At 41.9% G+C, this 279,085-nt stretch overlaps 1 protein-coding gene and 1 pseudogene across 2 annotated transcripts; both read left to right on the plus strand.

Annotated features, from left to right (window-relative positions):
• Positions 1-82,329: 82,329 nt before the first annotated feature.
• Positions 82,330-242,907, plus strand: SPTLC3 (serine palmitoyltransferase long chain base subunit 3). Of its 2 annotated transcripts, none has more exons than XM_065920874.1 (12): positions 82,330-83,028; positions 118,466-118,648; positions 139,053-139,207; positions 139,828-139,976; positions 164,603-164,727; positions 167,516-167,609; positions 182,761-182,866; positions 192,746-192,965; positions 201,950-202,076; positions 223,275-223,410; positions 229,976-230,105; positions 242,407-242,907. In XM_065920874.1, exons 1-12 carry the CDS (start codon positions 82,918-82,920, stop codon positions 242,410-242,412), a joined length of 1,542 nt encoding a protein of 513 aa, XP_065776946.1. In that variant the 5' UTR covers positions 82,330-82,917; the 3' UTR covers positions 242,413-242,907. The 2 variants fall into 2 exon arrangements, with proteins under 2 accessions (XP_065776946.1, XP_065776945.1); XM_065920873.1 differs by lacking the exon at positions 242,407-242,907 and adding an exon at positions 235,818-236,940 and having other exon boundaries at positions 82,334-83,028.
• Positions 242,908-261,306: 18,399 nt separating this feature from the next.
• Positions 261,307-261,401, plus strand: LOC136162152 (U6 spliceosomal RNA; annotated as a pseudogene).
• Positions 261,402-279,085: the final 17,684 nt, after the last annotated feature.

The following is a 279,085-nucleotide window of genomic DNA, read 5'->3' on the forward strand; positions in this document are numbered from 1 at the left end:
GGTGCCATCCGAAGCTTGGCTTTGAAACTAACACGACATTGTAAAGCCGTCATACTCCAGTACAATTTAATTTAAAAATAATAAATAAACAAGAAGCCAAGCTTCATCAATTTATTTGTTTTTACTGATTACAATGCTGTGTTAGTTTCCAGCAAAGTGCCTGAGTTACACACATACATGTACACAAATCTATGCCTTCTCAGATGACTCCCATTACAGAGTATTACAATATACTGAGCAAAGTAATCCGTATTACACAGTAGGACCTTACTGGTTATCTGTTGTATACATAATAGTGTGTGTCTATTGAGCAAAGTAATCCGTATTACACAGTAGGACCTTACTGGTTATCTGTTGTATATATAACAGTGTGTGTCTACTGAGCAAAGTAATCTGTATTACACAGTAGGACCTTACTGGTTATCTGTTGTATATATAACAGTGTGTGTCTATTGAGCAAAGTAATCTGTATTATACAGTAGGACCTTATTGGTTATCTGTTTTATATATAATAGTGTGTGCCTATTGAGCAAAGTAATCTGTATTATACAGTAGGACCTTATTGGTTATCTGTTGTATATATAACAGTGTGTGTCTATTGAGCAAAGTAATCTGTATTACACAGTAGGACCTTACTGGTTATCTGTTGTATATATAACAGTGTGTGTCTACTGAGCAAAGTAATCTGTATTACACAGTAGGACCTTATTGGTTATCTGTTGTATATATAATAGTGTGTGTCTATTGAGCAAAGTAATCTGTATTACACAGTAGGACCTTACTGGTTATCTGTTGTATATATAACAGTGTGTGTCTACTGAGCAAAGTAATCTGTATTACACAGTAGGACCTTATTGGTTATCTGTTGTATATATAACAGTGTGTGTCTATTGAGCAAAGTAATCCGTATTACACAGTAGGACCTTATTGGATATCTGTTGTATATATAACAGTGTGTGTCTACTGAGCAAAGGAATCTGTATTACACAGTAGGACCTTATTGGTTATCTGTTGTATATATAATAGTGTGTGTCTATTGAGCAAAGTAATCTGTATTACACAGTAGGACCTTATTGGTTATCTGTTGTATATATAACAGTGTGTGTCTACTGAGCAAAGTAATCTGTATTACACAGTAGGACCTTATTGGTTATCTGTTGTATATATAATAGTGTGTGTCTATTGAGCAAAGTAATCTGTATTACACAGTAGGACCTTACTGGTTATCTGTTGTATATATAACAGTGTGTGTCTATTGAGCAAAGTAATCTGTTTTACACAGTAGGACCTTACTGGTTATCTGTTGTATATATAATAGTGTGTGTCTATTGAGCAAAGTAATCCGTATTACACAGTAGGACCTTACTGGTTATCTGTTGTATATATAATAGTGTGTGTCTATTGAGCAAAGTAATCCGTATTACACAGTAGGACCTTATTGGTTATCTGTTGTATATATAATAGTGTGTGTCTATTGAGCAAAGTAATCTGTATTACACAGTAGGACCTTACTGGTTATCTGTTGTATATATAACAGTGTGTGTCTATTGAGCAAAGTAATCCGTATTACACAGTAGGACCTTACTGGTTATCTGTTGTATATATAATAGTGTGTGTCTATTGAGCAAAGTAATCTGTAGTATACAGTAGGACCTTATTGGTTATCTGTTGTATATATAATAGTGTGTGCGGTTATCTGTTGTATATATAATAGTGTGTGTCTATTGAGCAAAGTAATCTGTATTACACAGTAGGACCTTACTGGTTATCTGTTGTATATATAATAGTGTGTGTCTATTGAGCAAAGTAATCCGTATTACACAGTAGGACCTTATTGGTTATCTGTTGTATATATAACAGTGTGTGTCTATTGAGCAAAGTAATCCGTATTACACAGTAGGACCTTACTGGTTATCTGTTGTATATATAACAGTGTGTGTCTATTGAGCAAAGTAATCCGTATTACACAGTAGGACCTTATTGGTTATCTGTTGTATATATAATAGTGTGTGCGGTTATCTGTTGTATATATAATAGTGTGTGTCTATTGAGCAAAGTAACCTGTATCACACAGTAGGACCTTACTGGTTATCTGTTGTATATATAATAGTGTGTGTCTATTGAGCAAAGTAATCTGTATTATACAGTAGGACCTTATTGGTTATCTGTTGTATATATAATAGTGTGTGCGGTTATCTGTTGTATATATAATAGTGTGTGTCTATTGAGCAAAGTAATCCGTATTACACAGTAGGACCGTATTGGTTATCTGTTGTATATATAACAGTGTGTGTCTATTGAGCAAAGTAATCCGTATTACACAGTAGGACCTTACTGGTTATCTGTTGTATATATAACAGTGTGTGTCTATTGAGCAAAGTAATCCGTATTACACAGTAGGACCTTACTGGTTATCTGTTGTATATATAATAGTGTGTGTCTATTGAGCAAAGTAATCCGTATTACACAGTAGGACCTTACTGGTTATCTGTTGTATATATAACAGTGTGTGTCTATTGAGCAAAGTAATCTGTATTACACAGTAGGACCTTATTGGTTATCTGTTGTATATATAATAGTGTGTGTCTATTGAGCAAAGTAATCCGTATTACACAGTAGGACCTTATTGGTTATCTGTTGTATATATATAGTGTGTGCGGTTATCTGTTGTATATATAACAATGTGTGTCTGTTGAGCACAGTAATCCGTATTACACAGCAGGACCTCACTGGTCATCTGTTGTATATATAACAGTGTGTGTCTGTTGAGCAAAGTAATCCGTATTACACAGCAGGACCTTACTGGTTATCTGTTGTATATATAACAGTGTGTGTCTGTTGAGCAAAGTAATCCGTATTACACAGCAGGACCTTACTGGTCATCTGTTGTATATATAACAGTGTGTGTCTGTTGAGCACAGTAATCCGTATTACAGAGTAGGACCTTACTGGTCATCTGTTGTATATATAACAGTGTGTGTCTGTTGAGCAAAGTAATCCGTATTACACAGCAGGACCTTACTGGTTATCTGTTGTATATATAACAGTGCGTGTCTGTTGAGCAAAGTAATCCGTATTACACAGTAGGACCTTACTGGTCATCTGTTGTATATATAATAGTGTGTGTCTATTGAGCAAAGTAATCCGTATTACACAGTAGGACCTTACTGGTTATCTGTTGTATATATAACAGTGTGTGTCTGTTGAGCAAAGTAATCCGTATTACACAGTAGGACCTTACTGGTTATCTGTTGTATATATAATAGTGTGTGTCTATTGAGCACAGTAATCCGTATTACACAGTAGGACCTTACTGGTCATCTGTTGTATATATAACAGTGTGTGTCTGTTGAGCAAAGTAATCCGTATTACACAGTAGGACCTTACTGGTATCTGTTGTATATATAACAGTGTGTGTCTGTTGAGCAAAGTAATCCGTATTACACAGCAGGACCTTACTGGTCATCTGTTGTATATATAACAGTGTGTGTCTGTTGAGCACAGTAATCCGTATTACACAGTAGGACCTTACTGGTATCTGTTGTATATATAACAGTGTGTGTCTGTTGAGCAAAGTAATCCGTATTACACAGCAGGACCTTACTGATCATCTGTTGTATATATAACAGTGTGTGTCTATTGAGCACAGTAATCCGTATTACAGAGTAGGACCTTACTGGTATCTGTTGTATATATAACAGTGTGTGTCTGTTGAGCACAGTTATCCGTATTACACAGTAGGACCTTACTGGTATCTGTTGTATATATAACAGTGTGTGTCTATTGAGCAAAGTAATCCATATTACACAGCAGGACCTTACTGGTCATCTGTTGTATATATAACAGTGTGTGTCTATTGAGCACAGTAATCCGTATTACACAGTAGGACCTTACTGGTCATCTGTTGTATATATCACAGTGTGTGTCTATTGAGCACAGTAATCCGTATTACACAGCAGGACCTTACTGGTCATCTGTTGTATATATAATAGTGTGTGTCTATTGATCACAGTAATCCGTATTACACAGCAGGACCTTACTGGTCATCTGTTGTATATATCACAGTGTGTGTCTATTGAGCACAGTAATCCGTATTACACAGCAGGACCTTACTGGTTATCTGTTGTATATATAACAGTGTGTGTCTGTTGAGCACAGTAATCCGTATTACACAGTAGGACCTTACTGGTCATCTGTTGTATATATAACAGTGTGTGTCTATTGAGCACAGTAATCCGTATTACACAGCAGGACCTTACTGGTCATCTGTTGTATATATAACAGTGTGTGTCTGTTGAGCACAGTAATCCGTATTACAGAGTAGGACCTTACTGGTCATCTGTTGTATATATAACAGTGTGTGTCTGTTGAGCAAAGTAATCCGTATTACACAGCAGGACCTTACTGGTTATCTGTTGTATATATAACAGTGTGTGTCTGTTGAGCACAGTAATCCGTATTACACAGCAGGACCTTACTGGTCATCTGTTGTATATATCACAGTGTGTGTCTATTGAGCACAGTAATCCGTATTACACAGCAGGACCTTACTGGTTATCTGTTGTATATATAACAGTGTGTGTCTGTTGAGCACAGTAATCCGTATTACACAGTAGGACCTTACTGGTCATCTGTTGTATATATAACAGTGTGTGTCTATTGAGCACAGTAATCCGTATTACACAGCAGGACCTTACTGGTCATCTGTTGTATATATAACAGTGTGTGTCTATTGAGCACAGTAATCCGTATTACAGAGTAGGACCTTACTGGTCATCTGTTGTATATATAACAGTGTGTGTCTGTTGAGCACAGTAATCCGTATTACACAGTAGGACCTTACTGGTCATCTGTTGTATATATAACAGTGTGTGTCTGTTGAGCAAAGTAATCCGTATTACACAGCAGGACCTTACTGGTATCTGTTGCATATATAACAGTGTGTGTCTGTTGAGCACAGTAATCCGTATTACACAGCAGGACCTTACTGGTCATCTGTTGTATATATAACAGTGTGTGTCTGTTGAGCAAAGTAATCCGTATTACACAGCAGGACCTTACTGGTATCTGTTGCATATATAACAGTGTGTGTCTGTTGAGCACAGTAATCCGTATTACACAGCAGGACCTTACTGGTTATCTGTTGTATATATAACAGTGTGTGTCTGTTGAGCACAGTAATCCGTATTACACAGTAGGACCTTACTGGTATCTGTTGCATATATAACAGTGTGTGTCTGTTGAGCACAGTAATCCGTATTACACAGTAGGACCTTACTGGTCATCTGTTGTATATATAACAGTGTGTGTCTGTTGAGCACAGTAATCCATATTACACAGTAGGACCTTACTGGTCATCTGTTGTATATATAACAGTGTGTGTCTGTTGAGCAAAGTAATCCGTATTACACAGCAGGACCTTACTGGTATCTGTTGCATATATAACAGTGTGTGTCTGTTGAGCACAGTAATCCGTATTACACAGTAGGACCTTACTGGTCATCTGTTGTATATATAACAGTGTGTGTCTGTTGAGCACAGTAATCCGTATTACACAGCAGGACCTTACTGGTCATCTGTTGTATATATAACAGTGTGTGTCTGTTGAGCAAAGTAATCCGTATTACACAGTAGGACCTTACTGGTCATCTGTTGTATATATAACAGTGTGTGTCTGTTGAGCAAAGTAATCCGTATTACACAGCAGGACCTTACTGGTCATCTGTTGTATATATAACAGTGTGTGTCTGTTGAGCACAGTAATCCGTATTACACAGCAGGACCTTACTGGTCATCTGTTGTATATATAACAGTGTGTGTCTGTTGAGCAAAGTAATCCGTATTACACAGCAGGACCTTACTGGTATCTGTTGCATATATAACAGTGTGTGTCTGTTGAGCACAGTAATCCGTATTACACAGTAGGACCTTACTGGTCATCTGTTGTATATATAACAGTGTGTGTCTGTTGAGCAAAGTAATCCGTATTACACAGCAGGACCTTACTGGTATCTGTTGCATATATAACAGTGTGTGTCTGTTGAGCACAGTAATCCGTATTACACAGTAGGACCTTACTGGTCATCTGTTGTATATATAACAGTGTGTGTCTGTTGAGCACAGTAATCCGTATTACACAGTAGGACCTTACTGGTCATCTGTTGTATATATAACAGTGTGTGTCTGTTGAGCAAAGTAATCCGTATTACACAGTAGGACCTTACTGGTCATCTGTTGTATATATAACAGTGTGTGTCTGTTGAGCAAAGTAATCCGTATTACACAGCAGGACCTTACTGGTATCTGTTGCATATATAACAGTGTGTGTCTGTTGAGCACAGTAATCCGTATTACACAGTAGGACCTTACTGGTCATCTGTTGCATATATAACAGTGTGTGTCTGTTGAGCACAGTAATCCGTATTACACAGTAGGACCTTACTGGTCATCTGTTGTATATATAACAGTGTGTGTCTGTTGAGCACAGTAATCCGTATTACACAGCAGGACCTTACTGGTCATCTGTTGTATATATAACAGTGTGTGTCTGTTGAGCACAGTAATCCGTATTACACAGTAGGACCTTACTGGTCATCTGTTGCATATATAACAGTGTGTGTCTGTTGAGCACAGTAATCCGTATTACACAGTAGGACCTTACTGGTCATCTGTTGTATATATAACAGTGTGTGTCTGTTGAGCACAGTAATCCGTATTACACAGCAGGACCTTACTGGTCATCTGTTGTATATATAACAGTGTGTGTCTGTTGAGCACAGTAATCCGTATTACACAGTAGGACCTTACTGGTCATCTGTTGTATATATAACAGTGTGTGTCTGTTGAGCAAAGTAATCCGTATTACACAGTAGGACCTTACTGGTCATCTGCTGTATATATAACAGTGTGTGTCTGTTGAGCAAAGTAATCCGTATTACACAGCAGGACCTTACTGGTATCTGTTGCATATATAACAGTGTGTGTCTGTGATCCCAAATTCCTATTTTATTCCTCCCCCAACCTTTCCCCTCTGGTAACCATAATTTTGTTTTTCTGTGAGCCTGTTTTGTAAATAAATTCATTTGTATCCGTTTTTTAGACACACACAAATGGTAGGTATGATATTTGTCTTTCTCTGACTTAACTCATAAGCATTCTAACGTGTCTATGGGAGGCGGGAGAGGTCCAGAAAAGACCACATACAGGGAAGGAATGGAAAGCGACGGAAGGAAGGGAGAGGGACAGGAGGAGAAGGAACGATGGAGAGCAGAACAAATACTGGTTCTGCTTTTATTTTCTGTAACATCACAGTTCCCCTGATAAATGAACTCAGTAATAAATCTGACAGTTGTCTTTAAGGAAACATACAGATCTTTTTTTCTTTAACCTATTTTACATTTGTTTCTTTGGAGCTACACTAAACTCCAGAATATCAGCATAGATATATCGTTGTTTAAAATATCAGTAAGGAAAAATGAAATCACTACATCTGCTGAATTTTAGCCTAAGTTGGAGAAGACTCAGTTTAAAATCAGTGAAGATTCTAGTTAAAGTTGTCTTTAAGACATCTAAAAATATTTATAAAGTATGTGATATTTCCAAAGATATAGAAAACTAAAAATACACAGTGTAAACAAAATTTGTTTCAACAAATAAAGGCATCTACATGCAACAGTATCTAAATTGGTTCTTAAACTGTAATAGCCTGGAATTTAAACTAGAGAACTTTGGCTGATATTGCTTTAAAATTAAATATCCAGGCAGATTGATTTTTTTCTTCCTTATTTTTTCCTTCCTTATTATAAGTATCCCACCCCCTGATACTTCCTTATAGTATCATAGTACTCTCCACTTGGCACAGTGGTAAAGAATCCCCCTGCCAATGCAGCAGACACAGGAGATAAGGGTTCAGTCCCTGGCTCAGGACGATCCCCGGCAGAAGGAACGGACAGCCCACTCCAGTATTCTTGCCTGGGAAATTCTACAGGCAGAGGAATCGGGGGCTAATGGGGGGCTACAGTCCATGGGGTCACAGAGTCAGACGACACAGCAAGGGAGAGTGAGCATGATGATATCACAGTCATTGTCTTTGGGGAGTTTCCAAGTTCATTGATTTGTATTCCTCTCTCTTTAAAAAAAGCATGCTTTTGCTCACACTAATCTTAAATGTATGGGAAAAAATAACTCATTTTAAAATTTCTTTATAATGGACTTTGTATTTCTCACAACCTGCTTGTGTGTGTTTGTGTGTCTGTGCTGCAAGGAGAAAGCCAATTCTGACTCATTTTGGAAATGTTTCTTTGACTTGCTTTTCATTGCTTTTGTTATTACAGTCATACAGAATGGCCTGCCTCAGAGAATCCTGCCCCTCTGCTTGACCATTAAACTACTTTGTTCAGAACCCTGTCCACCTGTAGATGGCAGGAAGGGAGAAATTAACATATCACCTGCCTGAGGTTTGCCATTCTAGGAGATGTTTGCAAGATTAATGGTCTTTTTACTTTGCTTCCTCACCTCCCCATTACTCTGATCTGTAAAAGAACCTGGCATCCAGACCCAGATAAGACGGTTATTTTGAGACTCTATCCTGCCATCTTCTCAGTTTCCAGCTCCCCAATTAAAGTCTCTTCCTTACCTCAGCACCTCGTCTGTCAGATTCATTGGCCTGTCATGCAGTGAGCAGAACAAGCTTGGACCCAGTAACATGTGTGTGCACATATGAGTGTATGATTTAATTTTGCGGGATAGAGTGCAGATGATGTGTATAGATTTTTAATATCGTTTTCTTCTGAAGTGTAATTTACAACAGAAATGCATACAAATCATAACTGCATAGCTGGGTAACCTGTCTCAAAATTCCCTGTAACCTGAGCTCAGATCCAGAAATAGAAGAAACCCAGCAGCTCAGAGTCTCGGCTGGTAAGCTGCAGGGACTCTCACGGAATTCTGGGTCACGTGCTCACTTTGCAGCCCTCACCGACACAGCCTCTGTGCCCCACCACATCCTCTGGCAGGACCCTTTGCCATTCTGCCAAATATTTCTCTTTCCCCTCTTTGGGGAGGAGGGTAAGGGAGATGGGAAAACTCAGGTCCCATCCATGTGTCAACTTAGAGTTATGTTTTATTCAGTGGGAATTTTTAGGGCAGCAGCAGTCAGGTTATATAGAAGTTTGCAACAAACAGCAGGTAGTCTGAACATTAAAAGCATTTTGAGGAATTAAAGAAAACCAGATATATCAAGTTAAGGAATTTAGTGCTTTGGGGAAGATCTAAGAGCCTGGGCTCACTGAAATCATTCCTTTCATATGCATCGCAGCTACCGGAGCCAGTATCCTGCCTTTTTTTTTTTTTTTTTTTTTTTGCACCCTGAGTTCCTCAGAAATTCACATTTGGAGAGCCAAAATTGTTGATGATTGGCATATACTTATTTACTGATGTGATAGGAAATACTCCATCTCTCACATGCCATTACCAACTCAAAGTCTTCCTACCTAAAAAGACGGCACCAGGAAAATGCCATCAGTGGGACTGCACCAGGCTAGAGCAAGGGCATTCTGAGAGGCAGCTGCTGGTCTTGGAAGGAAGGTCAGAGGCCCATGCCTGCCCCTCCCCTCTTTCTGCCCCTGAGGCCAGCACCATGGCCCACTGTCAAGTGTTCAGTGACCATATGCAGAAATAAGGGCTTGCAAGCTCCACGCAGTGCCGCCTTGGAGGCCGCCTAGCCCCAGTGCTCCTGGACTGCTGCACACCCAGCTGAATGACGTTAAGCAAAGCTGGCCCCTCCAGTAGATCCAACTTAAGCTCAGGAAGTGATCTCCAGCACCTAACCTAGTACTCCTGTCAACTACAAACTGGCACTTACCAAGAGCATTTGCCAGAGACCACACAGCAAGAAGTGTGCTTGCCTCTGCCTCTGCAGAGACTGAACTCTGTGCTGCTGCAGTTGCGGCCCTTCAACAGCCCCTGAGGGAAATTCAGGGGGGACAGTGAGGCACTTTATTCTCCAGGGAAACTGGTGGAACAGATCTTGAGATAGTTAGATGCTCTTAGGAACTGATTTCATGATCCCAATCCTTGCATCTCCTCATATCTAAGTGAAGTGAAGTGAAAATCATTCAGTCGTGTCCAACTCTTTGAGATCCCATGGACTATACCATCCACGGAATTCTCCAGGCAGAATACTGGAGTGGGTAGCCTTTCCCTTCTCCAGAGGGTCTTCCCAATCTAGGGATGGAGCCCAGGTCTCCTGCATTGCAGGCAGATTCTTTACCAGCTGAGCCTCATAACTAGCAAAGCACTAAATCTTTTCATGGTGACATCGGCTCCTGGTGACTAACAGAAAGCGTCCTGTAAAGTAAGCACTTGATTGTACTGAACTCCCTGTTCACCAAAATGTTTTATATTGACCTTCTGGCATGGTCTCTTTAGAGCGGTCTCTCAGAGCTATCTGAGGTGCTGTCTCCCAGGTTGCTGTCCTCCCTTTGCCCCAAATAAAACTTAATTCGCTAGTCTCACTTTGTGCATCTTTTTAGTTGACACTTTACTTCCATCATGGGAAATAGATGGGGAGACAGTGGAAACAGTGTCAGACTTTCCTTTTCTGGGCTCCAAAATCACTGCAGATGGTGACTGCAGCCATGAAATTAAAAGACACTTACTTCTTGGAAGGAAACTGATGACCAACTTAGATAGCATATTAAAAAACAGAAACATTACTTTGCCAACAAAAGTCCATCTGGTCAAGGCTATGGTTTTTCCAGTAGTCATGTATGGATGTGAGAGTTGGACTATAAAGAAAGCTGAGCACCTAAGAATTTATGCTTTTGAACTGTGGTGTTGGAGAAGACTCTTGAGAGTCCCTTGGACTGCAAGGAGATCCAACCAGTCCATCCTAAAGGAGATCAGTCCTGGGTGTTCATTGGAAGGACTGGTGCTGAAGCTGAAACTCCAGTACTTTGGCCACCTCATGCGAAGAGCTGACTCATTGGAAAAGACCCTGATGCTGGGAGGGATTGGGGGCAGGAGGAGAAGGGGACGACAGAGGATGAGATGGTTGGATGGCATCACCAACTTGATGGACCTGGGTTTGAGTAAACTCTGGGAGTTGGTGATAGACAGGGAGGCCTGGCGTGTTGCGATTCATGGGGTCGCAAAGAGTCGGACATGACTGAGCGACTGAACTGAACTGAACTGAACTGAACTTCCATCTCTCTTTAAATTTTCCTTGCTTCCACACCATACCCTTCTCCTCCAGAACATTAACTCTTCCAGCTGAGCTTTCCCTTCCTTCACTGTGAATTCTCTACATCCTATCCCAGTGGTCATTAAAAAATAGAAGGTCACTGCTCTATGGTAGAAGAAAATTAGAGTCCTTTAAAGATAGAAAATACTTTCTGACCCTCAAAATCCTGATTTTCAAGATACTTGGCCCAACTTGCAGCCCAGGAGACTGGGCTGTAGCCCTCATTTTGCCCCATATAAAACTTAACTCGCAACTCTCAAGTTGTACATCTGTTTTAAGTCCACAGTTATGGCGACCATGAAGGGGCCCAGAGTGGACTTCCTTCCTTCAACTGGACTCCATGAGGAGCCGGAGCTTTGCTACCAGCAGTGGCCCGTTACATTCCTCCTCAGGGAATGCAGACAAATTTGGGTAAGTCTCTCCTGGTTCTCGCATCTCCCATATTGGTTGAGATTCTGCTTTATTTGATGGTGGAGCAGGTTACCTGCCCCCTCCCAGCAGGAAAGACACTGGGGCCAGGGGTCCCAGGTAAAACATCCCGGGTATACTCACTCATGATCTAGACACTGAGTGGGGTTCAGTTGAAAGATACCAAGAAACTCCCACCCAGTCAAAAGATACCGGGGAGGGGGGCGGGGGGCGCTGGCTGAAAGATGCCCGGGGAATTACCCACCCAGTGGAAAGGTACTAGGGGTGGGGGGGGCTCAATTGGGAAAAACTCGAGAAATACCCAGGGCTCAGCTGAAAGATGCCGAGTTTGCTCCATTGCAGGGAACTGAACGGTCTTGGCTGAGTGGTTAAGGAAGAGGCTGATCTGACACTTTTCCTCAATTTGACTGCCATTACAGAACTCGTCAGAGTAAAAATGAGGAGAATATATAAGAGTTTTGCTTTGAAGAAAAGGGACAAGACTCCTCCAGGCTGGTTTCACTTTTCCCAGGTGACTGAGAAATTTATGGGAGAGCTAGAGGCCTAGTCCTCATAGCACGCAGTGGTCCCACAGGGAAACCCACTCATTAATTAATACACTTGTTCATCCGGGGGTCGCGCATAAGAACTGGCCCTTCAGCCACCGGAGCAGCCACAATGGTCTTAGACCCCTGGAGGCAGAATCCGAGACTCGTAGAGGAGCTGAAACGACTCAGGCGTGACTCCTGGAGTGAAGCTCACAAGCATCACATGGGCCCACTACACACGTTCACTAGTGATTTTTATCCCTGACAAATCCAGCTTCAAATGGGAAACAGAATCTCTCAAAAACAGAAACAAAGGAGGTGTCAGAAAGCCAGCCTCTGACCAACACTCCAGTCAAGTTCATGTACATACATATGGAGCTCACACTTGCAAGTACTTAGTTAACTGGAGAAATTATACTAAAAGAGATCTCAACTGAACATGCCCAAATTGGGTTTCTTTTCATATTACAAAATTGATATTTTTGTGTGCACAGTTAGAAAAGGCCGGCCGTGCTTACTTTGACTGGTATCTAGAAGCTTCTAAAACAGCAAACGACAGAATAACTTCTTTGCAGAAAACCAACAAGAAGTTGCTTGAAACTATCAAAACTAAAACAGACTGCTAGCGCGGACTGTGCCGGGTCGCAGGTCTAGTGGAACTGGGCAGTCACATTTGGCATTTATGCCACTTGGCTTTTGATTTCTGGGCATCTCTTTGACTTTCGTTTCATGTGCAGTGTGACTCCTGGCTGGTGAAGTTCTGGTTAGGTTTGGTATTGTGGGTTTGGTTTGAGCACACAGACATCTGGTACAAACTGCTCAAGCTAATAGGGAATTGCTCACTTTGAGGTTCCACACTCCATCTGGGAAGCCCTTGAGAAAAAAAAAAAATGTGGTGGGGAGCAGGGCTGGTCAGTCTATAGCTATGATCCAGTGACAAGAAAAATGACCTAAAAATATTAGATCTTTATTGACATAAGATAGGGAAATGGACAGAAGTTCCCTTATGTCAAGGATTTCCTCCTCTAATCAACAGCCTGGGGCTGATCAGACTAAGACCCCTACTTCCCCAGAGGGACAATCCCTGTTGGGACAAATCTGCCCTTGCTTTCAGGGCCAAGTTGAGCACTATTTGGTCTAAATTTTGGTTATAAAACTATGATCACAGAGAAATATGATTTTTCACAATGTGGCCACAATATTCTTTAGCCTCCAGAGAAAGATTAAAGAAGAAAATTATCTCTTTAAAAATTCTTGCCCTAAGGAAATAATTCCTTTTATACCTTTAGACCAGAGCTCTCTGGATCACTTATCTAGACCATCTCTAATTCCTGAAACCAAAAGAAAGAAAAAGGAGGATAAAGTCATTTAAAATCTTACTCCAACCCTTGTTTACAACTAGTGAGATTTGTTTTGTGATATCTGATTCATAAGTTTGGAAAACAAAGCTATAGGATTTCATGTGTCTATTTGGGTATATGTATGTCTCAGTGTGTGTGTTTGTTTTTTGGATAAAATTGTTGATTACTGACCAGTTTGTAAATGAGTTCTAATCTAATTGGCGTTAAAAAAAATGAAGCACTTGCAAATCAAATAATTCTAAATATAAGAGAAATTAACCTAAATGAATTTCAAGTTCACATGAACTGGGAAAGATTCAGTATTAAATACCTGATATTAATGTTTGTTTGTTGATCTAACTAGTGTGGACATGTCTAAGAGTAGTTAACATTAAGCAGAATATTTTCATTGTACCTAAGTTTAATATAAGTTAAATATAATTATATCTGTTACAAGTTTGTCAGCAAGGGAATCACCTCGAGTGAAGAAACTTTAAAAATGTGTGATATGAGCCTTTAGATAAACTCTATTAAGAATAATTTTGCTTTAGGAATGTCTATCTAAAATACTCTCTCCAGATTGTGATAATTTTAACTTCTAAGGGTTGTGCTAAACTAAGTGTTGGAAGTCTATTGAATAGCTAAGTCATTTCCAAATAAAATAAGATTTTGAAACCTTTACTACTAAACACTAATTACTCTTACAGAGAAATGAAAGAGATTTGGGATTAAAAATAAGTGATGTTTGGTGCCATCCTAAAATGTTCTGAGAAAGCAAAGTTTTTAGAAATTATCACTGATATTTTTGCTCACCAATCTATAAAATGCTAATATAAAAGTCATTTCTTGGTTGCTTAAGGAAAGTAGGAAGCGTATTCTCAGTAAAGAAGGAATGAAAAATGGAATTGCATTTTGTGAAGGGAAAAGGAAGTAAGTCTGAATTACAGGTGGCTTTTCAGGATGGAAGAACACAGTAATAGGTACAGAAAGTGATAAGGTTTGTGGAAAGTGAACCATGAGAAGTTTTGTACATGGTTTAAAATAAGCTTAAAATAAATTTAATTAAGCTTACCTTTGAAATAAAGTGAAAGTGTCCAACTCTTTGCAACCCCATGGACTGTACACTACCAGGCTCCTCCATCCATGGGATTTTCCAGGCTAGCGTACTGGAGTGGGATGCCATTTCCTTCTCCAGAGGATCTTCCCGACCCAGGGATTGAACCCAGGCATCCTGCATTGTAGACAGATGCTTTACCGTCTGACCCACCAGGGAAGTCCTTAAATAAAGTAAGCTGGTGCAAAAACTTGAATTTAGCTTTTCTCTCTTAAGGTGACACCTTTTCTTCAGATATTGAACTGCCGTTGATAATAGATTTAAGTTTCTTTATCTCTTAAATGATCTGTTCTGAAATCCTTTTGTTACTTTAGTTAAGTGAATAGCTAGTGCTTCACAGTGACCTATAACCATATCTGACTGAGTGTTCTAAACCTTTTTGACATTTGTTGACAAAACTTCCTAAATCGTTCCAATGAACTTCTTCATTGGAATTAAATATAAAATTTAATTGAATTGTTAAAGGTCACTCTAAGGTTGTTTCTGAAGCTTATCTCAGTAATCTGTCTTTGGATGAAGATCAGATGCCTCATCCATGACCTGCAAGATGTACAGTCCTTCTTCCAGGACTGGAAGAAGACATAATTTAAGGAACTGTCTCCAACCTGGATTGAGGTACTATCAGGTACTCTTAACTAGCTCATACCCAGTGAAATTGAAGGGAAATTGACTCTTGGGTTAACCCCCACTTTAAAGGCCCCTAAGCTGTACTGATCTATAGAGAGGCCTACTGACCTCAAACTCACCTTAAAGCAATGCTCAAACAGAGGAAACCTCACTACACTACGATGAGAAGATGATGCCGTGAGAAGTAGACGGCTTGCTCAAGATGCTGGTCTGACTTGTAAGATCATCTATGATGTTTACTTGATTCCTTGGGCCTATGTACCGGGAGCCAACACACGAGACTCTACCACTAAAAAGGCCATAAGGGAGAAAACCTGACGGGCAAGGCAGATCAGGTTTTCAGGGATTTTGAAAAGCTGCCCCCGGCGCTCACCTTAAAGATGATATCTGTCTTTCTGATGCCTGCCTCAATGGACTATTCCCTAATTTCTCTGACACAGGCAGGAAGGCCTTCCCCGATCTCTTCCCAAATAAGAATCAATTTAGAACTTTAATCAATAAGTTTCCCAGGTGGTGGTATTTTATGAGATTATTCAGGGTGAAAGGAGTGTTTTAATTTAAACTCCTTTGCTGGTAGTTTGTTAGCCAAATACATTTATGCCCTCGGTACTAATATGCATGATTGCTTATAATATCCTAATCATAAAATAGCATAAAGAACGTGATTATATAAAAGCCCTAATAGATATAGAGCCTTTTTAAGGGGTAAAGGAGTCCTATTAGAAAAATAAGAAAAGTTATTCTATAGGTGGCTATTGGGTTGTGATTTGCTTGCTGTGTTTATGCTTGCTGTATTTTTGCCTTTAATGTGCTAAGGCTGTGTTATAAAAACCATTGTTAATATAGTTAAAGATCTAGAGAAATAAGAACTTAGCCCTAGTGTGGTAACAATGAGATGGTTGTTTGTTAATTGTCAGTCAGGAGTGCTAGGCAGAAGCTGCCTCACTAAAGTCGCAGAGTCAGTATGGGGTAAACATCTTAGATAAATGCAACTGACACTTTTGCAGAAAGATTAATTTTTGTTTTAACAAGAATATAATTCTACTCTGTACTATTTCCCTATGAGACTGCTACCATTCAGTTAATGTCACCATAAAAACGGAAAACAGGTTTACATTCACCTGACCTGCATAAAATGTTAATGGCCCCAAGGCCAGATCATGTGCTAAGAATTACTATAGAATTAGAAAGCAAAAAAATCCTGCTTTTCCTAAAAATCAAAATGATGTAATGCTAATACTACATAATCATGAGTAAGCATCTTGTACGTTGAAAACGTTCTGTGAAAGGGTGTAAAACCGGTTGTCAAAAAGTAAAACACAGACTTGGCCCTATCAAGGCTAGTCTCACGTGTCTTCTGTCTCTCTTGCCAACACCGTTCATCCTGAGGGTACCCCCTGGATCCTGCCGAGGCTGGACCCCGGCACCTATGCCTGTCAATCATGATTCTATGCTAGTTTGAAACTCAATCTAATTGTTGAGTTGTGGCCAATTACCTGTGTCTAGTACTTCTGGGTTACCTGGTGGATTTCTGTCTCTAGGGCTCTGGTTGGTTACCCCCTAGGAAATTTATTTTAGGTGAGTGTTCAGTCCTGTTCTATCTATTAATGATATTACTAGATGGGGTCTCCTCACCTGACCAGGATCATTCAAACTAAATCAGAGTGATGAGCTAAGTCTCAATAACAAAAATTAACCTCTCATCTATTAAAAGGAAAACTTCCACAATCATGGGGAGGGTCTACATGGTTAACACCAGACTATGGTCATTCAAGTTTAAAGGCTCCTCTATGTTGGGAAGGGTTAAATCATACTAAAAATGATCAACCTGATAATTATGAGACAAGGCTGGTTATTTTATGAACTACGCCTATTATTACCCTTCAGTTCAGTTCACTTCAGTTGCTCAGTCATGTCTGACTCTCTGTGACCCCATGAACTGCAGCATTCCAGGCCTCCCTGTCCATCATCAACTCCCAGAGTTCACCCAAACCCATGTCCATCAAATCGGTGATGCCATCCAACCATTTCATCACCTGTCGTCCCCTTCTCCTCCTGCCCTCTATCTTTCCCAGCATCAGGGTCTTTTCAAATGAGTCAGCTCTTCGCATGAGGTGGCCAAAGTATTGGAGTTATAGCTTCAACATCAGTCCTTCCAATGAACATTCAGGACTGATCTCCTTTAGGATGGACTGGTTGGATCTCCCTGCAGTCCAAGGGACTCTCAAGAGTCTTCTCCAACACCACATTTCAAAAGCATCAATTCTTCAGCTTTCTTCATAGTCTAACTCTCACATCCATACATGACCACTGGAAAAACCATAGCCTTGACTAGACAGACCTTTGTTGGCAAACTAATGTCTCTGCTTTTTAATATGCTGTCTAGGTTGGTCATAACTTTCCTTCCAAGGAGTAAGTGTCTTTTAATTTTATGGCTGCAATCATTATCTGCAGTGATTTTGGAGCCCAGAAAAATAAAGTCAGCCACTGTTTCCTCTGTTTCCCCATCTATTTGCCATGAAGTGATGGGACAAGATGCCATGATCTTAGCTTTCTGAATGTTGAGCTTTAAGCCAACTTTTTCACTCTCCTCTTCCACTTTCATTAAGAGGCTCTTTAGTTTTTCTTCACTATTATTCATTATTACCCATAGGGAGAGTGATTGGTATGGAACTCAGGGGATTTGTGGCACTAATTTATGGCCTTGACATCTACAGGCATGGATACAAAGGTGTAGCCTGGGAGTCCCATGAATTTAAGGTCATACATGTTAACAAATTAGAGGTAACCCTAACCAATCTACCATTGGTCTGATTCCAATGGGTCAAAGATCTGTATTCTACTGGCATGGCCATTTGGCAACGCGTGTGTGGGTGTGTGTTTGGGTGTGTGCACCTTCATTGGGGTTAGAGGATGTAATTGGCCATATTGAAGCTTTAACAACTTTCATAAGCTTTAAATGATAGTAACCAGCCTATTAGCCTATTGAATTCTGAGATCTCTATGATGAGAAAGGCAGTGCTACAAAACTGCAAGGCCCTTGACACCTTACAGCATTTCAGAGAGATACCTGTGCTATAATTCAAAGTGAATGCTATATTTTCATTCCTGATAAATTCTTTAATGTAGCACATTTGATGAACCACATGAAAAATCAGATTTCTGCTTTAAGTGACCCATTCCCTAGTCTTGGTGATCTTTAAAAAAGAAATTACTGGTTTGGTGTGGGAGGTTCATGGCTATAGTATTTACTTTTAATTCCACTAATGTCATTAACAATGCCATTTGTATTTTCTTGTTTCACAAGATTATTATTTCTTGTATTACCAAGTGTATGACTGAGCCTCCAAGGGAAAAAAATGATGACTAGACTTGAAGCAGATGATCAAGTGTATAGCTTGATATATGATCAATGATTGTAATAGTGTAACTCTGGATATGGGAAGATACAAAGAAAGGGGAATATTTTCCTCCTGGACCATAACTAGAAGACAGACGCCCAGGGATCTTTGACTAATAAGACCTAGTCCAGGAACAGCGTGCTGAGTGGCCTATCAATAAAAACCTTCTTCAGAGCTGGGAACTAGCCTTCCCAGCAATGTGGGACAAAATGGTGATGAAATGTCCCCCAAAGTATGGTTGGATTTGTGACCACAAGGGGGCCATGTCAGCTACAAATTGGCACTTACCAAGAGCACTGCCAACGTCTGAACAACAAAGGCATCTGCCACCTGCCTCTAGGAGATTGAGCCCCATGCTGCTACAGCTGGTGACCTTCAACAACCCCGAGGGAGTTCAGGGTAGAGTGAGACACTCTGTGCTCCAGGGAAACTGGTGGGACAGGTCTTTAGATAGTTGGATGGTCTCAGGAACAGATTTGATGATCTCAATCCTTGTGTCTCCTCATATCTAGAGAAGCAATAAATCCCTTCCTGGTGACATCAGATCCTCACGACTAACAAAAACCTTTTGTAAAATGAGTGCTTCATGGTATTGAACTCCCCCTTCACCAAAACCTTATACATTGACTTTCTCCACTGCCGCTTTGGAGCAGTCTCTCAGAGCTATCTGAGGTGCTGCCTCCTGGGCTGCATTTTACCCCAAATAAGACTTAACTCACAGCTCTCAAGTTGTACATCTTTTTTTAGTTGACACTTGCTGCATTAGAAGGGTGGGGGGACACTGTATTTCATGTCAAGAATTGAATTTTTTCCCCTTAAAATATTTGCTATTATAATCCTAATCCTAATCTGTTTTCCTACCCCCTCCCCCCACCCCAGCAATTTATCCATTTCCCTGCTTTGAAGCCAAAAAAAAAAAAAAAAAAAAAAGACAGAAAGAAAAAGTACTTCAAGAAGAGGAAGAAGTCACAAACACAGAAACATAGACTCAAAAAGCATGTTCTTATGTTTCAAAATATTACTCTCAAGAGATACAAAAATGCATTAGCATAAAACACACCAAAAGTAATTTTGGCACATTTCCCAGTTTGCCAGCATGTAACAGAAACTACACTTGGTGATTAATGAATCATAATTAATCAACTTCAGAAGACCTGAGTCAAGTAATTCTGAAAATAAAAGAGGGACATTAGTAGTTTGCATATACATAGTGTTGCATTGTTTGCAAGACGCTTTTGAATACTTGCCTTAATGTAACCCTATAACACCTTTGTGGGTTCTGTTTGGCTATCTTCACTTAGAGGCCTAGAGCAGTTCATCTATTTGCCACCAACCAACGTGGTGGTGGTGGTTTAATGGCTAAGTCGTGTCTGACTCTTGCAACCAACCAATGTGGAGCTAGAATTTGAGAACAAAAACAAAACACATTTTAAGACTGTCTTTCTTGTGGATTTAGAGGTAGAAATGAAATGTGTACTGGGGGCAAACTCTTTTTGCTTTCATAGGAGACACTTTAGGAAAGTCATTCAGATGGTAACCAAACATTCTAGTGCCCTGGAGAAATACTCAGCAGATGAAGAAACTGAATGAGATGTGCTATTGAGAAAGAAGTGTATTGTTCAAAAACAAGAAGCCACTATCTCCCCAGAACAGAGCTCTCCTTAGCGGCTACTATGATGTGAATTGATATTTCGTTTCCTGGGCAGGCATCAGAGACAGGGGTTGGGGTTTTGTACTCTGGAGGATCTTAAAAACTTGGACTCTTGAAATGGAAGACAGAGAGAGTCCCAGAGCAGAGAAATTCTAGGAAAAGTGTACCTAGTATTGTAAGTTTACCCTTTTCTGCATTGTGATTTCCTTCCGGCATCTTTAAGCATCAGTAAGTTCTGTTGAACTCAAAAGGAACGTGCAAATGGTTCTTTGAGGAATATATCAGCCCAGATAGATGTCAACCCAAAATAGTAACAATGATAATAATGCAGGAAGCTGCAAACAAAAGACTTACTTGGTGCTTTAAGAATTTCAGCTCGAGAGACATAGATTCAGGTAAAACCAAGAGTGTTCCAAGGAAGTGAAATAGTCCAGGTTTAAAAAAAAAAAAGTCCCCAAAATTTGCCTGATAAAAATCATGATTGACTCTGACCCCAGTCAGAAGATACTTGTCCTTAAGTAATCATGAGTTACTTATAGAGAAAAGGTGTGATAAGTAGATAGGCTGTCAGATGTTCTGGATGATGTCATCAGGTCAAAGCCATCCAGACTCCTTCATGGTCTTGGGGCCTAATTTCAGAGCAATACTGACTCCATCTTAATTTCCCTTTCATAGAGAATACTGCATACAAAGGGGGGGGGGGGGGGCGGCAGAGACTTGAAGAGGCAGAGAGGGAGGGGAGTGGGGAGAGATGAGCCTCCGTACGGTACACGAGCTGCTGAAGGCACAAGTGAACCAGTGAAACACTCCCATGCTGCCCAGCAGTCTCAGAATACCTGCTCACGTCCAAAGGGAGCTCCAACTTAGGACCACCAGATAATAAAAGAAAGAGGGCATCCCACAGTGCAGGACAGCTGGGTACAACTCTTACCCCAACACTGAGGTTTGCAGTGGAAAGAGTGTTTATTCACAAGGCAGCCAGCGAGGAGATGGGAGATCTCAAATCTGCCTCCCTGAAGGTGAGGGGCTCAGGGTACTTATGGGATAAAGAATAAAGAAGCAGTGTGGTCTGAAGTGTGGCAGGCACAGGAAAAGTTCATTGGGAAAAGGCACAGTCATCATTGTGCCTAAGGATGAGTAACGGCTGAGAGGGGACCAATCATGAGGAGAGGGTTGGAACTTTCCACCCCACCCTCTGATTTCCAGGAAGGAGAGAAGGGCTGGAGATTGAGTTTCATCACCAATGGCCAATGATTTATTCAGTGGTGCCTTTGTAATGAGATAGCCATAAAAATCCAGAAGGATAGGGTTCAGAGAGCTGCTGGGTTGGTGAACAAATAAAAATTGAGAGAAATGTCAGTCACAGGAGCTACATGACTTTTTCCCCATATTGTGCCCTGATGCATCTCTTTCTTTGGCTGTTGATTTATATCATCATTTATTTTGTATTAAACCAGTCGTCCAGTGAGCACATTGCTTTCCTGAGTTCCATGAACTGCTCTAGGAAGTTAATGGAGCCCAAGGAAAAGAGGGGATTGTGGGGACTGTGGGAATCTATTGACCAGAAGCACTAAATGTACAATTGGCATCTGAAGTAGGGGGCAGTCTTGTGGGACTGAGCCCTTCCCCTGGGAAATCTGATGCCATCTCTGGGTAGGCATGTCAGAATTGAGTTGTAAGACACCCAGAGAGCGTCAGAAACCTGCTTGGTACAGGAGGAAATCCACCACATTGGAATTGGGTGCATAATCTTACTGGCCCTTAGTAAGCACCATGAGTGTCCATCTAGGCTGATGACAAATATCGTATGTACACCAACTAATGGTCCAGTGGTTTTCAAATTTATTCTAGGAAAAATGAAAACTGCAAGTTATTTAGAATTAAAATGCTCTAGCCCCTTGCATTTTGGCATTTTAAAAACATTATTTTTCAAAACAATAGGGAAAAACCCTTCTGTGTTCTTTGGGGTTGGCTTCCAGCTCCTCACAGGTGGTGTTTGCATTGGTCTGACAGTAAATCAGTCCAAGATGCTGAATAAATAATAGTTTGCCTCCAGTTGGATTTTCAATTATACCAGACATGTCATCTGATGTCTGGAAGCCTGAGGCTGCTGAAGACAAGACTGTCTTTGCAAGGTTATTTAAAGGAGATCTTTGTTTACAGGCCCCAAGATGTCCTCACCTCATATATCTCTTCCAGTCTGACATGCTCTTTTTAAATCCCAAAGTCTTTCTGTGTTCAGAAGCTCCTTATCTATTATAATATGAATGCCCCTGGGGAAAAAAATTATTCTTTATCAACTCATATTTCAAGGAGGACCAAAGCATCAAAGGCTAACAATTTCTTGCAACCCAGGGCGATGGGAGAGATGTATGGACTAGGGAGGAAGGCGTGGGGGCAGGACAACTGAGGATGAGTTATCTCTAAGAGTGGAGGCAGGCGAGAAGGATGGGCTCTGGGAACAGGACAAGGTTTGGATACCCACGCAACCAGCGTCCATGTCTCTCAGCTTCTACTTCCTCATTTAAAAAAGAGCAGAATAGTGTGTCCCTTCAGGGTGGTCTCAAGCAAGTGAGGTAAGTGGACCCTGCTTTCACCCTGCCCATTAGAAGAAAGTGACAGTACAAACTCCACTCTGGGCTCTGGGGTCCTGGGGGTCAGGGGTCAAGGCCTCCTCCACCACGTGTGTGACCTTGGGCATCCCTTGACCTCCATGGATATAAAGTACAGACACAGCCTACCCATAAAGAAGGTTATATACGAGGCATATATATTTTTTTAACTTCTAGTTAGAAAACCATACGAATCATTCAAGTCTATTGCATTATGTTAACCGTTTAAAGGAAGTCATCAATTGATATTAGGTTGATGGCTTATTTATTATTCATCTGAACCAGAACTAACCATACTAGCTATTCATTAGTCAGAAATGTTTGTTTGTAGTCATTATAGTTGAAATACTATCTTTCTGAAGTGTTAGTAGGTAAGTCTTGTCCTACTCTCTGCGAATCCATGGACTGTAGCCCACCAGGCTCCTCTGTCCATGGGATTCTCCAGGCAAGAGTACCGGGAGCCATTCCCTTCTCCACGGGATCTGCCCCACCCAGGATCTTCCTCATTGCGGGCAGATGCTTTACTGTCTGAGCCAAAAGGGAAGACCATCTGTCTCATAGCTCTGCCGAAAAATACCATTGAGGAACTATGACACCTAATAAAAAGGAAAGTGGAGAAAAAGTGAGGATGAAATTTAAAAGGTTCAAGTTTCTTGCTTTCAGACCCCACTCCCTACCCACACCCCGGTGCCCCAACTACCCCGTTCATTTCTCAGTGAAACGCTTTTTTCCGTCTCAGCCACAGGGTGTCAGTCTAAGCTTAGCCATTGTCTTTTTTCCGGCGCCTGAGCAGATCTCTTTCGTCCCTTCCCTTCCGCTTCACTCCCAGCGGATGGAGCGTCTCTGGCTCTCCCGCACCGCCATCCTCTGCTTGAGCTCCGAGCACTTCACAGGCCTCCGCTCCGCTCGGCTCGGCGTGCAGCCTCGGGAGGAGCCGCCCTTCCCTCCTGCCGCCTGGGGAGCGCGGGGTTCCCGGCGAGCGCGCGCATCCGCCGCGCTTCCTGCGCGGGGACCGAACCCCGGCCTGACTCGCGGGGAAGGCGCGGTGTACCTGCCTCCCACCGGGCCGGGGAGACAGCACAGGCCTGGCTCAGCATCTCCGCGGTGCGCTCCCGGATGAAAATGGCTTTCCCTCGTGTAACTTGTCCTCCTCAGAGTTGTCATCAGAACCTTCCCTGGGGGTGAGAAAAAAATTCGGGAGCTTCTAGAATCACGTTCTCTCCACGCATCACAGAAAAAAACAAGCAAAGAAAAATGCAGCTTTTCCTTGCCTTGGGTATGAGGAGCCTCTAGCTTCCTTGAAAACAATGTTCAGTGTCAGAGATCAATGATTCAGGCTGAATTCTAGAGCCTGGAGTGATGAATTTGAACTTAGGACACTTGCCTGTCTGCTAGGGGCTGGGTGAAAAAAAAAAAAGGTCCAGCTGTGACTCAGGGAGGACCGAAGAGCTTCTGTGAGATGGAGCAAGGAAAGTATCAATTTAGCTGCTGCCTTTTGCTGGAGGAAGAGATCTATAGACACTTCTCTAAAGAAGACATCCTGATGACCAACAAGCACATGGAAAGTTGCTCAACATCACTGATTACTAGAGAAATGTAAATCAAAATTACAGTAAGGTACCAACTCATACTACTTAGAATGACCATCTTCAGAAAGTCTACAGTAATAAATGCTGGAGAGGAAGTGGAGAAAAAGGAACCCTCCTACACTGTTGGTGGGAAGGTAAATTGGTGCAGCCACTATGGAGAATAGTACTGGAGTTCCTCGAAATACTAACAATAGGCTTACTGTGTGATCCAGCAATTCCATCCCAGAGCATGTATCCTCGAAAGATGAAAACTCTAATTTGAAAAAATACATGCAACACTGCTCACAAGAGCCTAGACATGGAAGCAACCAAAGTGTCCATTAAGAGAAGAATTGATAAAGAAAATGTGGTGTATATACAATGGAATATTACTCAGCCATAAAAAAAGAATGAAATAATACCATTTGCAGCAACCTGAATGGACCTAGAGATGATCATACTAAGAGAAGTGAGTAATAAAGAGAAAGACAAACGTCACATGATAATATTACACATGAACTTATATACAAAACAGAAATAGACTCACAGACATAGAAAACAAGCTTACAGTTACCAAAGGGGAAACTAGGAGAGGGATAAATCAGGAGTTTTGGATGAAACTATACGCACTTCTATATATAAAATAGATAAACAATAAGGACATATTGTACAGTACAGGAAACTAAGGGACATGAATTTGAGCAGACTCCAGGAGATAGTGAAGGACAGGGAAGCCTTGGCATGCTATATAGTCCATGGGGTCACAAAGAGTCAGACACAGCTTAACAACTGAACAACAACTGTGTGTATATACATATATTATCACTTTGTGTTTACTTAAAACTAGCACAACACTGTAACTCAGCTATAGTTCAGCTTAAAAGCACTTACATAACGCTGCTGGCACCTGCCTAGGCCCCAGCATCAGGGCAGGTGCAGGGAGCCCTGGGGCATGTGTAGGAGCCAGGAACTCTGAGACTCGCTCTGCTGAGACTGTAAGAAAGTGAGAATGTGCCTCTGCAGTCTGGGCCTAGTTTCTTCCTGAAAGACAGTCTGTTGCTTCTAGCAGTGCACAAAACCAGTCTGGGCCATGGTCCCTCTGCCAGGATAAACAGCCCAGCCTCCTGCTCGTCTCTTGTTCTGCCCTTGGGCCACCAGAATGAAGGCCACCAGTAATTTCCATCCAAGTGAACTGCTATGCTTGTGGAAACTTCAGAGATCATGATCCAATGGAAACATTCTCAGCCCTTTCCTGCAGCTGATCTGTGGGGATCAAGTATCCAGACACAAAAGTAGGGCATCCTCTTTCTGACTGACTTCACTCTGTATGACATTCTCCAGGTCCACCCACATCTCTGCAAGTGGCACAATTTCATTCCTTTTTATGGCCAAGTAATATTCCATTGTATATATGTACCACTACTTCTTCATCTACCTCTCCATCGATGGACATTTAAGTTGCTGCTATGAACACTGGAGTACAAATTATGGTTTTCTCTAAATATATGCCCAGTAGTGGGATTGCCTGGTCATATGGTAGTGCTATTTTTGCTATTGAAAACAATACAACACTGTAAAGCAACTATACTCCAATAAAAAAAATTTTTTTTAAGTAGGACATTCTAAGTAAGTGGGCATGGAAAGGTGCTTGATGTGCATGCCTGTAAAATGGGACACGTGTTGGTATATTGTTCACTGGACACGGTTGTGTAAAGAAGCATTCAAATGTCACACCCTAGGGTGCACACCTTCAAGATCATGGTCAACTCCGAGGAAAGGGAAAAGGAGACAGCAACGAGGATTGGATTTTGGTTATATGTGCTATATTTTTCTCTGTAAAACACCTTTTTTTGTTTTTTAACAGAGAAAAACATGTTTTGCCTGTCAGGATGCAGATGGCGCTTGAATAGTCTCTGCAGCCTGGGTGCATCTTCCACTGGGGACTCAGAGCCTCAGGAGACACTAAAACCCACAGGAGCAGGCTGCTGCTGCTCCAGGAGTCAACGCCAGGTAACTTCCATGGACAGCGAAGGGAAGGGAGTGCATGAGGCTTGTTCAGCTTCCCCAGGGAGCAGAAGGCTCAGAGGGTGAGAAACTCAGCTGTGGTCAGAGCAGCTCCAGGCTCCACCCAGAACGAGTCAGGCCTGTGGGCTGCCTTTCGCTTCTCCTCTCAGAACTGTGTGCAAAAGAGAACTTGACATCCAGGAGGAATGTCACATTTTGAAGGAGGCTTTGTCGAGGTTGGACAGACAATCTGCCAGGCCAGTCTCTGCCTTCTTGTCCCAAGAGAAAAATGCCATAGGGGAAGTGGCTGTGAAGCAGGCTGAGAGTTCTGCAGAGGGAGAAGGAAGGGCCAGCTTCTTGCTGGGGTGCAGAGTGTGGTGTGTAAGTCAGTGGACCCTGTGCACAAGCCCCCGCTCCCAGCTCAGCCCCTGCTGCAAGTTCCTTGCATATGTCTGTAACTCAGTAATAGAACCCACCTCTGGTTGTTAGGAGGTTAAAACCCCAAGATTCTAAACAGTGCCCACTTACAGTGCTCCGTAGGTGTTAGTTCTGGTCATCTTTACTGTGATTTACTAACCACCCTGATTATAAACAGATGATTTCTCTGAGCCTTAAAGGTCCCACTTAACTCCAAGCCCCAGAGAGATAATAGGTGAAGTTTCTATAAGGACTGCCTACTGCAAAGTTGTAATGAAATCCAGACTCTCCTCAACTGGGTCCCATTGACATGGACAAGGAACCCCCAACCTGAGCTCTGCATCAGAATCACATGAGCCTTGATAAATAAAAATATTTTTAAAGGGTGCATGCTAAGTCGTCTCAGTCATGTCTGACTCTTTGCAACCCTCTGGACTAAACTGCCAGGCTCCTCTGTCTTTGGGATTCTCCAGGAAAGAATACTGGAGTGTGTTCCCATGCCCTCCTCCAGGAGATCCTCCTGAGCCAAGGATCAAACCCGAGTCTCTTATGTGTCTTGCATTGGCAGCAGGTTCTTTAACACTAGCACCACCTGGGAAGCCCCCAAAAATGTTAATGTTAACTATTGACATAAGCAAATGTAGTCACCTCTTGGTATCCTTGGGGGACTGGTCCTGGGACCCCACGGATGCTCAAGTCCCTTTCATAATATAGTAGAGTACTTGCATATAACCTACACACACCCTCTTACATACTTTGTTATCTCTAAATTATTTATAATACCTAGTGCTGTGTAAATGCTTGTACAGTTGACCTCTGAAAATGCAGAGGTTAAGGACACTAGTCTCCCCCCCCGCCACACTAATCTCACCACAGTCAAATATCTGAGTATAATTTACAGTCAGCTCTCCATGTCTGTGAATGCCTCTGGTACTATGGTCAATATTGTGTCAATATTGGCCAATCCAATATTGGGTTGGCCAAAAATTTCATTCAAGTCTTTCTGTAAGCTATTACAAACTTTTGGTCAACCCAATATTTAACAAGTCTATGTTGCTGAAGGGTATTTAAATACAACGTGTAAAGGCTATAAAATAGTTGTCAGCATGCTGCAAATTCAAACTTTGCCTTTTAAAGTTTCCTGGAACTTATTTCCAATATTTTCAACCCATGTCTAGTTGAATCCATGGATGTGAAACCCACAACTGCAGAGGGCTGACTCAGTAAAATAAGCAGTTCCATCAGTGGATGATCACAACTTGACTTGTGACTCGAAATTATCTTCTTTGATGGTAATTCCAGTTTCTGTTTAGACCACAGTACTTAAACGTCTGTCTCTAACCCAGGTTTCCAGGGACATACCCCTAAAGAGTTCTTCATTCTACATTGTCAGTGCTTTCCAGCCAGTGGCCACAAGGAACAGATGTGTGGTTGAATAAGGTGGCTTATAGCTTATTAAAACAAGGGAAACACTGTGGAGAGCTTTGGGGTCTCTCATTAAGAGCAAGATAAAGCTTGCAAGTCTCTAGACTATAGGATCTGGGCTTGAGTTAGGTGGTCTAGAGGAAAGTTCAAGGCACTGAAGCTTTGCTCTGCACTGGATGCTGCCAGGATGTGGAGTTGATTATATGATGGGGTGACTTTAAAAACCTTACCTAAATTTTGGGAGGCTTTTCTTCTCCAGGCTCCCCTGTTGAGTTGGAGCCGGGCAGGGAGGAGCCTTACTGAGACCTGTGAGCAGAGGCCAAACCCGGCCATGGAACAGACTGTCCCGGAGCCACTGAGGAGCCAACTCCATGGTCCTCACGGTGCTCAGCGTGGGTGGCACCTAGGGGCTGCATCTCCACGACCGCAACGCAAGATTTCTGGACTGCCCGGGGCACCTGCCAGTAAGGCCCTGCATCCCGTTAGAGAAGGAGCCACAACCGTTGACAGATTTTGGAAGTCTCCTAAGAAATTGTCAGCACTGCCAACTGTTGGAGAAATCTTTTCTGCTCCTTTGATGGAGAGAAATGAGCAAATCCAATCCAACAGTAGGCTCCCGAGGACAGTCATCAGAGTCTACGAGGAAACACTCAATGAAATGTGTGATTTCCTGCTTATCATCTTGAACGATGGTCACTCAATGCCAGGAAGGCACTGAATCGTGTACAGTGAGGGAATAGAATGAATAGTGTGCGGCTCAGAACAGACACTGAAGGAGCAGCCGAGATGGTGGAGGAGGAAGGCCCTGAGCTCACTTCCTCCTGTGAGCGCACCCAAAATGCAACTGCTCACAGTGAGAGCACTCTAAAGATGAGACAAAAATATCTCTTACAACTAAAGATGTAAAGAGAGAACCACAATGAGATGGGGAAGAGGGACCAAGCTTAGTCGCAGACTGTTTTACTCCCCTGGAGTAAGTAGCTGCAGCAGAAAATTTTGGCTACAGTGGAAACTCCCCCTTGGCTGGTTAAGAGGAAGTTCACATGTTGTGATTATTCATGTCAACTCTGGCCAATAAATTTAAACTGGTTTGCTGGGTTTCCAAAGAAGAAATGGTGTCATCCACAACATATGCTAGGGTCAGAAATAAGTCTTGAACTCAATGCAGTTTTTCCAGTTGCATTATCCTCCCGTGGGGGTCACTATTTCCAGTGTATGTGTGAAGGGGTCTGTTATCCCTCTTGGAATTCTCGCTAGTGTTTGCCTCTTTCTGGAGGTTTCTGGATATTTATTCCTCAAGGAAACATGGTCTCCTAGAGAGATGGTAGTTTTAAATATCCAGAAGTCTAATAATTGTCCTGAATATGCAGGATTCGTACGAGGCAGACAATACACATCAAGCTATTCTTGTATTCGGGATTATCTTGAGAGCCATGTAATCAGCAGAGCCTAGTGGAGTGTGAACTCTACTGAGATTATTAGACATTAGTTTGCAACAGTACTGACCCAATATTTTATCCCTCAAGGGATTAAACAGTTCCTGTAAAGCAGCCTGGAGTATATCTGACTGTTGGACCAGTCTGATATTAGTCTCCACTGGGGCAGGCTTTTTTGAGAGGGCTGTAACGGCTTTTAGCAGAAGCATTGTGTTGACATAAGTCAAGGTTCAGTTCTGATAGTCTACATTTGGATCAGTTATGTGAGATAAACTTATGTACCAGAAATATCTGCAGGAGGAAATTTACCTTAAATTTTTGCAAACACAGTTATTAAAATTTTATCCAGAAACTATTGACTGAGAAAAATACACCAGAGTGATTTAATTTTTCCCAAGCAGCAGGAAATCGGGCATGGGGTGGAGAGGTCAGAAGTGACAGGTTGAAGATAATGTTAAGATGTTGTCATAGGATCAGGAATGATTTTTTTTTTTAGTATAGTTTTTTTTAATGTATTTGTTTTCTAATTGAAGGATAATTTTTTACAGACTTTTGTTGTTTTTTGTCAAACATCAACATGAATCAGCCATGATTTCACTCCAAGGAGAGGAGAGAAAGGGGAAGGGTGCTGAAGAACAGAATGCATCTTGTCCTGACAACTTGGGTGAAAGCTGTCTCGTGGGCTCTCTTTCTTTTATTAAAGAAAGGAAGGCAGCAGGACCATGGCTACCAGATGGGTGTTAGTCCACTGTTTTTTATTTATTACCAAGTCCTTTGTGAGGCATCTATGGGACACGTGTTACTAGGCTGTGTTTACCCAGCCTCCGAAAATAGAAGAGACTCAAAGCAGACAGAGGTTATCAATGTGTTTTATTGTCTTCAATGTCTGAGAGAGAAAAAGAGGCATGTGCCTCTACTGCTGGGTAGAGAATGTTGAAGAATGAATGATGCAGGAGAAAAGACAAGCTCTCAAAGAGCTGGGTTTCTGGGTCCAGGTGAGCACCCTCACACAACGGTCGTTATGTACAGTTAGGGGTAAGTGGTAACCAGCACCCGGCCCTGACCTCGGGGGCGGCCTCGGAGGGTAGATCACTAAGACTGCTCCCTGCTGCCAAGAGCTTCGGTGCCGACACAGGAGCCACCGTCAGCAGAGCCCGTGTGCCCGCGCCACCGAAGGCTGGGGCATGTGCGTGATGCTGAGGCTGGTGCAGTCAGGGTGATGCCACCGGTGCTTCTCTGGGGACCGTGCTTCCTGCTGGCTCTCTGCTGTGCTGATTAGATTTCACAGCTCTCTTGTCTCAGATGCTGTCCCTTGAAAACTGCTGTGCCTATTCAATAAAGACGGACAGCGATAAGAACTGGCTGATGGGAATTCAGACCGTCTGTATGGGATTATATTGTTTCTTCTGGAAATCCTCAAGTTGCTCTTCCCATCAACTGAGCATTGATGCATTCTAATAAAAAGCATACATTTTAAAATTATTCCGTGGACAAATTGTAACCAATTTTGAACATAGAAGTAAATTTAAACATATGTTTGGAGGACTCAGTTTTATTTTTGTTGTGTCATCGTATTTTAGATGTCTTCTGATATTTGGGTTATTTCATTTTTCTTCTCACCTCCCCTGAAACTGTATTTTTGAAGCACCATGTGGGATTCTAATTAAAACATTATAATCTGGTCATGTTAAAAATTGCTTGAATTTCTAGTCAGATGTTACTTATATTGCCTTTAATACCAAATCCTTTGTGAAGGTTTTTTGAGAAACTGTTTTTGAGAAATTTCTTATCTTCTCTTTATAAAGAACTGATAAAACAGGAGTAACTATGTGCTGCTAAGTCTTCTTCTGTGAGACATATCTATTCATTTTCCAGGGGTTGACATTTTCCTCTTACAAGCAACCTTTTTATACTATAAGACTAATGCTGATTTGGGGAAGATTTTACTTAAAGTTCATTTAGAACCACTGAAAAGCATGTAATAGTTCCAAATAGATCAAAATTATAATAAAATATAAGAAATAAGCTGCAACTACTAACACATAATATAGTACAAGCATATCTCATTTTATTGGGCTTCACAGATACAGTAGGTTTTTGTTTTGTTTGTTTATTTGTGCAAATCAAAGGTATGTAGCAACTCTGCATTGAGTAATCTCTCTGCACCATTTTCCCAACATCATTTGCTCACTTCATGTCTCTGGGTCACATTTTGATAATTCTTAAAATATTTCAAACTCTTTTCATTATTATTATTGCAATTGTTTTGGCGATCTGTTATAAGTGATCTTTGATGTAACTTTTGCAACAAGATAAAGACTTGCTCAAGGTCAATGCTAAATGATGATTAGCATTTTTTAGGAAAAAGTATTGTTGGTATGTACATTGCTTTTTAGATTAATGCTATTTTACACTCAATAGACTATAATTCATTTTTATATATATAGATAAACAAAAAAACTGGTGTGACTCACTTTATGTCAGTGGTCTGGAATCAAACCCTTGTTATCTCCAAGGTATGTTTGCATGTAGACATAACAATGACTAACTTCTTCAATTCCTGTCACCTGAAATTGGCCCTATTTAACTGGCTACTTTAGAGAGTATTAAATATAGAACCAGCCTGAGTTTTTTCTTATGACACCCCTGCCACTATTTGAGGAGACTTCCAGGTTCATGGATTTTGACCCATTTCCATTAGTAAAAGCACATAAAATAAATGCACACATTTACCCACACTGCATTCAGGTGTGTGGGAAAAGATGGCATCTTTATTTCTCTAAGACTGACTTATTTTATCTCACAGGTGCCACCTACTGGGTTGTCTGTGTGCCTGTGATTGTGTATGGGAGTTCAGAAGCGCCAGAATTTTCAAGCAAACATTTTTGTTGAAGGAAAATGTACATAACAAAATGTTCAAGTATCTAAGTGTTCAGCTGTGAGATTTTCCAAAAACGCACCCATGGAGTGAGCACCCAGATCAAGAAAGGGAACATTACCAGCACCCCCAACACTCCCTCAGGCCACTCCCTGCTACTAAACCTAGAGTGGGGGGTGGGCAGGAATTGATATAATTCAATCTGGTGACCCTGATCTGTTTCAATATTTTAAACTGTGTATAAAATTGTCCTGTATGTAACATGCTCAATCCGTCACATTATACATACCCTTCCCCCCTTTTCTGTGCTCAGCACAGCATCTGATTATGGAGGCTGTGGGGCAGAAGTGTTGTCATGATCTGAAAGCAGGAGGGTCTCAGATCTGCATTCAGAATCCACACTGGTTCTGGGAAAAGAGTCAGTGCTCACTCTGCTGTCCTCAGCTTCTGGTATCTGTCACTCAGGTACTGCATAGTTGAGCAGTACCTGGTTACTGCTTCTGCTAACGGGGCCCCCATCAGCGCATCAGTTCTGGAGGACGCTGTGAATGCCTTTTGGTATAAGGCCATGATCTTGGCCCAAACGGTTCCACAATGATGCTTCTTTCTCTACCACAATGATCTTCAGGCAAGACCCTTGACCTTGCTCCCAGGTTTCTCTATTTCTCCTCTGAAGGGAAATATAGGAGGTTCCAGGTCCCACCCATACCACATAGGAACTGAGGACAGCTTGGGGAGACCCGATTTCAAGTCCTGTTTTAGTGCCTAAGTACACTATGCAGGAGACATGGGTTTGATCCCTGCGTCAGAAAGATCGCCTGGAGAAGGGAATGGCAACCCACTCCAGTATTCTTGCCTGGAAAATCCCATGGACGGAGGAACCTAGGAGGCTGCAGTCCATGGGGTCGTGAAGAGTCTGACACGACTGAGCAACTAACATGCAAGCACATTTCACTACCTTCAACACAGTGAAGCTATCTTCTCCAGGGTCATAAAGGGGAACTTGGTCTCGAAAGGGCTACTAGACACACGTCTGATCACCTGCCCACCCACTGGGCCGGGTCTTTGGTGCCTGCAGGAGCGTCATTGCCCGTTTCCAGGTTAGAAGTGGGCATATACTGCCCTCTCTTAAAGTCTGCAGATCCTCCCCCGTGTGTCAGGGAAGCCAGCCACCTCCCCAGCAGTCTTGGCCTGTCCTAGACCGATCCGTAGGTCTGAACTTTAAAAGCCCAGACACATTACTAGAAGTTAGAGCTTCAGCATCCATTATGTTCCCTGCTCCTCCTTGCCCTCCATCCCCTTTCCTCCCTCTCTTTAAAGCAAACTTTGAGTATTTAAAGCAATCCTCAGGCTTTTCTTTCTTTGAAATTATATCCCACCCAGGGCAGTAACCTTTCTACTGTTTGTCCATTCACTCTTCTCCTAGTGGCCATAGATGGAAGAGGTAAAGAAAAATCTAGGTCCACATTTTTCATCTGTTCAGTGGGACCACAGGAGTTTTAGAAGATTCTTTCTCACCTAACAAAGTCCGACTCTCAAGACTCTGATTTAAAGACAACAGCAACAATTATTTTATATAACAGGTTATCTTCTTTACTCGTTCCATTTCTGCTAGAACAATTCTCATCTCTCCCCATCCTCCCAAACCCTCACTTTACCCATCTGCCCAAGGAGACAAAGTACTTCAGGTAACTAGAAAGAAGGCCATATATACAAAAACCTAAAATAGAAGAGCATATTCATTTATTTCAAAATGCCAATCCTAATATACAGAAATGAATTAATGTAACACAGATGAAGAATAATTTTAGCATTTCCTGCCAGTAGTGCTGCACTAACACAGAATCATACATTGTAAACTCTTATTTACCAGTTTCAAAAGTATTAAGACTTGAAAATTTAAAAATGTATATTTATTTCCTAGAATATTATTTATACAATGCTTTCACATAAATTATCTCATCTTATTCTTACTCAGTGAGGTACGCATTACTGCCCTTATTTGGAGGTCTGGGGAAGTAAAACTCTTTGTCATTAACATATAGTGAGATAAGGAGATGAAACCATGCTTCTATATTAAAACCCATCTTTCAGTTCAGCTCAGTTCACTCACTCAGTTGTGTCCAACTCTTTGTGACCCCATGGACTGCAGAATGCCAGGTTTCCCTATCCATCACCAACTCCTAGAGCTTGCTCAAACCCACAACCACTGAGTCAGTAATGCCATTCAACCATCTTCTCCTCTGTTGTCCCCTTCTCCTCTTGCCTTCAATCTTTCCCAGCATCAGGGTCTTATCCAATGAGTTGACTCTTCACATCAGGTGGTCAAAGTATTGGAGCTTCTGCTTCAGCATCAGTCCTTCCAATGAATATTCAGGACTGATTTCCTTTAGGATTGATTGATTTGATCTCCTTTCAGTCCAAGGGACTCTCAAGAGTCTTCTCCAATGTCACAGTTCAAAAGCATCAATTTTTCGGCGCTCAGTTTTCTTTATAGTCCAACTCTCACATCCATACTTGACTACTGGAAAAAACATGGCTTTGACTAGACAGACATTTGTTGGCAAAGTAATGTCTCTGCTTTTTAATATGCTGTCTAGGTTAGTCATGGCTTTTCTTCCAAGGAGCAAGCATCTTTTAATTTCATGGCTGCAGTCACCATCTGCAGTGATTTTTGGAGCCCAAGAAAATAAAGTCTGTCACTGTTTCCATTGTTTCCCCATCTATTTGCCATGAAGTGATGGGACCAGATGCCATAATCTTAGTTTCTGAATGTTGAATTTTAAACCAACTTTTTCACTCTCCTCTTTCACTTTCATCAAAAGGCTCTTTAGTTCTTCGCTTTCTGCCATAAGGGTGGTGTCATCTGTGTATCTGAGGAAACAATGCTTCTCTATTAAAACCCGTCTTTCATGTAGCCCTGAAGGTAAAAGTTAAAAGTAGCAATCAGGATAGACTCACTTGTTTTTTAGAAGAACTATCTCTCTGAGCCAGTTTTGTCATGAAATGTGTAATGAGCAAGGACCCATTATTTTGGGAGAAATTGAACATTGGCAAGCTAATCTGAGTGCTTGCAAATGAGGAGACAGTGGTCCTACTTAAATATGTGCTGGGCTGTGGGGGTACACAACCGCAGAGCTGAGTGTGATGTGATGTGGTTTCATGTTTTGCTTCATCAGAAAAGGACTACTGTCAGTTCTCTGGTTCTTTCATTCTGAAAGACACTAAAAATCTGTGCTTTTCTTGGGACAAAGCACATAGCCCAGTATATGGCATCAGGCCAGGAGCTTTGTAGGGCCAGCAGAGAAATCAAAGGGAAAAGGCAACTCATGAATTCTCAGAAAACAGAATTTTAAATTTTCCCTGTGGGCATTGTGGTTCTAGATGTTATCCAAGGGTCAGGAGAGTAGAATTCACACCCCTTCTGTAAGTTATGACTGAAGGGTCATCTTTGTCCATGTTCTTTGTCAGAACAGACTTGAGATAAGAACCCCGGAATGGGAAAGGGGTCAAAGACCTGCACGAGGAGGCTGAGCCTGCAGTTTGAGGTGGGAGGGCCCAGGTGGGCTTGAGAAACTCGCTAGCTCCTCTGGGTTCTCAGATGTAACTGCCAGGCCCCGCGGGGCTGCTGGGGAGGGAGTGAAGGGTTAGACTGGGGCTCAGAGCAAGGACAAGTGAACAATAAAGGAGGGCCTCCTCCCATGTACTGGAAATTAATTGGGTGCAGAACTAGTCATTTTTGTGTTTAGTTAAGTTACTAAGTCATGTCTGACACACTGTGATCCCATGGCCTGTAGCCCGCCAGGCTCCTCTGTCCATGGGATTTCCCAGGCAAGAACACTGGAATGGGTTACCTTTTCCTTCTTCAGCGGATCTTCCTTATCCAAGGATCGAACCTGATGTTCCTCCATCTGCAGGCAGATTCTTTGCCACTGAGCCGCCAGGGAAGCCCAGAATTAGTCATGTTTGGACGTGTCATATTTGGAGGTAATTTTAACCTGTGTGGGCTTCCTAGGTGGCTCAGTTGTAAAAAACTAAAATAAAATAAAATATATATGCCTGCCAATGCAGGACTCAGAGGAGACTCGGGTTTGTGCCTGAATCGGGAAGATCTCCTGGAAGAGAAAATGGCAGCCCACTTCAGTATTCTTGCCTGGAAAGTTTCATGGACAGAAGAGCTTGGTGAGCCCTTCTTGGGATGCAAAAGGTCACACACAACTAAGCACGCTTGCACTTAACCTGTGCCATTTGGATTGGCCAAAAACACAAGAATTGTCTTTCTCATATATACCCTTCAAATTCAATTAAGGAATATCGCCACACTATCCGGAAAAAAAAAAAAAAAAAAAAAAATTAGCTGGTTTTGATTTCTTTCTATTCCCAGGCCGCCTCCGCTCGCACCCACTCGCCAGTCGACAGGAGTCATTTGTGTGTCGCGGCTATTTCATGGTCAACCACGAGGTGTCAGCGCAAGCTCAGTCCTCGCAGCATCTCCCAGGCCCGCGGAATCCAGCTTGTTTTCTTTCTGTCCGGGAGGAGATTTCCAGACCCTCGGGGTCAGGTACGGCGACCACAGAGCCCGCTGGGCGGTCTTCGTGGGTGAGACCCTGGGCCCGCGCGATCCCGAGCAGACGGCGGGATCGGGCTCTCCCGCGGCGAGCCCACCGCCGCGCTTCCCTTGAACTCCGAGCACTGCTCGGGGCCAGCGCCTCCCAGGTGCGCAGCCTCGGGGGAGCCGCCGTTCCCCGCACCGCCCGCGGAGCGCGAAGTGCCCGGGCCGGGCGAGCGCCTCGGCCCAGTAGGACGCGCTGTACCTGCCTCCCCGCAGGCGCTCGGAGACAAGCCCGGGGCGCGTCCAGGGGCTCCGAGACCGGTGAAAACGGCTTTTCCCCGGCTAGCCTGCCCGTCAGCAGAGCCTGCCCTGCGGTGCGGTTGCCTGTGGGCGCTCCTCGGATCACGTTTTGCCACATGTCAGCGAGGGCAGATTTTGTAAGGTGGGAACGGCCGCTTGCAGACACGCGCCGTCGTCCGCAGGCGCTCGGTCTCCCGGGCCAGCCTGGCGCTGGCGGTCCGGCGCGGAGGCGGCGCGGTGTGGGGCAGCACGTGCCTACGGAGCCGTGGGGCCACCCGGGCACCACACCGCCCCAGACCCCCAGCGCCCCTTATCAAGGCTGTCCGGGAGGCCGGGGTGGCAGAGTCTGCTTCACCGGATGAAAATCTGAACCAAAACAAACCAGGAAGCGGGGCTACCAAAAAGTCACATGAGAACACACCCTCTTGTCAGGAAATCATTTAGAAGTGCATACACTGTGTGGGTAACATAGCTCCCATTAAAAAGTTCTGTGTAGTTACAGTGACTACTTGAAGGGTGATTGGTGAAATTTTAATCATTTGGAATGCATTTTTGTCCAATCATTAAATCTCAGCATAATGGGGTAAAACGAAGAAAAGGCTTTCCTCTACTTCCCACGGCATTGTTTTCCTTGGAGCTCTGCTGGATTTCCTTGTCTAGTCCCTTAGGTGCATATTCAGCAGAGTCCATGATATATAGTCACTTTCAATTCCAAGATGATATTCATTTAAAAATTTAAATGTCTATGTATATGCTATAAGCTCAAACACTCAGTTGTGTCCAACTTTTTGCAACCCTATGGACTCCTTTGTCTCACTAGTCTCACTAGTCTCCTTTGTCTGTGGGATTTTTCAAGCGAGAATACTGGAGAGGGTTGTCATTACCTGCCAATTCAGGAGACGTGGGTTCCATCCCTAAGTTGGAGGAGAAAATGGCAACGCACTCCAGTATTCTTGCCTGAGAAATCCCATGGACAGAGGAGCCTGGTGGGTTACAGTCCACAGGGTTCTCAAAAGAGTCAGACACGACTTAGTGACTAAACAACCCCCTCTCTCTCTATATATATATCTCTCCTCTCTCCTCTTCTCCAAGCAAAGGCCCCCGTTTCAGAGTAGATGAGACTGTGATCCTCTCTTCTACTCCAGCAACTTGGAGCTGGTAATCGGAAGACACCGTTGACCTCTGAGCTCGCTCTTGATCCCCTCTGGCCTTGGGGTCTTCTGGTGTTGGTTGAGGAAGAAAGGTTCAGGGAAAACAGTAAAAGCCTTCTTCCTGGGTGCGTTTGTCATTTTTTTTCTCTGGTGGCTGCTGCTTCTGAGCTCCCACGGACTGGCCACTAAACCCTCCAAGTGAAAGACACTTTCAAACACTGGCCCTCCCCGGATTTCATGCACAAAATCTTTCGAAGGTCTTACTGGGGTCTCCCTGCTGCACAATTTGCTGATTTGTAGCTCCATCCCCCCTCCAGTTTCCTTTGCATTCCCTTCCTGGTGGAGACTCCCGCACACTAGTTCTTGGTAAGCAGGCTTTGCTTTTAAGCAGACATCTCCAGTGAAGAATTGATGTATCTGCGTGCCTTAGTCATACCCAACTCTTTGCAACCCCTGACTGTAACCCACCAGGCTCCTCTATCTGTGGAATTTTCTAGGCAAGAATACTGGAGTAGGTTGCCATTTCCTCCTCCAGGGGATCTTCCCAACCCAGTGATTGAACCCGAGTCTCCTGCATCTCCTGCGCTGCCGGGAGAATTCTTTACCACTGTGCCACTTGGGAAGATAAAATGATGCAAAACTGGCTCTTTTCTGTGATGTCACTGTAGCCAACTCTGCATTCCAACTGTGGGTGTGCAAAATCTAAACAACTGGTCCTTGCTGTCTACCCTGCTCCCTTGTCTTTTCTCTCCATCTTCAGTTAGGCTGGGGCAGATGGGTGAACCTACAGGCCTGGGGAGATGTCCATCTGGGGAAGAGGTCCAGCTTTTCCCCTTTGCGGGCACCTCCATCTTTATGAGTGATTTTGTTAGAAATGTCATCATTTGGTTTTGGAGACGAAAGTGCATCAATATTATGAGCACCCACTTCCCCAGGCTGATACCCACACTTCTTCTGAATTCCCCTACCTCTCCAGGCGCTTCTGTATTTGGCTGACCTTGATGAATAGTAGAGATGATGCATCTCATTGTGGGAAGCCTGGAGCTGGGCCTGGTCCCATTGGTTTTAAGAAGATGGGTGTGTAACTCACTTTGTCCTTAGGTCCGCTGTGTTAAAGAAGAGAACGCTAATATATTTTGAGTACTTACTTTGTTTCAACTAATTATCACAAGAAGACAGTAAAGTAATATGATTCTCAATTGTTAAATGAGGAAAATTTAAGCTCTAAATATTCAGAGGTCTTACAAATAGTTGAGAGAAGAAGACAAGTGAAAGGAAAAGGAGAAAAGATATACCCATCTGAATGCAAAGTTACAAAGAATAGCAAGGAGAAATAAGAAAGACTTTTTAATTGGGCAATGCAAAGAAATAGAGGAAAACAATAGAATGGAAAAGACTAGGGATCGCTTCTAGAAAATTAGAGATATCAAGGGACTATTTCGGGCACAAAAAAGGACAGTAAAGGACAGGAGTGGTATGGACCTAACAGGAGCAAAAGATATTAAGAACAGGTGGCAAGAATACACAGAAGAGTTATACAAAACAGATCTTAATGACCCAGATAACCAGGATGGTGTGATCACTCACCTAGAGCCAGACACCCTGGAGTGTGAAGTCAAGTTGGCCTGAGGAAGCATCACAACAAACAAAGCTAGTGGAGGTGAATGAGCTAGTGGAATTCCAGTGAGCTATTTCAAATTCTAAAAGATGATGCTGTTAAAGTGCTGCACTCAATATGCCAGCAAACTTGGAAAACTCACAGGACTGGAAAAAGTCAGTTTTCATTCCAATCCCAAAGAAGCGCCATACCAAAAAATGTTCAAGCTACTGCACAATTGAACTCATTTCACATGCCAGCAAAGTAATGCTCAAAACTCTTCAAGCTAGGCTTTAGCAGTATGTGAACTGAGAACTTTCAGATGTGTAAGTTAGTCTTAAAAAAGACAGAGGAACCAGTTTGTTGTGACCTACACAGACAAAGGCTTTGGCGTAGTCAATAAAGCAGAAGTAGATGTTTTTCTGGAACTCTCTTGCTTTTTTGATGATTCAGCGATTGTTGGCAATTTGATCTCTGGTTCCTAAATCTAATTTGTACAAGCCTTTGACTGTATGGATCACCACAAACTGTGGAAAATTCTTAAAGAATGGGAATACCAGACCACCTGACTTGCCTCCTGAGAAATCTGTATGCAGGTCTAAAAGCAACAGTTAGAACTGGACATGGAACGACAGACTGGTTCCAAATTGGGAAAGGAGTACATCAAGGCTGTATATTATCACCCTTTTTATTTAACTTATATGCAGAGTACATCATATGAAATGCCAGGCTGGATGAAGCTCAAGCTGAAATCAAGGTTGCCGGGAGAAATATCAATAACTTCTGATATGCAGATGACACCACCCTTATGACAGAAAGCAAAGAAGAAATAAAGAGCCTCTTGATGAAAGTGAAAGAGGAGACTGAAAAAGTTGGCTTAAAGCTCAACATTCAGAAAACAAAGATAATGGCATCCGGTCCCATCACTTCATGGTAAATAGATGAGAAAACAGTGGAAACAGTGGCAGGCTATTTTGGGGAGCTTCAAAATCACTGCAGATGGTGACTACAGCCATGAAATTAAAAGATGCTTGCTCCTCAGAAGAAAAGCTATAACCAACTTCCATAGCATATTAAAAAGCAGAGACATTAATTTGCCAACAAAGGTCCATCTAGTCAAAGCTGTGGTTTTTCCAGTAATTATATATGGATGTGAGAGTTGGACTATAAAGAAAGCTGAGCATCGAAGAATCGATGCTTTTGAACTGTGACATTGGAGAAGACTCTTGAGAGTTCTTTGGACTGCAAAGAGATCAAACCATTCAATCCTAGGAAGGAAATCAGCCCTGAATATTCATTGGAAGGATTGATGCTGAAGCTGAAACTCCAGCACTTTGGCCACCTGATGTGAAGAGCCAATTCATTGGAAAAGACCCTGATGCTAGGAAAGATTGAAGGCAGGAGGAGAAGTGTACAGCAGAGAATAAGATGGTTGGATGGCATCACTGGCTTGATGGACATGAGTTTGAGTTGGCTGTGAGAGTTGGTGATGGACAGGGAAGCCTGGCATGCTACAGTCCATGGGGTCACAGAGAGTTGGACATGACTGAGCAACTGAACTGAACTGAGGAACCAGAGATCAAAGTGTCAACATCCGTTGGATCATACAAAAGGCAAGGTAATTCCAGAAAAACATCTACTTCTGCTTCATTGACTACACTAAAGCCTTTGACTGTGTGGACCACAACAAACTGTGGAAAATTCTTAAAGAGATGGGAATACCAGACCACCTTATCTGCCTCCTGAGAACCTGTATGCAGGTCAAGAAGCAATGGTTAGAACCAGACATGGAACAATGGACTGATTCAAAATTGGGAAAGGAGTGTGTCAAGGATGTATATTGAAGTACTTCTCAGCCATAAAAAACGAACTTTTACTATCCGTAGCAACATGGATGGACTTGGAGGGTATTATCCTAAGCAAGGTAAGTCAGATATAAAAAGGCAAATACTGAATGACATCGCTTATATATGGAAGCTAAAGAATACAACAAGTTAGTGAATATAAGAAAGAAAGAAGCACATTCACAGACATTAGAGAACAAACTAGTGGTTACCGCAGCAAGAGAGAAGAGGAAGGGTTAACATGGTAGGAGAAGGAAGTACAAGCTACTAGATATAAAATAAACTGCAGGGATATATTGTACGACACAGGGAATATAGCCAATATTTCATAGTAGCTATAAATAGAGTGTAACTTTTAAATTGTGAATCACTATATTGTATACCTATAGCATATAATATTGTACATCAGCTACATTTCAATTTAAATGTCAAAACGATTTTAAAAAGAGTTGTTGAGGGCTTACTGTGAACAGAGAAGAAATGGAATGTGATTTGTTCTCATCTTTAAACTAATTTGTAACTGGGAAAGGGTCGAAAGGCGTAGAGAAAATGAACTATAATCAAAAGTGAAAGTGAAACATCCTATAACAAAGGTAAATGTCAAATTCTAAAGGGATTCTGAAGTTCAGGTACAGGTTTGGGGGAATGGATGTCTTAGAAAGTTACAGTCTGAGCTGAATCCTGGGGGATGGACAGTCCACGGAGATAAGAGATGTCAGGGACAACTTGAGGGTGGAGAACAAACAGCAGGAAGAAAAACAGAGAGGCAAGAACTCTTTTAGCACATTTGGGAAAGCTAGTTTGGCTGGAATGTCAAGTGTAGAATTTATGTAGTTGAGATTGGGAGATAAAGTCAGAAACTTCAGTAAGGGTTGGATCACAGAGAATCTTCACTGTCAGGCTGAGGTTGTGACTGGGATATCATTCAAAGAATTTAAGCTGAAAATTATTTCACTGGGGCTGAACCTGAGGGCAGTGATCCATTAGAGTGGGAGAAACTGAAAAAGTGAAAATAAAAGGTGGAAGAATCAAGCAACCATTACAATTATCACAGGATGTATTATAAGAAGAAATATTGGCAAGGAAGTGTAGCAACTGGAATCCTGCTACATTGATAGTTGGAGTATAAAGTGGAACAACCATTATTCAGAGTTGTTGGGTAAATTTCTTATAACGTTTAACCCTATCTTAAGGCCCAGCAATTTCACTCTTAGGTACTTACCCAAGAGAATGAAAATATATGTCCACAAAACACTAGTTAGGGAGTTTGGGATGGACATGCACACACTGCTATATTTAAAATAGATAACTAACAAGGACCTCCTGCATAGCCCAGGGAGTTCTGCTCAGCGCCATGCGGCAGCCTGGCTGGGAGGGGAGTTTGGGGGAGGATGGATACCTGAACACGTACGGCTGGGTCCCTTTGCTGTCCACTGAATCTATCACAACATTGTTACTTGGCTATGCCTGTCAGTCACGCAGCCATGTCTGACTCTGTGACCCCGTGGACTCTAACCTGTGAGGCTCCTCTGTCCATGGGGTTCTCCAGGCAAGAATACTGGAGTGGGTTGCCATTCCCTTCTCCAGCTGATCTTCCCAACCCAGGGGTCGAACCTGAGTCTCCTGCATTGCAAGCAGATTCTCTACCATCTGAGTCACCAGGGAATAAATACCCCAATACAAAATTAAAAGTTAAAAAGTAGAATATTTCCAGCAGCCTTACTCAAAATATGGTCCATCAACAAAACAAATTAGATGAACAAACTGCAGTGTATTCATATAACGAACTGCTATTTAACAGTTAGAAAGAGAATGGACTATTGACATACTGAATAACATCACTGAATCTCAAAAATATAATGTTTAGGACATCAAGATAAGAGTCTGTGCCTTGTGATGTCATTTACATGAAGTCTAAATTCAGGGAAGTTCTTCTATGGCAATAGAAATAAAAAATATAGTGGATGTTAAGGGGGAAAAGAAAGGAATGGATGGAGAATGGGTTGGAAAGCTGTGTGAGGGAACTTCTTAACAGGTGCAAATGTTCTGCATCCTATTTTTGGTGGTGATTACACATATATAACTGTTCAAAACATCATCTGAACATGTGACAACTCTGCACTTTATTTTATGTTAATAACATCTCAGTTAAAAAAAAAAACCTAGGACATTGATAATGTAGTAACCCCTCAACCTCCCTGAGAAAAACACCTAACCAGTCAAAACACTCAAATTTATTGTCTGAGGAATGAATCAGAATAAAATGGCAGAAATAATGGTTGAACAAGACCTAAGTGTGAGAGATAAAATCAGTTAAAAAAAAAAAAAAAAGAACTGTAGTATATATGAAATAACATGCTCAGATTTAAAAAATGAATGTAATTATTTCTGTAAGAGATAGTGAATGCTATAAAATTAATACTTTAATAGTCACCTATATCTCAAATGCTAAATTACAGCCCCAAATTCTGAAGTCACTGGGAAAAGATAAAGCAGTGGTTTGTTCAAAGAAATCTATAATTAAAAAGACTAAAGTCCTACTGTAGAAAAACTATTATGCTCAAATGTCATGAATATATAAATATATATTTATATTCACTTGTAAACTCTTTTTAAGGAATGTTTTTTTCAATTAGGTTCTTGGCTCATAAAAGTTGCTGTAAGGATCAAACTGATTTGGCTGCCTATATTTCTCACCATGAGAAATAATATGGTGCTTACAAAAGTATGCCCTTCTATCTGTAGGGTAGATAGAGCTCGTGTACAAAAGACAGCATACAGCTTTATGTAATTAGCTTAGAAAGCAGAATTAAATTACTGTTCATTATCTTTTATCCAGATAAGTTCTATGAAGCATATACTTAAGATTACCTGTTTGGGAAGTCAAAAATTATATTTACTGTTCAAAAACATGAGAGAAACCTGTAGAATCTGTTGTTCTTGTGACTTACTTGGGGAATAAAAATGAGTTAAGGGCAATAGAAAATCCATTTGGGAAGAAAAATGTAGCCTTGCACTATGCATATCTCATGTACTTCTTAGAAGGAAAGATAAGCTGTTACCTAGTGGTATATTTTCAGTGATAAGCAGGTAATATTCTGTGTAGAAATATCAGAATTCTGTGCAAATATTGTGTAAAGTTAAGAGTGTGAGAGAGTGAAGCAGAATGCAAACTCTGGAAATACACCAGGATAATCTGGGGCTCTCCATGTTCCTACTCTGGCTACTAGCTAATCCTCTCAGCCGCTACTGCTCCAGGAAACTGGCACAGGGCTACTGGAAATAAGTGGAATGACTCTTAATAGGCAAGTAGTTGAATAAATCATAGTAAATGTCTATAAAGAAATATTGAATAGTTAATATATGGAGTTAATTAGATCCATTTTGATCTTGTGTACTGTTTATGTGTTAAAAGATTAAAAGCAAAATTCAGAATAACCTGTATCAAAGTATTCACACTGGCAAAAACAATTCATAAGGGAAAAAATCCCCATATAAAGTATGGAAATATATCAACCAATGTCGTACTGGAAGGGTTAATAATATTGTCCAGATTTAAGTGGGAAAACTTGACAGATCTGTTTACAATATGCATGTCAACTGCTATAATGAAATGGCTTAGAAAATATGTGAACTATATAGGAAAATTCAAGAAAGCTGGGTTAATATGGATGGATGAATGAGTGGATGGACAGAAAAAAGATGGAAGAAAAGAAAGGGGGAAGAAAACTTATTTTTCTTCAAAAATATGAAGGCATTGTTCCATTATTATTCTAATATTTGAGGTTTCCAATGATAATTCTATTACCAAGATTTTTTTTTAATCCTTATTGTTCTGATATTTCACAATCAGGATCTAAATGTGAGTCTTTCTATTTAAAGAATTTGGTTCACGATTTTTGCTGTTATGAAAATCTTCACTATTATGGGTTGCAATTCCAGCACTGTCACTTATCATCTAGATGATCATAAGTATTTTACTTAATTCATAATTTTCACTACCATTTAATAGTTCTTTACCAAAAGACCAGCACTTACCAACAGAACATTCTATGATAATGGAAATATTCCATGTCTCTAATAGTATGGAAGCCACTAGCCACACATGGGTTTTGAGTCCATGAAATACAATTCATGTGATTAAAGAAATGAATTTTTATTTTAATTTCCTTTTAACTGCTCCATATTCCAATAGCCACATGTAGCTAGTGGCTACCATGTTAAACCACAAATGTGTAGACCTTTATTCATCCATATAGAAGTGCTTTTATGAGGTATAATTATTAGAATCATAGGAGATGAAATTCTTAGTTACGTGATTCAGAATGCCATAATCAAAGGAAAAATAGCATATAAGAGGTTTAAAAGGGATCCAGTCTTCTTCCTGAAGATACTAAGCTTCTGAACTCTTTTTCTTTTCTTTCTTTCTTTCCTTTTTTCTTCTCATTTTTTCATGCAGAAGAATTCCAGATGTGTGGTGTAGACCTGTCTACATCACAGCAAAGCAAGTAGCATAGTTTATTGGATTGCACAAGCCAAAAAAAAAATCAGCAGTGCAGGAAATGCATGAGGCACTCCCCAAAAGGTTTCATTAGGACGAATCTTATCTCACCTGTAATGATCTTGCCCACCAGTCCTAATGAGTGACTAACTCACGCTGAGTCCTGAGTTCATGCCAAAACAGTACATATTCAAGCTGAGCTCTCACTGAGCACCCTCTTGTTTTTATTATTTGTGGCCCTGGACATCTCCTTGAACTTCAGTTAAGTGTCCATTTCAGCAGGAGACCCACCCATAGAGGGACTTCTCCCAAAGTTATCGCCACCAAATATAAAACATTTTAAGAATATGGATGGATGGATATTTCCACTATTTCTTCAGATTATATTCTGCATAGGATAGGCATAGTCTTATGAAAAGAGCTCTGGACATGGTTTCGGGAGGAATGGTCTCTAACCCCAGTTCTGCCATTAGCCAGTGTGTTCTTTCTATCATGGACACTCAACTGCAGTAAGCCCCAGTTCCCCCAGCTGCAGAGGGGGTGTGGGGATCTTCTACGACACCAACGTTAGCATCTCTTACTGCTTTCTAGGTGGAAAGCGTGTGTCCCCCAGAACTGACCCGGGTAAATAGGTAGGGGATGGGACAGACTGAGGGTTCTGTTTCCATGTTGCTGGACCCTCAGAACAGGCCATCCTGGTGGAAGGAAAAGTAACCAGCTGCCTGGTAACTGGATGGTGTTAGGGACTTCTAGGGCACATTTCTGTGTCCAGATGAGGTCATTTCTCACCGTCCATCTGGAGACTCCTCAGTCACACGTGGACTAAGACGGTAGGAGACTGGCAGCCCAACGGGGCCCCTGCAGGTAAGGGTTCCTTCCCCGCCACAGCTAGGGCTCCTCAGCCCAGCTGCAGGCAGTGGTGGTTTGGAGCTCTCAGCATCAGTATTAGCATCTTGCTTCCACACTCATAATCATTAACACTATTTGTCTTGGGGCTTTCTTGCTTTATCTTTAATGGCCTGCTTTCTACTTTAGGAAAGCAGTTCCTAAGAGTGTTTTGGGGTCATTATGGGTGGCTCATGCCCCTTCTGTAAGGACTGCATTTTACTTCCCTTTAATATGCATTTCACTTTCATAAATGAAAGTCTATAGGATATCTACAAAGGTGGACTCCATAGAATAAACCTATTTAAAACAGTATGCCAGTTTCATTTTCAAATAATGGGCATTACTTTTAAAACAATGGACTTAACTGTTGGAAAAAAATATAATAAAAATACCATGAAGTGTTCAAAAGTCTGGAAACATGGGGAAAAAATGGTATATTTACTGCTTCATCTACTCAATGGACATGAGTTTGAGCAAACCCCAGAAGACAGTGAGGGACAGGGAAGTTCTGCAGTCCCTGGGGTCACAAAGAGTCAGACATGACTGAGCCATTGAACAACGACAATTGTACATTATACAGATGGGAAAATTGAGTCTCTGAATGGCTGAGAGCTCAGAGTGGGTAAGGAGTAGATCAGATCCAGAATCCAAGCCCATGTTGGTTTGTGTATCTTGTCCCACATTAGGTATAACCATCTCAAATTAGAACATATCTGTATATTTTTTTTCTCACTGAAAGCTTATAAATACCAAGACACCAACCAACTCACCTTGAAAGTGATTCAAGACTTTTTAAAAAATTCATTATCTTTTCATTAATTTACTTAAAGAATGTTATGAAAATTTTCATGTCCTTTTAAAGAGAAAACTTTTTATCCTGAAGTCCATTTTTGTGTATAATGAATGTGTTATCTTTCTGTGACATTAAATATATGTGCATATGTTCCTTGCTAAAAGTAGAAAGCTTAATTGTAGGGTGCATCGTGTCTAACCTGTTTATACCACATATGGCCCAATATCCTGAGCAGCTACAATAATAAAGACCTAAGCAACCTTCAAATGCTTGGGCTGAATAAGAGATTGTAACAGGCTCTGCCAACCTCCTCACTTCACAGATGAATAAACTGAGGCTCATTCATTCACTCAACACACCTTTGTTGGACATCTGCTGTGTGCCTTTCACAGGATCCAGATCAGTAGGTTAGAAAAAGATGAATCAGCCCAGAGAAGTCAAGTGATTGCCCAAGAGCACACACAGCTGCATGCCACATCTAGGATAATGACAGCTGGGGCACTGTGATCAGAACACCTAGGACTGAGGTGAGCTGGCACCTGTCTGACATTATTTATGAAGACGCTAGTGGTAAGAGGAACAATGGATACAAGTATCCATGGTGTGGAGGGAAGAAAGTCTGAGGAACATTTTTAAAATATTAAAGCCTAAGAACTTCACAATACTCTGTAATTACCTATAAGGGAAAAGAATCTTAAAAAAAAAAAAAGAACATATATATGTGTATGTATGACAGATTGAGAGAGTTAGGGTGAGTGCTGAAGAATCGTTGCTTTCGAATTATGGTGCTGGAGAAGACTCTTGAGAATCCCTTGGACATCAGGCGATCAAACCAGTCAATCCTAAAGAAAATGAACCCTGAATACTTATTGGAAAGACTGATGCTGAAACTGAAGCTACAATACTTTGGCCACCTGATTCAGACAGCCAACTCATTAGTAAAGACCCTAAAGCTGGGAAAGATTGAAGGAAAAGAAGGGGGCAGCAGAAGATGAGATGGTTGGGTAAGATCACTGATTCAAAGGACATGAACTCAGGCAAACTCTGGGAGATAATCAGGGGCAGGGAGGCCTGGCGTGCTACAGTCCATGGGTTGCAGAGAGTTGGACATCACTTAGCGAATGAACAACAACAGCATAACATGTTCACTTTGATGTGCACCTAAAACTAACACAACATTGTAAATCAACTATACCCCAGTAAAAATTTTTTTAAAAACTGAAAGCATCAAAGAAATATTTCCAGGCTTATCTAGCCATGTCACTTGGATTGAAGAGACATGGCCTGATGGACAGTTGAACATTTAACAGCGGATTCTTCAGAGAAACCCAGGCTTCGGGGTGGTGTGACCCCATGCGAAGAGTTGACTCATTGGAAAAGACCCTGATGCTGGGAGGGATTAGGGGCAGGAGGAGAAGGGGATGACAGAGGATGAGATGGCTGGACGGCATTACCGACTCGATGGACATGAGTTTGGGTAAACTCCAGGAGTTGGTGATGGACAGGGAGGCCTGGCGTGCTGCGATTCATGGGGTCGCAAAGAGTCGGACATGACTGAGCGACTGAACTGAACTGAACTGGGACTCAAAAAGTATAAAGTGAACCCCATTAGACTCTCAAGCAGTCATTTCTGCCATGGGTGGAAACAGATGCTTCAGACTCACATGTTTCTCTCCTCCACCCTACTCTCCAAGTGAAACCTAAGAGCATGCCTGCCTAAATGGATACCAATTTACAGATAGAATCAGGCCTCTTTGGGAAAACTAGGAGGCTAAGAGGAAAGTAGCAAAAGCAAATCCATTTCTATATCCCCCACCAAGGATATACTACCCCACCAAGGAACCCACCCACAATACAAGCATAGAATACTGAAAGTTATAATGAAAACCTCCCACACTTGTTCTAGAAAAGATTAGAAGAGGCATTCCAGGCCACTGTGACTCCCAAACCATTGCTGATGCCTCCACCAGGTCCTTGGCCTCTGGGAAGACCCAATTTACCTTCAAGAACAATGAGATCATAAGAAGACTAACACACCGTTGCTTATGCCTCCAAAGCCTACTCAGTCTTAACTCTGTGGGAGAGGGCCTCCATCTGGGAAACTTCCTTTAGATAATTTCTGGCCTCAAGAAGGCTGCTTTTGGAACTAGAATGCTTCCAATGACTGAGAATCTCGTTAAGGTGCAAGGGGCATGTTTCTCTATGCCCCCTAAGTGTGTATAGCATTTTGTAATGATTTACAAAATCAATATTATTTTTGTTGTTGTTCAGTCACTAAATTGTGTCTGACTCTTTGGTGACCCCATGGGATGTAGACAACCAGGCTCCTCTGTCCATGGGATTTTCCAGGCAAGGATACTGGAGAGGGTTGCCATTTCCTTCTCCAGGGGATCTTCTCAACCCAGGGACTGAACCTACATCTCTCGAATTGGCAGGAAGATTCTTTACTACTAAGCCACCAAGAAAGTCCAAATGTTATTCTTAAAAGTCTTCAATCTCTTTTTCTCATTTAACAATCATTAATGAGTGTTCCTCCAAGCCAGTCTTGGAGATCTAAGGCCTTCCTTATCATAGCTGCAAAGCTGTTCATTCTATGGATGTACCACAATTTGCCCAATCATTGCACAGCTAATGGACATTCAGGTTGTGTCCAGGGTCTTTTGTTTGAGGCCATTTATTTTTCTATTAAAAGCAATGCTGCAAACAACTTGATACATGTGATACACATATCTTTGAGTCCTAGTACTTTTATTATATAGGATAGATTCCTACAAGCAAAATCTTTGGATCAAATTGCACAAGCATTTTTATTTTACCAGTTAAAGCTTGTTAATTTCTCAAAGTTAGCAACAATTGACACTCACTATTGGACTTCCCAGGTGGTGTGAGTGGTAAAGAACTCACCTGCCAATCCAGGAGACTTAGGAGATGTTTTAATCCCTGGTTCTGGAAGATCCCCTCGAGGAGGGCATGGGAACCCACTCCAGTATTCTTGCCTGGACAATTCCATGGATAGAGGAGCCTGGCGGGCTACAGTCCATAGGATTGCAAAGAGGTGGATATGAGTGAAGCAACTTAGCACACATGGCATGCACACATCAGTGTATCAGAGTACTTATTTCCTTGAATCATTGCCAACACTGAAGCTCGTTATGCTCTAGCATTTTTGTCATTCTTATCGCTATTGGTGGACTTCTATACTTAAAAAGATAGATTTGTAATTTTTCATCTCTTTATCCTTTAAAAGTGCTCATGTGCTGTTATAAAATGTCCATTTTTAAAATCAAAAAGTTTGCATGTTCCTATTTTGCCTATCAGATTTTTATTACAATAACAGTTTTAGAATGTAACAGATAAAGAAAGTAACCATCATCTCTCATAAATATTTTCTAGTTCTTGTCCATATGCATTTGAATTTTATAAAGATATAATTCTAGCATAGTGCAATTTTGTACTTTCAATTTTTTACTATATATTACAAAATAAATACTGCCCTTGTCTTCCCTTTTACCAGTTGCTTAATGTTTCACGATTTGTATCTGTGAACTAATTAATGATTCATCCATTGTTGACTGTCTGAGCTACTTTCTGGTTTAACACTTACAGATAACTATAAAGTTAAAATATTCATAAATATCAAATCATCCTTTTATAGCAGGTTTTCCTTGGAAAATGTTCAAGGACAGAGTCGAATAAATGTGTTAAGAGATCTTGAGATAGAGTGACAACTATTTTCCATTAGGAAGGGATTCTTAGATGAGGAAATGGTTAGAAGACAATGTAAGAGGAAATTCCACGGCCTTGTTTATGTTCTATTTCTTGAACTGGAAACTGATTAGCCAGATGTGTTCGGTTTGTGAGAGCTAGGAGAGATTGGGGCACTTTTCTCTATGTGTGTAGTACATCGATAAATGTTTAAGAAACATGCTGCTGGACTTTCATGGGAATGTCTGTCACATTGCAGAAAGACTCTGGAATACTTTGCCAAGCATCACTTTGGACTGATCGTATATTTTGCGCCACATACCATCAAGAATGTTCCAAAGTCCTGCGGGGGTTAGGAAATCGCCCCAAGTCCCAGATGACCAAACATTCTTTGTTTCCTAAACTTTGGCAGCAAGCTGAATGTGGCACCGTCTGAAGAACCAGATCTGTCAGCCTAGAGCTTACTCTTTCTCAAATTAAACTTTGGGAAACTTATCTGGCGACAAAGCCCAGAAAGGTTAGATAAAAGCTCTGAGATCCGCAGCCAGCTAGTGAAAGAACTAGAATTAATCCCAGGCCTCCAGGTTCCCGGAATGGGTTTTTTTCCCAGCTTCTCTCCAGCCTGAGACCAGCCTTAGCCACGTGGCTGTTGCTCGAGCTCCGGCCAGGCCTGGAATGAGCTCTCTGGTGTGTTTTTAGTCCTTCCCCAAATCGTTCTCCGCCTCGCCTCTTTGGTACTTTGGGACGGGCAGTCTTCTCCTGGGAGAACCGTGGACTTTTTTTTTTTTTTTTTGGACTTTAATTGCTTTGCAATGTTGTTAGTTTCTGCTATACAACCACGTGTGTACACACATCCCCTCCCCCCAGCCCCCCCTCATCCCGCCCTATCACGGGGCTCCGAGCTGAGCTCCTCTGTTACGCAGTGGCTCCCTCTAGCGGTCTATTTTACACAAGGTCGTGTATGCGCCCCAAAGCTACCCTCCCAGTTCGTCCCACCCCCGCCTCCCCCTGCGCGCACACGCCGCTTCTCCACATCTGCATCTCTGTTCCAGCCCTGCACAGCGGTGCCTCTGTACCATTTTTCTGGATTTGATACACATATGCTAATATGTGGTATTTGTTTTTCTGTTTCTGACCCACTTTACTCTGTATGATAGACTCTTGGTCCATTCACATCACTACAAATGATCCAACTTTGTCCCTTTCTATGATTTAATGATATTCCATTGTATCACAAGTACCACATCTTCTCCATTCATCTATTGATGGACATTTAGGTTGCTTCCACTTCCTGGCTGTTGTAAATAGTGATGCGATGTCCGTTTGAGTACAAAGAAGATGGCCGAAAAGCACTTGAAAAGATGCTCAGTATCACTAATTATTAGGGAAATCCAACTCGAAAGTGTAATGAGGTATCACCTCACCATGATTGTCAGAATGGCCATCTTAAAAAATCTACAAACAATAAATGCTGGAGAAGGTGTGGAGAAAATGGAACCCTCTTGCACTGTTGATGGGAATGTAAATGGATATAACCACTATGGAGGACAGTATGAAAGTTCCTTAAAAAACTAAAACTAGAAATATTGTGTTACCTAGCAATCCCACTACTAAGCGTATACACCAAGAAAACCATAATTCAAAGAGAACCATGCATTTTATGCTTTGCACCTGTTGCTTCCTTCACCTAGATCTTCCTGTGTTCAGTTCTTTGAATATCTTACCTCACTGAACATACTCAACACGGCAATCTAATAAAGTAGTTTTTACAAATAAGGACTGTCCCAAAACACAGATACTAAATTTTCTCCCAGTTCGCTTCAATTGCAAGCCCCATGTCTGACCCCCTCCCTCTTGCGACCTCTGTTCCTGCTCTCTGCCCGTGGCATTTGTACGCCTTTACAGTTTCACACACTCTGGGGTGGGCAGTGTCTCCTCTGCCCTTCATTACAGCCCTCTGAACTAAGCGTTATTAATGTCTCCACTTAACGATGAATAGACCGAAGATCAGAAAGGTGAATGGACTTGTCCAGAGTCACACCATGATCATAATCCTTACCACATGCTTTAGCCTCTGATTCTATAACCTTGTTCACTTACTTGTCTAAATATTTACTTAGGATTTATTCAAAGTACATTAAACTGGATGCCCTGGGAATTAGAAAGATTGTTCATAAATTACTTCTTGTATGTTAGGTAAATCTCTTCCACCTAATTTAGAAGCTCCTAAGTAGAACAGAATGCATCCTGCTTGTCAGCCTCTTCCACCACCTAGCCCAGCCTGGGGCTTAGGATCAGTACGTACCTAATACCATGCTGATTACCTTAGGATCCTCTCAGCATGCCACCAAGATAATAAGACACCAATCAGCAATCAACCATTCTTTTCCTGAGATTGATTCCAGGGTCTTTCATTTCCTGGTCATTCTTATTTTTCTTATTAGAGAAAAAATTTTCCTTGGGTTTTTTAAAATGATTTTTAAATTCAAACCAGACCTAAGCAAAAGTGGAAATTCCAACTTCCCAAAATCGTATGGAAAATCATTGACTAGTTTGCCATTAGAAATTATTTTCTGAAATGGTAGTAAGCATATCAAGTTTCAGGGAAAATATACAATAAATTTTTAAACATTAACAATTCATAAATGCCTTGAATTTTAAGAATAAAGTTCAATGGTACCAACAGCCCAAATGGAAAAGAAAAACAGGTAAATTAGACTTCATCAAAATTTTAAAATTTTGTGTTTCAAAGAATGCTATCAAAAAAGTAAAAAGATAACCTACTGAATAGGAGAAAATATTTGCAAATCATATATATGACAGACTATTTGTAACTAGAATATATAAAAAATTCTTACAACTTAATAATAAAAAGACAAATAACCCAATTTAAAAATAGAGGAGTTGAATAGAATCTTTCTTGCGTAGACAATATGCATACAATCAACAAGCTTATGAAAACACGCTCAATATTACTATTAACAACAGAAATGCAAATCAAAACCCTAGTGAGATATACTGCCTCATGCCTGCTAGAATAGCTGTAATAAGAAAAAAGAGATAATTACAACTGCTAATAAATAATATTAACAAAACATTAATGTTAATATTAATACAATATTAATAATATTAATAAAATTTTTATTTTATTTTAGTGTGGATGTAGAGAAATCGGAATGCTCCATCTGTTGCTGCATGCAATGAAAATGATACAATCACCTTGGAAAACAGTCTGGCCGTTCCTCAAATGTTAGAGCTAATACTGTTGTTGCTGCTCTGTCACGCAGTCATATCTCTTTGTGACCCCATGGATTGTAGCACCCCAGACTTCCCTGTCCTTCACTGTCTCCAGAGTTTGTTCAAACTCATATCCATTGACTTAGTGATGCTGTCCAACCATTTCATCTTCTGTTGCCCTCTTTTCCTCCTGCCCTCAATTATTCACAGCACCAGGGTGTTTTCCAACGAGTCAACTGTTCACATCAGGTGACCGAAGTACTGGAGCTTCAGCTTTAGTATCAGTTCTTCCAATGAATATTCAGGGTTGATTTCCTTTGGGATTGACTGGTTTGATTTCCTGCTGTTCAAGGGACTCTCAAGTGTCTTCTCCAACACCACAGTTCAAAAGCATCAATTCTTCATCACTCAGCTTTCTTTATGGTCCAACTCTCACATACGTACATGACTACTGGAAAAACCACAGCCTTGACTAAACCCACCTTTATCAGTAAAGTGATACCTCTGCTTTTTAAGGTGCTGTCTAGGTTTGTCACAGCCTTTCTTCCGAGGAGCAAATGCCATTTAATTCCCTGTCTACAGTCACCATCCACAGTGATTCTGTTTCCTAAGAAAATGCAGCCTGCCACTGTTTCCATTTTCCCCACTTGTTTGCCATGAAGTGATGGGACCAGATGCTCTGATCTCAGTTTTTTTAATGTTGAGTTGTAAGGCAGCTTTTGCACGCTCCTCTTATACCTTCATCAAGAGGCTCTTTAGTTCTTCTTCACTCTCTGCCATAAGGATGGTATCTGCATATCTGAGGTTATTGATATTTCTCCCAGCAATCTTGATTCTATCTTGTGCTTCATCCCACTTGGCATTTCTCATGAGGTCCTCTGCATATAAGTTAAATAAACAGGGTGACAATATACAGCCTTGATCTACTCCTTTCCCCGTTTGGAACCAGTCCATTGCTCCATGTCCCATTCTAACTGTTGCTTCTTGACCTGCATGCAGATTTCTCAAGAGACAGGTAAAGTGCTCTGGTAGTCCCATCTCTTTAAGAATTTTCCACAGTTTGTTGTGATCCACACCGTCAAAGGCTTTGGCATAGTCAATAAAGCAGAAGTAGATGTTTTTCTGGAACTCTTGCTGTTTCCATGATCCAATGGATGTTGGCAATTTGATCTCTGGTTCTTCTGCCTTTTCTAAATCCAGCTTGTATATCTTGAACTTCTCAGTTCAGGTACTATTAAAGCCTAACTTGAAGGATTTTGAGCATTACATTGCTAAATGTGAAATGAGAGCAATTATACAGTAGTTTGAACAATCTTTGGCATTGCCTTTCTTTGTGATTGGAATGAAAACTGACTTTTTCCAGTTCTGTGGCCACTGCAGAGTTTTCCAAATTTGCTGGCATATTGAGTGCATTACTTTAATAGCATCATCTTTTAGGATTTTAATATATGGTCTAACAATTCCTCTCCTATGTGTATACTCAAAAGAAATAAAAATCTATATACAAATATTCACTGCAGCATTACTCATAATAACCAAAAAAAAAAAAGTGGAAACAATCCAAATATCCATCAACTGATGTATGGTTAAACAAAATGTGGTATGTCTATGCAATGGGATAGTCAACCTTAAAAAAGGAATAGTGAAAAAAAGCCATTCCCAAAAGAACACATATTGTATGATTCCATTGATAGGAAATGTTCAGAAAAGGTAAAACTGTAGAGACCAAAAATAGGTGAATAGATGTCTAACTAGGGGAAGATGGTGGGGAGGTAGGGGGAGAGAGAAATTGAGAAATGAACAGTATCTTCTGCGGTGTGTGGTTTCCCTTTAGAGTAATGAAGATGTTCTAACATTGATTTGGTGATGATTGCACAACTCTGAGTAGGGTGAAAAGTCATTTTCCCTTAAATAAAGGAACTCAGTGAACTGTGTGCTATTTAAATAAGCGAACTGTGTGCTATTCAGTTTCAAAAAACTAGAAGAAAATTGATGACCTACCTCTGCCTTCAAAAGATGCTAAGGTATAATTGATGTCCATGTTACTTGTGGTCTGTTTCTATGAATTTTTTCAGACTTCCCTATGTACGTGTAATTTCTTCATATTCATCATCATACTACTATGGCAAGAACTAGATATTAACTAGTTCAAAATGGAGTGAGGGAAAGTTGTCAGGTTCCCAGAACTGGAAAAACAGGTTGAGTTTAGATTTGGTATGTTGCCAACTTAAGTTTCCTTCACTAGCTCAGTCACAAGAGGAAAAAGAAAATAAAGCAACCATTTGGAAAAGAAGATGATGTGTCAACCAATATCTTCTGGATGTTTAACCAATCTTGGTTACTGGGCAACCAACACCCTATTCAAAGGTCAAAACCCAGTTAATATACAACCTTACCTTCCCCACTTCCTTTCAGAGTAGAGTGAATTCATCACAGCGTGTTGTGTATGTTGTTGGTGCATGAGAGAAGACAAATCTGAGGAAGGAGACTTACTATGATAATAGGAGTAACAATTTTATGATTGTATACAATGAATGCTATCCAGCAAGAAGAATGAACAAATCACAGTTACATGCAACTGTATCCAAAAATCTCACAATCATAATGTTGAGTAAAAGAAGCAATCTCTGCTGCTAGAACTCAAGATAATGACTACCCTGGGGGAAGTTAAGACTGAATAGGGTCCAGGGCTAAACAATTGCCTTAGTCTACTTATTCAATATATTTTCTCTATCTGGATGTTCAAGAAGAAATGCAGCTCTGCAAAATGTCATGAACCATGAGATCAGGGCAGGAAAAAAAAAATGAATACAAGCTAGTCTGAAGAAGGCAAGAATTCTTATATACGTTATAAGATACTTAATACGTTATAACACTACAGATACCACTTGACTTTGAATGACACCTTTCTTGGGGTTTGGCGTGGTGAGAAAAAGGAAAATAATCAGGATTGACTGATTGATTTTGAATCTGAATACCAAGCATTATCTTTTGTGCTTTTCTCTTTCCTCCATAGAGAAGAACAATTCATTTCATCAGCAGTTACTCACTAACCGTGTTGTCATCTATTCCTTTTCTGAAAAAAATTTGTTTAGATCTTTTAATCTGAAGGAATAAATCCTATTTTACATGTATATTCCTTGCCTTCACAGTTAGATTCTTAATTGCTGGCAAGCGGGCTAAGTCTCTTCAGTTGTGTCTGACTCTTTGCAACCCTGTGGACCATAGCCTGCCAGGTTCTTCTGTCTATGGGATTCTCGAGGCAAGAATACTGGGGTGGGTTGCCATTTCCTTCTCCAGGGGATCTTTCCAATTCAGGGATCAAACCCACATCTTTTGCAGCTCCTACATTGTAGGTGGTTTCTTTACCACTGAGCCACCAGGGAAACCTCTTGATTGCTAACCACTTAAATATTATATATTCCATGATTCTTGAGAGTCCCTTCGACTGCAAGGAGATCAAACCAGTCAATCCTAAAGGAAATCAGTCCTGAATATTCACTGGAAGGACTGATGCTGAAGCTGAAACTCCAATACTATAACCACCTGATGTGAAGAACCAACTCATTGGAAAAGACCCTGATGCTGGGAAAGATTGAAGGTGGCAGAAGAAAGGCATGACAGAGAGTGAGAGGCTTGGACGGCATCACTGTTGCAACGGACGTGAATTTGAGTAAGCTCTGGAAGTTGGTGATGGACAGGGAAGCCTGACATGCTGCAGTCCCTGGGGTTACAGAGTCAGACATGACTGAGCGACTGAACTGAACTGAACTAATTCCTTGATTCAACTGACATGCATTACCCAGCGACCTACAGGCGTAAAGTAGATACAAACATTATTAGCTCAGCAGTCTTCATTTCTTACCAAATGTTACTTTGAATTTAAATATTCAAAGTTAACAGTTTGCTTTTTCTTGAAAATACTTAAAATGAGGATCCTAAGGTCTTCCAATACTTTAAAGCTTACAGGAGGATTGTGTGTGTAATCCTAAGAAATTTTGACCTTAAAACTGTTCAGGGTAACAAGGGTCAGGGGGTTAAAAGCATGCTTGATAACTATTGAAAACACAGCTGTCTTACAGAGTGTGTTTTAACTTCCTGGGACCTACAATTAAACAAACCATTCTCTGAGCCTCCGTTTTTAACGTGCCAAATAGAAATTTCACTACCTATCATTGTGAAGATTATTTTGAAGACAAAATGAAATGTGGAAGAGCCCTGAGAAACTGTCAGGAACATTGCTGATGGAGCAGAAAGAGGATGAGAGTGGCAGTTTATACACCAAAAAAACAGTGTTTATGACAAATGGCAATAGTATAATCTTCAAAAGTGAAAAAGCTTAATTCTCAAACTTTCTTTTCAAATGAAATTTCATAAAATGAAAACATCAAGGATTTTATTCATCATCAATAACCAACAGTAGTATGTTAACTGGGTCAAAGGAGAATTTGAATAATGGACAAATATTGATGTAGATAGATATAAATAGATATTAATTTTCTAATAAGTATAAAGTGAAATAATGTCTTCTAAGGTGATGCAATATAATGTTTGGGGTAATCTTTTCAAATTGGCAGAAATTGATTATCTCTACCAGTCAATATTTATTTGCGTTGTTACCCACAAGAATCATCAGCCTTTGCTATCAGTTTTCTACCTATTGACTTCTATCCCTACAGAACTGTAAAATAGTAAACATTAAATCAGTCAAAAAGCTTGCAGAATCAGATGATCTCCTCAGAATTCACAAGCCATGAAAAGACACTGCATAATTTTTCTCACTTATTTCCAAGTCATAAGCATTTTTTCCTTACAAATTTATATACAGTGTATGTAGCTGAATGGAAACAATGTGAAATACACATCCATTTCAGATACTATAGTGGGACATTATGTTTGCTTGCTTTCTTTGTATGTATTAATTCGTTTCTATGTTGTAAGGTAGGTAGTGAACAAGTGTTGTAAAGTATTATTCTGATATATGTTATTCTAAAACACATGGATTATTATTAGAATAATACATTAAGTAATGGACATCATCACAGTCCTCCCCATCCCTCGTCCTAACTGTTAAAATGTTCTATTCTCATTGAACTAGGAGGGAGAGTTTACAAAAAGAGAACGCAGAGGAATACAAAGAATAAATAAATAAAACTATTCTGGACGTCTGTGTTCCAAAAGGGAAGTGCTGAGGGGAACGCAGAAACTCACATGCATGACAGCAGCAGGTTTGGGGAGAGAGGGCTGCTCTGCGGGACTAGAGGAGAGATGCTTCCAGGCTGAGAAGAGGGTCATCAGAAGGGAAGTGAGGCGAGCGGGGCACAGATGGGTGGCAGCGGGAGGGGCCTGTCCGCACCCCAGGCGGTGCCGCTTAGCGGGAGGCACTCCCTTGAGCAGGAACCTCGGCGAATGGGGCCCTGGAGGAGTTTGTAAGGACCCCCAATTCCTGGCAGAGGGAGCAGAATGACTTCTTTGCCTTCCCACATAGCACAGGGAAAGCAGAGAGAAATCTGAATTGAAGCGGGCAGAAGGGCAGAATTAGAAGACACCCACTAGCATACATCAAGGGCCACGTGAAACAGGAGGGAAGGGGGCAGTTCATGAGCGTTTGCTAAGTCACTTCAGTTCAGTCTGACTGTGCGACCCCATAGACTGTAACCTGCCGGGTTCTTCCGTCCATGGGATTCTCCAGGTAAGAACACTGGAGTGGGTTGCGATGCCCTCCTCCAGGGGATCTTCCCAGCCCAGAGACTGAATCTGTGTCTGTTATGTCTCGTGCATTAGCAGGTGGGTTCTTTACCACTTGTGCCACCTGGGAAGCCCCGAAGACAGGGCACAACCTTTGAAAGAATGATATGGCTCAGGGACACAGAATAACCTGATTAGAACCAAATGGGTCCAAGACAGCGAGCAAGCTGACGTCCACTAGACCTTGAGCCTGAGGATATGCTCACTGTAACACGTCAGTAAGGTACATGACCACCCACAGGCACCGTGGGAGTTCCGGCCATCAGAGAGCAAAATGTGGCTGCTGGCCCAATTCCTGGAAACCTCTGTCCCCTCCCCAAAATAGTTTGAACGATCCTGCCACTCATTCAGCTCAGTTCAGTTTAGTCACTCAGGCGTGTCTGACTCTTTGCGACCCCATGGACTGCAGCACGCCAGGCCTCCCTGTCCATCACCAACTCCCAGAGTTTACCCAAACTCATGTCCATTGAGTCGGTGATGCCATCCAGCCATCTCACCCTCTGTCATCCCCTTCTCCTCTGCCTTCAATCTTTCCCAGCATCAGGGTCTTTTCCAGTGAGTGGGTTCTTTGCATCAGATGGCCGAAAGATTGGAGTCTCAGGCTGCTTCTTCCTTCTGCGATGGCCCGCACTCTGTCTGTGGAGTGTGTTTCTCTCTAAATAAATCCACTTCTCGGCTATCACTTTGTCTCTCGCTGAATTCTTTCTCTGATGAGACAACCAGAACTCAAGAACTTGAGCTTCAGTAAGTCCAGATACCAGGTGGGTGGCTCTCGTTAAAATATTGTGGGTAAGAGTCCCAAGCAGCGTTTTGGCTGGGTTCGAGTCCCAGCACATGAGTTCAAGTCCCAATCTGAGGTGAATGGTTTCACAAAGACCTTGACATTCTCGAAGTCTGCTGTCTCCATCGCAACCTGATCTCACGAAAGCTCCTCATAACTAGATTGCCAGACTGAGATGATCTTAACCACCTGATGCAAGGAGACAGTGCTCAAAATTAAAACTCAGTAGTAGGAAAAAGTTACATTCGGGCACAGCGGAGTCACGGGCTGTTATTTACGTGCGCTGTACATACAGCGGCTGTCACCGCAGCGCAGCGAGCTCAGCGGTCTGCACGCCCGTCACTGCTGCGCATCATTGCTCCGCACCCTGTTACCAGGGAATGGGGTCCTGCTCAGCTGTTGGTCACCATCCACAAGCAGCCAGCTTTTAAGAAACGACAGTTAGTAAAGGGACTCAGAGCGCAGTGGAAGGGTGGTCGTGAGGTGGAGAGTCAGGTAGGAGGCAGATCCTGGCCTTCTCCCCGAGGCCCTCCAGCTCACCCAGCCTTGGGCCGGTGGGTAAGCTGAAGGGCCTGGGAAACAGACTGGGAGTTACTCCCTGCAGGGCTCCAGAGCCCTTCCTAAGGCCCTCCACCAGCCTCCGCCCAGCCCTTGAGGCAGTGGTGAATCTCTCTCCAATTTGGGCACCCTGAGGAGACAGAGTCAGTTGGGATGGCTGACTCCCCCCGGGGATGACAGCTAGGCAGAGTGTGGGAACCGGGCCCTGAAGGAGTTGCCAGCAGAGATCTGCATCCTCTTAGCCAAGATGGGGAGCCGGGATGGTGCGCACTGGGACCTTTGCCCTTCCTTGTCAGGACAGAGAGCAACATGCCTTTGGTAGAAATTTACAAGTACATTGTTACCTGACCCTGGCCTGACCTCAAGAACAAAGGATCTGACATCAAGACATCTGCAACAAGGAATTCCACTGCTCCCTCACGTTTTCCTTTTAAAGGGGCTTGCTGAGAGTTTTCAGTCACTTTGGTGTTCTTAGGGCATGAGCCACCCATCTCCTTGTATGAACCTGTAGTCAATTCTTCTCTGTTCCAATCTCTAATGTTTTAGTATTGATTGGCCTCACCTGCATGGGGCCTTGCGATTTGGTAACAGCTGCGCTTAGAAAGGTTTAGCCCACCAAAAGGCCCAAAGCTCGATCTCCAAGGATCCACAATCCTGAACCCCTTATTACCAGCATCAGAAAGGCTTAGCCACATGCCTCTTGGAAGCTTACAAAATTTCTCCATCCCAAGGCATAGAATAACCTGGGGACTCACGTCCAGGGTCAGGCCACCAGAGAGGATTTATCCTTTTAGAGTCTGGAACCAGATACATTAAAAAAAAAATTTTTTTTTTAATTTTTATTGGAGGCTAATTACTTTACAATATTGTGGTGGCTTTTGCCATACATTCACATGAATCAGCCATGGGTGTACATATGTTCCCCATCCTGACCCTCCCTCTCACCTCCCTGGAACCAGATAGATTTTTTAAACTGCCCAGTAAGGGTGTAAAGTGACCCAGTCATACTTAGGAGTCCAAATATACTACCTAGGAGAGACAGGAGATGTAAATGCCTTTCACGGAGTCTTTGCATTCAAGAAGTTTGGAAATAGCTTTTAAACAGCATGACTTAAAGTATTTTATGAACATTTTTAAGGGACTTCCCTAGTATTCCAGTGGTTATGACTCCAGGCCCCCAATGTAGGGGGCCCAGGTTCAATCCCTGGTCAAGGAACAAGATCATGCATGCTGAAACGAAGATAAGGCACAGCAAATTTTTTTTAAAAAATGGCATTGACATGTACCCGCTGGTATATTTAAAATGAATAAGCAACAAGGTCCTACTGTATAGCACACATTGAGCTCTGTTCAGTGATGCGTGGCAGCCTGGCGGGGAGGGGACGCTGGGGGAGAGTGGATACACATATATGTGTGACTGCATCCCTTAGCTGAGCACCCGAAGCCCTCACAATGTTTAATCAGCTCTGTTCCAGCATAAAATTAAAAGTTAAAAAAAAATTTTTAAGAGCCTTTTATCTTTCCTGCATTGCTGCCACAGTGATGTGGCAATGAGTATATTGCCATGATTGTGGGAAAGATTGCCCAGGGTCAGACTCTGGACCATCCATGGTGAGATGTCTAGCAGTCATCAAAATCTACCTTTCTGTCTTCTTCCCAGATGCACAGCGAGCTTCATGTGGGAGGCTCATGCACAGCATAGCCTCCTTTACCGTGAAGTATGGCCAGGTACGCCATACCAAGTATGGCCTGAACTGCAGCCAGCGGAATTAGGAAAACAAGATGTGTGTCACTGCCAGGCCTGACCCATAAAACTCCCAGGGACACTGTTCCTTCTCTGCCTTTTCTCCTATGGTCAAGGGAAGGGAGTGGATCACAATGGCCTTGGAAGGCATGATCTGATATGGCCTGGGTCACTCCAGTGTGGACCTCATACTTGAGCTGAGTTATACAGTTCCTGTCAATGCCCAGGGCCCTTCCTGCTTTTCTGGGTAGCAGTGACGATTTGCAGTCACAATCCCCAGTGGAGCCTTCATATCATTGGGTAAGCTTAGCTTGAGGTCTTTGGACCTTTTTTCCTTAACTCCACGAATGTCATAATATTATCACTAATGTTATTTATGGTGGCTCGGTGGTAAAGAACCTGCCGGTCATTGCACAAGACTCAGGTCCAATCCCTGGGCTGGGAAGATCCCCTGGAGAAGGAAACGGCAACCCACTCCAGTATTCTTGCTTGAGAAATCCCATTGACAGAGGAGGCTGGTGGGTTACAGTCCATGGGGTCACAAAGAATCAGACACGACTTAGTGACTTGAGCAACAACAGTGTTTGTGAATAAAGGAAGAAGAGAGACTCAAAACTTTCGTACCACATGCTTCGGTGTTCTCTCACATAATCCATGTAACAGCCCTGGGGGTTGTTATCGTCTTTTATAGATGGAAACAGACACGATTCAGAGAAAGGCATTCGCTCAATCCCAGCAATGCTAGTTATCTAGGCCACCCAGCCTTCACAAGATACATATAACTAAAATAAAAGTTGAGGCTGTTTCACTGGACAGAGAACATTCAGGTCACTGTTTATTCACAGCCATTCTATTCTCTACCTTCTTGACTTGCAGGTAAAACAAAACTGCATGGAACATTTGCTGTAATGTGAAACATCAGTACCATTGTGTTCCAGGAGCATGCATCCTGTATTTTAACAATGACATAACTACCTGATGGTACGCGACTCATGCAAGAATGTGACAAGAGTGGAAAAAAGGAGACTGGTTTGAATTCTGTATGCTCTTGAGCTAATTCTTATCGCTTACTTGTGATTTGGCACCATATCCAAGAGCTTGGAGACAAATAGGCAAACTCTCCTGATGCCTGGTTACTATGTAATGTTTCTGAGTCTCTGCCTTCCCTTTCCTAGGACAAGTGTCCCCTCAGGTCTGAAGGTAAATGGCCTGTGAAATGACTAACATGTTCTGACCTAGTCAGTCCAATGGTTCACAAGCTTGATTGGATGCTTGCTTGTGCCTTTATATTACAGTTAGCACTAGAAGGAGTGGGTTAAGAGCTTAAACACAGTTTTCCCTCTTCAATCAGAAGAGATTTAATTCTCCCAAAACCCTCTTGATAGAAAAACACACAAATTGGAATCTTAAAGTGCAAACAAGCTTGTGTGCAGTCGCTCAGTCGTGTCTGACTCTTTGCGACCCTATGGACTGCAGCCCACCAGGCTTCTCTGTCCAAGGGATTTCCCAGGCAAGAATACTGGAGAGGGTTTCCATTTTCTTCTCCAGGGAATCTTTCTGACCCAGGGATCAAACCCACATTTCCTGCATCTCCTGCATTGGTAGGCAGATTCTTTTCCACTGAACCACCCAGGAAGCCCTTCAGACAAGTTTAGAGTTTGATAAAATTCATTGAATTCATTGAATTGTTCAAACAAGCTTATAGTTTGAAAAAAATCATTCAAACCCTTAAGATATGTGTATTTAGTTCTCTGTAAATTCTACCTTATAAAAAAGAGAACAACAGCAAACAAATAAATCTTAATGAGCTATCATTATACACTGACCCGCAAGGTTAACATATTTAAAAGACTGACAATACCAAGTGTTGCTAAGGATATAGAACAATGAGAATGCTCATGGCCCAAACACCTGGAACACTTGTCAATATTGTTCAAAGATGAGTATGTGCACACCTTATGCCCCAGTGGTTCCATTCCACAGATACCCAACATTAATGTATATGTGTATGGTTACAGAGAGATACACTGGAAAATTCACAGTGGCAACTTTAGTTAAAAGCTGGAAACAATCCAAATGGCCACCATGTAATGGATAAATAAATGGTGATATGTTCATAAAGTGGAAACTCTATACAAGTGAGAAGGAACAAGTTATTGGTACAACAGGAAAATCTCTTAAGGCAAGAAATGACTGAAGGAAACCAGACACGGAAGGATATATTCTGTATAATTCTCTCTGTGTCAGATTTAGAGGCAGAACGAATCTGTGATATAGAAATCGAGATACTAGTTTCTGGGAGAGAGCAGGGAATGTGAGTGAGCACGGCAGAGCATGAGGAGAGTTCTGTATGCTAGACATGTCCTATTTCTTGATCTGATTGTAGTTTCCAGAGAAGTTCACTTGTTGAAGTGTTCTTTGGTCTATGAATATTAGATTGCAATTAAAAAAAAAATCCCAAAAGTCGTTTGGGATAGTCAATTTGAGAATGAACCTATGAAAGCCTTTAAAAATATGCATTTACTGTATTCCTTCAAAGCTAAAAACAATAAACTAAAGATACACTTTGTGATCTTTTTTTTAATCTATGTCGTTAGTAGTCATAGGTACTGTGGTAGGCAGCATAATGGCCACCCAAAGATGTCCATACCATCATCCCAGGAACTTGTAAATATGTTACTGAACACGGCAAAAAGGATTTTATGAAGTGATTGAAATTATTCTGACATTATCTCGGAGTATCCAGATCATCACAATCTAATCACATGACTTCTTGAAAGCAGAGAACCTTCCCAGAGGGAGTCAGTCAGAGATGCCATATTGCTGGCTTTGAGGTGGAGGAAGGGGGCCATAAGCCAAGGAACACGGATGACCCCCAGAAGCTTGAAAAGCCAATGAAACAGATCCTCCCTTAGAGCCTCTAGAAAGGGATGTAACACATGATACCTTTTTTCAAAAATTAATTTTTACTGGAGTATATTTGCTTTACAATGCTGTGTTATTTTCTACTATAAAGCAAAATAAATCAGCTATAAGTATACACACACACACACAAATACACACACACATGCACCCCTCATTTCTGGATTTCCTTCCCATTTAGCTCACCACAGAGCCTTGAGCTACACAATAGGATCTCATTAGCTACCCATTTTATATATAGTATCAGTTGTGTGTGTATATATATGTCAATCCCTGCTGATACCTTGATTTTAGCCCAATGAGAGCCATGTCAGAGTCCTGACTTACAGAACTGTAAGGTGATGAATCTGTGCTGTTTCAGCCAACTCTTTGATAATTTATTATGGCAACAACAGAAAACTAATAAAGACACTGAGCACATGATTTCCATTTATCATCCCTTAGTAGCTAAAAACAGGGTCTCTGCCCAGGAAAACTTTAAAGAAAGGATAAATCCATTTTACTTTTTCTCCAAATAAAATACATGCTAAAAGAATCTGTGGAGTTTGTTCCTCATTCAAATGTTTAGGGCTTTTATGATATTGTAACTCAAAATTCATGGCTTTCCTTCCCCTAACTAGGGTGTAGAGACCTTCTTCTCACAAATATCTGGCAAACATTTCCTGTAGGAAGCACAAGAGCACAGCTTTCCTGTCTCTCCCAAATCTATTGATGTTTTACTCAATGAATGTATTGAGGTTTTTCATATGCTGTCTCTCCTAATCTTCAGGGCAATCTGATGTCATAATTCAAAATATCCAATCAGATCTCTGATCAACAGATCTGATGGACTAACTGGGCCTTGTTTGTCTTTGTTTAGGCTTCCCCCAAATAGACTCTAAGACAAGGATTTGGATGCAAGCAGTTTATTTGGAGGTGTTTTCAAGAAGAATGACAGGTAAAACCAGGAAAGGAGGAAAGCTAACAATAGATGCTTTCACATGAGGGTTACTGTCAAAGGGAAAGGGGCACAATCCCTCTGGGACTCTAGAAAGACTGTGCACACCCCTCAGATCATCCCATAGAGAAGAAAAGTGTGGGGCTTTTGTAGACAACTCCTTGCCCTCATTGGCTGAGGATTGCTCCCAGGGATGTGACTCCCCAGCACATCTGGCCTCGTTGCACAAGCAGAGCACGTGCTGTGGTCAGAGAACCTGCTCAGATAGACAGAGATGTAGGAAGCAGCTGGCAGGTCAGAGGACTGTCTGTTGGAAGCCAGAAGCAGTGACTGCATCGGCAATGGTGGGTATGACTTGCTTCAAGCAAAGGTGTGTGTGCATGCTCAGTTGTGTCTGACTCTTTGTGACCCCAGGTCCCTCTTGTCCATGGAATCTTTCAGGCAAGCATACTAGAGTAGGTTGCCATTTTCTCCTCCAGGGCATCTTCACAACCCAGGGATCAAATCTGGGTCTCCTGAATTGCAGGCAGATTCTTTACCGTCTGAGCCAATAGGGAAGCCACTAGGGAAGCAAGGTAGGTGTTGGGTGATTTATATGTTATTCTTGACTTTCTCAATCACAGTGGTGTACAAACCCCAGATGCGTCAGAACTACACTCCACTTGACCTTGGTTAAAAGTAGCAGTTTCCATCAGAGAGCAGACAAATTAATGCGGTCACTTTCCGAGTTTTCTCTGAGAATTTCAGTGACTTCTTGGTCAATTCCGATTTCCAGTTTGGTCATGTGTTTTCCCCTGTCCCTCTCTCCATTCCAAGGGTACTTACACGACAGCCCACCCTGGAAGGAGTAGGAAGGGAACAACCTCGCTTCTGCCCTGGGTTTCCACGTCCGGCCTGCAGTGCTGTCTGCTCAGTCTTGCTCCCTGCAACAGTGAAGCCCGGTGCTTCACAGTACTGTGCTTGGTGTTCTCTGGCACCAACACACACTCCTAGGCGGCCTGCTGCTTACCAGCCTCCAGGACACACAGTGGTCCCCCTCTAGCCATTCTGGGTACTCACTAACAGCCTCCTTGATTTCCTGGAAGACTTGAAGGCACTAACGTCATCACAGCTGCTTCTCAGCCCTCCTTGGAACCCACTGAAGTATCTGAATTTCCTCCCACTCCTTTAGAGATCAGAGGATATCAAGAACACTCAAAGCAATCCATTTCCTGGGCATATATCTGGACAAAACCACAGTTCACAAAGGTAGATGCATCTATGTGTTTATGGCAGGATAATTCACAACAGCCAAGATGTGGAAACAAACTAAATGACCGTTGACAGATGAATGGATAAAGAGGACGTGGTGCATACATACAGTGGCATACTACTCAGCTGTAAAAAATGTGAAATAATGCCATTTGCAGCAGCATTAATGGACCTAAGCAGCAGTCCCCAACCTTTTTGCTACCAGGGACCTGTGTCGTGGAAGACAATTTTTCCACAGACTCAGGTTGGGGATGGTCTTGGGGTGATTCAAGCACATTACATTTATTGTGCACTATATATTTCTATTATTATTACATCAGCTCCACCTGAGGTCATCAGGCATTAGATCCCAGTGTTTGGAGACCTCCGAACTAGAGATTTATTCTGCTTTATTGACTGTGCCAAAGCCTTTGACTGTGTGGATCACAGTAAACTGTGGAAAATTCTTCAAGAGATGGGAATACCAGACCACCTGACCTGCCTCTTGAGAAATCTGTATGCAGGTCAGAAAGCAACAGTTAGAACTGGACGTGGAACAACAGACTGGTTCCAAATAGGAAAAGGAGTATGTCAAGGCTGTATTGTCACCCTGCTTATTTAACTTCTATGCAAAGTAGATCATGAGAAATGCTGGGCTAGTTGAAGCACAAGCTGGAATCAAGATTGCTGGGAGAAATATCAATAACCTCAGATATGCAGATGACACCACCCTTATGGCAGAAACTGAAGAGGAACTAAAGAGCCTCTTGATGAAAGTGAAAGAAGAGAGTGAAAAAGTTGGCTTAACGCTCAACATTCAGAAAACTAAGATGATGACATCTGGTTCCATCACTTCATGGCAAATAGATGGAGAAACAGTGGAAACAGTGTCAGACTTTATTTTGGGGGTAATCCAAAATCACTGCAGATGGTGACTGCAGCCATGAAATAAAAAGACGGTTACTCCTTGGAAGGAAAGTTATGACCAACCTAGATAGCATATTAAAAAGCAGAGAAATTATTTTGCCAATAAACGTTCGTCTAGTCAAGGCTATGGTTTTTCCAGTAGTCATGTTTCGATGTGAGAGTTGGACTATAAAGAAAGCTGAGCACCAAAGAATTGATGCTTTTGAAGTGTGGTGTTGGAGACAACTCTTGAGAGTCCCTTGGCCTGCAAGGAGATCCAACCAGTCCATCCTAAAGGAGAACAGTCCTGGGTGTTTATTGGAAGGACTGATGTTGAAGCTGAAACTCCAACCATTTGGCCACCTGATTCGAAGAACTGACTTATTGGAAAAGACCCTGATGCTGGGAGGGATTGGGGTCAGGAGGAGAAGGGAACGACAGAGGATGAGATGGCTGGATGACATCACTGACTCAATGGACATGGGTTTGAGTAAACTCCGGGAGTTGGTGATGGACAGGGAGGCCTGGAGTGCTGCAATTCATGGGGTCGCAAAGAGTTGGACACGACTGAACGACTGAACTGACTGACTGAACTAGAGCTTATGGGACTAAGTGAAGAAAGTCAGACAGGGAAAGACAAATGTCATATGATAAGGTTTAAATGTGGAGTCTAAACTATGGTACAAACAATCTAATCTGAAAAACAGAAACAGACCAACTGACAAAGAAAACAGACTTTTCGTTGCAAAGGGGGTACAGGGTGGGGGAGGTTTGGGAGTTTGGGGTTAGCAAATGCAAATGAAGTATATATAGGATGGATAAACAACAAGGTCCTACTGTATAGCACAGGGAACTATATTCAGTATCCTATAATAAAACATAATGGAAAAGAATATGACAAAGAATGCATATATATATGTATATGTATGCATAACTAAATCACTTTGCTGTGCAGTAGAAATTAACACAACATTGTAAATCAGCTCTACTTCCACTTCAATAAGAGATTTCATTTTTAGAAAGAGAGCTGTGAGGTATCCTCTGACCGCCTGCTTTCACCCCTTCCCCTTGCCCTTCCAACTCCACGTCCCATCTGCCATTCAAAGAGGATGCCAGACTTACAGTCTGTCATGGAGAAAATTGACCTGTCTCTCCTCACACTTAGAACGTCTCTTTTCTTATCTGTTTTCCTATACATGCCTTACATTTGCACATTCCTGCCGCTCCCTGGGCCTGAAACCTTCTTTCCCCATCTCATCTCCTGATCCTCTCCCATTCATGTTCCAAGTCTCTTTCAAATCCTGTCTTTGATATGTGGTTTTCCATGACTTGGCAAAGTTAGCTGCTCCCTTATCTATGCTCCCTGGTTTTCTCGAACAATGCCCTCCCCCCCGCTCCCCCCCCCCTCCCCCCGCTACACACACACTCATTGGACTAGAGCTCTTGATATCTGTCTTGCCCACAATTCTTTGAAGGTTCTGATTGTGTCAACTTAATCTTTATTTCCTAAGAGCCAGGAACAGTGATTGGTCTATTTAGGCAATCATTAATTTGAAGGAAATCTAATTGAGATGCATCTAATAGACCCATCTCAGAGGTTCGTTATTACTAGAACTCTGCTTTGATGCAGGATAAATGGGTTTCATGTATATTTTATCCATCTTATTTCAACTGTCAAAGAGGTAGCAAAATAAAATTTTATTAAAATGTTGTCCTATAACATTGTTATGGTATTATATTTTTAAATTAAAAAGGAAATAAAAGTGAAATAAGCTTATCTTAAAGGTTTAATTTTTAAAACTCCACATTTGGACATCATTTGATATCTATTCAGTCCAGCTCTCTATGCCCACAGAAGCCTGACAGTGAGAACGGAGGCTATAAAAGATCTAAAGGTGCTATAGGTAATTAGGTTATCACAGTTTTGCTTTATTAAATACACTAAACTTATTAATACATGAGCTAATGAAGGAACTTGATGTCCAAGTAACAGCAATACAGGAAACCGGGAATAAAATCATCATTGCAGCAACCAAAGAGCTGGGTCTAAGCATACAATGGAACAAGTGTATGAAAAGAAACAGGATCCACCAAGATGCTGTAAAATGACTTTAGATTTTTTTAAATTCCCTGGTGGTTCAGATGGTAAGGAATCCGCCTGCAATGTGGAAGACCTGGGTTTGATCCTGGGTCGGGAAGATCCCCTGGAGGAGGGCATGGCAACCCACTCCAGTCTTCTTGCCTGGAGAATCCCATGGACAGAGGAGCCTGGCGGGCTGCAGTCCACGGGGTCGCAGAGAGTCAGACACGAGTGAGTGACTGAGCACATGTGAGAACATTGCGAGGAACAGTGTGACCAGAAAGAGGCGAGTGGTGAGGATTCCAAAACTTGTTCTTCCCAAATAAGCAGTAAGAGCAGATCGCGGGGCAGTGTGAACTCAGGGCTCCCTGATGACATGACGGCAAACTGTGGGGCCAGCTGGCGCCTGGGGATCTGAGTCAGCCCTCCCAGATTCCAAGGCCGTGAGTGCCCTCACACCTCTGCTGATTCTCGTTCCCCTTAGGAATGATACCAGGAACCTCAACTTCCCCAAGAGGGTACACTTGTTCCTTAAAGTCAGATGATTGCATTTTCAATCCTGGGAATATTGAGTTGAATAGGGACATGATAAAGAAAATCAACCCATAGTATTAATACTTGTCTATTAAGTTTAGGAATAATCTATGTGTGTGAATGAGCTAAAGAATCTATAATCATTAAGTTAGTATACATAACAGAATATTAAGTGTTTTATAGACAGGATTAGGATATTGAGAACTTGGATTTGCCATATAAATTTATTTTAATGTATTAAAATTATATGATTCACGTTTGTGCTTGGCTAGGTTTTGCTTGCTCAGGCTAAAAGTTTCCCCAGTACCCATTTAAAGTATTCAAAAGAAAATAAAATAAAAGTGTTTTACGTTTTAAATTTTAAAAGTATTAAATTAACTTTTAAGTGTTTGAAGGCAGTGCTTTAGTTGTTTGTAAATGGCATTGTTCCTTTAAGAACTTAGCCTACTCAACATTCATCAATCACATATTATTCAATTAACAATGTGAAAGTGATTGTTTTTATTTCATACAGAAGTTTATAGATTGAACTTTACTAGGTCTCCATTTGAAATTTAATATGCCAAATATTAATTTAAAACCTACTTATGTAAATCCTCATTGCTTTATACAGTGATTCCCCAATGGAAAAAAAGAAATTCACATTGACAGAAATAAAAATGTTTGGGGGTTTAACAAAAATCGATAGCTATTCCCCAAAATATAGTGACATCAAGAAGCTCATTTCCTAGAACTGCATATGACCCAGCAATCCCACTTCTGGGCATACACACCGAGGAAATCAGATCTGAAAGAGACACGTGCACCCCAATGTTCATTGCAGCACTGTTTATAATAGCCAGGACATGGAAGCAACCTAGATGCCCATCAGCAGATGAATGAATAAGGAAGCTGTGGTACATATACACCATGGAATATTACTCAGCTGTTAAAAAGAATTCATTTGAATCAGTTCTAATGAGATGGATGAAACTGGAGCCCATTATACAGAGTGAAGTAAGCCAGAAAGATAAAGAACATTACAGCATACTAACACATATATATGGAATTTAGAAAGATGGTAACGATAACCCTATATGCAAAACAGAGAAAGAGACACAGAAGTACAGAACAGACTTTTGAACTCTGTGGGGGAAGGTGAGGGCGGGATGTTTTGAAAGAACAGCATGTATATTATCTATGGTGAAACAGATCACCAGCCCAGGTGGGATGTATAAGACAAGTGCTCGGGCCTGGTGCACTGGGAGGACCCAGAGGAGTCGAATGGAGAGGGAGGTGGGAGGGGGGATCGGGATGGGGAATACATGTAACTCTATGGCTGATTCATGTCAATGTATGACAAAACTCACTGAAATGTTGTGAAGTGATTAGCCTCCAACTAATAAAAATAAATTAATTAATTAAAAAGAAAAAAAAGAAGCTCATTTCCAAGTATCTAGAGTTATAATAGTGACTCTCAAGTACTACTTAGGAATACCCAGATTTATTTGTTGAGTCTGAGCCCTGAAGGTTTTGGGGTTTTTTAATAGATATTCAATTTCATAAGCAAAATGTTGGGACATCCATTGGGAAGGGAAGGTTGTCTGTCCTTTGCTAAGGGACATTCTGAAGGTAATTGCTATTGTAAAGACTTAGGTGACACTTGTCCCTGGAGGATTATACCATGAAGAAATGCAAAATTACCCCGCTGTTGCTGACACTGGGGTAGGAATCAATAAACTTTCTTTTTTCTAACTTGAAAATAGTATTGCCATTCTATTAGCAAATGTCTTGATACAAATTAAAAAACCGAACTAATACCTGACATCTGTAATGTTAGTAGCTGGCTTCCTTCTGTCGTGTTATTTACAAACAATTGATGAGAAAAGCTTTGGAACAGAATTATCTCTACACTGAGAATTATTCCATACTGAGTTCTTTGAGAGGTATAAGTACTTCCTTGTAGAGGAATCTCAGAGTATCAAATTCCAGTAGGTACTGAGATGTCATTACATCTTTGGATCTTTTTAAATAAATTACAGGATTTTAATGATCATAAAGGCTAAATAAAATAGTTTGCTATAATTTGGCCAGTTCAATCAAATTTCCCAAATCATAAAAATTTCTGTTACTTCTTTATTTGGTGGTTGATGATTTTCAGGATAACAGTTGAAGGAGAGATGTCCCATCTGTGAGTCACTCTGCACCCAGAAATTCTAGAATTCAAAACATACTTCTGACCCATATTCATGTGGCTTTAGAAAAGTCACCTAACATGTTGGAATTTTAGTTTTTGCATCAGCATCACCCTCTATTATAAAAGTAAAGACCAAATCACTGAGAATTAATGGATTACCAGATACCATATAATAAAACCAGATACCACACACAAAAAAAATGGCCATTTGTTTTGTTTGTTTCCTCCATTTTCCACCAACTTTCCATTTCTCAATAGGTCCCAGAACTTTTTCAGAACACACTACCAAGCCTCTGAACACCCCTTTCTTGCCTGCCCCTAGAAGCTTGCAAATGGACCAAAAAAAGTCCCTTTAGGAAATACCACAAGGCCATCAATTAAGTACTTAGATCTTTACCTTTAATACACTAATGGGCAGGTTTATTTTAGTCTTCAATTAAGAGATCTCTTGAATAGAAGATATGCAAGGTGCTCCTAACTTCTTCCCTGTGAGGGCAGAAATTACTGCTGTCTTGTTCATTGTTGTGTGAAAAGGTTTAGCAAATGGCCCAAGATACAGTAGTTATTCAAACTTTGTTGAGTTTACTGGTTGATCTAAAGCACACCTAGTTATTCATACTCAATATTTAGTTTGTGTTTTAGTGGTTGACTCTTTAACCCATTTGTGTTGCTTTAACAAAGTACCATAAATTAAGTGCCCCATTAAACAACAGAAATTTATTTCTCTCAGTTCTGGAGACTGAGAAGTCTAAGATCAAGGCAAAAGAAGACTTAGTGTCTGGTGAGAGTTGGCCATCTTTCTAGACAGCCACCTTTCTGATATAACCCCTCAGGGCTGAAGGACCAAGGGAGACTCCTAGGCTTCTTACAAGGACACTAATCCCACCACAAGGGTTCCACCCTTCTGACCTAATCATTTCTCAACAGCCTCACTACCTAATAGTGATACCTCTGGGAATCTGGATTTCAACATGTGGATTTAGGGAGCATACAAACATTCAGACCAATAGCAGTAGATATCTTTAAACTCAAAACCACCACTCACTCAGACAGGCCTCCACATTTATTTTAAATGGAGATGATATGAAACAATAGCCACACTAGTTATACATACCCAAGGTACCTGATGTTTGAACAGAATTTCACCTATTCTGGTATGGCAAGTAGACCAGTTTTGAAAGTGAGAACATGTAGTACATACTGCCTGAAGGTCATTGTGTGATTACCTAAAGTTGGCAGTTGAGATTAGAAAGAAAAAAAGAGAAGCAGATTTCAACTGTGGTTTGAAATGTTTTCTTTTGTTTTTAATTTGCATCAAATATAGTTTTCATTCTGTCTGCCCTCTGAGAGATAAGGATAAGAGGCTTATGGAAGCTTTCTGTTGTGAGAGACTGACTGCAGGGGAAACTGGGTCTTGTTCTGATGAATGGGGCCATGCTCAGTAAATCTTGAATCCAATTTTCTGTTGATGGGTGGGGCTGTGTGCTCTCCCTGTTGTTTGACCTGAGACCAAACCATGGTGGAGGTAATGAAGATAATGGGGACCTCCTTCCACACACTGTAGCACTCAGTGCCCCCAACCCTGCAGCAGGCCACCGCCGACCCACGCCTCCACTGGAGACTCCTGGACACTCACAGGCAAGTCTGGCTCAGTCTCTTGTGGGGGTCCCTGCTCCTTTCTCCTGGGTCCTGGTGCCCACAAGGTTTTGTTTGTGCCCTCCAAGAGTCTGTTTCCCCAGTCTTGTGTAAGTTCTGTAATCAAATACCACTGGCCTCCAAAGTCAGATTCCTTGGGGGTTATCAATCCCTTTGCCAGATCCCCAGGTTGGAAAATCTGTTGCGGGTCCTAGAACTTTCTTAACAGTGTGAGAATTTCTTTGGTATAATTGTTCTGCAGTTTGTGGGTCGTCTGCTCAGCAGCTTTATGGTGGGTTTATTGGTGACCTCCTCCAAGAGGGTTTATGCCACAGGCTGTGTGAATAATCAAATGGATCACATGGACCACAACCTTGTCTAACTCAGTGAAACCATGAGCCATGCCTTGTAGGGCTACCCAAGACGAACAAGTTGTACTGGAGAGTTCTGACAAAATGTGGTCCCCTGGAGAAGGGAATGGCAAACCATTTCACTATTGCTTTGAGAACCTCATAAACAGTATGAAAAGGCAAAAATATATGATCCTGAAAGATGAACTCCCCAGGTTGGTAGGTGCCTAGTATGCTACTGGAGAAGAATGAAAAAATGAATCCAGAAAGAATGAAGAGATAGAACCAAAGTGAAAACAACACCCAGTTGTGGATGTGACTGGTGATAGAAGTAAAGTCTGATGCTGTAAAGACAAATCTTGCATAGGAACCTGGAACGTTAGGTACATGAATCAAGGTAAATTAGAAGTGGTCAAACAAGAAATGGCAAGACTGAACATCAATATTTTAGGAATCAGCAAACTAAAATGGGTGAATTTAACTCAGATGACCATTATATCTACTATTGTGGGCAAGAATCGTTTAGAAGAAATGGAATAGCCCTTATAGTCACAAGAGAGTCTGAAATGCAGTACTTGGATGTAATCTGAAAAACTACAAAATGATCTTGGTTCATTTCTAAGGCAAGTCATTCATTATCACAGTAATCCAAGTCTATGCTCCAACCAATAATGCTGAAGAAGCTGAAGTTGAATGGTTCTATGATGACCTATAAGACCTTCTAGAACTAATACCAAAAAAAATATGTCCTTTTCACCATAGGGGACTGGAAAGCAAAAGTAGGATGTCAAGAGATACCTGGAGTAACAGGCAAGTTTGGTCTTGGAGTACAAAATGAAGCAGGTCAAAGGCTAACAGAGTTTTGCCAAGAGAATGGACTGGACATAGCAAGCACTCTCTTCCAGGAACACAAGAGATGACTCTACACATGGACATCCCCAGATGGTCAATACCAAAATGAGATTGATTATATTGTTTGCAGCCAAAGATGGGCAAGCTCTATACGGTCAGCAAAAACAAGACCAGGAGCTGACTGTGACTCAGATCATGAACTCCTTATTGCCAAATTCAGACTTAAATTGAATAAACTAACCAATAGACCATTCAGGTATGACCTAAATCAAATCCCTTACAATTATACAGTGGAAGTGACAAATAGATTTAAGGGGTTAGATCTAATAGACCAGAGTACCTGAAGAAATATGGATGGAGATTCATGATATTGTACAGGAGGCAGGGATCAAGACCATCCCCAAGAAAAAGAAATACAAAGAGGCAAAACAGTTGTCTAAGAAGACCTTACAAATAGCTGAGAAAAGAAGAGAAGCTAAAGGCAAAGGAGCAAAGGAGAGATATACCCATTTGAATGCAGAGTTCCAAACGATAGGAAGGAGAGATAAGAAAACCTTCCTCAGTGATCAATGCAAAGAAATAGAGTAAAACAATGGAATGGGAAAGACTAGGGATCAGTTCAGGAGAAGGCAATGGCACCCCACTCCAGTATTCTTGCCTGGAAAATCCCATGGATGGAGGAGCATGGTAGGCTGTGGTCCATGGGGTCTCGAAGAGTCGAACACGACTGAGCGACTTCACTTTCACTTTTCACCTTCATGCATTGGAGAACAAAATGGCAACCCACTCCAATGTTCTTGCCTGGAGGATTCCAGGGATGGGGGAGCCTGGTGGACTGCCTTCTATGGGTTCATACAGAGTCGGACACAACTGAAGTGACTTAGCAGCAGCAGCAGCAAGGATCACTTCAAGAAAATTAGAGACATCAAGGGACTATTTCATGCAAAGGAGGGCACAATAAAGTACAGAAACAGTATGGACCTCACAGAAGCAGAAGAGATTAAGAAGAGGTGGCAAGAACACACAGAAGAACTGTACAAAAAAGATCTTCATGATGCAGAAACCATGATAGTGTGATCACTCACCTAGAGCCAGACATCTGGGATGCCAAATCACGTGAGCCTTAGGAAGCATTACTACAAACAAAGCTAGTGGAGGTGATGGAATTCCAATAGAGCTATTTCAAATCCTAAAAGATGATGCTGTGAAAGTGTTGCACTCAACATGTCAGAACATTTGGAAAGTTCCATAGTGGCCACAGGACTGGAAAAGGTCAGCTTTCATTCCAATCCCAAATAAAGGCAATGCCAAAGAATGTTCAAACTACTGCACAATTGTACTCATCTCAAACACTAGCAGAGTAATGCTCAAAATTCTCCAAGCCAGGCTTCAACAGTACATGAACCATGAACTTCCAGATGTTCAAGCGGGATTTAGAAAAGGCAGAGAAACCAGAGATCAAATTGCCAACATCCATTGGATCATCAATAAAGCAAAAGAATACCAGGAAAAATCTATTTCTGTTTTATTGACTACGCCAAAGTCTTTGACTGTGTGGATCACAACAAACTGTGGGAAATTCTTATAGAGGTGAGAATACCAGACCACCTGACCTGCCTCTTGAGAAACCTGTATGCAGGTCAGGAAGCAACAGTTAGAACTGGACATGGAACAACAGACTGGTTCCATATTGGGAAAGGAGTACCTAAAGGATGTATATTGTCACACTGCTTATTAAACTTACCTGCAGACTGCATCATGCGAAATGCCAGGCTGAAAGAAGCTCCAGTTGGAATCAAGATTGCTGGGAGAAATATCAATTACCTCAGATATGCCATACCCTTATGGCAGAAAGTGAAGAAGTAAAGAGCCTCTTGATGAAAATGAAAGAAGAGAGTGAAAAAGCTGGCTTAAAATTCAGCATTCAAAAAATGAAGATGACATCCAGTCCCATCACTTCATGGCAAATAGATGGGGAAACAATGGAAACAATAAGAGACTTTATTTTCTTTGGCTCCAAAATCACTGCAGATGGTGAATGCAGTCATGAAATTAAAAGATGCTTGCTCCTTGCAAGAAAAGTTATGACCAACCTACACAGCATATTAAAAAGCAGAGACATTACTTTGCCAACAAAGGTCCATCTAGTCAAAGCCATGGTTTTTCCAATAGTCATGTATGGATGTGAGAGTTGGACTATGAAGAAAGCTGAGCACTGAAGAATTGATGCATTTGAACTGTGGTGTTGGAGAAGACTCTTGAGAGTTCCTTGAGCTGCAAGGAGATCAAACCAGTCAATCCTAAAGGACATCAGTCCTGAATATTCATTGGAAAGACTGATGCTGAAGATGAAGCACCAATACTTTGGCCACCTGATGAGAAGAACTGACTCATTGAAAAAGACCCTGATGCTGGGAAAGATTGAGGGCATGAGGAGAAGGGGATGACAGAGGATAAGATGGTTGAATGGCATCACTGGCTCATTGGACATGAATTTGAGTAAGCTCTGGGAGTTGGTGATGGACAGGGAAGCCTCACGTGATACAGTCAATGGGGTCGCAAAGAGTCATACATGACTGAGTGGCTGAACTGAACTGAACTGAACTGAAAATATAGTTTGTTTACAATGTTGTCTTAGTTTAAGGTGTAGAGCAAAGTGATTCTGTTGTACATATGTATGAATAAAAATATACATATTCTTTTCTTTACTTTCTCTTCTATTATAGGTTATTACAAGATATTGAATAGAGTTCCCTGTGCTATACTGCAGATCCTTGTTATTTATCTGTTTTATATATCATCATCATCATATAGTTGCTCAGTCATCTCTGACTTTGTGACCCCATGGTCTGCCAGACTCTTCAGTCCATGGGATTCTCCAGGCAAGAATACTTGAATGAGTTGCCAGTTCCTTCTCAGAAGTGTGTATATGTCAAGTCCAAATTCCTAACGTGTCTCTCCTGCCTTCCCCTTGACATGTTTTCTTTACATGTGGTTTTTGCCCCCTTGTCAAAAAAGAAAGAAAGAAAAATATGAAGAAAAGGGGGAGAAAGAAGAATGGGGGAAGGAAAAAACAGAAAATTCAAAAAGATCAGGGATGGAGAGGAGGAAGAGGGAAAAGAGCTGAAAGGGTGGAAGCATCTAAGGTTCAGAAGTTTTACATCAAAATCCTTACTCAAAAATAACTTTGTAGGGTCAGTAGAGCTCAGTTAAAATAACACCATGTATTTAATGTGTTTTTCTAAGGTGAGGCAGTCAGACCAGCAGTTATCTGCACTCCTTACTTTTTCTTCTTTCTTTTATATAAATCTAGAAGGAAATAAGCCAACACAGATTTAGCTCCCAAGTCCTAGGGGAACAACCACAGAGGAGAGCCATTCTCCCTTGAAGACAAAGGCTGGGAGAAATACAATAAAAATTCTAATCCTGAGACATGAAAGGGAGGGCACACTTATTACTTCTAAAAATTTATTTATTTATAATTGGAGGATTAACTACTTTACAGTAATGTGTCAGTTTCTCCCATACATCAACATGCATCAGCCATAAGTATACACATGCCCCCTCCCTCTTGAACTTCCCTCGCAGGTCCCACCCCCATCCCATCTCCCTAGGTCGTCAGAGCTCTGGTTTGAGTTCCGTGAGGCATACAGCAAATTCCCACTGGCAATATATCTCACATGCACTGGTATTAGTTCCATCTTTTGGCCCAGGTCTCTATGGGAAAGGATACCTTCACAGGCAAAAGCATGGTTGGGAGAAGCATTCTGATCACTTCCTCTCTCTGCCACATCTTCCTGGAGGGGAAACCAGCCCTGCCCAAAAGAGCTGAGAATCAGGACATGAGGCTCTGACAACGGGGCTACTTCTGTCTTTTTGTTGCATTTGCTTGCTTGCGTTCATTGACCCAAGATATGCGTTTGTCTTCTAAGGTGTGATGTTAAAGAAGTCTCCGTTCAAGAGAACCACGAGGGCAGGCTTGCAGGACTCAGACAGGCTGTAAATAATTAATGCTGGCCAACAATTCTGTCTCATCACAAGGGCTTTAGATCTCTCTGGTGATTGGTGCATTGAGAGAATAAGAACTGATGAGTAAACCAGAGCTATCAGGGCTAGGATGCCGCCTCCAAAATTGTGTTCATAACAAACTCCCCCATCAGAGGTTAGCCCACAAAAAGGGCTTCATCTAATTTTATAGTTGGAGAAATAAAGGCAAAAAGAGAGAAAACTGCTTTCCCAAGGTCACATAATAAAGGTAATTCAGTTATGCATGTTCAGTCACTCAGGCATAACCGACTCTTTGTGACCCTATGGACTGTAGCCCTCCAGGCTCCTCAGCCCATAGAATTCTCCAGGCTCGAATACTGGGGTGGGTTGCCACGCCTTGCTCCAGGGGATCTTCCTGACCCAGAGATTGGACACACATGTTTCTGGATCAGTTAGTACTTCTCCTTGATGTCACTGGTTTTAACACAAGATAGGTTCTGAACGGTTTTCATTTGCCGTTTTGGTATTATGGTAAAATATATATGATATCAAACTTACCATTTTAACCACTTTTAAGTGTATAGTTCAGTGGCATAGGGTACATTCACATAGCAATCATCACTACCATTCATGCCCCAACTTTTTCCATCTTCTCCAACATTAAACAGTAACTTCCCATCTCTCTTCCCTCTAGCCCCTGCCAACCACTTCTGAACATTCTTTTACAGCAAAAAGAAGTGTTGACTTTGACCTTGGTTTACAACCAGAAATGTAATTAGATGCAGGAGCAGGGTGAGGAGGGGGTAAATGTCAATTCAGCACTGACCGTCTTTGGTAGGAGACACCTGGGGTGTGTACCGTGGTATGTGTGTGTGTGTCTTTAAAAGATTCTCCACCTCCCGGCCAGCCTCCTCACCATTTGCCACTGGGTTTTGCAGCCTGCCGGTTGCCTCAGTCCAGGCTAGGAGCTGGCAATCTCCTTTGTAGTTTCAGGAGCAGTTTTGTTGCCATGGAGGCCACATTCTGATTTGAGGAATGTAAAGGTAATCCTTTGCTTTTAGTTCCAAAGATCTGCCCCAAAGATAGGCTGTTGCTCTTCTTCTGGAAAAGCCTGATTGGTAGGTTTCCTCCAAGCGCTCAGTCTGAAGTGATTTATCCTATCCCCTCACCAACTTCAAAACTCAAGCTCTCCCAGGGCCTCTGGAAGGGAGTCTGGGGCTTCCATCGATTTCCCACAAATGGCTGATCCTGGAGGTGGTGCTGTTTGCAATGGGACGCTTCACAATCAGAGTGCCGCCGACTGTCACGGGGGAAACTGCTGGAAGAACGGGGTGGTGAAAGAAGCCCAGGTAAGAGGCGATCCCTCCCCCTTCATCTGAATGACCGGAAAACTTAAATATTTTGCTGTAAAGCTCTTTGAAGCTGTCCTCGTTGAAAGTCCTTGGCAGGAAGTGTTTTCCACGTTTGGACTCTTCGCTTTGGCTCATTTCAAATGCTTGGCTACTAAAAAGTTTAGATGTGGGTTAAGGAGGGACTTTCTTCTCTATACAGGAGAGGAGACATGTAGATCCAAGAGCTTTCAACCCCTAATGTACAAACATCCCTACTAGACTGTTGTTTTCTCTCAAGCGTTTCAGGGAGTACAGTTGCAAAGGCTAAAATTCTTGCGCTGAATTTCAGTCCATCAGAAAATCACAACAGACTGCCTTCACCATGCCTCATAAGAAATAAAAAAGGAAGTGAAAGTAAACACTGCTGAGATTATGTGGAGTGGGTGGCATTTTCCCCTGGTAGAGAAGGAATGCCTGTCTGTTTGAACGGCGATTTCTTTTTGGGGTTCCGTGGGGCCTTGTCAGAACTCACAGCTTGATTTGGGGCCAAAGTCTTTCTTTGAAATTTGACATCACAAGCATTCCTTTTTATAAGACACTTCAGAAAGCGTGGCTTATTGTTACATGCTGCACAGAGGAACCAAACAGACTTTGAATTGTTTTCCCATGTGAGGCTTTAAAAAAAATTTTCACTCCTGCTGTGGCAGAATGTTTGAGGGGAATGTGCTGAGGAGGAGGAGGAGAAGGAACCCAAAAAATGTTGTCAGCTTATTCAAAGAGGGAGCCAAGCCGGGTCTGCAAGCTACTTGTGAAAACAAGCAGGCAGTCCTCAGCTTCTCATTGGATGCCCAGCCCCTCTGCTCTGAGCAGCAGGAGCAGCAGGGTGACCTCACCTGCTTGGGAGCAGATTAGTATAGGCAAACCAACAGCTTTCCTGAGAAGCTGAGTGGCAGGGAACCCACTGGGGAGAACTGGGGGGAAGAGGGGGAAGTCTGATGGTTCTAAGATCGCAGGACAAGTGAGGCTGGTTGGAGGCCAGTCCACAATTCAGTGAATTAAATTCATGTGTCCAGTGGGACGAAAGAAGTGGAGAGGGGAACCACTCTGGAGTCTGGGTCTTTTGTGAATAGGCTGTAGTCTCCAGAATGTGTTCCTCTCTCGACAAAAGGCCTTACCCTAGCCTTGAAGTGCCTACTAAAACCCTCAGGCCTGTCCTCCTCCAGCTGACTACTGGGTCGGTCAAAAAGTTCATTCAGATCTTTCCATGCTATCTTCCTGACAAACCTGAATGACCTTATTGGCCCTCCCAATATAATGTGAAGAAAAAGTATTCAAGTCTCATTATTTGCATGAGAGGGATCATACTAATTCCCACCAACTTTTCATCACTGAATCAATTCAGATCACTACCACTCAAGACTCTCTTTGCCCCTAAAATGACTGTAACACTGACTCCTGACCTGCTCACCTTCTGAACCATCCCGACCCTGAGGGCTCTCATGTGGGCAGAAATGCCTTCAGGGGATTCCCTCTCTCTGTCTCTACTTTATCTTGGTTTCGGTAACCACACTCTAGTGTCTGAGGCTGGAGACTTAGCTAAGTGGTGATGACCACTCCTAAGTAAAAAGAAAAGCCAGAATCCAGATTTGTTACTAAGTGCTCCTACAAGACTGTAAAGAACTTTGAATTTACTGACGCTTCCCTAAGAACAGCAGGAAATATTAGGGCAGCCACTGCCTTTTCCAACAACTCTTTCTAAAGGAAGGAACATCCAGAACCTATTTGCTCAGATATATTTAGGTGTTACTAAGTTGAAATTGGCTTCCCCTGAGAGCTTCAATTATGGCTTAAAAAGCATGATCCAGAAAGAAGAAACCCTGCTGAGTTCTTAGGGCAGTAGGGCAGACAAGGGTCTGTTTTCCCCTCTGTGGTTGTAGGTGTGGTTGCCTTTACTATCATGATCCTCAGTCACTGGTTTTAGTCCATTTTGCTTTGAGGACACCTTAAGCAAACTGAGTCTTGACCAAAAGGCTTGCACCTTGAACCCAGTCCTCATAGAACAAACTCAGTCTTGGAACCCAGCCACCATGTTTGAAGGAAGCCAAAGCAGCTCAGGAGAAGCCCAAGCAGAGAAAAACCAAGTAACCCAGGCAAGATGCACTGCCAGCAGGTCGCCTGCCTGAGTCAGCTGGCTTAGACGTGGGTGGCCCAGCCCTGGAGTCTGTCTGTTCCCATTGTACTTTATGGAGTAGAGATGACTTGTCCCTATTGCTCCCAAGTTGCTCCAGTTGTGTCTGACTTTGCAACCCCGTGGGCTGTAGCCGCCCCCACCACCACCGTCCACCCAGGCTCCTCTGTCCATGGGATTCTCCAGGCAAGAATACTGGAGTGAGTTGCCATTTCCTTCTCCATGTCCCCACTGGCCCTGCTCAGATTATAGATTCTTGAGCAAACAAGTGGTCGTTGTTTTAAGAATGACGGTGATTTATTAAACAACAATAAACATGTAAGCACATGGGTATTCTATTTCTTTAAAATGCCTAGAAAAATCATTCTGCAGTCTTATTACAACCATTTTCAGTGCCTTCAATTTGAGGAAACAGTTTTGGCCATCAATCTTTAGCAAAGATTCCTTTTCCTAAGCTTTGTATTTTTATCTTGTTTGATTTTGTATTTTGCATAAGGTGAGTGTCTTATGCAAAATATTCACTCTTACTCACTTAAGATGAGTATCTGACTGGTAAAACCAAACACAGTGAACTCATATGTCAGCAATGCAAAAGCACAATCATTTAAATGCTGTCAAACCCAAAGTGTAATTATTCAACCTGAGGAGGTCTGTAACTTGCTCCCTTATCTATGAAGAAATAGCAGGCAAAGAAGGATGCATGTGTTCAGGTTTAGCTGTTTTGTTAATTGAAAGAACATATATTTTAAAGTATATTTAATATCTTCCAATTATAAATTAATTTTATCTATTGGTTAAAGTTTCCTAGAAAATGATTCTCTTTAGAAACACAATTAGAAGTAGATTGATGTTAGCCTAATTATTCTCAAGGAATCCACTACATTTATTTTGAAATACACTTGTTTTAATCTCCCTACTCAGTATTGTTATCTCTTAGTTGGCCTGAACTAATGTTGTTTTACTGAAATTCTAAAGTATGCCAACCCATAAATTCATGTGAGAAGTTGTTGCCACCATATTATTGATAGAAAGTCATTGGGCCATTAATTCACAAATTAAACACTTGGAAACAAACAAACACTATGAGCACAGCTCAGAGAAATATTCAAAACTGTTCTCCATAATCTACTTCATCCATCACAATTCTTTCTAAATAATGTTTCACTCAAACGCTTTCCACGTTGAAGATCATTTGATTATAGCAGAGGTTGAGATGACACAAACCCAGCAGGCTGGCAAGGCCTGGTGTGGACAACAGAAAGCAGTCAGCATGGATTAGGGCTTCCCAGGTTAGTGGTAAAGAGTCTGCCTGTCAAGCAGGAGACGCAGGAGACGCACGATCAATATTTGGATAAGCAAGATCCCCTGGAGAAGGAAAGAGCAACCCACTCTAATATTCTTGCTTGGAAAAATCCCATGGGCAGAGGAGCCTGGTAGGTTACAATTCATGGGGTTGCAAAGACTCAGACACTACTTAGCAACTAGACAACGGTAACAAAGCACGTGTTTACCTGAGTAGAGCAAAGCGACTCAGGTAACAACAGCAACTACTCAGGACAGTGTTGTAATGACAGATTTTATGATTTTCAAAAGAAGCTGGAAATCCAGGTGGGGGAGGAGGGGAAGAGAATATCCTAATTTTTAAGTATTGTCATTTAATCCTTCAAAAGGCCAATAGTGTAGATTTCAAGGAGGCTTTGCTCCCAGCCATAAATCTGTAATCTCTGAACTATTGTTGTTTAGTCATTAAGTTCTGTCTGATTATTTGTGACCCCACGGACTATAGCCCACCAGACTCCTGCATCCATGGGATTTTCCCAGCAAGAATACTAGAGTGGGTTGCCATTTCCTTCTCCAGGGGATCTTCCAGACCCAGGGATCGAACCTGCATGTCCCACATCTCTAGCATTGAAGGCAGATTCTTTACCGCTGAGCTGCCAGGGAAGTCCTTCTGAGCTACATGATGAGAAAAATAAGAAATCATAAGGAGAGTGCTTCAGGGAACTTGGATCTTCTTAATGTAGACTTATTTTATATTTTAAAAAGCAATAGATGTATCTTACTTCTTAATTTTTTTGAGTTGTTATATTAACACATGTTCCTGGAGTGTGCAAGTTTGAGGAACACCCTGACTCAACCACATATACTGGGCTGCCCAGACAGACCCTGATGTCAAATATTAGGTGTCAAGAAGTCATAGAACCGACACCATTTTACTGCTCAATCTTCCTCTCTCAAACTTCATAGGAAGTGACATACAAACCTTTTGTTAGACAGTGCACTTATATATCTTGGTGACCATTATTCTCTAGCTATGATATAACTGGGTTTTCACAAGTTGCCCAGGAAAACAGCTTTGTGTAAATATGATTATCCTGTCAACTACACGTTATACCTGACTGTTCTTTCCATTGCCAAGTAGAGCTTATCCTTTGGGAAGTCAAGGATCCTTTGGGAAGCTAATAGATATTTTCTGTATTGCAGAATTTTCATGTAGAAGGTTCATGTTTTCCTAGACTTTCTCGGGTCCCCAGATTAAGAACCTTAACTCTCACCCCGGTCAGAAAAACCAATAAAACTGTCTTTCCAGAGAAGTCAAGGTAAAGGGATTCATAAATTGACTTACCAAGGAGAAAAAAAACACACACATACATGCACACACAAGCCAAAGCAACAAGACCACTTGTTATTAATCTATTTAAAAACTTTATATTAGAATTTTGTACCCCACTTTTTAATACTATTTTCAAAATATTTCTTTTACTATAAAACTACGTTTATATACTGCCTTAAAACCTTGAGTAAAAATGAACTCTCCAGGGAGATATTTCTTTTCTGGTGGCTTTTCACAACCTAGCACCCCTCAGGATTTCCCAGGGGACCACTTAAGGAAGAATAAGCGCAGGAAAACGAGCTTTGACATCAGCTAGAATTGGGTTTGAGTCCTAGTTTGACCCTTACTAGCTGTGCCTCATTGGAACAGTAGCTTCATGTCTCTGATCCACATCTCATAAGGCAATGGTGAAGATCTGATGAGATAGTGTATGCAAGGCTCTCAGTAACTCTCACATGTGTACCCAGCAATAAATGGTAGCTATTATCTGTGGAAGTTAGCCTACAGCTATCTCTAAATCCTCTTCTGCTATTTTAAGAATATTCAATACAATGCCTGGCATGCAACAGATGCTCAATAAATGACAGTCTTATGCCTTGAATTCCCTTATCCAGTGGTGGCTTTATTTTACTTGGTCTGTCAGCAGCACTTGACACAAATAATCATTCCTCCTCCTTCAAGCACTTTGTTCTCTTGGCTTCCAGGTTATGACTCTCTTATATCACCAGCTCTTCCTTTGCAGTGTCTATTCCTGGCTTTACTCATCTCCTTGACCTTTAAACAGTGGAGTGACCCAAAGGCTCAGTCCTTGTTCCCCTTCTCTTTCCTAACTGTAAATATTTCCTGATTGGACCTTGCCCCATCACTATACGAACATCACTATACATGTTTATGTATTATGTGTACATATGCCATTTCCAATGGCCTACTTAATATTTCACTTGGAGGATCAAAGGCATCTCCAACTTAACATGCCTAAAACTGAGCCCCTGATACCCCCTCTATCCCAAACATGCTTCCTTTAGAGTCTTTCCATCGCAGAAAATGACAACTCTATTCTTCCAGTGGCTCAAACCAAAAACATGGCCTCGTTCATGACTTTTTCATTCTGCATTGAATGAGTCAGCAAATTCATGATCCTCCCTTCACAGGATATCCAGAATCTGACCACTCCTCACCTCCCCACAGCAACCGCTCTGGTTTCAGCCCCCACATTCTCTCACCTTGATGGTTTTGGAAGCCTCATCCTTTTTCCCCATTCCCTGGCTATCTGCCACTGAATAACCACCCGTACCAGACAGAGCGACACTGAACAAGAACTGTTTCATTATGATCATGGACACTGCTGGGTAGGAAAACACCCCGCAGAGATAGCTCTTCCCGGTTCCGTGATAGCTAGGACTTCGATTACCTGGACCTAGAACAGCTGAGCCTGGAGAACTCGCCTGCAAGAAGGAGTCCTCACTCTGATGCCCCATGCAGTCTGAGATGGCTGAGAAACAGGGCAAGCTAAGACTGTGGGCTGGATTGCCCTTATGTCCCCATCAGCAGGGAGGGCTCCAAGAGTTTTCTTGTAAGTGAAGCAGAACTCTCACGGCCTTCTGTACCCTAGCTTCAGAGGTCAGCTTCATGAACACCTGTTGAAGCAGTCACAAGCCCACCAGGTTCAAGCACAGTCTTTGAGAATAAACAGGCATATAATGCCTACTTAGATTTTTACCAAAAGTAAAAAAGTAAATTTAAGAACAGCAAGTTGATGATAGTGTTACTATATTTGTTATGAGGCTACTTTGATTGAGGCAGCCTGTCTTTATTATGCAAGACTCTTGTAAGTGTAGAGATTTTTTTTTTCAATTGTATTTTTTTTCATTGGTATTATAAATGAAGACAGAACAAATTAGAATGCTTTGTGATGTCATATGGCAATTGCATTTTTTGTCTTTCAAAGCTTTGTGTAAAAATGTATTAGATCTGTAATTAAAGTCTCTTTTAAAAGCAAACAAATTTAAAAAAACCACCTACTTCTCAATGGAAAGATGATTTAAAAACTTATAGACATCTTTTAAATTTCATACCCTGCTTCTACCCTGCTCCCCCTCCATTCCCACCAGCAAGACTGCTCTCAATACAGCAGCAGAATGATCCTGTTGAAATGACATCAAGAGCTCACTCTTCTGCCCAAATCCTCCCCGTGGACCCCATTTCACTCAGAGTGAAAGCTGAGATCCTTACAATGAGCACAGGTGCCACGGACTCTCTGATCCATCCACGACTCAGCTCCTTCCCCTTTCTGGGTGCTTGGGGTGTCCCAGTCACCCCTGAGCCAGGAGCCCAGGATCCACCCACCTGGGGATATCTCCACATCCTCTCCCATTTACACTTCCCAGAAACCCAGGTGACTGTCCCTCCCTCCTTTCAAGTCAAATGCTACTCGCAATCCTATCAAAATTGCAGACCTCCTTGCTTCCTGCCTGCCTTAACTGCTTGTTTTCGTTAGTACTTAACACCATCTGCACGTACACACATAGATTGATTTCCTCTGTATTTGCCTGCCTCTGGTTCTAGAATGGAAGCTCAGCTCTGGCTGATATTTCTATCGTACTCACTGCTGAATCCCCGGAAACCTCGACCAGAGCCAGTACACAGTAGGTGCTCAATAATGGTTGTACAGTGATTAAAGACCTGATTTCAGCTTGTTTTATTTTCTTTGCCATTTGCTGGTTCTTTAAAAGATGGAAAAGTCCCCACCCATATGATGCATAGTCTACTTTGCAGGTTTTGAAGTGTCTAACCTCTTATTAATAAGTTACTAATTGAATTATTAGTAATTAATTAATTAGTAATGAAAGGTTTCCTATCCTTGGTTGGAGAACATGACTACTGTTTACTTCCCTCTTTTTAAAAATCAGTAGATAGCTAGGTTATTTTGTGTGACCATTTTGTGTGACCACTACATACTTTTATGTCGATATCCAAATATTAGGTATACTCTAAGTCTGTGGTTAGAGAACACGCTTTCAGCAAGCAGAACGTTTTAAAGGAAATTAAAATAGATATAAATATTATTAATTTATCCTGATGATTCTACTACCTCTTAATAGAAGATGAAATATGCCTGGATTAGAGGGAAAATGACTAATACCTCAGGGTATAGAGACCTGTTATCTGGTTTTAATAAAAATTCTGCATTCTCAAGATTGCATATCCAAGAAAAATCAGAATAACCTGCTTTCCCATTCATGACCCTGTATATGAGATGATTTTTAAAATTTAATTTAACAAATTTTGCATCACACTGTATGCTAGGAACTTTCTAAACACAAGCTTATTTGATTCTCAGAACCTTATGAACTTAATTATGCAAAGCATTTTTATATTATAGAAAAGTTAAGTAAATTTGCCTAAGATTAAACCTCCTGTTAGTGGAGACTGGCCCCAGGGTCTGTGTTTTTAATCACTAGAAAAAAAAAAGAAAAGCCTTTTCTTTAAAGGCTTTTTTCTTTTCTTTTCTTTCTTTTTTATTTTTTGTGAATAATTTCAAACTTACAGAAAATTAAGAGTTCTGCAATGAATACTCATATACCTACCACATAGAATCTGCAATTAACATTTTACTATATTTCTTTTACCACACAGTTTTCTGTCTGTGCATCCCTCTACCCAGCCATCAACCCATATGTTTGGTGCATTTCAAAGAAAGTTGTGGAATCAGCACATCCCACCCCTAAGTATTAGCCAGACTTCAATATTTGTCCATAACTCTTTTTTTTTCTTCTTTTGAGGCAAAATTTACATTGAATTTTGGCTTACATCACATTTTGATTTCTCTTGTTGGAAAGAGTTTCATAATGTAGTTTTGACTGTAGCAAGATTTATAAAAACCACTCACTTGACACTGGAAAGCTTAACCCCTGAACAAAAAACCTGAGTGGTGCGTAAATTCACATCTAGTGAGATGGAAGATGGGCTTTCCAGGTGGCGCTAGTGGTAAAGAACTTGCCTGCTAATGCAACAGACATAAGAGATGCAGGTTTGATCACTAGGTCAGGAAGATCCCCTGGAGGAGGGCATGGCAACCCCCTCCAGTGTCCTTGCCTGGGAAATCCCGTCGACAGAGAAGCCTGGTAGGACAGAGAAGCCACAGTCAGTAGGGTGGCAAAGAGTCAGACACAACTGAAGCAACTTAGCCCAGCACAGTAGAGATGAAATAAAGACTCAGCAGAGACTGTCCCTCTTGAGAAACTCCCCTGCTGTACATATGTAATTCTACAGGGATCAAGAGCCATTTCCTTTTTTTGTTGTTGTTTTCTTTAGTATAAGCCAGCTAACAGGAAAGGAACTTAGTATAGAAATTCTTACAATTCCATTCCACGCCCTGTCTTTCTTACATGTGGAGGAATGAATTTCAACAAAGTTAAGTGGCTGTCTCAGAGGTCACACCAGTGTGAGACACCCTCATCATTCTAGTCTCTTGATATCTCAACCAAGGACCTTTCTGGAAAGGTCCATTTTATTGGAAACCTCCCACCTGTGAAAGTAAACAGCCAGGGAGTAAGGTATTTGATGATTCATAGTGGTACCAGCTATTGCAAATTCTTTAGCTTTGACTTCAAAATTGATGCTGCAATATTGCATTTGTCTCATGTAAGATGTAAAGACCTCTTTTTTTCCCTATTTCCCAAAATAAGAGACACATGGAGGGAGCCTCTTTCTTTGTGTATCTTAGAAAACATATGTCAGAAAAATCAATATTTATTTAGAGTTAATGATTGCTGCCACACACAAGATCCCACCAAATGTTTATACTTTTTGAAATATTGTTAATTCTCTCCCATCACTCTCAAATTTTATATATAAGGATCCAAGATTCAAAGAAGTCAGATAATCACCCACATGGAAGGCAAGTAATAGGAGGCGAGTATGACCCCTTTTATCACAAAAGGGCTTCCCAGTTGGCGCTAGTAGTAAAGAAGCTGCCAGCCAATTCAGGAGACATAAGAGAGGCAGGTTTGATCCCTGGGTTGGGAAGATTCCCCTGGAGGAGGGCATGACAACCCACTCCAGTACTCTTGCCCTCTTGCCTGGAGAATTCCATGGACAGAGGAGCCTGGTGGGCTATGGTCCACAGGGTCACAAAGAGTTGGGCATGACTAAAATAACTTAGTGTGCATGCATGCAATATCACATAAACTGCTGCCACATCTCACAGCCCTCCTGTTCTCTTAAACCGAACCATCGCATAGAGATTGGGAACAGGGCCTCTCCTTTGCACTGCTTGGGCTTGAATTTCAGCTTCACGTCATCATTTTGTGACCTTGGAAAAGTGACTTAATCTCTGTGCTTCAGTTTCCTCATCTGGAAGATGAGGATAATGATAGTGTCTGCCCATTGGATTCCTTGTAAGAAATAGATATGATGGCACATGCGAAGACTTAGAACAATTTCTTGAAATTTAACCAGTGCTTGACCCCTTTAACTTTCAGCATCAGCTGTAATGATCCTTATGTATATATCCAAGATCTTGTTGGACTCTCATAACAATACTGTGTAGCTTTGAAGGCTATTGACCCATTTCATGGATGGAAAAAACTGAGCTCAGAAAAATAATGAAACCAAAGAGACATGGATGAAGGGGAAAGAGTTTGGACAAGAATCTCAGACATTTTTTGCCTCTAAGTTCAGGGACGTCTCAAAGGACTGGACACAGTAGGCCGTTACTCTGCACACCAACTCCATCAACTATTCCTTATAAAAACAGGTAGGAAGTTAAAAAAAAAAAATCAGTGCCTCTATTCTTCAGTAAATATATTCATAGCAAGAGATGAAGTGCTATTTTGGTCATTACTCTTAGAAGAGCAGCTTTGGGGGTCAGTCATAGTAATTCTTTTAAATTTATGAGATTATAAAAGTCTTGAATAAAGTTAATTTCTATCTTAGATTTCCATAGCCAGGCAGCAAAGTGATTTTACATGGCACACCAGATAGCACAACTTCCTATAAATCTTTATTTAAAATCATTGACCTTCCTTTAAATCTTTCATTAAAAATCATTGACCTTTGTCAATGATATATATATATATATATAGCATGTGTGTTCCTCAGAATTACCTTCTCCTGAACCTTCATGAATCCTCAATTTCATTTTTAAGTGCATGCCATCACAAAGGCTTGCTTCCAGACCCAGCATGGGAATGCAAGTCAATTCACTTCTTGGTTCCTTTGTTGAGCTTCCCTGAAGCAATGACATTGATGACGTGGTAAAAATTCTTAGGTCTTGCAATATGGCATGTTTCCCAGTCATCTACTCTGATAGTCTGAAAGAAACCAGGCTCCAGATTTTCTCAAACGCTAGAATATTCACAGCAGAATTGATCTCAGATCTCAGAGAAGCATGTTATCTCATTTTCTAGGTCTTAGCAACATATTTCTCAATAGAGTAAAGAGCAGAACTGAGACTCACTTGCCTAATATCTCAAAATGGCCAATCTGGGATAAGACAGACCCCTATCCACTGCCAATTTCTAGAACCTCTACACAATACTGTTTCTCAAAGTGCAGAATTCTGTTGGAGTCCTTGACATTAAGGTCTTTTGCCAAACCATGCAAATAACGAGGGTATCTTGGAAAATCCCATAACTTATATAAGGTTTGATGGACTGGTTTGTAAGTTTATGCAAGAGGGACTGGCATTTCATTTATTGGGATGTGCTTCTCACTGATCAGTTCTTCCGAAGCCCATTGCATCAGTGCCTACGTGCAAAGATACAGAAGTTTTCCACAGGGTGGCCTGAGAAAATGGCTCAATGGCTGAAATAAATAGGTCGTGAATATCAGTTTACTTTTTTTTCAAAGTGTTTTATCAATCTTTATACCGGTCAGATGACTCATGTTTTGTGTCCCTCCATTACTTAGGACCCATAAATTATGATGGTTAAAAAAAAAAAATGCCTGGAATTTCTAAACGGTTGATTCAGGTGTACAGATAAAAACTAATCAAGACTAGCCTTGCTCTGGGAGAAGTTACTTTTAATTTTTTTCTGTTTATACCACAATACAGAATAACTTTTAAAAAAATAGTTAATCAGATAATTATAGGTGTGTCCGTGGATGTTATCAGGTTTTCTTGGAAGCAAAGAAACAAATCATTGTGGGGCAATACTCTGGGGGAATTGGTTGGTTGGAGACATCATGCCTACTTTCCCAAGGAGCAAAAGGTTTTCGTGGAAAATCAAACGCACACTGCCTTCCATGAAAACTGAAGATTTCAGCCAGAGAAACTGTATGCATTCAAGCAGTGCCTCTTTAAGGACACATTCTGCCTTCAAAAGCAAGCAAAGAATGAGCCAGGCTGTAGGCTAACTGAACCTAGACTGTTCTAGATGTGTATAAAATGTAAGGGATTTTATAGGGTGACGGGCAGAGGAGGAAAGGAGGTAAGGAGAATAGTTCTGTGAAACCATGAGCCAAATCCTGATAAACACACAGGAAAGGAAGACTGGTGGAATCCTGGGCAACTTTCTTTCTTGGTAGGGGGGCTTTCTGCTTCTTCAGATTACTCAATGGCAGGTACCATTTGGTCCATCTTCAAGGAATGAGAAGTTTTGGTTGGGGTTCAGAGGTGGTAGTTCAGCATAATCAAAGTGCAAGAAGAAAGTGTTTCAATTTGATTCAAAGAGAAAAGCCATTGTTTAAACTTCAGTTCCCCGAGCTCAGCCGAGTGACTCAGAACCGCAGTTGTGTGCCTCTGGAGCCCCACCCTGGTTTCAACTCACCTATGAGTCACCAGCTGCCTGGCAAGAGAAAGAAATGCCACAACACACACCTCACTTGTACGGCCAAGCTCGTCTCTGGTGGTCATTCTCAGGTGGCTTAGGAGACACTTTTCTTTTGGTTTTTGGTCATAGGTTCTAACTTTCAGAATCAACAGAATGAGTTTGCTTCGTCAAATGTCCTTCCTCAACGGATACAAGAAAGACTTTAATTTTATTTTGGCGTGTAGTTGATTAACAGTGTGTTGGTTTCAGGTGTGCAACAAAATGATTCAGCAGTGTGTGTGTGTGTGTGTGTGTGTGTGTGTGTGTGTGTGTGTACATATATACCCCTGTATCTATTTTTTCAAATTCTTTTCCCATTTAGATGATCACAGAACACTGAGTGGAGTCCCCTGTGCAGTACAGAGAAGTCCTTGCTGGTTATCTATTTTAAATAGCAATGTGTACAGTCAATCCCAAACTCCTAGTCTATCCCTCCCGGCCATCCTTCCCTGCCCCCACACACACCCCCTGTTAGCCATATGTCTGTTCTCTGTGAGTCTCTGTTTTATAAATAAGTTCACTTGTATGATTTTTTTAAAAGATTCTCCATATAAGCAATATCATAAGCTATCTGTCTTTCTCAGAATTACCAACCACACAACCATGAATCACTGTGAATCATTGAATGCTGAGGTTCCCTAAAGATCCACTCACATACATGGCTTTGCAGGGGCTCTTATGAAAACAGATATCAGATCAGATTTTAAGCCAGCATTTGCGGTTTACAAGCTCTGTACAACCTCCCCAGCTGATTCATCCATTTATTCATCAAATATTTGCTGGACACCTACTTTGTATCAGATGACCATCTAGGCACTGGAATACTAATGATGGACAAGGTGTATGACATTCCCCCTTTAGAGCTGACCTGTGACCATGTCTGCCCCTCTCTAGTCCCTGCCAGTCCGCTACCCTACCTCCTTCCCTCCCCACAGTTCCCAGGCTCTTCCTCCTGCTGGCAACACTGCACCTTGTTAAATCCTACTGACTTTTTGTTTAGTCACTCAGTCACATCCGATTCTTTGTGACCCCGTGGACTGCAGCACGCCAGGCTTCCCTGTTCTTCATTATCTTCTGGAATTTTCTCAAACTCATGTCCAATGAGCCAGCGATGCCATCCAATCATCTCATCCACTGTTACCCGCTTTCACCTCCTTCCCTCAGTCTTGCCCAGCATCAGAGTCTTTTCCAGTGAGTTGGCTCTTCTCATCAATTGGCCAAAATATTGGAGTTTCAGCTTCACTATCAGTTGTTCCAATGAATATTCAGGGTTGATTTCCTTTAGGACAGACTAGTTTGATCTCTTTGCTGTCCAAGGGACTCTCAAGAGTCTTCTCCAGCACCACAGTTCAAAAGCATCAAATCTTTGGCGCTCAGCCCTCTTTATGGTCCAAATCTCACATCTGTACATGACTACTAGAAAAACCATGAGTTTGACTATATGGACCTTTGTCAGCTAAGTGATAACTCTGCTTTTTATTACACTGTCTAGGTGTGTCATAGCTTTCCTTCCAAGTAGCACACATCTTTTAATTTCATTCAGATCTTATTTTAAGCATCGTCTTCTTCAGGGAGACCTTTCTCTTTTCTTTTACAAGGTCAGATCCTGTCCTGTCTACTCCATAGCCCCCTGACTTATTCATCATTTCCCTTTTTGTAAGTAATTGCTTTGCATCTGTATTTCCCTTTAGACCAGGGGTTGGCAAACTTTCTCTGCAATAGGCCAAATAATATTTTCAGCTCTTTGGGGCACGCAGTTCCTGTCCCAACTACTCATCTCTGCTTTACAGTGAGAAGGAAGCCATGAACAACAAATAAACAAATGTGTTTGTTGGCTAAATGAATGAACAAATATGTTAACAGATGGTCATACTAAGTAAGTCTAAGTAAGAGAAAGACAAAATCATATAATATCACTTTTATTTGAAATCTAAAAAATGATATAAATGAATTAATTTACAAAACAGAAATAGACTCATAGACACAAAAGACAAACCTATGATCACCAGAGGGGAAATGTAGGGGGGTAGAGATGAATTAGAAGTTTGGAATCAGTACATACACACTCCTGTATGGAAAATAGATAAACAACAAGGACCTACAGTATAGCACAAGGAACTACTCAATATCTTGTAATAACCTATAAGGGAAAAGAATCTGAAGGAGAATGCTGCTGCTAAGTCACTTCAGTCGTGTACAACTCTGTGAGACCCCACAGACGGCAGCCCACCAGGCTCCCCCGTCCCTGGGATTCTCCAGGCAAGAACACTGGAGTGGGTTGCCATTTCCTTCTCCACTGCATGAAAGTGAAAAGTGAAAGTGAAGTCGCTCAGTCGTGTCCGACTCTGAGCGGGTGCCATCGCCTTCTCCCTGAAAGAATAGACTCATGTATATGTGTAACTGAACCACTTTGCTGTACACCTTAAACTAACACAACATGGTGAGTCAGCTATCCTTCAATAAAAAAAGAGTTCCTAATTAAAAAAAACTATATTTCAATCAGAAAGTTTAAAAAAAAAAAAACAGGAAGGGAAAAAATTGAACAAATGTGTAAATTGGAAAGCCATTAAACTTCTGGTTTGCTTTTTCCACTGTTTTCCACTGGATTAGATGTTGTCACTGAAGACTTCTTGCTCTCTGGTCCTGAGATGTATTCTGCACGCACAGAAAAGCTCTGTGTTCCTCAAGTGATCCAGCTGGTTTTAGGTAGATAAGAATATTTTATTCTCCCCTTGGCCCATAAGCACGAGGAAGATGGAAGTCGTAAGATAAAACTACCTGAATGACTCGTCCACTGCCAGGCATCGGGGCATAAACAGTAGTCACCCTTCTCAGGAGAGCTGACAGCTACCCGTGCCCATCTGGGAAGGAAAAAGAGCCAGTCCCATGGCTAATTTATTTCTGAAATATGTTCTAATCTGTCATGTCTCAAAGGTTTAAGTTTTGAGCACCTCAGGGATGAACGCTCTCTCACCTGGACTGAGAAATTACAACTTAAAAAGAAGACAGTAGGTGGTAATTAATCTCAGTGATGTTGAAACACATGTGCATTGCTTTCTCTGGCTTATCAGGATAGCTTCAGAAAAGCTGTGCTCCTCAAGTGATCCAGCTGGCTGTAGGAAAGATTAGAAGACTGCAGTCATTCCAGGTTGATGAAGGATGACGGCTTTGTTCCAAAGTTCAGTTATGTCCGCCTGACTTTAGAGACTCCGCCCCAGCTGTCAAATCAAGCAGGATCCTGGGAAAGCTCCGGCGCCTCCTGCTCTGTAGCCTGTGCCGTTCCAGCAGGCACTCCACATTTCATCTCCAAATAGGCGGGAAATGGGGTCCTTGCAAGGTCCCACTCCTCTCCTTTCCGCCACTCAGCGCCTGTGCTGGTTCTCCTGTCCTGAAAGACGCTCACCTCCTCCCTCAGCATTCCCCAGCCTTGGCTCTGTGTCATTCACTCACTCCTACTGCAGATCTTCCTGTGGCTTGCTGCTAAGGACTTCGTTTAGCCCCCTCCAAGCCATCTGACCTTTGCTGTGACTCCTTCACTTCCCAGTCTGAAACTGCGGAAGCCTGGGATTCTTCATGGGCTGCCCAGACTTGTTCCCTAACTTCCCTGGTGGTGGATGGGCAAGCCGAGACGTGGGGAAAGCAACTTAACCTCTCAACGACTGAACTTGTGCGCCCTGAAAGTTTGGAGTAGCTGACACATAAAGAACCTGTGCCTTCAAGAATTTCCATGTTTATTACCTGTCTCTCTGTCTTTCTGACTTCTGTGGTCACTGAGGCCTAAATCTTATCATGTGATTCTTTCTGTCATGCACCACCTCACACACAGAGGTGCTCAATAAATCAAGAATTAAATCTTTGACTCAGCTTTCTGGAATAAGCTTGCACAGAATGATTGATTGATTTGATTGACTGATTATCTCATTCCGTCTTTTTTTAAATTATAGTTGATTTACAATATAGTTTCAGGTGTATGACATAATGATTTGATACTTTAATAGATTATACTCCATTTAAAGTTATTATAGAATATTATAGAATATTCTTTACAGTCCCTGTGCTGTACATTACACCTTTTATCTGATTTATTTTATACATAGTAGTTTATACCTCTTAATCACCTTTCCCTTCTTACCCCTCCCAGCTGGTAGCCACTAGTTTGTTCTCTGTATCTATGAGTTTATTTCTGCTTTATTATATTCATTTGTTTTAGTTTTTTAGATTCCACATGTAAATGAGAAATTACAGTATTTGTTTTCCTCTGACTTTTTTTACTAAGCGTAATACCCTCCAGGTCTATCCATGTGGTTGTAAATGGCAGATCTCATTATTTTTTAATAGCAGAGTATTATTCCATTATATATATATATATATACACATACATATACATATATATATATATACACACACACACACACACTGTACATATATACATTGGGGTACATATCTATTCAAATCAATGTTTTCATTTTCTTCAGATAATTACTCAGGAGTGGAACTGCTGATCATATGGTTGTCCTGTTTTAAAATTTTCTGAGGCACCTTCAAACCATTTCTTCAGTGGCCACACCAATTTACACTCCCCAGATTTAAATTTGAATATTGACCAATGCAGACAGGTCCTGATGCATTCTTTTCCTTGGGGAAGTAATTTGGTTCCCAGGCATCTTCCAAACCCTTCTAAGCAAGATTTAGACATGAAAGAATTTTAAAACAATTCTTATAGTATCTATTCTTCAAGGTAATATTAGACAACATTAAAAAAATGAGTCTTCCCTGGTGGTCCAGGGATTAACAATCCACCTGCAGATGCACGGGACACAGTTCCATCCCTGGTCCAGGAAGATTCCACATGCCCAGGATCAACTAAGCCCAAGCCCCACAGTTACTGAGCCCGCAGGGTGCTTCTACTGATGCCTGTGCACTCTGGGGCCTGTGCTCAGCAAGACAGGCCACCACAACATACAGCCCACACGCCACAACTAGAGAGCAACCCGCTAACCCAACCAGTGAAAGCCCACTCAGCAACAAAGTCTCGGCACAGCCAAAATAAAAACCTTTGCTAAAAACTCCAAAAGATGCATCACCAAACCTCATGGCATAACCCGACAGAAGTTTATTTCTCACTCCTATGAAGTCCAATGGGCAGTTATAGGAATCTGGAGGGGTAAACAGTGAGGACTCTGCTCCACATGGTCATTCAGGTCCCCAGGCTGAGAAAACCTCTGCAGACTAGACTGGGTGGCTTCCAAGGTCACAATGGCCATCAGCATTCAGATGGCAGCAGGGCAAAGAGAGAAAGAGACGGATCATGAGAGAGCCTCTTGTGGGTCAGGCCCAGAAATGGCACGTTTCGCTTCTCCCAGTTTCACACTGACCAGAACTCAGTTGCACAGTCACACTTGTCTGCCACAGATGTGGGACTTGCAGCCCAGCTGTGAGACAGAGGAGAGGGAAGTGGTTTGATGCACACAGCCAGTCTCCCCCACAATGGACAATAGTGTGAAAATATTTGAAATATTCAAAAGGTCTCAGTGAGAGATAATAACAGGTATTATTTTTTGCAAGTGATCCTTTATTTTCTGTCCTTTTATTAAATAGCTTCTCTTTTAAAAATATTTTTGTCTTACAGTGTGGTGAGTATTACAATGGTGTCATGCAGTGAGAACACCCAGCCTGGATCTTTTTAGGAAGTGAAGACAGAACTAAGTCTTAAACAGTGGATATTAGGCAGGCAAAGGTATAGGGGGTGGAGTGAAGGAGAGGGGCAACAGAGGAAATTAGAAAAAGGAGTAGAAATTTAAAAAATTACAGGAAAGTGTCAGCATGAGAGAAGGTTTGGAAGGGCGTAAAAATCAGGGTATCAGGATGTGAAATGAAAGCAACTCACCTGTTTGTGACAAGATAATACGTTAGACTAGAGTTTGATAAAGCATTTCTAAACATTTATATCTATAGCAGAATGTAATTAAAATACTCATTTCTTAAAATCCCAAGCAACTTTAAGATATTAAGTACCTTTCCAGCCAAGGTAGAACTATGTCCTTTCATCTCTCTTGCTTCATTCCACTTTCATAAGCTTTGGAGCTGTGTCATTTCTACAACTTCAGCCAAATATAACTGGCATTTCAAAGTATTTTAGAACAGAAATAAATGGCAACTTTGAAATAAATAAGATTCTCAAATGTCTTAGAATAAAAATAGAGGATTCTACTGAGGAAAGCGCTGCTTTGAGTTTTACTAGCCATTATGAATGAAAGTTTATTATACATATACAACACAACATACTGCATACACACACAGTAAGGAATGTATACCTATCAGTCAGAACAGGGCACTCATTAACCAATCAGATGGATGCTCAGGAGAAATAACTGAGATGAATATATTGTGAATACTAGATGAACACCAGTCCCTCCCACCCCCACCAGCCTCTCACCTCGTCTACAGTTCTTGTTACTCTCTTGACTGGGGAGGAGAAATGATATGCTGGGATCCTATCAGCTGCCAGTACTGGAAGACTCAAATATAAGGAGATTAAAAATAAGATTTTGTTATTCTCACATAAAAAGAGTCTAGAGTTGGAAACAGTCTCTATTTGGATGGTCCCTGGATTGGTTGTTTTGGTGCCTTAACTCTTGGTCATCAAGGATGAAGTATTTCCATTTCTTCTTTCTACCATCTTTTGTGCATAACTGTCTTAACTGTGGCCACAAATGGTTGCTTCAATTCCAGATGACCCAAGCATCATGGTCTTTCTCAACTTCGGTATCTCAACAACACCCTCCCCCATGCCTCTAACCCCCACCTCTTTGTCCCCTCCCACATTTACTGTCTCCTCTTGGGTCCTCAGTCTCTTGCTTCTGCCTATATATAGGTACCGGCCAAGGCTCTATACATATTCTTTCTCTTCTTTCCCAAATATTTCTCTAAAAGCAGCATCATTCATTATAGCAGTTACCTTTATCATCATACTCAGAAGATTTCAGGAACATTTAAAGAGTGTTTGCTCTGGGACAGGTACTTTGCATTTATTATCTCATTTAATTTCAAAATAAACAATGGATATCAGTTCAGTTCAGTTCAGTCGCTCAGTCATGTCCAACTCTTTGCGACCCCATGAATCGCAGCATGCCAGGCCCCCCTGTCCATTACCAGCTCCCAGAGTTTACTCAAACTCAAGCCCATCTAGGCAGTGATGCCACCCAGCCATCTCATCCTCTGTCATTCCCTTCTCCTCCTGCCCCCAATCCCTCCCAGCATCAGGGTCTTTTCCAATGAGTCAACTCTTCCCATGACATGCCAAAGTATTGGAGTTTCAGCTTCAACATCAGTCCTTCCAATGAACACCCAGGACTGAACAATGGATATGAACTTAGGCAAATTCTGGGTGATGGCGAAAGACAGGGAAACCTGGTGTGTATTCATAGGGTCATGAAGAGTCGGACACAACTTGGCTACTGAACAACAGCAGAAACCATACTAGCTCCATTTTACATTGAAGGCATTTGAGAGCAAGAAAAAGTAAGTGACTTGCACCAAGTCTTAGAGTCAGCAAGGGAAGTGCCTGAATTTGAACCCAGGCAGCCCTCCCTGCCATCAGACCCTGCCTCCTTCCAAGACTGGACCCAGATGTCCGTTTCTTTAGGAGGCCACTCCTGATTACCCCATGTGATACAATCTCTCCATTTGGGTCACTCAGATGGCATTACTTTTTGCTCAGTGTTATGATTATACTTGCTCCCCTCCACCCACCACATTATGCTATCAATTCTGGGAAAAAGAGGCTGTATTTTTTATTTCCTGTCCTCTCTAATAGTAGCCTGTTGTGCTGTGGTCTGCTCAGTCCTGTCGGACTCTTTGCAGCCCCACAGGCTTTAGCCCACCAGGTTCCTCTGCCCATGGAATTTTCTGGGTAAGAATACTGGATTAGGATTCGCCATTCTCTTCTCTAGAGGATTTTTCCAAGCCAGGGACTGAACCCCAGTCTCCTGAATTGCAAACAGATTGGTTTACTGCCTGAGCTCAGGAAAGGCCAGTGTTAGCTTGAAGTGAAAGTGAAGTCGCTCAGTCGTGTCCCACTCTTTGTGTCCCCGTGGAAGGTAACCTACCAGGCTCTGCCATCCATGGGATTTTCCAGACAAGAATACTGGAGTGGGCTGCCATCTCCTAGGGCAGTGAAAAATAGGCAGCCAATAAGGGACCTGCTCATTTGAGTGGACCTGCTCATTTCCATTGTGGTAAAGAACCTGCCTGCCAATTATTAGGGACACAGGTATTATCCCAGGGTTGGGAAGATCCCCCGGAGGAGGAGGGCGTGGCAACCCACTCCAGTATTCTTGCCTGGAGAATCCTATGGACAGAGAAACCTGGTGGGCTACAGTTAATAGGGTCACAAAGAGATGGGCACAACTGAAGCATCTTAGCACGCACAGCACGCATGCTCATTTCCATCACTCAATGGAAATGCAGGAAGTTAACAGCCCACAGCGGGTCGCAGAGTCTCAAGTGACCAGGCACTCTGGGGAAGGTAGCTCAGAATCTATTGGCTTCCAGAGCTACAAAAGAAAAAGTAGAACATCACAAGAAGATGTATTTCCGATAGGTAGAACAAAGGAAGTACATCACAGATTACCACGCTATCTTGATTTTGGCTAGCAAATCTTTAAGCAAGATTTTAAGCTTTATTTACTTTGACAGTACAGATTGTTATATTTCAAAAGAATTATCCAACACCAGATTGAGAAACCCTTCCCAAGAGGTGTCACCAACTTCAGTTTTCATTAAAGAAGTTCAGTGAATATGTTGTTTTTCATCCGTTAAGAAATATCTATGCATTTCCAAATAACATTGCTCTCCATAAAGGTATCTCATTTCTTCTCTGCCAAGCAAAATTACATTAAATTAAAAATGTAAAATAAACTCATATAAGAGAGAGTAAAGTAGATACCAGTTGAGGCCAATGGACTCTGTTGGAAACCCCTTCTTCATGATAAAGCTATCTTCCAGAACAAGTCCCAGGGGCAAAAACAAAGAAAGAAATAGTTACACAAGCCCAGTCTGTGCCCCCAACTGAGGGTTTTATTTCCATAGAGGTAGACAGTCTGTTACATACAGCACAGGTTTGCCTGAAAGCCAATTCAAGCAAAAAGTTCCCATTGATTAGGCCATACATGGAGCTCAGTAATGGCTTTAGGGCCAGGTAAGGAAAATGGGAAAACTCACTGATCCTCACAGGATGGCCTTGATTGTCCTGGAAGTTTCTCTTATATGTGCCTATGAGACTTAGCCAGCTTCACAAGTGGCACAGTAGTAAAAAATCTGCCTGCCAATGCAGGAGATGAAGGAGGCATGGGTTCAATCCCTGGATTGGGGAGATCCCCTGGAGTAGGAAATGACAGCTCACTGCAGTGTTCTTGCCTGGGAAATCCCATGGACAAAGGAGCCTTGCAGCTACAGTCCATAGGGTTGCAAAGAGCTGGACATGACCAAGCAACTGATCGTGCACTCACATGTGATTTAGTCATCCTCCAAATCAGCCAAAGGGGTTCATTTGTGAGCAGGTTGCATCAAGGTTCTGAAGTCACCCACACTGGAACCCTTCACTCACCCTTCTTCATCTATGGTGCCCTTAAAATCAGGGGATCCCAAAATTTGGTCCCATGCTTCCTACTCTTTTTTATTTTGTGCTTTATTATGTTTGCCTTTAAGCATGTCTCACTCAAAGCAGCCGAGTCACCCATCTTATACTTCAGCCAGGCCTTTCTCTTTTTCCCTTTTCTCATTTAAATTAATTAATGTTAACTGGAGGATAATTACTTTACAATATTGTGGTGGTTTTTGCCATACATTGACATGAATCAGCAGGTGGACATGGGTGTATATGTGTCCCCCATTCCGAAACTCCCTTCCACCTCCCTCCCCATCCCATCCCTCAGGGTCATCCCAGTGCACCGGCTTTGAGGGCCCTGTTTTATGCATCAAATTTGAACTGGTCATCTATTCCACATATGGTAATATACATGTTTTAATGCTATTCTCTCGAATCATCCCACCCTTGCCTTCTCCCACAGAGTCCAAAAGTCTGTTCTTTATATCTGTGTCTTTTTTGTTGTCTCACATACAGGGTCATCATTGCCGTCTTTCTAAATTCCATATATATGGGTTAATATACTGTTTTGGTGTTTTTCTCTCTGACTTCATTCTGTAAAATAGGCTCCCGTATCATCCACAGCATTAGAACTGATTCAACTGCATTCTTTTTAATAGCTGAGTAATATTCTATGGTGTATATGTACCATTCATCTGCTGATGGGCATCTAAGTTGCTTCCGTGTCCTGGTTATTATAAACAGTGCTGCGATGAACATTAGGGTTCACATGTCTCTTTCAATTCTGGTTTCCTCAGTGTGTATGCCCAGGAGTGGGATTGCTGGGTCATATGGCAGTTCTATTTCCAGTTTTTTAAGGAATCTCCACACTGTTCTCCATAGTGGCTGTACTAGTTTGCATTCCCACCAACAGTGTAAGAGGGTTCCCTTTTCTCCACATCCTCTCCAGCATTTATTGCTTGTAGACTTTTGGATAGAAGCCATCCTGACTGGAGTGTAATGGTACCTCATTGTGGTTTTGATTTTCATTTCTCTGATAATGAATGATGTTGACCATCTTTTCATGTGTTTGTTAGCCATCTGTATGTCTTCTTTGGAGAAATGTCTGTTTAGATCTTTGGCCCAGTTTTTGATTGGGTCATTTATTTTTCTGGAATTGAGCTGCATGAGCTGTTTGTATATTTTTGAGATTAATTATTTGTCAGTTGTTTCATTTACTATTATTGTCTTCCACTCTGAAGGCTGTCTTTTCAACCTTGCTTATAGTTTCCTTCATTGTGAAAAAGCTTTAAAGTTTAATTAGGTCCCATTTATTTATTTTTGCTTTTATTTCTATTACTCTGGAAGGTGGGTCATAGAGGATCTTGCTATGATTTATGTCAGAGAGTGTTTTGCCTATGTTCTCCTCTAGGAGTTTTATAGTTTCTGGTCTTACATTTAGATCTTTAATCCATTTTGAGTTTATTTTTGTGTATGGTGTTAGAAAGTGTTCTAGTTTCATTCTTTTACAGGTGGTTGACCAGTTTTCCCAGCACCACTTGTTAAAGAGACTGTCTTGCATCTCTTACTGCCCCCAAACACTCCACTTAGGCAAGTAGACACCACCCCAACTCAACAGGTTCCATGCACACTCATTGTCTACCCCCATGTCTCCTTCTAATCCCCTCTTTCTTCTTATCCACATCCCAGCAACATTCCTCACAGGTATTGTCATGATCTCTTCCTTGACTTTATACCTAACCAGTTATGAAATTTCATCAAATCTATTTCCCAAGGCTCTCAGTCCCTTTTCCTAGAGTCTGGACAAGTAAGGAAGGAAGGAATCCCCTTACATATTCCTATGTTGTGGAAAGAACCAGGAGGTGGATCTTAACTGGGTCGGCAGGTCACCAGGAATGCTGGAGATGGATGCAGTTCAGAGGTCATGCACAGAACAGAATCCAGGAAGGGAGCCAAAGGTTGGCACTGGCCATCATCAGATCTAGGACTGGTGTGGGCACAGAGTGAGGTCACAATCTCAGGAGCAGGGATGGAGTCTGTCTCATTCATCTAGGAATTCCCAACAGATTAGCATGTTGCCGGTTCATAGAAGACACCCAATTAGTGCCCTGTGCTCCCAAATACAAGGCATTTGTTATTTCCTTCACCTTCCATCCCAGACCTTATGTTAAGCAATGCTCTCTCACTTTCATTGTTTTAAACCATCAGGTAGCACTTGGGGAAGATACTAGACAAAAGCAACATCCAGTAACATTGGTTTGGGTTGTCTAGAGAGGACACTATTGCCAAAACTCGGCTTCTAGTCCCCAGTGTCAAATAGAAATGCAGAGACAGAATTTGGGGTGAAGTAGAAAAGAACAGTATTATTGCTGTGTCAGGCAGAGGGGCCACAGCAGGCTTCCAAACTGTGTGTCCCACCATGGAGGGTATAGTGAGGACTCTCACAGTGTTTAAGGGGCAGGACACGGTCGGCTCATGGGCATTCTTCTGATTGGCTGGTGGTGAGGTACCCAGCAGTCAGCATCATCAACCTTCTGGTTCCAAGCAGTCTGGGGTCTACATGCTGATGAGCAGCCTGCAGCTAACTTCTCCCACCTGACAGAGGTTTTCAGTATCTGCAAAACAGCTCAAAGGACCTGGCTCAGAATATTATCTATAGTATTGAGGAAAAGCTAAAGGTCCCTGAATTTATTGAACGGCTAAAGTAATATTATTTTGCTTTGCTTGACTATTTTCCTTTCTTTCTCCATTTTCTCCCTTCTCTGATTAAATTTACTCTTTGACTTTAGTTTTTCTACAGATAAAAGGCAGGGGGAGGACATGGGAGGAGGTCTATTCTGAGAAGGCTTTATAGGGTCCTGCTCAATTGCAACACTGGTATAGTGGATAAATAAGGAGTCAACCATTTTAATAAGATTTAATAATACTTTGTGGGCTTTTGACTGAACAACGCAAGTGTAAAATATCATTACAAAAAGGCTTTTCAAAAATTATTTTAAAACCAAGTAATGTAAATCAAAAATATTCTTCTATCAGGTAGACTTTTTTGATTGTCAGAACTAAGTCACACAGATTCCAAAAATATTTGCAACTGCAACAGTGTAGATGAAATAAAGGCATAAGTGTAGAACACTGTGTTGGTGGAATCAAATGGTGCTTATACTATGAGAGTAACAAAGACATTATTTCAAATTAGCATGATTTTTATATAATTTGCTGTTGTTCAGTTGCCCAGTCATGTCCAGCTCTTTGTAACCCCATGAATTGCACCATGCCAGGACCCTCTGTCCCATACCATCTCCCAAAGTTTGCCCAAGTTCATGCCCATTGCATCGGTAATGTCATCCTTCCATATCATCCTCTGACTTCCTCTTCTCCTTCTGCCCTCAATCTTTCCAAGCATCAGAGATTTTTCCAATGAGTCAGCTGTTCACATCAGATAACCAAAATCCTGGAGTTTCAGCTTTGGTATCAGTCCTCCCAGTGAGTAGTCAGGGTTTATTTCTCTTAAGATTGACTGGCTGGATCTCCTTACTGTCCAAGGGACTCTCAAGAGTCTTCTCCAGCACCACAGTGCAAAAGCATCAGTTCTTTGGCACCCCACCTGCTTTACCGTCCAACTCTCACAACCGTACATGACCATTGGGAAAACCGTAGCCTTGACTAGATGGACACTTGTCAGCAGAGTAATGTCTCTGCTTTCCAACATGCTGTCTAGGTTTATCATAGCTTTCCTGCCAAGAAGCAAATGTAGTCTGATTCCAGGGCTACAGTCACATCCGCAGTGATTTTAGAGCCTAAGAAGAAAGCTTTCTTCCACCTTTTCTCCCTCTATTTGCCATGAAGTGATGGGACTGGGTGCCATGATCTTTGTTTGTTTGTTTTGTTTTGTTTTGTTTTTAACATTTAGCTCTAAGCCAGCTCTTTCACTCTCTTCCTTCACCCTCATCAACAGGCTCTTTAGTTCCTCTTTGCTTTCTGCCAGTAGAGTGGCACCATCTGCATATCTGAGGTTGTTTATGTTTCTCCCGCCTATCTTGATTCCAGCTTGTAACTTATCCAGCCTGGCATTTCTCTTGATGTGCTCAGCGTATAGATTAAGCAACAGGGTGACAACAGACAGCCTTGTCATACTCCTTTCTCAATTTTGAACCAATCAATTGTTCCATACAGGGTTCTAACTGTTGCTTCTTAACCCACATACATTTCTCAGGAGACAGGTAAGATGGTCTGGTATTCCCATCTCTTTAAGAGCTTTCCACAGTTTATTGTGATCGACACCATCAAAGGCTTTGGCATAATCAATAAAACAGAGGTCCATGTTTTTCTGGAACTCCCTAACTTTCTCTATAATCCAGCAAATGTTGGTTGTTTGATCTCTGGTTCCTCTTCCTTTTCTAAATCCAGTTCAGACATCTGGAAGTTCTTGGTTTGCATAATGCTGAAGCCTAGCATGCAAGATTTTAAGCATGATCTTACTAGAATGGGAGATGAGTGCAATTGTCCGATGGTTAGCACATTCTTTAGTACTACCCTTCTTGGGAATTGGGATAAGGATTGACCTTGTCCAGTCCTCTCTTCACTGCTCAGTCTTCCAGATTTGCTGACATATTGAGTGCAACACCTTGATGGCAACATCCTTTAGGGTTTTGAATAGTTCTACTGGAATTCTGTCTCATCCACTAGCTTTATTAACAGCAGTGTCTCCTAAGGCCCACAAGACTTTGCTCTCAGAATGTCTGGCTCTGGGTGGCTGACCATATCACCATAGCCATCTGGTTCATTTGGGCCTTTTTTATACAATTCTTCCATGTATTCTTTCCAACTCTTCTTGATCTTTTCAGCATCTACTAGGTCTTTACAGTTTATGTCCTTTATTGTGCCCATCTTTAGGCAAAATATTCCCTGAATAGCTCCAATCTTCCTGACGAGATCTCTTGTTTCTCCCCTTCTGCTGTTTTATTTTGCTTTTACACACTCTTCACTGAAGAAGGCCTTCTTGCTCTCCGTGCTTTTCTTTGGAAATCTGCGTTTAGTTTGAGGCACCTTGCACTTTCTCCCTTGCTTTTCACTTCTCTTCTCTCTTTAGCTGTTTGTAAGGGCTTCTCAGATAACCACTTTGCCTTCTTGTTTTCCTTTTTCTTTGGAATGGTTTTGTTTATTGCCTCCTGTACGATATTACAGACCTCTATCCATAGTTCTTCAGACGCACTGAAGAACTAACCCCTTGAAGCTATTCATTATCTCCACTGCATAGTCATAGGAATTTGATATAAGTTGTACCTGGCTGGCCTAGTTTTCCCTGCTTTCTTAAGTTTAAGCATGAATTTTGCTATGAGAAGCTGATGCTCTGAGCCACAGTTAGCTCCAGGTCTTGTTTTTGCTGACTGTATATGCTTCTCCATTTCAGCTACAAAGAATGTAATCAATATGGTCTCAGTATTGACCATTTTGTGATGTCCATGTGTAAAGTCATCTCTTGCATTGTTGAAAAAGGTTATTTGCTATGACTGGTGTTTTCTTGTTGCAGAATTCTGTTAGCCTTTGCCCTGCTTCATTTTGTCCTCCAAGGCCAAACTTGCTTGTTACTCCAGCTATCTCTTAACTTCCTACTTTGGTATTCCAATCCCCAATGATGAATAGAACATCTTTTTTGGTATTAGTTCTAGGAGTTCTTCTAGGTCTTCAAAGAACTGATCAACTTCAGCTTCTTCAGCATTTGTGGTAGGGGCATAGACTTGTATTACTGTGATGTTGAAATGAAAAGAGATCATTCTGTAATTTTTGAGGCTGCACCCAAGTACTGCATTTCTGACTTTTGTTGATTATGAAGGCTATTCCATTTCTTCTATGGGACTCTTGCCCACAGTAGTAGACATAATGTTCATCTGAATTAAAGTCGCCCATTCCTGTCCATTTCAGTTTACTGATTCCTAAAGATGTCTATGTTTATTCTTACCATCTCCTGCTTAACCACATTCAATTTTCCTTGATTCATGGACCTAAAATTCCAGGTTCCTATGCAACACTGTTCTTTGCAGCATCAGATTTTACTTTTATCGCCAGACACACCCACAACTGAGCATCATTTCTGCTTTGACCCAGCCACTTCATCCTTTCTGGAGCTATTAGTAGTTCTCCTCCATTCTTCCCTAGTACCATATTGGACACATTCAGACCTGAAGGACTCATCTTTTGGTGTCATATCTTTCTGTCCTTTTATACAATTTATGAGGTTCTCACAGCAAGTATACTGGGATAGTCTGCCATTCCTTCCTCTACTGGATCACGTTTCGTCAGAAATCTCTGCTACGACCCAGCCATCTTGGGTGGCCATACACGGCACAGTCCTGCATGACATTTTATAAAATGTGTCAATCTAAATATATATGTGTAGGCTACATTAGTAAGTTAAGTATTAGTAGGCACTTTACAGTTTCCTGTAAATCACTAAAAGTGATCAAAACACTTGTTACGGGTCATCTCTTTCAGAAATGGAGAATCTGAGGATTGCATTATCTATGTTGAATTAAAAAATGGATGAATGCATAAATATTTATTAATTACTAACATTAGGAATAATTTATTCACTAATGCATTGAGCAGGCACTAAGCTACTATGTGCAAATGAGTTAAGCAGAAATAAGAATGGTTTGATATTTAAATATAGGACAGAAATGGTATGGACCTAACAGAAGCAGAAGATATTAAGGAAAGGTGGCAAGAACAAGTAGAAGAACTATACAAAAAATGATCTTAATGACCCAGATAACAGCGATGGTGTGATCACTCACCTAGAACTAGACAAACTGGAGTGCAAAGTCAAGTGGGCCTTAGGAAGCATCACTACAAACAAAACTAGTGGAGGTGATGGAATTCCAGCTGAGCTATTTCAAATCCTAAAGATTATGCTGTGAAAGTGCTGCACTCAATATGCCAGCGAATTTGGAAAACTCAAAAGTGGCCACAGGACTGGAAAAGATCAGTTTTCTTTCCAATCCCAAAGAAAGGCAAATACCAAAGAATGTTCAAACTACTGCACAATTACACTCATCTCACATGCTAGAAAGTAATGCTCAAAATTCTCCAAGCTAGGCTTCAACAGTATGTGAACTGAGAACTTACCGATGTTCAAGCTGGACTTACAAAAGGCAGAGGAACCAGAGATCAAATTGCCAAAACCTGTTGGATCATAGAAAAAGCAAGAGTTCCAGAAAAACATCTACTTCTGCTTTATTGACTACACCAAAGCCTTTGACTGTGTGGATCACAACAAACCATGGAAAATTCTTAAAGAGTTGGGACTACCAGAGCACTTTACCTGTCTCTTGAGAAATCTGCATGCAGGTCAAGAAGCAACAGTTAGAATGGGACATGGAACAACGGACTGGTTCCAAACTGGGAAAGGAGTAGATCAAGGCTATATATTGTCACCCTGTTTAACTTATATGCAGAGTACATCATGAGAAATGCCAAGTGGAGTAAAGCACAAGATAGAATCAATGTGGCTGGGAGAAATATCAATAACCTCAGATATGCACATGACACCACCCTTATGGCAGAAAGCAAAGAGGAACTGAAGAAAGTGAAAGAGGAGAGTGAAAAAGCTTAAAACTCAGCATCCAAACAATGACTATCACGGCATCAGGTCCCATCACTTTATAGCAAATAGATGGGGAAACAATGGAAACAGTGAGAGACTTTGTTTTCTTTGGCTCCAAAATCACTGCAGATGGTGACTGAAGCTATGAAATTAAAAGACACTTACTCCTTGGAAGAAAAGCTATGACCCACCTAGACAGCCTATTAAAAAGCAGAAACATTGCTTTGCCAACAAAGGTTCATCTAGTCAAACCATGGTTTTTCCAATAGTCATGTATGAATGTGAGAGCTGGAACATAAAGAAAGCTGAGCACCAATAATTGATGCTTTTGAACTGTGGTGTTGGAGAAGACTCTTGAGAGTTGAGGGACTGCAAGGAGATCCAACCAGTCCATCCTAAAGGAGGTCAGTCCTGGGTGTTCATTGGAAGGACTGATGCTGAAGCTGAAATTCCAATACTTTGGCCACCTGATGCAAAGAATGGACTCATTGGAAAAGACCCTGATGCTGGGAAAGATTGAAGGAAGGAGGAAAAGGGGACAACAAAGGATAAGATGGTTGGGTTTCATCACTGACTCATTGGACGTGAGTTAGAGCAAGCCCCAGGAGTTGGTGATGGACAGGGAAGCCTGTTGTGCTGCAGTCCATGGGGTTGTGAAGAGTCAGACGTGACTGAGCGACTGAACTGAACTGAACTGGACTGATATTTAAAGGTCTACTTGCCACTGACATTTGCTGCTTATTGTTTAGTCACTAAGTCATGTCTGACTCTTCTGTTACCCCATGGACTGTAGCCCGCAAGTTTGCTCTGTCCATGGGATTTCTCAGGCAAGAATACTGGAGTGGGTTGCCATTTCCTTCTCCAGGGTATCTTCCCAATCCAGGATCAATTTTCTGGTAGAGTCTTTAGGGTTTTCTATGTAGAGGATCATGTCATCTGCAAACAGTGAGAGTTTCACTTCTTCTTTTCCTATCTGGATTCCTTTCATTTCTTTTTCTGCTCTGATTGCTGTGGCCAAAACTTCCAAAACTATGTTGAATAGTAGTGGTGAGAGTGGGCACCCTTGTCTTGTTCCTGATTTTAGGGGAAATGCTTTCAATTTTTCACCATTGAGGGTAATGCTTGCTGTGGGTTTGTCATATATAGCTTTTATTGTGTTGAGGTATGCTCCTTCTATTCCTGCTTTCTGGAGAGTTTTAATCATAAATGGATGTTGAATTTTGTCAAAGGCTTTTTCTGCATCTACTGAGATAATCATATGATTTTTATCTTTCAATTTGTTAATGTGGTGTATTACATTGATTGATTTGTGGATATTAAAGAATCCTTGCATTCCTGGGATAAAGCCCACTTGGTCATGATGTATGATCTTTTTAATATGTTGTTGGATTCTGTTTGCTAGAATCTTGTTAAGGATTTTTGCACTATGTTCATCAGTGATATTGGCCTATAGTTTTCTTTTTTTGTGGCATCTCTGTCTGGTTTTGGAATTAGGGTGATGGTGGCCTCATAGAATGAGTTTGGAAATTTACCTTCTTCACAATTTTCTGGAAGAGTTTGAGTAAGATAGGTGTTAGCTCTTCTCTAAATTTTTGGTAGAATTCAGCTGTGAAGCCATCTGGTCCTGGGCTTTTGTTTGCCAGAAGATTTCTGATTACAGTTTCAATTTCCTTGCTTGTGATGGTTCTGTTAAGATCTTCTATTTCTTCCTGGTTCAGTTTTGGAAAGTTATGCTTTTTTAAGAATTTGTCCATTTCTTCCAAGTTGTCCGTTTTATTGGCATAGAGCTCCTGGTAGTAGTCTCTTATGATCCTTTGTATGTCAGTGTTGTCTGCTGTGATCTCTCCATTTTCATTTCTAATTTTGTTAATTTGGTTCTTCTCCCTTTGTTTCTTAACGAATCTTGCTAACGGTTTGTCAATTTTGTTCATTTTTTCAAAAAACCAGCTTTTAGCTTTGTTGATTTTTGCTGTGGTCTCTTTAGTTTCTTTTGCATTTATTTCTGCCCTAATTTTTAAGATTTCTTTCCTTCTACTAACCCTCGGGTTCTTCATTTCTCCCTTCTCTAGTTGCTTTAGGTGTAGAGTTAGGTTATTTATTTGACTTTTTTCTTGTTTCTTGAGGTAAGCCTGTAATGCAACTCCTGCAGCTCAATTCCAGAAAAATAAATGACCCAATCAAAAAAATGGGCCAAAGAAGTAAACAGACATTGCTCCAAAGAAGACATACAGATGGCTAACAAACACATGAAAAGATGCTCAACATCACTCATTATCAGAGAAATGAAATCAAAACCACAATGAGGTACCATTACACTCCAGTCAGGATGGCTTCTATCCAAAAGTCTACAAGCAATAAATGCTGGAGAGGGTGTGGAGAAAAGGGAACCCTCTTACACTGTTGGTGGGAACGCAAACTAGTACAGCTGCTATGGAGAATAGTGTGGAGATTCCTTAAAAAACTGGAAATAGAACTGCCATATGACCCAGCAATCCCACTTCTGGGCATACATATTGAGGAAACCAGATCTGAAAGAGACACGTGCACCCCAATGTTCATCGCAGCACTGTTTATAATAGCCAGGACGTGGAAGCAACCTAGACGCCCATCACCAGACGAATGGATAAGAAAGCTGTGGTACATATACACCATGGAATATTACTCAGCCATTAAAAAGGATTCATTTGAATCAGTTCTAATGAGATGGATGAAACTGGAGCCCATTATACAGAGTGAAGTAAGCCAGAAAGACAAAGACCAATACAGTACTCTAATGCATATATATGGAATTTAGAAAGATGGTAATGATAACCCTATACACAAAACAGAAAAACAGACACAGATGTACAGAACAGACTTTTAGACTCTGTGGGAGAAGGCAAGGGTGGGATGTTTTGAGAGAACAGCATCAAAACATGTATATTATCAAGGGTGAAACAGATCACCAGCCCAGGTTGGATGCATGAGACAAGTGCTCGGGACTGGTGCACTGGGAAGACCCAGAGGGATGGGGTGGGGAGGGAGGTGGGAGGGAGATTGGGATGGGGAACACATGTAAATCCATGGCTGATTCATGTCAATGTATGGCAAAAACCACTACAATATTGTAAAGTAATTAGCCTCCAACCAACAAAAATAAATGGAAAAATAGATAAATTTAAAAAAATACTGACAACACCAAAAAAGAAAAAAGAAAGATTACTCCAGTCCAGGATCAAACCTGCAGCTCCTGCGTTTCAGGTAGATTTTTTTACTGCTGACCCTCTAGAGAAATATTTTCATTAACTTTTTACTAAGAAAAATTTCAAGCATGCAGAAAACTGAAAAAATTACATAACAATCCCCAGTATAGCCTCTAATGCATCTAGATTCAACATTCTCCCAAAATTGCTTTATGTATGTGTTTAATTTTTGATGAACAATTTGAAAGAGAACAGTTATAACACTTCACCTTCCTTAAGCCTTCAGCATGCATTAACAAAGATTAAAACATCCTCTCACACAACTATACAACTACCATCACTCCTAACAAAAATAACAAATCCTCAAAAATACACACTTCCTGTCCACATTTGTTTAAAAATATGTGCTTCTACCATTTTTTTTTTACAATAAAAGAGGATCTAGTGGAAAAACATACAGTACACTTCAGTCTCTTAAGTCCCCTCTCCCACCCTTCATTCTTTTTTCCGCAGCTTGACTGAGGTGTAGTTAATAAATAATAATTGTATGTATTTGAGGTATACAATGTTATTTGATATATGCATACATTATTAAATTATCACCACAATCAAGCTAATTAACATACCTATCATCTCACCTAGCTATGCGTGTGAGTGTATGTGTGTGTGAGATGAGAACTCTTTAGATCTACTGTCTTAGCAAATTCAAGTATGCTATACAATCTTACTACCTATAGGTACCATGCTGAACACTAGGCCCCAGAATTTCTTCATCCTGTCACTGAAGACGTGTACCTTTGGACCAGCATCTCACCATTTTTCCCACCCATGGTCTGGAAGTCACCAGTTTACTCTCTATTTCTGTGAGCTCAATTTTTTTGATTCCACATGTAAGTGAGATCATGCAGCATTTGTCCTCCTGAGTCTGGCTTATTTCACTCAGTATAATGTAATCTAGGTTCATCCACATTGTCACAAATGACAGAATTTTCTTGTGTGTGTGGCTGAATGATATTTACCGTGTGTGTATACACAAGTCACATTTTCCTCATTCATTCATCCTTTGATCAACTGATTGTTTCTATGTCTTGGCTATTGTGAATAATGTTCCAATAAACATGGAAATGCAAATATCTCTTCAATATACTGATTTCACTTCCTAGGAATATACACCCAGAAGTGGGATAGCTGGATCATATAGGAATTCTTTTAATTTTTGGAGGAACCCCCACACTGTTTTCCGTAATGATCATACCAATTTACATTCCCACCAGCAGTGTACAAAGTTCCCTTTTCTCCACATCCTTATCAACACTTGTTACCTCTCTCTCTCTTTTATTTTGTAATAACAGCCATGTCTGCACACGTCAGGTGATATCTCTTTGTGACTTTGATTTGCATTACCAGATGATTAATGATGTCGAACACATCTTCATGAAACTGTTAGCTATTTGGATGTCTTCTTTATCTATTCAGGCCCTCTTCCCATTTTTAATTGAATTGTTTGAGTTGTATGAGTTCCTTATTATTATTAACCCCTTATCAGGTGTGATTTGCAAATATTTCTTTATCTTATGCGGTTTGCAAATATTTTCTCTCATTCTGTAGGTTGACTTTTCATTTTGTTGATCATTTCTTTTGCTGAACAAAAATTTTTGGTTTCATGTAGTCCCACTTGTTTATGTTTTGCTTTTAAAAACCAAGTCATGGGACTTCCCTGGTGATCCAGTGGATAAGAATCTTCCTTGCAATACAGGGCATGCAGGTTTGATCCCTGTTCTGGGAACTAAGACCCCACATGCTGTGGAGCAACTAAGCTTGAGCCCCACAAGTGCACCACAGTGAAAGATCCTGCAAATAAACAAATAAAAATTGAAAAAAAACCAAAACAAATCACAAGTCAATTGTCACATAGAAAGTCCCATATTGAGGATTATCTGATTGTCTCCTCATGAAGTTATTTACCTGATATTCCTTGTAAAATGGAATTTAGATATTAGAGTTTCACTAAATTCAGCTTAAATATGTCATCAGTATATTGAATATTACATCATGATAAGAGTATAGAATGGTGAGTTGTCCTAACATCTCTGATGTAATTTGATTACCTAATTAAGATTGTAATCCCAGGTTTGTGATTAAGGAGTAATTTACAGGGTGATACTTTGGTATCTTGCAATAACCGTATTCCTCACTAATTTTTCACTTAATGGATTTAGAATCTGTTCATAATTTTTGCCTGAAACAATTATTTCTTTAAGAGTTGTGGAATAAAATGTACATTGCTGATTACCTTCTTCGGTGATCAACTTCCAATTTTCTCCAAGTATTTTCATAATCTTAAATGTGCTCTTTGACATGTAAAAGATTGAAAGTTCAAATTTTTCAGTATCATTGTTCATTGTAATGGAAGAGTGCTAATTTTCCATTTCCATTTGTCTTTTCAGCAAAATGGAAATTCAAATTTTTGCAAGCCATTTGTGGAATCCTTTGAGGAAGCACCTCTTCATGTTATGGTTTTCACTTACTTGGGATATGGAATTGGAACGCTGTTTGGCTATCTCAGGGACTTTCTGAGGAACTCGGGAATAGAAAAATGCAATGCAGCCGTGGAGAGAGAAGAACAAAAGGTACGCATGAACAGTTTCCTGAGTCTTTGTCAACGCCAATTCTTCTCTGAAATGTTCTCACAAGTGGTAATGCATGTACAGATCCTGAGAAGAGTGATATGCTCAGCAACAACTCAAGGCAAATTCTATTCCCCTGCGCCCCATAAAACCCCCCAAAGTTACCCATGTATTCACGGACTTGGTTTCTCGTTACAATATTTATCAAGCAATTACTAGTTGCCAGGCTAAACTAAAGGTTTCCATATACATTGCCATAAATATAATTTTTAAAACAATTCCATGAGATAGATATCAAAATAGCATGTTAAAGGTGAAAAGTCAAAATAGGAAAGTGAGAGTATGAATAGGACTGTATTCTGGTCTTCTAGTTGTAAGCTGAGTATTATTTATATTCTACCCTGGAATAGGAAAGTGTGCTTGAGTGACAGGTGAGACTTTTATTTCACCTAGGTCACAGTTTCACAACTTTGGCACTATTGACATCTCAAACTGGATTATTCTTTGATGTGGGAGGTATTGCAGGATTTTTAACAGCATCCCTGACCTTGACCCACAAGATGCAATTAGAACTCTCCCACGTACTTGTGACAATCAAAAAATGTCTCCAGACATTGCCAAATGCCTTACAAAGTGGAATATCACCCTCAGTGTATACCCACTGATCTGGATATTTTCAATAGTGAATGTATAAATGTCTACATCATCTCCTTTTCACATAGAGCTAACAGGACGACTTGGAAAATATACAGGAATCTGTGAAGAGCCTGTGTCCTTTTACCATGTTTTCCAAAATTGGTTCAAATGATATACGATGCCATGAATCTCTTTTTCCTAAAACTTGCTTTAAAATATACAATTGTGGCTGCAGATTATTCCACATGACGGAGCCTTGAACACATCTAAGTAAAGCATGAGTGACACATGTAATAGGAGAATCTCAAATCCTATAACTTACTGACCAATACCCATAGTAAGCTAAACTCTTATTATAGCAACGTAACCATGAACAGGTCATGTAGAACACTTATTTTGAAATTACCAAATTGGAATTAAGTTAAGCATATCTTCAGGGGAAAATCAGGCCCAGTTTGACTGTTGAACTCTCTCTTACCTTTAGCAAGTATTAAGTCATATGCTCTATACCAAGAGCATGCATACTATGTCGCTTCAGTCACGTCAGACTCTGCAACCCCATGGACTGTTGTTGGCCAATCCCTTCTGTCCATGGGGTTCTTCAGGCAAGAATACTTGAGTGGGTTACCATGTCTTCCTCCAGGGGATCTTCCTGACCCAGGAATCGAACCCACATCTCATGTCTCCTGCATTGGCAGGCGAATTCTTTACCACTAATGCCAACTGGGAAGCCCCTATACCAAGTAATGGGGACTAATAGAGAAGAAAATACAGGTCTTTCCAGCATAAAATTTGAAGTCTGGTATGGAAAAAAAGACTCATGAGCAAAGCAAATGATAAAAAGTGATGAGGGGAAGGAAGTTGATATGGGAAACAGGGATCTGTGCCCTGTGATTCTCTTAGGAAGTTAGGAAGGCGTTATGCTGGGACTTAATGGTGCACAGATCTTTGCCTATTGGGCAAGGTACAAAGGAAGACACTCTAAGAGGGCTGCTTGTGTCAAGCAAGTCAGATTCATTTGGAGTGTGTATTTTGTGCCAGGCACTATACAACAGTCTGGAAATATAGAAATAACTAAGGCAGATAATGGTTTTGGAGAGCTAACCACAAAAGAAGCAATTGCAGCAGAATTTGATAAGAGGTATCATAGAGATAAGTAGATGACATCAAGGAGGCAAAGAATTAAAACATTTAACCTGGACTTGGTGTTCAGTGAAGCCTGCTGGCGGGAAGAGAAACTTAAATTGACATCTAAAGACTGAAAAGTAAGTAAGTAATAAGGCAATGAATGCGGCAAGATGAGCTGGAAGGAGTCTTCAGGGAAAGGAAATGTGTGAAGTGGCCCAGAGATAAGAGAAGGCATTGAACTTTTAAGAAACTGAGGAATTCTAATGATCAGAATGTTGTGAGAGTGGGATTATGTGGGGAGAAAGACTGCTTGAGAGGCAAGCAGAGACCTTATTATAAGGGGTTTTTATAAGCCATAGACATTTGTTATAAGAACAATGGGACCGCATTCAAGGATTTCAGGCAGAGGAATGCAGATTTGCAGATTAGAAAGATCATGTTCACTGCAATGTAAAAAATGGATTGCAGGAGGGACAACACAGGGACCAAAAAAAAAAAAAAATTCCAATGAAGAGGCTGAGGCAGAAGTCCAAGTTGATAAAAATTCTAGATGATACCTTGGGCTGGGCCCAGGTTAGTGGCAGGTGATGAGAGACAGGCCAAGAGAGGCCTAAGGGTTGGAATTAGGACTACCCCACCAGAGAAAAGAATGAAATCATTCCCATTTGCAGTAGCATGGATGGACCTAAAATCTATCATAGTAAGGGAAGTAAGTTGGACAGACAAATATCATAATATAAGTTATATGTAGAATCTAAACAAATGATACAAATGAAGTTATTTACAAACAGAAATAGACTCACAGACATAAAAGACAAATTTATGGTTACCAAAGGGGAAATGGAGAGTGGAGGGATAGCAGAGGAGTTTGGGATTATCAGATATACACTACTGTATATAAACTAGATAAGTGACAAGGACCTTCTCCATAGCACGGGGAAGTATTAATATAGTCAACATCTTGTAATAATCTAAATGGAAAAAAATCTGAAAAAGAATATTTATCTAATTAGATAGATAGATCTATATCTATTCTGTATAACTGGATCACTTTGCTTAAACCTGAAACTAACACAACATTGTAAATCAACTATACTTCAATTAAAAAAAAAAAAAGAGGTAGAGTTAGGGATGATTGATTTGACTTGGGGAATTACAGAGATGTACAAATCAAAGCCCACACTTGGGCTACAACTTGGGCAACTGGATACAAAGAAGGCGGTATCACATTGAGATGGGGAATAGAGAAGGAAGATGGAGTTGGAGGGGAATGTGATCAATTCACTTTGAAACAAGCTAAGTTGAAAGAATTGACAGCCAGATATAGAGGTCTAGACCTCCAGAGAAAAGTCTGAGATGGATGCTGTAGCATCTTCAGCACATCTGGAGCATATTAAATTAATCAAAACCATAGGAGTGGATGTGACCTCCCAGGGAAGGTCTATGGAAGAGAAAAAGAAAAAGGGTGTGAAGAGGACAGAGAACTTTAGAGAATGTTATAAGTGGCAGAGATGGAATTCCGACTCAAGACTAGAAGCAATGTGACAATAAAAATCCTTATAATAATCTAGGAAGGAGATAATATGTGCTTGAGTTGGGGAAGAGGCAGATGGAATGAAGAAAAGGAAGTTGGTTATAAAGATATTTAGGAGGTATAATCAACAAGTCTTGGTTGCTGAGTATATGGAAAATAAGAGGAAGAAACCAGGATAATCTCAAATTTCTTCTTTGGTCAGATACAGGAATGGCAGCGGCACATCCATCGCTTGAGGACTGAGTTAGTAAAACTAAGTGAAAAGATTTTTAAAAAAAAAAGAAAGAAAAGCAAAATCTCCCTCCAAAAGAGCACTAAAAAAATCTCAGACCCAGAGCACTTGCTATCTGAACAGACTTGATTAATAATCAAGACACTAACAAGGAAAAAAGACAACCCAGACAGATACAAGGTTTCAATATTTTGCTTCAATTCTTCTTTTAACCCTTTAAAGGCAACTTTAGAGTTGAATTGCAGTGTATTAAAGATCTCCAGCTCTAGTACTTTCTCAGTGATGTCATGGCCCAACTTTGCTAAATCCAGAATAGGATGTCAGAAAATATAATCAAAGGCATATCAAGCATTGTCAGGGATTTAAAAAACTTCAAGAACAGCTGCGTGTCTCAGTCCCTGTGGCCCCTGCTGGTATAAGACTTATCAGTTGCAATACCATGATTCCGTTAGACCCAGGTAGTCCCAGAGCCCTACAAGTAAAGCCCAGATATTTCTGGCTCATCCCCAGAGATTTTTACTCCCACATATAACAAAAACGTTTCAGCAAACTGTAACTAGAAAATTTGGACATAAATCTCCAAATGTTTTCATGACTTAAAGCTTGCTCTTTCTTATCCACTCTTGGCAATTCTAGAACAACAGTAGGATTGGTGCAGCGTGACTTTCTCCAGAGTGTTTTGAAGGATGGGGTTCAGGAAGGTCACTGGGTGTGAGGCATGGTTTTGTCCAAAGTAAACAGACAGCCCAATGCTGGGCTTCCTGTTTGGGTCTGGGTGGGTCCGAAATGAGAGAGTTTCCCTGGGAACCCAACGTATTAGCCAACAGCTTGTGGGGTGGGAACGGTTCAGTCCCTTCATTCTCTTCTCAGTTAACAACCAACATGATCTTTTTAAACCTAAGTCGGTTCACATGAGCATCTCTGGCCGAAAGCCTTTAACGCTTTCGTTTCTCGCTCATAGTAAGAGCCAGAACTGGTCGAGGTGCTACAGAACCGCTCCCTCGATGAGTTCTGCCCCTGTTCCACAAGCCTCTTCCTTTTCCTCAAACACAGCCCCTCACACCTACCGCAAGCATTTCTCCTTTGCCTTTGCCTCTGCTCAGAATGATCCTTCTTCCTTCAGGTATCAGCACAGCTCACCCCCTCACTTTCTTCATTAAATCCATCTGGAAATCACCAGCTTTAAAGGCTGCCTTTAAGGCAGCAGGGGTCACCAGCAGTGGTATCCCCACACTCCCCAACCAAGCTTGGTTCCAAATACCTCCTGGCTGCTTCTCAAAAGCAAATGCACCCTCACAAGAAAGGCATATTTTCCACAATTGCATCTAGATTTGGGAAAAAACTTCAAAATCAAAGTTTGAGAAATAGTTTGTAAAATAAAACCATTAGTAAAATCAGATTATAACCACCTACGGTGAGTTTTCAGGTCAACATTTATTTTGTTGTTGTTGTTCCGTGTTTTGTTGTTGTCTAGTCTCTAGGTCGTGTCTGACTCTTTTGCAACCCCCCCATGGACTGTAACCTGTCAGGCTCCTCTGTCCATAGGATTTCCCAAGCAAGGACACTAGAGTGGCTTGCCATTTCCTCCTCCAGGGGATCTTCCCAAACTGAGGGTCAAACCTGCATCTCCCGCACTGGCAGGTGGGTTCTTTACCACTGAGCCACCTGGGAACCCCAGCGTTTATTTGGCTATATACAAATATCCAAATATCCAAACACCCACAGGCATGCAATTCTGATGTGCCATTAAAATGTTGGTCAATTCATTTTGTTTTACTTCTTTCACGATATAGACCTTTCAGCTTCCCTTAGTAAGAAGGAATCCGCAGTAGTGGGTCTCTAACAAGAGTAGTAGCAAGGTTGATGGATCTTGGTAAGGTAGAGCTTTGCTAACATCTATCAACTAGTACTAAGCCAACGTGTGGAATGAGTGGGTTATGACTAGCCCCTTCCTGTGTCTTTTTTCCTTTTCCTTTTTATTATGGAAATAGCCAGCAAAAGCTATGTTCATCCTTCCTTTCTTTTTTGTGCACTTAGTTACACACATGCCCATTTGCACTCACCCTCTCCCTTCCTTAAGGTATGTTCATAACATACATTTGTTGTGTGACTGTCTTTTTTATTTTTTCAAGAAATTGTACACTGAAGATCTTTACCTGCCAGAAGAGAATTACCTTCATTGTCTTTAATAGCTACATGATGGTATTGTATCGTAGGGTTATATGATTTATTTTTATTCTCTTTTATATTATTGAAAATAATGCTTCAGTGACCTCAGATATGCAGATGACACCACCCTTATGGCAGAAAGTGAAGAGGAACTAAAAAGCCTCTTGATGAAAATGAAAGAGGAGAGTGAAAAAGTTGGCTTAAAGCTCAACATTCAGAAAACTAAGGTCATGGCATCTGGTCCCCTCATTTCATGGGTGAGAAATAAATGGGGAAACAGTGGAAACAGTGTCAGATTTTATTTTTGGCGGCTCCAAAATCACTGCAGATGGTGACTGCAGCCATGAAATTAAAAGACACTTACCCCTTGGAAGGAAAGTTATGACCAACCTAGACAGCATATTAAAAAGCAGAGACATTACTTTGCCAGCAAAGGTCCGTCTAGTCAAGGCTATGGTTTTTCCAGTGGTCAAGTATGGATGTGAAAGTTGGACTGTGAAGAAAGTTGAGTGCCGAATAATGGATGCTTTTGAACTGTGGTGTTGGAGAAGACTCTTGAGAGTCCCTTGAACTGCAAGGAGATCCAACCAGTCCATCCTAAAGGAGATCAGTCCTGGGTGCTCATTGGAAAGACTGATGCTGAAGCTGAAACTCCAATACTTTGGCCACCTCATGTGAAGAGTTGACTCATTGGAAAAGACCCTGATGCTGGGAGGGATTGGGGGCAGGAGAAGGGGATGGCAGAGGATGAGATGGTTGGATGGCATCACTGACTTGATGGGCATGAGTTTGAGTAAACTCCGGGAGTTGGTGATTTACAGGGAGGTCTGGCGTGCTACGATTCATGGGGTCGCAAAGAGTTGGACACGACTGAGTGACTGAACTGAACTGAACTGAACTGATGCATTTACTCAAGGATAATGCATAGAAATGACTTTCTGGGCCCAAGAAATAAATATTTTAACTTCCGAAATGTTGGCAAATTGCCTTTAAAAAAGATTGCATAGCATGTCTCTAGTAGTAGGCGAGAGTGCTTGCTTTCTTGTCAGCATTTGATACATTGATATTATCAAAATATTTCTTATTTTTGCCAGTTTGATAAGGGAGCTTTTTTTTAATGTTCCTGTGTTTTTCTGCATTTCCCTGGTTAATAATGAGGCTGAGTTTTTCATATGATTATTTCTCATGTATGCTTACTCTTCTTGAATTGCCTATTGATATCATTTGCTCATAATTTTATTAAATTATTTTTCTTATTGATTGAGAGAAGCTCTTTCTATATATCCTTTATCAATAATTTGACTCAAATCTGTTTTAATTATTTTTCAACTCTATTTCTACGTTTTTAACTTTTTCTATGCTATATTTAGCCACACATATATATGTTTTAATTTTTAAGTCACATGTATCAAACACCTCCTTTATGTTTTCTTTGTTGTTGGTTTTGCTATTTTTTGCTGTCCTTTCTCTTTGTGAAGGGGGAGTAGTTTAGGAAGGCTATTTTCATCTTGTAAGAACGATAAAAAATTTTCCTATGATTTCATTCAGTACTTTTATAATTTGGAGTATTTATTCATTTAATCTACAAATTCATCTAAGATTTAATTCCATGTGCTCTAATTGGAGTATTTATTCATTTTATCTACACACTCATCTAGGATTTAATTCCATGTGTTCTGTGAAGTAGGAGGGCTACTTTTTTATTGAAGTAAAGTTGTTTTACAGAGTTGTGCCAATCCCTACTATATAGCAAAATGACTCAGCTCTATATATATACACACTATATATATATAGTATATATAAAATATAAGAGTATAATATAAAATACATATAGAATATAAGAAGATTATATTTTTAATCTTCTTCTCCATTATGGTTTATCACAGGATATTGATAATAGTTCCCTGCACTATATATTAGGACCTTGCTGTTTTCTCATCCTAAATGTAGTAGTTTGTATCTACCAACCCCGATCTCTCTCCGGACCCCCACACCCTGACAACCACAAGCCTGTCCTCTGTGTCTGTTGAGTCTGCTTCAATTTTACAGATAGGTTCGTTTGTCCCATACTTCAGATTACACATAAAAGTGATATTATATGGTATTTGTCTTTCTCTTTCTGATTTGCTTCACTTAGTATAATAATCTCTGGTTCCAGCTATGTTGTTGCAGAAGGCATTATTTTGTTCTTTCTTATGGTTGAGTAACAGTTCATTGTGTGTACATGTATCACATCTTTATTCATTCATCTGTGGATGGACATTTAGGTGGTTTCCATGTTTTGGCTATTGTGAAGGGTGCTGCTACAAACAGGAGTGCATGTATCTTTACGAATTATGGTTTGTCTGGATATATTCCCAGGAGTGCGATTGCTGGATCATATGGTAATTCTATTTTTAGTTTTCTGAGGCATCTCCATACTGTTTTCCACAATGGCTGCACCAATTTATATTCTCACCAACGATGCAAGAGGATTCCCTTTTCTCTGCACCCTCTTCAGGATTTGTTACATGTAGATCTTTTAATGATGGCTGTTCTGACTGGTGTGAGGTGGTACCTCATTGCAGTTTCGATTTGATTTCCCTGATAACTAGTGACGTGGAGCATCTTTTCATGTGCCTAAGGGCCATCTGTATTTCTCCTTTGGAGAAATGTGCACTAAGGTCTTCTGCCCATTTTTCAATTTGGTTGTTTGTTTTGTTGTTGTTCTTTAGTTGTGTGGGCTGTTTTAATCTTTTGGAGATTAAGTCCTTGTCTGTCACATCATTTGCAAATATTTTCTCCCATGTCATGCCTTTTCATTTAGCTGTTGTTTTATAGTTGTTTCCTTTGCTCTGTAAAGCCTGTAAATTTAATTACATATCATTTGTTTACTTTTTTATTGCTATTGCCTTGGGAGACTAACCTAAGAAAACACTGGTTATGCCAGAGAACATTTTGCCTAGGCTCTCTTCTAGGAATTTCATGGTGTCATGTCTTATGTTTAAGCCCTTTTGAGTATAGTGTAGGAGTATGCTCTACCATCACTGGTTTACATGCAGCTGTCCACCTCTCCCAGCACCATTTGCTCAAGAGACGTTTTCCCATTTTATATTCTGCCTCCTTTGTTGAAGGTTAATTGCTGTAGATGGGTGGGTTTATTTTCCGGCTCTCTATTCAGTTTCATTGATATCTATGCACATTTGCATAGCAATACCACCCTGTTTTGATTACTGAAGTCTAGAAGAGTTATGAGGAGGACTACTTTTTCAAGGAATTTTTAAATTGTCTCAGTATAGGTAATTAAATAGTTCAATTACTTTTTACCCACTGATATGAAATATTGGCCAACATGTTGCATTTTTTAGGCAAATTTACAAATTTTCAAGTAGTTTGTAAAGATTTTCTTTCTATATACCTTAGAATTAGCTTTTCAGGTATTGAATTTTTAAGAAGGAAATGTTGCTGATTTAATTGGTAATGTATTAAATCTATGTGTTTTGACTTTGGAAAATTTGACATCTTAATAACAATATAATATTCTTCTTTTTAGTCTTCTCATTCAGAAAGGTGGTATGTCTCTCCTTTTATTTAGATATTTATGTCCTCTAATAAAATTTTATTTCTTTTTAATTTTTATTTATTATTTAATTTTTTTAGCTTTTCTTATTCTAAAGTCTTATAATAAAGTCTCTTACTATAGTTATTTGGGTACAAGTTTTTGATGATGGTACTATTTAAGTAGTACTTTTCCCCTATCTTCGATTCTAATTAGTTATTGATGGCATACAGGAAAGCTATTGCTATTTTCATATTTTAAGTTCAAAAACTCCCAACTTAATGAATTCTCTTTTTTAGTTGTCACAGCTTCTCAGATAGTTGTATTGGAATTTCATGTGTGTCATAGAAAACTGTATATTGTCTTTTGATCTATTATAACAAACTTGTTAATTATGTTATTTTTTGTTTGTTTTTATTTTTTTAATTTATTTATTTTAATTGGGGCTAATTACTTTACAATATTGTAGTGGTTTTTGTCATACACTGACATGAATCAGCCATGGATTTACATGTGCTCCCCATCCTGATCCCCTGTCCTGCTTCCCTCCCCATCCCATCCCTCTGGGTCTTCCCAGTGCACCAGCCCTGAGCACTTGTCTCATGCATCCAACCTGGGCTGGTGATCTGTTTCACATATGATAATATACATGTTTCAATGCTATTCTCTCAAATCATCCCACCCTCACCAATATTTAAATCTTCTAGATTTATTTTTTGTCCTCTCAAACTTATAATTTCTGAGAAATATGTGTTAATGTCTTTCACTGTGATTGTACATATCTTAGGCTTTTTTTTTTCTAGTGTATTTCAGTGTTAACTCTCAGATACACAAAAGATCATTGTTCTTATAATTCTTAATGGATTTTTCCTGTTAACTTACTTTTTTTACCTTGTAGTCTGTTTTGTCTGACATTAATATTTACATATCTGCATTTTCTTCAATATTCATCTCTTTATTTTCAGCCTTTATCATTTTCAGAAATGTACACCTCTGATGAGAAACATATAGATTTATCTGTAAAACAAATGTGAAAACTTTCTTTTAATAATACAACCTATGAGCAGTTACTTACTTGAACCATATGAAACTGCTCTTCTTACAGGTGTCATCACTGACAATTCCATGCAGCTAAACCTATTATTTTAATGCTCATTTGTTTAAGCTATTTCCTGCCATCTTTATATTTTACATCCAAATTTTCTGTTGCTTACTTTTAATTTATAAATTTAAAATATTTTTCCTTTCATATTTTTGGTGCATTTAATTGAGTTTCCCCTGTTCTGCCTTTTTTCCACCTTGTCCCTATTAAGAAGTTATGTATAGGTTGCAAGAGTACATGCTAAATCACTTCAGTCGTGTGTGCAACACAAACTCTGCAACCCTAGGGACTGTAGCCCACCAGGCTCCTCTGTCCATGGGATTCTCCAGGCAAGAATACTGGAGTGGGTTGTCATGCCCTCCTCCAGCAAATCTTCCTTACCTAGGGATCGAACCCACATCTTTTATGTCTCCTGCATTGGCAGTTAGGTTCTTGACCACTAGCACCCCCTGGGGAGCCCATGTATAGTATATCGCCTACTATTTTTTTTTTGATAATTCTCTTAGAATAAATAATACATATACTTAAGAAGCTGGTTACCAGGGAAGCCTTTCCTGGGCTTGCCTGGTGGGTCAGAAGTTTAAGAATCTGCCTGAAATGCAGGAGACCCTGGTTTGATCCCTGGGTCAGCAAGATCCCCTCGAGAAGGGAATGGCTATCCACTCCAGGGTTCTCACCTGGAGAATTCCATGGACAGAGGAGTCAAGGGGTTGCAAAAAATCGGACATGACTGAGCAACTAACATTTTCACTCTTCATTTAGTAGCTAGAGTCTTCCCTTAGCCACAAGAATTTAGTAAAGTTTCACTTTCTTTCCCCCACATATTCATTCTTCAGATGGTGATTTAGTTATGAATTGTTAGTTTCTGTTTCTTTATATTACAAGCGTTATAAAACTACTTGAGTTAAACCATATTCCGTCAATTTCTTCACTCACTATTTTTTAATTGGCATCTGTCTTCCTCTGTAGTTATTTCATTGTTTTACTGAGGTACATGCTCAGTTATTACAGAAAAGAGAGTTAAATTCATGACTTTTTACATATACTGGAATGTTTGTATTTGGATTTTTCATTTGTTTGCTGGCTTGGCTGAGGATAGATTTTTAAGTTCAAAATCGTTTTCTCTCAATTTTTTTCCACTTTTGTCATCTAAGTGACAGCCATTCCAATATTCTTGCCTGGAGTATCTCATGGACAGAGTCAGCCTGGTGGGCTAAGTCCATAGGGTCACAAAGAGTCAGGCATTACTGAGCAACTAACAAACACACACACACCCCTATGAAAAGTTTGAGGCAATCTAATTCTTATTCCCTTGTCTATAAACTGCCTTTCTCCCTTCTCTGAAGACTTTTGATTCTTCCCTATAGCCTTTTGAAATTTAACCAGGATGTAGCTTGGTGTGGATGTTTTCCTTATTTTCTGTATTCAGGACCTGAGAGACCATTTACGTCTTAGAACTGAAAACTTCCTTCCTCTCCTGAAATTTCCTTTCTTCCTTCTTCTTTACCTCCTTTTCCTCTTCTTTCATCTCATCTCCTCCTTCTCCTCCTTCCCTCAATCATGCAAATCCCTTCTGAACCTGTCCTTCACATCTCTTGATTTTCCTTCATATGTTATTTTCTCTGTCCTTTCCCATTATCTCCTAGAAAGATTAATCAACTGACTATGCTAGTTTATTAATTAATTTACTTCTTAGCTATATCTATGATTGTTTTAAATGTTTATTTTTTTAATTAATTTACTTTTTATTTGAAGGATAACTGCTTTACAGAATTATGTTGGTTCCTGCCAAACATCAACTTGAATCAGCCATAGGCATACATATGTCCTCTCCTCTGGAGCCTCCCTCCCATTTCCTACCCCGTCCCACCCCCCTAGGCTGTTCCAGAGCCCCTGTTTGAGTTCCCTGAGCCATACAACAAATTCCCATTGGCTATCTGTTTTACACATGGTAATGTAAGTTTCCATGTTGAAGGATATAATTTTTTGTTGTGTCTTTCTAAACATGTTACATATTTTTTTAGTTTGCTTTCTGTTTGCTGTATTAAGTCTTTTCACTCAAAGTTAGTTTTGCTTATTGAATTTGGTGCCTCTTATCAGACTAGTTTTGCTACAGTAGTGATGACATTTTGTTTCATGCTTATTTTTGTATTTAAGAATCCTTATTTGCTTGCATATTCACCTGTCTTGAGTGATTGGAGGAGGAAAATGAAGTGTGTTGCCAGAACCAGTGGTTTGTGTCCTTGCTGGGTTGGGGGTGGTTCCCTACCTCTCTACACTAGGGCATTGTTCCTTCACTCAGTTCTTGCCGCCCATCTCAGCGCTTTGTACTGTGGACAATGCAGCTTCTTCTTACTTTTCAACCCAATTAAAGAAGAACAAAGAGATCTTCAGTTCAGTTCAGTTCAGTCGTGTACGACTCTTTGCGACCCCATGAATCGCAGCACGTCAGGCCTCCCTGTCCATCACCAACTCCCGGAGTTTACTCAAACTCATGTCCATCGAGTCAGTGATGCCATCCAACCATCTCATCCTCTGTCGTCCCCTTCTCCTCCTGCCCCCAATCCCTCCCAGCACCAGGGTCTTTTCCAATGGGTCAACTCTTCACATGAGATGGCCAAAGTATTGGAGTTTCAGCTGCAGCATCAGTCCCCATTAATCACTCAGGATATCAATTTTTTGTAGTAATTGACTATTGCCTGTGAGGTCCTCTATGGTTAGTGTACATCCAATCTTCTCTGCAAGTGTTTTATACTTTAGTCATTCAGTCATGTCCAACTCTGTGACCTCATGGACTGTAGTCCTCCAGGCTCTTCTGTCTATGGAGATTCTCCAGGCAAGAATACTGGAGTGGGTTGCCATAGGCTTCTCCAGGGAATCTTCCTGACCCAGGAATAGAACCAAGGTCTCCTGCATTGTAGGCAGATTCTTTACCAACTGAGCTACCAGAGAAACCCAGAGCTATGGTTTGTTTACTATGGTCTTATTTCTACATTGATCAGATCTTCTTAAGTTCTTTCTTTTGTGATCTTTCAATATTTCTGATTCATTGATGATTTATAAAATTAAAAATTTATTTTGTTATTTTTTATAAGAAATACTTTTTTAAATTAATTAATTTATTTTAATTGGAGGCTAAATACTTTACAATATTGTAGTGGTTTTTGCCATACATTGACATGAATCAGCCATGGATTTACATGTGTTCCCCATCCTGAACCCCCCTCCCACCTCCCTCCCCATCCCATCCCTCTGGGTCATCCCAGTGCAGCAGCCGTGAGCACCCTGTCTCATGTATCGAATCTGGACTGGCAATCTGTTTCACATATGATAATATACATGTTTCAATGCTATTCTCTCAAATCATGCCACCTTCACCTTCTCCCACAGAGTCCAAAAGTCTGTTCTTTACATCTGAGTCTCTTTTCCTGTCTCACATATAGGGTCATCATTACCATATTTCTAAATTCCATATATATATGTTAATATACTGTATTGGTGTTTTTCTTTCTGACTTCCTTCACTCTGTATAATATGCTTCAGCTTCATCCACCTCATTAGAACTCATTCAACTACATTCTTTTTAATAGCTGAGTAATATTCCATTGTGTATGTATACCACAACTTTCTTATCCATTCATCTGCCAATGGGCATCTAGGTTGCTTGCATGTCCTGGCTATTATAAGCAGTGCTGCGATGAACATTGGGGTGCATGTGTCTCTTTTAATTCTAGTTCTCTCAGTGTGTATGCCCAGCAGTTGGATTGCTGGGTCGTATGGCAGTTCTATTTCCAATTTTTTAAGGAATCTCCACATTTGTTCTCCATAGTGGCTGTACTAGTTTGCATTCTTACCAACAGTGTAAGTGGGTTCCCTTTTCTCCCCACCCTCTCCCGCATTTATTGTTTATAGACATTTTTATAGTTTATTTTTTATATAATATAATGTAATGTAATATAATTTTATTATTAATTAAATAATATACATATTTACAGTCTATTGTTTATAGACTTTTTTAGAAAAACTTTTTGCCCTCACCACAATCAATATTTGTGGGGTCTTAGTTTCCCTACCAGGGAGTGAACTTGGGCGCTCAGGAATAAGAGTGTGCAGTCCTAACTGCTGGAGACCAGAGATTTCCCTGTGGTGGAGTCCAAACTGCTGGAGCACCAGAGAATTCCCTGGTTTTGTTTCTTAAATATATACTTTTTTGTCATTTCACAGGGCTTTTAGATGTGTGGTAGAACACATGCAAACACTGAATCTACCATCTTTTTCCAACCTCTCTCTAATTTCTTAAGAAGAAAAATTAGATTTTACCATCCTTACTTTGTGTTTCTCGTACTTCAATGAATTGCCTATAATAAAATTACCCTTCCCAACAAAAAGGAAAACACAAACATATTTTATTATTTTTCTGAGCTCAACCCTTGTAAGAGAAACAGCTGTTTCTCAAAAGGAAGTAATACAATAAAATGAAATGTTAGGTGAAAAGAAAAGTGTTATTGTCCACACAAGTAAAAACTGTGTTTGACAATGACTTTTCCTCTCTCTACAAATCCATAGTTCTATTTACTACTGAATGGGAAGGCAGTTAAACCAAAAATGAAGAAACATACTTCCAAATTTGGTAGTACTTTTTGCAATAGACCATGGATATGTTCACTTAGCCCTGCAGTGTGGTTTGTTGAAAAGAGCATTGATTGGTATAAACATCAATCTGTCCACTCAGATTTTCTGGCTTTCTGTTGAATTGTCTATAAAAGTAGGGTAGATAAATCTATAACACTTGGAAAATGATAAAGTACCCTACAAGGTTAATGGTGGAAAAAGAAAGAATGTCATATTGCAGAAGAAACAAGATCATTTTGTGGCTGTATTGTTATTATGGTTTCTCCACCCTCCTATAAGTCTTCCCTGGTGACTCAGCGATAAGGAATCTGACTGCCAGTGCAGGAAATGTGGGTTCTCTCCCTGGGTCAGGAAGATCCCCTGGAAAAGGAAATGGCAACCCACTTCAGTTTCTTCACTAGGAAATCCCATGGACAATGGACCTGGTGGGCTACAGTCATTGGGATTACAAAGAGTCAGTCGCAAGTTAGCAATTAAATAGCAACAATGACCCTCCTATACCCTACTCCAGAAAATGATTGTGTCCTTGTGGCCGGGGGTTCACTCTCACAACCAGTTTGTGTCAGGAAGAAAAATATAATAAGTAGACCATGTGATGAGCTAAATATGCAGATGGATAAAGATACGTCCCACTGCAGTACTTCAGCTTTTGCAACAGCTAGTCCAGATTCGTATTTTGATATAGTGACAATGCTGTGGGAGGCTTTCCTGAGGCTAGAGGACAATGACCTTTGGAAGGCAGTCACTGCTCCTAAAGAAACCTCATAGTGTTCAAAGGAATGGGGTGGGGTGAAAAAACACCCACACGGAGGCAGGAACCTTCATGGGTGCAGAGGAAGAGGAACTCTGTAACCAGAAAGCAGAACTTCTTCTCTGGACCAACCAGATATAATTCTTTTTTTATTTTTATTTCATATCAAAGTATAGCTGACTAACAAGTTTGTGCTAGTTTGGGAGGTACAGAAAAGTGATTCGGTTACACATACACATGTATCTAATGTTTTTCAGATTCTTTCCCCATTTAGGTTTGTACAGAGTATCGAGCAGAGTTCCCCGTGCCATACAGAAGGTCTCTGTTCAGTTCAGTTCAGTTCAGCCACTCAGTCGTGTCCAACTCTTTGCGACCCCATGAATCGTAGCACGCCGGGCCTCCCTGTCTATCACCAACTCCCAGAGTTTACTCAAACTCAGATGTCCATCGAGTCGGTGATGCCATCCAGCCCTCTCATCCTCTGTCATCCCCTTCTCCTCCTGTCCCCAATCCCTCCCAGCATCAGGGTCTTTTCCAATGAGTCAACTCTTCGCATGAGGTGGCCAAAGTATTGGAGTTTCAGCTTCAGCATCAGTCCTTCCAATGAACACCCAGGACTGATCTCCTTTAAGATGGACTGGTTGGATCTCCTTGCAGTCCAAGGGACTCTCAAGAGTCTTCTCCAACACCACAGTTCAAGAGCATCAATTTTTTGGCACTCAGCTTTCTTCACAGTCCAACTCTCACATCCATACATGACCACTGGAAAAACTATAGCCTTGACTAGATGGACCTTTGTTGGCAATTAGGGATCTATTTTAAATCGAGCAGTGTATACCTGTCAATCCCAAACTCCCTAACAATCCCTCCCCTTCACCCTACCTCCACCCCCAGCAACCGTTAAGTTTGTCCTCTGTGTCTGTGAGTCCATTTCTGTTTTGTAAATATGTTTATTTGTATCCTTTTTTAAAGATTGAACATGCAAACAATATCATATATTATTTGTCTTTCTCTGTCTAACTTACTTCATTCAGTATGACAATCTCTAGGTTCATCCTTGTGGTGGCAAATGGCATTATTCTTGCATTCTAAGGTTTCAACCTCATATTTCCCTCTCAGGAACAGGTAGATGACTGAGCCGGTGATTCAGATTTAAGTTAGCATTTATACCACCCACAAAGAAACGGCTCTATGTGGTTAAAAATTGCCCTACTTCCTCAGCAGAGAAGTTTCAAGTGCCTAATTTATAGAAATTTCTATTGAGTGTGAAGATTATTCCCTAGCAGAAAGTCTTCTCTTACCCCACAGAATTGGTTAGAATCCCCATGTCTTGCCTTCAGAACATTTTTCTCAATAAAGAGCTAGCTGCCCATTTCTTCACAGGTAGAAATTCTGGATCTCGGAGCCAGGAGCCAGAAGTTTGGGCAGGATAGAGCATGTTCACACCTTTCCTCAGGGCACCTGATGAGAGGCACACACCTTCATGAGACCTCAATAACAGAAGCTGCAGACTTTTTCTTAAGTCAGTGCCGGGTTCCGTACAATGCACGCACCCTCCTCCATGGCATGGCAATTTGTTGGCCTTCATATTCCATATTATAGGTCACTTTAAAAAATTTTTATTTTATAGTGGAATATAGTTGATTCAGTTTGTGTTAATTTCAGATTACAGCAAAGTGATTAAGTTATATATACACATGTATCTGTTTTGTTTTTTCAAATTCCTTTCCCATTTAGGTTATCAGAGAATATAGAGCAGACTTCCCTGTGCTGTATAGTAAGTTCTTGTTGGTGATCTCTTTTAAACGTAGCAGTGTGTACATGTCTGAAGTGACTGCTGGTAGAACAGATGGAGCTGGAGTAGACTAGGGTTGAAATTACTCATCTAATTGGGCCTAGTTTTCCTCACAGCTCAATTGGGTATTTGAACTCCATGATTTCCATTGTTCTTTCTGCCCTGGTATCTTGAGCATCTTGTGGTTCCATGTCTGAAATCAATTTTATTTTAATTTTGTAGGCATAATATTTTGTTTCTTTTCTTTCTAAAATCAACTGCTTTCTTAAACCAAAGTTTAACTTCTCCTCTAAACTAACTGCTAACTCTATTTTGTGTCAGATTTCTCATAAAACCTAGAACTATAATTCCATTCATAGTCCAGACATATTACTGACAGATACACTCTCTCTTTTCTTTTTTCTTTTTTTTTTTTTTGTAGGATAAGTTTAAATGACTTCATTTCAGATAAATTAAAAATTAGAAATAGAAGGACACAAGCAATTTTGGGGAAGATGGAGTAACTGACAGATCAGTTAAAAAAAAAGTCTGAGAAAAATGTATGAAATCAAAACAGAAGTAGTTTGAAAAAGATTTTCCTAGAATTACATAATCAAATTTTCTCTCAAATATATGTCCACTTCCATGTTAAATGTAAAAGGGTATAATTATCATAATCTGTAGATTTAAATAATAAAATCTATCTAAGGGCATTTCACTATTTGAGAGAAAATATATTTGATATGAGAATTTCAACTTACAAATGTAATCAGTAGAGTTGCCCAACCATCCTTTAAATTCACATACACTAGTCCCCAGGACTTTTTTTTTCCTCCGTTTATTTTTATTAGTTGGAAGCTAATTACTTTAGAATATTGTAGTGGTTTTTGTTATACATTGACATGAATCAGCCATGGGTTTACATGTATTCCCCATCCCGATCCCCCCTCCCACCTCCCTCTCCACCCGATTCCTCTGGGTCTTCCCAGTGCACCAGGCCCGAGCACTTGTCTCATGCATCCAACCTGGGCTGGTGATCTGTTTCACCATAGATAATATACATGTTTTGATGATGTTCTCTCGAAACATTCCACCCTTGCCTTCTCCCACAGAGTCCAAAAGTGTGTTCTGTACATCTGTGTCTCTTTTTCTGTTTTGCATATAGGGTTATCATTACCATCTTTTTACATTCCATATATATGCGTTAGTATACTGTATTGGTCTTTATCTTTCTGGCTTACTTCACTCTGTATAATGGGCTCCAGTTTCATCCATCTCATTAGAACTGATTCGAATGAATTCTTTTTAATGGCTGAGTAATATTCCATGGTGTATATGTACCACAGCTTCCTTATCCATTCATCTGCTGATGGGCATCTAGGTTGCTTCCATGTCCTGGCTATTATAAATAGTGCTGCGATGAACATTGGGGTGCACGTGTCTCTCAGATCTGGTTTCCTCAGTGTGTATGCCCAGAAGTGGGATTGCTGGGTCATATAGAAAATCACAGTTATCCCCAGATATGATGCCATTGTCACTAAAAACCAAAAAGTGAAATAACAGAAAAAAGCTGTGTCATGGATGCAGCCAGCCGCCATCAAAAGATGCAGATTCTATCTTTTTCCATCTGATTGGGCCATCTCAGAAGATGTGAAGGCCAGATTAGTAGCATAAGAAGCCCTTCCTCAAAGCCTTTCTCTGTCATCCTCCTTGTGCCTCTAGGGCATAAGCTCCATTTCATAAAAGGAAGAAAGAATTCAAAGAAAATGAAAGGGGAGCAGGAAACTCACTGCAGTCTTCAGGGGCTCCCCACTCCACCAGGGTGACATCTGAGTTTCTTGTGAGCACATGTAAGGCTCCCACATTCTGTTTCCATTAGACACGGCAGCCTCACCCACACTACGGTGAACGGTAGGGAACTCAGGCAACAGAGTCAGGCCATCAGAACCTTGGCTTTAACTCCAAATGAAGTGGGAGCCATTATAAGCTTGGAGCAAAGAATGGCAGGATCCATCATGTTTTATTCTTGCTCCTTCTTCTCAAAGATACCCTACATTTCCAGCAAAGAGACCGATTTACCCTGAGTGTCCTCTCCAAGCATACCTACCCATCGTAATCTCATCCCACCGTCAGTGACCATCTCCAAAGCCTCTCCTGCATAAAGCCATCTTGACTCCTCTGGCAAAACATGATTCATCCTCTGGATAAAACCTTACAAACACCCAAACTACTTGACTTTGCCCAAGGTTTGCATTTTCTACCTTGTTCTAGCTTAAGAGCTAGATAACAAAGTCAAATATGTCTTGCTCTGAGCCTCACCTGGATTGCAGGTCCCTCAGGCATGGATGGCATTTGACACAGCAAAACAGTGCTGTTGCTTCAACTTTGAGAGAAGCCAAATGCCTCCAGAAGCTCTCCAACTCAGCATCTATGCCCTCGGTCGCCTGCCAGCAGTTACACCGATGGATCCAACAATTCAAGTTCATCCACATTTCTAAACACATTATGAGTGGGGCTGTTCATTGTCAAAAAAGTTAAGACCAGATTATCATCCATCCAGTTCTCTTCCAACTAAACTGCTTTAGACATAAATACCTCTTGTTACATTTTGGATGAAATTCACTGGAATTCATTGTCTCCAGCATTCTTTTAGGTACTTGTATTGTGCTGTCATTTTTGATACCTTTATTTGCCACAGGTGCTCCTTCTCCCACTAAAATGAAAGCTCCTTGGAGGTGAAGGACTCACAGAGTTCTTTGTGGACCCAGCCCATCCCCTTACCCAAGACCGTTGCTCAAAATATTTGCAGATGGAATATTTTCATGGCTCCTCCACATCTTTCAGTGTTTATTTGTAAATGAACTACAAAAAGGGAGAGACCAAAGGTAAACTTCTGCCTCTCTTATAACAGGATTTTGTGCCACTATATCAAAACTTTGAGAATTTTTATACGCGGAACCTTTACATGAGAATCAGAGACAACTGGAATCGGCCCATCTGCAGTGCCCCGGGAGCTGTGTTCGATGTGATGGAAAGGGTGACAGATGACTACAACTGGACATTTAGGTGAGGCAGCCACCTGGGAGGGCTTGAAAGAAAATGCTTTCAAGGAAATTCTAGCAAGGGTGACAGATTACAGATCTGAAAGAAAAACAGAGCAATGAAACAGCTGGTCTTCCATCATTCAGCCCTTTGCAAGCCCTCATGATGCCAGTGGGGGAAGTCACAGTAATTAAGTTGCCAAGGGCAGCTTATTTGTGTTGCAATTAAGAGAAATCTGTGGCAGAAGGTGCAGGATACACAGAGCCAGCCAGGAAGAGTCCTTTTCAGCTTTATTGACAAACTGTACCCTTCTAGTTCCGGCTGAAGCAGCCCGTGATGACCACAGCTGTTTCTCTTTAGAAAGTTCTTGCTGCAATTTAAACCAAGGTGTCATGAAAGCAAGCACCCAAGAAAAATCAGAGCTGGGTAATACTATGTGGCCCGGCTACCTTTTCCCAGTGCTCTGCCCAGATTCATGATGGTGTTACTTTCCTCCAAGGGCAAATAATTTTGTGGTGACAAGGCTGATCAAAAGGAAAATAGGAAAGATCTTATTTAGGCCAAGTCTAAGCTCTCTTTCTGGTAGTATTTTATAGGACCCTAGGATGATATTGAATGAAAAAGTCCTGACCTTCTCTCTGCAGGTTTACTGGAAGAGTCATCAAAGATGTCATCAATATGGGCTCCTATAACTTCCTTGGCCTGGCAGCCAAGTACGACGAATCCATGAGGACAGTAAAGGAGGTTTTAGAGACATATGGCCTAGGCGTGGGCAGCACAAGACAGGAAATGGGTATGTACGCTCACCGTTTTGACATTTTTTTCCAGTTAGGCCTGATTCCTGTGGCTACTTCTCAAATCTAGATCATATCTAGATTGTGTGCCACAAAAAGCTATTATAAAAGACAAAAAGAAAAAGGTATATTATGGTCTATTTGAAAATTTCAAACATTATGCTCCTACTAGGCAGTTTATTAAGATTTTAATTCTCCAGAATAAATACAAATCATTCTTTCCTGACCATGTGATCTGAAAAAAGCAACTATCATACTTCTTCCATCTGGTCCTTTCCTGGGTCATTTTCTCCACTTTTCTTAAACAGCTTTGCTATTTTTCAATCATTCAGTTGTATCTGTATGTGCAACCCCATGGATTGCAGCACACCAGGCCTCCCTGTCCTTCACTATCTCCCAGAGTTTGGTCAAACTCATGTCCATTGAGTCAATGATGCCAGCTTTATTAAACAGGTTTGTTGAGGTTTAATTATGCCGTGAGATATAATAGGAAATGGCAACCCACTCCAGTACTCTTGCCTAGAAAATGCCACGGACAGAGGAGCCTGGTAGGCTACAGTCCACGGGTTTGCAAAGAGTCGTATACAACTGAGCAACTTCACTTCTCATTGAGGTATAATTACTATTCAAAGAGGAACATTATACTTATTTAAATGTATAATTTAATGTGTTCGGACATATGCATATTCCTGTGAAACTGTCACCACAATCAAGGTACTAAATATATCCATTACCTAGGAAAGTGTCATATCACCCTCCTTTTTGTGGTAAGAACGTGAGATTAACCCTTTTTTTCCCCCTAAATAAAATTTTATTTTTACTTATTGAAGTATAGTTGGCTTATAACATTATGTTAGTTTCAGGTGTACACCTAGAAATTTTATATTTTGAGGTCTACTCCAACAAGTGTATCAAGAGCACAGTACAGGATTGTTCTAGGCACTGTGTCGTAGGGAAGATTTCTAGAACTTATTTGTTCTGCATCACAGAAGCATCATACCCATTAAACAACAATTTCTCATTTGGGTTTAGCTCTTTCTCCTACTTTTCTTAGTGATAACCATCACTTTTGCACTTGAATATTGCCTGTTTCTGCTCCTCCTGTGAAGGGAGGAATGAGTCTTGTTGACTGTTGTGTTGAATGAATGAATGGATGAATGAACGGATGGATGAATGATGAGTGAATGGGAAAGGTGGCGCCAACAACCTTTTTATTTCTCTTTTAGCTGAAACAATTTTCTCTTAGAAGAGTAAAATTTGAAGGAAACTTCTGCTCCCCACACTTCTGGGAGAATGAGGGAGCAGCTTGTTCCTGGCCCATTGTCTTCTCCTATATGATCTCACTTATGCCTCCCCAGAACCTGTGCTGTAGAGGCAGTAGAAGGGGTGTTATTCGTATCTTCCAGAGGAGGAAATTGAGGACAACAATGACACAGGGATGTGCCACTAGGAGTGGTAGCTCTTAGTCTTGCTCAGCTTTTCTACTAAACAGTTTTCCATCTGGGATAATAAACCCAGGGCTCACCAGGTCAGTTTCAGGCCTAAGAATCAGATGTAAATCTACTAAAAATGGATTTGCCATTCATGAAACATGCCACTCCTAGAGAACCAATTGGCAGAAGGGCTTTAAAAACCGGCAATTAAAAAGACCAGTGCAATAAATCAATATAACATTAATACAAGTCTATGCCCCAACCAGTAATGCTGAATAAGTTGAAGTTGAACGGTTCTGTGATGACCTATAAGACCTTCTAAAACTAATACCAAAAAAAGATGTCCTTTTCATCATAGGGGACTGGAATGCAAAAGTAGGGAGTCAAGAGATACTAGAGTAACAGGAAAATTTGACCTTGGAGTACAAAACAAAGCAGGTCAAAGGCTAACAGAGTTCTGCCAAGAGAACGCACTGGTCATAGCAAACACCCTCTTCCAACAACACAAGAGAAGACTCTACACACGGACATCACTAGATGGTCAATACCAAAATCAGATTGGTTATATTCTCTGCAGCCAAAGATAGAGAAGCTCTGTACAGTCAGAAAACACAAGACCAGGAGCTGACCGTGGCTCAGATCATGAACTCCTTATTGCCAAATTCAGATTTAAATTGAAGAAAGTAGGGAAAAACCACTAGACCATTCAGGTATCACCTAAATCAAATCCCTTATGATTATACCATGGAAATGAGAAATAGATTCAAGGGATTTGATCTGATAGACAGAGTGCCTGAAGAACTGTGGACAGAGGTTCATGACATTGTACAGGAGGCAGTGATCAAGACTATCCCCAAGGAAAAGAAATGCAAAAAGGCAAAACAATTGTCTGAAGAGGTCTTACAAATAGCTGAGAAAAGAAAAGATGCAAAAAGGCAAAAGAGAAAAGGAAAGATATACTCGTTTGAATGCCGAGTTTCAAAGAATAGCAAGGAGAGATAAGAAAGCCTTCCTCAGCAATCAATGCAAAGAAAAGGAGGAAAACAATAGAATGGGAAAGACTATAGATATCTTCAAGAAAATTAAAGATACCAAGGGAACATTTCATGCAAAGATGTGCACAATAAAGGACAGAAATAGTATGAACCTAACATCAGCAGAAGATATTAAGAAGAGGTGGCAAGAATACACAGAAGAACTATACAGAAAAGATCTTCATGACCCAGACAACCATGATGGTGTGATCACTCACCTAGAGCCAGACATCCTGGAATGCAAAGTCAAGTGGGCCTTAGGAAGCATCATAACAAACAAAGCTAGTGGAGGTGATGGAATTCCAGTTGAGCTATTTCAAATCCTAAAAGATGATGCTGTGAAAGTGCTGCACTCAATATGCCAGCAAATTTGGAAAACTCAGCAGTGGCCACAGGACTGGAAAAGGTCTGTTTTCACTCCAATCCCGAAGGAAGGCAGTCCCAAAGAATGCTCAGACTACTGCACGATTGCACTCATCTCACACGCTAGTAAAGTAATGCTCATAATTATCCATGCTAGGCTTCAACAGTACGTGATCTGTGAACTTACAGATGTTCTAGCTGAATTTAGAAAAGGCAGAGGAGCCAGAGATCAAACTGCCAACATCTATTGCATCATCGAAAAGCAAGAGAGTGCCAGAAACATATCTACTTCTGCTTTATCGACTATTCCAAAGTCTTTGTGTGGATCACAATAAACTGTGGAATATTCTTAAAGAGATGGGAACACCAGACCACCTGACCTGCCTCCTGAGAAATCTGTATGCAGGTTAAGAAGCAATAGTTAAAACTGGACATGGAATAACAGACTGGTTCCAAATCAGGAAAGGAGTACATCAAGCCTGTATATTGTCACCCTACTTATTTAACTTATATGTAGAGTACATCATGGGAAACGCTGGGCTAGAAGTACAAGCTGGAATTGAGATTGCCAGGAGAAATATCAATAACCTCAGATATGCAGATGACACCACCCTTACGGCAGAAAGCCAAGAACTAAAGAGCCTCTTGATGAAAGTGAAAGAGAAGAGTGAAAAAGTTGGGTTAAAACTCCACATTCAGAAAACTAACATCATGGCATCCAGTCCCATCACTTCATGGCAAATAGATGGGGAAACAATAGAAACGGTGAGAGACTTTATTTTCTTTTACTCCAAAATCACTGCAGATGGTGACTGTAACTGTGAAATTAAAAGATGCTTGCTCCTTGGAAGAAAAGTTGTGAACAAACTAGACAGTATATTAAAAAGCAGAGACATTACTTTGCCAAGTAAGGTCCATCTAGTCAAAGCTTTGGTTTTTCCAGTGGTCATGTATGGAGGTGAGAGTTGGACTATAAAGAAAGCTGAGCACTGAAGAATTGATACTTTTGAACTGTGGTGTTGGAGAAGACTCTTGGACTGTAAGGAGATCAAACCAGTCAAGCCTAAAGGAAACCAGTCCTGAAGATTCATTGGAAGGACTGATGCTGAAGCTGAAGCTCCAATACTTTGGCCACCTGATGCGAAGAACTGACTCATTGGAAAAGATCGTAATGCTGGGAAAGATTGAAGGCAGAAGAAGAAGGGGACAATAGAGGATGAGATGGTTGAATGGCATCACCAACTTGATGAACATGAGTTTGAGTAAACTCTGGGAGTTGGTGATGGACAGGGAATCCTGGCATTCTGCAGTCCACGGGGTCACAAAGAGCCAGACCCTACTTAGCGACTGAACTGAACTTTGGAATAAATCGCCATTCAAATTGAACACATTTTCATCCACATACTCAGTACTTAGCTAGAACTCCAAAGTCTATAAGTGGTTTTCCAGATTTCTTAGGAAAGACATGGTATCTTTTTTTTTATTTATTTACTTGGCTGCATCAGGTCTTAGTTGCAGCATGCAGGATCTTCACCGTGGGATCTTTTTTTGTGACATACAGATGCTAGTTGTGGTGTGTGGGCTCAGTAGTTGAGGCTCATGGGCTTAGTTGTTCTATGGTATGTGGGATGTTAGTTCCCCCACCAGGGATCAAACCCATATTCCTTGCATTATAATGGATTTTTAACCACTGGACCACCAGTGAAGTCCCCACACTGTATCTTTATTTTGAGGCATGAGGGCTGGAGAAATAAGCAGGAAGAGGATGAAAAGTTCTCCTCCTTCAGAAGAGCTGAGTCTCCCACAAGCCTGAAAGGACACCCCTGTCAAAAGAGACACGAAGTCAGAGACAGTCACAGCCACCAGAACCTTAAGGAGACAGCCTGACACAGGCTTCCAGTGAAGACAGATCCAGAATAAGGGTCCCTGATTCTGCAGATTCAGCAAACCCAGAGAACCAGACAGAGGTGAGGAACCATGTTTGCACTGCCTACAGCTGACACGCTTTCCCCACCTGCTCATCCTTCCGAATTGCTGGGCTTTTAATGTTCACTTGCTTCCTCAAGCTCTCCAGCTCAAGCGCTCAGAAGAAAATTTTAACAACTTCCAAGTAAACAGAAAGAGAGCAAAACAAAAGCCACCCGCAGTAATTTTAGCAAATAGAACTGAAAACCGAATGTAAGCAGTCAAAAAATATATGATTAAACAGAGTACATTCAAAATTGTTTTGCAAGATTAATAGTAACCTGAACAGAGCAGGTACAAATTGGTAATATAGTTTTGAATGCTATTTATTTAAGAAATACAAGTAACTTTTGAAAAATGTATACCACATAGACTTAAGAAAATGTTAGCAGGGCCGATAGACTAACAACACTTTGGAAATATAGAGACTTAATTTTTAATAACTGAAATAGCTTTTTGAGGAACCCAAAATAAAAGTTTAGGGACATTTAGATTGAAAGCAAAAAGAGAAGAGGACGGCAGAGGATGAGATGGTTAGACAGCATCACCAACTCTGAACATGAATTGGGGCAAACTCTGGGAGATAGTGAAGGAAAGGGAAGCCTGGTGTGTCAGTCCATGGGGTCACAAAGAGTCGGACACAACTTAGTGATTGAACAACAGCAATCACTTAAGATACTTCTTAAGCGATTAACTTAACTTTTCAAAATAGTCTCCAACATTCAAGGGGGGAAAGAACACAGAAATCATATTACAAAATAGAAAAATTCAACAAAAAAGAAATCAAGAGGAAATATTTAAAATGTAGTAAAAGGACAAAACATCACACATAATATGTTGGCCAAAAATATACACTTAGAACATATTTGCTTACTGAAAGCAAAAGACTGAGCCAAAAACTAAACTCAGTTATGGGCTGTAATCAAAAACAAATACAACTCAATGAAAAGCTATTCTAAAGGGTGAAATAATGGGAAGATTGGTGCCAACCAGACACCTGGTTCCACCTCCCTGGTGCAACCAGCACTAAAACACCCTCCGTGCCCAAGAGAGAGGTTGGTACAGTGGAAGGAGCAGTGTAAAGTGCCCAAGAGTCTTGCTAATGGTTTGTCAATTTTGTTTATTTTTTTCAATAAACCAGCTTTTAGCTTTGTTGGTTTTTGCTATGGTCTTTGGGATCGGGATTTTTGAAAGCTTTTAGCTTTCAACCAGCTTTTAGCTTTGTTGATTTTTACTATGGTCTTTGGGATCGGGATGGGGAATACATGTAAATCCATGGCTGATTCATGTCAGTGTATGACAAAAACCACTACAATATTGTAAAGTAATTAGCCTCCAACTAATAAAAATAAATGAAAAAAAAAAGTGACCAAGAGTAGGGTGTTTACCAAATCTGCACCTACAAATGTTGAAACCAGACCCAAAGCAGAGCTGGAAATGACACATTTCCAGACAGATATGTACAGAATTGCAAGCGATATTTTAAGATGTAAAATGCTGTGCTACTCCTTATTTTTCTGAACAACTAAAAGACAGTGGGACATGGAGTGAAGGGAGGTCTTGACCCTCTCCTGGGTGGATTTAACATTTCACAGGCTGAGGGGAGTGGATGACTGTGATTTTTTTAAATGTCCTAAACATGAGACAGAGTGAAATGGCAACTTTGAATCATCATTCAACCATTTAAAATCTCTGACCCATTTTCAATTCCTATCTTCTATGTTAGTGGTGGTTTTTGTTAGAATGCTCCCTGATCTGGGCTGTCTCCTTGAAACTGTGTGCCTTATGCAACATTTTTGGTCACTAGTCTAGCTTTTTCTTCAAAAATATTTTTAATGTGTTGTGAAAGATTAGACATTTTTGAGTTTAGGTGTGTGACATTACCCTCTGAATTAGGGACTTCTGGAATGAATAGTCTATTAAGAGTTGAGACTGGTACTCTTTTTCAGGTGGTTTGCCTTCAAATTTTTAGCTGGAAAGTCTGTAGATTAACTGTCTTTGCTGAAAAGTAGCTAGAATAACTACTGAAATTTATTTAGAAAAGGATTCTAACACTACACAGTTATTTAGATTTTTTGCACTATGATTAAGAATTGTGTAAAACTTGTTCATAATGTCTGAGTAGCAGCATCAAACAATCAGTAATATCTTCAGGAATTCCCTGGAGGTCTAGTGGTTAGGATTCAATGTTTTCATTGATGGGCCCAGGTTCGATACCTAGTCAGGGAAATAAGATCCTACAAGCTTCACAGCATGGCCTAAATAAAGAAAAATGAAATGAAAAAAAAACCCATCAGTATTATTTTTATTATGCAAGATATTTCTATATTTGATTTTTAAATTTCTTTCCTGAAAAGAACTATTTAACTTTGCTGTATGTGGAAGAGTTTGTTTGAATATATTGATTCAACAGTGGAAGACACTGATGCAGTCACCCTAAGTATGTGCAGAACTGCTTGTTCTTCCTTCATATGAATTAACCTTCAAGAAAAGGATAAACTTAAACTTGAAAAATAAATAAATGACCAAAGGTGTGGTGCAAATGCAAACAGAAAGGAAAGCAGTTAAGGAAAGTTAAGATTAATGCATGAATTATTAAACATAAGAGATTCATCTTATAAAAATTATATAGAGAGCCTCTTCGTAATGAAGATCAATGCAGCTCCTAGAGATTGTGCATTAAGTAACACAACAGAAACATAGATGATTCTTAATTTTTCTATAGAAACTGAAAATTAGTAGGATAATGAATTATCCTAGGAGGTTTCAAAAATCATGTGGGTCAATTTAATGTGCCTGATTAAAAACAAAAGCAGGAAAAATAAAAAATGAAATAGTGATAGGGGACCCTAAAGTAACTTCCAGTCTTTGAAAAATGAAGAAGTCTAAAAAATAAACACAAAGAAGACATTGATGATATAGTTATTGAGTTTAGTTTAATAATTATGTATTGAATGCTGAACTTAAAACGACCAACACAACATTGTAAAGTAGTTTTCCTCAAATTAAAAAATAAATTTAACAAAAAAAGAGAACAAAAAATAAATTTTTAGGAAAACTGTTTTGAAAAAAAGGAAATAGGGAAAGTTATTAAAGGCTGCAGAATATGAAGTTATATACCATAAAATAAAACTCATGTTTCCTGAAAAGAGAAAAAAAAAACTATTACCAGTAGATGTCATCTTTTTAAATACTAACTTAATTTTCATAAAAATTTACTACATTTTATGCACAAAGCAAAAGCAAACCTTGTTAAATTTCAAAAAATGAAATCTACATAGGTCTTAGACCACAGTGAAATAAAACTAAATATTAATACCAAAATTAAAAATGAAATCTTTTAAAAAATCACTTGAAAGTTTTAAAGCCCTCACCTAAGTAGCTCTTGGATCAACATGGAAATGAAGTCACAATGGCATCATATTTAGAAACTAACAATTGTGAGAACATCATAGGATCCAAACAGCTGCATACTCAGAGGAAAATGTGTATTCTTACATTACTAAGTAGTAACACTGAAGCTAGTAAACTAACCAGTCAAGGGAACAAGAGATAAGAGGAAAGCAGAAGTACTGAATTGTTAAAGATTAAAACAGAAACATAAATTAGAGAAGAGTATTTCTGTTGGGCTGAGGCCCCTATATTTTACTGTCACTAGAGGTGAGTCTGATGACCACTGAGTCGCCCACCGCTAAGCTAGCATAACCCTGATCCCCAAATTTGACAAACAAATAAACATTTCATAAAAGGAAAATTATAAGGCAATATTATTTGAGAAAAAATATATAAGAACCTGGCATTGCATACTGAACAGCACAGTCAAGTCACAATACCATGATCAAGTAGTTCTATCCAGGACTGCAAGGATAGTTAGCTCAGTAAGGCATTTTGTAACCTTGAAAGACCCGAGAAGAAAACACATGATTATTTTGATAGATGTCACTAAAGCAGTTATAAAATTTAGTATCCATTCCTTATAAAACTTCTACTAGAATAAAAATAGGAGATTCTTGAATGGAATAAAAAAAATATCTACTTCAAACAATAAGACTACACTTTGTAATGAAACTTCTGGTTAGCAGAAACTTTCACTTTGAAGGCAGGGAGAAGATGAAGATGTGTTTTTACCACCTTTTAATAACCTTTGGAAGTACTAGGCAGCATAATTACTCATTAATTTTTTATTCTTTATTTCAATAAATAGTCACTGAATAACCACCATGTGACAAAATAAGAAATAGATGTGCAATTAAAGAAGAGGTGAATAGATGATCTGGTCGCTTCTTCCTCTAGTTTTTAAGCATTGATTTTTGAGGACTAAAGTGACCCTCAGAAGGGGCTGTTCTCAAGACTATTATAGAGATGAGGGGTGTTGGGACAGAAGGGACAGGGTCCTAGTCTACTTTCCTCCATTTTACATAGTAAACTAATAAACATTTATTAGAAACAACAAATATTTAATGAAGAATTCAAAAAAGACCTAAATTCAGAAAAGACAATTTTTAAAATTCAACATGTCCATGATCCACAATCAATAAGAGGACATACTGGGGAAAATAATATTATTAATAAATAGGAGGGAAAATAGCACAGACCTAGGGGATAAGCTTATTTTGAAAATGTTTAGAACCTATTTGAAGAAAACTATAAGATTTTTATAAAAGACCTAAAGGAATACTTGAAAGAAACAGAAAGATATGAGTATCTTAGAAGGGAACATCTCATTATTATAATTCGATCATCTCTTCCCTAATTGAAAAGGTACATGAAACACAATCCCATGACATATATAAAAAGAGTGAAGGGGGGATCGGGATGGGGAATACATGTACCTCCATGGCTGATTCATGTCAATATATGACAAAACCCCCCAAAAAAATTTAAAAAAATTAAAAAAAAAAAAAAGTGAGCAGTGTGGGTCTAAACTGAAGCTCTAGAGACAGGCACAGTTTGGTCCACCCATTTGTATAAGAAAAAGAACAGTATTTCAAATCAGCTGGAAAAGGATCGATTATGTCACAATTAGTTTTGTGATAACTGGCTGATCATATAAAGAAATCATCCAGATTCCTGCCTCACACATAGTATCTTAATAAGCTGTGCTTAGGTAAATTGGTAATGTGTTTACAATGGTATGTAAAAACAAAAACAGGCACCACAAATAACTCTATAAATAAAACTGAAACTGAGTGAATGACTAAATGGGTGAATGGATGAACAACTGAACAGAACTACTCAGACAATTCAAGTACAAAATTCACTTGCTTTGTGCTCCTTGGTAAGGACCCTGCTGGAAATGTCAGTCTGCAGCACCCTTGATGAGAGCAATGCTTGTGTCTTAGTTCATGGGCTGATGTAACAAAATACCACGCACTGAGTGACTCATAGACAATGAGTGCATTGCTTACAGTTCTGGAGCTGAAAGTCCAAGATCAGGGAGCCAGCATGGCAGGTGGGGCCCGCTTCTGAGCTGCCGACACCTCTTTGTGTTTCCTCATGTGGCGGAAGGGAGGGGCCGGCTCTCTGGGGCCTCTTTTGTAAGGGCACAAATTCTATTTATGAGGGCTCCATCCTCGAAACTCCACAAAACCCCACCTCCAGACACCAACACTCAGGACATGAGGTTTTCACCGTTTGGATTTTAGGGGAACACAAGCATTCAGACTCCGGCAGCCACTTCGCTGCATCACTTATCAACCCATGATGACCTCCGGTCTTTCCGGCTGCCCTCACCTCACCTGGCAGGATGCCCACTCATGTGGCAGGGATCCATTCTAAATGGTGTGCAGGCTGACTCCTTGCAACACAAGCTGCTCAGATCCATCGGAGACAGGGACTCTACCTGTTAGGAGAGACAAGTTGCTCCCAACTCCCCAGTAGCCACAGCTCTCCGCCCTTTGGATTTCACAAGCCTGATTCAAACAGTAGTCTACTATGAGCTTGTGCTTCAGGGAATCAGAAATAGCTTTCCCAGAAACACCAAGGCAAAAGATACAAGAAAATGGAACATTTAAACTTCTGTACCAAAAAAAAACCCCAAAAAACCAACAATGTCAACTAAGAGTCAAAGAACAAAATTAGAATTATTCACCTCTATATAACAAGGTATTCATATTCTTAATGTGTAAAGTGAAAGGCATAGTCACTCAGTCGTGTCTGACTCTGCAACCCCGTGGACTGTAGCCCCCCAGGCTCCTCTCTCTGTGGGATTCTCCAGGCAAGAGTACTGGAGTGGGTTGCCGTGCCCTCCTCCAGGGGATCTCCCTGACCCAGGGATCGAACCTGCGTCTCTAGCACCTCCCGCACTGCAGGCAGTTTCTTTACAGTCTGAGCCACCAGGGAAGTCCAGGAATGTGTGAAGACTCTAACAAATCAAAAGGAAGAGAACATCCCAGTTTAAGAAGCGGGCCAAGATTTTGACAAATTTCAAAGCAGACGAAACTTCAAAATCAGGACAGTGTGATGTTCCTCAACCCACTTTTTCATCATCACCTCCTCTGTGATACTTTAACAGCACAGAGACACAGTGTATTTGTTGATGTGGTACATGGATATCTCTGCTTTACATAGAGTAGAGTAAGGTATCCTCCCTCCAAAAACCAATGTCCAGCCGTTTGGGGGCAATATCCCTGTTTAGAATGCATACAGTACCTTTGGGGGAGGTGGATGGTGGTCAAGGAGGGCGCAAAGGGATGTCCTGGAAGCTGTTCATACTGTTTGCTTGTTTGTTTATCTTGCTGCAGTTGTGTGAGTTCTCTTTATGAAATTTCATAGAGCTCCATGTGGACAATTTGTTTCCTTTTCTCTATGTATGGTCTGGTTTAAATGAAACTTTAATTTTTAAAAGTAGGTCCAGTACATAAGTGGACAATTAAGAAAAATAAATATAAATGGCCAATGAGCCTGTGAAAAACACTCTGCCCTTAAATAAAAAGTGACGAAGATGCAGAGTTAGCATCTTTTACTTCATTGGCAAAAGATAAAAAATAAGATCCCATAGTTTCAAAAGAGTAAAGAAAAGGGCACCCTTACCTACTATACTGTTGATAGGATAAATTGCAAGGCAATTTGAAAATGTATCAACAATAAACTGTTTAACTCAGCAATTCCATTTTGAGACAGTTGGCTTTGCAAAATTTGAAGGTGTTCAATGAGGTATGATTGAGAATAATCATTGAATTATATTTAATAGAAAAAAATGAAATAAGTGAATTTCCAGCAATAGGAAATTGAATAGATATACTTGGTAGATCTGTTTAACATAATAATTAGTCATGCAGAGTTATAAGGTAGTTGCTTAGCACCATGATTGAGAGGAAAGTCTTTGGGATGAGGTTGCTGGGATTCAAATCCTAGTCCTTCATTTTAACGAACTAGGCCCTGAGATAAGCTGTATGCCTTCTGAGTACTCAATCTTCTCTTCTGTAAAGTGGAAAATATATTGTTAATGAATCTGTATACTTATATATGAAGCAGGAAACAGATTTACAGACACAGAGGACAGACGTGGTTGCCAAGGGAGATGAGGGGTGTGGGAGGGGAGGAGGGGATGTCTGGGCTTAACAGACACAAACGCACTATACACAGAACTGGTGAAGGATAAGGTGCTACTGTGTTGCCTAGGAAACTATATTTAATAGCCTGTGATAAATCATAATGGAAAAGAATGTGAAAGAGCATGTATGTACATGTATAAATGAATCATTTTTCTATACAGCAGAAATTAACACAACACTATAAATCAGCTATAATTCAATTTAAAGAAAGAAAATACATGATTAAAAGAATAGAACAAGTCATATGTCCATAGAACATAGGACAAGTCATTAGTCCACTTTTTAAAATATGTTTTACATGAATAGCTACGTTAATAAAAATGGCTATATTTTATTGGGTAGTGTTTTCTATTTTTCACAATGATCTCATATTTCTTGAGTTATTTTCTTAAAGGTCCACAAGATGAAGGCATAGTCTTATGAAAATAGTTACTGTGCTTCTGAGATGTTGCCATTGAATAAGACTGACCATACTTTTTCAGTGTACTCTGGAGGGTCTCTGCCGCAGGTTGTGTGGATTTTTTTTTACCTCAATCGGTGTTTTTCAAACTTTCGCTCACATTGGCATCACCTGCCAAGCTTGAAAACACACAGATTACTGGCCCCACCTCCAGAGTTTCTGATTCAGTCAGTCTGGAATAGGACCCGAGACGCATTTCTAACACGTCCCCAGAAGGGCCTGTGTGGGGTTGATGCTGCTGTTCCAGGGACGACAATTTGGGAACCCTGGATGCTAGCATAGCTGACTTTCTTGACCACATTGTCAAAAGTTTTCCAAAGTGGAATAGTCTTTCACCTTGTGTGGAATGAATACCACGTGTACCTGGGGGATGGAGCCTATAAATAAAAACTGCAAAGTAGGTAGGATAGACCAGAAGTCAGTGAAGCAATTTGATTCTGATCTCTGAGTCTATTCTGATACACATTGCTGGTCTAAATTTCCAAATTCAGGAAAGGTTAGACTCAGGTAAGCTAGAGGGAAGCTTTTGTTTCCATTTGCTGATAGAGAGAATCAGTAATCTATAGGAAGAACAAGATGTTTTATTCCAGCCAAATTGAGGCCTATAGCCCAGGAGACACAGATTTAAGAACCACTTGAACTGTGTTCCACCAGAGTACAAGATCAGGGAGGTTCATAATGGTAAAAATTGCCAAGTACAGTTAGTTACATGAGTTGTTTATCAAGATTTATTTCTAGAACTAGGAGGATATAAGCATGTTTGCTAAGTAAGGATTGAGTGGGATCAGAAATGGTTGCACAGTCACAAGAGACCTCCAGACCATCAGGTGGCAGCTGGCAACTGCTGACGGTATTGTTTTGAGAATGGCTGGTGGTGTCCTTGAGTTTGTTAGAGTTCAGAAAATTCAGGTTCTCAGTGATACTGGAACATGTCTGAAACCGCATCCACAACAGCCACCTTGCTCCATTTTGGATGCCTGAAACACAGTTACTCTATTTTGGTTTTTAAATGCATTCTTTTCTTTGATGGTTAAATTAGATGTACCGTTCTTGTTTGACAGGCCACAGGCAAGTTATTCTAGTGAGCATGGGTACTGTGCTTAGTCACTCGGTAGTGTCTGACTCTCTGCGACCCCATGGACTGTAGCCCTCCAGGCACCTCTGTCCATGGGGATTCTCCAGGAAAGAATATTGGAGTGGGTTGCCATGCACTCCTCGAGGAAATCTCCCCAACCCAGGGATCAAACCCAGGTATCCCACATTGCAGCCAGATACTTTACTGTCTGAACCACCAAGGAAGCCCCCAAAGTGTAACTTGCTAAAACCCAGGATTGAACCAAGGACCTTTAGATCTTCAGTCTAACACCTCCTAACTGAGCTATTTTAGCAGCTTAGCATAAAGACTTGACATCTGTGTCTCTATTCATAACTATTTCAACTAGTTAGCATAAAGTTTTTTAAATCATGTGTAGGCCAGAATGATTTCCCCATACATCAATATGTGACAATTTCTTCCATCAGTTTCTCCCCTCTTCTCTACTTTTAGTCAGTAAAGAGACGTAGCTTTTTGGTCTTTCTTTCCCGAAGTACTGGATGGTTAAGAGTGAATGTGTGGTCATGCACCTCAGTATTCACAGCAGCAGCATTTACAATAGCCAGGGCATGGAAGCAACCTAAATGTCCAACAATATATGAATAGATAAAAAGATGTAGCATGTGAATATGATGGAATATTACTCAGCCATGAAAAGGAACAAAACTGGGTCATGTGTAGTGATGTGGATGGACCTAGATTCTGTCATACCGAGTGAAGTAAGTTGAAAAGAGAAAAATAAATATCATATATGAATGCATATATGTGGAATCTAGAAAATGGTACAGATGAACCTATTTGCAGGGCAGCAATAGAGACACAGATGTCAAAAACAGACATGTGGACACAGATGCGGAAAGGAAGAGTGGGACAAATTGGGAGAGAGTATTGGCATATATAGACTACCGTGTGTGAAATAGACAGCGGGTGGGAAGCTACTGCCTAGCGCAGGGAGCTCCATGCTGTGATGCCCTAGAGGGGTGGAGTGGCGGGGGCAGACGGAAGGTTCAAGAGGGAGAGTATGTATGTGTGCACAGAGCTGATTCACTTCACTGCACCACAGAAGCTAACACAACATAAAGACTGGACTGGACTCTAACAGAAGTGTAAAAGTTTTTAAATTAAAAAAATTTTTTTAATTTTAAAAATTTCAAAAAGTGGATGTGTAGTAATAGCATATTATCTGAATCCACATGCTCTGTAAATCCTCTGTGTGGCCATGGTTTCACCTAGCAAGGGTTCAGATGTTCAGAAGTTCACTTTGAAGAAAACAAACTCATGGGATATCACAAGATTAATTCTGTGCCCACGAAAGCTCATCTCTTCACGGAGATCTTTTTCCCCCCAAGAAGGAAAGACTTGTGCTCAATTCAAAACATCAGGAAAACCTGAATAGTATGACAACCTAGTTGAGAACACTCATTCAAATCAAATAAATTTCAAGAAGTAGGTTTGAAATATTTTCATCTTAAAAACATCAGAAAGAGCACATTAACTTACAAATCAATGCAACTGGATATAATAGGGTATTCTGTTCCATTATCAGGTTTCAGATGTGATTTTAACATTAGTTATGTACAAGTTTGCTGGATTTTCTATTTCTCAGTTTGAGAACATTGTCCTTAGTCATTAAAGATTTGTCTCCCTCTTTATCTACCTGACAACTTTCTCTGTTATTATTTAATTCAAATTGCTAAGGCTCTTCTTGTGTTTCTTTCTCAAACATTTATAGTTAGATTGAAGAAATGTGCATTATTGCTGACCTAAATATTGAAGGAGGGGCCAGGCTGAATTTGCAGTTTACATTCTTAATTTGCACAAAAAAACCTTTATTCATAGACAGTACCAGTTCCTTTTAGACTAAATCATTGTAAATTCTGATCAAGGAGATTTCATTGCATTTCTCTCAAGACTCTTTAGTTTCGACTAAGAATATTTGTAAAGGAAGGTGGTTTCTCAATGCAATAGTTTGGGAGGAGGAAAATGAAAACATATCTTGGTTTCTGAAAACTTTTTGGCAATTTCCTGATACTTGTTATAATTCTAACAAGGTAATCACCCTTCTCTTGAGAGTGATAGAAATTACTGCACAGCCAAATTTCAACTAGCAGAGATATTTTTGCAAGTGAAGAATTTGGCCCTGTAGGTTCAACAAAGCCAAGCAAACATAACAATTTAACAAGGAATGCCAATAATTTTACAAAAATATAATACTTGCCGGCAAAGTAATACCTGGAAAATTAAACAAAATTCAAAGTCGCAGAATTTCAGAATATATAGGTCATGTACCACTTCCCTTCACCTACAAAAATACTATAAGATACATGAAGTCTAGAGATATTTTTAATGACTTGCCAATCAACATTCATGCAGTCAGTATGCTGAGAAGATTAGACATCAATTCTCCGAAGTCCTGGGACTCCCCTGGTGATTCAGTGGCTAAGACTCCGAGCTCCCAAGACAGTTTGATCCCTGGTCAGGGAGCTAGCTTCCACACACTGCAACGACGACCGAACATCATGTGCCACAACTAAGACCCAGAGCAGCCAATAAATAAATATAAACAAACACCGCAAAAGAACAATTCTCCTGAGTTCTACCCAAGAATGCTTTGCACTGCCCCATACTGTTCAAAGCTAAAACCAGAGACCAACTATTTTCAGAGGTTACCAAACCAATCCAGCTGTCCCTGTTTTCGTACCCCATGCAAGTTACAAGTCATTTTTATAGTTTTAAGTGACTGCAAATTAAGAATGATATTTTGTGACATAAAATGTATTGAATTTCAATTTTCACAGCCATAAAGTTTGTGTATTAACTGTGGCCACTTTCACTTTACAATGACAGAGGTGACTAGTTGCCACAGACACCACACAGTCCACGAAGCCAGAATATTTTGTCTCTGCTTCCCTACAAAAAGTGTGCTGGGACTTTGCTAGCAATCTAGTGGCTAAGATTCCATGCTTCCATCCCTGGTCAGAGAACTGAGATCCCATATGCCATGTGGCATGGCCAAAAGATTTTTTTTTTTTATTAAGAAGTTTGCCGATATAGATAAGTACTTGGCATCACAGTACTTGGGAAGACGAATCCCCTAGATTTAATAGCAATTGTCCAGATTTCTGAATTCGGTGCACATCAGTGTATATCAAGCTATATAGTCTCCTTTACTTCATTTACACTAACAATCCTGTTATATTCAAGTATACTAAGGATATAGATTAACTTTCATTGACATTGGTACTTGTGTATATCCTTTAACCACTGAAAATGTCAAAAAATAATCAGTCTCAAAGCTGCCAAGAACAAAGAGCTTTATTTGGGATCTTAAGAATTGTAGTTCAGGAAAGACAGATTTGGATAAAACTGAAAGAGTCTTCTGAGGAAGGGAAAGCATCATCTCTCCAGAGTCACGCACACTGAATCTGAACCTTGGCTCTAGACTTACTAACCACATGCCCTTGGGCAAGTGAACTAAACTCTGGCTTTGGTGTCCTTATCTGTAAAACAAGTTCACAACTTCAAAAAGCTGTATGACAATTAGTTAATTTAAATCTTGAAATGTTTCAGTAGGGCAGGTTGTTACATTGCTAAGTAGGTAGCCTGCACTTATTAGCTCCATCTCCTTTGGGTAAGTGGCATCATTTCTGTGTCCATTTCCTCATTGATAAGATAAGGACCAGGGTGCCTATTTTATAGAGTGTGCGAAGCTGTAATGATTAAATTAAATTAAATTAAATCACCACAGTACATAAGTGTACCCTCATTAGAACTTGATTCCCCTTCTTTTTTCTACCTTTGTTTTTAGAAGTGTGTTTTTAAGCCAGAGAATCAAATGTGAATTTTCTCTGTACAGTAGATAATAGTGTATTAATAATAATAGCACTGGGATTATATAAGCAAATTTCCTGTTTTTAGGAAATAGTGAAATATTTAAGGGTAGAAAAGGCATCATGACTGTAATGTATGAAGTAGTTCAGAAAAAATTACATATAATTATATATATATACATATAATTATATATATAATTACATATATGATATATAAAAAGAGAGAGAATAATGTTTAAAGAAGCATACTAAAATGATAACATTTAGGAAATCTGAGTGAAAAGTATTTAGGGATTCTTGGAAATGTTTTTACAGCTTTTCAGTATGTCTAAAATTACATCAAAATAAAATGTTTAAAAGAAAAAGTGTGAAACATAACTATTGTGCATGTGGTCAGAGTTTATGTACAGGTCACCTGATCCACTTAAAAATTCTCCTCTTATTGAGATTATTTGTGACAGAAAAGCTCATCATAGTTATGGATCCAATCCTCACTTAAAGTTTTTGTTTGCATGGGATTCTAATTATCTTTTAATGCTTTAACTTTCCAAGGGATCATAAGGAGTTTTCTCAAAATTAAGGCCTGGGAAGGTGGGCAGATAAAAAGTGTTTCTGCTATTTTACTGGACTTCATCAGCATGAGAGTTCTCTTGACCCAACAACAGTGGCCAATATTCAGAGTGGCAGAGTGTTCTAGACCCATTTCAGACACCACGTCTGGCTTCTAGGCTTTCCTCTGTTTCACAGGAAAACAAAGGTACCCAGGAGGCTCTGTAGCCCCACAATCCCTACTAGACTGGACATAAGTGGAATAAGCAGAGAGCAGGTATTCTAGGAACTTTGTGGTGGAGAGCTGAGAGGTGGGATCCTTTAGGTGGAAGGGTTGATGCTCCTTCTAATGCAGGAATCACCAGTTCAAGCACAGTGGCTCAGAAGTGGGTTGGGAGCCCTGGCACAGTAGGAGAGGCCAGATGAGAAGGCTGGCATGTTGCCACCAGAAATGACCACCTACTTCTTGCTCACGTCTAAGGAACAATTGACAGACAGGATATTCTGGCTGACAAGTGACTACCATCACAGTTTGGAAAATAGTCTTCACATGTGCTGCCTAGGCAAAGTTGGTGGTTGTGAAACGGGCTTCTTAATAACACCCATGCTCTTTACTATTAACCAGTGTCAGTATCATGGCCAATATCATTAGAAAATCAACTGAAATGTGGAGTTCATAATTTGCTACTTTGCTTTGAATCTGATTTTTATTGGTATGACTGATGGTGGCATAGCCTGTGCTTGGCATGCAAAATCACTGCAGAGAGAGCTGCCAAAAGGATATACCCAGCTTGTATTTATTCTTTTATCACAAAGTAGATTTCCAGTAGCCACTGGATAAATAAACCATCAGGATAAGAGCAAGTGTCAATATAGGCACAATGTCCCAATTTGGATATCCATTCTTCCCAGCCTAGGTGTGGTTGTTATTGACTTTCAGAGACTAAAGAAAAGATAAAAGTCATCACAGAGGGAGAGAGAAATAAAGATTATTGCAGCTTTATTTGTACCTTCAAAATCTGCCTGCCAATGCAGGAGACTTGGGTTTGATCCCTGGGTCAGGAAGAGCCCCTGGAGAAGGCAACGGCCACCCACACAGTATTCTTGCCTGGGAATCCCATGGATGGAGGAGCCTGATTGGCTACAGTCCATGGGGTCACAAACAGTCGGACATGATTGGATATGCACACAGTATCAGTTTGGACTATAGCTCTGCTTTCTTGGGATTTAAAAAACGCCCATATTTACATATCAGCAACAAAAGAATTCTAATTCTAGAATTCCTAATGCGCTCAAATCAGTAACTGCCACTTGAGAGGACTCAGGCATCTGCATTCAACCAGGGCACAGCTTGAACACTGGTGGAAACAAGCTAATTAAGTTTCTAGTGCCCATTTTGTTTCCCCAAGGTCCTCCTATATTTTTATTTCCTTTTTTCAGTTTTAATATTTTTATTGAAGTATAATTGATTTATAACATTGTGTTAAACCCTACATTTTCATTTCTTGAATCCAAAGAACAGGAGCAGGAAAGCAGCAGTCCATTAATGTGAAGGAGACATATTATTTCTTTTTTCTTAAAATCCCCACTCCATCCCAGACCAGCCTAGTCTAACTTTGAAAGTCTTGGCTTCCTAGAGTAGAATGTCTAGCCATCCTGGAAATCTCTCAAATCTGTTGATGAAACATGAGCAATGGACACTAATCAGAGAAACTCCATGATCATGGGAGTTGGGAGTGGGGACTATTCTACAAATTGAAGAAGGTAAAGCCCTAGATGCAAAACCGCTAATAACTTATAACCCACCTATGAGACATCCAGTCACAGAAACTGATATATATGAGAATTTACTAACCACCCAACTCATATGGTCACCTGCATTTCCTCCCTTCTTCTTCTCTTTGAGTCAAGCTAATGAAAGAGACCTGGTAGAGGGCAATTCCTCAGGCTGTTCGTAGGCACACCCACTTCCCATATTATCTTAAGGACTTTTCATGATGCAACTGTTATAGACAAGCCCCTAAAACATCAGATTTGGGGAAGATGTAAGTGAAGGAAGACAGCACAGAGATTCACCATGAAAATCTACTCATGCACTTCTGGGTCATGGGGCCAGGACACTGTTGTCCCCTGACCTCTGGGCAGGAAAGGCTCATGGAGAAGGTTACCCAGCTGACAAAGTTTGGGAGCCTACCATCCTCACTGGAGGCAATGCTCCATCCTCCCTGGAGGCCTTCCTCAGGTGCCAGTGTTCCCAGGCTGATGCTTCCTGCCCAGTGGCCTGGTGGCCCTGGCATCACAAGGCTTCTTGACAATTTTCCCTGTGCCATCCCCTCCTCTAGCCTCAGCCTTGGCTTCCTTTTCCATCAAAAGGCAGCATGCAACTCAGCAAGCACCTGTCAACACTTCCATAGGCACCATAGTTGCCAAGACAAACGTCCCACACCCAGTATCTGCATGCCGAGGGCTCTTCCTGTAATAACATGGCCCCATGAACAACCCCAGTGAAACTTACTAAGTGCTATAATCATTCTGTGATGAGGTTTATGCAATCTCAGGGGAGAAAATGACCAAGTTTGCCTAGGGAAGCTGAGATGGCATCCGAGAAAAGATGTTATGTTAGGTGGACCTCAAAGAATGACTCAGAGCTGCAGAAACTCATTGTAGGTGGAGGAAAGAGCACTCCCAAGGTCAAGGATGCCTAAAACAACACTTCTCCCAATCTCTCCAGCCAGGAGAGATTGTCAGAGGCCATCCAGCCGTTTAGTGGAAGAGCTGGCATCAAAACCAGTTCCCCTCATGGCCAAGCTGGTGGTCATCTCATCACCCGTCCTTGGAGTTGTCCCCTATTAGGATGCAGTCTCTGCTAGGTAAAAACAAGTCTGACAAATGTGCCCACATTTTATCTTTAAATTTCAGTGTTTTTTTTCACACTATAAGTTGAATAATAAAGTTTTCAATTACAATTTAAATTTCTAACTAGTCACCACCTCCAAATCTTGAGTGAATTTGACTCTGCTAGAATGTTTCTTGTCTAATCAATGTTTTCAGACAGTTTGGAGGATAAATGAATTCAGATTTGAGAAAAAGGCTACCAGCTGGCTGTTGTGACCTCTCAGGAAGAGAGCAAAGATGGGTCATCAGATATTCTTTTTTATGTCAAATGCAAAATAAAATTTTCAGCTCACCATGCAGTGCTTTCTGAAATTTAACCCTTCATCGGTTTAGTTCAATAAGCAGACTGATTTACCAATTTAGATAAAATTCTTATATCACACTCTGTATAGTCAAATGTGTTAATAGAAGCATGTTTATAATAGTCCTAAATATGCTAACAGTATTCCTCTAACTTAAATCTGAGTTAAATCTGCTCCTCTGTTCTCTGAATGCAAATTACAGGATTTCTCAATTTGTACATTTTTCATTTGTTAAGTGTATCACTTATAGAAACAAAAATAAAATGCAAGACATGTAATTTAAACTTTTTTAGTAGCTACCTTTTCAAAAGTTTTAAAAAAATCAGGTAAACTTAATTTCATAATACATTTTATTTGATTCAATATATCCCAAATATTACCATTTGAAAATGTAATTGATAAGTAAAATATTTCTAAACCATACTATATTATTTTTGTCTTTGTACTATCTTAAAAAATCAGTGGGTATTATACCCTTCCATGTGTGCTCAGTTCTTTCAGTTGTGTCCAACTCTTTCGACCCCATAGACTGTAGCTGCCAGGCTCTTCTGTCCACGAGGATCCTCCAGAGGAAAATACTGGAGTGGGCTGCCATTTCCTTCTCCAGGGGATCTTCCCAGCCCAGGGATCGAACCTGTGTCTCTTGTATCTTCTACATTAGCAGGCAGATTCTTTTACCCTTCCGGAACATGTCAATTCAGACACTAAATTTTCATTGGTTAAAGTGAAATAAATGTCAAATAATCTGACTAAAACAGTAAAATTGTGTCTAGTAGAGAATATTTTACAGAGCTTCAGTTTTAACATTTAAATTAACTAAAATTAAGTAAAATGTAAAACTCAGCTCTTCCATCGCACTAACCATGTGTAGTTGATGTCCAATACTGGACAGTGTAGATCTAGAACTTAGAGTGATGGCAAGCATACGACTACGGGAGCGTTGACACTCTCGGTGAGGCCTAAGGGATTGCACATCGTATGGGGAGAGGGGATGTTAGAATCTCCATCCTGTTCTCCATAGTGGCTGTATCAGTGTATATTCCCACCAGCAGGGTAGGAAGGTTCCCTTCTCTCCACGCCCTCCCCAGCATTTATTGTTTGTAGACTTTTTGATAAAGGCCATTCTGGGGTGTGGGGCTTCCCATGTGGTACTAGTGGTGAAGAACTCACCTGCCAACGCACAAGACAGAAGAGATGCGGGTTCATCCTGGGTTCGGGAAGATCCCCTGAAGAGTGTGGCAACCCACTCCAGTGTCCTCGCCTGGAGAATCCCGTGGACAGAGCAGCCTGGTGGGCTACAGTCCATGGGGTCACAGAGAGTCAGACACGACTGAAGCGACGCAGCGCGCACACGCGCACGTTCTGGGGTGTGACCGCACCTGACCGCGGTCTTCCTGTATAGTCGGGCTGACCTTGATTTCTGGCTGTGCTGGGTCTCTGTTGCTGCGCAGGCTGCTCTCTGGCCGCGGTGCATGGCCTTTTCACTGCGGTGGTTTCTCGTTGCAGGACACAGGCTCTAGGGTGCTTGGGCTCAGTAGCTGAAGCACATGGGCTCAGTACTCTTGCCTCCTGGGCTCTAGAGAATAGGTCCAGTAGTTGTGGCGCATAGGTTCAGTTGCTCTGCAGCATGTGGAATTTTCCCAGATCAGGGATCAAAACCGTGTCTCCGTTGGCAGTGGTGTTCTTCACCACTGAGTCACCACTGAGCTACAACGAGGGAAGCCCTTATTGTAGTTTTGGTTTGCATTTCTCTGATAGTGATGTTGAGCATCTTTTCATGTGCCTCTTGGCCATCTGTATGCATATATATGGAATCTAGAAAAAATAGTACAGGTGAACCTATTTGCAAAGCAAAAATAGAGGCATAGACAAAGAGAACAAAAGTGTGGACACCAAGAGGGGAAGGGAGGGAGCGAGAATTTGAGAGATTCGGACTGACATATATTCACTACTATGTATAAAATATATAACTAATGAGAACCTACTGTAGAGAGCAGGGGGAAAATAGTAAAAAAGAAATAATAATAAAAAAGAAGAAGAGAGTAAGCTTTTAAAGGTGGTAGGGTCGTAAAAATGTGAACTTTGGAGTTAGACTTGACTGTCTGTTGATTTTTATCTGTTACCGCTTCCCACTTCAGTTTTCTTATCTGTAAAGTAATAATACCTGCATTATTGGGCCCTTAAAATTAAATGAGAGAACTTAAATAGTGGGCTTTGAAAATCTAGCACATTCCAAAGGTTCAATAAATTATAGCTTGATTGCATGTATGAAAGTCATGAACTCTGCATTTAAGAGAGGGGAATCTCTGAGGTAGTTAGAATTTAATTATTCGTAGGGTGTAGGGTGGGAGGAAAGAAGAATTGTGGCATTTTTTATAAATTTTATTACATTATAAAACATGTATATATAGAAAATTGCACCACTCATAAGTATAAAGTTCAGTGGATTGTCACAAACAAACATACCCATGTAACCAGCGCCAAGATCTAGAAACAAAACATCCAGAGCATCTCAAAGCTCTGTGCGTGCTTCCAAAAAAGGAACCACTTTTCTGACTTTTAGAACTTCTTTGGTGGCTCAGCGGTAAAGAATCCGCCTGCCAGTACAGATGTGGGGTTTCATCCCTGGGTTGGGAGGATCCCCTGGAGAAGGAAATGGTAACCTACTCTAGTATTCTTGCCTGGGAAATCCCATGGACAGATGAGCTGTGGTCCATGGAGTCAGACATGACTTGGCAACTAAACAACAACAGCAAGTACCTGACTCCTAACACTGGTACTATCGGTTGTTCTTGTCTGTTTGTAAAATATAAATGGATTCATACAACATGCATGTGTACGTATCTGACTTTTTTCACTCAACCACATATTTGTGACGTTTTCCATGTTGTTGTATGGGACGTTAGTTTGCTTTCTCCTCATTGCTGTGCTGAATTCTACTATATAAATACCCCCCGCAGTGTATTGATCCCTTCTACAGTGGATGAGTATTTGAACTGCTTCTATAACGGGTCTATGGCCAACAGACCGGCCATGAGCACTCTTACATGTGTCTTTTGATGATGGTTAAGCGTTGGAACTTGAGTTTTCAATCTTCAACTTGTTGAGAACAGGAGACTCATCCACCCTATCATTTCATGTGCAGGAACCTTGGATAAGCATAAAGAGCTGGAGGATCTTGTGGCTAAGTTCCTGAATGTGGAAGATGCTATGGTATTTGGGATGGGATTTGCGACAAACTCAATGAATATCCCTGCACTCGTTGGAAAGGTGAGGCTCTGTTAACATAGTTGTCTTCTGCTGTGTTGCTCCTGAGACAATCTGAGTAGATCCCCTGTTAGAGGTATAGCTGAGAAGTTTCTTTTCTTAGGGTTGGATGTTCAACTTTTTGAATATATGTGCTATTACCAACCAGGGTCCTTTCCTAGTCAATAGAAATTGATGAGACCAGACAAGAGATCAAGGCAAGGCTTTGTTGGGGCCCCAGGAGCAAATATAAGTAAGAGTTTCCCTTATTTCTCACTCCCTGAAGGGGGACAATCTGGTTTCTTACATGAGGTGAGGATAGAGGTGGGTCCAGAGGTCAGGTCGAAGGGATGGGTTAGGTGGTTTGCCCACCCCTTTGGTGATGTTGTGTGCAGGGGGCATGTGCAGTACCCTGGTTTTGCTCCCAACATCCTGATTTTTCTCCTGACTCTTCAGAAGTGGCAGTTGGGCTTGCATTTTGTTGTCCATAATTTGCAGTGTACACATGCAGCTATTTTTTAGTCCCACAAAAATAGTTTCTTTGTACTTTGTTGCTCGAGAACACAGAGAGGTTTGTCTAGGTGCAAGCTCTGCAGCAGAGGGTCCCAGGTCCAGGTCCCAGCCTGCGTCAGCCCCAGCTGAGCCCAGCAAGTGTCTTCATCATGATACTTCAGGTATAGGATCTCAGCCCTAGATGTGAGTCAAAATTCCTCTTCAGTGACAGTTTAGCAAGATCAATTAAATTTCTAAACTCCTGAGTCACCATGTTCAATGTAGCAAATGATTGTTAGGCATTTATTTTGACAAAACATTTTGCTTGTGTAATTCACTTTTTTATTCACTCAGTAAGTCACTTATTGAGGATCTGCTGTGTCCTCTATTGAGGCAAGATGTAGGGAATACAAAGGTATACAAGACATTTCTCCTGTAAATTCATGTAGTTTACAGTCTAATGGGGTATAGTGTCCAACTCGATGCGATTGTATGAACCACAGCCCGCCAGGCTCCTCTGTCCACGGAATTCCCCAAGCAAGAATACTGGAGTGGGTTGCCATGCCCTCCTACAAGGGATCTTCCCAATCCAGGGATCAAACCCACATCTCTTATGTCTCCTGCATTGGCAAGTGGGTTATTTACCACTAGTGCCACCTTAGGATAAATTTTACAGAAAAAGTGTGCCCATAAATGGGGAGGGACAAAATAATTCTTTCAAGAAAGGCTGGGATGCCTATGCAAAGAAGGTGACATGAGAACAGAATCTGGTACTTATCTGTTTAGATAAGTAAGTTATTTCCTTAAGAGAAGGAAATGGAAGTATCATGTATAAAGCACTGAAGTTTGAAAGAATTAGAACAGAAGAGAGTGGATGAAGAAGAAATCAGAATGAAGACAGGAACCAAATTGTAAAGAACTTTGCAGCATAAATGGTGCTAGAGTGTTGGAAATTCTTCTGGAGAAAAATGGAGAGTTGGTTGCTTCATTTTCAGTAAGCAAGTGCCAAATTCAAATTTCTGTTTTTAAAAATCTGATTCATGGCAACTAATAGAATGCAATATATAATCTGTGATTGTATTCTGCAATGAAAAAACATAAAAGAAGGAAATGAAGCCTCTACAAAAGACATCAAGACATTTTTAGGACCATTGGCAAAGTTTGACTTTGAACTATATAGTAAGTGATGACTCCTTGTGACCCCACGGACTGTAGCCCACAGGATCCTCTGTCCATGGAATTCTCCAGGCAAGAATACTGGAGTGAGTAGCCATTCCCTTCTCCAGCAGATCTTCCCAACCCAGTAATCAAACCCTAGTCTCCTGCACTGCAGGCAGATTCTTTACCATCTGAGCCACCAGGGAAGCCCATTTTAGGTGACAGCACTGTAGTAATGTTTAATTATGATCACTGCATTGTGATTGTGTAGAATGTCCTTTTTCCTAGTAGATATATGCTAAAGAATTTAAGAGTGAGATATCATGATTTACAACTCTCATATGTTCACCAAAAAATTACAAACACACACACAATGTTTGAAGTATGGAGATGTGAGAATTTTGCTCGCTTTGGCCTCGAAAACTTAAAATGTATCATGTGTGAAATTTCTAAAATATAAGGAAGAACTCAAAGACTCTAGATGGCCACAAAGGAAAAAAAATTTTTTTTTCATGTCCCTGCATTTTGAATATGGTTGGGCAATTTCATAATTTAGAAATCTTTAAATTAATAAAGAAAAATAGTTTATAAACATTAATTGATAAGCAGTAAATTAGACTGACCTTCTCTCCCAACCTCAGACTGAATTGCTATCCATGCTTTTCCAGATGCAGTTTTTAACTGTAAAGCAGTGATGCTTCTGTCTACGTGGATATTACTATAATGTGGAATGAGAATCATAAAACAAGAGCTTGAAATGTCTTGCAGGAAAAAAAAAAAAAAATGAGTGAACAACCCTGCCTTCTAGTCACAGTGCTTCAAAACCATTTCAAATAATCCAGCATGGAATTGGAAAATCCCAGCAAACCCACACCCCACCCAAAAGTATATTCATTTTCCTGCCAACCATCAATCCTGTAGCATAAAAATAATTCAGAAAGATGTCACTTCCTTAAGAGTATCCCCATCTCTATCAGTTAATTGCTCTTGATGATCTTATCCATGCAAACACATAAACCCATTTAAACTCTTGGCCTTTTAAAATTAAAGAGGGCTGTGGGAATCCATATTACAGGTCTTGAAGTGAGGTCCTATCCCCACGTGTTTCTTCCCCTTTATTTTATTTATTGGCCTGTGATCCATGTGCTTGCTTTCTACGCAGGGATGCCTCATTTTAAGCGATGAGTTAAACCATGCATCTCTAGTGCTTGGGGCCCGACTCTCAGGCGCGACCATAAGGATCTTCAAACACAACAGTGAGTATCAATGATTTTATCGAAGAGGTACCACTTGCTCCTACAAAAGGAAAGATTATTGATACGGCTCTGTCCTTGCTCTTCAAACTGGGAGCTTAGCTAATGAAACACAGTTATGTTTATATTCGCTACTGGCTTGTTAACCTCCAGTGACCTGGAACAAATGGTTGAACTGCATTAAACACCCAGATCGCTAAGTGTAACCCAAACATATTAGCGTCACTGTCATTAATAGTCTTGCTGAAGCTATGGCAGAGCTCTTAGAGTGCATACAATTATCAGAAGTATAAAATTGCCTCCCTTTTTTGTAACTCTCCCTTGGGAAAGTTTGGAGACTTGTTTGTTTGTTTGTTTGGTTGGTTGGTTTACTTTTTTTACCAAAGTATAATTGATTTAAAATGTTATATAAATTTATCATTTATATTGCTAATTTCTGCTGTATGGCAAAGTGACTCAGAAATGGCTCAGTGGTAAAGAATACTCCTCCCAATGCAGGAGACACAGGAGACGTGGGTGCGATCCCTGGGTTGGGAAGATCCCCTGGAGGAGGAACTGGCAACCACTTCAGTAGTCTTGTTAGAAAATCCCAAGGACAGAGGGGCCTGGTGGGCTGCAGTCCATAGGGTTGCAAAGAATCACACATGACTGAGCATCCGTGAAGTCATGCATATGGTTTATCTCAGGGTGTTGAGTACAGTCCTATACAGGAGGACCTTGTTGTTTATCCATTCTGTATGTATCAGTTTGCATCTACTAAAATTCCAGTTCTCCCTTCCCCGGTCCACCCTCTGTGAGTCTATCTCTGTTTGATAGGTAGCTTCACTTGTGTCATGTTTTACTTAATTTTTTATTGAGTCTTGTTGATTTACAATGTTGTGCCAATCTGCTACACAGCAACGTGGCTCAGATATACACATCTATACTTTTTTTTAATGTTCTTTTCCATTATGGTTTATCACAGGATATTGAATATAGTTCCTCGTGCTATACAGTAGGACCTTGTTTATCGATTCTAAATGTGATAGTCTCCCTTGGAGATTCTACAAAGATGAAGACGATAGGTGGATAGGGTGATAAGACAGATGGGACGTGTTCATAGCAACCACAAGCATGGTACACAGCCTGTGCTGTGCTATGCTTCGTCGCTCAGTCGTGTCCAGCTCTTTGCGACCCCCTGGACTGTAGCCCGCCAGGCTCCTCTGTCCATGGGATTCTCCAGGCAAGAATACTGGAGTGGGTTGCCATGCCCTCCTCCAGGGGATCTTCTCAACCCAGGGATTGAACCCAGGTCTCCAGCATGGCAGGCAAACTCTTTACCATCTGCGCCATCAGGGAAGCCCAAGAATCCTGGAGTGGGCAGCCTATCCCTTCTCCACGGGATCTGCCTGACCCAGAAATTGAACTGGGGTCTCCTGCCTTCCAGGCAGACTCTCTACCAGCTAAGCTACCAGAAAAGCCCAGTATACAGCATACATAAATTCACAACCGTTGATTTGGTTTTTTTTTTCCCTAAGTATAGGTTTTGACCCAAGCATTTGTGTTCTTGTTTTATAGCCTACTATAATGTGGTCCTAGGCAAATTACTTAACCTTCTTAGATTGTTATTTAGTAATTCCAAAAATAACCTCTATTATGATGCCTGATTCATGGTATGAAACTAATCTCTATTATGATGCCTGGTTCACAGTATGTTGGAAAAGGAATATAAAATGCCTGGTAATAGAAGCTTAGCACAATGCCTGGTAATAGAAGCTACTGAGTTGTTTGTACCTGCTGTGTTATTAGATGAATCTAGGAAAAGGTACCTGGGTGTTCTTTGTAATATTCTTATTCTTGCAAATATTTTGTTAAGTTTGAAATTATCTTCAAACAAAATTGTAATTTCTTAGTCCTTTGGCAAAATTACAATTGAAGAATTTCAATTTATCTTCCAATTTTACAAAGCTCTTAAAACATTCAGTAATTTATTCTTCATGCTTTCTCTTTGGGCCCCAAACAATAGATAACAGTTCTCATTTATATCTTTTAATAAATGCTCACTGTGGTTATTTTATACAAGCAACTAGCATTTACTGAGAATTTACACTGCACCAGATGCTGAGTTGATGATCTTTCCTTATGTACTTATTTAACCCTGTGAACAGCCTCATGAGGTCAGTACTAGTTTACAGATGAATCGATTCAGACTCCACAACAGGTTGCTTAATACCTGTCTAAGATCAATGCTGCACTCAATATGCCAGTAAATCTGGAAAAGTCAGCAGTGGCCACAGGACTGGAAAAGGTCAGTTTTCATTCCAATCCCAAAGAAAGGTAATGCTGAAGAATCTTCAAACTGCTGCACAATTGCACTCATCTCACACGCTAGTAAAGTAATGCTCAAAATTCTCCAAGCCAGGCTTCAACAGTACATGAACCGTGAATTTCCAGATGTTCAAGCTGGATTTAGAAAAGGCAGAAGAACCAGAGATCACATTGCCAACATCCACTGGATCATCAAAAAAGCAAGAGAGTTCCAGATAAACATCTACTTTTCCTTTATTGACTATGTCAAAGCCTTGGATTGTGTGGATCACAACAAACTGTGGAAAATCCTTAAAGAGATGAGAATACCAGAACACCTGACCTGCCTCCTGAGAAACCTGTATGCAGGTCAGGAAGCAACAGTTAGAACTGGACATGGAACAGCAGACTGGTTCCAAATCGGGAAAGGAGTATGTTAAAGTTATATATTGTCACCCTGCTTATTTAACTTATGTGCAGAGTACATCATGTGAAATGCTGGACTGGATGAAACACAAGCTGGAATCAAGATTTCTGGGAGAAATATCAATAACCTCAGATACGCAGATGACACCACCCTTATGGCAAAAAGCAAAGAAGACCTAAAGAGCCTTTTGATGAAAGGGAAAGAAAAGAGTGAAAAAGTTGGCTTAAAACTCAACATTCAGAAAACTAAGATCATGGCATCCAGTCCCATGGATTGTCATGGCATCCAGTCATGGTAAATAAATGGGGGAACAGTGAAAACAGTGAGAGACTTTATTTTGGGGGCTCCAAAATCACTGCAGATGGTGATTGCACCATGAAATTAAAAGACGCTTTTTCTTGAAGAAAAGCTATGACTCCCCTAGACAGCTTATTGAAAAGCAGAGACATTACTTTGCCAGCTAAGGTCCATCTAGTCAAAGCTGTGGTTTTTTCCAGTAGTCATGTATGGATGTGAGAGTTGGACTGTGAAGAAAGCTGAGCACTGTAGAATTGATCCTTTTGAACTGTGGTTTTGGAGAAGACTCTTGAGAGTCCTTTGGACTGCACGGAGATCAAACCAGTCCATCCTAAAGGTTATCAGTCCTGAATATTCATTGGAATGACTGACGCTGAAGCTGAAACTCCAATACTTTGACCACCTGATGCAAACCTGTCTCATTTGACAAGACCCTGATGCTGGGAAAGATTGAAGGTGGGAGAAGAAGGGGACAACAGAGGATGAGATGGTTGGATGGCATCACTGACTCAATGGACATGAGTTTGAGTACTCTGGGAGTTGGTGACGGACAGGGAGGCCTGACTTGCTGCAGTCCATGGGGTCACAAAGAGATGGACATGACTGAGTACTGAACTGAACTGAACTGAACTGAACTGAAGACCCATTTCAGGGTTTTAACCTCCAGATCTGTAAGATAGCAAATTTGTGCTATTTTAAAGCCATAGATTTGTGCTAATTTCTTATAGTAGAAAACTAATCGACTTTCAGTCTCAGATACATAAATCATTTGTTCTCACTCACTAATGTACTCAACCTAACTTTTACCCATAAAGAATTCTCCCTGCTGCTGTATTTACATCAGAACACAACCACCTTTGAGAGCAGGGCTAGCTTCAGTGTCCTTAGAACAACTTCTCATTTGAGATGTTCCAGAAATGAGATGGCATAGGGAGGGGAAAATAATTCAATTTAGCCACAGTAGGTAAGGTGTCAGTAGCTGCTGGCTGTCTTTATTGCTGGATGGGTACTTGGATCACTGTCCGCCCTCCATTTCTGTGTGTTCCACATCCACCGGATTCAACCATCCACAGACCGGAAATATTTGAGAAAAAAACTTCCAGAAAGTTACAAAAAGCAAAACTTTAATTTATCCTGGGATAATCCTAAATACCTCGGTAAACAATGATACTTTAATCCTTAGTAGGTATAAGTGCTGATTGGAATAAGGGAGAGATTTTTCAAAGAATCTGCCGAAGATTCAAAGTTGCCTTCCTGTGTATGTAAGAGGTGTGCAACCAGGCCAGATAGGAGCTAATAACTTGTGAGATGGATTTTAAGAATGGCCACCTTCATGATGTATTTAAAGTGATGAAAGAGAAGAACCTACAACCAATAATAGTCTACACAGTCTGAATAGTCTCATTCAGATTGGAGGAGAAATCAAAAGCTTTCCAGACACGCAGAAGTTGAGAGAATTCAGCACCACCAAACCAGCTTTAGAACAAATGCTAAAGGAACTTCTCTAGGCAGGAAACATAAGAGAAGGGAAGGACCTACACAAAATAAACCCAAAACAATTAAGAAAACGGTGGTAGGATCACACATGTCAATAATTACCTGAACTGTAAATGGGTTAAATGTACTAAGCAAAAGACATGGGATGACTAGGTGGATGAGAACACGTGTACGCGTGCACTTCCACTTACCACGTCACTCTACCTAACCCCCCAAATTGTGTGTAATTATTTTATATTGCTAGGTTAATCGTATTTCTGTTATGGCTTGCAATTATAATTATCTTTTATTTTTTTTCTGGCTACTGATTGTGAAAACTGATAAACATCTTTACTGTTGTGATTATGTAACTATTATTCACTTAATATCATGGTATCATGATTGGTCAACAAAAAATGATAGAATTCTATATAACTAAAACTACTATTTAATAGGAAAAGAAAAGCTCTTCTTCTCTGATCCCTGTCTGATGGGCACGTTCCAAGGCTTTGAGGAAGAAATGGAAGGCTTATTTGTCAAAACTGAAGGTGGCTTCAAGAAAAGAGGAAAATGTAGCACTTCAGGAGCAAAAAAAAAAAAAAAAGAAACTATCTTAAAATATCAATAACATCACACAAATAAAGTTAAATGTAGCTGAGACAAATGTAAAATCCTACATTTAGGCTCAAAGAGTTTACTGCAGTATGAGAAAGAACTCGATAGTGGTTTGTATGGGGAAACAGTATTTTTGTTATCTGGGTGACATGATCACTGAACAAGAAAACCTGACTGGTGCAATTCTTTATTGGAAAGAGGAAAGAACTGAACACGTAAATAAAGTCTGACTCATTGGGAAAAAGAACGGCCACCTAAGCTGGATCTTTTGTAAGTATCAGGAGGATGGGATGTCATACAACCACATGTGTTCCACTTTCTTGGACTTTGCTCTATCTGTGTCCTCTGCTTACATTTAAGGATACTTTCCTGACCTTGGAGGGAGAAGAGGTCCTATTTTTATGTAGATTAATACCAAAGGATTCTTGCTTATTATTTAGAGTAACTATGAATTCATCAGAATTCCTGTCCTTGAATTTTTGTATTCTGTATGGGAAAAAAATATACCTGAATAGTTAAGACTATTCAGACTGTCATAATAAATGTTGAATCCTATGTGACTGGGTTTGACCAATAACTTTGAGCTACTCATCATTTCCCTGCCTGCCTGCTAAGTTGCCCAGGTGGAGTCCAACTCTGCGACCCCATGGACTGTAGCCCGCCAGGTTCTGTCCACAGGATTCTCTAGGCAAGAATCCTGGAGTGGGTTGCCACGCACTCCTCTGGGGTATCTATCTTCCTGACCCAGGGACTGAACCTGTGTTTCTTCTGTCTCTTGCATCGACAGGCAGGTTCTTTCACTACTAGCGCCACCTGGGAAGCCCCCATCCTTTCTCTAATCCCCCAAATCAGCATGAGGAACCGAAAAGACTAAAAGAAGGAAAGGAAGGCAATACTCTCTAAGGAAAAGTAAACAACGCATAAGTCTATTTTTAGCAGAATCTATCACCAGGGATTAGCTCTTCCTAGATAGCGGATGTGGACAGTTATGTCAGCCCTCCATTTCTACCTGTTCCACAGTCATCAGATTCAACCAACCACAGACTGAAATTATTCAGGAAACCATTTTCCAGAAAGTTACAAAAAGCAAAACTTGGACTCCCTGGGGGTTCAGTGGTTAGAAATCCGCCTGCCAATGCAGGGGGCACAGTTCAATCCCTGGTCCTGGAAGATCCAACATGCGGAGGAGCAACAAAGCCCATGTTCTGCATGAGAAGTCAGTACGATGAGATGCCTGAGCTGCAACTAGAGAGTGGCTCCTGCTTGCCACAGGAGAAGGTCCATGCACAGCAAAGGCCTTGCATAGTTAAACAGTAAATAAGTAAACAAATGAAATTTTTTAAAAAGCAAAACTTTATCACATGCTGGCAACTGTTTGTACAGCATTTACATTGTATTAGGTATTATAAAGAAAGCTGAGTGCCGAAGAATTGATGCTTTTGAGCTGTGGTGTTGGAGAAGACTCTTGAGAGTCCCTTGGACTGCAAGGAGATCCAACCAGTCCATCCTAAAGGAGATCAGTCCTGGGTGTTCATTGGAAGGACCGATGCTGAAGCTGAAACTCCAGTACTTTGGCCACCTGATGCGAAGAGTTGACTCATTGGAAAAAACCCTGATGCTGGGAAAGATTGAGGGCAGGAGGAGAAGGGGACGACAGAGGATAAGATGATTGGATGGCATCACCGACTCGACGGGCATGAGTTTGAGTAAACTCTGGGAGTTGGCGATGGACAGGGAGGCCTGGCATGCTGTGATTCATGGGGTCGCAAAGAGTCGGGCACGACTGAGTGACTGAACTGAACTGAACTGAACTGAGGTATTATAAGTAAACCAGAGATTATGTAAGTTATAGGGAGGATGTGCATAGATTCGGAGAAGGCAATGGCATCCCACTGCAGTACTCTTGCCTGGAGAATCCCATGGATGGAGGAGCCTAGTGACTGCAGTCCATGAGGTAGCGAAGAGTCGGACATGACTGTGCGACTTCCCTTTCACTTTTCACTTTCATGCATTGGAGAAGGAAATGGCAATCCACTCCAGTGTTCTTGCCTGGAGAATCCCAGGGACAAGGGAGCCTGGTGGGCTGCCATCTATGGGGTCGCACAGAGTCGGACACAACTGAAGTGACTTAGCAGCACGAGCAACAGTGCATAGATTACACGCAACCACTATGCCATATGTGACTGACTCAAGCATCTGTAGATTTGTGTGTCCACAGAGGTTCCTGGAACCAGTCCTTTGTGGGTTCCATGGGGACAACCATGTCGAGATCCCAACAATCATTTATTCAACATTCACTGCTGCTAAGCACTGTATTAAGCCCTTTATATAATCGGCCATTCAAATTTAACAAAAATCCAGAGCATATTTCTCTTCACTATTCTGACTTATTAAGGGAAAACTAGGCTCAAAGTGACTGAATGACCTGCCCAAGGACACGCACAACATACGCTGAGAGTCAAAATTCAAACCCAAGTCTGTTGCTCCTGTCTTGGTTCGTTTTCCCCAGGACCAGACCTGAGACATGATGTGAAGGCAAGTCCTTTCCTGAGGAAGTGATCCCAGGTTCCAGGCAGATGAGCAGGGGGTGAAGACCGGGAAGGGGGCAGCCAGGAAAGAGTGTGCTGTCTACCACAACAGACAACGGATAGCAAGTCTGCCAGAAGGCTCTGGGCACCAGTGTGAGTGCCTCAGTGTTACCCCACTGAAGAGTGGGAGCCCCAGGGTTTACCCAGCACTTCCCACTCGTTGGTAGGTTGAGGGCTGTCCTGACTCAGGCTGAGTATACTCCTCCAGCCAGAAAGAAATCTCCTGGACTAAGAACAGCCTGTGTTTGCGGTGAGAGGACCCCAGGTGCATGGACATCTCTGCATGATACTCTTCCAGCTACTGCCAGACCCCACGCCAGACCCAGAGAGAGACATGGGTTCTCATGGAAAATCAATCTAGTGTAGTGCCTTATCCTGCTAGCAGCCTGAATTTTCACCCAGAAGCTAAAGCCTGGCCTCTGGCAACATGCTAAGAATATCTCCTCGCACAGTCTACGGTGGGTAGCTCCAGGAAAACAGTCAACACTTAGTTTGCATTTGTGACTCATCAGTGCCACAAAACAGACTCTCCAGCCATTTCACAGCACTGGCCAAGGCATCAGCTCCAACCAGGGGCCCACAGGTTGGTGCGTTGAGGAAATAGGTCCAAGCACCATGGGGAGGCCTTTGGTGAACGCATCCTCTGGGCCGAGTATATCATCACCCTGAGAATTCCAGGACCTCAAATCCTGAGTGAATTTCAACTTTCTGGAAAGGTCAACCTCTTCTTTCAGAGGTCTGTGAAAGTCAGAACTGAGTTTTGTTTCTGCTTTTTCTGAAGTTGTCACTTTACTGGTAAATGCATGGGACATAGATTGTAGGATAGTGTTTCCTGGACTTTAATGTACAAGGAGGCACTGTGTGGTGACTTGTTAAAATGCAGAGTCCAGACTCAGGTCTGGGCAGGGGCCTGAACATCTGCCCTTCCAACAAGCTCCCAGGTAATGCTGCTGTTCGCACTTGGAGCAGAGAGGCTGGGAGTAAGCTCCATACTCAAGTGAGTCACAAAGGGCTTCTTGAGCTGGTCCTGAAGAGGAGAAGCAGTCTTTTCAACTAGGAGAGTTGCATGAGGTCAGAGGAATGGGCAGGCCAAGAATTTGGAGTGGTTTGGGGGAAAAAAAATCAAGAGGAAGAACCAGGATTCTTTCTAGAGGCCTTTACAGGCCACGAGGAGGGGGAACAAAGGATGCAGTGTTTGTGGGAACACTCAGGGCCTTGCCTCTTCCGAGGGCTCACGAGTGTCATTTGAGTGGAAGGTCAAACCTATAAACATCACTTAGGTTACTTCACAAGCCACAGCCTTTTAGATCTCCAGGCTCTTGAACTAGATTTTCACTTTAATAAATAAAGCAACTGCCTCTATACCTTTTAACAGTAAGAGTATTGAACACTTGCTGGAATGAAACTTTCACATGCACTCACTCATTTCAACCTCAGCTACACAACAAGGCACCTACCAATTACCCCTTGTTCCAGATGAAGAAAAAAAGGTACATGGTGGTGAGGTGACTTGCTCATTGACAGAGCTGGAAAGAGGCAGAGCTGAGATTTAAATCAAGGAGGTTTGAGTTCAGAGTTCCTCTTTGAAACACAATGAACTTAGACCTCCTTTCCACTCCATGCCTCCCCCGGATGGAAGGGTGATGTAGCAATACCCTGCAGCTTCCATCTCTTGTGCAACTCTCCCGGGTCAGGGCAGGCAGGCAGGCAGCACTCACTGGGCACCCATGGCTGCCCCGCGACCTGAAACACAGCATCCAGGTGCTGACTTGGGCTCCCACAGAGCGACCTGAAACACAGCATCCAGGTGCTGACTTGGGCTCCCACAGTGCTCCCCGAGTCAAGGCTCACCTTCCTGCCCTGGCCCCACTCACCCAGGGATCCCACTGAGTACTCCGTCTATTCCCACAGGCCCTTGCCTGAGGATCTGAGACCTCCAAGCTGTATCAGGCCCCAAACCTGAGTGCATGGGACACCCTGTGCCTTTATGCAGACCCTGTCTGCTCTTCATCTCATGTCCCCAAGGCCAGACATTTCTGCAATGACCCCCACCCCTGCCCCCACACACCCTCAAACCCCAACCCAACTCCTCTCCTCCCAGCTGCCCTTTGCCCTCTTCCAGGAAGCTCATCTTGCTTCTTTGACTAACAAAAGGCCACATGATATCTGCCCGTATATTTAAAGATCCATCCAGAAGACCTGAACCGAAGTATGTATCCAAACTGCTTTGCAAAGTCACCACTTCTCCAGGACATCAGAAACGCCCTCACTGATCTTGCAGAAGAGACTCTATAAATGTGACTTTGAGAAGAATATTTGCTTTGCTTGCCAGAAGTGGCTATTATGATCATGTTTTCCCCCAAAGGCTGCACAAGGGAGCAGTCCCCCCAAAAGCATCTTATAAGTAAGACTAGGGAACTTCCCTGGAGGTCCAGAGGTTAAGACGTCACCTTCCAAAGCAGGTGGTGCAGGTTCCATCCCTGCTTGGGGAGTTAAGAGCCACATGTCTTGCGGATCTTAACCAAAACTTAAAACAGAAGCAATATTGTAACAAATCCGATAAAGACTTTAAAAATGATCCACACACACACAAAAGTCTTTTTAAAAAAAGTAAGAATAATTTATCATCAGTCACAGTTGTTTTAAGTATCTGTTGCTTAATAGTTCGCATTTGGGCTCAATATTGAAGGAAGACACTGAGCGTCTCTGAAGGCACACAGGGACGAGGGGCGGGGGGTGAGGGATGGGTGGGGCGGAAGAATTAGAAAGAGGAACAAGCAGCATTTCTTCATCATCCAACCGTCTTTTCACTTAAGAAGCAGCTATTGAGCCACTGAGTATCTTTTGTATGTAGGCCTGAAAAGATTTGGGCAAGCATCCCACAGAGCAGGGACCCAGAGGATGTATCTAAATGCATCTGGGGGCAGGTTTCCTGGAGCTTTGAGGGGTGGAGGTGAATTGCCAGCATGCTGGGCAGCATCTGGGAAGCTCAGCCTGCCACTCAGCCCCCATCACAGGCTCTGGATGGGCGAGCAGGCGGGGCAGTGAGGGATGGCTGAGGACAAAGTCCTCTTGTCTCAACAAAAGCTCAGTTGCAGGAGAGATGAGGAAAGAGGCAGCCGTGGCAGGAGAAACCGTTTCAGCACTGTACAAGAGAGTAAAAAAGAGGCCAGGGACCCAGTTCTAATCTCTAGGACCCAGTTCTAATCTCTAATCTAGGAAGACGCTCTTTGAATTACACCGAACCTCCCTTCTGAGATGACTGCGGCTTCTTTGTGATCATTTCTGACTCGGGCTCTCTTCTCAGGGTCTGTACAGATCCCAGAAGCTTGCTGATATTATCCAGGCAGGCTTTGAATTTAAAAACAGGTGCAGGAAAAAAAATAAAATAAAAACAGGTGCAGGAACTGATGCAGACAGTCATTGCCACCTAAGGCTGATCGGAGCTTTGGGCACAAAGATGGGCTCTTCCCGGGATTCAGTAATTCCTTAAGTGGTGACAAACCAGGGCAGCTTTGAGCCAGAACGTAGCCCCCAGACTACATCGCATCACCCACCACGCCAGCTCCCTTCTCTCACCCTGTCACAAACCAAAAGAACCCGCCTTGATAAGCCAGATTTGTGGCGAATAACGTCTAAGGCATTGTTGTTACTCAACTTTGTGATGATTGCAAGTCCGCAGTGTGTTATTATGACTTTGTAACAACATGCTGCAATAGCGCTGTGTGGGTGCACCTGGATGGCGTCAAATGTATTCTTTTAACTTCCCTAACTCAAGATTCTTTTTTATACTCTGACCAGAAACTGATTTGTTTAGACTGAGTCTTTTTTGTTTGTTTGTTTGTTTGGGGTTTTATTGGTTTGACAAACTTCTGACTTTAGTTTGCTTATTTGAAAAAAGCCAAAACCTAATTGTTCCTACCTACTTCTCAGAGGTGTCATAGGGATTAACATAATGTGAGTATAAGTACTTTAATAAGTATTATTATTTGAAAATCCCTTGCAGATGTTAGCACATGATTTGCTGAAACAGTAGACTCTCGTAAGGCCTGCAGACCATAAACCACAATCCCCTGAATCCTACAGGTCTGTAACCCATGCTGTAGAATTATACAGTAAGAACTTGAGAATCAGAAATGACCAGATGTTAACATGGGCCCAGAATCCTACAGTGAGTGAAAGCATACCTTTCTGTGTCTAGCCTCAGTGATTCTGTAAAGAGTTTATCCCCCACGGGGGAAACATAACTGACTGATTCTCCCTTTGCGTGAGGATCCCAGTGGGTGGACACCAGGGGTTTTTTCTCAAGTTCCGCTAAAAACCTCTCCCCAAAAAGCTGTCCATTCATGACAAATACTATGAGTTTCCTGCCGTCTGCAAAATGCAGCAAACATATCAATGGCATTTGCAGGCTGTCTGATATTAGAAGAATGGATAGAAACTTCTCTTTTCCTTAGCTGTGTTAACTTAATTAAACTCCCAAACTCAGCCTCTAAGAAGTATGTGACCTCTTTGACTGTAAGAAGAGTATGATAATCTAGGCATGTGCAGATTTTTCAAAAGCTTAGAATATCAATTTTTATTTTTTTCATTAAAAATATAGAGTGTGATAAACTTTGATGTTCATCTACAGTGGTGATATCTCCACTAAGAGATCAGTCACCATTCTCTTCTCCTCCAGAAGTTTGCCCCTATGCAATCTCCCATCTCTTCCCTAGGCAACTAACTAGTGGGAGAAAATTGATTTTTAAATGACTTATAATTTAGTTCTCTTGGGTTTTCTTTTATTACTGGAATCACACTCATCATGTATTATTTCTGTATAAAGACTTGTAAATTCCAAGTCCCAGGAGGAAAAACCCTTTAAACAGTTCTGTTTAGACTCATCATCTCTTTATTCTCTGAATCATCTCTTTATTCTCTTCCAAGACTAACAGGCCTTCAGCGGATTACAGGAAAGGGAGCTGGTTTCTCCAAGCACAAGGGTTCCTTCAACACTTTAGGAGCCCAGCTGAAAGCAAAATGTCAATAAAGGTGAAGGGCTCTTATCCCTTAAATTCTCAAAGAAAGCTGCTTTTTGTTTCCTTGGCTGCCCTCTAGTGGACAATGATGCAGGGTCATTAAAACATACTGCATCTTGGGTCATGACTCAGAAGATATATCTGCCTGTCTTTAAAACAAAAGCTAAAAAGACAGTTATTTAAAGAAATACTACTGCAAGCATGAGGAAACTATCCTTACTTATAATTCATATTTAGATCCCAAAGTGTCATTCCTTTTCCTGTTTCCTCATCTACAATCCTTTCCGTGAAAAGATAAGGGATTCACCTATTACCTATCAAATTAGCTCTCACATTGAGCATTAGGACTAGGCTAAAAGGATGAATAAGATAAGGTCCCTGCCTTCCCTGGAGGATAGACATGAACTCAAATAATGAGCAATGTGATGAGTGCTTAAAAGTAGAATAGACAATGTGATGAGTGCTTAAAAGTAGAATAGACGAGTCTGTGTCTGTTTTGTGGGTAAGTTCATTTCTGTTACTTTTTAGATTCCACACATAAGTGATGTCATCTGACTTACTTCACTCAATATGCTCATCTCTACATCCATCCATGTTGCTGCAAATGGCATTATTACAGCTGAGCAGTATTCCATATTTACCACATCATCTTAAGCAACAAAGTCCTACTGTAGAGCAAAAAGACTATGTTCAATAGCCTGTGATAAACCATAATGGAAAAGATTATAAAAAGGAATCCATGTATGTATAACTGAATCGCTTTGCTGTAGAGAAGTGAATACATTGTAAACCAACTACAGTAAAAACAAAAAAATTTTTAAACAGAATAGACAAAAATATACATATAAAAAAATCATTAAGGACACAAGGAAGAAAGAAAGTTTGCTGTATTGGCCAAAAGAGCTTTAGTGGAGTCTTGCGTGATGGGTGGAAGTTCTCCAGACAGACCAGAAGAGAAAGTGTGTAAGAGAGATGAGAGGCTGTGTGTTGAAGAATACTGAGAAATAGTATCAGGAAGATAGCCAGGAGCTAGGTCAGGAAGGGCCTTTGGAGGCTGCGTTCATTAGCTATTCCTGCAACAAACAGCCTTGAACCCTCAGTAGCACCCAATAAATATCACTGATTTTTCCCGCGTGACTGAAGGGGACTGGGCTAACTGTCCCCCTTGTCTCTCAGCCTCTCTTGGACCCCTCCTGGGACCAGCCGGGCTAGCCCTCGGGGTGTTCTTGTCCTGTTACTGGCAGAGTACACGAGGAAAAGCAGAAACATGGGAGGTCTCCTAAGGCCGTACTCAGAATTCACCTGCTCTCTCTTCCCTGGATTCTCTGAGCCAAAGCAAGTCATTGGCCAAACCCAAGTCAGAGGCCAGAAAACATCCTGTGAGGTTACATGTCGAAGGACTCGAATGTGCAGAGGGTAGGAATTAGGGCCGGTAATGGCACCTGCCACAGTTTCTATCTTGGAAATGCTGGGTTTGAGGTTCTCACGCATCTCTCTGCAATGTGGTTGGGAAATGTAGCTCAAAATATGGGTCTGCTGTGTAGGAATGGAGTCTGGATGAAAGTGGATACACGTACATGCATACTGTTTCACCTTGCCATACAGCGGAAACTAATAGCATTGTAAATCAACTAGACTTCAGTTAAAAAGTTAATTTAAAATGTTAAAAGTAGAGCATTTTCATTGAAAAAAAAAAAAAAAAAACCAGAGGTCTGGCTTTGAGTGATGGATCCAGGAGTCTCAAGACCCCAAACACCAGACTAGTGGATCCCTCCCATGCCAACTGGTCCCAAATCTCTAGGGGTGAGACAGGGGATGTGCATGTTAACTAGTTCCCCAGACGATGCTTCATATTCTCTGAAGTCTGAGCCCCACTGGTAGATAAATGGCATGAAAATGACACTGCTTTAAAGTTTTGAAGCCAGCCTGGGGCTGCTTTACTCCAGAATGTGGCCTCCACACCGCTTCCATTCACCCACTTCCCAAAGCTCAGGCGTGAGACCCTGCCGGCCAAACATGCTGCCAAACATGCTGCCACTCCTGCAAACCCAGCTAAACTCTCCCCAGGCTGGTGAGTGTTAGATAATGACCTCTCCAGGCTAATTTTAACCTGGCAACAAATCTTCAGCCTAAGAAATGTATTTCGTGAGTTTCTTCAATCTCTAAGGAGAGCGGAGGAAGAGCCTGTGAAACCATGTATCAATATCTCCACTAGAGGTTTGTTCTCCCTGCTTAGAAACCCAACCTCTCCTCTTGTCAGAGTTAAATTTTACTAACAAATAGACTGCTCTCTCCCCTCCAGTTCTCTGATTCCAGCTTTGCTCTCTGAAAGTTCGGGCCCAAGCCTGAATGTAAAATATCTGACTCCAACTCCGTAATTAGGGGGAAAAAAAAGAAGGAAGAAAAACCCTTTCATGACTCCAATTTTTTTGTATTGTTTAAAGACATGCAAAGCCTAGAGAAGCTCCTGAGAGATGCTGTCATCTACGGCCAGCCTCGAACCCGCAGAGCTTGGAGAAAGATTCTCATCCTAGTGGAGGGCATCTACAGGTAGGTAAATAACCAGAGACCTGTTCACACATTGAGGCACAGAGCGAGCTGACAAGTGGGGCAAGGCTGACCTCTCCTAGTGAAATAGACCAATGAATGAGATAGAGGGGGTATGAGGGGACCTGAGCCAAAGCCACCAGTGTGAACCGTCAGGGGCTGGCTCACCCGACTTGTCCATGACCATACATGCGGCGGAGCACCTCAGAGGCTGGTGTCCTGGAGAAATGTCCTAACTAACTGTGCTAGCTTGCATTGATTCCTCCCACTACCCTTGGCTGCCCCCACAGTTTCAAAGATCTCTGGGACTGGGTTACTCAACATCAGAACACTCTTTGCCTTTACGACAAAGGCAGGAAAGTAGGTACCGCTGATGGGAGCTCAGCTGCCCCTAATTCAACAGCGCACCCAAACTCTAGTTACTCCTTGAAGTTGGCCAGTTGTTGGCATCAGAATACGAAAGGCCTGCGCGTTTTCCTCAAGGTAAGACTAACCCGGCGCGCAGTTCTGGGTTCGGAGCTGGGAAGAGCAGGAGATGGTTTCTGCATCTGAAGACGTGTTCAGCCTTCTCTCAGCTTGAGGGCTGAGCAGACAAAACATCCACTAAGCCGGTCAGAACTGCACTTTCATATTGAGGGTTGCAACTGAATTTGCTTCATTCTCCAAATTGATGATTGTTAATAAAGTGGAAATTGCCCCAAACTCGGCTTCTGTCAGATGCCCTAATCCGTGAGACAAGGAAGTTGCTCATTCCTAAATCAATGCTCAATCCTAAAGTCAGAAGAATCTATGGTGATATTTCCTATGACATAATTATGGAAAGATGAACAATATTACAAGGAAGGGGGTGAGGGCTTAACTTCCCAGCAAGAGGGAACGTGGTTGTAATGGAAGTCTGAGATCAGGAGCAGCATTTCTTTCAGTTCCCAAGGGCGCCACCCGAGCATATCTGTCAGCTTCCCGTTGTCACAACAACAGAGCGCTGCTGGCCCCAGGTGGGCAGAGCCCAGGGATGATGCTAGCCCACTTACAGCGCACGGGGTGGGCCCTGCAACAAAGAGTTATCTGGCTCAACATGTCAACAGTACCGAGGGCGAGAAGCCCTGCTATAGACTAATGTGACCAACCACAGGCCCAGAACTTGCGACTTTTAGGAAATAATCTCGCTTAGACTCTCGGCTGTCACGACCTCCAGCTTGGGTCTTTCTCCCTGTGAGATCTGTGCCAGATGCCAGCCTGGGAGGGGAGCCCTTATCTAAGCACCTGTCAGTCAGGCCTGGAGCAGTGGGAGGGCGGATCAGCTGAGCCAGAGAGATGGGCATCTCCCCGAAGCAGAGTAAACAGAACCCAACTGCAAACAAACTAACTCCACTAAAAGGAAGTTGTGTGTTCTAAGTACTTCGATCATGGCTGAATTAAGCAGACCACCGACATTTCACTGTCAAATAGTCCCATTAGTTACACAAAGAAACCCCTCTGATAATGGCTATGCTGGGGCTGGGTCCTACCTGATAGCAGGACAGGGAAATCAGAAGGGGACTTCAGTTCCAAGACAGGGTGACCCCAAACCACAGCTTAGGTTTCACTAGCAATGGTGACCGCCCAGTGGCCTACTGCTGTGAAGCAAGCCACCTCAAAGCAGAGTGGCGTGCCCAGCAGTGAGTGATTATTTCCCATTCCATGGTGGGTTATCTGGGCCAATAAGGGGGCTCTGCTCCTTGTGACATGGGTTGGGGTCGTTCAGGGGACTGCATCCAGCGGGGTGTTCAGTTGGGGCGAGAACATCCAAAATTACCTCACTTGTGCATTTGAGCTCTGGCAGCTGGGCGTTGAGTGAAGTGACTTATCCTCTCCACTTCTCTGGGGCACTTTGTCTATATGTAGGCTTTCTTGCTCAGCAGTCCAGTGAGAGCTTCCTTACAACGTGGTGGCTGGCTTCCAAGAGAATGAAAGCAGACGTCAGTCTTTTAAGTGCTGGGCCCACAACTGGCTCAGCATCATTCTACTGGTCCAAGCATGTCACAAGTCCAGATCCAAGGGGAGGAGAAAAGGAACCCACCTTTTCACTGGAGGACTGGCTTGTGTATATAGAGGGGGAAGACTTACAGGCAATATCACAGCAGCTCCTTAAACCCGACATGTACACAGAGAGACGTCTTCCCTGGCCACGGACTTGTCTTCTCAGAGAGGTTCTTTTTGTCCCACCTGCACAAGGGTTGCTGTCTTTGAGTGAGACTGTGATCTAAAAAGACGCACTCATAAATAGGGAGCAGGGCCCTTCTCAGACAGGCCTCAGTACCTCCTGGGACCTCCCGGGCCGGCCCGGAGAAGAGTTCCGGAACATAGGGACGTTTTCCTTTGTTGTTTCTCCAGAAAGTGAAATTATTTCCCACGAGATTTTCCAAAAAGCCAGGGCTAGGGGTGCAAAACCAGCAATTGACAAATACACTGCTATTTTCCAGAGATGTATTATGGGTGTATACCTCGTTAATCTCCACACGAATCTTCCTTAGAGTTTTCACTCTCAGATCATTTTTGTCTCTGTCTGTGGTTTGCCCCTTTGGGCAAAGTCCCTCTGCCACAGACAGCTCACAGAAACCAATTTTTTCAAAAGTCCCAAAAAGAGTAGTCAGCCAAACTCAAGGTAGGTATCAAGGGAGAAAAGGCTAGACACCAAATCCTACAAGTCAATAAACTCCACAGCAGCAGGTATAATAATAGTAGTAGTAATAGTAGTAGCAATGACACTATCACCATCCATAGATCATGTAAGTGTTAATATTTATATAGAGAAGAAGGCGACTCAGGACTTGGAGGGAGGCCTGGACATGGGCACACATCCCGTGTTGCTGCCTATAGCTATGTGTCCTTCATAGAATTCCTTTGTAAAAATTAAACGAGATCATACACGCCAGTGCTTGGCAGAAGCCCAGCCCATAGTAAACCCACAGCCAAGGGTAACAGTCCTCATCATTAACTTTATTTTCAGTTGAGGAAGTCACAATTCAGAAAACAATAAGTCATCTGCATGGCGAAGCTGTCCGACTCCTGGAGGATGGGTGTCGGAAGACAAAGTACGCATTTATCAAGCGCCTTCGCATTGACATATTAAACATTTCATGCGTGCCATCTTGAGTAAGTACCTCCAGGACTCTGGAGGTTATTGTGAGGATGGAGGCATTCAGGTTCCAAGATCTAGATAACTTGCCCCAGGGAAGGTAACTGAGATAAAGCAGAACTGGGATTCAAACCAGGTGGCTCTGCTGGGATAGAGACCCAACGCAAACCGAAGAGTCTGCCCATGTGCCCGCATCCGATGAAGGAAACATGGAAAATGTAAAAGCATGCATTTGATCTTCCTCATCAACCTGTCTAGGGCTTAGTTTCTTCATCTGTAAAATAGGGAGATTGAATCTTGAAGTCTAGGGTTCCATGATTTGGGGTTCATAGGCACAACAGTATTATTTTGATGTTCTCATCTGCATTTTCCTTTCTGTTAAAGTCATACTGTTCTAGTTTTGTGTTTCTGGGAAGCCTAGTAGTCAATTCATGGTGGTTGAGGAGCGTTAGAATCATTCAAATATACACTAGAGATGGGTAAAGTGAAAAGTGTTAGTTGCTGAGTCATGTCCAACTCTCTGTGACCCCATGGACTATAGCCTGCCAGGCTCCTCTGTCCATGGAATTCTCCAGGCAAGAATACTGGAGCGGGTATCCATTCCCTTCTCCAGGGGATCTTCTGACCCAGGGATCTAACCTGGTCTCCTGCACTGTGGGGAGTTTCTTTACTGCCTGAGCCTCCAGGGAAGCCCTAGAAATGGGAGATGGGTGCAAAATAACCTGGGATATAAACTAGTGTAGCTGGAGCCCAAACTTTCAAAATAAAATTAATCAGGAAATACTATCTAGTTGTATCCAAAACTACATATATAAACAAATGTTGGAATCTCAGCATGCATTGTCGCTAAGAATGTAAGCCATTCTCTTGACCCAAATAAAATAAGTTTAAGAACTGAGAACTTTAGTAGCAAATTCTAACCTGTATCCCTATGAATAAAGACAAAGGGAAAGAAAACAGTAGTTACTTGATTTTTAATTAACCTTGGTTCCTTTTTTTTCCTCCTCTCTTTCCACCTTCTTTCTTCTCTTGGATTATACTCTGGGCCCACCAAGGAGATTTTTCCACCGTGTAAATTGGCAAACCAGTGGCTTAATTCCCAGTCATCCCAGTTGGTAATATGGTTTAAACACAGAGGAGAAGGTAATGAGAGGGAGATCTCAAAAAGGAGTCTTGTCACTTAGCTAATACATTATGTAATAGAAAAGATACAAAGAGATTATTCACTGGCTTATTGGTTTAAGAATAATCCAAATCCCTGCTCAGAGATTTCAATTAATGAGTGAAATTATTTTTACCTACAGTTGTATTTTAGTTTTTTCTTTTCCCTCTATTGAAGCCAAAAGAAAACATGACTTTCCACTCAAGAAGAAAATACTGTTATTGGGTTTGTGTTTTGTTTTTTTTTCCATCGTTTTTGGCACAATATTCTTTGACAGCAATTTTAATGACAGCCTTTTCATTGATAGACTTGGTTCATGTACACATCAAACTCAGTATACTACTATGGGGAAAGATTTGGTTCAAATTTTGTCACATTGAGAAAATGAAAACTTAGTGTGGATAAATATCGCTCTTTATAAACACTGAGTTTTGCAAGGCAGAAAAAGAGACACAGATGTATAGAACAGACTTTTGGACTCTCTAGAACTCTTGTGTGCCCTGCATTAACTCCTGGAACCAGCAGTATTGCTGAGTCATTAATCTTTGATGAAGAAATATAAGCCAGGTGGGCAGACTCCTAACATCAGCCAGACCAGTGCCAGCAAAGACGGCTAATTAGCTGCCTAGAGTGTCTGCAAACTGTTCAGTGTGAACTCTGGCTCCTGCCAAACTCAGTTCTGGAACAAAAAATGGCTATTTGTGACATGTCAGGTTTTTAGCATGTTTGTGTTACCAACTTAGAACATTTTAAAAGGTAAGAAGAAGGTTCTAGAATTTTGAGGGCATCCATCCATGTATTGGGTATGACGCCCATATGCCTCCTTCCTGAGAGATTCAACAGAGAGGGCTCCCAATTTCTCACATGAGGCCCCAGTGCTACCATTTCCTCCTAAGCTCCTCCTGAGGACAAAAACCACCCAGTGGGTGCCCATGATGTGTCAGACATTTTAGAAGTATTATTTCCGGTAATTCACACTGAGCCTTTATGAGCAGTGTGCTATCATCATGTTAGTTTTGCACCCAAGGAAACTGAGGCAGAGAGCAGCAACTAAGCTACCCAAGTCCTGAATTAGTAAGTTATGTGGCTACCACCTCAGCTTTGGGGTCAGAGGGCTGGACTCCCCTTCAACAGTAATAACTTTAACAAGCAATCACTCTAAGAAAATACTGGAATTAACTTGCAAACTTAAGTAAGAGAAGATGACTCTATGATCTTCATGTTATTAAAATCTGAAAACATCCAGAATGACTTTGTGAAAAGCACAAATAAGATGGACTTCATTAACATTAAGAACTTCAGCTCTGCAAGATAATATCTAGAGTGTTAGGAGGCAAGTCACAGACTGGGGGAAATGCTTGCAAAAGATCTGATAAAGCACTGCTATCTAAAAGATGCAAGGAGGAGAACCCTTAGAACTCAACAATAAGAAAACAAACAACTGAATTTAAAAAATGGGCCAAAGACCTTAACGTACAACTTACCAAAGACAATGGACAGACAAAAATAAGCATGTGAAAGCCCGCTTCACATCATATGCCATCAGGGAAAATGCAAGTTAAAACAATGAGACACCACTACACAGCTATTAGCAGGTCAAAATCTGGAACACTGACAATAGTAAGTGCTGGTGAGAATGTGCGGGAACCCAAAGCGTTCATTCACTGGCGGTGGGAATGCAAAATGGTCCAGTCACTTTAGAGGGCAGCTTTGTGGTTGCTTACCCACATGCTCTTACCATACAATCCAGCAATCTTGCTCCTTGGTATTTACCCAATGGAGCTGAAAACTTGTGTTCTCTCAGAACCCTGCACACAGATGTTTGTAGCATCTTTGTGTATAATCGCCAAAACTTGGAAGCAACCAAAGCGTCTTTCAGTCAGCAAACAGATAAACGGTGGTGCATTCAGACAGTGGAATATTAGCACTAAAAAGAAATGAGCTATAGAGTCATAAAAAGACACAGAGAAAATCTAGATGCACATTACTCATTGAAAGAAGCCAATCTGAAAACATCACATAGTGTATGATTCCAACTACGTCATGTTCTGGAAAAGGCAGAACTATGAAAACAGCAAAAAGATCCCTGGATGTCAGGGGTTGGGTGGAGAGATGGAAAAATAGGTGAAGCACAGTGGATATTTTAGAGCCAAAAAAAAGTAGCATGTATTATATTACAATGACGGATATGTGTCATTATGCACTTGTCCAAACCCATAGAGTGTATGATGATGAAACTCAGCCTGTATGCACTGTTGCTAAATTGAATCTCAGAGACAAAGTTTTGGATGGAACAGAAAGGAATAGCTCTACTGCTTTGCCAGGCAAAGTGGGGCACAAGGGGATAATGCCCTTAAAAGTCTGTGTCCCAACCTGGAGGGATTTGGTGAGGAGTTTTGCAGCAGTGGTTCCAAGGCAGGTTTCCGGGGGTCAGGGTGTGTGCGCAGGGCCTGTATTCCTTTAATCTGGCCTCAACTGGTTTCCTGCTGAGGTCATCACTCTGTGACCTCTGGAATGAAGACTGTCATCAAGTATTTGACATCCCCCACTTGGGGGTTTTAGTTCTGCAGGAGGGCTCAGAGACCCTGTGTGTGTCACTTGAGGCAGAACCAGGACCCTGCCCCAAGGCTGCTCTGCCATTTCTTGACTGCTCTTCCCTGCATCCCTCTCTCCCCTGATTAGCAGCTGATGGGCTTCCTGGTGGCTCAGATGGCAAAGAATCTGCAACGCAGGAGACCTGGTTTGCTCCCTGGGTCGGGAAGATCCCCTGGAGAAGGGCATGGCAACCCACTCCAGTATGCTTGCCTGGAGAGTCCCGTGGACACAGCAGCTTGGCAGGCTACAGCCCATGGGGTCACAAAGAGTCAGACATGATCGAGTGGCTAACACTTTGGAACTCAGGGAAAGTTATGAAGGCTGAAGCCTATTCTCTATAAACAAGAAACGGGACAGAAAGGCTTTTGTGCCCAGGAGCCCCACAAGGCCCTGCTCAGCTTCACGAACAATACCAAGGGTGAACTCTAATATAAACTGCGGGCTTTAGATGGTGATGTGCCAGTGGAGGTCAACTGGCTGAAACAAATGTACCGCTTTGGTAGGTGTTGTTGACAAGGGGGGAGCTTATGCCTATGTGAGGCAGAAGGCATAGGGGAAAACTGTACCCTCTGCCCAGTTTTGCTGTGAACTTAAAACTGCTCTGAAAAATAAAATCCTTTTTTTAAAAAAAAAAAAAAAGTGAGGCTTCCCTGGTGGCTCAGTGGTAAAGAATCTGCCTGCCAATGCAGGAGACTTGGGTTCGATCCTTGATCCCAGAAGATCCGACACACCACAGGGCAACTAAGCCCATGCACCCCAGCTACTGAGCCCAGGTCCCACAAGCACCACAGCCGTCAGGGCCTCGAGCCCCTGCTGCACAACAGAATCCAGCTCAGGGAGACAGCTGCACCCCGCAAGCAGGGCAAAGCCCTGGCGGCAGTGAAGACCCCGCATGGCCAAAGTCAGATAAATAATAGATGACTCTTTAAAAAGATCATCCAGTACCCACGGGTCTAGGTGGCTACCCAACAGCTGGACTGTTTTGACTGAATGGACCTAACACGTAAGCTATTTTCTTAACACGTTAAATTTAATAAATAAACTAAGAAGAAGAGACGTTCAACTCTCCGTTTGCATCAGTTGACTAGTTCCTGAACTAAACTGATGGGTTGTTTGAATTGTTTGACAAGCTCCTTCATGGGGGTGAGAGTGTGAGTCTGATTTCATAGAACTTAGCTGTCGGCACAGTCAAAACTATGGGAAAACACAGCTCACAAGAAGTCCTGAGAACATCAGTTCCTTTAAATCCATTGGCTTCCAGAGGTGCCATGTAAATACGAATGCTCCTTTTACTTGCTTATTTACCTCCTGTCTTTCCCTTTGCTGGAGAACTTAAAGTGATTTTGCAATTTAAAATCCCAAGGAAATTTACCAAATTACAAACTGCTGTGAAAAGTTAAGCACTTAGGGCTAAAACAAAAGTTGATCTATAGCAATGGTTCTCAAGTGTTGTCTGCAACCAGAAATCCTGGAATCTCTCAAGAGCTTACTAGAAACGCAAGTTCTCAACCCACCCCGGACCTCCATTGGAAACTCTGGGTGGGGCCCAGAAACCTGTGTTGCAACAAACCATTCAAATGTAATAAAGCATTCAAAGGATTCTGATGCTCACACAAATGAGAAGCATTGCCCTAAAGGAAGAGAGGAGACACCAGCAGATGCCTCAAATAAGCCTTCAGGTTCAGGAAGGACTCAACAGAAGAGCCTAAGGCCTTTCTCCTGTGCTTTAGTGAACGCTCTGATGTCTTAAGGGTAATGATGTCTTCAAATTCATCTCTGTGTTTTTTATGTTTGTTTGTTGTTCCTTCTGTTAGGCAGAATTGCGTTTCCCTGTAACTTCTGTGTTGATCTTTTTTAAAAATAATGTTATTTATTTATGGCTGCGCTGTGTCTTCACTGCTTTTCACGGGCTTTCTCTTGTGGGCGAGCAGGGACTACTGCTTGTTGAGATGCAGGGGCTTCACTGAGGTAGTGTCTCGTTGCAGAGCAGAGGCTTCAGGAATTGCAGCACTGGCTTAGTAGTTATGGCACAGGGGTGTAGTTGTTCTGGAGCACATGAAATCTTCCCAGACCTGGGATCGAACCTGTATCTGTTGCATTAGCAGCTGGATTCTCATCCACCGTGCCATCCGGGAAGTCCTTTTTGCGTGTTTTTACTTCCTTCTTTTAATATTCAGCAATTCAAGCACTGAGTTAGGTCAGATGTGCTGCTAAGTCACTTCAGTCATGTCTGACTCTTTGCGGCCCTATGGACCATAACCCGCCAGTCTTCTCTGACAGTAGAATTCTCCAGGCAAGAATGCTGGAGGGGGTTCTGGCCAGGGATCTAACCCATGTCTCTTGAAAGTGAAAGAGTCAGTCACTCAGTAGTGTCCGACTCTTTGCAACCCCAGGGACTATATGTAGACCAGCAGGCTCCTCTGTCCATGGGATTCTGCAGGCAAGAATATTGGAGGGGGTTGCCATTCCCTTCTCCAGGGGATCTTCCCGACCCAAGGATCAAACCCACAATGCCGACAGATTCTTTACTGTCTGAGCCACAGGAAAGCCTTAACCCATGTCTCTTAATGTCTCCTGTATTGGCAGGCGGGTTCTCTACCACAAGCGCAACCTGGGAAGCCTGGCCAAATAGACAGTAGCAGGCTGATATAGATGCCTTGACGTGGAGCAATTTAATTAAAATTACCAAAATACCTGGAATCCAGTCTGCCCAGTCTAGTTATGCTAGTTGACTTTACAAATAAGCTAATCAACAGCACAGTGAGCTAATTATTTACCTGGGAATTAGCTTTAACAACTCAAAGCACTTAAATCCATTGAATGTAAATTAATTTTCCCCCAGTGAAACAAAGCCAGAGCAGCCTTACAAGATTGAGAGCACATCTCCACCGAATAAAACATGCCCGGTCATCCCTGTTTGGTGTCAGGGCAGAGAGGGAGAGTGACACAGAGCCTTCCTGGCGGGTCGGTTGCACACTGGTGACAAGCATTTCTTCTTTTGCCCTAGCATGGAAGGTTCCATCGTGTGTCTGCCTGATATCGTGGCCCTGAAGAAGAAATACAAGGCTTACCTCTACATAGATGAAGCTCACAGTATTGGGTCCGTGGGCCCAACCGGCCGGGGTGTGGTGGAGTTCTTTGGAATAGACCCCAGAGATGTTGATGTATTTATGGGCACATTCACCAAAAGCTTTGGAGCCGCGGGAGGTTACATAGCTGGAAGGAAGGTAAGAGACAGATCCCTTGCATCTATTAAAAACCTGAATGTCCTGAAAATGCAGTCTTGGGGGTCCTCTGGTTTCCCTGAGGGCTTCAGTTCAGTTTAGCACACCTGACTGATTAAGGCGGTCTGGGCAGCAGGGGTTCACAGGCACGGGAGGCCCAGAAGGTCAAGGAGCTCATCCTCCCATAGTGCAGAGGAGCCTGTGATGAGTAATCCCATGATCCTGAAACGACAACCCTGGCTGTGCACATAGGCAAAGAGTGCAAAGGAGAGGGCAGGACCGAAGTCAGTCTCATAGATCAAGGGGGGTGAGGGGGTGTATGGTTATATTTCAAGAAGAGAGAATGCTGCTTACCAAGCCACAGAAGTGAGGCTGCAGAACGGTAAGTAGCTTGGGGAAAACTTAAGGTGGCTGGTAGGAACAGTGGCCAAGGTCAGATGATGAAGACCCTGACCCTCTGCTACAAGATGTGGGTTTTCAGAGTTTTAACAAAACAGTGGCGAGACTGGAGATCTTTTTTTTATATTTTATTGAAATACAGTTGCTTTACAATGTTGTGTTAGTTTATGCTGCAAGGCAAAGTGAATCAGCCATACATGTACACATATCCCCTCTCTTTTGGATTTCCGTCCCATTGAGGTCATCACAGAGCACCGAGCAGAATTCCCTGTGCCACACAGTATGTTCTCATTAGTTTTCTATTTAATACACATTAATAATATCAAGAATGTGTATATGCCAATCCCAATCTCCCAATTCATTCCACCCACCTTTGCCTCCCTTGGCATCCATATGTTTGGTCTCTCATCTGTGTCTCTATTTCTGCTTTGCAAATAAGTTCATCTGTACCTTTCCCCTAGATTCCATATATAAGAGATATTATGCAATATTTGCTTTTCTCTTTCTGACTTCTTTCACTCTGTATGACAGTCTCCCAGTCCATAAGAGATTTTGCTCTGCAAAATAATTCTCTCCCACAATCTTAGATAAGCCGTGGGTCAAGTCTTGTCATCCTCTCATCTCTTATTTGTGTGACTGAAGATTCTGAGCTGATGGAATTAGACTAAGTGTTACCCCTGTCATTCTACCGCCAACATCAGCCAGGAGGTCACCAAAATGAAACAAATGTTTGAAAAGGTTTTAAAAGAAGAGGCAAGAAGACGAGAGAAAGAAAATGAGATACTAAAACCTGACTTTCAGGGCTCAAAAAGCCGGTTCTCTGCCCCGTCATACAATAGTTTTACAGAAATCCTGATGGTCCTCTCCTCCGGGTGTACCCCTGCCCCAGAGGGACAGTGAGGGTGGCGCTGGCTCCCCCGAGGAGGGCACAGAGTGTATGCAGGCGGCTCTGTGGCTTCTCTAAAACTCCCGATTCCTCTCTCACAGTCAGCAACAGGAACAGGAGCGCAGGCTCCTGGTAAACCAGATAGACAAACCAGGGAGTACAACTGAAGACAGCCTGGGAGCAGAAAGCCCATAATTTTTTTTTTTTTCCAGTGGGTTTTGTCATACATTGATATGAATCAGCCATAGAGTTACACGTATTCCCCATCCCGATCCCCCCTCCCACCTCCCTCTCCACCCGATTCCTCTGGGTCTTCCCAGCCCACCAGGCCCGAGCACTTGACTCATGCATCCCACCTGGGCTGGTGATCTGTTTCACCATAGATAATATACATGCTGTTCCCTCGAAACATCCCACCCTTGCCTTCTCCCACAGAGTCCAAAAGTCTGTTCTGTTCATCTGTGTCTCTTTTTCTGTTTTGCATATAGGGTTATCGTTACCATCTTTCTAAATTCCATATATATGTGTTAGTATGCTGTAATGTTCTTTATCTTTCTGGCTTACTTCACTCTGTATAATGGGCTACAGTTTCATCCATCTCATTAGAACTGATTCAAATGAATTCTTTTTAACGGCTGAGTAATATTCCATGGTGTATATGTACCACAGCTTCCTTATCCATTCATCTGCTGATGGGCATCTAGGTTGGGAAAGCCCATAATTTAAAACTGCAGGTTTTATTGCGGGCAACTCACCCTGCCATGAGACGCTGCACAAACGCTTAAAATGTTCAGAGCTCCCGGTGACCTCCACCCTTCAAAAAGCATCACTTTCATCTGAGCTCAAAGCACTGCATTCAGCCTCCTTCCATAGGCCTGCGGGAATTCATCGAGGGATACTAAAAGCATAGGGAATGCCCAGGATCTTATAAAAGTCAGCTAAGTCTAGCGCGAGGTTCGACGTTCCCCTCCGCGACTGTCGAAGCCACGGGTCAGAGGGTCCTAAATGTAGGTGAGCCCTTGCCCAGGCTACTTCGCTTTGTGAGCCTGTAGTTTTGTGGTGACTTTAGCAGCAGTTCTGAGCTGCAAAATTTTTCACCAAGCATAGCTCTGTTTCCTGAGCCGAAGGAACCTGAATAAACTGAAGTGAGCGGATCCTTGACATGCTGTCAAGTTTGGTAGCTGTCACCACGTTCCCCCTTAGAGTTCTTGCATGTGATGAGCCGCTGGAAACAGAGGCTCCTGATTGCCAGTTCAGGCCCAGCTCAGCACGGCTCTCTCGCGTCCTCTGCATCCTGAAGGCAGGTGGACTACTTTAAAAGTACATTTGCTCTTGCCTACCTACCTTCTGTTGACTTGCGGTTATCTACCGCCATTGTGAAAATTATTAATATTTAGTATTTGCCTTAATCGGGAAGAAGAAAAAATATGTGGATCAGTTTTTGCCCTTTAAAAAACGCCTTCTGCACATACTTGGAACCAGAAGGATGTCTCCCTCTGTATTTCGCCGCAGTCTCTGAATTTACCACTAGGTGGCAGCGAGACTCAGGGAGTGTTTGGCAGAGACCCCTTAGCCCTGAAACGGGAAGATCAAAGACCTAGAGAAAACCGAGCAGTTTCCAGACGTGGAGGGTGCGCAGATGTGAGGCCTCTCGAGAGCGTGTCTCGTGTTCCCTGATGATTTAAAATTCAGCCTGGTAATGAATCCGCCTGCAACGCAGCAGACCCCAGTTTGATTCCTGGGTCGGGAAGATCCCCTGGAGACGGGATAGGCTACCCCACTCCAGTGTTGATGGGCTTCCCTTGTGGCTCAGCTGGTAAAGAATCCGGCTGCAATGTGGGAGACCCGGGTTCGGTCCCTGGGTTGGAAAGATCTCCTGGAGAAGGGAAGGGCCACCCACTCCAGTATTCTGGCCTGGAGACTGCCATGGACAGAGGAGCCTGGCGGGCTACTGTCCGTGGGGTCCCAAAGAGTCTAACCTGACTCGGCATAGTGCAGGTAAAAACACCCGCCGGGAATCGTTTCGGTGAGCCTGTGACAAATGCGGATAAACTGGTCTCCTTCCAGCCTAAGGAGCTCGTGAGTTAATCGTACTTAATATCTGCTCCTCTGTGCCTTTAACTTGTTAAATTATGTTAATTTAAAATTATGTGTAGTTTCCATTTAAATTATAGTTTTTAATTCCCCTGCACTTTGAAGAGTTTTGTGAAGAATTTTCACTTTGAATTTGTTTTTTAATCGATAGGACATAGGATTGGGCAAATGCTAAAGATCTTTGGGGAAAAAAAATCTTTCTAATATCTGTTTAAATAATTCAAATTCGGTTTTCATACTTCCATACTTTTTTCTGAATATTTAAAAATAGATATCTCAATTTGTGGGAGTATTACAAAATATCCAACATTCTAGATATTAAATTCTACAAAAGCAACAAAATTAACGTTAAACAAGTTAAAGTCTACACACTAGGACTTGACATTTTTCTGAATTATTGATAATTTCAAGTTCACTATGTTCATGGGCTTCCTAGTAAATCTTGAGAGGTGAAATAATCAGTTGGGTCCAAAAATCTAGAAAACTATAAAACTCTCTGGGTCTTAACTCTCTTTTTAAATGTCAGTGTTAGTGGTACAGAGACTGTAATCTTAATAACAGTTTCTAGGAGGCTCCAGAAATCTTAATGGATCAGGTCAAGGTCAGAAGCACATGTATTAGCAATCAGATGTGTCACGGAAGGAAAAATATTTGGAAACACACAAGAGAAAAATTGCTTTGGTGCTAAGATACAACCACAGAGAATAGAGATTTTGTCTTCATCCCAGCCTTCCAATAACAAAATGTCCTAGAAATTCATGTCTGCCTTGGCTCAACCTACTCTCCTGACCCCAAGGAAACTGCTAAAACAGTCTCTCAAGAGGCAGCTGGGTTTCACTGTTTTACCCACTGTGAGTTCGGAGCTGCTGTAGCTGAGCCATGGACAGCCCACACTGAAGCTTTCTGTCCTGTCAAGGCCTTCAGGTGAAATGTCAGGTACTTCTCTCCACCTGTCAGAGCTCCCTGCCATGAATGTCTTCTTTGAAGAAAGCCTGAGCTGATGGGGCTGCTTTCCTTACTTTTTTAATTTTCATTGACCCAGTTGCCAAGGAGATGGGGTCAACAGCACAGACCCCAGCTTCTGGGGTCCAGATTTCTCTCAGGCACAGATTCCACGTCCTCTTGAGTGTCTGGAGCTGACCACGGGCTTTCACAGCCTCCACGAGACCAGAGATTCGCAACTGAATGCAGCAGAGGTACCCTCAGGGCTGGTGGGGGCAGGGCTGGGATTCTGGAGAAGGGGCCGAGGGAGGGCAGCTGAGTTTGGTGTGAACATCAGCCCAGAAGCCTGGCACCAAAGGCGGAAGCCAGCTCTGCTCCACATGCTCAGCCCTGGCTGGAATTAACAGCCCTTTGAAGCAGATGGGGGTCATGGAATGAATGTCAAGATGTTTACCCTAAGAGCCTCCTGTCCGACTTCCTCAGAAAAGCCACTCTTGTCCTTGAACTCCAGGCTCAGGGTTTTGCACTTCCTAATGGTCTTGGAAATCTCAGTCGGAGAGGACCTCTAACCCTCCCTGAGGGAAAACACAGTGCAGACTCTCTGAAGCCAACTCTTAATTCATGGCTCATGGCATCCAGTGGGCGAGTGATAGGAAGGAATCGGAAAGCAGGAGCCAAGGCTGCCCTGAAGATGCTCTGCTGAGGTGACCCCTAGGGCTCCCCTTTCTGAAGTGCAGAAGCAAGCTAACTTCCATCCACACACTCAGACTCTGAGAAGGTGGACTCAGTCTGAAAGAAGTGACTGGACAAGACAGTCTTTCTCTTAAGAGGAAGTGATACTGTGCCCATGAGGCACTTACTCAAACTAAGGATGCACACGACCTTGGCTTTGTGAAATTTCTCAATGCATGAGGGAAATTGAGGACTGAGGTCATACCTTTAAGGGGGCAAAGTCAGCTTTGTTTTGCTTCTTTGATCTTTGTCAGCAATGCCCCAAAGCTAAGAGAATATTGCTACGCTAGTTCCTAAGAATACAGCTTTGTACCTCCTGACTGAACTTCAGGGACCCTCAACACCCTTCCTTAGCCTCTAAAACCTCTCTGATTTCCATTAGACCATCAGTATTTACCAGACCCCTGCTAAGTACTCACCACTGCAGATTTTAAGAGAGTATATAATAAAGTCTATAACTCTGCTACTCTCAAGGAGGTCCCAGTCTCTTTGGAGAAAAAGTAGTAGGGCAGGTTTTGAGACTGATACAATTCAATCCATGATTTAGAACTGTGAACAGGTGGGTGTATCAGAAATTCTCCCCTTCCTCTCCTCCCTCCAGGGGTGCAGCCTCTGTGGATTAGGGGAAGCACCACATGAGTAGCAATGAACACCGTCTTCTCTGCACTCCCCAGGGCCTCCCCATCACCATACCAAGCCAGCTCCTCTGCTCTGAAGAAGTAATACAAGCTGATGCTAAAGGCTGGGAGGAGGGGGGACTCTAGAGCCAGACTTTTTGGGTCCAAATCCTTGTTATCGAGCCACTTTTTGGTGGGATAATGTTCTAATCTGTTCTTTAATGCAGTGACCCCACCTATCAAGTAGAGATCAAAACAGTACCTAACTCATAGCATTACTGAGAAGCTAAAATGAGTTAATGCATGTAATTATGTATGTGAAATACATTTAAAATTCTTACAGTGGTGCCTCAAGCAGCCCATGGATATCAGCTCTGTGTCTATCCATGACCGGTCAGCTCTACCATCTCTACAGTGAAGCTCTGTTGCCATCAGGTCTAGATTCTCCCTTCTTTGAAATGCCTCTTCTCCTTTCTTTTCACTCTCGCTGTCACCACCCAGTAAGGATGGGGGAAGTGTCGGGGTGCAAACCTTTGAGGCCCAGATTCACCAGTGTGCGGAGGCATAAGCATGCAGCATGACCCTCTGCTGGACGGGGGGCTGGGATAAACACATTCCAAGTGTCCGGTTTTTGCCCCCTCCTCCCCACTCACGCTCTGAGTGTTCAGACTGTCTGAGCTGGCCACCCATTAACAATAGCCACCAACAGCACCAGATATTCACTATGCGGCAGATGCTTTTCCTCATAATGACTGAAAAAAGTATGACCGTTATCCCATTTCTCAGAGAAGGAAACCAAGGCACAGAGAAGCTTAGTAATTTGCCCCTGGTCTCATATCGGTAAGTGGCAGAGCCAGGATTTGAACCTAAGTGATCCAGGCTCCAGAGCCTGTCTCGTAACTCTGAGGTCAGACCTCCCCTGGAGGGAACAACCCCTCATTACCTTTCTTGGAGGCACTGGCTTTTCCCTCTGCCTTCATTTGGCTCCTCCATCCTGTGCTGATTAACATGCCATCTTTATTCCTCATTTTAGCCCATGTCCATGCCTCTCCCCTCGTCTGCAATGATCCAAATCTACTCATCCTTCAAGGCCAAGTCACCTCCTTCAAACTCCCCTTCCTGGACCACAGGAGCCCACATCATCCCATTTCCTGCATCCCACGCAGCATCCTGCCGGGAGGCGCCAGCTTTCAGTAGAGAAAGAAAACCCCTGCTTCTGCTCATAAAGGAGCATGAAGAACAGCCTGGCTGCAGCTCCTCTGGAAAATGACCACCTCTTTCTCCCTGATGCTCCCCCCTCCCATCCTCATCCTCCATGCGCCAAAGTGAACTTCTCAGATACCATGTGGTCAGTGCCTCGGTCAGGTGGTGAAAATGCTTTTGAGATTCACTAAACAAAAGAACTAACAGAAACTTAATTTTGATTTTAGTGCAAGTGGAGAATGGCTACCAGGGACTAGGCTTTCTGTCCTCCTCCTCATCTCAGGTTCCTGCATGCAGAGCATAGTCCAGAGCAGACTTGTCCTTGTACAGACTTGCTGGAAATAAAGATAGAGGGAGCGCAGAGGCGGGGGGATGGGGACAGAAGTGGGGGGAGGAGGGAAGGAAGGGAGGCAGGGGTGAAGGAAAGAAGGGAGGATATAGAGGAGGGAAAAAAAAGACTGGAATGGAGAATCTAAAATTTAAAGCCCTAAAGAGGAAACCAGAGTAGAGTGATGGAGAAGGAAAAGAAGACACAAAAATCAAGGACTGAAGGTGTGAAACGCGGGAGAAAGAAAGTCAGGGAGCAGGAGTGTGGGAGAGGGGACCGCAGACGAAGGACATTCCGAAGGGAGCAGGGCAGGCGGACTGGAGTGCCCTGGTCCCCCAGGGGGCCAGGCAGACGCATCACGCCACCAGCTGCCTGGGAGGCAGGCCACTGACTTTACTGTGGAAACATTTAGGAAAGGGCATAGTGGCTTCAGGTACCTTACTTACGTCACTACTGACTTTAGTTACCAGTTCATAGGAAGATGAACAATGTACACTTAAAATGCTTGGGTAAGGATGCATGGCTGGGAGCTACCAGGACATTCACCCCTGAGGGAGGAAGCTGACAGGCGGGCGGGCATAGGCTTGGTGGCAGGCACAGAGGTGGGAGCGGATGTGCCAGTGGAGGGGGGCCAGGAGGAGATGGTCTGCTCAAAGCAGAGCTCCGCCCAGGTCACCTGCCAGGCAGTGACTGAGAAGACACCAAAGTGGGGCTCTAAGCTGTCTCATGATCCTGGAAGAAAAGTGACTGCCGCTTCATGGGCCCCACTGCTCACTCAGAGCCATCCTGAGTGCACTGGCTTTGCTGCAGGGCACCCCGAGGGTCCCAGGCTGCGAGCCAGGAGGATGTCTTCCCAGCCAGGCTGAGTGCCCCTGGGCACCAGCGCTGAGCCTCCCCTGACCACACCGCTGTAGAAGGAGGTGATTGGAGCATCTGCTGGCCCTCAGCATGCTTACCACTGACCTCGGGTTCAGCCTGATCAGGCATGCTGGTGGAGGACCATTTCTACCACTGTAGGGACCAACATCCTGCGGCGAGTCAGAGCTCCAAAGAGTGCGGTGCAAAAATCCCAGTGGTTCTCTCCAGCCCGCGGCACACCAGGGTTCATCTTGTCCTCGCCTCCACGTTGGGTCAATCTCTCCTCTCCCTTCTGCTGCTCCCTTACACTGGAACTTTTCTTGTCATCTTTGTCTTTCTTTAAGACATTATCCCACCCATGTCTACTCCCAAGCAGCACCTCCCCTCTTTTTCCTCTGCCTTCTGGTAGCCTCGCTGCATATATTAGTCTGCATATCTTGTTACTTCCCCTGCCGTTACTTCTTCATGGGCACAAGCTCATGTACTATGCTCAAGAACAAAAATAAAAAGACACATTCTAGATCATTCTTTGTACCCTCCTGAATACTAAACCACTGCTCGCATGACCTGGATAGCCAAACAAATGTCTAGGAAGCCGTTTTTCCTTTACACATCTGGTTTTGAGTTTCCCTGGTGGCTCAGATGTGAAGAATCTGCCTGCAATGCAGGAGACCCAGGTTCGATCCCTGGGTCAGGAAGATGCCTTACAAACCTCAACTCCAAATTTGGAGCTCCTATTTTTGTATACCTTCTATGCTGTTGAGGGAGAGGCTGAGAAGAATGGACAGAAAAAATAAATAGCTTAGTGATGAGCCTGGAAAATCAGACTGCATTCAAGAATCAGATGTCTTCTGCTATAATGGGTGGAGATGGGTCCACCAACACAGATTTATTTGCCTTCTTTTTGGATTTCCCTCCTTCATTAAAGGACCTTGTGGATTATTTACGGACTCACTCCCATAGCGCTGCTTATGCCACGTCCATGAGCCCCCCGGTAGCAGAGCAAATCATCAGAGTAATGAAACTCATCATGGGACTTGATGGAACCACAAAAGGTAAGAGGGTCTCCAGCAAGCCCATCTCCCATTAATTCCTTTCCTAGACCCCTCTCTGCCTCCCTTCTGCCCCATCCACCCCTCCCCTTCTCAAATATACTGCTTGGTCTTAATGTAACCAGTTTGTAAATTAAGTCACGTGCTTATTAATAGTACATAATGCGTAATGGTATGGAGTACATAAGTGTATTGGAACTGCCATTAGTGCACAAAAAGGGTGAGTAGGGCAATGCTTTTTTAAAGCAAAGAACACTTTCTAATTCACCCCTTCATGTGATCAGCAAGTGTGGACAATTTTGTTTAATTAGTTTTGTTAAAATGAAGCCTACCTTGGTGTGTGTTTGCCTGTGCTTTCTGGGGATAGTCATTTGTTTCCCTGAGAATGAACTAGTCAATTTAGTATTCCTTTTTTAATCCCCTGCCCATCCATTCATTCATTCATTTGTTCATTCATTTCTTCAATCAATACTCACCAGGGTTTGGGGAGAAGGAATTCGCCACTCCCCATTCAAGTATATACAGACAAAACACTCACAACAATAATCGATCAGCCATTTCTCTGACTCTGAATGAACTAGTCAATTTAGTATTCCTTTTTTAATCCCCCGCCCATCTATTCATTCATTCATTCATTTATTCATTCATTTCTTCAATCAATACTCACCAGGGTTTGGGGAGAAGGAATTCGCCACTCCCCATTCAAGTATATACAGACAAAATACTCACAACAATAATCGATCAGCCATTTCTCTGACGTTGGGTCTCCACGGCCAAGACGTGCTACTTCATTTGACTCAAATGAGCTTAATCTTTTTTTTTTAAATATGCTTTTATCAAGGGCTTTTAGACTTCACCTCCTATCTTTAAGATATAGTTCATAGAGCTTCTACTGTATATCACAATAGGGGACAGTGATGACTAGGGGAGTTCTTGTGGTCAAGCAATCCAGTGAGTGTGTTTATAGAAGCAGCAAGTTGTCCTGGCCCCAGAACTGCCCACTGGGCTATACCATCCGTGTGCCCTGCCCCACCTCCCAGCTGATGGGAAACCCTATGATGCTTAGTGTAACGTTCCGAGCAAGCCTCCTGTTTCAGTAGAATTATGGAGAGGTCCATCATTGTTTAACGTTATTAAAGCAACAAAATACTTGATTCAGATACACTCTGTACCCAGAAACCTACTGTATAAAATGGACTAGAACAGGGCTGATATGGATATCATGGTGTCTTTGAAAAAGTGACAGTCGCTCAGTTGTGTCTGACTCTTGGCAACCCCATGGACTGTAGCCCACCAGGCTCCTCTGTCCATGGGATTCTCCAGGCAAGAGTACTGGCGTGGGCAGCCATTCCCTTCTCCAGGGGATCTCCCCGGCCCAGAGATCAAACCACGCCTCCTGCAATGCGGGCAGACTCGTCACCATCTGAGGCCCCAGGGAAGCCCTTACCTACCTCCAAGCTGATGGTCCCTGAGGCCCCTTCCGCTGAGCGCTAGGGCTCCCCAGGTCGCTGGGTTGAAAAGATATGATAGATTTTTTTTGTCACTAAAGAAGAAACGGATTTAACAGTGACTTTGTCCCTCCATGTAAAATGTAATGATTGACTGATTTCTACGGTCATTTCCAGCCTTGCCTTTGGGGTTTTTATGATTCTGTGTCTTACTGAACAGTCCATGTGAAAAGGAGACGTGATTCCAGTCTATCCATGGTGCAGTGCTTAAGGGCATAAGCTGAAAGCAGCTGCCGGACTTGGTTCCTGGGACACTGCTTAACTTGCAGTGTGGCCTTAGGCAAGTGTCTTCATTGATCTGTTCAACTCTAAGTTACTTCTCTGTACTTCAGCTCCTCCAGTTGCAAAATAAGGGAAAGGATATTGACGAGCTAAGGTTTTTGTGAGAATTAGGTAAAATAAGACATATAAAATATTTCCTTATGACTGAAACAATTCTATCCATAGTAAGCATTATATAATTGCTTGCTAGATTATTTGGTATCATTCCTGAAGTGTTCAAGAAGTATGTGCACTATCTCAGGGAGGCTGTAGGAAGGATTCTTAGGATGGAAGTGAAATAAGACTAGACTTCCTTCAAGGTCCTGGGTTAGTCAGGCTAAGCTAAATTATGCCAGTGTAAAAAATAAGCCTGGAAAATCACAGTGACTTAACCAAACCAAGGTTTATCTCTTGCTCATAGATCTAAGATCTAACACAAATTGGACAGCTCCCTGTCCACGTCCCGTCAGGGGAAGTGACTCAGGCTGCAGCTGGCTTGAGGCTTGGCTGTCTCAACACATGGCCTCCACAGTCACCATGGTAGCGAGAAAGAGCATCAGCCTGGAAGTAATGCTTATCATCTTGCTCACCATCCACTGGCCAAAACTCGTCACATGACCCAGCTGAATTTGGGGAGGTGGCAGAGGTAAATTAATGGGTATGAATATGGACATGAATAAGCATTTATCATTCAATCTTTTAAAACTGAAGCTCAAAATAGACCTGTCTCCATTCCCACATGAGCTACCAGGTTGTGTGAAAAAATTGGTCTGGAACCACTGGCCTCTTACAAAGTCATCTTAGTGATATTCTTGACTGCATGGATTTCTTAATGAAAAAAAGTTATTTGAGACTTAAGTTAAAGTGCAAGTTAAATGAATTGTACTATGATGACCAGAATTATCCATTGATCTTATTTTAAAGACAAATAACTAGAAACAAGTTTGCTCTGAAAATTAGCCTATGATTTCATAAAGATCACTGACTTTTTAAGCCCTGTAGGTTATATGTTTTTTGTTTTCTTTTTTTAATTAATTTATTTTATTTGGAGGCTAATTACTTTACAATAGTGTGATGCCTGTAGGGTATATGTTATCATCATCCATTGTGATTCACACATACCCAACTTGACAATCTTTTCCTTTCTGCCTCTGAACAGCTTTGTCACTTCATCACAAACAGAACTCACTCTGTTTGATCAAAAAGCTCTGTAGAAAAGTTACATTCAAAGATCTGATCGTAAGCCCTTTGATAGCCATCTGTCATCAGTTTTTCTCTCTCCAAGGAGGAAGATATTTCCTTTAGTTTTCTCTCTCAGCCTCATAATTAAAGAATCACTTGGTCATTATTTTTAACCTCCCAGTTAAAGTGTCTCTCTTCAGTCTTATTGCTGTTTTAAGAGAGAACAGAAAGAAAAAAATAAGAGAAAAAGCTATGTACAGTCGGTGTCCTCAGAATCTAGATAGGGGAAGCAGGGAGAAAGACTGAACAGTTTCTTTTCAAAGAAATGAACAAAAGAAAGTGATAGAGAAGAAAATTGATAGAATCATCAGCCAAGTTGCAGATGGTTCAGCCTGACATGGCTTTTGAAGAATTCAAAGGCACCCAGTGAATGATCACCCTGGCCTCATTGACAACAGTGCCTGCTTTAAATAAGATAAACAAGACTGATTGGGAACATTGCATTAACTCACCCCTTTCTGCAGAGGTAGACCAACTCCCAGGGTAAAGTTGCCCAAAGCTCAAAGGGCTGCACTACATCAACCCCAAACTGCCTTACAGGATCTGCAAAAGTGCCCTGCTCTGAGCCTTCATCTTCAGCCTTCTCCCCTCCGGCTCTGATAGGAGCCTTTCAAGACTTTGTTTTCAGGTTGAGTTTGGGGAGCGGTTGGCCAGATCTGTTCCTTGATGAATGTCTTCACTTTAATCTGCAAGGCAAAGCCATACGCTTCAAAGAAAGGCAGGCTGCAGGAATAAGGTCAGTGTTCCTTTGAAGCCAAGGTTCAAAGATGAAATAGCAGTCCCGGTGAAATGACAATGTTTATGCACAAACAGCCCCCTTGACTGCAGCCAGGCTCCTCGCGGAGCTAACACACACAAGCTGAGGGGCTGCAAGCCACCCAATCCTTTCCCGAGCACCGAGGCCCTTTTCATCCCCTGGCCTATCACCCTGTACAGCACAATGAGCCCAAAGTGGAGATTTGGTTTCTCCACCCTACCGGACGTTGAGTGGTCCACCAGCCAAACACCAACACTGTGAGCCCCTCAAGGGCAAGAACTACGTCTTACATTAATCTGATGTTCCTCTGAGTATCCAGCCCACTGCTTGGCTTAATAAATATTCCATGATTCAACTTTTACCTTGCAGGCCCACTCAGTTTCAGGTCAGTGTTTATGCTGAATGAGATGGAGGAATGTTTGTCTCACAGGACTGGGAGCTGAGGGGCAGTCCCACGCCAGTTGCAGCAACTGCAGAAGGGGTCACTCAGCGATGGGGATTGCTCAGAGATGGACACTACTTTTGAAGAGGTCCAGAAAGATGGCAGCTCTGCCGTTTTCTTTATGACCCAGACAGCCGCAGGACCCACCAACCACTCCCCTAAGGAAGCATTGTCTACAGTTGTCATCTTATTATTTATTTAAATCTTTGCTGCATATTTTTCAATTAATCAGTCAACATTCTTTTTGAACTGCTGATTAGGGTTCTCTGTCCCCCCAGCTCTGGGTAACCTTTCACTTCTCAGGGAAAACAGAAGTTGTGTCACATGGAGGGTTCAGGGTGTGTGCTTTGCAGCCAAACTGTGTGGGGCCCGGTCCCCGACCCACCACGGCTCCATGCATGGCCAGTTACCTGCCCTCTCTTAGCCTCAGTTCATTCATTGTAAACTGAGGCTGTAGAAGGATTAAGTGATGCAATACAGGATAGTGAACTCGGCATGGTGCTTGACGCGTAGTAAGCACCCGATAAAGACGAACGATTCCTTTCTCCTCTTCCTTCTCTGGTTTCTCCAACAGTGCTTATGCACCTGGAATCTCCCCATCTCTCAGGCCTTAGACCTACTCAAACAGCAAATCCAGCAGCACTTCCTCTGACGTAAACCCAGATGCGGGTCCCTTCTCTCGCTCTCCACCACCCTCTCCATCAGCTCTCACCCGGATCACTGGAGCGAGTCCCCACTCCCCACGCGTGCTATCTTATGACAAAATCCTTCAGACCGCATCCCTCCTCCACTCAGAGTTTCCCACTCTTTTCCATCTTAGTATAAAAGTCCAGACCATGGCCTTCGAGGCTTCTTCTCCTGGCGTGGTCTTCCACATTTCCCACCACGCTCTCCCCCGCTTGGTCTGCCCAGAGCAGCTGGTGTCCGTGCTTTTCCTGGAACCCAGGGAAGAGCTCCTTCAGAGGGTCTTCGCGTTTGCTGCTCTTCCTGGAACCGCGTGTTCAGCCAACACGTGTGTTACCCGCTCCCTCACTTTCTGCCCGTCTCTGCTCGGAATCAGCCTCACGAGAGGAGCCGCTGGGTCCTGAACTGCAGCCCATCCCTCTAATCCTCCTCACCTTGCTTCAGTCATCACAGCACTCGTGAGCAACGGGCAGATAATCCACAGATCTGCCTGTTTTCTGGTTTCCCTCGCTAGAATATAAACTCCAGGAGAACAAGCGTATCATCTTAGTCTTTACACTGAGAACAGTGTCTGGCAGTGATAAGTTCTCAACAAATATTTGCTGAATCCTTCTCTCTTTCCCTTTCAGCTCAGTAAATACAAGACCCTTATCTCCTCCACACCTCTGTGCTTGATTCTCTTCCTTCCCACCTTCTAAATGGCTTTGGCCCCTTTTCTCAACTATGAACTTGATCATTTCCTCCCTCCTAAAAAGCCTCCCCTAACCTCTCCTTTTGTTTCAACAGCCATTGAGTCGCATCCCTTCCGTTGCTGCAAATCTTCCTGAAAGAATGGCCCATCTGCCAGCTCTCTTACTCCTCCCCACGCAGCCATCAGCCTCTGTCCTCTGCCCATTTCCCTGGACCCTGTTCCCTCAGAGGTCACCACCGCCCACTTACCCTGCTGCTGCTCCTTCAGCCAAACTGGACAGACGTCTCCACCTCACCCTTTCTTCCTGAGAACAGTCTTCCCTTAGTTGTGGAACATGCTTTTCTTTCTGGTTCTTCTTTCTTTGTCCATCCTTCCTCTCCTTTTCTGCTGGGTCCTTTTCCCCATCTATAGTTGCCAGAATTCCATCCTCTGCTCTCTTATGTTTCCCTCTGCACATGTTTGCCCCCCAGTTCTGTTCTGTTATGTAGAAACATGCTTCTCAAACTTGAACCACATCAGTCACCTGAAAAAGTGATGAAAAAAGCCTCTCCACCTCAGGACACACAATGAATTGCTCCATTGGCTAACACATTCCTTATCTCACCAAAATGACTGTTGAAAAAAGGACCTCTGTGATTTTGTTAACTTTTCCTGCTGTTCCTTCAGTGCTAGACTGATGGAATTCACCAACTCTGTGAATCACAAACCCGCTTTTGCTATCATAAAAAAAGTGAAAGTGTTAGTCACTCAGTCACGTCTGACTCTTTGCGACCCCATGGACTGTAACTGGCCAGGCTCCTCTATCCATGGGATTCTCCAGGCAAAGATACTGGAGTGGGTTGCCATGTCCTCCTCCAGGGGATCTTCCCAAACCTGTGTCTCCTGCATTGCAGGCAGATTTCTTTACCATCTGAGCCAAGAGGGAAGTCTCTTTGCTGTCATATACATACCAATATTTGGTTTGTTTATAATTGAGTGGCCAATAGGGTTTCCCTAGAGAGGACAGAGTAGTGGAAATTTACATATAAGTGAAAATAAATACAGAGTTCCAATTTCTAATATATAATATCCAACTTCAGTAGAATGCATTTTCATTGTTGCTAATAGAATTTCCTGTGCTTAAACAATAAAGAAAAATAGAGGATTCTTCTAAAAATAGAATCTTTTCGTTTTCTTCAAAATCACACTTGTCTTGCCCTTAAAGTGTCTTCCTCTGAGTACCACCTTCTGAGTGGCAGGGTGGGTGGCGAGATGGAATAATGAATTGTGTTCTTCCTTGACATAAAGCAATGAGCTATACCGGATTTGATAGGACAGAACACAATAAGCTGTCTTACCTTTGTAATTTAATATGTTTTCTCAATATAGTATACTGGGATTATTGCTGCAAAAAAGATGAGACAAATAGTATTACCAGCTTCCTTCTTCAATAATCTCACAAATCAAACTTAGATATTATCCAGATATTTACCTCAATTCTCCACTTTCAGCATTTCAGTGTGAGACCCAGGCTTTGGTAAACATTAGCAGGAAGGTCAGTAAGAGAGGGGTGGGGTAACTGACCCCCCTAAGTACCCCATCATTGTGCCAACACAGGCGTTCTTCCTCAGGCGGAGCTTCCTTTGCTCTTTAGAAAATAAAAATTGTGATGAGCCCAAGATCTGAGGAGGAAGTGTTAAATAGACATGCTCCCCAACAGAGGGCCTCCTCACACTGATTTTCTGAGGTTCTTTTTATTTCTTGCATGACTTAAGAGGTATTCACAACATTCTCTCTGTGAAGACGCTGTTAGCTCAGCCCCAGGTTTCTGTTTGTGTATCCCCATGCTGCCTTTGGCAAGATTAAGGAATGAAGATTCAGCTAATGTGATCACTCTCTTTTCCCTCTGCAAATTGGTCTCTGGTGTGGGGAGGCTCTCCACCCCTGAACTGGGAAGGTGATGTCTTTTAAACCCATGTTTTGATTAGATTATAGCATCACTAGTTTATGGTGACATTGCCCATTCTCAAATTAAAACTGAGTGTTCTGTCCCTTCCCTGCAAAATCTCTGGTTCTGTTCACTGAGAATATCCAAAGGGTTAGAGAGGACTGTGGTTTCTGTTCAAAAAGGAACAACAATGGCAAAGGGAGAGTGGATGATTCTGTTAGTGGATGAAGTTGAGACCATGTTTAAAAACACAGATAAGTCAAAATCAGAGGAAACAATGGTGGTCCTTTCTGCTTTCCAGCAACTTCCACTATTTTCCTCGTTGTTGATCTCTGGACCATCACCCAGGCCTTCCTTGCTCCCAAAACCAGACACAGGTGCCCTTGTGTTTTCTGCTACTCCAGCTCTCTCTCAGAACTTCAGACTGAAACTTGGGGACCGGATGAAATCTGGACTCAGCACAGCCTGGAATTGTGGGAGGGGGGTGTTGATGCTGGAGTGACGCTTCTAACTTGTGCCACCAACCCCAGACCTTCCATAACTATCCTTCCTAAAGTATTGTCCCCTCCACTGTGGGTGACTGTCTACTCCTTCATTCCGCAGCATTTTCCTCCATAGGGTCCATCACCACCTAGAATTATGTTCTTGTTTCTTTGGTGATTGTCTGTCTCCCCCAGGAGAATACAAGTGCCATGAGTGCAGCGACACTGTCTCAACCTCAAGCAATTCATGTTGACTGATGAGTGACGCCCCCATTCAGTGTGAGCTTTGGCCATATCCTATAACTATTCACAAGGCTTTGGTACCACCCTTCCGCATGCATGTCGTGTTTCCTCTGTCTAGAAGACTCTCATCTCTCCCCCCACATCCACTATACCCACTCTTCATCTTCTGAACCTTTGTTCAGGCTTCTAAGCCCTATCTTGATGCCACAGACAGGAAATAATCCTTTCCTCCTCTGTCTCATGCAATCCTTGGCTCTTATGTAAGTCCCACACACACCTTAGTCCAGTCCTCCAAATAGGTAATGATTAGTTAATTATTAGTAATTGTGCCTTAAGCATCAAATGGGCTTCCCTGGTGGCTCAGATGATAAAGAATCCACCTGCAACGCAGGAGACACAAGTTCAATCCCTGGGTCGGGAAGATCCCTGGAGAAGGGAAGGGCTACCCATGCCAGTATTCTTGCCTGGAGAATCCCATGAACAGAGGAGCCTGGCGGGCTACAGTCCATAGGGTTGCAAAGAGTTAGATGCAACTGAGTGAGCACGCATGCAAGCAGCAAATATATGAATGAATGAAAACTGAATGACCAAATTTAGGGCTAAGCAGATTCCTTGAATTCTAATTACTCTCTATAAATAGTTATAGTATCATTTCTTTAGAGGCTACTTATAGAATTATTTTGGTTCAAATACTGGAGTTATGATCACTTCCTTGGTAGATAATATGCATAAGCCAAAATGTATAGTTCCTTTTCTATTCTTTTGATAAATGAATAGTTTTTCATGATTACATATGCTAAGGTTTGTTCTGAACACCATCTAATATAGAGATGAGTAAGCAGGATAATTCAAGTTATTGCTACCAAATCACAGAATCAAAAATGGAGTTTTTCCTTTAATTATCCAAGTAATAGCTGAATCCCTCACTTAAGGGTGTTTCCTATGGAAACACCATCCAAAGCTCAAATGTGCATCTGACTCACAGAGTAATCAGCAAAGACTGGCACCAGCTAATCCTTGGTCCGAGCTGAAGCGTATTGCCAAAATAGAGGTAAGAGGGTTTTCTTACGCATCCAAGATGGCATTTTCCACTGAGTATGCTGACGGACCTCCTGCCCTCCTCTCCCCCATCTTAATGGTGATTTGCACTTAGGATCCTTTTCAATCAAGAAGTTTCATGTTTTCATGACATTCCTTGGCAACTAGTAATGAGAGATTGTGGAACTAAATTTCCCACAGAAAAATTAGAGCTCTCTTGTTTCCATTTAGCCAATTTAGCAAATGGTCATTAGGATTTTGAATCCTTGAAAATTTTTCGTGGTATCTTTCCTTACAAGGTCAGTTTTGGTTAAGTTTAACTCCTTGTGGTAATAAAGTCCAACACATAACAGAATAGACATTTATTTGTTGTTCATATAAAGTCCAAAAGGGATGTTAACCCAGCCTCCTTCCATCTTGTGGCTCCTCCCACCTCAGTCTATGGTTTAAAAGGTTGGGGTAAGGAGCAAGGATGATCTGTGTGTGTGTGTGACGTTTTCAGGGGCCATGACTGAAAAGGCATGTTTCGTTTCTGCCCACATCCTCTTGGTAGAACTTGGTCATGTGACCTTGCCTAACCACAAAGGACCCTGGGAAATGAAATTAGCCATCTGCCTGGGGGAGGGAAGGGGTTCGCTGAATAGCCAGCCAGTCTTCGCCACAGCACTGAACCTCAATCCACGACATTCTCTCCCCAGCCTTTCTGATGGGTGTATATTGTGGGAAGACACTGTATATTTTAGACAGTTTCCCAGTCTTTCTCTATTGACTTAGTAAATAAACTCTTGACCTGGAATGGAATAAAAGTAGCTAAAGAAAAAAGAAAAACAAAGTCCAAAAGACTGAAGATGAATCTGTTCCTTTTATAGGGACTCTCAGGGCTTCTAGTCTGGCTTTTACTAGAAACACTTCTTTTTCACAGAACCTGATCCCAGGCCACAGCAGGTACTGAGATCATTATCATTATGATGGTGCTAAATTCCCCAATACTGTGTACTTTTTGGAGGCCGAAAGTAGACCCTGGGCATAATGCTTCCCAGAAGAAACTAAAAAGACTTGAAACTGGAACAGCTCTGGAAGTCAAGCCAGAACAGGGGAGAATGTATATTTTGGAAGTGGTAGCACACTCTCAGAAATTCAGGACATTTTGGGGGAAGGGAGGATGTGATGAGACAGAAAATTATAAATTGCGTCTTTATCAGAAAATTATAAATTGCCATTTAAAACATGCAATTTAAAGCCATGGGCATTTGGGTTAATTATCTGAATTGGGTAGGTTCATTTTGAGACATCCCAACTCTCTTACTCAGCCACACTTTGGTTATCTGGGGACACGGACTAAAAGTCAAGGAGGCTAAAAAAGTATCAAACTTCTGAAGTTCATCATATCAGCACCCAGCAGGTGACGAATCAAGGGGAAACTAAATTCTAAACCCAGGTAGGAAGATTAAACTAGCAATTTTATATAAAGATTGAATTTATATGAAAATATGATTCTATGCAACATTGCTTTAAGCATTCCATCTATTTTGGAAAGCATTAAAAACTGTGTGCTTCTGTTTTGTACACATGGGCGAATTCAGTCCACATAATTCATTCTCTACCATATCTGGGATTTTATTTAAAGATTTTCCAGAGCTTAAATTTCTATTTTTTATTCAATTTATAGCATGAGTTGAATAAAATGGCAAGATCTCTCAAATAACTTCATTCATTTATGAACCTCAATCATTTTTCTTTTCTTTATCCTCCGGAGAGGAAACTTAAAAGAGTGAAACTTAAACTATAATGCATTTGCACTGGAAAATCCAGCCATGCCTCATTTTTAAAATATTTTGTCTGGATTATTTCATTCATCCTGCTCGTTTGTGAAATTTTATTGTGAGATTGGCAGGTGAGATACTGACCCCACTCCTAACCCAACACGGACTTGGAGAAAGTGGCCCCTGTGCCTTCCAGCTGTGACCTTGGACCTTTGCTCTGGTCCCTGGAACAGGGCACACATATTTTTACACTTGAGTTTGATAGGTTTAAAAAAAGGGAATACTAACTGGGAAGATTTAGGACTTTGAAGGTGGAAAGAAATGAGTACACTGGTGACAGCAATTCACTCTCCCGAGTGGAGTTTTCTTGCTTTCCTGCTGTTTACATTTGACATGAGACTCATTCACAAACTTCTCTCCTGAGATATTGCTTCTCCACAGGGCAAGCTGTTTGGAGGGCTGCAGACCATGCTTTTCCATCCAAACCATCAAGCTTATCCTGTGGCCATCCTTGCTAACTTACTCTTCACCCAGAATCTCTATGAGGAATAAAGAGGGACAACCAGACAGGACTGTGATCAGGCAGATGAAACCATGATAATGAGATGCAGCGTTTGTAAAGGTCTTCTCAGCACCTACCTTTGGCAGGGAGTTTAGCGAATACAAAATGGACTTCCTCCAAGTTCTTTTCCCCCTGAAACCCCAGCACACATTGTTAGTTCTGTCCCTCTGAAGCCCCTCTGTGAGTGCAGAGAAGTCCACGGAGAATCCCACTCGAAACGGGCTGTCTGGAGCCCCTGGCATCTGAGATGCCTGGCCTTGCTCAGAGAAGACCCCTGCCGCTGCTTCCTAAATCTATTTGCCCCTTGGTTACCAGCTGGAGACACAGAGAAATGCAGAGAAAGCAGCAGAAGGCAGAGGGCTGCGCTTTCTAAACGGTTACAGGCCACTGGCCTTTCAGCAACAGTTAATGCAGAACATATGGCAGGTGCTACGCTCGGCTGGCTTTCAACTGAGAGGCTGCCTCTGTCCGTGATTAATCACCTGTGCTGGGGGGAAGAGCGCTCTACCTGGCCTTTGTGGTGGGCGGGTGGGGGGGGGCAACCTAAGGTTGGAGTCAGCAAGCAAAGTGATAGTCATTGCCTCTCTGCCCTATGGCTGCTCCTGGTTTTCAGGACCACTGCGGGCTGGCGAGGGCATCCAAGAAACAGAATTAGCCAACCCGTGGAACCCTCCCTAGGAGGGGAAGTTTGTCTGGTTGTGCAGGAATGGCTCAAAAACTGGTCCATAATGTTCTGTCCCTTCATTTACTTCCCCTTGAGTTAGCCAAGGGTAGAATTTTATGTCAGATCCGTAAATTCTGCACTCGCTTTGAGGCCTTAAATGATTTCCCCGGCATGAGTGTAAAGAGAATCTGTTTGTCTTTTCCATGGCACTGGGGCAAAGGGATAGTGTAGCCACTTCCTTCCTCCCATCCTACAAAAAGATATCCTTTTACAGCATGAGTCCTGCAGAAGTTTCCTCTCCAAGCTTTTGTTTCCTCTGTGTGGATGGTGAGATGGGGGCGTTGTGATGTAACACATATGGAATTCTCTGCCGGTTCAGTCCAACTTGAGAAGAACGTGATACCAGCTGTAGGATCTTTGAGGGTGAAGGGGAGTTGCTGTTACACATTGATCTTTGTTTTCCCTGTCACAGGTTCATTTTCAACTGAACAGCAAAAATCACCAATACACCGGGGGCTGTACCCCAGCCCCACTCTTGACTGGAGAAGTTGGGGAGAAAACCAGTTACCCGCCAGCCACAGCTGGGGAGGATTAAGCAGGTGGATTTGTGGCTGTGCTCTGGGCTAGAGAGAATGTATTAGTGCTCTATTTCTGCATAATAGATGACCACTAATTTCAGGGCTTCCTTTTTCTGTCTTTTGACCATGCCGCACAGCATGTGATATTTTATTTCCCCAACCAGGGACTGAAGCTTTGCCCCTGCACTGGGAGCACAGAGTCTTAACCACTGGACTGCCAGAGAAGTCTCAAACCTCAGGGGTTTCACACAATACCCATTTATTATCTCACATTGTCCTGGGATCGGGAATCTGGGCAGTCTCTGGCAAGGCGGAAGGCAGGGTGTTAGCAGCTTTCTTTAGAGCTCATCCCTCTCTTCCAAGCTCACATGGGTGTAGCAGAATCCAGTTCCTGAGGATCGCCGAACTGAGACCCCTGTTTGTCTGTCAGCTGGGACCCCACCTCAACTCCTAGACACTTGAATTTCTTACCATGTGACGCCCTCCATCTTCAAAGTCAGCAGTGGAGAATGGCCCTGTTAAGACCCCTCTCTCCCTCCTTGAGTCTCTTTCTCAGAGTTAACCTGATTAGGTCTTAAGTATTGGTTAATGCCCCTAAAGTTCATTTTACCTTTGTAGAATAGGACATTATGTAACGATTTCCAGGAGTTATAAGCTTCATCTTGAGTACTCAGAATGAATATTAGTCTAGTGAATGCTTAGTTCTGGGAGATAAGAACATATAAAAAGCCATGTCCTGGGCACCAAAGCAAAAAAGAAGCAAACAAAAAACTGAGGTTACAGGAACAGGCAGAATGGCTGTAGATAGCACAGGTCACTTCCGCTGGTCACAGCTTCAGAGGGCAAATCCAAGCAAGTCAGTTCAGTGCTCGATGATGACTGAAAATGAACGGTTTTCAATCTTTTTGAACTGCAGAATTTTTTTCAGATGAAATGTACATGGAAGTCCATTTTATAAAATTGTTTTATAACTTTATAGCACTCTTATAGGACTTATTGGGTACCAGATGCTCTCCAAAGTGCTTAGAATAAAATCCTTGTAACGGTACAAAATGGACATGCTTATTATTGTTATTGTCACTGTCATCATTCACATTTTACTGGTGAAGAACCTCAGTTGCAGAAAGATGAGACGCCTTGCTCGAGGTGGCAGAGCGGATTTTGAACCCAGGAAAATCAGGCTCCCAGTCCTCGACGCTGTTGGCAAGGACGCAAGCTGGAGGTGGGGGGCCTGTTGTCCCAGCTGCTGAGCCCCCTCACCTTTTCCCCGCTCCCCTCGGCTCCCTCGGTATGCCCTGCCCAGCATGCACTCTTAGCACTGGAGAGATGCATGCTGCCCACACTGCCCCAGGGGCTGCCTGGGCGCTTCTTCCGTGTGCACCATCCCTCGGGCCCTTCCGAGGGGCTCCAAGGAGCCGGGTCCTCAGCCGCAGTCTCTCGTTCACCGCGGCCGCCGCTGCAGCACATCTCTCGCCCATTTCTGCTGCCACCCTGGCCTCCTCCGTGCCCGGCCCCCTCCAGCCTGTCCGTTATCCTACTCCACGCTCTAGGCGCTGCAATCCCCTCTTCCAAAACCCCCTCAGAACATGGCGTGTCCGCTTTGAGGCGCTGCCTGGGCTCTCTAGTGCCCGCCAGCTCCTGGGGTGGCAGCCAGAGCACTCTGGGCCTTCTGCCACGGGTCTCTCTCCTGACGGTGCACCAAATGTTCCAGGCAGGCCGGCCACCCATCACCTCTGGTGCACAAGGCACGCACTTGCCACCTCTAGGTCTTTGCTCCAAACTCCCAGAGCGTTTCTTCCACAGGGCGTTCAATTTTCTACCGTTTAGGATTATTATATTAATGTTTCTCGTCTATAAGCCCCTTGAAAATCGTAGACACATCCGTCTTTTAATCCTGCCATGCAACAGCCACCCACACTGAAAAGTACTGAGTAGCATTCTCCCCAAAGTCCTAGGAAATAGATTGTCCTCATCCCCATTAAACAGATCAGTAAGTTAATGCTCAGGCATGAGTGAATGCTCATCTTCAGAGCAAAAAGAAAAGGGTGGCTGGAAGTTGACATACGGGTCTGTGGATGAAGCAGAAAAATGCAAAAATGCTCGGAGACAAAATTGCTCTCCAGAATCTTCAATTAGAATCACCCTTGAGTCTTCATAGAATCAACAGCAACAATAGTTTATGACTACAAGGGCTGGTTTTGAACTAGCGTACACATCACAGTCACGCAGGGGAAGGTTTTCAAGAAGGTTCACACCAGTCCTGCAGGAGCAGAATCTCTGCAGGTGGGGACTTACCCATGAGTATCCTAGAAAACAAGAGATTCCCTGAAGACTCTGGTGTGTTCCCCTATTTAAGAATTACCAATTCGCAAGGTTCCCAGAAGACTCCAGCCTCCCAAATTACCCTCATTCCCCATTGTTAGTAACTTTCTAAGAAACTGCTCTCTATTTAAATGCAAATTAAAATTAAATCATACCACTTACTCTGTATGGATTCAAGAAGCACTGCTATGTGGCGATCCTGCCGACTCTGCCTCTGTTTGTCTTACAGCCCTTCTCCTGTGTCTGTTATCTGATATCTGCCCAGTCTACTGGTAGACTGTGTGCACCTGCTAAGTTGCTGCAGTCAGGTCTAACTCTTTGTGACCCCATGGACTATAGCCCACCAGGCTCCTCTGTCCATAGGATTCTCCAGGCAAGAATACTGGGGTGGGTGGAGAGGAATGCCCTCCTCTAGGATGTCTTCCCGACCCAGGGATCAAACCTGTGTCTTTTATGTCTCCTGCACTGACAGGTGGGTTCTTTACCACTAGCAACACCTCGGAAGCCTAAGTGGTAGATTATTTCTTGGCTAACTGGTAGATTATTATACAGCTCTAGAATTTTTTATCTTCTCCTCCATATTAGCAGCTGGCCCTTCCCTGGTACATAGTGAAGGCTTTTCATTTGTGAAGTGTATGAACCCATGAATCATGGGACTCACACCTCATCGGGAGTGAGTTTAGCAGCTTCTTCAAAGAGCAGCCTCTGATAAACTCAATGGCACCACCAATGTCCAGGTCCACTGGGTAACGCAAAAGCCATCTCCCAGCCTCAGTCTCCTCGTCTGTGAAGGGGACCCAAAAACACAGCTCCTGGCTCATAGTAGCTGCACAAGGGATGCCTATTCTTACCTCTCCTTGTGGAGTAAGCCCCTGACGGTGTCTTTGAGCTGCGAGTGGCAAGGTCGAGGCACGGAAATGAAACTGTCCAGCCTGCCTAGTCCTGCTCCTGGTGCATCAACAGGGGCACAGAGAGGCCTGGGCAGTGCTTGGCACATGTGCATGTGAGCATAAAACACGCCGTAACCTTGGAATCTGGACATCAAAAGGGAGCGCTTCAGCACCTGATAAAAATGTGTGTTCCTTTCCGCAAACCACTCCAAACCCTGTTTTCGCCATCCCACTGGGAAGCTTGTCACTGCTAATGTGATTCTTATGATTCTTGCTGCTCTGTAGCCTCTTGATCTTTCCTGAGATCTCCCTGCCCCAGAGTGTGTTGGAAACAAAATGTCCTGTCTGGTGTCCAGAGCTTAAAATAACAGACATTGGGTTCCTGCTGCCACGTTGAAATTTTACTCCAAGGTCTCTCCCCAGCACCCCCGCCCCCGCCCCTCTCTGCGCCTGGAGGAGAAGCCTAGTGTGAGCATCAGACTAATAAATGGAAGGAAGGGGGAGGCCGTGGAGGGTTGGGATGGGGGCGGAGGGGCAGGGGAGACCTTCTGAGACCCCTGCAGGCACTCCAGAGGATCGATTTGGTTGTTGAGAAAGATCAACTTCTTAAACTGTGAGACGGGTTTTAAGGGAAGATTCTACCCACCTCTAAAGGAAAGAACCACGCTTCCCCAGCACGGCTGCCAAGAAGCAGGTTTGAGGTCTCCCAGTCTGTATTCTGCGCTGGTGAGAGGAGCGCCATGTGTATTTCTGTATGTGCCCTTTTCAACCTGGGGCATGATAAAATGAGTCACCCCCTACCCCCCACGGCATCTGGGTCTATGCACATTTCCTCTGTTAGACAGTAAGCTCGAAAAGTCTGCAGAAAATAGAGACTGTCAGTGGTGTTGGCTGGCAAACGTGCCGGAGCCTTACAGAGGGAAAATGCCTTTCTCTTTCTTGTCAGCTGAAGGTTCAACAGAGAAGAAATTTTCCTTCTTTAGCTTCTGACAGGTCATTCTGGGTGTGTCCTCTGTCCATGGTGCCTTCTGGCCCTCTGAAGATTGAGTTGTCCCAAGCATATTTTTGGAAACACCACTGATGATTGTTTTTATTAGGGGACTGCATGGCTTTGTAGTGGGACGCTTAGGGTTTTATTTGTTTTCCTTCCCCGGCCCCAGCTGTTTTTGTTTTAACAGCATTGGAGAGAAGGTTAAACCCAGTCCATCCCTCAAGCCGGCAGAGCTAGAAATCCAAGTGGGCCGAATGGCACCCTACAGGTCATCTGCCCGCTTGGGTCCATCCCTGACCTTATCCAGCCTCATGGGAGCGGCGAGGTTGACAGTGGGGTTGATCTCCAGTCGAGTGAGCCTTTTGGAGCTGATAACTGTCCAGGGAGCAAGTCACCCCCCAAATGTACCACTGGAGACTCCGGGTGTTCAATTACTGCTGGGATGTCATCTTGCCAAACAAGAGGCAAGGACATATGCCCATCTTTTTACTTTCCATGGCCAACCAAGGAGCTTGACTCAGCCAAGACACAGCCAAACACAGCCACCCATGGCCATGGGGCTGAACTGGTGATGGCCATTGTTTCTGAGGCACTGAGTTTCCTTGACTGCACCTGGTGAAAGCCAGCACTCAGCTTGGTCTCATTCCCAGAGATGCTGATTTCATTGGTCTGGGGTGTAGTCTGGGCATGGGACTTTGCCAAGCTCTCTAGATGCTCTGAGGTGCCACTGAGGCTGCTGAGAACTGCTGCTAATGGAAAAAATGTAACTAACCTTGTAAATATCTATTTCCCAGACACAGTACTAAGCATGTTCCTGCACTAACCCCTTTATTGCTCCAAGTCTTCCTGTGAAATAAGTTTATTTCCAGGTAAAACTGAGGTTTTAAAGCTGTAAGTTGTCCACATGGAGGTTGGAGTTTCCTAGTCCATTTAAGTCCAGAGCTTATTCCTTTTCCAGAGAACCAAGAATACACCAAAATAACACAATTGCATGAGCTCCCCAGCACTCTACATAAGAGAGTTGACCCCTCACTTATCTGGGTGAGGCCTCCCCGTCTTCTCTGTAACAGGGTGAAGAAGAACCAGAAAGTATTTAACTAGGGACCTTACGTGTTATGAAGGGAAGGTCACTACCATGCCCCGTCTTCATGTCATCCTGGCATGCCCACCCCTGTACGAAACGACAAGTGCAAACATTTCTTCTACTTTGACGAAGTGCTTTTCAAACAAGAAGCTCAAAGTACAGCATAATTAATCAAATCACCCACATCCTGTAGATGAGTAGCATTTTATATGTACAGATTTCTCTCTGCCTCCAGGCCCTCCAACACTAGGAGAATGTTTCCAATTTTCAGAAGTAAGCAATAGAGTAATTGGAAGGAGCTGTATCTTGGCCAGCTCAAAAGACGTCAAGGCATCTATAGGAGCCCTATGTGAAAAAAGTGGTGTCTACAAAATATGTCATAATGGTTTGCCTGCCATGCTGTGCTACCTGGTTCAAAGAGGGAAAAGACAGGGCAAGAATAAAACATCCAGTTCTTAAGAGTCAGCTGCCCCTGTGATCAATATTTTGATCCATCTGGTGAACTCTCCAAAGGATCTAGAAGCCAGAAAGTGATGACATTAGCTGGTGATCCAGTTACTTGGGTTAATCAAGGCAGAGAAGGACAGACGGGGCCGATTAAGTAGAGGGTCAGCCCAATGATGGATGAGTCATTATGGGCAAGTGCAAAGATAATGCCATTGGGAAAAGTAATTTAAGTCATTCAGGTACTTCCAGACCAGGAAATCCTTCTAGTCCTAGAGGGGGATCATTTAGGAAGTATCAGACCCAGCCTGATGAACTCATCTATTCATTGTACAGCTAACAATCAACAGAAGAGCTGAACGCACAAGGGGACAAGCCATATGGAATAAATTTTGAAGACTGGGATGTATATCTGTGCCTTCATTTGAAACACCTTCTTATTTTTCTTTTTTATTTTATTGGCATATAGTGGATTTACAATGCTGTGTTAGTTTTAGGTGTGCAGCAAATTGATTCAGGTATATATGTACATGTATACATTTGCTTTTAGATTCGTTTCTCATAGGTCATCACAGGACATTGAGCGACGTTCCCTGTGCTATTAATGTATAGTAGATCCTCGTTGGTTATCCATGCTGTGTATAGTCACATGTGCACATTCATCCCAAACTCTTGATTTATTCCCCTGATGTTTCCCCTTTAGTAAACATAAGTCTGTTTTTCTCAGGTCTGTTTCTGTTTTGTAAATAAGTTCATTTGTATCTGAATCACCTTCTTTAAGCAAGTCATATTCCAGCCCCTCTTTTCTGACCCACAATACCCCTGCTCCTATGTCCTCCTCTTCCTAAGCCCACACTGTTTCAGTGTAGGGAATGAATAAATTTTTTTAAAGTAATGACAATATTTTTCTTCTTCACTTCTAGTTCTGTCCTTCAAGTAGCTTCCTCTCTGTACCAGAAGACACTTCAGCATATTACAAAACAATTCTTTTTTTTTTTTAACCACAGAAGAGGCTATGTCTAGGCAACAAAATGTATGCAAATGGTTCTACACCTCTCCAAGTCCCTTTCTTGGATTCATGTTGCAAATCTGAAATTTTAGGGGAGAGAGCTTATTGTTTCAAGAAGGTGGGTAGGAAACTAAACGCCCATACGAATGAAAGTAAACTATACCTGCAACTAACTGTTTGTTTAAAACTAAGTCCCAGCTAGGAACCCTCAAAGCAAAAGCTATCCATGAGCACCGTATTAATAATGCCAATGAACGCCAGTTCTCCTGACTTCTTTTCCCTCCCCGATTGCTCCTGCTTTTTTCTCCCTTCTAAGCTCCTCTTCCCAAGCACTCAATGCTGGATGCTCTAATCCCTGCACTTCCGGTTTTGCAATCTACTCACTGTTCCTCGGTCTTGCCCTGCCCTCAACCACACCTTGCTGGTTCTCAACCATTCTGTTTTTTCTACGAACAATAGGAGCATTGCATCTGTGTCCTGAACGAGGAATCCCCTCCTCTTTATTTTGGTAACCTTTGTCTATCTTTCAGATCTCAGCTCACTCATCACGCGTTGCTTTCCTCAGACTTGGTCTAAACTCTCCACTGTGGACTCTCAAACACCACATGGCATTCGTCACCACCCTCATCAGAGTTGCAGCTTTACATTCATTTGTGATTATTTGAGTCATGCCTGTCTCCCTCGGGAGACTGTTTCTATCACTTTTCTCTCATTGCTCCTGACTGAGCTTGCACTGCCCACTTCTCTACTTCGAGGCTACCCTAGTTTCTACTGACCAATGATTTCCTCTGTCTCATAATTCCAGTAATACACTTTTCTCTCAATTCCCATCATTTTTTGTTTTTCATCCAATTGTTGATTCTCTCTAAATTTTTTATATTCATGTGCTAGCAAGACAGTCTTACTGGATTAATTCATATGTATTATCTCTTTGGCAAACTTCTCGTGAGAGACCAACTCACGGCCCCCTGGGCAGCACCCAAATGAACTGCCCTTGGGCCGAGCATGCCCTCCATCCATGGGCTGTTGCCAGCATGGGGACAGGTCAGCAGAAAGTACAACAAACCAGGTGTTTTCTCCATCGCGGTCTGCTCTCTGAGGACTGGCAGAGCTGGGGAGGAATCTTCCTAGAGAGCGAGGATGGGGGAAGGGACGAAGAGTAATAACAGAAAAGAAGAGGGACAGTTGAGGTTTGCAACAATCTCCTTCTTGGTTGGTGTTCCGTTTCTTGTCACATTCCCTTCGCCTGATCTAATGTGTCTACAGTACTTAGCAGATTCCGCACACTGTGGGTATCTAGTAAATAGTAGTTCACGTCCTTTGTTCTGCCGAGACACCCTTCCTGCTCCCCTGCTGCCCTGCAGCCCAGCCTGACTGTAGTTGGCAGCAGTAGCCAGCAGCACTGACCCCCCAGACCCTGTCTTCCAGGCGCAGGGCAGGTCCCGGGCATCAGTGCCCACACCTGCCCACCAGGAGGTCTTTGCCCACCCTGCTCTGACCCTCCTCCAGCCCTTACTGCAGGCCCGCAGAAAGACTTAACAGCCCTTGCCAAGACAGTCTGACATCTGCTTCCCTCCTCCAGGTGGGAACTGATGGATTTCATGCCTATTTCCTTTCAGGGGTGCAGAGAATACAGCAACTGGCAAAAAATACAAGATACTTCAGACAGAGACTAAGCAAAATGGGATTCATCGTCTACGGCAATGAAGAGTCTCCCGTGGTCCCGCTGCTCCTTTACATGCCTGCGAAAGTAGCGTGAGTATCCAGCGGAAGCCCACCCGAACACCTCAGCCCCAGGGTGATCTGTTGGAGATGGCGCTCCGACACCAGGGAGTCTTTCACCGCAGGTGTTCCTTGCATCTGGAGCAAGATGCTGAGCTCAAAATCACTTGTCCAGGTTCTCAGAAGTCACAAGGTCCTGTGGGGAGGGAGCCAGGTGCTGTGGCCCACCGTTCCCACACTCTGTGAATTGGGAGAAACCACTTGCTGCCTGAGGCCTCAGCTGTAAATGAACAGGGGTCTTGCGCTTCCTCTTGCCCCAAGATCTTTCTCAGGGAGAACCTCAAAAGGCCATCTCTCCCAACATTCAAAAGCAACATGACCAGGCCCTGTGCTTTCTCCCGTTGAACTGTCACAGCCACCCTCCAAAGAAGGCAGCCTCATGTGCAGAGAAACTGAGGCTAAGAGCAGCTAAGTAGCTTTCCAAAGTCAAGATCAAGCTAGGAAAACCAACAGGCAAACCCAAGCTTAGGCTCTTGCTCCAAAGCTCTTGCTCCCAATACCAAATCTTTTTTTTTTATTTTTTTTTATTTTTCAGTGGGTTTTGTCATACATTGATATGAATCAGCCATAGAGTTACACGTATTCCCCATCCTGGTCAAATCTTAATACCTCTCCTGTAAGCTGACTTCAGGTTGTTTTCCACTGATTGTGACTCTGAAGATGAGCATTAGTAACAAATGCACAAAGAGAAAAAAAAAATGACGTTTTCTCAGGGTGGTGTTCATGAGTTTTTCCAGGAGTCATTCTCCAATCTGCTAGGCATGAATGAACTCTATGATTAAAAAGAAATTAATTAAAATCTTTTCTAAGTATAAAATATGTGTGTGTCTGACCCACCACATGGGAGAAAGTGATTATCAACAGATGTTCACCAGATTCTGGAGGTCCTGACGCTCCTTTAACACAACCGTATTGTTGGAACTTTCTGTTTGATTCTCTGACAGTCTAGGTTGATTGGCAGACTATTAGAGTAGTATAGAAAAGAAATTCTGGAGCTATTTGTTGAAAACTCATGATGGTTAGGACTGAGTTAAACTTTCCTAAAAGATGCTTTCTTTGATGTCCACTCTCGCGTCATGTCACCAGGGCCAAATGACACACACATGAGTTGCCTCGTGCACCACAGTTGTCCACCACTGAGCCCTTTTTTTGTGGATCTGGGTCAGGAAATCAGCGCTTGGAGCGGCCCAGAAGACAGTGTGCTTCGGGAATGTCACAGGACACTGCTCTGTGCTAATGGCAGGGAGGGGAGACAACGGTGATTCCAAGTGGCAGATACCCCAAAGCCCTCTACCATCTGATCTTGGACGGCACAGAAGAAAATCCACATTTACTCAGAGTGGTTGGGGAAGTGGTGTATTCTGACTCCACGCTTAGCCCATGTTTATCTAATACTTTATGATTCGCTCAATGAGGACACCAAAAGTAAGCCTGCTTTACTTTGGAATGTGTCAAGTACACAATACTTGAGGGTGGTGTTAGGGAGCGTGCTTGATATTTGATGATAGAGGCTGGAATTGGAACCTCAACTGGATGGGAAATTGAGTCCATCTAATGAGAAGAGTCCATGACAGACAAAAACAAATGCCCTTAAGTGCATGGCGACAGAATGAGAGAGAGTTCCTCTCCTCCTTTATATGACAGGAGTCCTGACTTGACAAAGCTAATGTGAAAAACGAAAATAAAACTCAGAAGGAGTTTCCTGGAAAAGTTATGTTCGAGAGTGTAATGAGATGTTTGGAATGAAAAATAATTTTCATTCTGTCTCTTCCTCATTAAACCAAACTTCTGAAGCCCTATGTTTCTCATATTGAAAATGAGATATATCAGGGTATATTGGCCAGCAGTGGAATTGCTGGGTCATATGGTAGTTTTATTCCTAGCTTTTTAAGGAATTTCCATACTGTTCTCTATAGTGGTTGTATCAATTTACATTCCAACCAGCAGTGCAAGAGGGTTCCCTTTTCCTCATACCCTGGCCAGTGTTTATTGTTTATAGGTTTTTTAATGATAGGCATTCTGACCAGTGTGAGGTGATACTTCATTGTAATTTTGATTTGCATTTCTCTAATGATGAGCAACATTGAGCATCTTCATACCCTGAGAAGATCATAATTCAAAAAGATGCATGTACCCCAATGTTCTTTGCAGCACTGTTTACAATAGCCAGAACATGGAAGCAACCTAGATGTCCATTGACAGGTGAACAGATACAGAAGTTATAGTACATATATTCAGCGGAATATTGTGCTAAGTCACTCAGTCATGTCTGACCCTTTACAATCCCATGGACTGTAACCTGCCAGGCTCCTCTGCTCACAGGGATTCTCCAGGCAAGAATACTGGAGTGGGTTGCCCTGCCATCCACCAGGGGATCTTCCCAACCCAGGGATCAAACCCACGTCTCCCATATTGCAAGCAGATTCTTTACCGTCTGAGCCACCAGGGAAGCCCAGTGGAATATTATTCAACCAATAAAAAGAACGAATTTGAATCAGTTGAAGTGAGATGGATGAACCTAGTGTCTATTATACAGTGTGAAATAAGTCATAAAGAAAACAAACATCATATATTAACACATGTATATGGAATGTAGAAAAATGGTACTGATGAACCTATTTGCAGGGCAAGAATAAAGTCTGTGACAATGGAGGGAGAGGAGAGAGTGGGACGAAGTGAGAGAGCAGCACCGACATGTGTACACTAGCGTGTGTAAAGCAGACAGCTAGTGGGAAGCTGCGTGTAACTCAGGAAGCTCAGTCGGCGCTCCGAGGACAGGAAGGGGGAGGGAGGCTCAGGAGGACGGGGACGCGTGTGTCATTGTGGCCGATTCAGGCCGTACAGCGGAAACCAAACGGCATCATAAGACAATTATCTTCCCATTAAACATAAATTTTAAAAAAGAGAGAAAATGGGATTGAATAGGATCTATTTCCTAATATCATTGGAAGATTAAACAAGATGAAGTCTATCGGCATCGTCACCTCTTACACAGGGTCTACTCAACGTTGGCTATTATTTTGAATAGTATTAATAGTGCACATGAAGCATTTCGTATAGCGACTGAATAAGCACTCAGTCAGTGGTAGACACCATTATTACAACTACTTCTACTACTACATCTACAATGATTATTATTACTAGTTTCAACAGAGTGTAAGATTGAGTCATTGTGGTTGCATGTCTTTTTAAAATAATTACTTTAAAATAATTGCAATATTTTTTAAAATCTTTATTTTATACAGGATAAAGTAAAATAATTATTATCCTTTAATAAAAATAAAACTTCCAGGAAAAGATCTTGCTATGCCCTGCATCAACTGGACCTTGGATGATAGGTTAAATGATCTAGTACCTTCCCATGTAAGATAGTTTTAAGGAGGAGCTAATATTGTTGAATGTTAATTTTATGCTAAGGAAAGCTCTTAAACCCAATGTTCAGCCATTGAAGGTGGAATGCCTCACTCAGGTTTACAAATGAAGATACCTAGATGCACAAAAGTCAAAACTATTTTCTCAGTATCACTTCTGCATTGCAGACAGATTCTTTACCAGCTGAGCCACAAGAGAAGCCCTCAGTATCACTTCTATTGTAGGTACTAGAGCCCAGAGTTCGGTTCCATTTGCCTCCTAAACCAGGGCTCTTTTCAATGCACTGCACAGCCTCTCAAGCTTTAGTCCACAGGAGGAAATACACATCTCTTTAAAGCAATGCCGAGTATAATTTAACCCTCTTTAATGTCATCATCAGTGAATCAAAAGGGCATGGATTAGTACAATGGGGACTGTACAATTAGTACCAAAAAAAAATCTAATTATTTCTGTTATTAAGGAAACTTAGAACAGGTTAGTTCCAGAAGGTAACATTATTTACTTTTGGCAGGAGGAGCCATTCCCTGGTCTTGTTTTCTTCTCTGATATTCCTTCAGTGGAAAGTTTATAAGCAGAAAAGCTTTTGAAACAGGTAGTTAGTTGTCTCAGCCAGTGTCTGAACACTTTTTCCATTTGCTCATTTGAAAACATTTGATTTTATTAAAGAACTGCGATTTCTCCACATTTCCCCCCACTGCAGAATAGAAATATGATCTCTAGCCAGGTATCCTTTTGAATAAAGTCTTACTGCAACTCTACCACTGGACTCTTCTATGTAGTAGAGTAGAATGTGATTTCACTGATAAAAATTCACTTAAAGCATCAGAAGAATTGTATTTCCTATTCGGTAGAGGACTGACATTTTCCAGCCCCAAGTCTCGCCATATGCTTGAAGGATGGTGGTGCAGAAAATGCAGTGATGCTGTGAGCAGTGCAGGCCTAACGTTTTATTCTTCTTCTTATTCAAGTAGTTTAGTTTCTTTCAGGCTATGCCAGCTCTAATTTGATTTGGGGAGTACAGACCCAGAGGCTCATTATGCTGAACGTTCAGAACAACCATATACATTAACTCAAGGAGGCTAGCTTTGGTTGTGTAAGTTGTAAGCTTTAAATTTAGACGTGCTCCAGGGAGGCCTCAGATTAACCTAATGAATCAACAGTCATATATTTCACTCTACATTCTTTGGCAAAACTCACTTCCTCTGGTACAAAGAGAAAAGTGCAGACAGTGAAAATGGTCTTTGGGGAGCCCCAAAAGCCGGCCAGAAATCATGGGTCAGCTGGTTTGTACTCTAGCAATAAAAGCACTTGACTTGTTTCTCAGACAATTACAAGCTCTCATCCTGTGCAGTTCCGTGGGCAGCCTTCCATAGGGTGATCAAGAAAGAAAAAGAATGGCCGGTTTTCAAGCTTCCTCAGTTAGAAAGCTCCATCTCCTTGCAACCTTTCCAAATCAAAGGCTGAATCTCGCCTTGCCCGAGCCAGGGGGCCAGAGAGGCTGTGTTTGGTGGTCCCTGCAATCTCCACCGCTTCCTTTGATAACTCGCCTTCTGCGTGAGGAAACCAAAGAGCCATCAGCTGAACAGGAGGAGAAGGAGGGACCCCACACCCTTCCTCTCCGTGGCTGCATCGAGGATTCTTCCTGAAGCTCAGGGCTTCTGAGGTGCTGTCAGCTTCTAGCCTAAAATAAGACACCTGCAAAGGAGAAGGAAATGGCAACCCACTCCAGTATTCTTGCCTGGAAAATCCCTGGACAGAGGAACCTGGCAGGCTGGGGTCACAGAGTCGGACATGGCTTAGCGACTAAACAGCAACAACCACCTCTTAATGCTTAGAAGATCTGAAATATTTACCCCACTTGCGGGCAGAGCTTCTCGGGGAGGAAGGATTCCTATGGGGAGTGATGAGCACAGACAGGGAAATACTCACTCACTTGGACGCATAAGCCTGTGTCTGAGGTTGGATCTCAGTGCGAGAAACTTCCAGACTTTGAGAGCTCAGTATTCTAGAATCGTTACTGAGATTAGCTCTGAAATAAAAAGATGCTAGAAGTGGTTAAGGGGAAGGAATCATAGCTTTAAAAGGTTTTACTCTGTATCAAAGGGCTTTGTAGTTCTATGACCTACGCCTCTAGGCTCCTTCTAGAGAAGGACTCTATGAGTGTACACTTCTTTCCCTCCCACCCCCCTCCCCATCCCCTCCTTAGTCCAGCCAATGGGTTTATTATCCCTGAAGGCACACATAAAACGTGAGAAGGCCCTTGCTATTTCCTATCTTTGACTTGATGGAAAATAAAATCCTTGTCTCTGGAGAGAGGACGTGGCTTGGGGTTGTCTCCCGTAGACCCTCTGATCCTGATTTGAAATTACAGTCACGAAGTAGAGGCGTCTGAAATCTCCACACTGTATTATTGGTACTGTATTAAGTATTTAAAGCATATAGGTTTTCATCTAACAAATTGCTTCTTTATGTAGTTGCATTGTGTTGCGGTTCTTTTTATTGGAGTATAATTTCTTTACAATGTCGTGTTCGTTTCCGTGTACGACAACATGAATCAGTCACATGTATACATACATCCCCTTCCTCCTGAGCCCCCCTCCCACCTCACCCCCACCAATCCCACCGCTCTGAGTCATCACGGAGCAGGACTGAGCTCCTTGTGTATGCAGCAGCTTCCCACTAGCTGTCCATCTTACACAAAGTAGTGTATATATGTCAACGCTACTCTCTCACTTCATCACACCCTCTCCTTTCCCTCTGTGCCCACAAGTCCCTGCTCGAAGTCTGTGTGCCTATTCTTGTCCTACAAGTGTGTTAGGGCTTTTATTCCTTAGGAACTCTACAGACAAAAAGTTTACATATATGCAAATTTGTTCAACCAGGGTCACGGGCATGTCCATGTCCATCCGCATTTTCTGCTCAATGTCAAAGACTGAACACACAGTTGTGTAATGAATGGGCCATGTCCCACAATATACACACACAGTTATAGGTGCCGGCAAGTGACTGGCTGCCACATTTCCTGGTCAACTGTATTTGACGGAAGTTTCATTACTTCAGTTATCCTCTACTTATTTTTTAAAAACAAAGTCATTAGCCACATTCCTTTTTTTGCAGTAGAATTTCGTCATCTCTCACTTAACCTCCTTCTTAATCTTTCCCTTAGGGCTTTTGCAAGGCACCTATTAAAGAGAAAAATCGGTGTGGTGGTCGTTGGATTTCCAGCTACGCCTCTTGCAGAAGCGCGGGCTCGGTTCTGTGTTTCAGCAGCACACACCCGGGAGATGCTGGACACGGTGAGTGCCCCCAGCCCAGGAGCGGCAGCGGGACGGGGGCCTCGGAGTGTGGGCGCCTTCTTTTACAGAGCTTGCTTGGGTTTCCCTAGATTTCTCTTGGGTGGTGTAAGAAAACAACGCTAGTAACACTCACTACTTTAAAAAAAGGTGGAGGGGTTGGTCCCAGCAATGCACAACAGTGTGATCAACTCAGCAGACAGAAAAGAAAATCAACTCAGTGAAGACTTGAGTCAAGTCGCTGTTTTGGTTTCACAGCAAAGACTGACTGAAGCCAGACCTCCTGCTCTTGGCTTCTTCCTAAGTGCTGATGCTGATTTCTTGTGCTATTTCAGAAGCAATTGCCTGCATCCTGGCACTGGTCATAGCCACTATGTCCATCACAAGAAAATAGGACCCAAATAAGCCACATTTGGAAAGCCATCAGCAAAGACAGACCTATTGTAAAAGCTCATCCTACCTGAGGTGCAAAGGATTTCAAAACCATTTTACCATTTTACTGTCCTTAAATTTCAACCTCTGTATGAATGAATAATATCACAGATCCAAGCCAGGTCAGTCAGTTTGGGGTTGATGAAACTGTCTCATAAAAATCAATGCAGTTTAGCAAACACTATCAGGTGTCTGCTCTCTGCAAAACTCTGGGGCAAAAAGTCTAAGAGGACATACTGTAAACAGGCACCTCATAATAAAACCAGAGAGAATAAATTCATTTAATAAAGAATGACAACCACAGGACAGACATTCTAGATGACAATCTAATAAAGACAACCGCAGGAGTGTGGAGGTACAGCGAGTCAGCACATGTATGGAGCTATTTGAGCAAAATAAGAGATGATGAGGTCAAGGGCAATGGGAGCAAAAGAAACGAATCTAGGAATGGACATTGTGCACGCATGGATCTGCCAAGACTTGGCAAATATTTGGATGCAGGACACATGTGGGCCAGGGAATCAAGGATAATACGAGGTCTCTAGCCCTCTAGTGAATGAAGAACAGCAGAGCTAAGTTACTAGGAAATAAGGTATGTGGCAAAGAATAGCAAATCATCAGCAGGACTAGGGGAATCAAATGAGCTCAGTTGTAGACATGTAGGGATTACATGTCTATGAGCCATCGGTGGAAAAGTTCAACTATTATACATAGGATGGATAAATAGTGAGGTCCTACTGTATAGCACAGGGAACTAAATTCAATATCCTGTGACAAACCATAATGGAAGAGAATGTGAAAAACAATATGTATATGTATAACTGAATCACTCTGCTGTGTAGAGAAAATTAATACAACATTGTAAATCAACTATACTTTAATGAAATTTTTAAAAAGGAAAAGCCAATTCTAGAGCTTAGGAGAACATGCAAGACTGGAGTTTTGAGGAATTTGAGGAACTAAGGGGAGATCAGGGCTTCCCAGGTGGCTCGGTTGGTAAAGAGTCTGCGTGCAATGTGGGAGATCCCTGGGTCGGAAAGATCCCCTGGAGAAAGGAAAGGCTACCCACTCCAGTATTCTGGCCTGGAGAATTCCATGGACAGAGGAGCCTGGTGGGCTACGGTCCATGGGTCGCAAAGAGTTGGACATGACTTAGTGACTTTCACTTCACATCAAGGGGAGATCACTAACGTCAGTGGTAGAAGAAAGAGTTGTCCAAATATAACTACATGGGCCAAGGGCAGACTCCAGAAGTGCCTGCATCTGTGGGTGGATACAGGAATCACAGATGAAGACATGGGCTCAAATGGAGCTAGTGCAATCCAAAAAGTCACGAGCTGGTGTACTGCCCAACACTAAAAAGGCAAAAGCTTCAAGTTGGGGGAGAATCAGCAGAACATCCAAATGCTGTAAGAGGGGAGAAGAAATCATTAGCTTAGCAGTTACCAGGAGCTTGCTGTTGCTCAGAGCAGAGCATTTTAGGGGAGTGAAGGGAACAGAAATAAGAATACAAAGAATTAAAAATGAAGATGATACTTTGAGTTCAAATAGCACACGTGTGCAACCACACACATACACATACACACATGGATCCGTATCTTTCTGCTTCACCATTATATCTTTAGGACTCAAACCAATGTATAGAACATAGTATGTGATGCTGGGAAAGATTGAAGGAGAAGGAGGCAACACAGAAAGAAATGATTAGATAGCATCCCTGACTCAATGAACATGAATTTGAGCAAACTCCAGGAGATAGTGAAGGACAGAGGAGCCCGGCGTGCTGCAGTCCACAGGTTCACAGAGTCAGATGTGACTTAGCGACTCAACAACAGCAGTAACAAAACACAGTAACGATTCATTAGATGACATATTAACAATTGAGCTAACCCTATGTTTTGAGATGATGGGAGGACTTTGCTATTTCTGTTCTACATTGTCCAGTTTCTCTAAAATGAATGCATATTCCCAGTATATTAATTTTAACAAATCATTTCTTCTAAGTGTAATGAATGATGGTAAGAAAGGGTAGACAAGATTTTCGAGAAGTTTGTAAAGGCAATAAAACCCAGTTTAGAAAAAGCTTTTGAAAGTGGAGGGAGACTTGAGCATGTTTACACATTGATAGAAGAAGGGAGTTATGAGCGGAACATTGCAGGTGTGGGGAGAGGTTGAGGTGCCCAGACGCAAGCTCTAGAGACAGCAGAAGGGATGGGTAGCCTGGGTGGGTTTGCATCTTATTTCTGACCCAGACAGCATTGAGGCACTTCAATGAATACCCAGTTCAGTAGATATCAGACCCTGTGATTGTCTTCACGAGTTAATTCCTACAGATTACCTGGTTTGGAAGAGGCATGGAACTCTCGCCTAGACAAACGCCTCTAAACTTTTGAGATAATCAAATCTATATAAAATTTTGAGCATTGGAATGCATGGAAGAGCATGAAAGAGAATATGAAAAAATGACCCCTTGAAAAGTCAGGGCATTAAGATGGTGACTGAACATAGACAACACTTGCCAAAAATACACATTATTAGACAAGTCAGTTCAGTGACCGTGTTTGAAAGAACACAGAAACGGGGCCACTTTACAAACACAAAGTGGCTTAAAATGTACCTCTTCTAACATGAGCGGCAATCCTCAGTAAAGGACTGAGGTCAGCTTTAGTAGTAGCAGTGGTAGTGCTAGTTGCTCAGTCACGTCCAGCTCTTTGCAACCCCATGGACCGTAGCCCGCCAGGCACCTCTGTACATCAAATTCTCCTGGCAAGAATACTGGAATGGGTAGCTATTTCCTTCTCCAGGGGATTTTCCTGACCCAAGGATCAAACCCAGGTCTCCTGCATTGCAGGCAGATTCTTCACTGTCTGTGCCACCCAAGAAGCCCAAGGTCAGCTCTAACCTCCTTTTAATCCTTCCACCTTCCAAATAAGAAGTCTCCATATGACCAACACTGACTTTCTCTCACTTCTTGGCAGCATCCTACCCAGAACTGGCCCCCTATTTCCTTAGAATCTTTTCATGCACGAGTCCACAGGTGGCAAGTGACTCTTCCCAGATGTTACGAAGATGGCTCAGGAGTGTGCATTCCCTGCTGCAGCAAAAGCTGCATAAAGTCAACTTTGCTTGAGTCCTGGTGTGTTTCAAGTAGTTGATCAATGAGCCTCAACATAAATCCATTTTGAGGTTTATGCATTACCAGCATATTATACACATTTTACAACAGAGACCAAGAACAGTTAGATAGTTTGAGATACTACATCACATCTATCAGAATGGCTGTCATCATAAAGAACGCAAGTCACAGGTGTTGGCAAGGATATGGAAAGCAGAGAGCCCTTGTGCACTGTTGGTGGAAACATAAATTGGTGCAGCTACCATGAAAAACAGTACAGAGGTTTCTCAAAAGATAAAAGTAGAACTGCCACATGACCTGGGAATTTCATTCCTAGGCATATATCTGGAAAAAAATCCACTAATTTAAAAAGACACACACACTTCCAATGTTCATGGCAGCATAATTTATAATTGCCAAGATATGGAAGCAGCCTAGGGGTCCATCAAGAGACAAATGGATAAAGAAAATGTAATGTGTACACATACACACACATACACATACACACACACACACACACACACACACACACAATGGAATACTATTCAGCCATAAAAGAATGAAATTTTTCCACTGGTAGCAATATGGATGGATGTGGAGGGCATTATGAGAAGCAAAATAAGTCAAAGACAAATTCTGTATGATATTGCTCATCTGTAGACTCTAAAAAAATACAGCAAATTAATGAATATAACAAAAAAGAAACAGACACAGACATAGAGAACAAACTAGTGGTTACTACTGGAGCAGGAGGGGCAATATGGGGGGGGCGGGGATGAGCAGGAGGCACAAACTACTGGGTTTAAGGTAGACTCAAGGATGTGTCATACAACATGGGGAATACAGCCAGTATTTTGTAATAGCTGTAAACAATAACATTTTAAATTGTATTAAAAATAAAAATATACTTTTAAGAGATTGAAATTAATAAATAATTGAAGTCCTATGCTTCCCTCCCACATCATCCATGAATTGTCTCCCATCTCCCCCAAGTATATGGGTCCTTCACTTTCAAAGCCACCAATCTGCCCCATCTCCCACCTTCAGCAAAAGCAGTAGAAACTATCCCAGACTTACACCACTTAAAATGTAATGTCTGTTGCTTTTTCTTAGTGCTTATATTTGGTATAAAAGTTAAGAAAATGCATTCAAGTGAAAAGAAAACTTTAATCACCCTTAATTCTACCACCTAGAAATAAACTATTCATAACATCTTAATAGAGATCTTAACAGATGTCAGTTTGAAAGTCTTCCTAACAGAGAACATCCATAACCCCATGAGTCATTTATTCTGATGTTAGCAACTCTTACTTTCCCTTTTTCCAAAACATTAGACTCTAATATCTTTCCATTTTCTTTTGACTGGTTGAGAAAAAACAAAACCAAAAATGTTTAAAAAAAGAAAAAAAAAAGCATGCCCAATTCTGTAGGATTAGCAATAGACTGGAAGGAAAAATTATATTGTGTATATTCTGGACTTCAGTTGTTTCATTTGTAAAATTGTATGTTTACCTGCCTGGATTAAGAGAATTGAAATAGATGAGTTCTTGGTCCCTTGCGGTTTTAAACTCTATTATTCTATGGAGCATAGAGCTGAGTATTTAAAAGCTGAGAGTGGGAGGGATGGGGAAGGCATGCGAGAGAGAGAGGAGGATGCTCATTTCCCTACCTAGGGATTAAACCCCGGTCTCCTGCATTGCAGGCAAATTCTTTACTGTCTCAGCCACCAAGGAAGGAGTTAGTTACCACTATGTTCATTTTCTTCCTGATCAGGTTGGTTTCTTGTGTCATGAAGACTTAACTCAAATGTAATCTGCAAACTTTTTTCTTTTTCTCTCACAAGTTTATACTGTCATTAAATTTTAGAAATAAAGACCTCAATGGTAAGCATGAATCAAATGCGTTTCTTCTTCTCTTTACATCCCCACAATACCTTAAACACGCGTAATGTGGAGTTAGACTGTTAAAGAATACGAAATAAAATGCATTAGCTGGTAACATTCCTCTAGGGCTGGTTTATGAACCTCAGCGTACTGACTTGGATCTTTTTCCTTTTCCTTAAAAATCAAATAAGCTGGCAAAAGAAGAGTGTGGTTTTCTGTGAGGCCTCAGAGGGCAAGGCCACTGGGGAGTTTAAGTAAAACTAATGGAAGGCAATCTCTTTGCAGGTTTTGGAAGCCCTGGATGAGATGGGTGACCTCCTGGATGTGAAATATTCCCGGAACAGGAAGTCAGCACGTCCGGAACTCTATGATGAGATGAGCTTTGAACTTGAGGACTGAGTTTCCTGGACCTAAATGGACCCTAAAGACTTGGCCAGAAAGACCTCCTTCCTTGCCTCAAAAGGAATATAAATGGATTTCTCCTCCTTTCTAAGGACAGTTTTGGTTTCCAAAACAATTTCATTGAACCAAGGGAGACACAATCGTTGTGTTTTTAATGTCTCTGCAGAGACATTAACGTTCTCCTCCCCCAAGCATCCTGCCACAAACACACACACACACCACACACACATTTCTTAGAATATTTGTAATGGCAAAGAGCCTGCATTTTAGCTGCTACTATGCAGCCTCTTCGGTCCAGACCCTTTTAGGAATTCCAGCCAAATGAGAGAGTTTTGAATTTTTACTTCAGTAGATCTCACCATGTGTTTGCTAGTTTTATCTGCAGATGGGGGCAAGGGCGGTGGGCGGTAGCTGGACTCCTTGTTACCCATGAAAGAACCAGCTAGAACTCATCCATATCATGGGAAGTTCCAGGCAGGAGGGTAAAGAAATGTTGCCTCTACCATTTGCCACATTTGGACTTTTTCCAAGGACAAGTGTCAGAAGCCATATTGAGTGTTTGAAGGGAGAGCGCAGACCTGGCCAGCAAGACCAAAGACATCTTTATAGGAAACTTTCCTTCTCCTCTTCCTGGTTTCCTGCAGTTTTATAGCCGAGTTTTTGAGGTTTGGAAAATGCAAGACTTTTGTTTCATCGGGAAGAGGGAAGAAAGCAACCAGCCAACTGTAGGCCTGGACAAAAGTGATGAAGGTGTAAGGGTGTGAGCGTCCTTGCTGCGCTGCGGACTGAACCTTTCGCATCGGTTTTACTACATTGAGCAACGAGCTGTCATTTTCCTGCTGAACGTGGAGGACATGGGGAAATTCAAGTTCCTCTAGAGTGGACTCCCAAGACTACACTTGAGGAACGGGTGGTTTCAAAAGTGACATTTAAAAGTAAATGCTACTCAGCTTTTCAGTTCCGACCCCTCCATTCAGACCCATTAAACAGTTAAACATTAAACTGTCCTCTGGCACAAGCACTCCACTTGGCTGCTAAATGGGCTTTACTTGAGTTGCCGCTGTCTCTCTCTGTCTGTGTCTATCCATCTGCCTGTCTGTCTGTCTCTCCCTCTCTAAATGTGAACACAAACTTCTCTGCAAAAGTAGCCCTTTGCTAATTGAATCTAGTCGGTATGGAAAAAAGCCAGTAGAAAACCTTATCTTTAACAAGCCCCCAGATGGTGCCCAGATTGGGAAACTCTTAAAAAGCAGTGGTGACCTTTTACCAAAGCTTCTGTAATAGTTCAAATGAGTTACAGAACATTCCACTCCATCAAATGACACTCTAAACAAATCACTTCAAGAGAGGTTTGACTTCACATGACACAGATGGACGCGGCTCTCACGCTGCGCTGGAACAGAAACCCCCCGCACACAGCCCCCACGTTCTGGGGGCCAGGAGGCTCACAGCTCTTTAAAGGATAAAGGTGATCAGTGTGGAAAGCTTTTTATGGGGAAAACTATTCCCTGGTGGCTAAGACAGTAAAGCGTCTGCCTGCAATGCAGGAGACCCGGGTTTGATCCCTGGGTCAGGCAGATCCCCTAGAGAAGGAAATGGCAACCCACTCCAGTACTCTTGCCCGGAAAATTCCGTGGACACAGGAGCCTTGTAGGCTACAGTCCATGGGATCGCAAAGAGTCGGACACGACTGCGCGACTTCACTTCACGTCATTACCCTAATAGGTACATCAGCTTAAAAGTGGATCCCATGATAAAGTTCCCCCTGAATTTTTGTAAGAGGACAGGAAGTGGGTCCTGAAACTTCAGTTGCTCCATTCAGTGGCTGATTTTGGTAACTGAATTCCAACAGAGACTAAATTCCAACTCGGCGAACCAGTGCAGCATTCCTTGTGCAAAGAAAATATATATTGTATACATGTGCCAAGAAAAGGAAGACACGTAGGACTTTTCTCTTGAAAATGAATGTTTAAATGAAGTTTATCTTAGTTAATTGTCCAAAATGAATCTTCATCAAGTTGCCAGAGTACTGAGACATTGATTACATTCTCCAACATGAGATCAAGAGCCTAGCTCTGGCAGACCGTCTGTGTTGAGTATGAACTTGTGAGAACAACTGTAATCCAAATGGAATGTTTCCTGAATACATTAGAGGGGTTCAGGTCCCAGAGGGTTAATAATATAAGGATATATGTCTTATAGAGTGAAATTGGTTAAGAGGGTACTTGTGAGAATTTTTCATTTTTATAAGAAAAAATCTACTGCTAAATAGAAGTATGATTTCAGTTCAATAGGTATTATTGGGTCTCCATAGCTATACCAGGGCAAAAAATTTCCCTTTGGTTGGCTTTGTTTGGAAAGATAATTTTCTAACAGAACTATAATGTCTTACACCCCCAACCCTCCCAACTGTGAAGAATGCATGTACGCATGCACACACACATACAAGCACACTTTCCCCTTTCTTTACAGAGCAAGAGTTTAAAGATTCAGAGATGACAATCTGGCTAACTAATAAATAGATGGAAGATGCTATTTCTAAAAATGACCTTCAAGGGAAGCAGAAGATGAAGGATCCAGATTGATATTTGTAAGGAGGGTATATTTGCATAATAGCAAAATGGCATAGACACCTTCCTAATCTTATGGAATGCAATATCCTGTTGTTGACTATCTTGCCTTTCAGGATGTTTTGGTTTGACAGAGACCATGGACTTCAGAATGTACTAGTAAGCTTGTTAAAATAAAGATCCCTGGGCCCCAAACCAGACTTCCACTGAATTAGAATAGCTCCAATGCCCAGGAATCTTGCATTTCAGCCTGTCTTCCCAGGGGATTGTCAACCAGGTCATAATTTGAGAACCAGGGCTTCCCTGGTGGCTCAGCTGATAAAGAATCCACCTGCAATGCGGGAGAACTGGGTTCAAACCCTGGGTTGGGAAGATCTCCTGGAGAAGAGAAAGGCTAGTCACTCCAGTATTCTGGCCTGGAGAATTCCATGGACTGTATAGTTCATGGGGTCACAAAGAGATGGACACGACTGAGCGACTTTCACTTTCATTGGGACTGGTAACTCTTTTGTTCTGATTGTTGGTGATTAAGAGTGTTTATTTTGTTAAAATAAATTATTCTAAACTTTTCACCTCAATGGGACATTTTGTTCCCATTTCAAGGTACCTTCTCTTTCCCCAAAAATGAACCCAATATTTAAGAATAACCTGCCATTCATTTGAACAGAAGTATCTCTTCTCTAGTTCTCCTTTGTCTCCTTTGTGTCATTTCTTACAAGATGTTCCTTATTCTTTTCATGACCTTGTTCCACTGATTGTGGTATCTTGTTTTTTTCTTCCCACCCCTGAAAAAAATCGTCAACTTCTGATTATTGATTTATTCCAACAGTAGCTCTTGAGCCAGGTGAAAGTCATAGTCTCCAACATGCAGTGCTCCTTGGTGTTAGTCTTCAGAGATAACAAATACTATAAATGAGTTACTTTGACTTAAAAGTTTCAGCGAGGAAACCTTGGCTCTCTTAAATATAGGATTTTATTTTGGCAATAATAACAATTGTAATTTGAATTTATCAGATACTTCCTTAGCAGTTTTTCCCAGTTTCACTAAGAACAACATATTTGAAGTCTTTTTTCTCAGAATGCTGCATGGAGTTGTGTAACGTTTAAGAAATTAAAAGGAGTCTGTATTTTAAATGTTTCTGGGTAATTATTGTGGGACATTGTCTTATGGTGTTGTGGTGTGGTGTTTTGTATGTGTGTATGTATGTGTGTGTTTTCACTGAAACATTTGAGGTGACCAACTTCATTTCATTCTGCCTGTGATACATTAATTTCTTTAATAAACCAATCACCCAAATTGGCAATATAAAAAAGAGTTGATGTTTTTGTGTTGATTTAGTTTGGGTCACCCACTCCAGTAGTCTTGCCTGGAGAATCCCAGGGACAGAAGGGCCTGGTGGGCTGCCATCTATAAGGTTGCACAGAGTTGGACACGACTGAAGCGACTTAGCAGCAGCAGCAGCAGCCCTTAAAAAAAAAAAAAAGACTCAGATTTGCTTTTAAGAATTTCATTGAGAAAAGTTGGCCCAGGGTGGAGAGCCGTGACTTGCACTACGTCACCAGAAACAATGGTACTCCTCTCTTCCCAAATGTTTTCAGTGACATCACCTTGGTAGCTGGAAATTGGCCTTGTTGGGGGTCTTTGCACCACAGAAACTGGCAAACACTGCAGATTAGTGGTCTGGAGAGCTGGCTGTTCAATGTTGACCAGGACACCATTGAGACTGCATACAATGTTACAGTATCTAGGCTGGAAACAGAAGTTGCACTGTGATGTCATAACAAAGGCTTCAGTAAGCCCCAGAGAAGCTATGCAAATGAGATGGGCCTTTAGAAGTAACTCAAAAGAAGGCCAGGGAGGCAGGTCTGTCCCCACCACCTACTAATTATGGGATGCAGGCTACCAGGGCATCCCTGGGGGAAAGCGGTAACTTAGACAAGTTAATTCCTTTCAGTCAAGGGAAATTCTTGGGGAAGGACTCAGCTGTGAGCTGACAGCCATCCATCCACTTAAAACTTTTACTTCTAAAATGCATAATTAAATACCACTGACTCTCTGAAGACAAAAATAAATATTTTTAATATTTTTAATTTATGTATGTAGTTTATTTTGTTATACATACTTATGTATAATAAAATATTTTTAATACCTATATTTACTTATGTTATTCTCTTTAATGACTATTACAAAGAAATTAATGAATACAGCTTAACATTACTTTAAAGATGTTGACTTCCTGGATTGTTTGAAACATTCAGTCAATAAAAAGATGACCCTAAAGTTGAAAAAAATTTTATTTCTAATTTACACACTTTAAAAAGTTTTATAATGGAAAAATCTAAGTACACAATAAAACAGAACAGTATAACAAACCCACACGTGCCTATCACCAAGCTCCAAACATTATCAATTCACAGCCAGCCGTCTTTGTCTGGTGCCCCCTCCCACCAGATTACTTGAAGGCAACCTCCAGGAATCTTATGATGTCATCAGTATGTATTTCACTGAGCCTCTAAAAGGATTCAGTTTGGTTCAGTCGCTCAGTCGTGTCTGACTCTTTGCGACCCCATGAATCACAGTACGCCAGCCCTCCCTGTCCATCACCAACTCCCGGAGTTTACTCAGACTCACGTCCATCGAGTCGGTGATGCCATCCAGCCATCTCATCCTTTGCCGTCCCCTTCTCCTCCTGCTCCCAACCCCTCCCAGCATCAGGGTCTTTTCCAATGAGTCAACTCTTCGCATGAGGTGGCCAAAGTACTGGAGTTTCAGCTTCAACATCATTCCTAGCGATGTCTTAATCTGTTGTTTCAAACTCATTAAAAAATAAGTCTTCAGGATAAAAAGAAAAAAGGCACCAAAACAAGCTAAATTTTCTCTCACATCCTGCACAAGAATTTTCCGGAGTAAGAATAGGAATTATTTCTGAAGCAGATATGTGGTGTCTTGAAAGACAGTAAATCAATCATTTGGGGACATTTCTCATGCACCAGACTCTGTATATAGAGCTGTGACATTGGGACTTCCCTGGGAGTCCAGGGGCTAACCTCCTGTGTTCCCACTGCAGGAGGAACTGGTTTGATCCCTCGTCAGGGAGCCAAGATCCTACATACCGCCCAGTCCAGGCAATAGATGGAAAAAATTTCCCACTAACCAACAGTATATCATCCTTAAAAAAAGTAACAAAGAGCTCTGACATACATTATCTCCTAGGACTCTCTTGGAGATGAGTAATGGACTCACAGCCACCATATTGAAGATGTCAGGGGAGGAGCAGGGCCCAAAGGGAACTTCCAAGACTCTGACAGGGTGTTGCTTTTTTCTGCCCTCCTCCTTCTTGAGTCAAGTTTCTTAAAAAGTTATTTCAGCTAAACTTGATATATTAGCAGAGGTCATTCAAACAGGAGTACGTGAACCCAGCTTACGTACTTGAAAACAAGGTGATGCCTGTGACAGGGCTGAAGGTAGAAATTGTCACTCTCACGATCATTACCCTGTGGTCCAGATGACAGACTCACATCTGATGTCTGCAAGTCAGCTGCCCCAAAAAGTTATCACTGATACAAATCAATGAAACATCCATCATGAGAAGGTAGAAGTAGAAGAAAGAGGGTATATTTTTTTTCCCACTGTGGCATGAAACAGTGCTCCCTTTCATTCAGTCCAGATGCTGATTTTTATATCAAAAATATTGATTGAAGGGGCTAGTGATTTTGGCTCACAGCCAAGTTTATTCAGGATCTTTCTTAATTAGGTTTGGGTATACTGCCCATGGCCAGGGTAAAGTGTGGCTCCAATCACCACATGCTTTCCACTTCATCATCGGCTGAGGAATCAGGCAAGGAAATTGCTGCTTCTTTGTTTCTCCAAGCCCATGAGTTTGTTTTTTCTTTTTTTCCAGATTTGAAGCTTGCATGAAGCAAATGTGCAAGAATGACTGAAAGAAGTGTAATGGCTTCACTGAGATGAGCTCAAGCTAGCCTGCTTGACTAGGGATCCCCAGCATGAATAAGGCCCTGTGTGTGAAAAATGAAAGGGTAGCCATGTGAGATCATGGAAAAAGATCTTGACATCTTTTAAATGAAAAATGTTCATGAGGTTGATGCAGCCAATCAGACTATGAATTTTTATTTTGAAGAGAAAAGTAATCTCTTTAACCAACAATACATGATTTCCTCATAATTTGTCTACTGTGTAGATGATTCTAGTTCTCATACAACTATTTTAATAATGTTCATATCACTTTCATACACTTTATACCAGTCTTTTAAAAACACTTCTGCATGCATAAATATCAATAAATCTTGATCCATAATTGCAGACACCTATGATGAAAGCAGCAGCAGCAGCATGATGAAAAGGGTTTTCAATACGCATAAAACAGTGTGCTGATCTTAAAAAATACAACCCAGATTCCCGAAAATGTTTTCAAATAAACATCTAAGAGTTTTTAACTAAAAAAAAAAAAAACCCTAGGCAAAACTTCCAAGTATATATTTGTAAGATTTTTTATTAATGGGACAATTTATTAAGTTGGATCAACTAAATAGGATGAAGCAAATGTCAAAGATTGTCCACATGGATATTTCTGTAAGTCCTATAGGTGTTACAGGTACATTACATGGAAAAATTAAAATACTATATTAAAGTGGGTCTATTTCTAATAAAATTGACATTAACTCACTGAAAAGTTGTATTTTTTACAGGAAATTGCATGTCCTATTTCAATCAGTCAGTCAGTTCAGTCACTCATAGTGTCCAACTCTTTGCGACCCCCTGCACTGATGCACACCAGGCCTCCCTGTCCATCACAGACTCCTGGAGTTGACTCAAACTCATGTCCATTGAGTCGGTGATGCCATCCAACCATCTCATCCTCTGTCGTCCCCTTCTCCTCCTGCCTTCAATCTTCCCTAGCATCAGGGTCTTTTCAAAGGAGTCAGTTCTTCGCATCAGGTAAACAAAGTATTGGAGTTTCAGCTTCAGCATCAATTCTTCCAATGAATATTCAGGACTGATTTCCTTTAGGACTGACTGGTTTGATCTCCTAGCAGTTCAAGGGACTCTCAAGAGTCTTATCCAACACCACAATATAAAAGCATCAATTCTTTGGTGCTCAGCTTTCTTTATAGTTCATACATGACTACTGGAAAAACTATAGCCTTGACTAGACGGACCTTTATTGGCAAAGTAATGTCTCTGCTTTTAAATATGCTGTCTAGGTTGGTCATAGTTTTCTTCCAAGGAGCAAGCATCTTTTAATTTCATGACTGCAGTCACCATCTGCAGTGATTTTGGAGCCCGAGAAAATAAAGTCTCTCACTGTTTCCGCTGTTTCTCCATCTATTTGCCATGAAGCGATGGGACCAGATGCCATGATCTTCGTTTTTGGAACGTTGAGTTTTAAGCCAACTTTTTCACTTTCCTTTTTCACTTTCATCAAGAGGCTCTTGGCTTTCTGCCATAAGGGTGGTGTCATCTGCATATCTGAGATTATTTATATTTCTCCCGGCAATCTTCATCCAGGCCAGCATTTCGCATGATGTACTCTGCATATAAGTTAAATAAGCAGAGTGACAATATACAGCCTTGATGTACATCTTTCCTAATTTGGAACCACTAAATGTCCAGTCCCAACTGTTCCTTCTTGTCCTGCATACAGACTTCTCAAGAGACAGGTAAGGTGGTCTGGTATTCTCATCTCTTTAAGAATTTTCTGCAGTTTGTTGTGATCCATACAGTCAAAGACTTTAGCATAGCCAATGAAGCAGAAGTAGACGTTTTTCCGGAATTCTCTTGCTTTTTCTGTAATCCAACGGATGTTAGCAATTTTGGTTCCTCTGCCTTTTCTAAATCCAGCTTAAACATCTGGAAGTTCTTGGTTCACGTACTGTTGAAGCCTAGCTTGGAGAATTTTGAGCACTACTTTGCTAACGTGTGGGATGAGTGCAGTTGTGCGATAGTTTGAACATTCTTTGGCATTGCCTTTCTGTGGAGTTGGAATGAAAACTGACCTTTCCCAGTCCTGTGGCCATTGCTGAGTTTTCCAAATTTCCTGGCATATTGAGTGCAGCACTTTCACAGCTCAGCTGGAATTCCATCACCTCCACTAGCTTTGTTCATAATGAGGCTTTCTAAGGTCCACTTGACTTCACAGTCCAGGATGTCTGGCTCTAGATGAGTGATCACACCATTGTGGTTATCTGGGTCATGAAGATCTTTTTTGTACAGTTCTTCTGTGTATTCTTGCTATCTATTCTTAATATCTTTTGCTTCTGTTAGGTCCATACGTTTTCTGTCCTTTATTGTACCCATCTTTGCAAGAAATATTCCCTTGGTAACTCTAATTTTCTTGACGAGATCTCTAGTCTTTCCCATTTTAATGTTTTCCTCAATTTCTTTGCATTGATCACTTAGGAAGGTTTTCTTATCTCTTTTCGCTATTCTTTGAAACTCTGCATTCAGATAGATGTATCTTTCCTTGTCTCCTTTGCCTTTTGCGTGTACTACTTAATAATAGCCAAATAGAAAAAAAAAACACACCAGTTATTTAAACTATTAATACGTTCCTTGATTGTGAATCTAGATGGAAGATCAGGGATTAACAGATATTTGAAGAAAGCCAATAACACCAAATTGAGTAGCAAAGATGAAAAAAGAAAAAAAAATTCACTAATAACAACAGACAATCATAGAATAGGGAACTTTTAAAATATTCTAATTATTACTCTTATGGGTCAAGTTGATTGTGTAAAGATATCACATTACCAAAACAAAAAGAAGCTGATATGAAAAGGAGCCAGAGTTCATGAAATTAAAAATAGTATTTAAATATTTGGTGAAAATACATTAACACAGCAAATTAAAAAAGCAACTTTAAAATTTAAATCTCTCTCAGAATATAAACCCAAGGACAAAAGAAGAGAAAATTTTAAAGATATAGGAGAGCCATGCAGAAGAACCAATATCTATCTAACAAAATGTTGAGAAAGAAAGAATAAGGAAAAGTTAAGGCAGGAAAAAAAATTAAAGAAATAATATACAACTATTTCCCTGAGGCTGAATCAAAACAGATGGTAAGAAAGGTCCAGTAAGTACTGAGCTGATGAATAAAAATAGATTTTCACTTAAAAGCATCTTTGTTAAACTTTGCCACAAGGATAAAGAAAACTAAAAAATTTCCAAATAGAAAAACAAAACAATCTCACTTACAAAAGTAAAAGTAACAGATTTTACTTCTGAATATTACAAATGCGTCCTCCAGAAAGTTTGTTCCAATTTTCATACCGATCAAGTAGTTTATAAAAATATTCATTTCCACCTTCTAGGTCAATGCTGAATATTACCACTTTTATCATCTTTGTCAACCTGATGGAGAAGAAAATGGGTTCTTATTAACGTCTGACTCCCATTTACTAGTGATACATTTTTGTATTGGTCTCTTATGCATTTTTAGTTTGTATCCCCTGCTGCTTTTTCTTTAAGGATGTCTCATTAGCATTTCCTGATGCTAGAGGAGAATGAAGAAATGACTTCGATTTCAGAGGGAAATAGTTTTGAGTCTAAAATCCTATATCCAGTAAGATATGTCTAACCGGGGGAGGGGGAAATAGGGACTTTTTTAAAGATTTTTTTTTTAATGTAGGCCATTGTTAAAGTCTATTGAATGAGTTACAGTGTTATTTCTGATGTTTGTGGTTTTTGGCCATAAGGCATATGGGATCTCAGCCCACCGACCAAGAATTGGATCCACACCCCCTGCACTGGAAGGTCAGGTCTTAACCACTGGAACTGCAGGGAAGTCCCAGATAGGGAGTTTCTAACATAAAAAGTTGACAAAGTGTACTTGCTCACTACCTTTTCGTTACAAAATTTCTTATCTAATAGTCCCATAAACACATCCAAGCAAAAGAAAGACAGGGTATCTAGAAAAGAACAGAATTAACCCAGGAGTATAATAATAATAAACCAAAATAAACATTTATTCAGATCAATTCAGTTTAGTTGCTCAGTCATGTCTGACTCTTTGCGACCCCATGGACTGGAGCATGCCAGGCCTCCCTGTCCATCACAAACTCCCGGAGTTTACTCAAATTCATGTCCATTGAGTCGGTGATGCCATCCAACCATCTCATCCTCTGTCGTCCCCTTCTCCTCCTGCCCCCAATCCTTCCCAGCATCAGGGTCTTTTCTAATAAGTCAACTCTTTCCATGAGGTGGCCAAAGTATTGGAGTTTCAGCTTCAACATCAGTCCTTCCCATGAACACCCAGGACTGATCTCCTTTAGGATGGACTGGTTGGATCTCCTTGCAGTCCAAGGGACTCTCAAGAGTCTTCTCCAACACCACAGTTCAAAAGCATCAATTCTTTAATGCTCAGCTTTCTTCACAGTCCAACTCTCACATCCATACATGACCACTGGAAAAACCATAGCCTAGACTAGATGGACCTTTGTTGACAAAGTAATGTCTCTGCTTTTTAATATGCTATCTAGATTGGTCATAGCGTTCCTTCCAAGCAGTAAGCATCTTTTAATTTCATGGCTGCAATCACCATCTGCAGTGATTTTGGAGCCCCCCCCAAAAAAAGTCTGACACTGTTTCTCCATCTACTTCCCATGAAGTGATGGGATTAATTGATTAGTTAAAGTAGATTAAAATTTGTAAGAAAGGTGATGGGCTGTTTTTTTTCTCGTAGAGAAGTCAAAATCCATGTCTCTAGGTGGCAAGCTCCTCCTCATGTTTCCAGGACACAGCTACCCACCACGGCTCCACTAAGCCCTAGGACCTTGTTATGTCATGTGTGGTTGAGGCTGCAGATGTCAGCCTGTGAGAAAGGAAAGGTGAGCATAGAAGAGGCCCAACTCTTAGCACCATCTTATAGTCAACCTAACCTTGACCCTTTCGACGTCTTCCAAGGAGGATGACAGGCCCTGCTTCCACAATCCCAAAAGGAGTATCCAGAGACCAATAAGAAGTAGAATTGTGTGGTCACTCACCTAGAGGCAGACATCCTGGAATGTGAAGTCAAGTGGGCCTTAGGAAGCATTACTACAAACAAAGCTAGTGGAGGTGATGGACTTCCAGTTGAGCTATTTCAAATCCTAAAAGATGATGCTGTGAAAGTGCTGCACTCAATATGCCAGCAAATTTGGAAAACTCAGCAGTGGTCACAGGTCTGGAAAAGGTCAGTTTTCATTCCAATCCTAAAGAAGGACAATGTGAAAGAATGATCAAACTGCCACACAACTGTACTCATTTCACAAGCTAGCAAGGTAATGCTCAAAATCCTTCAAGCTAGGCTTCAAAAGTACATGAACTGAGAACTTCCAGGTGTTCAAACTGGATTTAGAAAAGACAGAGGAGCCAGAGAGCAAATTGCCAACATCCGTTGGATCATAGAAAAAGCAAGGGAATTCCAGAAAAATATCTACTTCTGTTCACTGACTATGCTAAAGCTTTTGCCATCAAAGGTTCATCTAGTCAAAACTATGGTTTTTCCAGTAGTCATGTATGGATGTGAGAGTCAAACCACAAAGAAGGCTGAGCACTCCAACTGTGGTGTTGGAGAAGACACTTGAGAGTCCCTTGGACTGCAAGGAGATCAAACCTGTCAATTCCAAAGAAAATCAACCCTGAAAATTAGTTGAAAGGACTGATGCTGAAGCTGAAACTCCAATACTTTAGCATCTGATTTGAAGAGCTGACTCATTGGTAAAGATTCTGATGTTGGGAAAGATTGAGGGCAGGAGGAGAAGGGAGCGACAGAGGATGAGATGGTTGGATGGCATCATCAGTTCAATGGACATGAGTCTGAGCAAATTCCAGGAGATAGTGATGGACAGGGAGGCCTGGCGTGCTGCAGTCCATGGGGCCACAGAGACTTGGACATGACTGAGCAAATGAACAAGAACAATACCCTGATTTCTTAGTCCCTAGAGATCCAGCCCTCCTCCCCCAGCACTGCTCCAATACCCACGCCATTTAGTCCTGACTGATGCATGAGACCTTGTAAGCTCCATTCAGAGGCTGGTCCTAGAGCCCAGAGACAGGTACCCACAGCTAGTCGGTAAGCAGTTCAGCCTGTCCTTTATCCCATGTCTCACTCTCTTTTCATTCACTTCATTCCTCAGAACCAATATGTGCAACACTCTCAGCTAAGGCATCTTTGGAAAGGCTGAGCTGAGCCCCGCTGGAGGAGGGAGCACTGCAGTGGTGGGTGTCCGTCCACATGCAGCTCTCCAGCAGGGGGGACACTCTCCCGGCCACCAGAACTCTGAGCGTGCCAAGTCTGGCCCATATGCTCCTCAGGATATGAAAGCAGAGGTGGTAGTTTTCTCGCCTCTATGATCTTCACTCTGCCTCTCAAATTGTCACACCTCACTTTGGGACCCTCCTGTGTTTCATTAGTGATGGGGAAAGCCAGCCAACTGGGGATTAGTATAGGTTTGTTTGGGGTTGGTTCTTTTAAAATTCCACTTTCACAGGGGAATAGCCCGGGGTCAACTCCTCAGTGAAATGCTGGAAACAAGAAAATATGGTGCACTTTACGGCTTGTTTATCCATCTGCATCTTCCCTGGTGCACGTTCCTGGGGTCTCTCCCCCTCCTAGGTTGTGACCTTTCAGGATTTTGCAGATTGTTCAAAGCTACTCTTCAGTGACAGTTTAAGGACAACAGGAGGTAGCCACTAAAAATAACAGTGTGTGCAGCAATTCATCCCTTCCCCATCCCTATGCAGTGTCTTTCTCCATGTTGACTTTTCAGCTTTAAATGTGAATATAAGTGAGCGATGTGAAAGTAGGATCTATATGTAGTAGGTCCTCACCTTGCAGAAGTAAGAATGAGATAATGTGCTTTTAGAAAACTTCTGTTCAGCAAATCTCCAGGAGCATTCTTGTCTAGCTCTTTTAAATGTGCACTTCCAAAGTTTATGATGAGACAGATGTTCTATTAAAAGGGGAAAGTACTAGAAACAAGAATCTAACAGTGAGCTTCATACTTTGAAACTTGCTGTTTCTGCCCCTGGAAAAAAAATTTAAAGATGCTTGAAAGGAGAGACACATGAATTGAACACAGACTTAGTTAACCAAAGAGATAAGAAATTACTTCGAAGCTGTTCTGTGTTCATTATTGTACCCTTGAATTATTCTGATATTCCAATGGGGACAAACTTTAGTCCTGGTAGAAGTCACCAGGCTCACTGATCACTCCCTGCTTTAAGCACCTGCCTCCTCCTGTCTAAGGGTTTTCTGGGTATCCAGGAGCCCCCATCCACACAAAGCAAGAGTTGACGCCCCAAGAGCAGCCCTCCTCAGTGAGTGATGAGAGTCAGCAGATGAGCACCTTGATTCCTTTCCCATCTGGGGGCATCATTTGAAGGCAAGTTCTACACAGCCTCTCAGAGTGTCCTCAACAGACTAGACCTCCAGCTGCTCACTGGGGTGACCTGCTCATCAATGAACATTTTATTGGCTGTCTTCTCGCCTACATCTCCCTTCCCCATGCTCTCATCTCCCAAATAAACTCCTACTGTTCAAATACTTGTCCCTGAGTCTGCAGCCAGGTGAACCCAAGCAAGATACCTCTTCCCTTTGGCCCACCAATATCTAAGCTTGAGGTCTGTGATCTTGCTGAAGTCACAAGAACGTGTCCAGTCTAGCATGATGTTATTACAACCTTCTCCAAGAAACCAAAAATTGACATTTCCAGAGGACTATCTTGCCACTGATGTCACCAATTACACAGAAAGTGCCCGGGCTAGGTCAGGTGGATCTCAGCTCACTTACAGAGAGATGAACGAAAAATAAATGCCAGGGAGGGAAAGAGGAATCCTTGGAAAAATATGTGTCCAAACATTTTCCACCACAAATACCTACTCTCCATGGGTAAAAGCATTGCAAGAGTCTTATCCCGTCTGGAGAAGGTGTCTGTCTCTCCCTCCAGTCCCCTCCAGTCTTCTCGTTCCATCTAATGTTGGGGAAGCAGAGAGAGGCGATGTCACCAGGAGATAGGGCTCCAAAGGAACAGCTCAGGAGTGCTACAGCCAGGGAAGGAAGCAGAGAGCAGGGAAAGAAGTAGCTGTGACACTAGCAATTCACTTGTGATGGCCACAGCCCAAAGGCACAGCATGACTAAAGCACTGGGATTTAATTGCAAGATTATAAAACATTCCCCCTTCCCAATATAGTACCACCCTTAAGACTCCAGTACAAGAACAGAGGGTTACAGCTGAAAGTGCTCATCCAGAATTTCTCTGAGAAGAAACACTTAGGGAAGCCTAGGGTCAATACAAAAACAAGAACATCAGAGTTAGTTAAGACCTCTTGAACCTATAGCTATAACAAGCCTTACACAAACTCCTAAACAGAAAAACATCAATCCTCACACTAAAGGCTTATTTTCCCAAGGTCCTAGAGGCCAGTAAAGCATACAGAAAGGGGAAAAAAAATTAGTCTGAAGAAGAAAGCAATCATTAGAACAAGATCTATATATAACATAGATAACCGAATTATAAGGCAGGGACTCTAAGGCTTCTCTGGTGGTTCAGTGGTTAAGAATCCACCTACCAATGCAGGAGACACAGGTTTGATTCCTGGTTCAGGAAGATTCCACATGCCACAGAGCAGCTAAGTCCATGCACTGCCACCATTTGACTCCCCAGACCTCACTAGTAGTTAAGAATCCACCTGCCAGTGAAGGAGATAGAAGAGATGTGGTTTCAATCCCTAGGTCAGGAAGATTCCCTGGAGTATGAAATGGCACTCCACTCCAGTATTCCTGCTTGGAAAATTCTCTGGGCAGAGAAGCCTGGTGGGCTACAGTCCCTGGGGCCACAAAGAGTTGGACACCACTGAGTAAGTGGTGTATATACTGCATATGATTAGTATAGGGCTTCCCTGGTAGCTCAGATGGTAAAGCGGCTGGCTGCAACGCAGGAGACCCAGGTTTGGTCGCTGGGTTGGGAAGATCCACTGGAGAAGGGAGTGGATGCCCACTCCAAAATCCTTGCCCGGAGAATTCCATGGACTGAGAAGCCTGGTGGGCGAGGTCCACAGGGTCACAAAGAGTCGGACATGACTGAGGGACTAACATGCACACACGATCAGTATATTAAAGGTTCTAAGGGGAAAAGTAGAAACAGGTAAGAACAGAAGGGTAATATAAGCAGAGGGATAAAAACTCCAAGAAAGAACCAAAAGGAAATGTTAGGGGAAAAAATTGTAACACAAATAAAGAACACATTTGGTGGGCTAATCAGTAGACTTGACATGACTGAAGAATGAATCAGTGAGCTTGGAGACAGAAATTTTCCAAAGCAGAACACCCAAAAACTGCAGGGCAATTTTGAAAGGGGTAACAACATACAAGTAATTAAAGTACCAGAAGAAGAAAGAAATGATAAGGCATAAGAATTGTTTGAAATAGTAGTGGCTTAGAACTTTCAAAACCTGATGACAAACACTAAAACATCACAGATCCAGGGAGCTCAGAGATAAAGAATAAATACAAACAAAACAAAAGAAACCCTTTTGTATACCATATTCAAACTGAAGAAAAAGACTAAGAGAAAATCTTGAAGAACCTAGGAGAGGGGGGGAAGTACCTTACCAAGAGAAGAACCAGGGTTAGGATTACAGTGGACTTCTCATCAGAGATTATGCAAAGAAAGGAAGGTGGCACGAAATATTTCAAGCGTTGAAAGAAAACACACCACCAACCTAGAATATTGTATCCAGTGAAATTATCCTTCAAAAATTAAAGAGAAATAGAGATTTCTCTGACAAACAAAAATGAGGGCATTCATCACCAGCAGACCTGGTCTGCAAGAAATGTTAAAAGTTTTCAGACAGAAGGAAAATAATACAGGTAGGAAACTCGGATCTGGATAAAAACAGGATTGTCAGAGAAGGAATAAGAAGAGATAAAGTAAACTATATCATTCTTATTATTCTTAAATCAGTTTGAATAATCACTTTTTAAAAGTAATAATAGTAGCAATGAATTACAGTGAAAATAGCATATAGATAAGTGAAATTAATAACAGTGATATCACAAGGGATAGGAGAGATAAGTTGGGAACATTCTGCTAAAAGGTACTTGGACTTCAAGTGAAGTGTTATAGTGTTATCTGAAGGTGGACTTAGCTTTTTTTAAGATATATTTTACACTCCAGGAAAACCACAAAAATTATTTCAAATGTAACTGATATGCTAAGAAAGAAGATAAAACAGGATTGATCATGTAAAATGCTCAATTAAAACAGACAGAGAATTACAACAGGAAGAAAAAGAGAAGGGAGAAGAGGCAAAAAAAACAAAACAAAACCATACAATGAGAAGAAAACAAACATGGTAGTTGTTAATCCAACTATATCAATAATCACTTTAAATGTGAATGCTCTAATATGCCATTTAAAATACAGAGATGGTCATTTATGGATACCCAGGGGGCCGGGGCAGTGGGATGAACCAGGAGGTTGGGACTGATGTATATATACCACTAAGTATAAAACAGATAACTAATGAGAACCTACAGTACAACACAGGGAACGCTACTCAGAGCTCTCCGGTGACCTAAGTGGGAAGGAAATCTAAAAGAGGGGATATGTACATGCATAAATGATTCACTTGGCTATACAAGAGAAACTAACATAGCATTGTAAAGCAACTATACTCCAATAAAATTTTTTAAAAAACAGAGATTGCCATAGTGTTTGGAAGATCAAACAGGTGGTGACTGGAAGAGCTTAGCTATGCTCCTAAGACTGAATCCACGATAGAGGGTCTTTCTGCTTTATCAGAGCAGTAGTTTCTTTTATTTAAAAAAAAAAAAAAGCACTGACATGTTTGATATACAATTATCTCCTGATCTAAGTTACAGAGCCATCAAAACATAAGAACAAAAACATAGAGTAGAAATCTGAAATAAGCCTAGATATTTTAAGAATTGTTAAAGTGATTGCATATACCAGTTAGAAATGCATGAGGCTGCAAGTAAAATAATACTCAATAAACACTGGCTTAAGTAAACAGGGTTTAGATTTCTCACCTAAAAGAAAGTCCAGAGACAGGCAGTTTCTGGCAGAAGTTCCATTGCTCAACAGTACCATCTGGGAGCCAGACTACCCCTGTCCTTTCACCCCCACTTTCCTTGGCTTTTGTCCTCATGTTTTTTGCCCAATTATCACAAGCTGACAACCATAGCTCTGGACTTCACCTAATTGCCTAAGACAGGGAAAGGAGGAAAGGGAAAGAGCCATCCTGGTAGAATATGCCCCATTTTTAAAAGAAAAAGAAATGGAACTTAAAGTCCCTCTGAAGAACCTGTTTACATCTTATTGGCTGAAACTGTATCACATGACCACCTGTAGCTGCAGGAGGCTAAGAAAATGAGTATTTTACTTTTCTAAGCTATTGAAGTGAGGTAGGTGAGGGAAAAGAAGGCAGAAAAAAGCCCCGTATAGTGACCAACATTGCATATCCAAATAAAAAGAGAATATCTGATTATCGCTAGAAAATCATTAGTTTCAGATATCATTAGTTTCAATTTCTTCTTTTGTTTTCTTGAATGTGTGATTTCTTGGGGGAAAAAGATGGCTTCAATGAATAGTCTCCATATGAGGCATAATTTTACTTAAAACTTAAATATCTTTCTTTTTCCTCTATTTAAGTTCCTTGCTGGTCTCCAAGCTATAACCTGGACTGTACTGAAGCTTTCATGGATTATGATATACACTTCAAGTGATAAGATATGATAATTTAGGTGAACATGTTGTGCAGCTGACAAGTAAACTCCCTCTAGGTTCTGCATATAGGAAGTTTAAGTTATTTCATCCTGGGATGATGAGGGGCCTTTGGTGTGCAGCACCAAGCAAGGCGCTCTCAGAATATCCTCAACTGCAATTTTTGAAAATCCAACTCCAGATGACATTTTTAAACAATAAATGGCATTTCTCAGCTTCAACAGTTTTATCCACCTAATCAAGAATGTGAGGACCCTGTTTTTGTTTTTCACTTTGAGGGGTCTTTTTCTTTGTCTTTTCTACCATCAATGCCATTGGCTTCACCCTAAGGCTGAGTTGTCTCATGCTCACATGATGGCTGCCAAGAACTACAAGACAATGAATTTTCTGATACATGTGTAAAATATAAAAGCAATAAAGAGATATATTTTTCTTATCTTGCCCATTTAGTTTGCCACAGTCCTTCACTTTGCTCTGACTGAACTGAATCAATCATTGTGTCTACTAAGGACACAGAAGTCTGGCTGGCTTCAGCCAGTTGAGGCCCATGCCCATAGCTGGGGATGGAGTCAATCCCACACAACCTGCAAAGCATAGTTGCAGAGTGGGAGAGAGAAGATATGGGGGTGCTAGGGAGGCAACAACCATTTTCAGTAGAGCCAGATTCCTGCACTGCTTCCTTACCATCGGTGAAAATGGGTCTCTGTGAACCTCTGATCCCTCCTCTATATGAATGGTAAAACCTGCTCACCATCTCAACCCATCCCTCAAGTCCTTGTAAAGATTAAGATAACGTAAATGAAGGTCCTTTGTAAACAGTGAAGTATTCAGTGTTACAAGGTACACAAATTATCAAGTGCTAAAACTAAACTACTGGATGAGTTTCCACTGTACCTACTGAGCAGCTACTCTCATTGACCTGCATCTCTTGGCCTTTCCCATTCCTGCTCACACCATCCACCCTGCAACTGGCCACAACTCAGTTCAGTTCAGTCGCTCAGTCGTGTCCGACTCTTTGCGACCCAATGGGCTGCAGCATGCCAGGCTTCGCGGTCCATCACCAACCCCCAGAGCTTGCTCAAACTCATGTCCATCGAGTCAGCGATGCCATCCAACCATCTCATCCCCTGTAATCTCCTTCTGCTCCTGCCTTCAATCTTTCCCAGTGTCAGGGTCTTTCCCAATGAGTCAGTTCTTTGCATCAGGTTGCCAAAGTATTGGAGTTCGACTTTGGCATCAGTCCTTCCAATGAACACTCAGGACTTATCTCCTTTAGGATGGACTGGTTGGATCTCCTCGAAGTCCAAGGGACTCTCAAGAGTCTTCTCCAACACCACAGTTCAAAAGCATCAATTCTTCGGTGCTCAGCTTTCTTTGTAGTCCAACTCTCACACCCATATATGACTACTGGAAAAAGCATGGTTTTGACTAGATGGACCTTTTTCGGGAAAGAATGTCTCTGCTTTTTAATTTGCTGTCTAGGTTTGTCATAGCATTTCTTCCAAGGTACAAGCATCTTTTAATTTCATAGCTGTAGTCACCATCTGCAGTGATTTTGGAGCCCAAGAAGATAAAGTCTCTCACTGTTTCCATTGTTTCAACATCTATTTGCCATGAAGTGATGGGACGAGATGCCATGATCTTAGTTTTCTGAATGTTGAGTTTTAAGCCAACTTTTTCACTCTCCTCTTTCACTTTAATCAAGAGGCTCTTTTGTTCTTCACTTTCTGCCATAAGGGTGGTGTCATGTGCATATCTGAAGTTATTGATATTTCTCCCAGCAATCTTGATTCCAGCTTGTGCTTCATCCAGCCTGGAATTTTGTATGGTGTATTCTGCATAAAATTTAAATAAGCAGAGTGACAATATACAGCCTCAACTGTTGCTTCTTGACCTGCATACAGATTTCTCAGGAGGCATGGCAGGTGGTCTGGTATTCCCATCTCTCAGAATTTCCCACAGTTTGTTGTGATCCACACAGTCAAGGGCTTTGGCATAATCAACAAAGCAGAAGTAGATGTTTTTCTGGAACTCTCTTGCTTTTTCAATGATCCATCAAGATGTTGGCAATTTGATCTCTTTTCTAAATCCAGCTTGAACACCTGGAAGTTCATGGTTCATGTACTGTTAAAGCCTGGCTTGGAGAATTTTGAGCATTTCTTTGCTAGCATGTGAGATGAGTACAACTGTGTGGTAGTTTGAGTATTCTTTGGCATTGCCTTTCATTGGGATTGGAACGAAACCTGACCTTTTACTGTCCTATGGCCACTGCTGAGTTTTCCAAATTTGCTGGTATATTGAGTGCAGCACTTTCACAGCATCATCTTTTAGGATTTGAAATAGCTCAACTGGAATTCCATCACCTCCACTAGCTTTGTTCATAGTGATGCTTCCTAAGGCCCACTTGACTTCACATTTCAGGATGTCTGGTTCTAGGTGAGTGATCACACCATCCTGGTTATCTGGGTCATGAAGATCTTTTTTGTACAGTTCTTCTGTGTATTCTTGCCACCTCTTCTTAATATCTTCTGCTTCTGCTAGGTCCATGCCATTTCTGTCCTTTATTGTACCCATTTTTGCATGAAATGTTTCCTTGGTATCTCTAAATCTCTTGAAGAGATCTCTAGTCTTTCCCATTCTATTATTTTCTTCTATTTCTTTGTACTGATCACTGAGGAAGGCTTTCTTATCTCTCCTTGCTATTCTTTGGAACTCTGCATTCAAATGGGTATATCTTTCCTTTTCTCCTTTGATTTCACTTCTCTTCTTTTCTCAGCTATTTGTAAGTCCTCCTCAGACAACTATTTTGCCTTTTTGCATTTCTTTTTCTTGGGGATGGTCTTGATCCCTGCCTCCTGTACAATGTCACGAACCTTGGTCCATAGTTCCTCAGGCACTCTGTCCAGCATCTAACTCCTTGAATTTATTTGTCACTTCCACTATATAATTGTAAGGGATTTGATTTAGGTCATACCTGAATAGTCTGGTGGTTTTCCCTACTTTCTTCAATGTAAATCTGAATTTAACATTAAGGAGTTCATGATCTGAGCCACAGTCAGCTCCTGGTCTTGTTTTTGCTGACTGTATAGAGCTTCTCCATCTCTGGCTATAAAGAATATAATCAATCTGATTTCAGTATTGACCATCTGGTAATGTCCATTTCAGTATTGATCATTTGGTGATGTACTTTACAAGATGTAGAGTCTCCTCTTGTGTTGTTGGAAGAGGGTGTTTGCTATGACCAGTGGGTTCTCTTGGAAAAACTCTGTTTTTAGCCCTTGCCCTGTTTCATTTTGTACTCCAAGGCCAAATTTGCCTGTTATTCTAGGTATCTCTTGATTTCCTACTTTTGCAAGAGCAAAAGAGAAGTCTCAGCAAGATGGTAGGAGGGGCAAAATCACATTTAGAGTCAAACCTCATGCCCACTAGAGATACTTGGAGGGCTCAAACAAAGCTTTGTGCATGCCAGGAGACCCCATAGAGACTAAACCAGACCTGCCTTTGAGTGTCTGAGTGTCTCATGCAGAGGCATGGGTCAGCAGTGGCCTGCCGCAGGGCCAGGGTATCTGGGTGTAGCAGACCTTAGTGTGCCATAAGTCCTCTTGGAGGTGATTGCCATTAACCCCAAGCAGATGACCCATAAACTGCAGAACAACTATACCAAAGAAATTCTCACACTGTTAAGAAAGTTCTAGGACCCACAACAGATTTCCCAACCTGGGGATCTGGCAAAGGGACTGAGAGGCCCCAGGGAATTTGACTTTGGAGGCCAGTGGGATTTGATTACAGAACTTCCACAGGCCTGGGGAAACAGACTCTTGGAGGGCACAAACAAAATGTTGCGTGCACCAGGACCCAGAGAAAGGAGCAGTGACTCCACAAGAGACTGACCCAGACTTGCCTATGAGTGTTCGGGAGTCTCCAGTGGAGGCATGGGTCAGCAGTGGCCTGCTGCAGGGTCGGGGCACTGCGTGTGGCAGTGGGTGCACAGGACTGTTAGAAGGAGGTCGCCATTATCTTCATTATCTCCACCATAGTTTGGTCTCAGATCAAACAACAGGGAGGGAACACAGCCCTGCCCATCGATAGAAAATTGGATTAAAGATTTACTGAGCATGGCCCACCCCTCAGAACAAGACACAGTTTTTCCCACAGTCAGTCTCTCCCATCAGGAAGCTCCCATAAGCCTCTTATCCTTATCTTCCAGAGGGCAGACAGAATGAAAATCACAATCACAGAAAACTAATAAAACTGATCACATGGACCACAGCCTCATCTAACTCAGTGAAACTATGAGCCATGCCCTAGAGCCACCAAGATGGGTCATGGTTGAGAGTTCTGACAAAATGTGGCTCACTGGAGAAGGAAACAGCAAACCACTTCAGTATTCTTGCCTGAGAACCCCATGAATAGTACCCAAAGGCAAAAAGATGTGACACTGAAAGATGAATTCCCCGGGTTGGTAGGTGCCCCATATGCTACTGGAGAAGAGGGGAGAAATAACTCCAGAAAGAATGGAGAGACAGAACCAAAGTAAAAACAATGCCCAGTTGTGGACGTGACTGGTGATGAAAGTACAGCTGGATGCTATAAGGAACAATATTGCATAGGAACCTGGAATGTTAGGTCCATGAATCAAGGCAAATTGGAAGTGGTCAAACAGAAGATGGAAAGAGTAAACTTTGACATTTTAGGAGTCAGTGAATTAAAATGGACTGGAATGAGCAAATTTAACACAGATGACCTTTATATCTACTACTGCAGGCAAGAATCCCTTAGAAGAAATGGAGTAGCCATCATAGTCAACAAAAGAGTCTGAAATGCAGTACTTGGATGCAATCTCAAAAATGACAGAATGATCTCCATTCATTTCCAAGGCAAACCATTCACTATCACAGTAATCCAAGTCTATGCCCTGAACAGTAATGCTGAAGAAGCTGAAATTGAACGGTTCTATGAAGCCCTACAAGACCTTCTATAACTAACATCCAAAAAAGATGTCCTTTTCATTACATGGGGCCGGAATGCAAAAGCAGGCCACATCTATGACTGAGGTTTTTCTCTGGGCACCAGAGCCCTCTTCACGTATGTGGGTGTCAGGTCCCAACTGCTGGGAATTAACATCCTTTCCTGCAGCTCAGGAGCAGCCCAGCCTGTGTCTGATGTAGTTGGGGAATAAATTCCTTGCTCCTGTGGTGGGATAATTCTGGGGCTTGTTCTGTACAAATCCCAGAGTGGTGTTTCCAGTCGTTGCTCTGGTAACTGGCTTGCTGATGCCCCTGGTAGCGGCTTTCTTCCCACTCTGTCCCATTCCTCCCCTGAACCCCTGCTCCCTGGGGTCACCCCCAATAACCTCCTTGCATTTACAACCTTTTTTCAGAGTCGCCTTCTAGAGGAATCCACATGAAGACATACACCAAAATCATATCACACAAACCTGAGAATGCTTATTTGACACAAAAAGCATATTCCAGACATTGTATTTTAAAACATTTGTAATGATTCTTTTCAAGTAATTTCTGTGTGACTTTTCCTTTTCTATGTATAGAGTACCTTTGTTGCTGATTAATTCATTATGTTGCTAAACTCACTGAGGGGTCAAACATAGCCTGACTCCAGAGAAAGATGAAACACAAGCAATGGTCCCCAGATGTATTTTTTACAAAGTCCTGTCCTGAAGATAGATAATGCTATTAGAACCCAGAATTTACAATTAGTATATTTATCAGTAAAATACACACTAGACTGTGATGAATTTGCATGTTTGAAGGCAAAAGAAAAAAAATTTGTTCAAGATGCATCCACTTACCCACTGCTTTTTTAAAAGAAGTTTTGTTTTGCACTGAGTTCATTTTTATTGTAATCAAGTGATTAAACTGAATTGGAAAGATCATTTCAGTTAGGCTCATAAGAAATAATGGCCTGTTGTGTTATGCAAGCATTCTGAAAAATCAATTTGGTTTTAAACCATTTAGCAGAGTTGCATACAAGTATTATAAATGGAATGTCTAGCTATATTTGTTTCCTTATTTTCCAATTGAGTTCAAATTTGTTTCAAAACTTAACTCTGCCTCAGAGCCTTTGCACTTGATGATCCCTTTATCTCTGCATGACTGGCTCTTTCTCATTATTTGGGTGGTAGAAAGTCCCTCTTCACCTATATAGTCAGGTATAGAAGCCACTAGTCGTATGTGGATGTTGAGTACTTCATAGGTGCCATCAGTTCAGTTCAGTCGCTCAGTCATGCCCGACTCTTTGAGACCCCATGACGGCAGCACGCCATGCCTCCCTGTCCATCACCAGCTCCTGGAGTCCACCCAAACCCATGTCCATTGTGTCAGTGATGCCATCCAACCATCTCATCCTCTGTCATCCCCTTCTCCTCCTGCCCTCAATCTTTCCCAGCATCAGGGTCTTTTCAAATAAGTCAGCTCTTTGCATCAGGTGGCCAAAGTATTGGAGCTTCAGCTTCAGCTTCAGTCCTTTCAATGAACACCCAGGACTGATCTCCTTCAGGATGGACTGGTTGGATCTCCTTGCAGTCCAAGGGACTCTCGAGTCTTCTCCAACACCACAGTTCAAAAGCATCAATTCTTCAGTGCTCAGCTTTCCTTATAGTCCAACTCTCACATCCATACATGACCACTGGAAAAACCATAGCCTTGGCTAGATGGATCTTTGTTGACAAAGTAATGTCTTTGCTTTTCAATATGCTGTGTAGGTTGGTCGTAACTTTCCTTTCAAGGAGTAAGAGTCTTTTAACTTCATGGATGCAATCACCATCTGCACCAATTTTGGAGCCCAGAAAAATAAAGTCAGCCACTGTTTCCACTGTTTCCCCATCTATTTGCCATGAAGTGATGGGACAAGATGCCATGATCATAGTTTTCTGAATGTTGAACTTTTTTTTTTTTTTTTTTTAGAAACGGTTTATTTTCCATTTGGTGGAAGTCTGTTGAAGAACAGCTTACGACCACTCAGTGGTGGTTCCTACCTATTCAGTGACCTGAGCGGTGGGAGCCGCAGACCAGTCTTCAAAAAATATGGAACACTTCACGAATTTGCGGCAGCACATATACTAAAATTGGAACGATACAGAGAAGATTAGCATGGCCCCTGCGCAATGAATGTTGAGCTTTAAGCCAACTTTTTCACTCTCCTCTTTCACTTTCATCAAGAGGCTCTTTAGTTCTTCTTCACTTTCTGCCATAAGGGTGGTGTCATCTGCATATCTGAGGTTATTGATATTTCTCCCGGAAATCTTGATTCCAGCTTGTGCTTCCTCTAGCCCAGCGTTTCTCATGATGTACTCTGCATGTAAGTTAAAGAAGCAGGGTGACAATATACAGCCTTGACATACTCCTTTTCCTATTTGGAACCAGTCTGTTGTTCCTTGTCCAGTGCTAACTGTTGCTTCCTGACCTGCATACAGGTTTCTCAAGAGGCAGGTCAGGTGGTCTGGTATTCCCATCTCTTTCAGGATTTTCCACAGTTTATTGTGATCCACACAGTGAAAGGCTTTGGCCATACAAAAACCATATACATAAAACATACATTGTGCATTAAAGACTCAGTATAAAGAAATCTAGGAAACATCTCATTAATAATTTTTATATTGATTATATGTCAAAATGATATTTTGGATATATTGGGTTAAATGTATATTATTAAAATTAATTTTGCCTGTTTCATTTTACTTTTCTTAGTATGACTGCTAGAAAATTTTAATGTCACATGCGGCTCATATTTTGGCCCACATGATATTTCTGTTGTTCAGTATTGGCCTAAAGTTGGGCCCACACCCACCTCAGTACTCTGCTTTATCATCATCACAGCACATTACCACCCTTGTGTGTGTGCTCAGTCGCTCAGCCATGTCTGACTCTTTGAGACCCCTAGGACCTCTAGTAGCCCACCAGGCTCCTCTGTCGATGGAATTTTCCAGGCAAGAATATTGGAATGGGGTGCCATTTTCTACTTCAGGGATCTTCCCAACCCATGGACTGAACCCGCATCTCTGGCATCTCATGCATTGGCAGGCAGATTCTTTACCACTGCATGACCCAGAAGCCCCTCATCACTCTTACACAAGCCAGTTCTCAACTGTGCTGTGCTGAGCTTAATTGCTCATTGTGTCTGACTCTCTGCAGCCCAATGGACTGTAGTCCGACAGGCTCCTCTGTCCATGGGATTCTCCAGGCATGAATACTGGAGTTGGTTGCCATTCTCTCCTCCAGGGATCTTCCCAAATCTCCTGCACTGTGGGCAGATTCTTTACCAGTTGAGCCACTAGGGAAGCCGAAGAATACTGGACTGGGTACCCTATCCCTTCTCCAGGGGATCTTCCCAACCCAGAAATTGAACCCGGGGCTCCTGCATTGCAGACGGACTCTTTACCAGTTGAGCTACCAGGGGAGCCCAATCCTAAACTAGTTACTTGTACATGATGCCATTTGCAGTACTATAGATAGACCTAGATATCATCATACTAAGTAAAGTAAGTCAAAGACATAGCAGATGATATCATTTATTTATATGTGGAATCTAAGAAGATAATACAAATAAACATGCCTACAAAATAGAAATAGACTCACAGACATAGAAGACAAAGTCATGGTTACCAAAGGGGAAAGGGGGCAGAGGAATAAATTAGGATCTTGGGATTAGCTGATACACACTAGTATATTAAAAATAGATAACCAAGGACCTACTTATAACACAGGGAACTATATTCAATATCTTGCAATAACCTACAATGGTAAAGAATCTTAAAAATTACATACATATGTACTATATAAAGCTACATATATATATAAATGTAACTGAATCACTTTTCTGCACACCTGAAGCATTGTGCATCAGCTATACTTCAATTAAAGACATAAACTACTTGTATAGGACAATTATACAAGTAAACTCTGATTTGTTAACTTGTGTTCTATAAGCTATGGACTTCCCTGGTGGCTCAGATGGTAAAGAACCCGCTTGCAATGCAGGAGACCCAGGTTCGGTTCCTGGGTCGGGACGATCCCCTGGGGACAGAACTGGCTACCTACTCCAGTATTCTTGCCTGGAGAATTCTATGGACAGAGGAGGTTGGTGGGCTACAATCCACGGGGTTGCAAAGAGTCGGACATGAGTGAGCAGCTAACAGTTTCACTTTCATACTGTAACCTCCAAGGACCTGGTCAGCCAAGCTTACCCTACACCAGTGTCTAGCACACAGTAGAGCTGAAAACATACTTGATGACATGAATAGATGAAGAAACTAAGGAATGAGTGGCCCAGGCACTCTGTCGTCCTAAGAGGTTCCCTGTCAATCACAACTCAACTTCATTCATTTTACACCAGGTTGATGTGCTGGACAGGATCTCCTGAGAGGCAGAGAAAGGGCAGGCACACTCACTGGCCATTTCTTAATTCTATTTCATGGTTTTCTTTATGAAATCACAATCAGAAGCGCAATACATTTGGCTTATCTGGTAAGAATGACCAACACACCCAAGACAGACCTAGTTGAGCAGAGGATTTGCCAGTTATTAGGAAGCTAATGACTCAGTAACTAAGGCCACTGACTGGGATCAAAAAGACTTTAACTGACCTTCTGCTTAGCCAACAATCATTACAACAATCAAGAAGCTGGAGGTACTTGGTTGGGCTAGAAGTCACCACTAATTGCTGGCCTCTGAGTCCTATAACTGCCATCAAATGGCTACCAGTGATATAATTAAACTTCACAGTTGACAACCCTGTTAGGATGAATGGGAAAGTTCACACTAGACTCACTACTATTATTTTTAGATTGCCTTCCTAAAGACTCAAAGACTTTGTCCAGACCAAGTCAAAGTCTACTTATCTTTCGCTCACAGAATTGGCTCTGTCCTGTACGGAAAGCCACGAGTCTGGAGTTAGGCAACCACTGTGCTCTATAAGTTATGTGATAAATAGAACTGTTTTCTCCTTATTATCCTAGAATAGAGATTTCTATATTCAAAGAACAGAAAAGGTATGCAGTGTTCAGCTCACATCCAGAGAGCCTAGGGTTCAAATTTTATCCTGGCCAATGATTTACAGGCAGGTTTTAAACACATTTTTAACCTCTTTCTGTCTCTCTTTCCTGATTTTGGATATGCCTACACCAAAATACTTCAGTTGCCATGAAAATTTAAAAAAAAAGAATTTGATTTTCATGTACATCCTAATTATACCTTTCCTAACACATAAATTATTTCCAAAAATTAATTGAAAATATCATCCTGTGTGAATATATAAATAGCAAAGCCTGGAAAATTTCAGTCTAATTAATATTTTGATATTATTCTAAATATATCACAAATATTCAATTATTTGGGAATGTCTGGATTTTTTTTATTTTTCAAATTATGAAAGTATGATAACACATTTGCAGGAGACTTGGAAAATACAGAACAAAGTTACATATCATTCCACTACATATCACAACTATTTTTTAAGTAGATAAATTAAGATTTTTGGTTGGAGTTTCAATATCAAACTTTCAAAAATTAATAGAATGAATATATAGAAAAGTAGAAGGATATAGTAGACTTGAAAAGCACCATGAATCATTCAACATAATTAATGCAATAATTTATGCAATTTTCACACACAGTAGGATACTAATTCTATCAAGTTCCCATAGACTACTGTATCACATATTTATTTCCTGGGTTCTTTTTTTCTTACAACATAGTACTTCTTTATATTCTCAGAGTTGGATTAGAATGTCTAGTGAAAATATCTGAATTTTTAAATGCTTCGGTTTTAATTAGATTCTCATTAATATGTTGACGTGACCTGATGAAGGGCTACTCTCTCTTCCTACCTCATACCTCGTGCTTAAACGCTCAGTCATATCCAACTCTTTGCGACCCCATGAACTGTAGCCAGGTTCCTCTGTCCTTGGGATTTTTCAGGCAAGAATACTGGACTGGGTTGTCAGTTCCTCCTCCAGGGGATCTTCCCCGCCCAGGAATAGAACCCGTGTCTCCTGTGTTTGCTGCATTGGTAGGTGGATTCTTTACCACTGAGCCCCCCAGGAAACCTTAGACCTAAATGTCTGGAAATCAGCCCCACTCTCTCTGGTTTTTGTTTTGTTTGTTTTGCTTTTTTGTGGGGTTTTTGCTTTTGTTTTGTTTTTTTGCCATTAACTCCGCCTCATTCACAAACCTACATATTCTTTTTCATTCTTGGTCTTGTCATTTCCCTCTACTAAAATGTTTTTCCTTTTCCCACCCGTTTCTCCGTCCTGCCATTGGAGGCTTGTTCAGTGTCTTCCTCCTTCCTGAAAACTGCCTGTGTTAACTGGCTTCTATGTGAATAGCAACAGCATGGATAGTTTAATTCATTTCCCCCCTCCTGCCCTTCCTTCCTTCCTTCTTTCTTTTTCCTTTCCTTGCTCCCTTGCTCCATGTATTCAAAAAATATGTCCTGTGCTTCCACTCTTCACTAAGACCCAAACAGTGAGTGAAACAGACCTGGCTCCTGCTCTGTGAAAGCTCCTCTCATGAAAGAAACACCCAGGAATGCGTTTATCTCCACAGCTCATTCACCAGCCCTCTTGAGGCGAGGAATCCTTCACATGCTGCCAGACAGAGGAGGTTCTGAGGAATGCCTCTTAAACTGGCGAAGACCCTGTAAATGAATTAATGTTTGTGTTCAAGACTGATGTGTCTGTGTTTGCCTCCTCAACCCTAGTTCTGATTTTCAGTAGCCCACCATCCCTGAGGAAGTCTCCTAAGCCTTTCTGGGGAATACCGAGGAAGCGAAGAGGGGAGAGCCTGTGCTCAAGAAGCTGCCAAGATGGGGACCAAGCAGGGATTTACAAGTCAAGACATCACTTGCACTCCAGTTTTCAAGACTTTCTCTTCTGAGCCAGGATGGCTCTGCTGTAGATTAACTCTGTTAACAATGGTGTTGATTCCACTCTGTGGAGAGCCCAGTCCCAAGGCCTGAATTGAGAACTCATACACTGCAGATGGTGATTGCAGCCACGAAATTAAAAGACGATTACTCCTTGGAAGGAAAGTTACGACCAACCTACACAGCATATTGAAAAGCAGAGACATTACTTTGCCAACAAAAGTCCGTCTAGTCAAGGCTATGGTTTTTCCAGTGGTCATGCATGGATATGAGAGTTGGACTATAAAGAAAGCTGAACACCAAAAAATTGATGCTTTTGAACTGTGGTGTTGGAGAAGACTCTTGAGAGTCCCTTGGACTGCAAGGAGATCCAACCAGTCCATCCTGAAGGAGATCAGTCGTGGGTGTTCATTGGAAGGACTGAAACTGAAGCTGAAACTCCAATACTTTGGCCACCTGATGCGAAGGGTTGACTCACTGGAAAAGACCCTGATGCTGGGAGGGACTGGGGGCAGGAGGAGAAGGGGCTGACAGAGGATGAGACGGTTGGATGGCGTCACTGACTCAATGGGCATGAGTTTGAGCAAACTCCGGCAGATAGTGAAGGACAGGGAAGCCTGGTGTGCTGCGGTCCATGGGGTCCCAAAGAGTCATACACGACTGAGCGACTGAACAGCAACAGTCACTGGCAGTGATAAAACCCAGCTTCACAAACGTGTGAATTTATCCTTAGAAGATCCTTCCAGACTCCAGCTTCTCTCTTCAAAATGATTCCAAATAAAGTAGCCATTTTCCCCTCCTCATAAAATATGAGCTGATGTCCCAAAGCTCAAATAATAAGCCATTAAAAAAAAATTCACAAAAGCCCTGCTGGCTCCTGCACTGACATTTTTGCATTTGCATCCTTCCTGATTTCCAAAATCAATATAAGAAGCTGAGATAGAAACCATAGAGATTAAAAAGAGGCCATTAAAATAGTCATTTGCACCATAATCTGTGGTTAAGGAAATGGGGCTCCCTGTGAATGATGTTGGTTGTTGAGTGTCTCAGTTGGAGATAATGCATCTGTTTCATTAAACTGTAATTTTCCCAGAGTGACGATCTGGTAGGGGTGTCTTCTCTACTTCAATGAGCACTAAATATATTCCCAGAAGTTGGTCAACCCCCAGACTAAACAATAAACCTCAGTATCATAAGAATGTCACTATGAACTGTCACTTTCTAGTAAAAGCTCCTCTCTCTCTCTCTCTCTCTCTCTCTCTCTCTCTCTGTGGATCCCAATCAAGGAAACAGTGGAAACACAGTGTCTGAGGCTGGAGAAGAGCATTGTATTTAGGATATGTTTTGCTTATTTTACCATAAACCCAGTTGACTTAGTTCATCTACATCCAATGTATAGTTTCAAAGAGAAGGGGGAAAAAAAGCCTGAAAATACTAATAGAATGACCAAAGGAGGAAAATGACATTTGAGTTAAATTGCCACCTTCTCTGTACTATGTTCAGGGCCACTCCCCCACCCTCAGCGAAGGGGAGTGGTTAGCATCGAGCTTCATTAGCCATAATGATAATTACACATACTTTCAAAGAGGCTTTTATCCCCAAAGCTTGAAGTGCTCTATAAACACTAATTAATTTAAGCTCTGGCTAGTCCAGTGCCATTATGCCTTTTGTAAAGAAGGGTAAACAGAAGTGCAGGAAGTTAAGTGGTTTCACCAGGCTCCTTTGCCAGCTGGCTGCAGAGCTGTGAACAAGATTAGGTCTGAATGACAGCTTCCCACCCCAGTCACAGGCCACGAGGCTCAGGTGAGGGAGGGAAGCAGAAATCCTGCAAAATTAGGGAAGGTGAGGAAGTGGCCAAAGTTTAACCAAAGACACAGGGAAACAGTGCAGCTGATACGATGGACATCAGCATACAGATCACTGACTCCCTTTGTTCTTAAGGTGGGGCTTCTCTAAATTTAATGTGCAGATAAACCTCCTGGGGCGCCTTGCTAACCTGTGGATCAAGGTTTGGCAGGTCCCTGGAGAGGCCTGAGGGTCTTTACGTCTAAAGAAGCTCTCTGGTTTTGCTGTGATTTATGTGTAGGAGTGTTTTTCCTATGTTTTCCTCTAAGAGTTGGATAAAGAAGTGGCATGTGTATATACAGTGGAATATTACTCAGCCATAAAAAGGAACCAAATTGGGTCTGTTACAGAGATGTGGATGAACTGGGAGTGTGTCATACAAAGTGAAGTAAGTCCAAAAGAGAAAAAACATTGTGTATTAACACAAGCATATGGAATCTAGAAAACTGGTACAGATGAACCCATGTGCAGAGCAGCAACAGAGACATGGATGCAGAGAACAGACATGTGGACACCAGCGCGGGACAAACAGGGAAATGAGGACCAACGACATACATTAGCACGTGTAGAACAGAGAGCGAGTGGGAAGCCACTGCACAGCTCCGGGAGCTCAGCTCAGCGCTCTGTGATGACCTGGGGCGGGGGGCTAAGGGGGTGGGAGGGAGGAGATGCACGTGTGCATATAGCTGGTTAACTTCATGGTACAGCAGAAACTTGGGCTTCCCTGGGGGCTCAGCTGGTAAAAGAATCCGCCTGCAATGTGGGAAACCTGGGTTCAATCCCTGGGTTGGGAAGATCCCCTGGAGAAGGGAAAATCTACCCACGCCAGTATTCTGGCCTGGAGAATTCCAGGAACTGTAGAGTCTATGGGGTCGCAAAGAGTCGGACATGACTGAGAAACTTCACTTTCACAGCAGAGACTAACATTGTAAAGCAATTATACTCCAATTATATAAATAAATAAACTTTCAGGTGATACTGATGGATGCTGCTGGCCATGGACCGCACTGTGTGACAATTGCTCGTATAGTTTTTCTTTTTTTATTGTTAGAGTTTTTTTTTTCCACCCAATTCTGTATTACTTGACTTTTTCCAGTAACTGTGTATTATCTTTTTTTCTTTTAAAAATTGTCATATGATATTTGTAGGGGGAAGTACATAGCTCTTGACGATGAGTTCTAATGAATGCATGCACCCAGATGACCCACAGTCCTATCAAGATGGAGGTCATTGTCATTACTGCAGGGATTCACAGACCCATTCTTTGTAGCCAGGGTATAGGACATTTCTGTAAAAGGTCAAAATAGAAAGTGATATTGGAACATCTAAAATGAGAAGCATGTCATACTCTAAGCCTTTTAAGTTAAGAAAATGGAGTCATCACAACCCCACACATTTCATTGTGACTTCCTTTGGAATTTGGAGGCAGGACTGCAAACACATTATGCTGGAATCTAGGTCACCTGCCCTTTGATCTCAACATACAGAGACTGCCAGTCCTTTGAGCAGGTCTGCCTTCGTTCTTCCCACAAAATGTGCAAAAGGAATTTCACTTCATGACATTTACTATTCAGTATTGGTATTTGTAGTATTTCTCAGCCTTTCCTTAAAGAGGATACACATACACAAAAAAAATTTAAGATGATTTTTAAAGAGCAAGAACTAGACTGAGGCAAATTTGCACTCCTAGAGCAAGGGAGAATATAGGTAAACTGAAAAGAAACAAACCCCAGGGACTTTTTAAACAATTCTAAACTACCAAGATGAAAAAGAAGGCATCTAAGCAGTCATGCAGAGTTTTCTTTTTTCTTCCATGAAGATAAACATCTGGACATTTGGGAACATTTGGATAATTAGCTCAGTTTTTCATCATAAACAAATTAACTGGTCAACTTTTACTGAGAGTAGGATTATGTGGAAAGTATAGTGCTAGGTTCCTGCCTGGGAGTCACAGCTACTGGGCCAACACGCCACAGCTACTAAGCCCAAGCACCCGAGAGCCCGTGGTCTGCAACAAAAGCCGCCGCTGCGATGAGAAGCCTGCGCACCACAGCTAGGAAGGAGCGCCTACTCGCCACAACTAGAGGATAGCCCATCAGCGATGAAGAGCCCGCACAACTGGCTCAGCACAGATAAATACATAAAATCAGCTTTATTTTTTAAAAGCAGACGGCACCAGAGAGGAGGTGAAAGGTTCAATAAAGGGCGTACCATCAGTGAAGACCAAAGGCAAGCTCCCGCAAGAGTGGCCTTTGAGACGGGCCCTCAAGGAGAGCAGGTGGACAGGGGAAGCGGTGGGCAGTCTGGCAGAAAGAAACAGACACGTGAAGGGATAAAGCTGGGAAGACGCGGACGCAAATGTTGGGAAACCAGTTCTCATTATCTTGTCAAAGGAGGGGAAAAGCAACGTGACGGGTATTTTCATTTGAAAGCGGTGGTTATAGGAAAATGTAAGTCTGGGCTTAAAGAAGTCTTCGCGCAGGGCCACGCTTTCATCTTTCATTCGGGAAATGTTACAGAGAGCCCACCACCTGCCCGGCACTGTGCTAGGCTCTGGGTGGGCTCTGATGGAGCAGACATGGCCCCTGAGGTCAGGGAGCTTACAAGACTCACAAGGAAGCAGACAGAAAAACCAGTAACTAAACTAATACACAGTGACACGCAATGAAAAATTCTGTAAGTGAAGGAAACGCAGACTTGTGGTAAAGACGTATAAGGGGAGGGGCATATTTTACAGAGGATGGTTAGAAGACCTCTCCGAGGAGGTAACACTCCAGCTAAGATCTGTAGGACTTCAGGATTGGGAGTTGGAAGGATGGTGACTTTTTCTTGGCTGGGTTATGATGGTCTCTCGTTGTCCGAGCTCTTGCCCGGGAAGAAGAGAAACTTTCTTCTCTCTGGTGGGCCCTGCCACTGTTGTCCTAGGGCATGAGAGCGCCCCCTTCTGGCCTCCCGACTCTTTTAATTGAAGTTTCTTTTTAACAATTTTTAAAGCCCCAAGACAGAAAAGAAAGAACGTGTTCCAGGAATTGTCAGAAAAACAATGACTCTGGAAGTCAGAAAGGCAGGCAGAAAATGGCCCAAGATCAAGTGGGGCAAACAGGCAAAGACCAGATCCTGTAGTCTTGTGGACCATGGCAAGGAATTTGCATTTAATTCTATGCAAATCACAACCCCAGTTGGGTTTTAAGAGACGAGTCACATGGTTTCATTTGCATTCCTATAACCAAGTCCTAGAGATCTAATATGAAGCATAGGGCCTATAGTTACAATACTATATTGTGGCTGTTAAAATCTGTTGAGAGGGTAGATCACAAAAGTGTTCTTATCACACACACTCACAAAATAATAATAACAATAATAAATAGAGGTGGTGGGAGGAAACTTTTGGAGTTGATGACTATGTGTATAGCACAGATTGGGGCTATGGTTATGCAATCATAATTCAATAAAGTTATTTTTAATGGAAAAAATAGAGTTAATGTATTCTGAAAACAATGTAAGGTCATTTCCTTCTGTTGTGAGAAAAGGGGATTACAGAGGGGGAAAATGAAAATGAAGTCAAGACTTTTGGAGGAGGCTTGATGAGAGCCAGCAGAGATCTGGCTGAGGGGCTGGCGTTGGGGGTGAGAAGCTGGTGAATTTCAGATATATTTTTGGAGATTAAGATCCAGCAGGGCTTGCTAATGGGCAGGGTATGGAGAGTGAGGGAGAGGAGAAATGTAACTGGGTGGATGATGGACCTTAATTTGATGCTATTTCGGATTTTCCACGCCATAGCTTCCTTCATTAGTATACATCTTTGAAAAGTGAAAGTGGCTTAGTCCTGTCTGACTCTTTGCGACCCCATGGACTACACAGTGCGTGGAAGTCTCCAGGCCAGAACACTGGAGTGGGTAGCCTTTCCCTTCACCAGGGGGTCTTCCCAACCCAGGGGTCGAACCCAGGTCTCCCGCGTTGCAGGCAGATTCTTTACCAACTGAGCTATCAGGGAAGTCAATGCATCTTTAAACACTATCAATTAAAAAGGAAATGCAATATCCAATTCTCCTATGAATTCTTAAAATACTACACATATGCTACCAAACATTAACTATCTAAATGTTTAAGGGCAAAGAAAGAAAATAAGGGGAAATACATGCAGATTTCATTCTGAGTGATCAGAAATATAACAAATATGAGTTTAGTTTTCTGATGTGATAACCTGTGGAAATTTAAATGTGAAGAAAAATTGGGGATGAAGCAATAAAAAATTGCGGGCTTTTTTAGATGATAAATTTTTTGAAGATTTCTACCCCTCCCAACATCTCTCCTGTCCCACAGGCCAGACAGAGTCAGTAATGTGCTGATTATCATTTATTTGGGATGGGGGGGATGCTTGAGGTAGGGAGTAGAGAGTTGTGGAACTCTGATTTGCATATTTACTGATTTCTATGGTATGAATATGCCTTCCATGGTCGATTTCAACCACCAACATAAATGACACAGAATTGGGAAGAGATGTACAAAAGCACACCATTATACAGTATTTTCAGCATATTGCTAAAACAGACATGAATAAACTCAACACCATAGGTAATCGTAAAATGGAAGATAATGAGGAAATAAGTTTTGAGCATCACCTTTGCTCTTATTGTAACTTGTCTCTCAGTCGTGTCTGACTCTTAATTAGTCAGACCTATTTAATTGTGCATTTACGTAATTTAATTCCTAAAACCAGCCATGTTTAAAAGCAAGCCCATAAAATTCCTAGTAATTTAACATTTGACTCTCACAAGGCAGTCTGTCTTTCTCCCACACACTATTGATCATTCCTTAACTCACAACACATACCAATGAAAGTGTGCTAAATAAGCTTTATTGGCCACCTGGACTAACAAAACCTCTATCTTCTTATTCAAATTCTAGAAAAGATTTATCTTGGAACCTCCCTGGTGGTTCAGTGGTTAAGACTCCGTGCTGCCCATGCAGGGGGCACAGGTTTGATCCCTGGTCAGGCAACTAAGGTCCCATGTGCCTTGTGGCCAAAAAAAAAGAGAGAGAGAGATTTGTTTTCTATCTTAACCGAATATTCATCAATAAGCAATTACTAAGCATTAGCTACATGCTCAATAACTAGGGGTTGAGGAATATAAGTGACATATATTGAATGTGACTATGTGCCAGACACGATTGGAATTTTTAACTGAATTAATACTTGCAGCAATAGTAACTACTAGCATCAACAATAGTATCTACTAGTATAGCGGATACAGTTATTGTACCCATTTTATGAGGTAAATTGGAGCACAGAGGTCAATAGGTTGAAAGCATGACAATTTGAATCCTTTCTCTAAAGTTAACATAAATAAATTAAAATGAAGCAAAACCTGTCCTTCAGCAGTCTCAGGATGATCCATGTGTATATGTATCTATTTCATATGCAAACATCCATCTTAACGTTCATGGGTCAAACTCTCCTGCCTTGTAGATCCTGGAAGTGTTTCTGCATTGTCAGTTGCCTCCATGCATTTCAAATAGTAACCTATTTTCATAAAATGTGCCTTTATGGACAAAATAGAATTCAGTTAAGTGTAGGAAAAAGCCATCATTGGATTCAGTTAACATGGCCAATACTTAATAATCAGCAATGATTTATCATACATTTTTTATAGCCTTTGACTATTTCTCTTCATGCCACAACTTGTAGAGATTTAAGTTATAAAAATAGTTTATATGCCTATAAAAACCAGAAGCTCTGCTCAATGGAAAACAAAGAAAGCAATTTGTACTGTCAAACTACCTTTTACAATTTTAAAATAGGACTGGGGGCTGGGATCTTCAGACTAAGAAGTGCAAAAACTACAAGGATAAGCTTACCTTTTAAAACAATTTCTGACCCAACTCTTTACATCCATTTTGAAATGACAATAAATAGACCTCTCAGAGGGGGGAAAAGTGTTTATCCAAGTCATTGTCACATTGGTTCACACCACAAACAGCTTTGCAAAATCATTTCGCATAAAACTTAACGACGCAGTAAGACTTCTCAGAATCCTCATGAATGTAACAACACAAATAATAGTACTCCAGCATCTATACATTTAAAGACAGACTTAATCAGTCTTTTGAGTACTGATTGGTTTTGGATTTCCACAGTTTTATTTTAATTATGGGACGTCTTAGTTCCAAGTTTCAAACAACATAATTGCTTTCACAACAGAATTCCCCCACCTTTGAAGGAAATGGAGTGACAGAGGCTCCCCTTAGAGTGCTGAGTTGCTCCGTCTGAGACGCTTTTAGCCAATTATTTTACAGTTGCAGCTCACAGGTGCCCTCCACCCCACCCTCTTTGCCATCTCCAGGATCCCTTGCTGGAGTTTTCAAGGGCCCATTCTGTTAACCTTTGTAATAGAATTCTTCCCCTGGGCATGGAAATATTGCTGGAGCCTCCTTCAATAATTTTAACAGGGTGTAGTACAAAAAGATAATTATTTCTTGTGGGGGAAATGTCCCTTTAATCGTGGCTTATATTTTCTCCCCATTTTGAAGAAAGCCCACTTTGGATTTCGTATGAGGTAGCGGGCAATTTAAGGGGGGAAGGCAGGAGAGTGCCCCCAAGGAGTCAGTTAGAGAGCAGTTGGGGTGTCCTTCCAGCCTGGCCACCTTTACTGCCGGTTCTGACTGCAAGGAGAGGCAGACAGCCCGCAGAGGGCCTGGCAGAGCGGAGCAGGGGTTTGGTGCGAGTGTGTAGAGGCCCTGACCCCACCAGCCCAGCCTCCCCTCCAAGTGGGGGGCTCACAGTCAGGCAGCTATGACACCTTCTGCGGAAAGAGCCAATGCCTTGGCTCCCACATTTTCTGGAAAGTTCTGTCACTGAACTCTGGAAACATTAATCAGGTTAAATGGCTCCTCCGCCTAAGACCCTTGGCTGGCTTCCCATCTTTCTCAGTATGAATTCAAAGCTCTCTCCAAGGAGGTGGCCCACACCCAGCTCTCTCAGAGCTGCCCCCGTCGTCCACCGGCTCATCTCTCTCAGAGCTTGCCCGTCATCCACCGGCTCGACTGGCCTTGGGCACACCAGGCCCTTCCCACTTCCAGGACCGTTTGAAGCACCTGACCCTCTCCTCAGTATGTTTCTTCTCAAATTCTTGTCTCAGTTCACAAGTCATCTCCTCAGAGGTGCCTTCCCTCAAGCTGTCTGCCGTGGCGTGCTGGGGAGGGGCATGAGTGCGACGTGGGGCGTGGAGGCAGGTGTCAGTGGGCAAGATGCCCCTGTGGGCAACGGGGACGCCGGGCCCTCTGAAGCCCCACTGGGAGACTGCGGAGCAGGTGTTGAAGGAAGCGGTGGATTTGCCCATCACCTCCTGGGCGTGCTTTGGTGGAGGGGGCTCCAGAGTCACAAGCTATCATAGCGGGGAGTCCTGGACAGCTCTCAGTGGCTCCAAGGCAACACGGGGCATCGGCAGTGGGGGTTACCAGCTCCTCCCTAATCCTGCCGGGACTAAATCCGTGGACAGCGTTCTAAGAATATAGCTAGTCTGAGGTTTGAACTCCAGCTCTAACTCACTGGTCACACTTGGGAGGCCCCTTCCCTCTTTGGGGCTGTTTCTTCCACTGTAAAATGGGGGTTTGGATCAGAGCAGTGGTCAGGAAGATCCCCTGGAGGAGGAGAAGGCAACCCACTCCAGTATTCTTGCCTGGTGAAGTCCATGGACAGAGGAGCCTTGCGGGTTACAGTCCATGGGGTTACAAAGAGTCGGACACAATTGAGCGACTAACATTACTACTACCAGTGTTTCTAGAGGCATATATGTTACAAGTGGCACAGAGGTAAGCTTAGCTCATAAATGGCTGGGTATGTGCTCATCCTAAGGGTTATCCATTTTTATTAGAGTGGTAACTCTAATTTCTAAAAGGAATACCTTCAGGGTTCCCAGTAGTTTAACCAGTCAGCATCAATTTCTCACCCCTGAAGGGTCCAGGGCAGACTGGTGGGATGGCAGGAAGGGTGGAAGGGATGTAGGAAGATCTCTTATCTACAAGGTCGTTTAAAAATCAAGGTTCCTTCCTGCTACTGACTCTGCCATTTTCTAGGACCCTAGAGTCCTAAACTACATTCTTTTGCATCCAGGAATCAGACAAGGAAAGAGAGAGAGGGGAGATTTCAAGAACTGAGCCTAGAAATGAATAAATCAGTACTGCTGATCCTGACTATTCTTGATCTAATCATTCTTGTCCAGAATTCAATCATATGGTCCCAACTAACTTGGAAATGCAATCTTTCTATGTGCCCAGAATAATGACAAATGAGATTTCATGGATGCACACACAGAATGATCACTGCCACAGTATGTAGAGATATATTCACAGAAACATATATAGACACAAGTACCAATATAGATATGAAAAATATAATGCATTGACATTTATACACTATTGGTGCTGTGAGTAAAATAGATAACTAATGAGAATCTGCTGTATAGCACAGGGAAGTCAGTACTCTGTGGCGACCGAAATGGGAAGGAAATTCAAAAAGGGGGATATATGTACAAGAAAGACTGATTCAGCTTACTGTACAATAGAAACTAACACAATATTGCAAAGCAACTATACTCCAGTAAAAATTAATACAAAATATAACACACCAAATTTTAATTTCATGACTGTTACTGCTTAGATATGGATAGGTGTAAACATGAATCTAAACTATTGATTTAGAATCAAGTCAAAGAAAGGCATTGGGTTGGTACTAATAGAGAACTTATGCAGGATGTGACAAATTGTAAAGGTGGGATACCAATGCCTTCCGACTAAATAATTTTATGTAGAATTTTTTTTTTTCAGGTTGTGTGTCCAGGACAAAGAATTTAGATCATTTTCATGGAAATTTGAGGACTCTATTAACTAGTTCTACACAAATGCTGGATAATGATCACCCTAAAATTCAGTGGCTTAAAACAATAATCATGTATTCACGTGTCTGCAGAGCAGGTGGGGGATGGGTGACCTGCTCAGACCCAGCTGGCCTTGACCCTAGGCTGCCAGTTGGGTCTAGGTCTGTTTCATACACAACTCTTTTGCTCCTTAGAACAATATCTGCCCCAGGGCAGAATCACAAGAGAGAAGAAAAACACAATCTCTCTCTGTTTTTTAAGTTAATTTCTACTAGAGTATAGCTGCTCTAAAATACTGTGTTAGCTTCTGCCGTACAGCAAAGTGAGTCAGCTATCAGTTCAGTTCAGTTCAGTTCAGGCTCTCAGTCGTGTCTGACTCTTTGCAACCCCGTGAATCGCAGCACGCCAGGCCTCCCTGTCCATCACCAACTCCCGGAGTTTACTCAAACTCATGTCCGTCGAGTCAGTGATGCCATCCAGCCATCTAATCCTCTGTCATCCCCTTCTCCTCCTGCCCCCAATCCCTCCCAGCATCAGGGTCTTTTCCAATGAGTCAGCTCTTCGCATGAGGTGACCAAAGTACTGGAGTTTCAGCTTCAGCATCAGTCCTTCCAATGAACACCCAGGACTGATCTCCTTTAGGATGGACTGGTTGGATCTCCTTGCAGTCCAAGGGACTCTCAAGAGTCTTCTCCAACACCACAGTTCAAAAGTATCGATTTTTCGGCGTTCAGCTTTCTTCACAGTCAGCTATATGTGGGCATATATCAAGCTTCCCAGGTGGCTCAGTGGTAAAGAATTTGCCTGCGATGAAGGAGACAAGGGTTCAATTCCTGGGTTGAGAAGATCCGCTGGAGAAGGAAATGCAGCCCACTCCATTATTCTTGTCTGGAGAATCCCATGGACAGTGGAGCCTGGCAGGCTACACTCCATGAGGTTGCAAAGAGTCAGACATGACTTAGCAGCTAAATAGCAGCAGCAGCCTACATATATCCCCTGTTTTGGACTTCCTCCCATTAAGGACACAGCACAGCGCTGAAGAGCATGCCCGGAGCTACAGTCAGTTCTCATTAGTTATCTACTGTGTACTTAGCATCAATAGTGTATATATACATCACTCCCAATTTCCCTGAAGGCCTGGCCTCAGAACTGGCACAGCACTGCTTCTGCTTACATGCTATGTGTATGGTATGCTTCAGTCGTGTCAGACTCTTCATGATCCTATGGACTGTAGCCCTGGGGTTCCTCTGTCCATGGGATTCTTCAGATGAGAATACTAGATCTTCCTGACTCAGGGACTGAACCCACATCTCATATGTCTCCTGCCTTTGGCAGGCAGGATCTTCACCACTAGTGCCACCTGGGAAGTCCGCCTACATGCTATAAACCAAGGGAAAAGGCAAGTCGCATGGCTAAACCATGTGTAATCAAAATAGAGATTATAGGCTTTTAGAAAAAAATATATTCTATTTAGGAATCAGTGAGCTAAAATGGACTGGAATGGGTGAATTTAACTCAGATGACCATCATATATACTACTGTGGGCAAGAATCCCTTAGAAGAAATGGAGTAACCACCACAGTCAACAAAAGAATTGGAAATGCAGTTCTTGGGTGCAATCTCAAAAATGACAGAATGATTTCTGTTCGTTTCCACGGCAAACCATTCACTATCACAGAAATCCAAGTCTATGTCCCAACCAGTAATGCTGAAGAAGCTGAAGTTGAATGGTTCTATGAAGACCTACAAGACCTTTTAGAACTAACATTCAAAAAAGATGTCCTTTTCTTTATAGAAGACTGGAATGCAAAAGCAGGAAGTCAAGAGATACCTGGAGTAACAGGCAAATTTGGCCTTGGAGTACAAAATGAAGCAGGGCAAAGGCTAACAGAGTTTTGCCAAGAGAACACACTGGTCATAGCAAACACCTTCCAACAACACAAGAGAACATTCTACATCTTGTAGAGTACATCACCAGATGGTCAATACTGAAATGAACATCACCAGATGGTCAATACTGAAATCAGATTGATTATATTCTTTGCAGTCAAAGATGTAGAAGCTCTATACAGTCAGCAAAAACAAGACCAGGAGCTGACTGTGGCTCAGATCATGAATTCCTTATTGTAAAATTCAGACTTACACTGAAGAAAGTAAGGAAAACCACTAGACCATCTAGGCATGACCTAAATCAAATCCCTTATGATTATACAGTGGAAGTGAGAAATAGATTCA

The sequence above is a fragment of the Muntiacus reevesi genome, chromosome 2 (assembly GCF_963930625.1).
Source record: "Muntiacus reevesi chromosome 2, mMunRee1.1, whole genome shotgun sequence".
Classification (NCBI taxonomy): Eukaryota; Metazoa; Chordata; class Mammalia; order Artiodactyla; family Cervidae; genus Muntiacus; species Muntiacus reevesi.

Coding starts and splice junctions, on each gene's coding strand:
- SPTLC3 (XM_065920873.1), top strand. CDS start 82,918: ATGGCTGATCCTGGAGGTGGTGCTGTTTGCAATGGGACGCTTCACAAT. Junction 164,728..167,515: donor TCCCTGCACTCGTTGGAAAG/GTGAGGCTCTGT, acceptor CTTTCTACGCAG/GGATGCCTCATTTTAAGCGA. Junction 202,077..223,274: donor ACTTGATGGAACCACAAAAG/GTAAGAGGGTCT, acceptor ATTTCCTTTCAG/GGGTGCAGAGAATACAGCAA.